Source organism: Schistocerca americana, chromosome 6, assembly GCF_021461395.2.
Source record: "Schistocerca americana isolate TAMUIC-IGC-003095 chromosome 6, iqSchAmer2.1, whole genome shotgun sequence".
Classification (NCBI taxonomy): Eukaryota; Metazoa; Arthropoda; class Insecta; order Orthoptera; family Acrididae; genus Schistocerca; species Schistocerca americana.
The window spans coordinates 234,431,982-234,720,339 of NC_060124.1; positions in this window are offsets into that span (position 1 = coordinate 234,431,982).

Here is a 288,358-nt window from a genome sequence, read left to right on the forward strand (position 1 = left end):
GTATTTGGAGGTACTACCCCAATTGACAACATATTACTCATGATGGCTATAATTATTAGTCTGCAAATGAAGTAAGTAATGATGAAATGTTGTTCGGTACACCGTTCTCAGTCACTAATAGAGATATTTGCACTCATATATGTTACACCCTGCATATACCGGGTGATCAAAAAGTCAGTATAAATTTGAAAACTGAATAAATCACGGAATAATGTATATAGAGAGGTACAAATTGACACACATGCTTGGAATGACATGGGGTTTTATTAGAATAAAAAAAAAAAAATACAAAAGTTCAAAAAATGTCCGACAGATGGCGCTTTATCTGATCAGAATAGCAATAATTAGTATAACAAAGTAAGACAAAGCAAAGATGATGTTCGTTACAGGAAATGCTCAATATGTCCACCATCATTCCTCAACAATAGCTGTAGTCGAGGAATAATGTTGTGAACAGCACTGTAAAGCACGTCCGGAGTTATGGTGAGGCACTGGCGTCGGATTTTGTCTTTCAGCATCTCTAGAGATGTCGGTCGATCACGATACACTTGCGACTTCAGGCAACCCCAAAGCCAATAGTCGCGCGGACTGGGGTCTGGGGACCTGGGAGGCCAAGCATGACGAAAGTGGCGGCTGAGCACGTGATCATCACCAAACGACGCGCGCAAGAGATCTTTCACACGTCTAGCACTATGGTTTTTTTTTGTTCTAATAAAACCCCATGTCATTCCAAGTATGTGTGTCAATTTTTATCCCTCTATCTACATTATTTCGTGGTTTATTAAGTTTTCAAATTTATACTGACTTTTTGATCACTCGGTATATCCTACCAGGCCTGCTAACGACAACTAAACACGAGTAATATTAACGTAGTTTGGTGGCCGCTGCATCAGCCACAGGGAATAGATACTATAGTCGTGTAGTAGTTGTAGTAGTAGAAGCTTTATTCATCTGTAGATCTCTTTTTACAATGATATAGGACATGTCAAAGTATTATTTACACGTTTAAATCAATTTAAAATAAGCTAATTCGCATACATATATATTTACAGACTTCTAGTTAGAGACAATCATTAGATTTACTCATGGTATACAATAATTTTTTAACAAATAACTTGTTACATAATGTAACGCCACACTGTTCAGTCATATCTCACTATCAATCACTGCACAACTATACAAACATTGTTTCATATCACTTCACTCACTACACACACACACACACACACACACACACACACACACACTGGTGATCTCTGTGCCATTTTCTGTACCGCATCTTCCCATTTGCTATCCTGAAAAACTGAGTCGGCATCCCTCCATTATGAGCGAGATGTTGAGCTCAGAAAGAAGAAGAGGTGTTAGTATTGTGTTATGCATAGCTTGGGTGTAAGTATTACTAGAAAGGAAAAAAAGAAGGAAAAAAACATAAAGTGAAGGTGCTATGTGGAATGTTGGATGTTTTATAATCATTATTATTATTATTTATTTGTATAACATTTTTTTATCAAACCCCTGCTCTGTTTTATCGAAGTAATCCTTCAATGTATAAAATGCATTGCATAACAGGTACTTTTTAGCTGCCTTTTTAAATAAGTGTATGTGTACGAAGCTACGTTGATATCCAACCACGTCTTTAAGCCGTCGGCACACGGACCGTGCTGTAGAACGTTAACGTTGAGCGTGCCAAGTTCAACGTGCTGCTGAACGCTCAGGAACGATGCGACTTGGGCATACGGTACGTGGGCCCCAACGTGGTACACGCGATCGCAACGCACTCCAGCGACAGTTGAGGGATGTTTCTAGTTCGTAAATCACACTGTTTACTCAACGGGCGCGCGTAAAATTCCCACGTTAGCTCTGTTAAAACGCACATTTCCTCCATCGTCCACGAAAAGGAAAGTACCATGTCTAATCAATAAAGACACAGGCTTATAAAAGTTCCATTACAAACAGTGCGGTACAAATTTGAAATACTTCTCCGCGTAAGATGAACATTATTTTATCACTCCCACATTTTAGTAAAACCCCAAGCTCAGTCTTACTTGATCACTGTTCCTACCCAGTAGCAGAATCATTGTAACATGTGAATTAGGAAGCGTAAAAGAAAAAGGAGCAAAATATCTTTATACCAGTAGCGCAAGCTGTCCTGTAGATTAAGCCAATCGAACAAAGCAAAAAAAAAAAAAAAGGTGAACTTAAATTCCCATAACATCAAATATTATAGCATATACTTATATCAAACTAATAATAAAGTATCAGAACCTAATAAATACGCAAATGTTAGGAAACAAATAATAGGAACTGTTAAGACGCGAACAACCGCCCAAGTGAAGAAACTTTACCAGACAGGGACGCTACTCATTACGCTTTTTTTTTTCTCGCTAAACCAACATTAGGATCCTCGGACGTAAACATATTGTGTTACCCTTTGCTAAAAACGTTAATCGTAGATAATTATGCTAGTAATTGAAATTTAATTATAAGAAATTGTACCAAAAACAATGCGTTTTGGGTGGATCTTCAGTGTGTCGCTGCCTTCAAATAGCCTACTCTCATAATACGCAATTTAGAATAATTGTTTTGCCAGGAATATGATGTTTCTCATTATTTTATTGGAACGAATCACACAAGTAACAACGAGTTTTCCAGTGATTCTTAATTTGCTGGTGCTCAGAAACGGCATATATACAGGGTGTTACAAAAAGGTACGGCCAAACTTTCAGGAAACATTCCTCACACACAAATAAAGAAAAGATGTTATGCGAACATGTGTCCGGAAACGCTTAATTTCCATGTTAGAGCTCATTTTGGTTGCGTCAGTATGTACTGTACTTCCTCGGTTCACCGCCAGTTGGCCCAATTGAAGGAAGGTAATGTTGACTTCGGTGCATCTGTTGACATGCGACTCATTGCTCTACAGTACTAGCATCAAGCACATCAGTACGTAGCATCAACAGGTTAGTGTTCATCACGAACGTGGTTTTGCAGTCAGAGCAATGTTTACAAATGAGGAGTTGGCAGATGCCCATTTGATGTATGGATTAGCACAGGGCAATAGCCGTGGCGCGGTACGTTTGTATCGAGACAGATTTCCGGAATGAAGGTGTCCCGACAGGAAGACGTTCGAAGCAATTGATCGGCGTCTTAGGGAGCACGGAACATTCCAGCCCATGACTCGCGACTGGGGAAGACCTAGAACGACGAGAACACCTGCAATGGCCGAGGCAATTCTTCGTACAGTGTCAGCGTCAGCGTCAGAGAAGTTGCTGCTGTACAAGGTAACGTTGACCACGTCACTGTATGGAGAGTGCTACGGGAGAACCAGTTGTTTCCGTATCATGTACAGCGCGTGCAGGCACTATCAGCAGCTGATTGGCCTCCACGGGTACACTTCTGCGAATGGTTCATCCAACAATGTGTCAATCCTCATTTCAGTGCAAATGTTCTCTTTACGGATGAGGCTTCATTCCAACGTGATCAAATTGTAAATTTTCACAATTAACATGTGTGGGCTGATGAGAATCCGCACGAAATTATGCAATCACGTCATCAACACAGATTTTCTGTGAACGTTTGGGCAGGCATTGTTGGTGATGTCTTGATTGGGCCCCATGTTCTTCCACCTACGCTCAATGGAGCACGTTATCATGATTTCATACGGGATACTCTACCTGTGCTGCTAGAACATGTGCCTTTACAAGTACGACACAACATGTGGTTCACGCACGATGGAGCTCCTGCACATTTCAGTCGAAGTGTTCGTACGCTTCTCAACAAGAGATTCGGTGACCGATGGATTGGTAGAGGCGGACCAATTGCATGGCCTCCACGCTCTCCTGACCTCAACCCTCTAGACTTTCATTTATGGGGGCATTTGAAAGCTCTTGTGTACGCAACCCCGGTACCAAATGTAGAGATTTTCATGCTCGTATTGTGGACGGCTGTGATACAATACGCCATTCTCCAGGGCTGCATCAGCGCATCAGGGATTCCATACGACGGAGGGTGGATGCATGTATCCTCGCTAACGGAGGACATTTTGAACATTTCCTGTAACAAAGTGTTTGAAGTCACGCTGGTACGTTCTGTTGCTGTGTGTTTCCATTCCATGATTAATGTGATTTGAAGAGAAGTAATAAAATGAGCTCTAACGTGTCCACATAACATATTTTCTTTCTTTGTGTGTGAGGAATGTTTCCTGAAAGTTTGGCCGTACCTTTCTGTAACACCCTGTATACATATAGACTTGAAATGAATGCCAATATGGCGCCTCACAAATCTGTGCGGAAGGGAGATGGCATGCGTGTGACGTAGGTGGCGTTTGGCCATCTCATTGGTCAACGCTCAGACGCACGCTCACAATATCTGACACGCCCGATATTGCTCTGCACGTTCGGAAAGACTCCCGACCGTGCTATTCGACGCTATGGCGTCAGAAACTCGGCACGCTCAATGCTCGGACGCACGGTCCTTGTACTGACGGCTTTAGAGTTCTTCGCTTTTCTCTTTCAGGCAGTGAACACATGCTCGGCTGAGAGTTTGGCCAGTACAGGAAATACTTGTTAAGAACAGAAATCTACAGGTTCCACTTTTGCCCTGTTGTGAGAATGAATGGATCAGCAGGAGTCGCGGGGACAACGAGTGCGGCTGGCTGGCGCCAGAGCCGGGAAAGTGTCTCTGCCGGCGCGCGGCTGTCACCCAGCTGCTGCTGCCGCTGGCCCCAGCTCGTCGCTTCTTGCTCTTCTGCAGCGGCGCCTGCGGCTGCCCGGGGACTTTCACATTCCGCTGCTCGGGCGCTGCTTTCTTCCGCCGGCCGTTTCTTACCTCCGCGCCGGAGCTGTTGTCGAAAAGGCGCGCGGACCGCCCCCGCCTCCGCCTCCTCTCCTAGCGGTAGTGAATATTTAAAAGAGATTCTTCTCCGGAGAGGGAGGCAGCACGTTTTTGTGGCTGCCCGCCGCCGGCGACTGGGACGGTGTCCTCGGCCGCAAGAAGCGGCGCGCAGACTGGGCCGCCCGGCCGGCCACTGCGGCGCGGCTATTATTCACCCACCGACCGCCGGCCAGACAAACGCCGCTGTTACACGAATGTACAACCTGCCTGGCTTCTTAACGCCTGCAGGGCAGTGGGGACAGAGGACGGAGGGCACCGAGGTATAACACCATGTGAGCGTGTGGGTGCTATTCTGTCATTCTGCGCAACAGATTAATCTGAGATGTACCCTTTACCCTGTGGCTCCTGGAAGATGCAATTTCCACACCCACACTACTACAGAAGTCAGACAGACGCTCCTAACATTCTAAAGAGAAATGCCTGAAAAACTTTCAGCAATAAATATCTACTGGAGTCGTCCGCTGTAAGGAAATGACACAAAAATTCACAAATTTTCTTACATAACTAGTGGGATACTTGGATACTGGAGTTGTGCTAGTTAGTGTAAGAAAAACATGAAACTAACGAAAGTTATTATTTATTTTGCAAAATTTCTAAGAAATCACAATGGCACATTTAGTTACGATCTGAACAACTTATTTCCAGGTTCTTTTCGGAATGAGAAGTTACCTCTTAAGGATAGGATTCGTTAATGAAATTTCTATTCAAAGTTTAAGATTGTTAGCCGGCCGATGTGGCCGAGCGGTTCTAGGCGCTTCAGTTTGGAACCGCATGACCGCTACGGTCGCAGGTTCGAATCCTGTCTCGGGCATGGATGTGTGTCATGTCCTTAGGTTAGTTAGGTTTAAGTAGTTCTAAGTTCTAGGGGACTGATGACCTAAGATGTTAAGTCCCATAGTGCTCAGAGCTATTTTTTTAAAGATTGTTATTGACTGAGAGCCGTGCCTACTCAACTTGAATAAGTATCCGTTAGAATGTTCCTAGGTACGGTCGAGGTTGTCGCGTGTGAAATGCAGTGAAGTGTATTGTTGTGGAGGAAATATGGGGCTCGCAAGAGCTGTTGCGCACAATATCATAAGCTGCGATGACTGCCGTCTGTGCCGCTCGCTGCTGACAAATAAGATAACTCTCATTCTATCTGGATTGACCTTCGCCAATCAAACTCTCCTTATGCCCCTAATCTAACTATTGGCGTGGTACACCGGTCAGATAACCAGTCCACCGCGATGCCATTCAAAAATTCGCCCCCCCAGGGGGTCCACAACTGTTTTGTGGACACGTGCGTGGCGAGCACTGGGCCCCGAGCCATTGCAGCCTTCTTTCTCCCTCCTTGCTCCTTTCCTCTCGCTCTCTCCTCTCCCTCTCTTGGTGTCCCCGCTTGTGTTGGCCCCGCTATCCTCCTGGTTCTGTTGGTTTTCCAATTCGGCTTTGTTGCATAATCATCTCCTCCTTTTGGCATTCCTTGGTCCCTCTCTGGGGTTTGACCTCCATTACAAAATTTCTCCTCCGTAGTGTGAGCCATTTGGGGAAGAGCACCTTACCTAGTGTCTCCGACGTGCGCCCTCCTAGTACATTCCACCTTTTCTTTCACGTCGTTGTCTGATACTAGGGTGCATAGCCAGCACGGTACCCAGCCCGTGTGGTGGGTTCGCTATGTACCCTTTTGGTTGAGCCCCCTGAACACACAGGGATCACACTTCTGATACCTGGCCTGTGACCTCCTCATGCATGCCCTGGAGTGGTTGCTCGTCATCCTGGACCATCGGAACTCCCGGCAATGGCCACCGTGCCAGACGGCCCTTGCTGTGGCTGGGTGGCGCCCGTGAGGAGAGCCCCTGATCGGAGTGGGTGGTATCAGGGCGGACGCTATGCAAATGAAACGCATACGGGTCCAGAACTCTGGCCGTTCTTCTGCGGCCGTCTCTCTGCGTGGAACTGATTCCTCAAGTGCTGCTTCTCTTGTCCCTTCGGCCTTCCCTTCCATGGCTACCCCCTGGGAAGAGGGTCAGGCCCGTCGTCTAGGGGCAAAACCTTTCCCCCGTTATCTAGTTTGTACCAGGACTGATGGAGATACTTTCACCAGTGTCAAACCTTTATTCTTTGTGGAACACATTGAAGACAAGTTTGGCGAAGTGGACTCCCTGAGCAAGATGTGGTCGGGTTCGTTGCTGATAAAAACTACTTCAGCTGCCCAATCTGCGGCCCTTCGTGCCTGTACCCATCTTGGCACAATTCCTGTGTCCATTACCCTCCACCAGTCTCTGAATATGGTACAAGGTGTGATTTTTCACAGGGACCTCATCCTTCAAACTGATGAGGAACTTCGGGACAATCTCGGACGGCAGGGTGTTCACTTTGTTCGGTGTGTTCAGAAGGGTCCTAAAGACAATCGTATTGATACTGGTGCCTTTATCCTGGCCTTTGAAGGGGATACCCTCCCTGAGAAAGTTAAGATTATGGTCTATCGCTGTGATGTGAAGCCGTACATCCCACCTCCTCTGAGGTGTTTTAAGTGCTTGCGTTTTGGCCACATGTCTTCCCGCTGTTCCCAGGCCCCTCTCTGTGGTGACTGTGGCCGTTCACTCCATGAGGATAATCCCTGTGTTCCCCCTCCTGTATGTGTAAATTGTCATGGTAGTCATTCTCCACGTTCACCAGATTGCCCAGTGTATAAGAAGGAAAAAAAGATACAGGAGTATAAGTCCCTCGATCGTTTAACCTACACAGAGGCCCGTAAGAAATATGCACGACTTTACCCTGTGTCCATGACATCTAGTTACGCCTTGGTTACATCTTCACCCCTTCCTCCCCCTTCCTTACCCCCATCCCGGACCCCTCTCCTCCCCCCCTCCCCTGCGGCTCCCACACCTTCTTCTATGGGCGCTGCTCCCCCTCCCCAGCCGGAGAAGTGTCCCACTCCTTCGGCGTCCGCCGGTCAAAGGCGCCTCTCCCGGGATGCCCCTTCCCGGCACCTTCCAGGCCAAAGGTCTGCTGCCTCGCGACGACCGCGAGAGCCGCGGTCTGTCGGCCCCCAGGTCGGCATGTCTCTTTCTGTTCCTGATCTTGCTGCCGCTGGCTCCCTTATGCCACACAGCCCTCCTCGATCTCAGCCTGAAAAGAAGAAGAAACATAAGTCCCGGGACAAAGAGCCTCTGGTGTCACCGGAGGTCCCTCCCCCGACTTCACAACCGGATTCTGACCTGTCGTTCATGGATGTCGCCCCCTCCTTGTCGGTGACGGGTGGGGACCCGGCGGTATGACTGGATTTAGCGTGTTCAGCCCCCATTTAAACCATCGTTCTGTGGTGCTCCAATGGAATTGTAATGGATACTATCGTCACCTTCCGGAATTGAAATCCCTTCTTTCGTCCTACTCTGCAGCTTGTGTGGTTCTCCAGGAATCTCATTTTACTGATGCTCACTCACCGACCCTCCGTGGGTTCCGTGTTTTCTGTCGAAATCAGGTCGGACCCCTTCGGGCTTCTGGTGGCGTTTGTACGTTGGTCCGTACAGACATTGCTAGCACGTGGATTCCTCTTCAAACTACATTGGAAGCGGTTGCTGTTAGGGTCCACCTAGACTCTGCAGTCACAGTTTGCAATCTTTATCTCCCTCCTGACAGGACTCTTACACCTGCTGCCTAAACTGCCCTTCTTCAGCAACTTCCTCCTCCCTTCCTCCTCCTTGGGGATTTTAATGCTCATCATCCCTTGTGGGGCAGTGCCCTTCCATCTAGACGAGGTCTTCTTATAGACCAATTTATTGCAGACCACGACCTCTGCCTTCTTAATGATGGCTCCCCTACTCATTTCAGTGCCGGTAATGGTACCTTTTCTGCCATTGATCTTTCTCTTTCTTCTCCCTCTCTCCTCCCTTCATTACACTGGTCGCCACACGACGACCTTTGTGATAGTGACCATTTCCCGTTGATTATCACGCTCCCTTCCCGCTCCCCGATGGACAGGTTGCCTCGTTGGTCTTTCCAACGCGCCGATTGGCCTCTACACTGCACAGGTCGTGTTTTCTCCATCTTTGTCGGGTTGTATTGATGACGTCCTACGTGACGTGTCTGACGCGATTGTTCGCGCTGCTAGCCTTGCTGTCCCGCGCTCATCTGGACCATTTCGTCGTTGGCAAGTCCCGTGGTGGAGTACGGCCATTGCCATTGCCATCCGTGATTGCCGTCGAGCTTTGCAACACTTTAAGAGGCACCCATCCGTAGCCAGCCTTACTACCTTTAAACGCCTTCGCGCTAAAGCCCGTTATTTAATCAAACAGAGCAAGCGGATATGTTGGGAACGATTCGTTTCTTCCCTTGGTTCTACTGTCCCTCTGTCAAGCGTACGGGCTACACTTCGCTCTCTCCAAGGTTGCCATCGGCAGTCCACCCTCCCAGGCCTTCACCTCCCAGATGGCATTTGTACGGACCCATTAGTTCTTGCAGAACATCTTGCGACCCATTTTGCAGTGGCATCAGCATCAGCCTCCTGTCCAGCTGCTTTCCATCATCAAAAACAGCGGGCTGAAGCTCCCACCTTATGTTTCACCACTTGTGAGTCAGAATCTTACAACGAACCTTTTACTGAATCGGAATTTCTTTCTGCTCTATCTTCTTCTCATGTTACGGCCCCTGGCCCAGATTCCATTCATAACCAATTGCTTCAACATCTCAGTGTTCCACAACGGCAACATCTTCTTCGGGTGTTTAACCGTATCTGGCTCCAGGGTGACTTCCCTTCTCAGTGGAGGGATAGCATTGTGGTTCCTGTCCTTAAGCCTGGTAAGAACCCCCTATCTGTTGACAGCTATCGGCCAATTAGTTTGACCAATGTTGTTTGTAAATTACTTGAACGGAGCCCGTCGGCTCAATTGGGTCCTCGAATCTCGGGATCTATTGTCCCCTTACCAGTGTGGCTTTCGAGAGGGACGATCTCCAATCGATCATTTACTTCGCTTGGAATCCGCAGTTCGGCAGGCTTTTTCCCAGCGCCGCCATTTGGTTGCAGTGTTTTTTGACCTTCGGAAGGCCTATGACACGGCCTGGCGCCATCACATCTTACTTACCCTTCATCAGTGGGGTCTTCGGGGCCCACTCCCGATTTTTATTCGCCAGTTCCTGATCCATCGGTCATTCAGAGTTCGAGTTGGTACTGCTTTTAGTTCTCCACGGATCCTGGAGACGGGCATCCCACAGGGTTCTGTCTTGAGTGTCCTCCTTTTCCTCATTGCTATCGATGGACTTGTGGCCTCTGTCGGTCCCTTGGTCGCCCCTGCCCTGTATGTGGATGATATCTGCATTTGGGTTAGTTCCTCCTCGATGGCATCTGCAGAACGGCAGCTCCAGGTGGCTATACGGCGTGCCTCTGCATGGACCCTCTCACACGGGTTTCAATTCTCTCCTTTAAAATCGCGAGTGGTCCACTTCTGTCGCCGTACTACGATCCACCCTGATCCAGAGCTCTATCTCGATGCACAAAGATTGCCTGTGGTCCCACAGTTTCGTTTCCTGGGTCTTCTTTTTGACAACAAGCTCACTTGGCTGCCCCATATCAGACACCTGAAGGTAGAATGTTTCCATAAACTCAATGTCCTTCGCTTCCTTGCCCACTCCTCTTAGGGTGCGGAACGTTCCCTCCTCCTCCGTCTTTATCGTGCTCTAGTTCTGTCTCGCTTGGACTATGGTTGTCAAGTTTATGGTTCAGCTGCTCCTTCCACATTGCACGTGCTGCATCCAGTCCATCATCGTGGTATCCGTTTGGCCACCGGTGCCTTCCCTACTAGCTCTGTTGATAGTCTCCTGGTTGAAGCTGGGATGCCCCCCCGTTTCTGTTCGGTGGTCCCAGCTTCTAGTGTCTTATGCACTCACTATCCGTTCCTCTCCCCCTCATCCTTCCTATTCTATCCTGTTTCCGGACCATGGACGTCGCCCACCCGACTCGCGCCCTCGGGTGGGTTTACCGGTTGGGCTGCGCCTTGCGTCTCTTTGCCGTGATTTTCAGCTTCCTTCTTTGTCCTGTCTTCCTCGCTCCCTCCCCTCCACCCCTCCTTGGTTAGTTCCTCGGCCAAGAATTCGGATGGATCTCCGCCGAGGTCCGAAAGATTCCATCCCCCCGGTGGTGTTCCGTTCCTTTTTCCGCCAAATTTTATGGGAGTTTCGGGATGCTGTTGTATTTTACACTGATGGCTCTAAATCTGCTGATCATGTTGGGTATGCCTTCACGTCCTCTGTTGGAACGGAAAGTCATCTGCTGCCACCTACATGTGGGGTGTTTACTGCGGAATTGATGGCAATTTCCCAGGCCCTTACCTTTATTAAACAATCCTAACACGACCGCGTTTTGTTATGTACGGACTTGATGAGTGGCCTTCTTGCTATTGACCGGTGTTTTTCGCGCCATCCCTTGGTCTCTGCCATCCATGACCATCTCGCTGATATTCACCGTGCTGCTTGTTCCATTGACTTCCTTTGGGTCCCTGGCCATGTGGGTATCCCGTGTAATGAGCTCGCTGATCGTTTGGCTGGGGGAGCAGTTACTTACCCCCCGTTTTCTGTAACCTCTCCTGCAGCGGATTTACGGCTTCACATCAAATCCCACTTCGCACAGTCATGGGCCAATTCTTGGGAGGCTACTCCCCTGTCCAATAAACTTCGTGCAATTAAGGTGACACCAGGCCCGTGGCGTTCTTCCTTTCGCCTCTCCCGAAAGGACTCGACCACACTGTGTCGTCTCCGCATTGGCCATACCAGGCTGACCCATGGTTTTCTTTTACGTGATGAGCCACCCCCACTATGTGGTTGTGGAGCCTTCCAGTCAGTAGCCCACATTTTGGTTGAATGCCCCCTTCTTTTGGCTCTGCGTGCTAAGTACAGACTCCCCCACACTTTACCTTTGATGTTGGCTGACGATTCCCGGATGGTCTCTCTGGTTCTCGGTTTCCTCCGGGAAAGTGGTTTTTATTCTCAGTTTTAATGTTTTTGATCTCTCTTTGGTGTTGGGGCAGGGCGGTGAGTGTTTGGGTGTCTCCCACTGTAGGCAGTGTTCTGAGATTCCCGATTCACCTCCCTGACCGAAATCCTTTCTTCTTCCTCTTTTACTCTGTTTTTACCCTTTTTTTTTAAGGCTTGGTTAGTCTTTCTATTCCCATACGTACTTTCTTCGTTATAGCAGTTGTACCTTTTAAGTCACAGGTGGTCTTGCCTCTGCTGCTTCAGCATAGTGTTGGGTTCGTTCTCTCGCCGACTTCCCTCATTTTGGTTTTTTACCAATGACAACGTGACTGCGCTTTTACGTTTTTCCTTTTTTCCGTTTTATTGTTCTGACTTTATTGAGATGTCCCATTAGCGGCATAGAACATATTTGAAACAAGGGACTGATGACCTTGCTGTTTGGTCCCTTAAACCTCAAACAACCAACAAACCAACCAAAAATTCACTCTGTCCGTTCACACCGCATAATAAGTGTGTCGGCCAACACAGTGAACAACGCTTAATCAGAAGGACTCAATATAGAGAGTCGCACTTCGATTCACTCTCGACAGAGATGCTCTCACAGTGAAGTACTGAGGAGAGACTTGTTCCTCGCTCTTTGAGTACACGTACGAGCGCGAACGCTCTCGTTACGTGTTCTCGCTCCAAGAGGGACAACGGAATGGCCTCTCTCCATGCCAGGCATGAAGGGGTATATCTTTCGGTCTCTTCCATTATTCCTTCAGCTCAAGGCGTCAGGAATATCGTCTGCCAATCAGCATTGCTCTTCTAAAACGAGAGAATGACGTTTCGTTTAAGGCGACCAATCCGGAAATCTGTAGCATCGGCGTTAGGCGTTTGCTGTCTCCCTGTGAAAATCTCTGAAACTGTGTGCTATGTTTGTAAAGAATGCGTTGGCTGGGCGCTCCCACACAATGTAGCGGAATTTGCTTTTAAGCCGAACACGGGGTCTTTCTCCCCTTTCACATGGGCACATGCTAATCGCTCCACGGGCGGTCGCCGTCCAATGTAGATAGGTTGAATCGTCCTGTGAAGGGACCAGCCTCTCGGCGTGCAGTCAGCCTCTCCCGAACTAAAAGCTCTTGTGACCGTCGTGCCTTGATGTGTGTACGTATGCCAGCCTCGAGCATCTCAACCCCGGTGCGCACTTGTTATTTGCATATCATTTACATGAATTCATACAACATTGACTTTATCTTATGGAGTTTGGGTTCGAATGAAGCGTCTTGATGTGCGGAATATGATTGTGAGGGCGGAATATGTAAGCAATGAAGGTCAGGACACCATGACGTCTTACAACCATGAAGAAATTGTTGTTGTTGTGGTCATCAGTCCTGAGACTGATTTGATGCAGCTCTCCATGCTACTCTATCCAATGCAAGCTTCTTCATCTCCCACTACCTACTGCAACCTACATGCTGCTGAATCTGTTAAGTGTATTCATCTTTTGGTCTCCCCCTACGATTTTTACCCTCCACACTGTCCTCCAATACTAAGTTGGTGATCCCTTGATGACTCAGAACATGTCCTACCAACCTGTCCCTTCTTCTAGTCAAGTTGTGACCCAAACCCCTCTTCTCCCCAGTTCTGTTCAATACCTCCTCATTAGTTATGTGATCTACCCATCTAATCTTCAGCATTCTTCTGTAGCACCACATTCCGGAAGCTTCTATTCTCCTCTTGTCCAAACTATTTATCGTCCACGTTTCACTTCCGTACATGGCTCCACTCCATACAAATACTTTCAGAAACGACTTCCTGACACTTAAATCTATACTCGATGTTAACAAATTTATCTTCTTCAGAAACGATTTCCTTGCCACTGCCAGTCTACATTTTATATCCTCTCTACTTCGACGATCATCAGTTATTTTGCTCCCCAAATAGCAAAACTCCTTTACTACTTTAAGTGTCTCATTTCCTAATCTAGTTCTCTCAGCATCACCCGATTTAATTCCACTACATTCCATTACCTTCGCTTTGCTTTTGTTGATGTTCATCTTATATCCTCCTTCCAAGACACTGTCCATTCCGTTCAACTGCTCTTCCAGGTCCTTTGCTGTCTCTGACAGAATTACAATGTCATCAACGAACCTCAAAGTTTTTATGTCTTCTCCATGGATTTTAATTCCTACTCCGAATTTTTTGTTTTGTTTCCTTTACTGCTTGCTCAATACACAGATTGAATAACATCGGGGATAGGCTACTACCCTCTCTCACTCCCTTCCCAACCACTGCATCCCTTTCATGCCCCTCGACTCTTATAACTGCCATCTGGTTTCTGTACAAATTGTAAACAGCCTTTCACTCCCTGTATTTTACCCCTGCCACCTTCAGAATTTGAAAGAGAATATTCCAGTCAATATTGTCAAAAGCTTTCTCTAAGTCTACAAATGCGTGAAACGTAGGTTTGCCTTTCCTTAATCAATCTTCTAAGATAAGTCGTAGGGTCAGTGTTGCCTCACGTGTTCCAGTATTTCTGCGGAATCCAAACTGAATTTCCCCGAGGTCGGCTTCTGCCAGTTTTTCAATTCGTCTGTAAGGAATTCGCGTTAGTATTTTGCAGCTGTGACTTATTAAACTGATAGTTCGGTAATTTTCACATCTGTCAACACCTGCTTTCCTTGGTATTGGAATTATTATATTCTTCTTGAAGTCTGAGGGCATTTCGCCTGTCTCTTACATCTTGCTCACCAGATGGTAGTTTTGTTAGGACTGGCTCTCCCAAGGCTGTCAGTAGTTCTAATGGAATGTTGTCTACTCCCGGGGCCTTGTTTCGACTCAGGTCTTTCAGTGTTCTGTCAAACTCTTCACGCAGTATCGTGTCTCCAATTTCATCTTCATCTATATCCTCTTCCATTTTCATAATATTGTCCTCAAGAACATCGCCCTTGTATAGACCCTCTATATAATCCTTTTACCTTTCTGCTTTCCCTTCTTTACTTAGAACTGGGTTTCCATCTGAGCTCTTGATATTCATACAAGTGGTTCTCTTTCCCCCAAATGTCTCTTTAATTTTCCTGTAGGCAGTATCTATCTTACCCCTAGTGAGATAAGCCTCTACATCCTTATTTTTGTCCTCTAGCCATACCTGCTTAGCCATTTTGCACTTCCTGTGGATCTCATTTTTGAGACGTTTGTATTCCTTTTTGCCTGCATCATTTACTGCATTTTTATATTTTCTCCTTTCATCAATTAAATTCAATATTTCTTCTGTCACCCAAGGATTTCTACTAGCCCTCGTCTTTTTACCTACTTGATCCTCTGCTGCATTCACTACTTCATCCGTCAAAGCTACCCATTCTTCTTCTACTATATTTATTTCTCCCATTCCTGTCAATTGTTCCCTTATGCTCTCCTTGAAACTCTGTACAACCTCTGGTTCTTTCAGTTTATCCAGGTCCCATCTCCTTAAATTCCCAAGTCTTCGCAGTTCCTTCAGTTTTAATCTACAGTTCATAACCATTAGATTGTGGTCAGAGTCCTCATCCGCCCCTGGAAATGTCTTACAATTTAAAACCTGGTTCCTAAATCTCTGTCTTACCATTATATAATCTATCTGATACCTTTTAGTATCTCCAGGCCTCTTCCATGTATACAACCTTTTTTCATGATTCTTGAACCAATTGTTAGTATGATTAATCTATGCTCTGTGCAAAATTCTTCCGGGCGGCTTCCTCTTTCATTTCTTACCCTCAATCCATATTCACCTACTACGTTTCCTTCGCCGGCCGAAGTGGCCGTGCGGTTAAAGGCGCTGCAGTCTGGAACCGCAAGACCGCTACGGTCGCAGGTTCGAATCCTGCCTCGGGCATGGATGTTTGTGATGTCCTTAGGTTAGTTAGGTTTAACTAGTTCTAAGTTCTAGGGGACTAATGACCTCAGCAGTTGAGTCCCATAGTGCTCAGAGCCATTTGAACCATTTTGAACGTTTCCTTCTCTTCCTTTTCCTACTATCGAACGAAGCAATTATCCGGACATAAATCGGTAGATGTCACTAACATCTACGGACAAATAAATGACTACAGTTTCGGAAGAACTGAATTACTTATTCATGAGAAAGTGCTTCACACGTTGAGCAAGTCAATAACGCGTTCCTCCACATCTGGCCCTCATGCAAGCACTTATCCAGCTTGGAATTGATTGATAGACTTTTGGGTGCCCTTCTGAGGGATATCGTGCCACATTGTGTCCAAGTGACGCGTTAGATCTTCAAAACCCAGAGCTGGGTAGAGTGCCCTGCCCATAATGCTACAAACTTTCTCAATTGGTGACAGACACGGCGGCTGTGTTAGCCAAAGTAGGGGGGATTGGCAAGCACGAAGACAAGCAATACGAACTCTCGCCGTGTTGTGACGGGCATTATCTTGCTGAAATGTAAGCCTGGGATGGCTTACCTTGAAGGTAAACAAAACAGGACGAAAAATATCGTCGATGTGCCGCCATACTGTAAGGATTCCAAGGATGACAGCCAAAGGGGTCCTACTCTGAAAAGAAATGCCACCCCAGAATATCACTTCCAGTTGCCGGGCCGTATGGCGGGCGACTTTCAAGTTCAGATCTCACCCCATCCTGAGGCGCCTCCAGGGGTGCCTTCGCTGCTCATCGATGCCTGGAATCTCATTGACTGGAGCCGATCGGTTCTAGGCGCTTCAGTCTGGAACTGCGCGACCGCTGCGGTCGCAGGTTCTAATCCTCCTCGGGGTGGATGGTTGTGATGTCCTTAGGTTAGTTAGGTTTAAGTAGTTCTAAGTTCTAGGGGACTGATGACCTCAGATGTTAAGTCCCATAGTACTCAGAGCCATTTGAAGCATTTTTGACTGGGACAGAATTGTCTCCAACGATGAGTCCCATTTCGAACTGATCCCCAATGTTTGCAGACGCCTCGGACAGCTGAGGGATGCCAATCTGACTCTCATCTGCTATAAGGCCCGACAACCAGGATTGATGGTTGAAGGCGCATCAACAGGCTATTGAATTGTACAATTTTTGAAGCTCATGCTCTTGAATAAATCATCCAATTTTTCTGATATTGTAATAGTTTGCCTGTACATGTATGTCACTTCTACTGATTTCGGTCCCATTCAGATAATTCCTTTGTCGTGTGTCTTATAACATGCTTTAGCTTCATTTTTGTTTCAATAATTATTCCGTAAAACTCGTTCTGTTTTTCAGACCTAAACAGAACTTGACTCATTAGTGCTGACACAGATGTTCTCAACATGTTTGGGCAATACGAAACGTAGCTCCAGAAAAAAAAAATTTCATACTACTCTGGAGTGTGCGCTGATTCGAAAATTTCTGGTAAGTTAAAAACTGTGTGCCGGAACGAGACACGAGCCTGGGACCTCTGCCACTCTGAAAGGTCCGAGGTTCGAGTCCCAGTCCGGCACACAGTCGTTAACTTAGCAGAAAGTTTCAAGACAATCAGTTGTTTGCATAATCAAGAAAAGCTCCACGTTCTGGCTCTGATGGGACAATCGGAGCCGACCGATCACCGTTTCGTCCTATGCCACTAGGGCATTGGATGCAGCGTAGTCGGGTGCGGTGTGAGCAAACTGTTGTCCCCGCCGTTGTCGGCTTTCTTGACTTGAGAGCCGCTGTTTCTCATTCAATAAGCTCCTCAGTTGGTCTCACGAGGCTGAGTGCACCCGATACCAGTCCCCCGTCCAAAGAAAAATCCCTGGCAGTACCGGGAATCGAAATCGCGTCCTCCGCACAGCAGTCAGATACGGTGATGACTGACCTACGGAGGCGGACGTTTGCATAATCAGGTAGAGCTCAGTCCCCATAGTAGCAACCCGAGACGGTTCTCGATAGCAGGACTATATTCTAGGAATGCGATGCGTCGTGACTACCTGATGGAGGTGATAGTGTTCCAGATAATGCAGCTGTAATTAGAATATTCTACTTTTCGTCAGCGTTTTTCCCCTATAATGAGGGCACCCCTCTACTCAGAATTCAGTAAATTTATTTTCTTTAAGTTTGCGGCCGGCTGGAGTTTCTGTCAGCGCAGTCGTCAGTTACGTGAGGGAGGGAAGTCGTATGCACCATCTGTCTGTAAATTTTGTAATCTCGTTTCTGCGTGTGATCGTATTTTAACTGTTAGTGCATCTACGTTCTGAAGCGTAAAGTGGGACCAGTCGAGCATGTGATCAAACGAGCGTGGAAGACTCCCTAAAAACCAGCCACCGTCGTTAATGTGTTGCGCGGATTCGATCCTGGCCTACCACACCCACACGCCACGCAAACTGGTGCGCTGCACGTCACGGTGAACTAGCAGGTGCGGTTTATTTTCTGTTTCATTTATTTGCAGTATTCTCCATTACAATGTTCGTTATACTACACGCATGTGTGGTGTGTAGTGCAATGTTTGTGGTGAATGATGATGATGATGAGAGAAAGAAGATGTTGAAACCAGTGCCGGCACATAGCACTACGGGGGTCGCCAGGTTTAACGTCCCCAGCCGACGGACGGATCAACCAACAATATCAGATGCCCTCACTTCACGAGACACTGAAGAGAGGTTGGGTATTAAAAGCAGGACGTTGGCGCAAAATCTGGAGTTCAGGAGACTTACTCCATCACTTCTCCTCCCCTTGCCGGTCAAAATACCGGCAGTGAAATATCTTTCCACTACCAGGGTTCGTACAAGCTTATCTCCAGGTCGAGTGCCACTGCACAAGCATGCGTTAGTGATCTTTTTTCATTTTATTTTTTTTTCTCGTTTTTTTACAAGCGTCAGACGCTTTCTTTTTTCTTTTCTTTTTTGATAAAGGTAAACTAGTGGACTTCTTTTCTTTTTCTCTTTTATTTTTGCCCAAAATAAATCATTTGGCCGAAAAATTAAAGTAAACTCTATCTAATTCCAAGAGCAATTTGAAGAAAAAGTTTTGTTTGCTTGCTGGCAAAAATGATCACTGTGTGCATTCTGCCTCTTGTATGTGGAAACGGAACAGTAAAGTAAGAACAAACGCATCGGCCGGACATCGATCCTGGGCCACCTACCAAGTTTATTTATTTATATATTTAATTTTTCTTCAATTTTTTCTTTATTTTTTATATTTTTGAATTGAGGAGTACAGTCAGCGGCGGGCTGGAGGAGGCAAGGTGGGTAGGGATCCAATTCCGAAGCCTAGCAGTGGATTGCGCTGTCATAATTTCTTTTAATCAACAAATGCAAGGGAGCCATCGGCCAAAAATTATGACGATAATGTCAACGAAAAAGAGCCATCTTGCCCGCTGGAATCACCTTATCGAAGCGGGCGGCCAGTATCAGGTTGTCATCACTTCTACGGGCATCACCAGTCGTCAAACGTCGGAGTGTCCGGGGCCGCCGAACGCAGTCACAGACTGATTCTGTCACCGCACGGGGATCGTGGAAACATCGCGTCTGCAAGTCAACTTCTTCTCGCACCCGGCACACCCCACCTGGGCGGTGGGTTCATGAATGACGACCCCAAATGTTAGCAAAAAGATTCCCGTATTGCGCACTGCTCCTTAAGACCATGAACTCGTCCATCACGTATTGCCACAAATCGATAACTTCCTTTTCGCCGTCGCGGTACATGTAGTGTATTGCCATTCTTTTAATACGATTGGCCGCTTTCATCCGAGTCATCGGGAAATGAACGGCGTGGGGATGAAAGAGGTCCAGTGGCACAACCGAAGGGGCGGCGTAGGAGGGAAGCCAGCATCTGGCGGATCAGTTTCCAGCGCTGACGTGCGAGCCACAGTTCATTCTGCGTTCGTCTGTATCTACCATCGAACAACTGGGGCACATGGGCAGGTCAGATAGGTGAATGGAATGTAGCCTTCGTCGGATCTACATCTACATCCATATTCCACAAGCCACCTGAAGGTGTGTGGCGGAGGGTACATTGAGTACCTCTGTTGGTTCTCTCTTCCATTCCAGTCTCGTATTGTTCGTGGAAAGAAAGATTGTCGGTATGCCTCTGGGTGGGCTCTAATCTCTCTGATTTTATCCTCATGGTCCCTTCGCGAGATACACGTAGGAGGGAGCAATATACTGCTTGACACCTCGGTGAAGGTATGTTCTCGAAACTTCAACAAAAGGCTATACCGAGCTACTGAGCGCTGTTCTTGCAGTCTTCCACTGGATTTTATCTATCATCTCCGTAACGCTTTCACAATTACTAAATGATACTGTAACGAAACGCGCTGCTCTCCGTTGGATCTTATCTATCTATTCTATCAACGCTATCTGGTACGGATCCCACACTGGTGAGCAATATTCAAGCAGTGGGCGAACAAATGTACTGCAACCTACTTCGTTTGTTTTCGGATTGTATTTCCTTAGGATTCTTGCAATGAACCTCAATCTGGCATCTGCTTAACCGACGATCAACTTTATATGCTCATTCCATTTTAAATCACTCCTAATGCGTACTCACAGATAATTTATGAAATTAACTGCTTCCAGTTGCTGACCTGCTATATTGTAGCTAAATGATAAAGGATCTTTCTTTCTATGTATTCGCAGCACATTACACTTGTCTACATTGAGATTCAATTGCCATTCCCTGCACCATGCTAAACAGAAAAATCTTCCTACCTTTTTTAATTTTCAATTTACGGCTGAAATCATCGATGCAGTAACCGATTTGAGATCACTGATTCCCTGTTCTGCGTTAACTGTTTCAAATAGTTTGGGTCTGTTTGTCACCAGTTTGTCACCATCGCCACGAGTTGGTTCTCTGTTTAACTGCTCAAGGTAGTTGCCAGATAATGCACTTAAGAAAATTTCACTGGATTCTTTGTCCCTGCCACCCGTTATAAGCGTTTTAGTCTCCCAGTCCATATCCTTCAAATTAAAATCGCCACCCAGAACTATAACATTAGTCATCATATACCACGTCGACCGTACTATAGTGGATAGGAAGGGCGGGTGATGGTTCTCCAAACCCACGTCCAGTTGACCGTGGGGTGGCGTCGTACAGAGTCGTTAGCCAGCCCCCGGCGTTGGAGAACACTGTCGTAAGTCTTTGACCTGGGCCACTGAGGCGGGTGAATAGATGCAGTTGTAATTTGAGTATTGTTGCAAAATCTGCTTGCTGCAGAGGAAAGACTGGCAGCAGCTGACATTCAGCATAAGTAAATAGCATATACGGTGTGCAAAAAGATGAAAATCCCGAGAAACTAAACTGCAAGGCCGGCGACCAGCAACTGGAGTCAGCCGCAAACTGGAGTGGAAGAGTAATCGTGGCATGAGAAGGTAAAGCAGCTACTGCTGACTGCGGTGCTTTATTAGGCGTGGTCCTGTTAGAGCTAGTATACGTCCGACTTCCCGCGACCTTTGAGCTGGCTTACCAATCCAGTTAGAGGTGACCTACTGTTCATCAGGTATTCTTCACCTTAAATAACAGCGTCAGCCCGAGGCAGGATTCGAACCTGCGACAGCGCGGTTCCGGGCTGAAGTGCCTAGAACCGCTCGGCCACAGCGGCCGGCGTGACAGATGAAAATCGTGGGACTGACCAGCGATCAACCCCAGAAATGTTTTTTTTTTGTTTTTTTGTTTTTTTTTTTTTACACTCAAACTCGGAACTTTTCCCTTCACGCATAAATGCTATACGAATTTTTCTTTAAAATTTCGATTATTTCGGTAATTGATTTCTGCTTTGCCCTTTTAGTCACGTGATTAGTGTGGTAAACCAATATCAATTCATTAAGAATATCTTTCGCATTACGTGCCCTAGACCGGATGCCTTCCAATGACTGCCTGGCTAACACGGTTTTTTGATTTTCGTACATTTCAAACTTTGTATATTTTCAGCCATATTCATCTGATCTTTACACAGGTCGAGCAGTAGTGAGAAGTAATACTCTTCTGCGCCTCACGCCAGTTCGATCTCTCTTTGGCGAAAGTCTTTATATATTTCTGGAGGCTTCATTTTGTCAGCTGTGTCCAACATACGACGTGTGTTCGAAAAGTGACGGGAATTTAGTAGTTCCGCCAGTTGCATTAGTCCGATTCACACTGTATTTCATTGATCCGTTGATAAACATGATTAAGTGTTTGTGCATTGTTAATAATACCGGATGTTTAGTCTCTTCTCGACTGTCAACAAGGTTAAATGTGTTTTGGTAGTATATTTGTTTCTTTATTTTGTGTAAAACTAGTCAAATATTTTGTATTAAAGTTTGCTGCCGGCTGGAGTGGCAGAGCGGTTCTAGGCGCTTCAGTCTGGAACCGCGCGACCGCTACGGTCGCAGGTTCGAATCCTGCCTCGGGCATGGATGTGTGTGATGTCCTTAGGTTAGTTAGGTTTAACTAGTTCTAAGTTCTAGGGGACTGATGACCTCTGCAGTTAAGTCCCATAGAGCTCAGAGCCAAGCCATAAACTTTCCCAGAAATACTGATTAAAATGTTGAAGAAGTATAAATCTGATCTACGGAGATATCCATAATCAAATATACGGGGTGATCAAAACGTTTCTGTTTTAGGGCACTGCTGCAGCAGGTATGTAACACAAATCTACTTCGATGAGGGTAAGCCTGTATAAACAGCTGTAAAGCGAAAGGTCCGTGAAAACTGCTGCATGATAACGAATTTCCCCATATCGCAATTGTCATAACGCAGAAGTTAAGCCAACTCAACTGAGAGACTAAAGCACCCGCCAAGAGCCCTGCTCTCTCTCTCTCTATGCTATTATAAGACCTCCGATCCCTTAAAAAAGTACCCAGAAGTGTAGACAATTCCTGTCGCACGAGGGTGTGCAGCGGGCAGTTATGGACTTCTTCACACAGCAGGACACACACGGTGTTTTACCAAACGCGTATCATCAACCTGGTGCGGCGGTGGGATGACTGCCTCACTGCTCACCGCTATTTTGCCTGATTGTCATACTGATTCTGGACTGTACGACCTTCGAATGGAAACTTTTTGATTGCCCATCATATAAAACTTAATTGTCGAACTGTATCTTGATGTGGCGATTGCACACTCTAACCTTGTATACCAGTAACACAACCAGTTTGTAGTTACAACACTTCTTTATTGATTATACATACACATGAATTCATCAGCAGTAATAATAAATTAACAACATTTGCGTATCAAGGCCCTATCCACAATTAGTATTTACAATATTAACCGTCACACTTGTGACAACGGCCCCTTTACGTGCCGGTAACAACAACCATACTTTAAAAGATGAAATAGATAACCAAATGTTTGCAATTTCGGCTATCGCCTTTCTCACTCATTCTCAGTTTTACACTCACTGGAAAGGTAAAATTAATTTGATGCTATCTGAGCTGAAGGGTACTAGTAATTGTTCTGTTTATACTTGGCATTCTACTACACTCAACGTTCGGGAGATTCTAGACTTTATGCAAGTTTAAGACAAAACGTCAATTTGATGAACATACGATGTACGCGAGCAAACGTTAATCTATTACGATTTCACAAACACACGATCCAAAGGGTTTGAATGGAATAGAGAAATCGCGCGTTAACGGGGTCCGGACGGCCCTGAAATTCAAATTCTGAGATTTCCGTCACACTGCAACCTCGCGTGGCGAGGTTTGCTCGCGTCGACCACTATACACGTTTCTGAAAACAGGGAAACATGAGCGGCAGACACACTGTAGTTTATACAAGTTACACAAATATATATATATATATATATATATATATATATATATATATATATATATATATATGTGTGTGTGTGTGTGTGTAACTTATATATATATATATATATATATATATATATATATATATATATATAAAAGCAATACCTTAATATAAACATACTACAAGTTAACCAATGAACGGAATTAAGGAGCTTATTTTTCTTTGATCAAAAAAAAATATCTAGATACTATGTGAAAATATGTGTCAGTCCACACCCAACGACTTAAGATCCACCTTACAAGATAATCTGTCTTTGCTGAATGGCTGACACCACATAAATCAAACATGCAGTACCTAACGTGACAATCAACCTTCAGATAGGTATTTGAAATTGCAATAGAAAACTAACGTCACTTCAATAGGTCGCTAATGCAATAAGCACGGCCCCTATGGCCACAGACCAAAATACACACGGCCTCTATCCGACCATAAAACGCAATGTGACCTATATTTATCATGGCCACTTGCCTTCCATACACACAAGAAATTATTAAGAAACAACAACTACCACTAATTCGTCAAACCAGAAAATTCTAAATCTATAAGTAAACTAAGAAATGACGTTCAAGTGAACCAGCTACCTTCAGCGTGGCGCTATTTCTAGCCACTTTAGTAACATAATTTCATGGCTGTTCCAGAACATAACTCGCCTCGCCACCACTGCAGTGAATGTTTTTCTGGCCACTACCACGAACAACTGCAACAGTCAACAGTCCTTAAGTACACAATAATATTCACTATATATAGAAGGAGGAACCCACCACGAAAGCTTGGCGATTAATTTTTTCTTCTTCATGTGAAATTCACACGCCATTCATGCACATACCTCTCGAGCTATTAGCAAATCCTGGTCGCCACTGGCCAGCCGTGTCAATACAACTTTAATACTTTTCGGCAGCGCCCCATGCTTTTTCGTTGCTCCAACTCAACTGGTCCTCACGGCATACGGCCGTGCCACGTGACGTGGTGTCGCCAACTCCCCACAATGACAACATCGAAAGCACGTCAAGTCACAGACTCACTCGGCTCCTGCGCGGACCCATCCTCCTCGACTTGCGCAGGGACGCCATCACAAATAGTCTGCCTCAAAGACGCAAAGAGAACAAGGCACAGGGACAACGATCAAAGATAGAAGTAAGAAACGGTATCGCCTGGCGCCAGAAACCCACCGGCTCAAAGATAAAACTTATTTGCCGATTCTGTAGAGTCACTGTCCACATATCTCATAAGCTTCATGGGTTCTTGTCTCCTTTTAAAACAGTCCTCATATTTCGATGGCATTTCTATATGAGCGTGGATAATAGTTGGCCGTTGTAGATAAAATTTTGGTTTCCATAATGTCGTTTCATGTTTCCTGACTGAGGAGCATTCTCTACTGCAGGTGATCTTTCTGCTTTCCATAGTCCGCAAAGACTTCTGAGTTCAAGGCTTTTGTGTTACTTCAGACATGTATTCACGCATTTCTTTATAGCTCCAGTAAATACCCTACTACACATACGTGGCATCTTGTACACTCCGCACGAAGACGGCGTTTATCCTTTACACCTCTGAGGGCTTGACATATTTTCCTTGTTGGTCTAGAAACCAATTCGACGTTCTGGTTCTGTAAAAGCTTACCTGTCACGTCAATTTAATTTTTAGTAAAAGGAAGATAAACTATGTTCTTCCATCCTTTTTTTTTTATCGTCCTTCGGCCTACTATTATTTAGTCGTAGAACTTTATTAACTTCTTTTCATTATTAGTCATTTTTATCGCTTCAAATTTTGTAACTCGACGTATAGGCTTTCCGGTGTACAAACTCTCTCCACTCTGCCTTTGGCTATGTCACTCACCGTCATCCAGACAGTGGCACCAGGAGCACCTCTGAAGATCTCCAGCGCAACTCTGGACGAAACGTCACAAAAAACAAAGTTTCATGGACTACCTCCAGACAACCCAGGAGATTAACTATCGCCTAAGACAGCTGGTCGTGAAAGTCTTCACTGTATTACGTAACTGCAGCAACATCTCAAAAGGGTTAAATATTGCTTTTCATAAGTCAGTTGTGATTAAAATAATGGTTTACCAGTGGTCCAACCGTCTATAAGATAGTCACGAAGATGAAGATGACGAGCACCGGAACAGTCCAGCATATCGACTGATCAAATCATACAAAAAGTGAAAGAAATCACCGTGAGAGAAGATGGCAGATAACCAGTTATTAGCATCTCACTTAGAGAATGAGTTGACATCATTTGATTTCAGTATGGTGGTCGTAGATGCATTGTGGGCAAAGTTTAAACGGATTGTAAATCGTGCGCTGAAGAAATACGTGCCTGGTAAATTGATTAAGGACGTAAAAGACCCACCGTGGTTTAACAACGAAATTCGGAAAACGGTGAGGAAGCAAAGGCTGTTGCACTTTCGGTTCGGAAGAGAACGCGCAAAAGACAACAGGTAAAAATTAGTAGAAATTCTTGCGTCTCTGTAAAGATATTGCGCGCAACGTACAATAACTACCACCGCCACAACTTAACAAAATACCTGGCCAAGAATCCGAGAAGATTCTGGTCCCATGCAAAATCGCTCTGGTGTGGCAGCAGGAGACAGCAAAACGAAAGCCGAAGTATTAAATTTCGCTTTTAAGAAATTGTTCACGCAGGAGAAGCGTGCGAATATACCGTCGTTTGATCATCAAAGAGACTCCCATACTGATGACATCGTAATAAGCATCCCTGGTGTAGAGAGAACTGAAAGAGTTCCAAACAAGATATTGCGCCAGATCCGGATGGAATCCCAATTCGGTCTTACAAAGAGTGCTCTACGCCATTGGCCTCCTACTTACTTGCATTTATCGCCAATCTCACGCCCAGTGCGAAGCCCTCAAGCGCCGGAAAAAAAGCACAGGTGACTCCTGTATATAATGGTAAAAGAATGGACCCGCAAAATTATACACCAATATCCTTAACATCAGTTTCGAATATAATAAATCTCCTTGAGAACCAAAAGCTACTGTCCGGGGATAAGCACGGTTTTACAAATCGTCGTTCGTGCGAAACTCAGTTTGTCCTCTGCTCACATAATATCCTGAGAACCATGGATGAAGTGCGACAGGCAAATTCCATATTTCTACATTTCCGAAAAGCATTTGCCCCGCTGCAGACTGTTAACGAAGCTACGAGCATGTGGAATAGGTTTCCAGATGTGCGAGAGGCTTGAAGACTATGTAATACAGCCCAGAATGTTGTCCTCGACGGCGAGTGTTCGTCAGAGGCAAGGGCATCGTCGGGAGTGCCCCGGGGATGTGTGAGAGGACAGCTGTATGTAATGATCTGGCAGACAGGAAGAGTAACAACAATCTGCAGTTGTTTTCTGATGATGCTTTGGTGTAGGAGAAGGTGTCGTCGTTGAGTGAGTGCAGGAGGACGCGAGGTGACTTAGACAAAATTTCTAGTTGGTGTAATGAATGGGGCCGGCCGGGGTGGCGGAGCAGTTCTAGGTGCTACAGTCTGGAACCGCGCGACCACTACGGTCGCAGGTTCGAGACACTATTAGACACATAGTGTATTTTAAATACAACAGTATGCCATCTTAGGCACTGTATAACATTAAAACACTTGATAATGGCACTTTAAAGCTGAAATCATGATCGTGTAAATATAACACTGCAAATAAAAAACAGTCTAATGGCAGTACTGACTTTAAAGAAATATGTTATGACTGGGGCCCCACATTATGAAAAAATTATTAAATGTCTGCCGGTTGTATGGGTCTCTAATCAACTTAAATAAATACAACTACAGAGGACTGTTGGAGCTTTCATCCAGTTTTTTACTTTAATTCTTTTAACATTTGTGTTTAAACACCTGTTGTATTGTACGCTTTGGTCAGTTAATCATGTATAACTGTTTTAGATGCGGCTGCCCTAGTTTTATAATTTACCTGTTAATTCCCTTCGTGCGGCCATAATCACTTCGGAACTCTTTGCGCATGGTGTAAGTTCACATGAGTCACCTGAGCACAAATGACGTCTCCGCCAACGCACTGCCCTTTTATACCTTGTGTACACGATACTAGCGCCATTGGCATATGTACATATCGCTATCTCAAATCTTTTGTCACCTCAGACTTTCGAAACACGGTGCCTCTCGGCATTTTCAGCTTAACAGATCTTTGTCAAAGGTAGAAGGAGCGATAAGTGACAAAAAATCTTAAAGCGACTGTATATATAGTCACAGAACATGACAGCAATACCACAACGCTAGAACCCTTCACTCCAGGTTGGTATTCTGGCCCTTACCCACCAAACCCCCGAGATGCACTTAAGACAGTAAATATCAAATCATCTAAATTTACCAGAGGGTTCTGAGAACCATGTTCAGACTGTTCCTTCACCGTTCCAGTCCCAAACAAGGAGTAGGGAGAATGATCCCTCTCAAAATGTTTCCTTGCTAGTTCTGGTTTCTTTGATTTTATTACGATGGTCACTTCTCCCTGTGTAGATGCGAACCAACAAAGTAGTTTGGAAGTTGAAGAGGGAATTAGTAATTGAAATTTCGTGAAAAGATTGCCTCGGTTTTAATGACTGCCAATCCAACTAGCTTATCGTATCAGTGACACACTCTCCACTATCTCGCGATAATACAAAACTAGCAGCGCTTTTTTGAACTTTTTTGTTGTCCTCCATCAATCCGATCTGGCAAGGATCCTGCACTGCGCAGATTCGTTGTAAATTCTAAGTCTCTTGCCAATAAAAGTCTTTCCCACATCTTCTATCTTATGTTTCCGATGTAAGTTACACGTAATTGAAGTCCCTACGAATTTACTTGAATAGACTATCTTTAAATTTATGTGATTTGTAGAGTAGCTAAAATTTAACGAATTCTTTTGTAGCACTTAAGTGGAGGACCTCAGGGTGAACTGCCAATTGTCTGTATCATACCGTTATTAGTTTCGATCTACTGATGACTTAACTAGACGGTAAGCGACAGCATAATCTGCAAGCAATCTAAGAGGGCTTCTCGAATTGTCTCCTAAATTGTTTGTATAGATTACGAGCGGCATGGGGGGGTATAACACTTCCTTCGAGAATCCTAAATATCGCTTCAACGTCACTAGAAAAAAAAAGCAACCTGTCAAACACTGCGTCCTTTTGTGACAGGAAATCACGAATGCAGTCACACAACTGAGACATACTCGATAGGTAAGCAATTTCGTTAGAAGCCACTGTGAGGATCTGTGTCAAAAGCCTCCTGGAAAACTAAAAATATGGTCTCAACTTGAGATTCCTTGTCGAAAGTACTTACTATTTCGTGTGAATAAAGGTCTATTTGTGACTCACAAGAATCGTATTTTCTGGATCCGTTAGAATTTCTTAACAGTTGTGGCGAAAGATAGCCGTCGAAGCGAACATACGCGTTCCTAATGTTTTACTAGAATATTGGTATCCCAAAGAACGTCAGGGAGAAAATAATCTGCAATCATCCCCAACGGTCTCTCCGGAACGAGGTGTCCTCGACAGCGAGACAGGCAGAAGTGTGGAAAGTGTCTTTGTTTGTATTCGCCTTGAAGGGGACGGCACCCCAGACACTGCTGTGCAGGTAGGGCACTCCCGTCTCCAGCTCACTCCCAACCCCCCACCACTCCGACCCCCGACACCTGCTCCAGAGGAGGGAATCTCTCCCGCGACCAGACAGGATTCTGTGCTGATTTATGGCGCCCCTGCTGTCGAGAGCAGACTTTCTCCTGGGCTGACACACGAGGGCGGCACCTCCTGTCGTAAACCCTCTAGGAGGCTGCAACACTGTGTTGTCTGCACAAGAAGGGAGCTCGAGGGAATTTTTACCGCTCTGCAGGGAGTCTGGCTGGTGAACACATCTCTCCCCTCGTTCGTGGGGTGAATTCCCACGACGAGTGGTGCCGCTACGCGACACAGTTGCTCAGTTCGCGAAGATGCGAAGGTAGCCCAGCGCCCGTCACAACTGTGCACTGTGCTGCAGCACAGATTCGGACTGTCCTGTTTATACGTTGGTTCGAGATACAATTACAACCGCTGCAACCATGCGAATGCATTTGGTACACGCATTCTCCCAGTTCCCTTGGTTTTAGACTGGGTGAAAGCTGTTCGAGTTGTGGCCGATAGACCGTTGGAAACAGTTTCGACTAATCAGAGGAAATTTTTCTGAATGGCTCCAAGGCCTTTAACAAGACTGCACCAGAGATCTGAGTGCGTATGTGTAGAGCTTTCTGTGTTTAGTCTCGTAGCACTCTCGTTGAACGTTCTAGATTCCTGCTAACATTTTAAAGGAACTGTATATCACAAACTCGTGATAATTTAATACATCCTAGTGTAATTTTAGCAGTAAAGGAACCAAAAGAAAAATTCGGAGTAGGTATTAAAATCCAGGGAGAAAAAATATAAACTTTGAGGTTTGCGGATGACATTGTAGTTCTGTCAGAGACAGCAAAGGACTTGGAAGACCAGTTGAACGGTATGGACAGAGTATATAAGATGAACATCAACAAAAGCAAAACGAGGATAATGGAATATAGTCGAATTAAGCCGGGTGACGCTGAGGGAATTAGATTACGAAATGAGACACTTAAAGTAGCAAAAGAATTTTGCTATTTGGGGAGCAAAATAACTGATGATGGTCAAAGTAGAGAGGATATAAAATGCAGACTGGTAATGGCATGGAAAGTGTTTCTGAAGGAGAGAAATTTGTTAACATCGAGTATAGATTTAAGTGTCAGGAAGTCGTTTCTGAAAGTATTTGTATGGAGTGTAGCCATGTATGGAAGTGAAACATGGACGATAAATACTTTGGACAAGAAGAGAATAGAAGCTTTCGAAATGAGGTGCTACAGAAAAGTGCTGAAGATAAGATGGGTAGATCACATAACTAATGAGGAGGTATTGAATAGAATTGGGGAGAAGAGGAGCTTGTGGCACAACTTGACTAGAAGAAGGTATCGGTTGGTAGGATAAGTTCTGAGGCATCAAGGGATCACCAATTTAGTATTGGAGGGCAGCTTGGAGGGTAAAAATCGTAGAGGGAGACCAAGAGATGATTACACTAAGCAGATTCAGAAGGATGTAGGTCGCAGTAAGTACTGGGAGATGAAGCAGCTTGTACAGGATAGAGTGGCATGGAGAGCTGCATCAAACCAGTCTCAGGACTGAAGACCACAACAACAACAGTGTAATTTTATTCCCTTGAGAGATGTTTCTGTATAAACGTATTGCATATATACAGCATGAGGTATCAAAACTAAAAGGATCTCACTGTCCTTTAACGTAAATTTCAAAAGGAATAAATTTTTCTTTTCCTTACGAGGATTCAATAACAAGAGCCGATAATTGGGTCACATACTATACTCATTGCTATAAATAGCACACCCACATTACGTTAGCTCACTTTAGAGGGCAGGTAGCATAGGTAGAAATAAACATGCTTTGCTGTTACACACATATTTGTGAAATTAAGTTGCATATCAGATTCATAATCAGTGGACACATTGCGGCCACTCCCTAGCAACTAAACCAACGATAATTTTTCTTCGAATTAAATAATTTCCAGCATTTGTAATGTTTGGGCATTTACTACCTTGTCGTTTATTAACACTGGTATTAATTATCTGCAATGCATTGTCAATCAGGAACAAAGTTCGTGCTAAAAAAATTTGTGCTACAAGTTTGTCAATAAGACAAACTGATTAAATTTTTTCATCATATGCATATGATCAAAATGTGTAAAAGAAAACAGAATGTTGAGGAAAGCGGTGTCAGGGATAGTTACGAATGTCTTCAGTTAAAATTTTGTTTCATGGTTCTCCAAGAAGTGCCGACCACAATTGGGAAGCAGAAGCATTTGACTCAATTTCATTCACCATAATCGATGTTTTTGGAAACCTGCTACTGACATTCATTCTTTAAATACGGTTATCGAACACTGGACCACTTACGTATTTGTTCATGCTTCGCACGGCGCATTTCAAGAATTTCTCACCGTCATTATCAAATATTTACATTCGTATTTGTGTGCTGTGCTATCTGTTTTGCACTGTAACCATCTGTTTGTGGTTATAAGGTACCGTGCCTTCTCCGTTATGCAGAAAGAAGACACTCACAAACCATCATTCATACAGTCTGTGAAATTTCACAGTGTGTGTGTGTGTGTGTTTTTCTGCGTTAATACAGTAGGCATTAACCCTTGTTGTTGTTGTTGTTGTGGCCTTCAGTCCTGAGACTGGTTTGATGCAGCTCTCCATGCTACCCTATCCTGTGCAAGCTTCTTCATCTCTCAGTACTTACTGCAACCTACATCCTTCTGAAACTGATTAGTGTATTCATCCCTTGGTCTCCCTCTACGATTTTTATCCTCCACGCTGCCCTCCAATGCTCCAATGCCTCACAACATGTCCTACTAACCGGTCCCTTCTTTTTGTCAAGTTGTGCCACAAACTCCTCTTCTCCCCAATTCTATTCAATACTTCATCATTAGTTATGTGATCTACCGATCTAATCTTCAGCATTCTTCTGTAGCACCACATTTCGAAAGCTTCTATTCTCCTCTTGTCCAAACTATTCATCGTCCACGTTTCACTTCCATACATGGCTACACTCCATACAAATACTTTCAGAAACGACTTACTGACACTTAAATCTATACTCGATGTTAACAAATTTCTCTTCTTCAGAAACGCTTTCCTTGCCATTGCCAGTCTACATTTTATATCTTCTCTACTTCGACCATCATCAGTTACTTTGCTCCCCAAATAGCAAAACTCTTTTACTACTTTAAGTGTCTCATTTCCTAATCTAATTCCCTCAGCATCACCCGACTTAATTCGACTACATTCCATCATCCTCGTTTTGCTTTTGTTGATGTTCATCTTATATCCTCCTTTCAAGACACTATCCATTCCGTCCAATTGCTCTTCCAAGTCCTTTGGTGTCTCTGATAGAATTACAATGTCATCGGCGAACCTCAAAGTTTTTATTTCTTCTCCATGGATTTTAATACCTACTCCGAGTTTTTCTTTTGTTTCCTTTCCTGCTAGCTCAATATACAGATTGAATAACATCAGGGAGAGGCTACAACCCTGTCTCACTCCCTTCCCAACCACTGCTTCCCTTTCATGCCCCTCGACTCTTATAACTGCCATCTGGTTTCTGTACAAATTGTAAATAGCCTTTCGCTCCATGTGTGTTACCCCTGCCACCTTTAGAATTTGAAAGAGAGTATTCCAGTCAACATTGTCAAAAGCTTTCTCTGAGTCTACAAATGTTAGAAACGTAGGTTTGCCTTTCCTTAATCTTTCTTCTAAGATAAGTCGTAAGGTCAGTATTGCCTACGTGTTCCAGTATTTCTATGGAATCCAAACTGATCTTCCCCAAGGTCGACCTCGACCAGTTTTTCAATTCGTCTGTAAAGAATTCGTGTTAGTATTTTGCAGCTGTGACTTATTAAACTGATAGTTCGGTAATTTTCACATCTGTCAATTCCTGCTTTAACCCTTACAAAAAGAAAAAAAAATTCTGGAGTAGACGCACAAATGTACTGAATGGCTCGTGAGGGCTGCAGCTGGAAGTTTAGCTTTTTAATGGCACAAAAGTCGAATGATCTGACATGCAATCCAACCCTCAGTTGAAGTGGAATAGAATTCCTTGCAATACATACATGCCGCATCTTCGTCGTCTTTGAATGTTTCATTTTCTGTAGAGTCAATTTTTTCTTTCCTCTCCCTCTTATTTGATTGAAGTCTTTTCCTTTACTTTTCACTTTTTTTTCTCTTCTGGAGCCGGCAGCCTGATCTTGGCTCTAGTCTCTTTAGCTCCTTTAGCTTCCAGGGATTTTTTGTCTCTTTCTTATAGCTCATTCTTTTATTTTTTGTCAATCGTTTCTGTCCTTGTGTAACTCTGCGCATTGGTGCAACATTTTTCGGGCAAAAGTACGGAACCCGATTAGTTATTGATGGATGCATTTGGAGTATCAGGCATCAATTAACACTGAAGTCTAGGTTCCAGTTAAGTAGTCTGTAATCTTGCACTGCAGTTAGTTTGTACGAGTGCCGGAGCTGGTTTCGAGGAGTCAATAGGGGCATTAGTGGCTGGATTTGCTGAATGACTGACTGAAGGATTTTCAGTGGTGGTGGCTGCTGCCTTGATCAGGATATCAGTCATCACAGCTGCCAGAAAGTTATCGTCTGAGAAGACGCTGAAAATCGTTGTCCAAATACCAGTTTTCTCGGATCCTTTCATTGCAGTTCTCATGTTTGCAGCATACAGAAATGCTTGACCAAACAAGGATGCCATTTGCCACCAAGTGACTACTTTCCCTGGGGTCGATCTTAACAACCTTCACACTTCGTCTTCATAACACATGCTCAGAAGTTTCATAAATGCTACATCCAGGTACTGAAACTTAAGCGCGCAATGTGGCGGGAAGCATAGTAAGATAACACTGTTGTTCAGAGCTAGTTCGATCACCGCCAAGTTTTTCGTATGAGAGGCATGCTCATAAAGGAGCAGCAGAAAAGGATTTTCTATTTTTGCATTCGAGAAGTCGTTGAATTTGTGGAACCAGTGTAAGAATATTTGGCTTATCGTCCATCTACACTCATGAGCTTCTGCTCAGCCTCCTAGTGGTAAATCAGATTTGAATTCTTGCTGTTTCCTGCTCTTAGGATGGATCAAGATCGGAGACATGAATCTTCCGTCCGCTGAACAACAAATTTCAGATGTCACTGTACTTCCACGTTCTGATGTTGTGAGAGCTCCAACTTGATGCTGTCCTTTATGTGGAACAATTTTTAGTGCTGTTTCGATACCACAATTATACCGTTCTCGTTACAGTTGTCAATTTCTTCTCCAGTTTTTTTGGTTTTTAATTTGATGTTCTCCGTTGATAACTTTAGTCAATAAATCAGAAAACTGCGATACTGCAACTTCATTGAATCTCATAGCCAAGTGCCCCGGATGTGGCTTTTGGTTTCGTGAAACTTAGGTCAGGACGGCGAACCAGAAATCCAAGGGCCCAATCTTCCTCAGCCATTTCCGTTTCGTTGTTGAATGGATGCAGATATCTGTTTCGTTCTGCAAGCTGATCTGCTTCTTCGTCGTCATTGGAGGTTCCATTTTCTGTAGAGTCAACTTCTTTTTCCTTTCTCTTCCCCTTATCTGATTGAAGACTTTTCCTTTCGCTTTTTTCTTCTGTTCTCGAGCTAGCAGCCTGATTTTTGAGCAATTCTTTCACATTCATACCTAAAAGTCGCTTTTGCAGGTCCTTAAGATATTTAACAAGTTTTAATTCTTTCTTCTTACTGAAAACGCATTGGTATTTTCCGCAGGTTTTATTAATTTTTGAAAGGGGATTGTTCTTTTTCTTTTATATGTATCCTTTTAAAGTCATAAAAGGCCGACAAACTGTTTCGAGCGATTCGACAGCTTGTTCCAAGTGTTTCGTGGACCAACTTTGTCTCTCCGTTTTACGTACGTAATGACGTACCATCTGCAACCGAGAAAGACTATATACGCGGTAGAATTCGTCAAATGAATAATAAAAGGTGACAGGGGAGGAACATATATACCGGTAGATCGCTCCGCCCCAAACGCTTATCTACTGACCTCCGTAAACAATTTTTTTCCCGCTGCCCTGTACACAAAGATAGCTAACAACATGCTGAATTTAGGTGCACTACAAGCTGCTTGTACCGAAAAAAGATACGACAGACTTAATTTAGTTGGAAGCGGTCCAGTAAGCTATAATACAACAGCGAATCAATTCACTTTTATAAGCGGACTATGTAATCGGCGCGCAACTACAGTTGTAACGTTACTAAACCTTAACAGACGTTGTTTTGGTAAACCTTGTCCTTCTGGGCGCACTCTTGCATCTCTAGACGAAATTAGACTACCGAGGCCGTTCTGCCACGGTTGTCCGATTCCGTCCCGGTCTCCCATACACATGCTCCGAAATTACGTGCGGTATTGGATACGCATATCTGAATCTATGGTGACTGTTTTGTAAAATACATTGCATGAAGGGTTATTCACCTCAAATGAAGAAACGTATTAAACAAAGATAGCGCTTTTACGTTGAAAGATTTAGCTGCGCCATCTATTTAAGCAACGAAAAATAGCTAAAGTATTCAAAAGACGGACAAATAAGAATTACACTACTAGCCATTAAAATTGCTACACTAATAAGAAATGCAGATAATAAACGGGTATTAATTGGACAGATATATTATACTAGAACTGGCATGTGATTACATTTTCACGCAATTTGGGTGCATAGATCCCGAGAAATCAGTACCCAGAACGACCACCTCTAGCCGTAATAACGGCCTCGATACGCCTGGACATTGATTCAAACAGAGCTTGGATGGCGTGTACAGGTACAGCTGCCCAATGCAGCTTCAACACGATACCACAATTCATAAAGAGCAGTGACTGGCTTATTGTGACGAGCCAGTTGCTCGGCCACCATTGACCAGACCTTTTCAGTTGGTGAGAGATCTGGAGAATGTGCTGGCCAGGGCAGCAGTCGAACATTTTCTGTATCCAGAAAGGCCCGTACAGGACCTGCAACATGCGGTCGTGCATTATCCTGCTGATATGTAGGGTTTCGCAGGGATTGAATGAAGGGTAGAGCCACGGGTCATAAAACATCTGAAATGCAACGTCCACTGTTCAAAGTGTCGGTAACTCGAACAAGAGGTGACCGAGACGTGTAACCAATGGCACCCCATACCATCACGCCGGGTGATACGCCAGTATGGCGATGACGAATACACGCTTCCAATGTGCGTTCACCGCGATGTCGCCAAACAAGGATGCGACCATCATGATGCTGTAAACAGAACCTGCATTCATCCGAAAAAATGTCGTTTTGCCATTCTTGCACCCAGGTACGTCGTAGAGTACACCATCGCAGGCGCTCCTGTCTGTGATGCAGCGTCAAGGGTAACCGCAACCACGGTCTCCGAGCTGATAGCACATGCTGCCGCAAACGTCGTCGAACTGTTCGTGCAGATGGTTGTTGTCTTGCAAACGTCCCCATCTGTTGACTCAGGGATCGAGACGTGGCTGCACGATCCGTTACAGCGATGTGGTTAAGATGCCTGTCATCTGGACTGCTAGTGATACGAGGCCGTTGGGATCCAGCATGGCGTTCCGTATTACCCTCCTGAACCCACCGATTCCATATTCTGCTAACAGTCATTGGATCTCGACCAACGCGAGCAGCAATGTCGCGATACGATAAACCGCAATCGCGATAGGCTACAATCCGACCATTATCAAAGTCGGAAACGTGAAGGTACGCTTTTCTCTTCCTTAGACAAGGCACCACAACAACGTTTCACCAGGCAACGCCGGTCAACTGCTGTTTGTGTATGAGAAATCGGTTGGAAACTTTCCTCATGTCAGCACGTTGTAGGTGTCGCCACCGGCGCCACCCTTGTGTGATTGCTCTGAAAAGCTAATCATTTGCATTTCACAGCATTTTCTTCCTGTCGGTTAAATTTCGCGTCTGTAGCACGTCTTCTTCGTGGTGTATCAAATTTAATGGCGGGTACTGTATTCACGAGTTGCTGGTGAAGCACAATTATTACTTTACAGTATGGACCAAATACTTATTTCCTGAAAAAAAATGAAGGAAAAAGAAATAAACGCTGTGATCCAGGCTGCCTATATAAAGAAATCTACCGTGATTCCAGATAGCAATTATAAGATCTTGCAAAACTGAAAGATTTATACTTCATTATACACTGAGGTGACAAAAGTCATGGAACAGCTCTTAAAATCGTGTCGGACCTCCTGCTCTTCGTCGTAGTGCAGCAACTCGCCGTCTCATGGACTCAACTAGTCGTTGGAAGTCCCCTGCAGAAATACTGAACCGTGCTGCCCCTATGGACTTCACAGTTGCGAAAGTGTTACCTGTGCAGGACTTGGTGCATGAGCTATCCCTCGATGATGTGTCATAAATGTTGGACGGGACTCATTTCGGGCGATCTGGATGCCCAAATCATTCGCACGAATCATCCTGAATGTTGTTCAAACTAATTGCGGACAGTTGTGGCGCGGACACATGTTTGGTGCCTTGAAGTCTATGGAACGCTGTGAAAGGTCTCCAAATAGCCGAACATCGAGAAGAACCAGTCCATTCCATGTAAACACAGCCTACAAGTCTGTGGGAGCTGCCACCAGCTTACACACTGCCTTGTCGACAACTTGGGTCCACAGCTTCGTGGGGTCTGTGTCGCATTCGAACCCTACTAGAGGCTCTTACCAACTGAAATAGGGACTCATCTAACCAGGACGCGGTTTTTCAGTCGTCTTCGGTCCAGCCGATGTGACCACGAGTCCCAGAGACGCATTGCAGCACGCAACGGACACGAAGCTGTTAAACAGGGTGGTCCATTGATCGTGACCGGGCCAAATATCTTACGAAATAAGCGTCAAACGAAAAAACTACAAAGAACGAAACTTGTCTAGCTTGAAGGGGGAAACCAGATGGCGCCATGGTTGGCCCGCTAGATGGCGCTGCCATAGGTCAAACGGATATCAACTGCGTTTTCTTTAAATTGGAACCCCCATTTTTTTATTCCATATTCATGTAGTACGTAAATAAATATGAATGTTTTAGTTGAACCACTTTGTTCGCTTTGTGATAGTCACAAAGATATGACTCACAATTTTCGACGAACAGTTCGTAACAGGTAGGTTTTTTAAATTACAATACAACGTAGGTACGTTTGAACATTTTATTTCGGTTGTTCCAATGTGATAAATTTACCTTTGTGAACTTATCATTTCTGAGAACGCATGCTATTACAGCGTGATTACTTGTAAATACCACATTAATACAATAAATGCTCAAAATGATGTCCATCAACCTCAATGCATTTGGCAACGACATTCCTCTCAACAGCGAGTAGTTCGCCTTCCGTAATGTTTGCACATGCATTGACAGTGCGCTGACGCATGTTGTCAGGCGTTGTCGGTGGATCACGATAGCAAATGTCCTTCGACTTTCCCCACAGAAAGAAATCCGGGGACGTCAGACCCAGTGAACGTGCGAGCCATGGTATGGTGATTCGACGATGGATCCACCTGTCATGAAATTGCTATTTAATACCGCTTCAACCGCACGCGAGCTATGTGCCGGACATCCATCATGTTGGAAGTACATCGCCATTCTGTCATGCAGTGAAACATCTTGTAATAACATCGGTAGAACATTACGTAGGAAATCAGCATACATTGCACCATTTAGATAGCCATCGATAAAATGGGGGCAAATTATCCTTCCTCCCATAATGCCGCACCACGCAGTAACCCGCCATGGTCGCTGATGTTCCACTAGTCGGATCCACCGTGGATTTTCGGTTGCGCAATAGTACATATTATGCCGGTTTACGTTACCGCTGTTGGTGAATGACGCTTCGTCGCTAAGTAAAAGGCGTGCAAAAAATCTGTCATCGTCCCGTAATTTCTCTTTTGCCCAGTGTCCGAACTGTACACGATGTTCAAAGTCGTCGCCATGCCATACGGGTGTAATCGATGTAGCATTCGCAACACCGACATTTTTGAGATTTCCGACTCTCGCGCAGTTTGTCTGGTACTGAAGTGCGGATTAGCCGCGACAGCAACTAAAACACCTGCTTGGGCACAATCAATTGTTGCAGGTCGTGGTTGACGTTTCACATGTGGCTGAACACTTCTTGTTTCCTTAAATAACGTAACTATCCTGCGAACCGTCCGGACACATGGATGGTGTCGTCCAGGATACCGAGCAGCATACATAGCACACACCCGTTTGGCATTTTGATCACAATAGCCATACATCAACACGATATCGACCTTTTCCGCAATTGGTAAACGGTCCATTTTAACACGGGTAATGTATCACGAAGCAAATACCGTCCGCACTGGCGGAATGTTACGTGATACCACATACTTATACGTTTGTGACTATTACAGCGCCATCTATCACAAAGCGAAAAAAGTGGTCCAACTAAAACATTCACATTTCTTTACGTACTACACGAATATGTAAAAAAAGTGGGGGTCCTATTAAAAAAAAACGCAATTGATATCCGTTTGACCTACGGCAGCGCCATCTAGCGGGCCAACCATAGCGCCATCTGGTTTCCCCTTTCAAGCTAGATGAGTTTCGTTCTTTGTGCCCATCAAGGTCAGATTTATCCTCGCTATCCTACCGGATACGTTCGTCCTAGGCCCCTCAATGATTCCTTCCGTTATTTTATGCAGCGTTGCTTGTCTCTTAGCACTGACAACTGTACGCAAACGCCACTGCTCTTGTTCGTAAAGTAAAGGTCGTTGGTCAGTGCGTTGTCCGTGGTGAGAGGTAATGGCTGAAGTTTGCAATGGCAAGCTCTTGACACTGTGGATTCCGGAATATTGGATTCTCTGTCGATTCCCGAGATGGAATGTCGCATGTGTCTGGCTCCAGCTACTATACCGCGTTCAAAGGCTGTTAAGTCCCGTCGTGCGGTCATAATCACGTCGGTCACCTTTTCACACGAATCACCTGAGTACAGATGACAGTTTCGTCAAAGAACCGCCCACCTTGTGTATGCGATACTACTGCCATATCTATAGCTGCATATCGCTATCCCATGACTTTTGTCACCCCAGTATAAACTAGGAAGATTGATGTGGGTTACGCTTTGGTGGAATACATCATTATGAGGACGGTCTAATTCAATGGTCGTCAGAGTGTATTCCATTACAACATGGATCTATGCATGTATGCATGTATTTCATTACAACATGCATCTAACAACTAATAGCCCAATCTATTAGGTCTACAACTTTGCTTCCGCCGTTTACAATAGACGGCAGTAGTCGAAAGTAGTGGCGCAAATCGTTCGTCGGAAGTGTCATACAGTAAGCTTAGGCATTTGAGAACATAACGCCATCAAAATATCAGTCGATTTTTCATTGCATCATAAAGTTATTCTCGACTGAATACGTCAACTTATGAGCCCACTTCTCGTCATCTGAGGAAGGTTTTAATTTTCTGGTTTGATATTAAGAAATCTGCTGCTGAGGCTCATTAAAAGCTGGGTAAGACCTATGATGCGACGCCTGTTAGTGACAGAACTTCGCAGAAAATGGTTTCCATGTTTCAAGAATGGTGATTTTGACGTTGATGACTGGCATGGTTGTGAAAGAGAGAAAGCTTTCGACGCTACTGCAACCGACGGGAACAATCACAGGATTTCGAAAGCAACTGATGTGTGTGAGCCGAGCACTGAAAGACAAACGGCCACCATGGAAAAATGATTTTGCAGCATGACAGGGCACGACCCCATGTCGAAAACCCCTTCAAAACATACTCTGAAACGTTGAAATGGGAAGTTCCACACCATCCGCTGTGTTCTCCAGATATTCCTTCCTATGACTGCCACCTTTCTCGATCCATGACACACGACCTAGACACTTGCGGTCATATGAACAAGCGCTAAATTGGATCGATTCATGGCTCCCCTCTAAAGATGCCCAGTTTATACACTACGGGATTGGTACGCTGCCATAAAGCTAGGAGAAAGCAGTGGCCAAAGATGTTTAATAATCTGAATCGTAAGTTTTATATTAGTTTTTCACAAGAAAGCCTCGAACTTCGAGAAAAAACGGCGGGAGCAAAGTTGTAGACCTAGTAGAAACATCAACTAATGTTAAATCCTTGTTAAGAGTGTACTTCTCCTGTTCAGTAACAAACAAAAATATTTACAAAAGTTGCAATTAGAGAATGTGAGAGGGAAAGGGTTTTGTTGTTTCAAAATATTTGGTAAACATTTATGCTCATGTCGCATACTGCAAAATACATTTTAATGTGAGCACAAGTACTGTTAATAACCAACTAATCATCCGCTCACACACACAATACATCACTTCTTCAGGCAATTAAAAAGATCAGAACTTCGCTGACAGTGGCAGCTATCGGAATCAGAGAATATCCGACACGGAGTGTTCAGAAGGGTGTTGACCTTCAACGATCAGTACTTGTGGACGCCAGCTTTCGGGTTTACACGGAATGGAACTCTTTCCCTGTGTTTCAGTTGTGAACAAGTTAGATAGGGTCCTAACTACAATCTTGGGAGCCCCGGCGCAAATACCTAAAGTGCGGCTCCCTCTTCCTCCAGCATGCTCACCCCATTCTCAACTCAACAAAACTGTGTCCACGAATCGTTTCTCACCACTGTAGCATGCTGAGACCAAAAAAATTATAGGTGTTCTCAATCGAAACAGGAGAACTGTCCTTTGATTTGCCTCTTAGTATCTCCATCGCCCTTAAGGAATACACTACTGGCCATTAAAATTGCTACACCAAGAAGAAATGCAGATGATAAACGGGTATTCATTGGGCAAATATACAGGGTGATTCAAAAAGAATACCACAACTTTAAAAATGTGTATTTAATGAAAGAAACATAATATAACCTTCTGTTATACATCATTACAAAAAGTATTTAAAAAGGTTTTTTTTTCACTCAAAAACAAGTTCAGAGATGTTCAATATGGCCCTCTCCAGACACACGAGCAATATCAACCCGATACTCCAACTCGTTCCACACTCTCTGTAGCATATCAGGCGTAACAGTTTGGATAGCTGCTGTTATTTCTCGTTTCAAATCATCAATGGTGGCTGAGAGAGGTGGCCGAAACACCATATCCTTAACATACTCCATAAGAAAAAATCGCGGGGGGTAAGATCAAGGCTTCTTGGAGGCCAGTGATGAAGTGCTCTGTCACGGGCTGGCGGCCGATCCATCGCCTCGGGTAGTTGACGTTCAGGTAGTTACGGACAGATAAGTGCCAATGTGGTGGGTTTAAGGGTTTAACACCATACTTCGTTCAAAATGCACGCTGAACAACTGTCGACGATTCACTTCTGCCGTACTCAATAACACAAAAAGCTTTCTGTTGAGCGGTCGCCATCTTAGCATCAACTGACGCTGACGCCTAGTCAACAGCGCCTCAAGCGAACAAATGTACAACTAAATGAAACTTTATAGCTCCCTTAATTCACCGACAGATAGTACTTAGCTCTGCCTTTTGTCGTTGCAGAGTTTTAAATTCCTAAAGTTGTGGTATTCTTTTTGAATCACCCTGTATTATGCTAGAACTGACACGTGGTTACATTTTCACGAAATTTGGGTGCATATATCATGAGAAATCGGTACCCAGAACAACCACCTCTGGCCGTAATAACGACCTTGATACACCTGGGCATTGAGTCAAATAGAGCTAGGATGGTGTGTACAGGTACAGCTGCCCATGCAGCTTCAAAACAATACCACAGTCCATCAAGAGTAGTGACTGGCGTATTGTGACGAGCCAGTTGCTCGGCCACCATTGACCAGACGTTTTCAATTGGTGAGAGACCTGGAGAATGTGCTGGCCAGGGCAGCAGTCGAACATTTTCTATATCCAGAAAGGCCCGTACAGGACCTGGAACATGCGGTCGTGCATTATCCTGCTGAAATGTAGGGTTTCGCAGGGATCGAATGAAGGGTAGAAAAAATGGCTCTGAGCACTATGGGACTTAACATCCATGGTCATCAGTCCCCTAGAACTTAGAACTACTTAAACCTAACTAACCTAAGGACATCACACAACACCCAGTCATCACGAGGCAGAGAAAATCCCTGACCCCGCCGGGAATGAAGGGTGGAGCCACGGGTCGGAACACATCTGAAATGTAACGTCCACTGTTCAAAGTGCCATCAATGCGAACAAGAGGTGACCGAGACGTGTAACCAATGGCACCCCATACCACCACGGCGGGTGATACCCCAGAATGGCGATTACGAATACACGCTCCCAGTGTGCGTTCCCACGATGTCGCCAAACACGGATGAGACCATCATGATGCAGTAAACAGAACCTGGATTCATCCGAAAAAATGTTTTGCCATTCGTGAACCCAGGTTCGTCGTCGAGTACACCATCGCAGGCGCTCCTGTCTGTGATGCAGCGTCAAGGGTAACTGCAGCCATGGTCTCCGAGCTGATAGTGCATGCTGCTGCAAACGACGTCGAACTGCTCGTGCAGATGGTTGTTGTCTTGCAAACGTCCCCATCTGTTGACTCAGGGATCGAGACGTGGCTGCACGATCCGTTACAGCCATGCGGATAAGATGCCTGTCATCTCGACTGCTAGTGATACGAGGCCGTTGGGATCCAGCAAGGCGTTCCGTATTACCCTCCTGAACCCACCGATTCCATATTCTGCTAACAGTCATTGGATCTCGACCAACGCGAGCAGCAATGTCGCGATACGGTAAACCGCAATCGCTATCGGCTACAATCCGACCTTTATCAAAGTCGGAAACGTGATGGTACGCATTTCTCCTCCTTACACGAGGCATCACAACAACGTTTCACCAGGCAACGCCGGTCAACTGCTGTGTATGAGAAATCGGTTGGAAACTTTCCTCATGTCAGCACGTTGTAGGTGTCGCCACCGGCGCCAACCTTGTGTGAATGTTCTGAAAAGCTTATCATTTGCATATCACAGCATCTTCTTCCTGTCGGTTAAATTTCGCGTCTTTAGCACGTCATCTTCGTGGTGTAGCAATTTTAATGGCCAGTAGTGTATTTTCTTTGAGCTTGGGGGGCACCTTGTCCTCGACTGCATTACCCCGAACGCAAGAGACCAGTTGTCGCCCTGCTATTATCGCTGGATAATGTTTTTAATTGTGCGGTGATTATTTTCCGAACGTGTTATTAAACATCAGAAATTGCGACGTAGTGCATTTCTCGATAATACAAGGGTTTCTCGAATGGTCCAGGCACCAGCTCGAGATGAATCGAATGTCGAGCATTACGAATGTTTCTGTCCTCAATTAACAAAATCGTACGTTAACATTGAAATGCAGTAAGAACGCAGATAACTCTCAGAAAGTACTTCATCAACCAGAAACTGATTTCTGACAATCCGTGGCACCCAAAACACAGACGTGAAATCGATCCTACCTGTAATAATAATTCTCGCGCAGAACACTAGGTTCTGATATGATTTATTAAGACAGAGGGCTTGATTTAGCACAACCTTTAAAATTATGATGCGCGTGAGTATGTATCCCTGGGTTTTAATGTTCACGAGTGTCTCGCGCATACCACAAGTGCCCTCTCTCGGTGAAACTGTCTGCCCTAGTACTTCCACACCCACTTCACGCTAGTTCACAGGGTAAGTACTGATAATATGCCGCGTTCGCATCGACCATCTCTTCATAATTATGCTGTACAGATGGAGGTGATATTTTAATTTTAACTACTGACGACGGTTTTGGCTCGATTGTTTTGTGCATCTCCACTGCAGAATGTGATTTTAACAAGTGACTAAAAGTTTTGTGCTTGTAATACTTTGATAATTTTCATGGTTACTTAAAGCTGTAAGTGTTTGTTTCTTTCTTCTTAGTTATGTTGCTAAGTATTTTGCTAATGAAAGTGTCTTCCTGTTCCGGTGTATTTTTGATTCTGATGAAGGTATACTTAGATGTACCGAAACCGTGGTCAAGGATTTCGAAAAATGTTTATCCTGCAACCGTTTGGCTGTTATCATATACCATGAAGATTTTTAACAGTTGCTGCTTCAGCCATAATTAAAATTTTGAGTTATTCATTTTGCTTAAAATTTTACAATTCTTTTTGTAATGTGATTTATCCCTGTACTTCTCCAAAACCCTTGATGCTTATTCGTAGTGATTTGATAATTGCATTGTGGCCCAGAAATTAAAAGGATTTAATCTACTTACACGGCTCAACTTTTTAGGATACCTCTTTTCAAAATAGCACGGTTACGCGACGAGTTTAAATTAATGTCAGCAGAACTTTCACACACGCTGGATGCGGAAGTCGATAAAAGATTTGAACAATAGAACAGCCAAATTGACGAACGTTTTAAAGTGACGGAAATGAAAAATGTTTCAGTCGCTAACACGTCACAGCATACACCAGTTTCCGAACAATTGTCAGACTCACACAGCCGGTATAACTTAGATAATTTACAGACTACGTGACTTAGAATCCGAAGAGACACAGACAAACAGATACTCACTCAATCCTGAACCTGTTCACACATTCAGAGACGATAACGTTGATTATAAGCAATTTTTATCCGTAAAAAAATCTAAGGTATTTAAAAATGACAGAACACAAATACATCCTTTGGACTGGATACGACAATTTGCTTTTGTATTTTTATCAGCTTGGCCTGTAATGCAGAAACTAGAATTGAACTGGATACAACAATTTTCTTTCGAATTTTCACCGGCATTGCCTGTAACGCAGAAACTAAACTTTATTTGCAGAGCGTAAAAGACCTCAGGGGATTCATTACACTTCGATGAATATGTGCCGTAGCGTGCACAGGGCCCCGAGCTGTAGTAGTGCTATTTCATCTTCAGTTTTCTGCACTGCTGCCTTCTCTTTTACTATCCTTTATATCTATCAAAACAGCTCTTCGACTATCAATCTATCTAAGATTAAGAATGAGTAAAGAAAACCCGATATGACAAGTTTCACCGAAAGTGGCAGTTATTATACGCTCCAGAAATGACAACCACTAGAACTTCAATAACAGACAAAATTTTAATCATCAGTATAATTACATAAAATTTTCAGCAATCGCACACATATTTTTGGCAACAATAGAGGCTTTTCCCTACAACAGCATCAAAACCAGCCGGTCAACATACCTAATCAACAATGTAGTCAGCAAGGTCAACCAAGCTTTAATGTTTCGCCGCCTAGATGTATAGCGTCAGCTCCATCAAATAGTAATCCACAGCAACAAGGAATTCACTACGTGCAGAAAACACACCATTTCAACTCATATCGCAATGCGCCGTATAGCAATGATTATCATGACAGACGTAAAAGTAATGAGCACAGTTTTCAGCGTAACAGTCGGTCTTACCAGCAGCAGAATCATCCGCAACAACAGGTTATCATGAATGAACCAGACAGTAGATATCATCCCGAACATAATACGTCAGGACGAAATAACAGAACAGTACAAATAGCCGAAATGCCACAGCATCCTCCCGCAAATAACAGCACGTCAGAAAGAATTTGACTAGATACAGTACAAACTGAATCTTCCAGCAACGTAAGCAATACTTTTGACACACAGAATCTTGTTCACGAAAATGTTATTAGTTTTGACGACATCCGATACACACTTTTGCATGAAAGACAGAATCACAACGTATGTAGGCGACATTCTTATTGCAGAAGCTAACTGGTCTGAACACAATCTGATTCTTGAACAACTGTTACAAACTTTTCGTGCACAAGGACTCACATTTAATCTTAGCAATTCGCACTTTGGTAAAACTTCCATAAAATTTCTTGGACATGTAATTTCAGCAGAAGACATTGCGCCTGACGCGGAAAAACTTCAAGCTCTACGTGACATTACTGTTCCAACGACGAAAAAACAGCTACGCAGCTTTTTGGGTTTAATTAACTTTTTCCGTAAATTTATTCATTACGCTGCTTTAGACACCCCTAGATTATTCCAATTGACGGGTAAAAACGCTATTTGGTCCTGGGATAGCCGAGCACATTCTGAATTTGTTAATTTGAAACAAGCTTTGTTGAATGCACCACTCTTATCACACCCAGATCTTACTAGAAATTTTTCCAATGCCACCGACAGTTCTAACACCGCTTTAGGCGTACACAATTTTTCAGGAAATTGAAGAAGACGGTACTACAGTAATTAAAAACATCGCCTTTGCGAGTCGCATTCTGTCACCTGCTGAGCGCAATTATTCTGTTGCAGAACTTGAAACATTATGTGTTGTATGGGCATTCACGAGATTTAGGCATTTTCTTTATGGAAGACATACGACCGTTTACACAGATCATAGAGCTATCCAGTTTTTACTTTCAGCAAAATTTACACATGACAGATTAAGCTGATGGAAACTTTATTTACAGGAATTTAATTTTACGATTGTTCACATTCCCGGTACACAAAATATTATAGCAGACGCACTATCCTGTTCTCTCAGCAACAATCAGCAAGACATCGCAACCAACTTCTGCCAAGCAAATTTTAGCGTCATGTATATTCAACAAGTCGCATTTGAAAACTTCATTTCATCGTCATTACGAAACATAGCACAAGAGCAGAGCAAAGACAACGTGTGGAAAGAAATTAAACACCTTTGGCAAGATAGGAATAATGTTACCATCAGAAACCATTACACTGTACGCAATAACATTCTGTTTCGCCGCTCTCAACCTGACAGCAACAACTGGTTATTATGTATTCCTGACGAGCTTGTTAACAAATTAAATTTGGTATACTCATTTAAGTTACGCACATTACGTAGCCAGAAAATGTTTTCTTATACTGAGACAGAACTGTTATTTTGCCAACATGGAGAAACGTATTCGACGAGTTTTAGCGTCATGTAAAATCTGCCAGAAAGCTAAATCAGACACGACTTCACATATTCCTCCGTTACATCCCATTGTACCCGTTAAATTGAGGCACATGGCCGCTGTAGACATTTTTGGTCCGATTCCCAGAACTAAGAGAGGTTTTTGCTACATCTTTGTCGCTGTTGAACTCACATCGAAATTTGTTACCTTCACTCGGTTACACAAAGCTACTGCTAAATCAGTTTCGAATGCATTTGTAAAACATTTTTTTATTTCATGTAGGGCATGTACTGAAAGTATTTTCCGACAATGGACCACAATTTTGATCTTCTATATGGACACATATGTTACGAGCAAGAAACATTTATCCGATCTATATATCCAGGTATCACGCTTCTTCGAACCCTTGTGAACGACTAATGAAAGAAATTGGTCAACTATGTAGAATATACTGCCATAAAAAACATATTGATTGGGACACACACATACTCTCATTCCAGGATGTAATTAACTCCATACCAAATGAATCTACTATGCTATCTCCGACTGTTATATTGAACAATGTTGAACCACCCAACAAAATTAAAGAACTAGTATCTTTTCCTACATCTCGTCGACTACGCCACCATGAAATAATTGACATTGCGCTCAACAACATCAAACATGCCGCAGAGCGCCAGAGAAGACAGCAAAAACAGGTTTGTACACGCCGTGACTTTCACATAGGACAGAAGATATTAGTACGTACACACTATTTATCCAACAGAGGAAAGAGTAGATGCAGTAAATTTGAGCTTCTATACGCAGGTCCATACAGAATTCGCAGCATTCCTCACCCCAATGTAGTACACGTCGAAACTTTGAGAACCAGAAAAAGTAAGGGCAATCACCATGTCTCCAATATTAAACCCTTTATTGAATGAACATACTTTATGATTTATCACACAGTAATTCCATTTGCTGATATTTATATGGCCACTTATGCAATTATATTTATGTGACTACTTGCTGATAATGATCGTATTTTTTCTTGGCAAGTGCCCGGCAAGTTAAGGTTAGCAGGTCGCTTTTCTTGTCGTTACACATCAGACCGTGCACATTTTCAATTTTTTGTGTTTGTATGATTGTTTTCCTATCGAAAGTAGAATTTTTGTCTGTGTGCACTACGTAATCTTTAAGATATAACAAACACCAGTTGACTTTGACATTTTTCCTTATGATATCTCAACATCGTGACTATTCTACACTTTTTGCCACTACATTATGATACTATGTGTACATTTTTTGCACTTAAAAAGTGTCTATGTTTTTGACCTACTACGTTTTCTGTCATGCTATGCTGTATGCTTAGTTGTATCACTAGAAACAAGTTTTTATCTAATGGGTATATGATTTAAATGCAAGATATTAATCCTTATACATCATTTTCAGAAAGCAATAACGTGTACAAGAAATAAATTAAACAAACCACAGTGGTTTACTCTGAAATGGAAATTTTACCATCGGAATGAACGAAAGAAAATGCAATATCTTGTCATGAAGAGTAACTGGATCAGAATTAACAATATTAGCCAGAATATACTATACACATCGTATGATAGGAGTCTTGACTAATTATTTTTCTTTCAGAATACGAGGTGATTGAGCAAGCTGTCAGAAAGAGCTACACATCTTAGTTTTAGTGATGAAATATGCTAGAAATAAGAAACTATATAGTATGAATAGTTGTATGAAGTAAATGGTAATATGAATAATGAATAATGAAGTGTCCTTTTTTGCAGATGATAATAAATGATGATGAATAATTATATGAAGAATATGCTAATATGAATAATGAGGTTTTTCTTTGCAGGTGATGATAGTGACGAAGTTATGGTAATATGAATAATGAAGTTTTTCCTTGCAGATGAGAATAATGATGAAGTTTATATATTTATTAGTTAAGAGATGCTATGTAATTATTTAAGTATTTGTTGCAGTTCGTTTTTACAGTATGTCTTATGTCGCATGGTAAAAAGACTGAATGTTTAGGAAAGGACAGCTAGAGTACATACATATTGAGTACACGTTTCATTACCTTTTAATTCGAAGTTCACTACTTTTCAGCATAATATGCGTTTCTTCTCTCAGCTCAATAATCCATTTTGTATTTTTTCCAGGAGAAGCTACTCATGAAACTAATGTGCTATAAGCAGTTAGTCATTAAACCTGTTCTTGCATTTTTTTTACCCATTTGTGTGTATCATTTATGAATGTGATCACATATACTCTACTTGTTTCATAACCTTGCTACAGCTGCTTCATGACGAATGACGTTATTAATCCTAATTTCCAGCAATAAGTCAAAAGCAAATATTTTCATGCCCCAGCAATTAATTATCGATCCCAACGCAATGCATTGCTAGGAAAAAAAAAATTATTACCAGTCCCGATTATTACCAGTATACAACCAAATAATGCTACCAGTTTAAGATATATTTCTAGTCCTAAAAATGATGCAGATTTCTCAGATGTATTGAATCCATTATATCTATGTATTATTGGACCACAGACCTTGAGTAATAGTTAGTGTGTTGCATTTTAAATATGTCCTATGTCACTTGAATGATGAGTTCTGAGTAATACTGAATGATGTTTTGTAATAATGCATAAATGCTATGCCATTAATTTCTATAAATAATATTTTTAGTACACTCTATAAATGCTATGCCAATAATTAACTCTTGTTTTGAATGATGACTTCTGAATAATACTGAATAATGTTTTGTAAAACTATATGAATACTTTGTAACTGACCAATGAGTGCCAATAATTACCGCAATCAGATGAGTTATGAATAGTGTTTTTGTAATATTCAATACTTGCTACATGTTTAGTAACTGGACAATAAATACCAATGATTACTATAATTAGTCGAATTATGTATAAATGCTGTGCCAATAATTTCTATAAATAATATTTTTGTTATACTGTATAAATGCTATGCCAATAATTAACTCATTTTGAATGACGACTTCTGAATAATGCATAAAACAATGCTTTGTAACTGGCCAATGAGTGCCAATAATTACTATATTGAGATGACTTATGAATAATGTTCTGTAATACTCCATACATAGTGCAGATATGTTTAGTAACTAGGCAATGAAGGCCAACAATTACTCAAATCGGTTGATAGACTAGTGCAATTCTCTATGATGACTAGCATAAGACTTAATGTCCTTCACCTTCTGACCTAATTACCAGAAATTACTGCAATATCCGTTTGTCCTGTCCATCCTCATGATCATGGAGCACTATATTTGGTTTTTGACTAATTCTACGTTGATGTGAGAGTATGGATTCTACAGGAATGTGGTGTTGACATATCAAGCTGTCCACCACCTTGAACGATGGAGATGTCATTATGGCCCTACTGTTTGGTGTACCTAATGTACTACCAAAATGATAACATTGAATATTAATACAACATATCAGTGTCTTGGCTACACTGAAAAATACTTCAAGGAAGAGAAGTTCAGATTGTCTCACTTGGTGTTGTGCTTCTGTAGAAAGATATGGACTTTCAGTGCAGCTACGTGCAACCTACTGTGCTACAACCATGATGTAATCCTTCCCATTCCTTTCCTAGTTCTTGTAAAATGGTAAAGACTTATACAGTGCGTGTGCACTTTGTCATTTGTTAATATCCTTTGTACTCACTGCATATACATTTTATCATTTCTTGATATGTTCTGTATTCAGTGCATGTGCACTCTATTTCATTTCATGTTCTGCACTTATATATATGTATGTACTCTGTTACTGTAGACTTAATTAATTAATTAGATTATAGAAAAATTTGTCGCTCATGGCAAGTGTAATTGACTCACCATTGCTGCCAAATTTTTGCCCCCCCAGAGGAGGGTTATGTAAGAGGTCCGAGCAGATGTAATTTCGATGTATTGCTCACGCGCTGCCTGCAATATGTAAGGTATAAGAGAATCTCAGACCAGAGAGCAGTGTTGACTGCAGTAGGAACTGTGTAGCTGTAGCAGTAAGTTGCTAGCGAGCAGTCTAGTCTGGTGTATCGTGTTGGCTGGGCCGGTCGTGGTGCAGCGATGCCGGAGCCTGAGCATTATTGTATAAGGTAAAAAGCAGCCTCGCGCATATGTAGTATTGTTATCTCAAGCCCCATGTAAATGTTTTAAAAATCTCCTAATAATAATCTTTCTCATAAAAAGTAACTTTTAACAACCATTCATTTCAATTTAAAGAATTTACTAATTTCTCCAATCCATGATCATCCCGATTATTGCAAAAGAAAAATCAGTTATTCCCTTTCATAAATGACAAATCTATCGGCCAGCATTGCACAGGGCTGTGCCAGAAAAATTTATTGTAAGAGCGGATATATATGCGTTATCCGGCGACTTCATTGAGGTAACAAATTTTCTTTTTTTTATTCAGAATGACCTTTCAGGGCCATGACGCAGCACTGCTGACGTCCAAAATTTACCAGGTTAAATTCACAGTCAATTATTGAAAAGTTACAGGTGAGCGACAATTTAATTGAGAGGTTAGTTACATTCTATTATCACCAGGTTACTGAATTTATTTTTTGTTGAGACGTGACACTGAATGTGAACGACATAATTATAATGTTTTACTGTTAAGAAGTTTAGGAATTTTTCTGTTTTGAGGTTACACTAAACGAGGATAATATTTATATTATTTATTTTATTTGGTGGGGAGGTTACAAGGTTATTTGTTTGTCACACGACCGGTTTCGGGCTCGTGCCCATCCTCAGATGTTTATACATTCATGTACATGTTTATACTGTTGCATATCAATACAGATGAGGCACCATTGTTATAGTTACGGTTTTGCCACTTAGTTACACACTTTTATGATTTTCACATCCATATTTCCGTTTTACCAAGTTGAGCTGCTTATTTCACTATTACGATGTGCACTGGTGAAATAGATTATGTTTACATACAAACATGACACGTTTGTAGTGAAATACTTTATGTTTCCATACAAACATGACACGTTTGTAGTGAAATACTTTATGTTTCCATACAAACATGACATGTATTTCGCGAGTACCCATCGTAATAGTGAAATATGCAGCTAAACTTGGTAAAACTGAAATATGGACGTGAAAATGATAAAAAGTGTGTAACTAAGTGGCAAAACTGTCACCACAGGCGTAACTGTAATAATGGTTCCTCATCTTTATTGATCTCCAACAGTACAAACATGTACATGAATGTATAAACACCAGAGGATGGGCGCAAGCCCGAAACTGGTCGTGTGACCTTTTATTGTGATTGGTAGTGGATATTTTTCTACGCCCTGTAAAGGAACAGTCACGGAGTTCGACAGCATCCACTATGGATAAAATTCATTGTGCTTATCTTAACACAGAGGAATACTTCATTTAACTGATAGATTTTACCAATTTTTCCATTATTTCTCTCCTTTTTAATTATTCCTGTTTTCCATTTCTTACTTTAGGGCGTCAGAGACCCCTTGTTCAAGGGTTCCAAAGGACAATGCTCCGAATTTTCATTTACCGTGTTAGGTGGCGTTATCTCTGAAACTGTCATGCAACACGTTTCAGAATATTCGTACTCTCATTTTCCTTGATCGAGTCGTCGATCATTGGCGCTTCATAATAACTGCAATCAAGTTTCAGCATCCCCGCTGAGTGTCCGTTTTATTGCCTTCCCAGTGAAAGGACTGCACAGTTGGGAGCCTACAAGCTGACTAGCAAGAGCTGACTACCATAAAAATGTTCAAGGCGAAGTCCCAACCTCAGGTAGACAGACTGGCATTCCCGTCCATTCGCGTCCCCAATCTCACACTCTTAGACCAGGACACAGGACGCCTTTTTCTGTCGAAAGAACATAGCATTGTCCGCAGAAGCCTTTTAGCAAGATAAGAAATCTCTTGATGGGTGTCGCCTCCCAGAGGCTAGCGTGTGAATCTTCAGAAATAGCGAAGATGCTGTACGTCCAGAAAGAGAACGCTTCAGTCATGGAGCTTGATGAGTGATGAAATGACAGTAGGCGACGGAAGAGCATACTTCTCGTTAGGAGATCATGGAGGAAAGACTTTTTGCCGGGCGAATGATGTGGCTAGCCTTGCAGCTGCACAAAAGGATGATCCACCTGAGTGCTGAGTACAGAGTCTCCAGCTGCTACCGCTGCTGCCTCTCGCACTGCACTATGAGTTTGTAAGATGGGCCATCGCCGCGATTTCCGATTCTGTAGGGACGCGATTTTAGTTCGGTCCCTCCAGAAACCAGTTATTCCGGAGCACCCGCTGCGTGAGACCGACCACCTAGTGAAATTCGCCGACACGGAAGGTCTTGCTGTAGAGAAGAGAGATCAGACCCGCTTGTTCGGAGAAGCCATAGAAACACACAAACGTAACAGCAGCTTCAACGAGAAAAAAGAAAGCATCAAGGTGGACGGATCCTGGTTTGGAGCAAACAACTGTTGCAGATTGAAAGGGAGACCCTCAGCGGAAATGGTCAGTGAACGGCCGTTGCACGCCGACACGCCAGGCACATGTAATCGGCGGCCACGAGCTCGACTCCAGTCCACCACCAGCAGAGGGGGTGAAGCTTTGACAGTGCTCGCGAAACGTAAAAAAAATCATCAAACAAACGTCAACCGAAGAACCCGAGACAGAATCCAACAGGCAGTTTGTCCACTTTAATACATATCAGCTAGTTTGCTTTCACTACGGTCTTAGATCTCACAGGTGTTCGATCCTTTTTTTTTTTCATCTTCTTCCTGTAATTATTGTCCATATAGTGACTGGTCGTATTCATGTATTATTTGTATGACTTTGCATTTATCGTGTTCAGCCACCTGTTCCAAGGTTATAATTCACCATTAAAGACCCTTGTCCAAGTATTTAACGTTCAGTTGATTGTCTCAGTGGGTAACTCACGTGTTTTACTTTTCCATAATAAATCTGATTATTGCAGTGAACACTAGCTTCTGTTATACACTGAGGAAAAAAAAATGCAGCACCAAGAATGAGTTGTGCGACATAAACGAAAGTTGACAGGCGTGTTCCTACATCTGAAAGATGATGAATGTTCAAATTTCGTACCAGTCGCACAAGAGTGGCGCTAGTAGCGCCGCTGCGAGGATGAAATCGGGTTATTATCTTTGAATTGGACGTGACGAGTTGATGTGAATCAAGATTGCCTTTAAAGCGACAATGATGCTATTGAAATGAAATGAAATGATCGTATGGCATTGTTGGCCGGCAGGCCCCATTCGGGGAAGTTCGGCCGCCGTATTGCAAGTTCTTTCTAGTTGACGCCACATCGGCGACTTGCGAGTTAATGATGATGAAAATGATGATGAAGGACACACAACACCCAGTCCCCTGCCGGGAATCGAACCCGGGCCCCCTGCGTGGTAGGCGGTAACGCAACCGCTACGCTACGGAGGCGGAGAATGATGCAATCATCAACACCTCACTGACTTTGAACGACGTTGTGTAATAGGGCTATCAGAAACTGGATGTTCCTTCAGCGATACTGCAGAAAGACGTGGCAGGAAAGTAGCAGCTGTACATGGTTGTTGGCAGCGGTGGTCACGAGAATGTAAACTTGGAATACGACGCGGCTCCGGACGGCCACGTGGAGTTACCGAATGGGAACTCCATCGCGGTCGGCGCATGGCTATGGTGCGTTGTACCGCATCTGCAGCAGCAGTCTGAACAAGGGTTGACATTACAGTGCCACAACGAACTGTTAAAAATCAGTTATTTCAAGGACAGCTCGGAAATGGATGTCCTGTAGCGTGCATTCCACTGGCTCCAAATCACTGCCATTTGCAACTTCAGTGGTTTCAAGCGAGGGAGGTCTGTTGTGTTTCCTGATGAAAGCTAGTTCTCCCTAGGTGCCAGTGATGGCCATGTGTTGATTAGAAGGCCAGTTGAGGGCCTGCAACCAACTTTTCTGCATGCTAGACACACTGGAGATATGTTGTGGGGTGCTACTTCGTATGACAGCAGAAGCACTCTCGTGGATATCCCATGCATCCTGCCTGCAAATTTGTAGGTCAGACTGGTGATTCGACCAGTTGTTCTTCCATTCATGAACGGCATTGCAGGGGAGGGGGGTTCTAACAGGATAACGCTCGCCCACATTCCGCTGTTGTATTCCAACATGCTCTACAGAGTAGCGACAGGCTGCTTTGGCCTGCTCGATCACTAGATCTGTTTCCAACCTAGTACACGTGAAACATCATCGAACGACATCTGCAGCGTCATCCACAAACAGCGTTAACCCATCCCTGTATTGATCGGCAAAGAGCAACAGGCTTGGAACTCCATCCCACAAACTGCCATCCGCCACCTGTACAACACAATACTTGCAAATTTGCATGCCTGCATTCAACATTCTGGCGGTTTCGCCAGTTATTAACATACTAGCAGTCCACATTTGCAGTGGCTTATCTCGTGCTTGTATTGACCTGTGGTATTGCAATGATAATCACTTGAATAGGTTGCCTAGAATTTCCGAAATTTCATTACTGCGCATTAATTATTTTTCGGTGTTGCGATTTTGCGGTTTCGCCGTCAGTGTAGAGTAGGGAATCCCTCCTCTCATTAATATGTCGATGTGCATGCTTTCGTACCCATATCGTCATGCTTTGACTGGACCACCCCTACTAATTATCATACAGTAACACGTTTCTGTTGTGTGACATTATTATTTGTTTTGATTAATATGCAAGATCATACGGGGTACTTCGCTTCTCTGTAGGTGACCAGAGATAGAGCCTCATAGGTGTGCTCAAAACAGCGCAACCGACATCTCACGACCGTTGAACGTATTCTTGCACGATTCACCCACGGTTCGGCCTGTTTTTCAGCAGTTTTCAATGAAGTTAATGGACCTTTTTTTGGGGTTGCTAATCATGGAGCAAAAAAGAAATAGGAATGAGGTCTAGAGTTTAACATCCCATCGACATCGAGGTTATTAGAGACGGAGCACAAGCTCAGATTGCATCAAGCATGGGGAAGGATATCGACCGTGCCATTTCAAAGGAACCATTCCTGCACTTACTTGGAGCGACTTAGGGAAACCACGTAAAACTTAAATTTGAATGGCTGGACACGAATCTGAACCGTCGTCCACCCGAATACGACTCCAGTGTGCCAACCACTGCGCCACCTCTCCCGGTCGACGGCGGTGTACTGGTAATTGCAGGCGGAACATAAGATCAGATTGGGGACGGATGCAGGAGCGAAATCGGCTGTGTTCTTTTCAAAGTAAGCATCCTGGAAATCACCCTTAGCGATTTACGAAAACAACGGAAAACATAGATCTGGAAAGCCTAACAGTTCAACCAAATGCGAGTCTGTTGTCATAATTACTGCGCCACATGGCTCGGGTGTGAGAAGTGCTGGCAAAATATGACACACAACAGTGGGCTGCAGCGAGTGAAAGATGGAGCGGAACCGACGGGTACACCCGCATCTGAGGCGAAAGCTAATGAAACCAGTGACACAGAGTAGATTGACTGGGAGCCGAAATGTTTACATTTTTCGAGAAATAGGTGTTGTATAGTATTTTCGGTAGTCAAGCGTGACTTTGTTCCAAGTGCTCGTAAATATTACTATCGTTTTGCTTCGCGAGGAAAGCGTTTCGGTTGCTATGCTGTTTCCGGAGGTGACTGACTTTGGAAAGATCAGCGGCCTTATGAGCCAACTTTGCGGAGACGGAATACAGTCGCGGTTTCCATTCTATTTGTGCGCAGCCAACGCAGAAGGACCATCACAAAAGCCTGGGTTGTGTTTAGCTTAATGTTTGACGCTTTTCGTCGTTAGACTGAGTACGAGAGCTGTGTTAATAATTATTTATTAATTTATTTATTGATCCCGGCTTGATTATTGCTATAAGGTCATCTCTTACAGCTCACCAGCTATTCTACACTGAAGCGCCAAACGAACTGGTATAGGCATACGTTTTCAAATACAGAGATATGTAAAGAGGCAGAATACGGTGCAGCGGTCGGCAACACCTATGTAAGACAAGTGTCCGGGGCAGTTGTTACATCAGTTATTGCTGCTACAGTGGCAGGTTATCAAAATTTAAATGAGTTTGAACGTGGTGTTATAGACGGCGCACAAGCGATAGGACACAGCATCTCCGAGGTAGCGGTGAAGTGGGGACTTCCCCGTACCATTACTTCATGAGTCTACCACGAATATCAGGAATTAGGTAAAACATGCAATCTCCGATACCGCTGCGGCCGGAAAAAGACCCTGCAAGAGCGAGACCAACGAAAATGGAAGAGAATCGTTCAACATAACAGAAGTTCAACCGTTCCGCAACTTGCTGCAGATGTCAATGCTGAACCATCAACAAGTGTCTGCGTGCGAACCATTCAATGAAACATCATCGATGTGGGCTTTCGGAGCCGAAGACTCGCTCGTGTACCCTTGATGACTGCACGACACAAATCTTTCCGTCTCGCCTTGGCCCATCAGCACCGACATTGGACAGTTGATGACTGGAAACGCTGCCTGGTCGGACGAGTCTCGTTTCAAAGTGTATCGAGCGGGTGGATGTGTGCGGGTATGGAGACAACCTCATGAATCCAGGGACCCTGCATGTGAACAGAGGACTGTTGAAGCTGGTGGCGACTCTGTACAGTTGGAGTGATATGGGACCCCTGATATGTCTAGATATGACTCTGACAGGTGTCACGTTTGTAAGCATCTTGTCTGTTCACCTGCATCCATTTACGTCCATTGTGCGTTCCGACGGACTAGGACAAATCCAGCAGGCCAATGCGACACCCCACACGACCAGAATTGCTACAGAGTGGCTCCAGGAACACTCTTGTGAGTTTAAACACTTCCGCTGGCCACCAAACTCCCCAGAGATTAACATTATTTAGCATATTCGGGATGCCTTGCAACATGCTGTTCAGAAGAGACATCCATCCGCTCGTACTCTTATGAATTTTTGGACCGCTCTGCAAGATTCATGATGTCAGTTCCTTCCAGCACTACATCAGACATTAGTCGAGTCCCTGCCACGTCGTGTTGCGGCACATGTGCGTGATCGCGGGGACCTACACGGTATCAGGGAGGTGTACTAGTTGCTTTGGCTCTTCTGTGTATACAGGGAGGTCCATTGATAGTGACCGGGCCAAATATCCCATAAAATAAGCATCAAACGAAAAAACTGCAAAGAACGAATCCTGTCTAGCTTGAAGGGGGAAACCAGATGGCGCTATGGTTGGCCCGCTAGATGGCACTGCCATAGGTCAAACGGATATCAACTGCGTTTTTTAAATAGGAACCCCCATTTATTATAACATATTCGTGTAGTACGTAAAGAAATATGAATGTTTTAGTTGGACCACTTTTTTCGCTTTGTGATAGATGGCGCTTAATAGCCACAAACGTATAAGTACGTGGTATCACTCAACATTACGCCAGTGCAGACGGTATTTGCTTCGTGATACATTACCTGTGTTAAAATGGACCGTTTACCAATTGCGGAAAAGGTCGATATCGTGTTGATGTATGGCTATTGTGATCAAAATGCCCAACGGGCGTGTGCTATGCATGCTACTCGCTATCCTGGACGACATCATCCAAGTGAGGTGACCGTTCGACGTATAGTTACGTTATTTAAGGAAACAGGAAGTGTTCAGCCCCATGTGAAACGTCAACCACTACCTGCAACAAATGACGATGCCCAAGTAGGTTTTTTAGCTACTGTCGCGGCTAATCCACACATCAGTAGTAGACAAATACTGCGAGAATCGGGAATCTCAAAAACGTCGGTGTTGAGAAGACTACATCAACATCGATTGCTCCCGTACCATATTTCTATGCACCAGGAATTGCATGGCGACGACTTTGAACGTCGTGTACAGTTCTGCCACTGGGCGCAAGAGAAATTACGGGACGATGACACATTTTTTGCACGCGTTCTATTTAGCGACGAAGCGTCTTCACCAACAGCGGGAACGTAAACCGGCATAATATGCACTATTGGGCGACGGATAATCCAAGATCGATGCGACAAGTGGAACATCAGCGACCTTGGCGCGTTAATGGTGCGGCGTTATGGGAGGAAGGATAATTGGCCCCCAGTTTATCGATGGCAATCTAAATGGTACAATGTATGCTGATTTCCTACGTAATGTTCTACCGATCTTACTACAAGACGTTTCACTGCATGACAGAATGGCGATGTACTTCCAACATGATGGATGTACGGCACATAGCTCGCGTGCGGTTGAAGCGGCATTGAATAGCATATTTCATGACAGGTGGATTAGTTGTCGAAGCTTCATACCATGCCCCGAATGTTCACCGGCTCTGACGTCCCCGGATTTCTTTCTGTGGGGAAAGTTGAAGGATATTTGCTATCGTGATCCACCGACAACGCCTGACAACATGCGTTAGCGCATTGTCAATGCGTGTGCGAACATTACGGAAGGCGAACTACTCGCTGTTGAGAGGAATGTCGTTACACGAACTGCCAAATGCATTGAGGTTGACGGACATCATTTTGAGCATTTATTGCATTAATGTGGTATTTACAAGTAATGACGTTGTAACAGCATGTGTTCTCAGAATTGATAAGTTTACAAAGGTACATGTATCACATTGGAACAACCGAAATAAAATGTTAAAACGTACCTACGTTCTGTATTTTAATTTAAAAAACTTACCTATTACCAGGTGTTCGTCTAAAATTGTGAGCCATATGTTTGTAACTATTACAGTGCTATCTATCACAAAGCGAAGAAAGTGGTCTAACTAAAACATTCATATTTCTTTACATACTAAACGAATATGTAATAAAAAATGGGATTTCCTACTTTAAAAAAAACGCAGTTGATATCCGTTTGACCTATGGCAGCGCCATCTAGCGGGCCAACCATAGCGCCATCTCGTATCCCCCTTCAAGCTAGACAAGTTTCGTTATTTGTAGTTTTCTCGTTTGATGCTTATTTCGTGAGATATTTGGCCCGGTCACCATCAGTTTGTAACAACAACTACTGAACATATAATAAGTTTTTTCTTTGGAATTTCGATGAATTAATGTACGTAATGTTTTAATTTCATTTCTTTTTCTTTTCGTGTAATGATGTTAAAGAAAATGTAAGCAACTTTAGATGTGAATATTAATATTTATGTCAGATTTCAAGCAATGCTATAACAAAATTGAGGTGTAATCCCTGTTGAATCTATTGTGACATGTCTGAAATTGTAATTGTGCGCCTGGTCCATGCGTAGGCAATGTATTAGGATATGTGGAATGTAAAACCTTTGGTGAATATCCTATCTGTAGGGGAGCAGTAAAAAATGGATGGCAGGCGAGCGCGGGAAAATGCACACGGGCGCGGTACGGCATAACGGGCTCAGCAGCTGTACAGTCGGAGTTGGGCATCGGTCTGAGGAACACGTACCGGATCGAGGAGGCTATCCTGGAAAAAGTGGTTCCATTGAGCCTCGGATGTGCCGTGTCCGACGACTATACAGCATGGCTATATTCTAAAGGCACTGGATTGAAAAGGGTTACGACGCCAAGAAGAAGCAAAGTGCCGCTACAGCAAAAGCCATGGCTGTGATTGTATGTGTGCTGTGCGTCTCGCCATCTCGCCGCTCGCTAACCGCCGCATCGACTCGCACAGGTTGAATCTTTAGAATTGTATTCGTGTGGACCAGTGTTAATTTTGTTCCTGACAGTTCAATAATAACTTAACTTTTACCAGATTTGTTCTATCAATGAATTATCCTAATCACTAACCTAGACAGGGTCCTTTCCACATGTTGTGCAATCCGAGTGTCCCGAAATGAAGATTTAAAGTTTATGTTAGTAAGAATTAACTGCAGACCTATTTATGCTAGAATGAATCTTAATGAGCTTTATTGTTAATGAAAATATGAGTAAAGAGCAAAGGTCTGACAGAGTACTAAGATAATTTTGGAATTGTCTCAGTAAGGAAGCTTAATTAATTTCAGACAAAAATAATGGTAGTTAACTGAGGATGTAATTGGACAATAAGAATAATAATCCATAAATTTTTTTAATCGTGAGTATTTAATGTTTCCAATAGTTAATGGTTTCAACATTGTGATCATAACAGTTTCAGGGCCGCCCCCCCCCCCCCCCCCGTCTTTCACTCGTTTCTTTTCTATTCGTTTAAATTCTGAAGTGATTGCACTGATTTGACCAGCAAAGTTAAAGTCAAGATAAAACCTAAATTTATCAGTGTTTTACCATTATTAAAAATGACATTGTATGTGTGTATGTCAAAAGTGCTATTTCTACGGTGACCTATGTCCGATTTCTGTCGGATCAATAGACAAAACGCATTTCGTAGTAATCATTGTAGCGTAATGTTGTGTATTTATAGCTTGTTCAAATTAGTACAGAAAGGGAAAATCTTAGTTCAGTAGATTTTTCTGGCACTAAAATTCACCATATAATATAGTATTACTACGTGTGGTTATGCTTGTATGTACATCTACTTGTACAAGGGAAAAACTCACTCAATGCCTAATTAGGCTGGCGACCGTATTATTAACCATTGGTAGCATCTGCGATGTGTGTTTCTTACCTGTCCTAACGTGTAGTTGCACTTATACTTTCTTGACGTATCATTGTTGTTACTGACTGGGTATAAGTCCGGTTTTGCTTCCATTTAGGTACACGCGGTCAACATATGTACTAAAATCCTTTCCTATAAGGTGAAGCCCGTCAACTTATCATAGTACAGGCTTTAAAGAGTTAACGTACGCCCGAGTGTGGACGTTACAACTTGACCACCCTGTATACACTGCGTGAGGAAAAAAGTGAAGCACCTAGAATACGTGATCGGATGTCGATGTAACTTTGTACATGTACACACCATCGGTGGGTGTTTAAACGATAAGAACTGTAATTGTCTGTGACAAACAGAACAGCCATGAGGTGGATTAGTGTTGTTCGTGTTTAGTGTTGGTAACAGATCTGGCGCCGGCCGCGGTGGTCTAGCGGTTCTAGGCGCGCAGTCCGGAACCGCGCGATTGCTACGGTCGCAGGTTCGAATCCTGCCTCGGGCATGGATGTGTGTGATGTCCTTAGGTTAGAAAGGTTTAAGTACTTCTAAGTTCTAGGGGACTGATGACCACAGATGTTAAGTCCCATAGTGCTCAGAGCCAGTTTTGAACAGACCTGGCGGCGTCAGGTATTGAGTGATTACTGTGAAGGAGACTGAGATGCTACATACTCGTCTGAGACAGCGTTATCAGCACCTGACAGAGTTGAAAGTGTCCTCGTCGCGGATTTCCATTTATTCGACTGGTCGAATCGTGCAGTATCCAGATATGTGAGGCATTCGGATATGTGAGTGGCCTGATGTTGGAGTGCATTGGGAGACGAGGGCGGGTATATTCATCGTCAGGTTTCTGGTCGACCAGGTCTGACCATCACAAAGGAGAGTCGCCGTATTGTGCACTGAGAACACTGTAACCGCTTTACTCCTGCAGCTGCATTCCGAGAAAAAGTGACGGACTCCCTGCAGAACTGTGTACCACTCCGCACCATTGCTCTGAGGCCAGCACCAGCCTGTCTAAGGAATTACCACCCAACGTGTAGGTTGCTGTTAACACCACAACAGAAACGGCTGCATATGGATTGTGTTCAGCACTTAAAACGGTCAACAGATCTACTAAAGAAACGGCTTACACCACGCTTGTCCGCCCTATTCTGGAGAATTGCTGTGCGGCGTGGGATCCGCATCGGGTGGGACTGACGGATAACATCGAAAAAGTTCAAAGAAGGGCAGCTTGTTTTGTGTTATCACGAAATAGGAGAGATAGTGCAACAGGCATGATACGTTAATTGGAGAGGCAATCATTAAAACAAAGGCATTTTTCGTTGCGATGGCATTTTCTGTTGAAATTTCAATCACCAATTTTCTCCTCCGATTGCGAAAACATTCTGTTGGCACCCACCTACATAGGGAGAAATAATCATCACGATAAAATAAGAGAAATCAGGGATCGCACAGAAAAATTTAAGTGCTCGTTTTTAACGCGCGCCCTTCGAGAGTGGAACGGTACAGAGACAGCTTGAAGTTGGTTCGTTGAACCCTCTGTCAGGCACTTTATTGCGAATATCAGAGTAATCGCGTAGATGTAGATGTAGGAGGCAACTGTTCAGTTTTGTAATCGGGAGGTAGGTAGGAAAATTTAAAAAGGGTAATTTGTACGTTGAAGTTTTATATAGCGGCAATGAGCAAAGTTCGGTGACAGAAGGAACAGGATTTCGGGCCAGGTGAGTACAGGCTAATAAATATAAAATGATGGTAGGGTTAATGATGATATCTTAATCCTAGACGAACTGGATGTCTGTTTCCCAAATCATAGAAATACGCCCCTCAGAAGTCAGGCATGCTACAGACAAGATGAAAAAAGGATTCGTTACCTCTCAGTCGATATATTAAAGCTGATGGATGAAGAAGCTATAAAGCAGTCAGCTAAAATATTTCCAAGTTGTCTGCACGGTGAAAATTGCCAAGAGATTGGAATAAAACCAAAGTAATCCTAATGCGTGTAAGTAGGCTGTTCATGTTTTCTCTATGTAAGTAGGCTGTTTATGTTTTCTCTATGTAAGTAGGCTGTTTAGGTTTTTTTTATGGTAACGCCACCTCTGTATGAAAATCACTGGCTGTGCTGTGTGCAGTCTGTGGCTGCTTTGCATTGTTGTAATACTCGCCATTGTAGTGTTAGGCAGCTGGCTGTGAACAGCGCGTAGCGTTGCGCAGTTGGAGGTGAGCCGCCAGCAGTGGTGGATGTGGGGAGAGAGATGGCGAAGATTTGTAATTTGTCATGAACTGCTATATTTATATATGATGATATCAAGGTAAATACATTGTTTGTTCTCTATTAATATCTTTCATTTGCTAACTATCCCTATCAGTAGTTAGTGCCTTCCATAGTTTGAATCTTTTATTTAGCTGGCAGTAGTGGCGCTTGCTGTATTGCAGTAGTGGGAGAAACGAAGATTATTGTGAGGTAAGTGATTTAGTGATTTGTGAAAGGTATAGTTTAATGTTAGTCAGGGCCATTCTTTTGTAGGGATTTTTGAAAGACAGATTGCGTTGCGCTAAAAATATTGTGTGTCAGTTTAAGCACAGTCCTGTATAAATTGTTCAAAGGGGACGTTTCATACGTAAGGAAGATGGTACTAAAGATGTAAAGAACTATCACCGTATCAGCCTCCTGTACATATCGTAAAGATCTTTTAGTAGCATTTTGACTACCAGATTAAGGACTATACTTGATGTGGCCCAATGCATTGAGCAAGCTGGATTCCACGCAGGATTTAGTACAATCAGCCATATACTCACTCTACGAAAAACTATTAGCAGAACAAACAAATGCCTTCTGCCTGTTTCCATTGCTTTCATAGATTCAGAAAAGACATTCGGTTCGATCAGTCAGGCAGCTGTGTTTGAGGCTGTAACCGACCAATGAATAGAACAGGCCTGTATTAAAGTTTTGTACAACATATATAAAACCTCAGCGGCGTTTGTGAATGTAGTTGAGGAGACCAATGAATTTTCCATTGAAAACAAGGTGACTCTAAATCTCTAAAACTATTTTCAGCAATCCTCGAAAAATCAATATTTAAATTGCAGTGGAAAACAAACGGAATGCATGTTCTAGGGAAAGAGATTAATACCTGAGGTTCCCTGATAATGTTATTGTGGTGTCACCGCCAGACACCACACTTGCTAGGTGGTAGCTTTAAATCGGCCGCGGTCCATTAGTACATGTCGGACCCACGTGTCGCCACTGTGTGATCGCAGACCGAGCGGCACCACAAGGCAGGTCTCGAGAGACTGACTAGCACTCGCCCCAGTTGTACGGACGACTTAGCTAGCGATGCACACTGACGAAGCCTCGCTCATTTGCAGAGCAGATAGTTAGAATAGCCTTCAGCTAAGTCAATGGCTACGACCTAGCAAGGCGCCATTAGTAACATTGCATGTATCTAAAGAGTCTCACTTGTATCGCCACAATCTCCAGATGTACCAAAAGGATGGATTAAAGTTAAGTATTCCAGAAGCTACGTACTTTTGTTTATAGCATTCACTACGTATCCTGTTTCAGACCTCACGCCATCCTGCTTTAGCTTAGCGTGTGCCTTTCGGCTTCCTCTCATTGTGTCTAGGCTGTCTTGTCTAGACACAACATTTTTTGGCGACGAGTCAACGGAAAGGGTCTTGTTCTTTCTAATTGCTTACATTTACTTGTGTCATGGCTTCGCCAGATGTTCTGTCCGAATTTTATCACTTGCAGAATCAGCAGACGCAGGCGTTATTGGATGCCCTTGGACAGCTCGTCCAGGGTCAACGTGCAATGCAACCCGATGCGGCGGCCGCCGCTTCATCGCTACCGCAGCCACAACATGCTGTTGCACCCCCATTCCGTAGTTTTCAAGCAGACGTGGAAACATGGACGGAGTGGTCACGCCAGTTTGGATTTCATCTCGCCGCCTACAGAATTCAAGGTAACGAGCGGCAGCCTCATTTATTGGCGTGTGTAGGGGTGCAAACGTACTGTGTGATAGTGAAATTATTTCCCCGATGCGACGTAGCAACTCTGTCCTACGACGAAATTTTGTCTGCTTTAGATGCCTATTTCAAGGAAACAGTTAATGTAGTTGCAAAGAGGTATACTTTCTTTCGTACGAAACGTACGGCCGGTCAAACTAATAGGGAGTGGGTTGCAACATTGCAAGGCCTTACAAGGGATTGTGCTTTTGAGTGTGAATGTGGACTCCCTTATTCAGATACTATGGTACGTGATGCAATAGCACAGAACGTTTCTGATGTTCGCATATGGGAACAGATTTTGAAACTCGTTAATCCCTCCCTTCAACAAGTGATAGACATATTAGATAGACAAGACACGCTTGACTTTGCTCATGAATCATTTGCAACTTCGCCAGCCGTGTGTAACATTAACCGGCCCGCCGGGCGCGCTGCACGGCCCAGTAAACTGCCCTCGCGCACGTCCACGCAGCTGCCGCCACGCTCTAAACCAGGTGTGCTGTGCCAGCATACAAATGCAGTGAAATCATGCCCGCGGTGTGCTACTAGACATTCGCGTGAAAATTGCCCGTCATGCAAAGCTATTTGCTTTTTCTGTAATAAGAAAGGACATGTTCAAAGTGTTTGCCGGAAAAAGCTCAGATCAGGCACTCACAACCATTCCAGGCCCTTTGCTTCGCGCCGGAATCGAACCAAGAATACTCAGGCTCGTGAGCCTTCACCCATGGACATTCATGTGGTTAATTCCACTACGTCCAGTGCCACTGTCTCTAACAGTGACTGTGTTCGTCCCACACAAAGTGTGCGTCGACGTCGCCGGAAATCACGTCAATTAACAAGTGATGCTGTACCTGTATCAGTTCAAATTGCACGAGACAGTCGCTCTTGTCGTTAGCAGGACAATAAACTTTTTGTAGATTTGGACTTTAATGGCAAGGTCATACCATTCCAGCTCGATACCGGAGCTGCTGTTTCATTGATCAATCACGACACGTACAAACAACTGGGAAACCTCCGTTGCGTGCCGCAAATGTTCAGTTAAATAGTTATTCAGGTCAGAATATCCCTGTGTTAGGACAGTGCAGCCTTCTTGCAACATACAAGGGACAAACAAAACTTGTGTCATTTTACGTTCTTCGTTCTTCTACTGCAGTGAACTTGTTTGGTTTAGATTTATTTCAGTTGTTTAACATGTCTATAGTAAATCAGGTCCTATCAGTGAATCAGACTGTGCCTTCCGCCAGTGTTTCTCGGCTATGTGAAGAATATGCAGACATTTTTGCACCGGGCCTTGGTTGCGCTAAGAACTATGAAGCACACTTGGAACTGAAAGTCAACGCGCGACCGAAATTTTTCAGAGTGTGCAATGTTCCTCACGCATTGCGTGATGAGGTCGCAAGAACATTACACGATTTAGAATCACAAGGTGTGAGTGAATGTGCGCAATGACTCTTCCATTTCAGCTCCGCTTCATCGCTTACGCCGTACAGGTGTTCCGTTCGTCTGGACGACGGACTGCGAACGCGCCTTTCGCCAGTTGAAATCGGCGTTGCTTTCTAACACTTGCCTTACGCCGTTCGATCCCCAGAAACCCCTTTTGTTGATGGTCGATGCATCAGATTTCGGGATCGGTGCTGTGCCTGCGCACAAAGATGGATCGCATGATCGCCCTATTGCCTTTGCATCCAAATTGCTCTCATCTGCGCAAAGAAATTATTCACAGATAGAGAAAGAAGCTTTGGCTCTCATATTTGGTGTCACTAAGTTTCATGATTTCTTGTATGGTCGTCACTTTACCATCATCACAGACCACAAACCTTTGACATCGCTTTTTCATCCGAACAAGCCTGTACCTCCACGTACAGCGCAGAAATTCATTCGCTGGTCTATTTTCCTCTTGCAATACTGCTACGATATCTTGTATCGGTCCACTGCTAAGCACGGAAACGCCGATGCATTGTCCCGTTTGCCTGTTGCTGAGGATAGAGCATTCGATTCTTCCGAACTTGCTTGCATGTTCATTGATGCGGAAACCGATGACGTGATCGAATCGTTTCCGATTGATTTTCGTCGTGTAGCTACAGCCACAGCTGCTGACCCTGTCCTTGCTACCGTGTTGCGTTTTGTTGCTACGCAATGGCCTTTGTCAAAGTCTCGGATCGAGGATCCGTTGGTTCGCCGATTTTTTGCTCACAAGGAGAGACTTATTGTTCGACGTGGTGTTTTGTTGTTGCGTTCTGATAATGATCAGTCCAGAGTCGTGGTCCCACGTTCGTTACAGTCCTCTGTCTTACGGCTTCTTCACCAAGGACATTGGGGTATAGTGCGAACGAAAGAACTTCCTCGTCAGCACTGTACTTGGTTCGGAATCGATGCTGCGATTACGAATATGTGCTCTTCTTGCATGGCGTGTGCCGAACAACAATCCGCACCGCCGTGGAAATTCTTTGCATGGCCGCAAGCCACTTCCCCTTGGCAACGCTTGCACATAGATTTTGCTGGTCCGTTCTGGAATGCTCGATGGTTGGTTGTGGTAGATGCCTTCAGTAATTTTCCTTTTGTTGTCCGGCTGTCTTCCACGACGTCATCTGCCACCATCCAAGCATTGTCTGCTATCTTTTGCATTGAAGGTCTTCCGCAGACTATTGTTTCCGACAATGGCCCACAATTCACGTCCGCAGAATTTCAGTCATTCTGCAAGGCCAACGGTATTCAACATCTGACGTCCGCGCCGTTTTCGCCTCAGCCAAACGGTGCCGCTGAACGATTGGTCCGGACTTTCAAGTCACAGATGTTGAAGTTGAAAGAGTCGCATTCTCGGGAGGACGCGTTGTTGCTCTTTTTGTCATCGTATCGCTCTCAGCCCCGAGATGGTCGCTCGCCGGCTGAGTTGCTCCACGGTCGTCCTCATCCAACCTTGATGTCTTTGCTGCACCCGCCGCATCAGGTTCCTGTGCAGCGGCAGACTCCTGCTTTTGCTCCAGGCGACGTTGTATTCTATCGCAACTATCGAGGTTCACGCCGTTGGCTCGCAGGGCGCATTCTTCGCTGTCTCGGCCGCACGATGTATTTGGTTTTGGGGGCCTCTGGTGAGGTGCGTCGGCATCTCAATCAGCTGCGCCTCTGTCGTCGCACGGGTTCTGCCGCTCCCCGTCTGCTTTCAGCGACGGTGCCGTCCGGTCAGCGCCCTGGGGACCCATCTACTGGCTCGCCTCATCCCCAGGTGTTACCGAAGATGCCTTCCATTTTGCCCCATGGCGACGCGCCGCCGCCGCCGCCGCCGCCTGTTCTCCCGCCGGCGCCGCCCGCAGTGGACGCTTCGCTGCAGCCGCCAAGCGCCTCCCTGGGTCACGCGCCGCCGATCGCTTCCCGTGACCAGCCTTCCTCCGCCATGGAACTCTTGCCCGCTCCGGACCACATGGCGTCTTCGCGCTTCGGGTACCCCGACGCAATGGAGGTCGACCCTTCGGCCCCTCCTGTCTCTTTACGGGCGCATACACCGCATGTTGGCGTGCACCCTGGACTAGGTTTTCAGGCGTTTCCTAGCTCCCCTCGGACCGAATGGCCGGGTGCGGGTGGCACAGCCTCGCCTGTTGTTAGGCTCCCCACCTCATCGCATACGTCAACATGGGGTCCTCCCCACGGCGGGCGGAAGCCTTATAACACGACCGTTCGCCGATTTGCGGGGGAGGAATGTGGTGTCACCGCCAGACACCACACTTGCTAGGTGGTAGCCTTTAAATCGGCCGCGGTCCATTAGTACATGTCGGACCCGCGTGTCGCCACTGTGTGATCGCAGACCGAGCGCCACCACAAGGCAAGTCTCGAGAGACTGAATAGCACTCGCCCCAGTTGTACGGACGACTTAGCTAGCGATGCACACTGACGAAGCCTCGCTCATTTGCAGAGCAGATAGTTAGAATAGCCTTCAGCTAAGTCAATGGCTACGACCTAGCAAGGCGCCATTAGTAACATTGCATGTATCTAAAGAGTCTCACTTGTATCGCCACAATCTCCAGATGTACCAAAAGGATGGATTAAAGTTAAGTATTCCAGAAGCTACGTACTTTTCTTTATAGCATTCATCACGTATCCTGCTTCAGACCTCACGCCATCCTGCTTTAGCTTAGAGCATGCCTTTCGGCTTCCTCTCATTGTGTCTAGGCTGTCTTGTCTAGACACAACAGTTATACTATTTGCAAATAGTATGGAAGAACTTTAAATACTGGTTAGTGAACTTAGGTCAGTCTGTTCTGAACTTGGCCTAAAAATGAACTATGATGAAACCAAGATCATGATCAATGATTGGACACCGTAGAGAAAAATATTTGTTGGAAGTACACAATTTCAAAAGGTCTGGGTTAGCAGATAAATATGAAACGAGACCTAAAACCACAAATATTTCGACGCATTAAATTAGCTTGGCAAGCCTGCAGAAGACACTCCTCAGATTTCAAGTGCAAGATGTCCGACGAGCTGAAGAAAATAGTTTTTGACCAATGTATACTTATGGGTGTGAGACAAGGACGTTGAATGTATTCACTGTCTGAAAACTACTAGTGGCACAAAGAGGAATGCAAAGAGCAATGCTGTGCTACACAGAGGAAGACTGAATGAAAGCAGCTGATGTTAGCCAGACAACAATTTCAGTGCCATAATGGAAGCAGTGAATACCTTGAAAAGGCAATAGACTGGTCACATCACTGGAAGAAACAGTGTCTGGTGGTCAAAACATGTACTGGACTAGAGCCAGTTTACCAAAAAAGATCAACGGGAAGGCTACCGGACGGACTCGACAGAGACATAAAGAAAGGGAGCCGGACTGAACAGGCAACGAGAAGCTCAGGCGGAAAGGGAAATACCATTTTCCAACACGACGGAGCACAGCCGCTTTGGATACTAAGAGTAAAAAGCATTTAATAATAATGATTTGTGCCCATGAAAGGTGCACGACCTCACACTGCATCTCTGGCCTCCGAGGTCATTTGATCTCACAATATGAGATTTTCTTTGGTGAAGATCTGTGAAAGACTCCAGTGTGCCTCACCTTCCAGCAACTTTGGGTGAACTAAGACTCCACATAGAAAGAGCAGGGAACTCAGTAACTCCAGACGAGTTCGACTGTCGTCTGAATGTTTGTCGTGTGTCCGACGGAGTCTATGCTGAACACTCTAAAAGAAAACTTTTATTCGAGACGTAATTTTAAGAAGAACCCAATGCTTATGGAAGATGTACGATTATAAAAGCGAATTGTTCTTTTCAAGATAAAGGCTTCTAAAATGTTCAGCTGCTTCTTGTCGTGTTGTACCTCGGCAGCGGTGTGTGCTGTTCGCCTAGCACATATATCAGTTCAACGTTGAGATGTTATACGTGTGGGAGAAAGCTCTTAAAACATCAGATACGCAAATTACTAATAACGCCTGTAAACAAGTCTGTCAGCGAACTCAACACTGATGCGCTGTACGAAGGAATGCAGCGCTCGTTAGACATCAAATAAACAAATTAGTTTAAATCTCTGCCAATATATCAGATGGTTCAAATGGCTTCGAGCACTATGGGACTGGACATCTGAGGACATCAGTCCCCTAGAACTTAGAACTACACTACTGGCCATTAAAATTGCTACACTACGAAGATGACGTGCTACAGACGCTAAATTTAACCGACAGGATGAAGATGCTACGATATGCAAATGATTATCTTTTCAGAGCATTCACACAAGTTTGGCGCCGTTGGCGACACCTACAACGTGCTGATATGAGGAAAGTTTCCAACCGAATTCTCATACATAAACAGCAGTTGACCGGCGTTGCCTGGAGAAACGTTGTTGTGATGCCTCGTGTAAGGAGGAGAAATACGTACCATCAGGTTTCCGACTTTGATAAAGGTCGGATTGTAGCCTATCGCGATTGCGGTTTATCGTATCGCGACATTGCCGCCCGCGTTGGTCGAGATCCAATGACTGTTACCAGAATATGGAATCGGTGGGTTCATGAGGGTAATGCGGAACGCCGTGCTGCATCACCAAGGTCTCGTATCACTAGCAGTCGAGATGACAGGCATCTTATCCGCATCGCTGTAACGGATCGTGCAGCCACGTCTCGATCCCTGAGTCAGGCGATGGGGACGTTTGCAAGACAACAACCATCTGCACGAACAGTTCGACGACGTATGCAGCAGAACGGACTATCAGCTCGGAGACCATGGCTGCGGTTACCTTTGACGCTGCATCACAGACAGGAGCGCCCGCGATGGTGTACTCAACGACGAACCTGGATGCACGAATGGCAAAACGTCATTTTTTCGGACGAATCCAGGTTCTGTTTACAGCATAATGTTGGTCGCATCCGTGTATGGCGACATCGCGGTGAACGCACATTGGAAGCGTGTATTCGTCATCACCATACTGGCGTATCACCCGGCGTCATGGTATGGGGTGCCATTGGTTACACGTCTCGGTCACCTCTTGTTCGCATTGACTGCACTTTGAACAGTGGACGTTACATTTCAGATTTGTGACGACTGGTGGCTCTACCGTTCTTTCGATCCCTGCTAAACCCTACATTTCAGCAGGATGATGCACGACTGCATGTTGCAGTCCTGTAGGGCCTTTCTGGATACAGAAAATGTTCGACTGCTGCCCTGGCCAGCACATCCTCCAGATCTCTCAGCAATTTAAAACGTCTGGTCACTGGTGGCCGAGCAACTGGCTCGTCACAGTGCTCCAGTGACTACTGTTGATGAACTGTGGTATCGTATTGAAGCTGCATGGGCAGCTGTACCTGTACACGCCATCCAAGCTGTGTTTGACTCAATGCCTAGGCGTATCAAGGCTGTTATTACGGCCAGAGGTGGTTGTTATGGGTACTGATTTCTCAGGATCTATGCACCCAAATTGCGTGAAAATGTAAGCACATGTCAGTTATAGTATAATATATTTGTCCAGTGAATACCCGTTTATCATCTGCATTTCTTCTTGGTGTAGCAATTTTAATGGCCAGTAGTGTATTTATTATTTGAGGGTCAGCCTAATCGGTATCAGTTGCAGGGCAATTAGGTTTGGAAATGCGAATCTAGTCTGCGTTTAACAATATTGATTTATTCACTCAAAGCTCTACATCCACCAGAATGAAATGGACTGATAATCGTTTCTTGGTGAAATGAACATTAATTCTCGTAAAATTTACAGCAATGTCTGGCTCACTAGAAGCTCAAAAGCGTAATGAATGTATCCCGAACACTTTTTAGGATACCTCAAAGACATTTGGAAGACTGCTTGGGAAACGTGATGAGATCTCCTTACGTGTACAGCTCGCAATTGCGGAGTAAATGGAGGCAACGCAAGTAATGCAGCAGTGTCCCACTGATTGGCCATGCCCTTTGCTCTACAGCGCAGATGCGAACCAACTTATCCGATTCGACGACAACGTCTGGAGTCTAAAGGTTCGTTTGAGCAGTTACCAGACAGCGCCAGACAGCAGGCTGTACTGCGCATGCGCAGCTACGTTGACGTAGGCAGCCCGCGCTTGGTGCTTGCCCTGCTCATATGCTTTTCGTCGCATTTCTGGTGGAATTTCGTGCGTGGTGGGGTATCACATGACCATGTGCAGTCCTGCGGCATGTTGTTGAGAGGACATACAGAGTTGTACTTAGAGCAACTGTTTTATCATATCCCACTCAGATAAAGGATGCAAATAAAGAACCAGTTCTTGGCAAAATATCATTTCAAAATTAGACTCCATAGCTCGAAGTACCATAACATTTTGCTATGGGGTGAATTTGACAGATTTTTTTTTAAATTCATACTCTGCAATATTGTTATGTAATGTTTCCAACAGGTTTACATCTAACAGCACTGCAAAAAGAATCATGACAATTTCTAAATAGTCAATAAATTAACAAGGTTGTCTGTGAGGCAAAGAAACTGTACAACTGACAGTTTATATTCTACTCTAGGATTAAATATGAAGCCATGTGCGGAGTTAAAGCGATAAAACACGGTGTGCTGCCAGTCTACAATTTACCATAGAATGGCATTCTATAAATTTAAGACGTAAACACAAATTAAGAAATAACTTCAGGCCTAAAGGAAGTACTAGACAAGTGCCTCGTGATCAAAAAACACTTTCAGAGAAGGCAGATTTGTAAAATTCTGCTACAGCTGTCATTATATTTGAACCAAAATATTTAGTCAGCTTCAAGTAAATGTTTACGTATGTTCGTACGTATATAGCATTAAGAGATCTTACAGTGTCATAAAAGGAACACTACATCAGAGACTACTCCAGCCAGCATCGGAATTTCATAAACCATACTAAAATGTTTCATTCCGCTCTAATTGCACATTTATATGTCCAGATGCACTCTGAAGTACCTGATATTCAGCTTTTCATGTGGTTTTCGTGATACCAATTTTCTCTTAGGTCCAGAACTGTATTCTCATGTTTGGTTCTTTATTATGGTATAATGTCATTCGTCCCAGAAAATGAAAATTAGCACTTGAAATTCAACGAAGTTGAAAGTAGCCAATAGTGCGGAATGAAACACTTCGTTTCAAATAAACTAATTGGCTCAGCGGAAAAAAATTAATAGAAACAAATTTCTCAACAAAACAGACAAATAGCTTCATTAAGACATTAATGGTTGATTGTTAATAACGTGGAAATAATATAAAATCAGAAAATTGAAACTAGTATGTTATTTTGGTCTTTCATGGTTATGAGAATTTACATTAATTCACTTGATGGCTCCCGGCCACAGAAATCTGTTTTGATTTCATTTGACGTGGGAGCTGTAAACGAAGGGACCAGCAATATTACGAAGACACGAAACGTATACAAAGATCACGTGGGGAAGAGTCCCCCCCACTATAACTCAGCTTGCTCTGCGCATGCTCGAAACTGGCAGCTTGGGCGCGCCGGAAAATTTTTTCCGGGTAGCATCTGGGTCCTTGCTGCTACTGCTCACACAGCAAACAGCCACGCTCCAAGTAGCCAGAAGCGAGAGGAAGGCACTGCTCATACGCGAATTCACCTCTGCGCATGCGCACGAGCCCGCTGGCAACTGCTCATACGAACCTTAAGACACTCGTCTCCCTCACTGTGCACGGCTTAGCTGCAGCGTCGTGTTCTTACATCTGGCTACAGGAAGGCGCCTTTCGTCACGCTGTGGGGTCCCGCGGCGGCTTAGCGCCAGTCTGTATGGCCGAACGTCTACTCTGCTGACAGAAGCACGCGGCCCGCCTGACCTCGCCGACTTCCGCAAAACCGCAGTCCCCTGGGAAGCCGTTTCCGTTATGCAGAGCAGCCTGCAACTGCCCACCAAGTGCAGAAACGCACGGCGGGATATGCTCCTCTCCGCCGAGACACTTTGAAGTTTCCGAGCTAACAAGCCACGTACACTCCCCTAACAAAAATGAAGAAATGGAAAATTAATCAAACATCACGTAGCAATATGCGACTGTGAAGTCACACTTTCTAGTCTACTTCATCGACTCCTGCACATGTAACCCAGAACCTCACATCAGAGATTGCGCACCTGTCGTCTAGTAATAATCGAAAAAAAAGGTCTCAATCGATAATATCCTAGCTATCCCATCGATAAAACAAAAACGTTCGCAAAGTCCTTCTCTGTTGCTATTTTCCGCCTCCAGTTAAATGTCCTGTTAATTTTACGAAGTCTGTCGGTCTCACAACTTCTTCTTCTGTAGTGGTCAATCCAAGGATCGGTTTGCAACAGCTACAATGGCAGCTTGTCTCCATTCTGCGCGTCTTTCAGCTTTTCTCTTCATTTCTTTATAGGTGTTACATCCCACATCTTTCACGATTTGGTCTCACAACATTTCCCTAAAAATTGACTTACGTAGTCAATCTATTTCTGTCAAACAGAAAAAACGAACTTCCCATCCTCTCCCAGTTACGCTTCCTTCTCTTGTCACTTATCAATCACATTCTTTCTCCAGCTTCATTAATTGTGTTTTATCACGTACCTCCTTCCCCCTCTGTTCCTCTCCCTCATTTCCATTTGTGCTAGTGCAAGTGTACCTTATATTCATTTATCATAATCGACATTTTTTTTTTTTTGAAACTCCGTATCATTTATGGTTATATAATAGAACATAGCACCTATTACATTATTTTCGTGCATAAAACGCCGCGTTTCGAGAATTTTTTCTCATTATAAAGTGAAAATATTTACACTGGTATTTTACGTGACCTTTGCGGTTTTGTTGTCCTACAGCACATCCCTCATTCTCAGTCAAGTGCAACCTGTTATCACGTGGCTTTCTTATTTAAATGTCCATGTAATTTAACACAGGAAACTGTAATCTAAGTAGTTAAGTATTGGCAGTCACTGGTACAGATTCACATTTCATTTTTCCGTGGAGGTTACTTTATTTAGATTTTATTTGACTCTTTCTCTCGGGTTTTACAGGAGCTACAGGAAAAAACGGTCGCGTAACCCAGGCTTACATGATGTGATGATTTTTCGTTAAGAACTTACCAGCTCTCATTGTTCGGCATTTACGCCATACACTAACGTCAGGCGAAAAGCTGTGACTGTTTGCGTATCCCTTCTTTGTGTACAAGTTCTAAATGTCTTGCGCCTTTCCAACGAGATGTGGATCTCACGCACTTGAGCAGTACTTCAATAGACTATTTAATAAGTGGATTATTGTGTAGAAAAACTGCAGTCTCCCTATTTCCAATTAGCGAATTGCACCCAGCATTTTCTGTACCGACAACGGAGTCTATGTACACTACTGGCCATTAAAATTGCTGAATCACGAAGATGACGTGCTGCAGACGCGAAATTTAACCGACAGGATGCTGTGATATGCAAATGATTAGCTTTACACAGCATTCACACAAAGGTGGCGCCGGTGGCGACCCCTACAACGTCCCGACATGAGGAAAGTTTCCAACCGATTTCTCATACACAAACAACAGTTGACCGGTGTTGCCTAGTCAAACGTTGTTGTGATGCCTCGTGTAAGGAGGAGAAATGCGTACCATACGTTTCCGACTTTGATAAAGGTAGGATTGTAGCCTATCACGATTGCGGTTTATCGTATCGCGACATTGCTGCTCGCGTTGGTCGAGATCCAGTGACTGGTAGCACAATATGGAATCGGTGGGTTCAGGAGGGTAATACGGAACGCCGTGCTGGATCCCAGCGGCCTCGTATCACTAGCAGTCGAGATGACAGGCATCTTATCCGCATGCCTGTAACGGATCGTTCAGCCACGTCTCGATCCCTGAGTCAACAGATGGGGACGTTTGCAAGACAACAACCACCTGCACGAACAGTTCGACGACGTTTGCAGCAGCATGGACTATCAGCTCCGAGACCATGGCTACGGTTACCCTTGACGCTGCATCACAGACAGGGGCGCCTGCGATGGTGTAGTCAACGACGAACCTGGGTGCACGAATGGCAAAACGTCATTTTTTCGGATGAATCCAGGTTCTGTCTACAGCATCCGTGTTTGGCGACATCGCGGTGAACGCACATTGGAAGCGTATATTCGTCATCGCCAGACTGGCGTATCACCGGGCGTCATGGTATGGGGTGCCATTGGTTACACGTCTCGCTCACCTCTTGTTCGCATTGACGGCACTTTGAACAGTGGACGTTACATTTCAGATGTGTTACGCCCCGTGGCTCTACCCATCCCTGCGAAACCCTACGTTTCAGCAGGATAATGCACGACCGTATGTTGCAGGTCCTGTACGGGACTTTCTGGATACAGAAAATCTTTGACTCTGCCCTGGCCAGTAAATTCTCCAGGTCTCTAACCAGTTGAAAACGTCTGGTCAATGGTGGCCGAGCAACTGGCTCGTCACAATACGCCAGTCACTACTCTTGATGAACAGTGGTATTGTGTTGAAGCTGCATGGGCAGCTGTACCTGTACACGCCATCCAAGCTCTGTTTGACTCAATGCCCAGGAGTATCCAGGCCGTTATTACGGCCAGAGGTGGTTGTTCTGGGTACTGATTTCTGAGGATCTATACACCCAAATTGCGTGAAAATGTAATAACATGTCAGTTACAGTATAATATATTTGTCCAAATAATACCCGTTTATTATCTGCATTTCTTCTTGATGTAGCAATTTTAATGGCCAGTAGTGTAGATTTTTCACATCTCCTGTTAGTGTTACAATCAAGTGTTTGCACTACATCACTGTCTGCAGTAGTGATACACTGATTGTGTAGTCAAACGCTAGTAGTGTTTTACTTTTATTTATGCTTTGTTTTATGAAGTGCCAATTTTACATTTCTCTACATTAAAAGAGCTAGTTGTCAAACCTGTTAGCAGGATAACACTTTATGAAGAACTCAATGCATACAAGTACATTTTTAATAATACTTCGTTAGTGATACCAGCGTCACTTGCAAAGAGCCTTATACTGCAACTAATATTATCGGTAAGAAACAAGTATCATGCAAGAAATGTTTTGATCTTACCACATTTCTCTGGGTCATAAATGCAATTACGTCTTTGCTTGTTTGTAGCACCGTTATCATTCTATTATGTTTATCACCCCATTCGCACCGTATTTCTTTGTGTGGTATCACCCCATTCGCACCGTATTTCTTTGTGTGGTATCACCCCATTCTCACCGTATTTCTTTGTGTGGTATCTATTTGGAAACAAATCAAGTATGAGTCATGTTTATCTATTTTCATTGACTATTTTGCTGTTTCTGTTTACTAGAAGCATCAACAGACTGAAAGAACCTGTCATTCAATTAGTGTCATATCTCGGAGCCCTGCGCTTTCTTTCCGCAACGTTAAGTTTCCTTGGCGTGCAGTGAAGCGCATTCTGTTCCCGGTACTTCTTTATCCACAGCCGTCTCTAAGGCGAAAAAGTCGCGGGTTGTTATTACGAAATCGCTTTGCCTATAGTTACTCATCCAAGACGCACCAAGCGCTTCTTGTGGAAATATGGAAAGATGTAAAAAGACAGGTGGAAATAATACCGAGTCTTGCGATTACTTCACTGGCAGCTGATACGAAACGCTTTATAGGAAGTCAGACAGACTTTCTCAGTACCCTTGTCCGTGCGTACGTTAAATTTAGACTTACAAGGCGTTTCTCCAACACGTTCTTGCATCAGGTGCTATGTCCGATCCCTCGTGCGCCGACTATAACACCACATTCAAACTCAATTAAATCGTGATAACCTGCCATTCTAGCAGGAGTAACCGATCTAACAACATCACGAGACACTTGTTGTGGTATATAGGCGTTGCCAATCGCGGCGCCGTATTCTGCCTGTTTACATATCACTGTATTTGAATACGCATGCCTACACCAGTTTCTATGGCGCTTCATTGTAGAATAGTCTATTGACACATTCTCAAGACGAATTTAGAAAGCATTGTTCTTGCGAAACACCATTATCTCTTTATTCACACGAAGTTTTGAGTGCTATCGACAAAGGATTTAAAACTGATTCCGTAAAAAAAAAATTGGTTCAAATGGTTCTGAGCACTATGTGACTTAACTTCTGAGGTCATCAGTCCCCTAGAACTTAGAACTACTTACAGCTAACTAACCTAAGGACATCACACACATCTATGCCCGAAGCAGGAGTCGAACCTGCGACCGTAGCAGTCGCGCGGTTCCAGACTCTAGCGCCTAGAACCGCTCGGCCACCCGTGCCGACACTGATTCCGTCTTTCTAGATTTCCAGAAGGCATTTGACACCATGCGTCACAAGCGGCTTGTATTTGAATTGCGTGCCTATGGTATATTGTCTCAGTTATGTGACTGGGTTCCCTAAGGAGCTGTTATAAGCCATCTGTTGCTCCTTATTTATATAAACGATTTAGGAGACAATCTGAATAGCCATCTTAGGTTGTTTGCAGATGAAGCTGTCGTTTATCTTCTAGTAAAGTCATCAGAAGATCAAAACAAATTACAAAAAGATTAAATAAGACATCTGTATGGTGCGAAAAGTGGCAATTGACCCTTGATAATGAAAAGTGTGAGGCGCTAAAATGCATCCGTTGAACTTCGTTTACACGATAAATCAGTCGTATCTAAAGACCGTAAATTCAACAAAATACCTACGAATTACCATTACGAAGTACTTGATTTGGAAAGAACACACACAAATTGTTATGGGGAAGGCGAACCAAAGACTGCGTTTTATTGGCAGAACACTTAGAAGATGCAACACATTTACTAAGGAGACTGCCTACATTACTGTTGACCGTCCCCTTTAGGAGTACTCTTGCACGTTGTGGTATTGTTACCAGATAGGGTTATCGAGAGAGTTCAAAGAAGGGCAGTGCGTATTGTATTATCGAGAAATAAGGGCTAGAGTGGCACGGAAATGACACGGAATTTGTGGTGAGCATATTAAAACAAAGTCGTTTCTCATCGCGGCGGGATCTTCGCACGAAAATTCAATCATCGAATTTGTTCGCGGTAGCGTTCTCGCTTCCCACGCCCGGGTTCCCGGGTTCGATTCCCGGCGGGGTCAGGGATTCTCTCTGCCTCGTGATGGCTGGGTGTTGTGTGCTGTCCTTAGGTTAGTTAGGTTTAATTAGTTCTAAGTTCTAGGCGACTGATGACCTCAGCAGTTGAGTCGCATAGTGCTCAGAGCCATTTGAACCATTTGAATTTGTTCACCGAATGCGAAAATATTTTGTTGATGCCGATCTTCATAGGGACAAACGATCATCTAATAAAATAAGGGAAATCAGAGCTCGCACGGAAAGATACAGATTTTTTTTTCGGTACGTTGTTCGAGAGTGGAATAGCAGAGAATTAATGTGAAGGGGGTTGGATGAACCCTCTGCGAGGCAATTACGTATGATTTGCAAAGTAGCCATGTAGATGTGGATGTAGATCCAGTAAAGCTAAAAGTCAACGTTTTTACGGGGACATTCTCCACTATATCTTATTACCTTTAGGACATACGCCATTTTGCGCATAATCTGCTGCATGGGACTGACTATGAACTCTGGGTTTTTCCGTCAAATGTTATGTACATCACGACTTCATTCGAATTTGCACGTGACGGTGCAGCTGCAAGTACATGTGGAACTGGTAGTGCCTAAGAGTAAAAGGATTTTACAGCTGAAACTGTTTTTCTCCTCAGCATGACTTTTCAGTTTCTCGTGTGACGGCTATCCCACGTGGACGGGCTTTCTGTGAGACAGCCTGCAGAGATAATTGCAGGCAGGACTTCTACCGTCTCTCAGCAAAAAATTCTACACGTTTCAAAAGTCAACACGTGGAACCGGAGAACCACAGGAACTTGCGTGAGGCAAGAAGAAAAGTGAAGACTTTGGGGAAAAAATGCCAAAATCAACTTCCCGAACGCAGAAACGACTGAAAGAAACAGCATTCTCTTATTATACATTCTCGTAGAGCCATGGTGTTCAGACATGTGTTTAAAATTGTTGTGCCAACTGATTATCCACCCAGAGGAAGTCACGCGCCTACTTTGCGCCGCAGCACTCATCCCATAAGTAAAAAGGGAAAAGGAAGGAAGATTGGGTTGAAGGTCCCTTCGACACTCAGGTCATCAGAAATCAAGCACAGGCTCGTGTTGTATCAAGGAGGGGGAAGGAAATCGGCCATTCCCTTTCAAAGGAACCATAGCGGTATTTTTCTGGAGCGATTTAGGGAAATCAAGGAATACCAAAATCTGGATAGCCAGATGCAGGTTTGAACTGTCGTCCTTCCAAATGCGAATCCAGTGTGCTAACCACTGCCCCTCCTCGAACGGCGATGTTGTTGAGCGTTGACTTTGCACGTGTCTTGTATCGATAACCATCCCTCCTCCCCCAGCAATTGCAACGCAGACAGTTTTGGACTGTGGATCACGTCAGATGAGTGGTGAGCGTCATACATGTGTGGAGGAACCACATCTACATCTACATCTACGTGATTATTCTGCTATTCACAAAAAAGTGCCTGGCAGACGGTTCAATGAACCACCTTCAAGCTGTCTCTCTACTGTTCCACTCTCGAACGGCACGCGGGAAAAACGAGCACTTAAATTTTTCTGTGCGAGCCCTGATTTCTCTTATTTTATCATGATGATCATTTCTCCCTATGTAGGTGGGTGCCAACAGAATGTTTTCGCAATCGGAGGAGAAAACTGGTGATCGAAATTTCATGAGAAGATCCCGTCGCAACGAAAAACGCCTTTGTTTTAATGATTGCCACTCACATTCAGGTATCACGTCTGTGACACTGTCTCCCCTATTTGGCGATAATACAAAACGAGCTGCCCTTCTTTGTACTTTTTCGATGTCATCCGTCAGTCCCAGCTGATGCGGATCCCACACCGCACAGCAATACTCGAGAATAGGGCGGACAAGTGTGGTGGAAGCAGTTTCTTTAGTAGATCTGTTGCACCTTCTAAGTGTTCTGCCAATGAATCGCAGTCTTTGGTTTCCTCTACCGACAATATTACCAATTTAGGTTACTTGTAACTGTAATCCCTAAGTATTTAGTTGAATTTACAGCCTTCAGATTTGTGGACTTATCGCGTAATCGATATTTAGCTGATATCTTTTAGTACTCATCTGAATAACATCACACTTTTCCTTATTCAGGGTCAATTGCCACTTTTCGCACCATACAGATATCTTATCTAAATCATTTTGCAAGTCGTTTTAATCATCTGATGACTTTACAAGACGGTAAATGACAGCATCAACTGCAAACAATCTAACACGGCTACGTGATACGTAGTGACAATGATTAAAGGGTCATTTGCGTTTGTTCATGCGGGGCGCCGTGTAACGAAAGTTTAACGGGTGAAGTTTAGTGCAGAAGTCCGCCCCGATAGCTGACTGGTCAGCGTCACGGACTGCCGTCCTAAGGAGCCCGGGTTCGATTCCCTGCTGGCTGGTGGATTTTCTCCGCTCAGGGACTGGGTGTTGTGTTGTCTCCATCACCATTTCATCCCCATCCGGCGCACAGGTCGACCATTGTGGCGTTGAATGTAATAACCTGCACCAAGGTGGCCGGACCTGCCCCGTAAGGGGCCTCCCGGCCAATGGCGCCAAACGCTCATTTCCATATTTTAGTGCAGAAGGATGCAGCACATATCAGATGTGATGTCGTCAGTCATGCGACCACACCGCCGCCTGAGAGATCGATCCGCCGGATGCGATTGTCTCTATAAACGGAACAGAAGAACGGCTGTGTTAGCGAAAGAGTACACAGCCAGTCGCAGTACTTACACTCGTCGCGAGGCGTTGCTAGGCGCTAGTGCAGTTGTGCCAGTCTACAGTTCGTAGGGCACTGCAAGATTTGTGACTTGTAAATTACGTCATTCTACTGACGCTTAGTCTACTCGCGTCTACTATAATTGTCAAGCAATTAATCATGGACTACAGCAAAGTTAAGTAATAAATACTTTATTTTGTACGCCTGCTAATTAATTGTGTTTTCCTGTTGTAGCTATAGAGCAGTCTTGGCACAGTAGAACCCACGTTTCCATCTCCTTGGCTACCTCATATTTGCCACCTCGTGTCGATGGACTCGATTATGGTGGAAGATCGAGAGCCATCATCCGACGACCGGTAGCAGTCCAAGCTGACGTAAATATGGACTGAAACAAATGCAAAGTGCAGTGAAAGGAGCAGAGTGCAGCGCATAGTCCAGTTACTGTTAACTTTTAACAACAGTAACCGCCTATTACAGCTACACTCCGTTTAAAATTACTTGACAGCTGACGTCTGTCACTTGGCGCTGCATTGTTGCCACTGCGGCTACCTGTCGGTTGAAGGCCACACGTCAACGTGGCGGATCACTTCGCAAGTGCAGAAACGCTGTTCACCTAGCGCTGATCGATGTTGGAAGACGCTGCCGTCAGATGTGGCAGGAACATGAGGTGCCCTGCCCACAGCTGATTTTAACTGACCAATGAGTGAAGTGCGGCAGGCAACGCGTTTTGCAGCACTGAATCTACGCTAGTGTTGTGGCCTACCCGCAAACGCTTTAGAAAACGGCGGTCAGCAATCTGCGGCAGAATTATGAATCCACTCGCTTAGCTGACGGCGATTAAAGCTGACCCGTATGAGCAAACTCATGACAGAAATAAATCAGTTTCGGCGATAAAAGCGAACTGTAACATCTTGCTTTTGCTACGCCAGTTGACGCGATACCGACCGATGAGCAGTCGTGGCTGGAAGTCATTTACAGGTCACAGGCGACACTGGCAGATTCCAAGCGAATGAAAATGATAGGCAGAACAATAAGAGGAAATAAAATAGTCAGTACTATGAAGAAAATGACGCGACAAAAGATGAAAAATAAAAATTTACAGTGAAACCAGTTAACTGAAAATAATTACACTACTGGCCATTAAAATTGCTACACACCACGAAGATGACGTACTACAGACGCGAAATTTAACCGACAGGAAGAAGATGCTGTGATATGCAAATGATTAGCTTTTCAGAGCATTCACACAAGGTTGGCGCCGGTGGCGACACCTACAACTTGTTGACATGAGGAAAGTTTCCAACCGATTTCTCATACACAAACAGCAGCTCACCGGCGTTGCCTGGTCAAACGTTGTTTGATGCCTCGTGTAAGGAGGAGAAATGCGTACCATCACGTTTCCGACTTTGATAAAGGTCGGATTGTAGCCTACAACGAATGCGGTTTATCGTATCGCGACATTGCTGCTCGCGTTGGTCGAGATCCAATGACTGTCAGCAGAATATGGAACCGGTGGGTTCAGGAGGGTAATACGGAACGCCGTGCTGGATTCCAACGGCCTCGTATCACTAGCAGTCGAGATGACAGGCATCTTATCCGCATAGCTGTAACGGATCGTTCAGCCACGTCTCGATCTCTGAGTCAACAGATGGGGACGTTTGCAAGACAACAACCATCTGCACGAACAGTTCGACGACGTTTGCAGCAGCATGGGCTATCAGCTCGGAGACCATGGCTGCGGTTACCTTTGACGCTGCATCACAGACAGGAGCGTCTGCGATGATGTACTCAACGACGAACCTGAGTGCACGAATGGCAAAACGTCATTTTTTCGGATGAATCCAGTTTCTGTTTACAGCATCATGATGGTCGCATCTGTGTTTGGCGACATGGCGGTGAACGCACATTGGAAGCGTATATTCGTCATCGCCAGACTGGCGTATCACCCGGCGTGATGGTACGTGGTGCCATTGGTTACACGTCTCGGTCACCTCTTGTTCACGTGGACGACACTTTGAACAGTGGACGTTACATTTCAGATGTGTTATGACCCGTGGCTCTACCCTACATTCGATCCCTGCGAAACCCTACATTTCAGCAGAATAATGCACGACCGCATGTTGCAGGCCCTATACGGGCCTTTCTGGATACAGAAATTGTTCGACTGCTGCTCTGGCCAGCACATTCTCCAGATCTCTTACCAATTGAAAACGTCTGGTCAATGGTGGCCGAGCAACTGGCTCGTTACAATACGTCAGTCACTACTCTTGATGAACTGTGGTATCGTGTTGAAGCTGCATGGGCAGCTGTACCTGTACACGCCATCCAAGCTCTGTTTGAGTCAATGCCCAGGCGTACCCAGGCCGTTATTACGGCCAGAGGTGGTTGTTCTGGGTACTGATTTCTCAGAATGTATGCACCCGAATTGCGTGAAAATGTAATGACATGTCAGTTCTAGTATAATATATTTGTTCAACGAATACCCGTTTATCATGTGCATTTCTTCTTGGTGTAGCAATTTTAATGGCCAGTAGTGTAATTATAATCAGACTCATTTTGATAAACATTTAAAAATTAATAAGAATTGTCTCCAGATGGTATCTGAACCCACAACTTTCAGCATCGAGAACTATAACTTTCACACTGCGCTATTGATGATGTTCAAATTATCTTCTTATATTTATTTATGTCTAGAATCAGGTGCACGAGCATTTGTTGCCTTTAAGAAGTTCTGTTTGATGGCTTGTCACATGAAGTTTATCTACTGAAAACCGATTTCTGTGATGGAAGTAACTGAATATGTGAAACTGAATCTCGTATTTTGTGAAAAAATGCAGTAGTATTTGGCTGGTGGTGTATACAAAATGTGTATTATTTCGTTGCCATCATTTTGTGTGTGTTTACCATGTGTGATGAAATGTGAAATATAATGACCAGACCCCAGACCCGGGATCCAAACACAACAAGAACAAAAGGCAGACAATGAACTGGAAGAAAACTGACCGTTTGCTGTGGCAGTTCGGCAATGGCTAACAGTTCGGGCGTCAAGCTGAGGGCTCTGATTGGATGAAGACACCTCCAGTATGTGGGGTGTCAACTGCCAAGGGATTTTAATCAGACTATAGCGACCACATCGGCCATAAATGGGGAGATCCACTGACATAAGCGACTTTGACAAAGAGCAGATTTTTATGGTCCGGCGCATGGGAACGATCATCTCGAAAACGGTGAATCTGGTCGGCTTTTCGCGTACTAGAAACGTGTATGTAATATCGATATATCAGAATGTCGATATATATTCAGAATAGAATCGGTAACTAACGTGGACATTTGAATTTCAGACATATCGATTAATAGATATGTGATACTGAATATCGAAGGCAACATTTTTATTGCCCATCTTTTCTAGATTCATAGGCACTGTAGTTCTCACCAGCAGATGTCTTGCCCATTCCAACTACACAGTAAAAGTCCTACAAAGGAGCACCAGATTGAATACGAATGTGCACTGATAAGCCAAAACATTATGGCCACTGGCCCCCGCCTGGTAGCTCTGCGTGAACGTGACGCCTTAACAAATGTATTTAAGCGGAGGAGACACGGGACGTCGGATCACCCTAGAGAAAATATTCGCTGCAAATGGGGAAATCCATTGAGATAAGCGACTCTGACAAAGGGCAGGTTGTTATCATGCAGAACCTGCGAAAGACTATCTCGAAAACGGCGAAGCTGGTCGAAAGTTCACGTGATACCGTTGTCAGCGTCTACGTAAAGAGGCAGAAGGACAGTGAAACTACAACTAAGCGGTAAATGGTCGGACTTCCACGAGTCTTCACAGAACGTGAGGTTTGGACGCTTGTGTGCTATGTGAAGCAGGCAGTTCTGCCGAGAGAGCACCATTCTGGTGCACGCACAAGTGTTTCGGAGCACACCGTTCCGTACCCCGTTGAACGTTGAATTCCGCAGCAGACCACACCTACGTGTTCACGTGTCGACACAATGACATCGGTAATTACTATTGCAATCGGCACGGGACTGTAGGAATTCGACTGTCGATCAACGATAACGCGTCGTCTCTTCGGGTGAATCACATTTTTGCTACACTACTGTAGGTCGATGGTCGTCACCACAAACGGCGCGTCATCGAGGTGAACGGCGACTCGAAGCGTGCAGCGGACGACGGACAGAGGCAGGTGGCAGCAGTATTACGCTATGGGAGACTGCGGTAGTAATCGAAGACACGCTGACAGCATCCCCGACGGAGACGTCATCTTTCAGCAGTATAACTGTTCATGTCTCGGAGCGGGAACCGTGCTACAGTGGTTTGATGATCATTATCGTGAACTTATGTTGATGTCTCTGCGATCAAATTCTCCTGATTTAAATCTTATGGAGCCCAACTGGACGCCATCACCGTTTACGCAAATCATCGGCCCGTTATTTACGCGAATTATGTGAGCTGTGCGTAGACATATAATACCACATACCTCCACAAACGTACCAACGAACTGTCGGATCCGTGGTGCGCAGAGTCAGTGATGTATTTCGTTCCGTCTTCCAAAGTCGGACAAACAAGCTATTAAGCTGGTGGTCATAATGTTTCGGATCATCAGTGTATCTGTACTGTATATTCATGAAAGCTTGTTCATTGCATGTGCCATTTCTACCATTACAAATGACAGGTACAAGGTGCAAAACTCACACATTTAGTGACAGCACTGTATGAGAACGCTGGAAATTATTACTTCCTGTTCCCAATCATGAGGCAGAATGTGAGCTTTTACCCCCTGATTTCGCAGATCGAGGAAAGATAGACGCACAGTAAAGGTAAAGTACGCTCGGCGCAAAAATCACACACATTACTGCACTGGTATTTAATGGCAAATGGACTCTGTTGCCTGAAATGTTTAGTCATCATTTCACATATGTTTTGTCAGAAGTTGCTCAAAAATACTTAATATTTCAAGGCTCTTCTGTTTCGTCCAAAATAGTGGCTTCCTTAATAATCTTCGTTCTGAAACAAAGAGTTCTGTTAATGTCTGTCGGTGATTATTGTTGGTTACATTAATTAGTTTTTGTACAGAAGTGATTTTATAGTACACTGTGCGTCTTTTATTAGTTAATGTTGGATATAATAAAGTAGCTGTAGCTTTTTAAATGTTTGGTAACCTTTTCTGTGACTTAGATCAGTTTTTTTATCTTCTTCTTCTTCTTCTTCGTTTCACCCAACTTTGGGGTACGTTGAATCAATCACTTCTGTGTGTTCTGTGCCTTTCTTTTCGCCCAGTACTGCTTCATTCTTTCTGATCTTGCTTTTCTTTCCTCATCAGAGATGACAATAGTTCTTTTCTTTCTATTTTGGAGCTGGAATCCCTCTTTTCTGTCTTTGCTTATCATTTTTGCGGTCCTGTCTGTGAGCATTTTTTCTGTGATGTGTAGTTCTCTTAAGTCTTTCTCTGTTTGGATAAACCAATTTGGTTTGGATTTTTTATTCCTGAAGTAGTCAAACATTCTTTTTGTAAGTCTATTTGGGTTCATTCTGAGAATGTGCCCATAAAACTCAATTCTTCTTTTCCTCATTGTATCCGAAAGTTTTTCTGTGGTTTTGTAGAGTGTTTCATTTTTGGTATGAATTAGTTTGTCGTTATGAAATTTGGGGCCTAAAATTTTTCTCAATATTTTTCTTTCTTTGATCTCTAGCCTTTCAATTGGGCCATGGTTAGTGATAGATAATGTCTCAGCTGCATATAGTGCTTCTGGTTTAATGACAGTGTTGTAATGTTTTATTTTTGAATTCCATGAGAGGGACTTTTTATTATAAGTATTTTTAGTAAGCTGAAAGGCTAGTTCAACTTTGTTTCTTCTTAATTCTATTGCTTTTTTCTCAAGGGCGTTCCAGCTAATCCATTCACCAAGATATTTGAATTCTTTAACAATTTCGATCTTTTGGTCTCTTACTTTAAGATATTTCATTGGCTTTTTTATATTTGTGATTATTTTGGTTTTTTCAAAAGAAATTTTAAGGCCTATTTTCTCTGCTTGTTTCTGTAATTCGAGGATCTGTTCTTTGGCTTCTTCCCATGTTTCAGCTAGTAGGGCCATATCATCTGCAAATGCTAGGCAATTAACCTTGATGCCTTTGTTTTTTGTTCCTAGTCGGATTCCACTATTGATTTTCTTGTTCCATTCTCTTACTATTTTTTCTAGGGCACAGTTAAATAACAATGGAGAGAGTCCATCACCTTGTCGTACTCCAGTTTTTATCTCAAATAGGTCTGAGAGTTCACCCATAAATTTAATTTTGGAGTATGTGTTGGTGATGGTTTCTCTAATTAGGTTTGTAGTTTTATTGTCTAGGTTCAGTTCTTTTAATATGGAGATTAGAGATTCCCTGTCTATGGAGTCGTACGCCTTTTGAAAGTCAATGAATGTGATGACATACGCTTTTGCTCTCGATTTTTGGTAGGCCATAAGATTTTTGAGGTTTAGAATTTGTTCTGGGCAGGATCTTCCCTTCCTGAAGCCTGCCTGGTATTCTCCAAGTTGACAATCTAGCTGGGGTTCTGCTCTGTTCAAAAGGACTGTAGACAGTATTTTGTATGTTACGTCAAGGAGCGAAATCCCTCTGTAATTGTTGGGGTCTGTTCTGGATCCCCTCTTATGAATTGGGTGAATGAGGGCCATCTTCCATTCATCCGGAATTCTTTCTGTTTTCCATATTTCTTCAAATATGTTTTGGAGAGATTCTATGGCATTTCTATTGACATTTTTCCACAGTTCAGCTGTAATTTGGTTCTCTCCCGAAGCCTTATAGTTTTTGAGATTCAAAATGATTGATTGTAGTTCCTCGACGGTGGGTGGTTCTGAGTTAGGACTTGTTGAAGTTGAGTTGCTGAAATCCATTTTTTCAATTGGTTCTTTACCGTTGAGAAGGTTTCTGAAATATTCCCTCAAAATTTTGCAATTATCCCTGTTGTTGTGTGCAATATTACCATTTTTATCTTGTAATTGGAGTGTCGGTGGGCTGTACTTGGTTATTTTTTGTTTAAAAGTTCTGTAAAAGCTCCTAGTCTTGTTTTTGTTGAAGTCTTCGTTGATCTGCAAAAGTAGTTGATCTTCTTGTGCTTTTTTAATTCTTTTGAGGTTTTTACTCACTAGTTTTCTTACACTCAGGAAATTTTGCCTATTATATTCATTTTTCTGAGATTGCATCTGTTGCCATGCCAGTTTTTTTATATTCTAGTAAATATTAAAAATATCGACCGATATATTGAAGTATTGATATTTTTGTCTCGATAATACCGATGTCCTCTATAAATATTGATACTAAGGCTATCCGAAAAGTAGCTTTGGATCTGTCGCGATCTGGGAACCACTGCGAAAATCAGAAATGTTTTATTTGCAACAGTTAGCTCACCTTCAAGCCACTTCTCTACAGTAACCGCTCTGACTTAGATATTTGTTGTAGCATTGCACCAACATTCCAATACCCTCGTTATAGAAGGCAGCTGCCGTGCTTTTCGCCAATTCTCCACACTGGTCCACAGCTCTTTATCTGTGCCAAAACTTTGTCTTTATAAGATGTAGTTCGTGCTAGCAGAGATGAAACTCAGTGGGAGCCAATTACGGATTCTGTTGTGGGTGATCAAACAGTTCCCATCGAAGACACTGCAGGAACAATGAAAATGCTGCTGCAGAGTGCGGCCTAGAATTGTCACGAAGAAGAAACCATATGACAGTCATGTTATGTGGGCTGCATGACATCAGGCGAAATCCCTCACCAGACCCTCATTCTGGTCGGGAGATACTATATACACTACTGGCCATTAAAATTGCTACACCACGAAGAAATGCAGATGATAAACGGGTATTCATTGGACAAATATATTATACTAGAACTGACATGTTATTACATTTTCACGCAGTTTGGGTGCATACAACCTGAGAAATCAGTACCCAGAACAACCACCTCTGGTCGCAATAACGGCCTTGATACGGCTGGGCATTGAGTCAAACAGAGCTTGGATGGCGTGTACAGGTACAGCTGCCCATGCAGCTTCAACACGATACCACAGTTCATCAACAGTAGTGACTGGCGTATTGTGACGAGCCAGTTGCTCGGCCACCATTGACCAGACGTTATCAGTTGGTGAGAGATCTGGACAATGTGTTGGCCAGGGCAGCAGTCGAACATTTTCTGCATCCAGAAAGGCCCCACAGGACTGCAACATGCGGTCGTCCATTATCCTGCTGAAATGTAGGGTTTAGCAGGGATCGAAAGAAAGGTAGAGCCACGAGTCGTCACAAATCTGAATTTTAACGTCCACTGTTCAAAGTGCAGTCAATGCGAACAATAGGTGACCGAGACGTGTAACCAATGGCACCCCATACCATAACGCCGGGTGATACGCCAGTATGGCGTTGACAAATACACGCTTCCAATGTGCGTTCACCGCGACGTCGCCAAACACGGATGCGACCATCATGGTGCTGTAAACAGAACCTGGATTCATCAGAAAAAATGACGTTTTGCCATTCGAGCACCCAGGTTCGTCGCTGAGTACACCATCGAAGGCCCTCCTGTCTGTGATGCAGCGTCAAGAGTAACCGCAGCCATGGTGTCCGAGCTGATAGTCCATGTTGCTGCAAACGTCGTGGAACTGTTCGTGGAGATGGTTGTTGTCTTGCAAACGTCCCCATCTGTTGACTCAGGGATCGAGACGTGGCTGCACGATCCGTTACAGCCAAGCGGATAAGATGCCCGTCATCTCGACTGTTAGTGATACGAGGCCGTTGGGACCCAGCACGGCGTTCCGTATTACCCTCCTCAATCCACCGATTCCATATTCTACTAACAGTCATTGTATGTCGACCAACGCGAGCAGCAATGTCGCGATACGATAAACCTCCATCGCGATAGGCTACAATCCGACCTTTATCAAAGTCGGAAACGTGATGGTACGCATTTGTCCTCCTTACACGAGGCATCACAACAACGTTTCACCAGACAACGCCGGCAAACTGCTGTTTGTGTATGAGAAATCGGTTGGAAACTTTATTCATGTTAGCACGTTGTAGGTGTCGCCACCAGCGCCAACCTTGTGTGACTGCTCTGAAAAGCTAATCATTTGCATATCACAGCATCTTCTTCCTGTCTGTTAAATTTTGCGTCTGCAGCACGTCATCTTCGTGGTGTAGCAATTTTAATGGCCAGTAGTGTATTTTCTAGGCATCTTTACGTGCTCGCCGTACGCTCATAACTGAAGAGAGGGACGTGACGTGATCGACGAGTATACTATACACTGCCCAACGCATCTGTGGAAAGCTTCATTGGATTTTCACAGTTGTTTCCCCTTCGCGACCGATCGGAACTTACTTTACGAACAGCTCTCGTATATTTGCCCATCCCTATCGCGAACTACTATTGTGAACGTGTAAGGAAAGCGGTTCGAGGACGGTGAAATCACGGGCGGTCGGCAAGCTGTTGGATATCCACTCCTCAGCATAAACCGTGAAAGACGCAGGCTTGCCTGCTCTGCTAAACAGGATAGGCAGCGATCTATAGAAGACCTGAGACAGAGCACGGTGCTGGTGCAGGGAGAACTTCATCGGATCGCCGTGACCCAGGCAAACGGCTGATCGGTACATGCACTGCGCCCTGGTTGCACGCCGAGTTGGGACAGTGTGTTGCCATATGAAATATTCACCTGGGCTTCCATGGGGCCTGTGGTGGTAATCCAAGGTACCATAGCAGCTGCGGACTACGTGATCGTTATGGCGTTACTTTCATGTTTCATGTTTTCCGCAATGGCGCTGGTGTCCGCGTGCAGGATAAGTATTCATGCCACAAAGCCAGAATAGTGCTACAGTTGTTTGGAAACCATGACAGTGAACTCACGTTGACGTCGTACTCACAAAAATCGCGCGCCAGCTCACGGTCCACAAACCACTTCCCGTGGACGACGGATGCCTGCTTTGCAGTAACAGCACAGCAATCGAGAATAACATCAGAAAAGAATATTCCTCGATATAAAGCCATCGGCAGCATCTAGTCAACCATATAGCGAAGTCGAACCAAGAGACATCATTGCACTGAAAATCTGTACGTAAAGTAAACATCAGAAGTCATTAATATTTAAATGATCATAACGGCAAAACGCCCAAGCGTTGAATGTGAACAGAGTCGGTACTGCACTAATACTGATGTAGGAATAAATTCTTCGACCTCATATAATCAAAGTGAACATAATAACTATTATAAATACACTCCAGGAAATGGAAAAAAGAACACATTGACACCGGTGTGTCAGACCCACCATACTTGCTCCGGACACTGCGAGAGGGCTGTACAAGCAATGATCACACGCACGGCACAGCGGACACACCAGGAACCGCGGTGTTGGCCGTCGAATGGCGCTAGCTGCGCAGCATTTGTGCACCGCCGCCGTCAGTGTCAGCCAGTTTGCCGTGGCATACGGAGCTCCATCGCAGTCTTTAACACTGGTAGCATGCCGCGACAGCGTGGACGTGAACCGTATGTGCAGTTGACGGGCTTTGAGCGAGGGCGTATAGTGGGCATGCGGGAGGCCGGGTGGACGTCCCGCCGAATTGCTCAACACGTGGGGCGTGAGGTCTCCACAGTACATCGATGTTGTCGCCAGTGGTCGGCGGAAGGTGCACGTGCCCGTCGACCTGGGACCGGACCGCAGCGACGCACGGATGCACGCCAAGACCGTAGGATCCCACGCAGTGCCGTAGGGGACCGCACCGCCACTTCCCAGCAAATTAGGGACACTGTTGCTCCTGGGGTATCGGCGAGGATCATTGGGAACCGTCTCCATGAAGCTGGGCAACGGTCCCGCACACCGTTAGGCCGTCTTCCGCTCACGCCCCAACATCGTGCAGCCCGCCTCCAGTGGTGTCGCGACAGGCGTGAATGGAGGGACGAATGGAGACGTGTCGTCTTCAGCGATGAGAGTCGCTTCTGCCTTGGTGCCAATGATGGTCGTATGCATGTTTGGCGCCGTGCAGGTGAGCGCCACAATCAGGACTGCATACGACCGAGGCACACAGGGCCAACACCCGGCATCATGGTGTGGGGAGCGATCTCCTACACTGGCCGTACACCACTGGTGATCGTCGAGGGGACACTGAATAGTGCACGGTACATCCAAACCGTCATCGAACCCATCGTTCTACCATTCCTAGACCGGCAAGGGAACTTGCTGTTCCAACAGGACAATGCACGTCCGCATGTATCCCGTGCCACCCAACGTGCTCTAGAAGGTGTAAGTCAACTACCCTGGCCAGCAAGATCTCCGGATCTGTCCCCCATTGAGCATGTTTGGGACTGGATGAAGCGTCGTCTCACGCGGTCTGCACGTCCAGCACGAACGCTGGTCCAACTGAGGCGCCAGGTGGAAATGGCATGGCAAGCCGTTCCACAGGACTACATCCAGCATCTCTACGATCGTCTCCATGGGAGAATAGCAGCCTGCATTGCTGCGAAAGGTGGATATACACTGTACTAGTGCCGACATTGTGCATGCTCTGTTGCCTGTGTCTATGTGCCTGTGGTTCTGTCAGTGTGATCATGTGATGTATCTGACCCCAGGAATGTGTCAATAAAATTTCCCCTTCCTGGGACAATGAATTCACGGTGTTCTTATTTCAATTTCCAGGAGTGTATCTCGTGATATGACTGGTATATGTGACTAAAAGCGAGACACAGGGCAGAGAGCTGCTACCTTTCGCACAGCCTTTCACAATTGTCATTATTTTTGACAATTTCCTATTTTGAAACAACTGTGCGTTGACATTTGGTGCCACATTCCTCCGAAACTACTGAGGACTTGTCGACTCCATGGCACGCACAAAAGCTCCTGATTACGCACGAAAGATGGACCAACGAGCTATTAACTCGTTTACGGCTGAGTGAGCTAGAACAGCGCGCAAATTTGCGTGCGATCAGGCCGCTCCACACAGCAGAGTATGATATGACGTTGAGAATTAGAGCGCCAGCTATGCTTCAGCATTTCTCGCCAAAAATTTCTGTTAATAAAGCGTATATGGAATATGTGGTGTCACCGCAAGACACCACACTTGCTAGGTGGTGGCTTAAATCGGCCGCGGTCCATTTAGTACATGTCGGACCCGCGTGTCGCCACTGTGTGATCGCAGACCTAGCGCCACCACAAGGCAGGTCTCGAGATACGGACGAGCACTCGCCCCAGTTGTACGGACGACATTGCTAGCGACAATACGGACGAAGCCTTCCTCTCATTTGCCGAGAGACAGTTAGAATAGCCTTCTGCTAAGTCCATGGCTACGACCTAGCAAGGCGCCATTAGCCTTACCTAGTTTGAGAGTTATCGTATAAATGTCTCAAGAAGAACGTGTAAACCAACAAAGAATAAAGTTAAGTATATTCCAAAGCTACGTATTTTCTTTATAGCAGTCATAACGTATCCTGTTCCAGACTTGACGCCAGTCGGCGTGTGTGTACGCGTGCCTTTCGGCTCCCTTCTCAGTGTGGCGTAGCTAGCTTGTTACGCCACAACAGAATATTCTTTATTGAAGTTCCTCTAACTGTAAATATTACACAGAAATATATTTCATAAATGTTGTTATTGTGGTCTTCAGTCCAGAGACTGGTTTGATGCAGCTCTCCATGCTACTGTATCCTGTACAAGCTTCTTCATCTCCCAGTACCTACTGCAGCCTACATCCTTCTGAATCTGCTTACTGTATTTATCTCTTGATCTTCTTCTAAGATTTTTACCCCCCCACGCTTCCGTCTAGTACTAAATTGGTGATCCCTTGATGTATCAGAATGTGTCCTCCCTACCGATCCCTTCTTCTAGTCTGGTTGTACCACAAATTTCTCTTCTCCCCTATTATATTCAGTACTTTCTCATTAGTTACGTAATCTACCCGTCTAATCTTCACTATTCTTCTGTAGCACCACATTTCAAAAGCTTCTATTCTCTTCTTGTCTAGACTGTTTTTCGTCCATGTTCCACTTCCATATGTAGATACACACCATACAAATACCTTCAGAAAGGACTTCCTGACACTGAAATCTATACTCTATGTTCACAAACTTCTTTTCTTCAGAAACGCTTTTCTTACCATTGCCAGTCTACATTTTATACCCTCTTTACCTCGACCATCATCATTATTTTGCTTCCCAGATATCAGAACTCATATACTCCTTTAACTGTCTCATTTCCTAATCTAATTCCCTCAGTATCATCTGATTTAATTCGACTACGCTCCATTATTCTCGTTTTGCTTCTGTTGATGTTCGCTTTATATCCTCCTTTCAAGACACTGTCCATTCCGTTCAACTGCTCTTCCAAGTCCTTTGCTGTCTCTGACAGAATTACAATGTCATCGGCAAACCTCAAAGTTTTTATTTCTCCTCCCTAGACTTTAACACCTATTCCAAATTTCTCTTTTGTTTCCTTTACTCCTTGCTCAATATACAGATTGAATAACATCGTGGATAGGCTACAACCCTGTCTCACTCCCTCTCAACCACGCCTTCCCCTTCGTACGCATGAATTCTTACAATTGCCATCTGGTTTCTGTACAAATTGTAAATAGCCTTTCGCTCCGTTTATTTTACCCCAGCCACCTTTAGAATTTGAAAGAGAGTATTCCAGTAAACATCGTCAAAAACTTTCTCTAAGTCGACAAATGCTGTAAACGTACGTTTTCGTTTCCTTTACCCATTTTCTATGAGAAATCGTACTGTCAGTATTGCCTCGCGTGTTCCTCCATTTCTCCGGAAACCAAAGTGATCTTCTCCGAGATCAGCTTCTAACAGTTTTTCCATTCTTCTGTAAACGATTCGTGTTAGTATTTTGCAACCGTGACTTATTAAACTGACAGTTCGGTAATTTTCATCTCCATCAACATCTGCTTTCTTTGGGGTTGGAATTATTATATTCTCCTTGAAGTCTGAAGGTATTTCGCCTGTCTCGTACATCTTGCTCACCAAATGGAAGCGTTTTTTCATTGCCGGCTATCCCAAAGCTATCAGTAATTCTATTGGATTGGTGTCTATTCCCGGGGCCTTGTTTCGACTCATGTCTTTCAGTGCTCTGTCAAATTCTTCACGCAGTATCATATCTCCTATTTCATCTTCATCTACGTGCTCTTCAATTTCCATAATATTGCACTCAAGTACATCGCCCTCTATATACTCCTTCCACCTTTCTGCGGAAGGCGGTCGTTCCAAACAGCTACAGGAGTGCGGAAGTCAACACGAACGACACAAAATAGACTTCATGAGCAGGGATTACGTTCCAGAAGACGTCTCAAGGCTCCTCCTATAAATAGGTTCTGAGAGAGGCTCGTGTCGCTTGGGCACGAAACCAATCTTTGTGGATTAGGCAGTAGTGGGATAAAACGCTCTTTTCTTGTGAGACCCGTATCAGTTTCCAGCCTAACAATACGGATATTCGCGTGTGGAGGCAACGAGGGAAACGTTTATATCCTGACTGTATCGTAGACCGCAAACCATATCAACGGGCATCGGTCATGTTTTGGCATGGAATCTTGTATGGCCGCAGGACACACCTTGTCTCAATACATGTGAGAATGACTGGTGTGAAGTATCGTCACGACATTCTTGCACGCATTGTGGCTCCGTCTGATGAACGTGTAGGAGCAAGACACAAGCTGATGTTCGGCAATGCTCACCCACATCGTCATAATCTTGTGAACATCTTCCAAGTGGAGCATAGATTCAGTTGGATCAAATGATTTCGATATTCTCCTCAGCTTCATCGAGAATGCATGGAACATGCTAAAACGAGCTGTTTGCAATAGCCCTGTCCCACAAGAGACGTTATGTGGAATCATAGAGGCAGCTGTGGAGGAATGGGACAATATCCCATAGGCTTTTCTCGACAGTTTGGTGAGTATATCTAACCGCATTAAAAAGTGTCTCCAATTGTAAGAAGGACCAGTTGGTTCATAAATTTTGTATTATACAGGATGACAGATTTTGTTTCTGCTTTTTTTTCGTGTTTATCAAGTGGAAATGTGTATCTTTTTTATTTTTGTTTTCTTGTGACTGCACCCGACAGGACAACATCAGTTTTGGTTCCTGCTGTGTCTAGTATTGCCAATAAAGCAGTATGCAACATTTATTTTGGCCACTGTATTTTTTTTACGAAGGTATGCAACGATAGAAAGCGCATTCGGCCCCTGAGATGTCAAAGGAAGACAACCAGAAGGCACGGTGCCCTCAGTTTCAGAAGAGGAAAGAAAATGGTTCAAATGGCTATGAGCACTATGGGATTTAACATATGAGGTCATCAGTTCCCTATAACTTAGAACTACATAAACCTAACTAACCTAAGCACATCACTCACATCCGTGCCCGAGGAGATGAGGAAAGAGAAAATTCACTCTCGCTACCACTGTTCATAAGAGTACGTTCTGTTTCGTCGTTAGAAACAACGCACCTACGAGTCTTTAAACACAATGCACCTATACAAACGAAGCCACGAGGTCGACAAACTGCAGCTTTTGCCACTGAGTCGGATTGAGGAACCGTCAGCAACGCTACAAACCGCTCGGAGCTCTACCAGTGTCGTCGCGTTACCTCGAAACGTGTGCGGGGTGATTCAGTGATGATGTTACACACTTTCAGGAATGATGGAGAATCAATTTGACTTATACGACCCTCGTGCGGAAACTATCGAGTCGAAAGTTACAAGAGAAAAACGTTGTGATACCTCTGACAGTGAAATGCATGTGCCGTTACTGCTCTTGCTACCATTATAAGATAGGCAAGTTTCAGAGGTGGTGGAATCGACCGAAACAAGAAAAAAACTGGCCAATAAAAATGAGTTCTAAAATGCATACCTTAACAGTATATGAGCACTTGTTCATTTTCACTACTGCAAAACATATCTCTTCTAGAGAACAAGTGCCCATAACTCTTACGCGTTTTGGAGCCCATGTTTAATGGAAATTTTTTCTTGTTTTGGTCCATACCACCTCCTCCAAAAATATGGAAACAAAAGAGCTTGCAGTAGAAGCGGTGTTCTTCGCAGTATCGAAGGTGAATAAGTGCTCATGCCTCCTAAGGTATGGATCTTAGAGCCTATATTCAACAGACATTTTTTTCTTGTTTTGGCCCCTCCTACCACCCCGGAAGTTGCCTACCCTACAATGTTAGCAACAATAATACTGGTACACGTAATGCGCTTGAAAGAATGATTATCGTTAATGTAGTAAAAGATCCACGCAGCGGACACCAAGTGAAAAGCTACTCCCTATGTCTAGATCTGCAAAAATAAAAAGGGAAGGAACTGTTAATTACAACTCAGGGAGAAGTTATAGTCTAATTGACATTCTATTTGTTCGTCTTAAACATGACAAGACAGCAAAATTATTAAAGAAAATCACACAAACATTTTATTTAACAAACGCCTTACTAACATGGTATCTATGGTGGACAAAGTGATCTGCTGGGGATCGACACACGACACTAACCAGAACACTAATCGCTCTATCTGACTTCATACACATCAATCCAGGTTACAGCACCAACCTATGTCACCACCAAGCATCTATATCCTATCATATAAAAAAGAAAAATATGGTTCGAAAGAACAGGGCGCTGAGAAATATATATAATAGCCCTACGTCAAAGCAGTGAATACTTTACCCTCCTACTGCATTCAGTGACTGAAGTCATGGACGGCCGCAATCTGTTATTAAATGCACTTTCCCGAAAACTGCAAGTACGCGGTCTAGCGTTCAGTTCATTCACAACGCAGGTACTTCCCTATGAGCCTCTGAAACCCCGATGGATTCCAGTGTGCAGGTGGAACCGTTTGCTGGTCTGGCAAACCAATTTGACTCCGTGCCACGACTGTGCATCAGAATATGTCCAATTTTTAGACGGCCGAATCTAGACAAATAAGTACACGCACGCGTCACACGTTGTGACTGTGATGATATAAGCAGTAACTCTGAGGGTTCAGAAGGTGACTTGCACAGGCTCTAAGTCGCACACTAGCAAAGGACTCAAGTCTCACCGTTTGGGTAGAGACCCCCAGTTCTTTACTAGCGAAGTGCCAGTAGAAAATACTCGTACAAGAGTGATCCTTCTTCCCTTCTCTGCACTACCTCCTCAGCTCCATTCCAAAAGCACATTTCTCTTTTTTGACTTCCCCCACTTTCGCACAAGCCAATCACGAACTGGAGCCCTGTATTCTAAGCTCGGAGAATGACCTTTGCACTGCAAACAGATTTGACCAATCAGAGACTTTAAAGTTAATTGGCAGAAAACGGAAAAAAGTTTCAGCTTCGTGGCCTCTTTCTGATTTGACCAATCAGAGACTTTAAAGTTAATTGGAAGAAAATGGATAAAAGATTCAGCTTCGCGGCCTCTTTCCCACGCGTTTTCCTTGTCTTTTGCTAACAAAATATAGGGTGGAAGCACAGCCCTCCATAAAGAGCTTGTTATCTCCCCTGTTGCGTCCATTTCAAAGTTTCCAAAGAACGGCCATAAACTTGCAAAAAGCTTCGTCCTTTCACAGACGTGTTTTGAAACGAGTCTGGACGTCTGGTCGCCAGTTTCCCTGTTCCACAGAAATTCGTAGAAAGTTTACATTACTTTTGGCGGCTTGCTCCCTAACAAGAGTCCATCCTCTGCTTTATTCCCAGCCTACAATGCGTTGTCGACGACTTCTCAGTGCTGGCCCCATATACCTGGACGTCTGCCTCCCGTCTGGCGCCAATTTAATGTGTTTTGCACAGTGCGACTGCGGCACGTGGCCGTCTGGAAATGTCTCCTCACTGTTCCCCAGAAAACCGCGCTTTGTCGGCCCACCAACACCGTGCTTTTACTGCAGTCATTTAAGTCGGCACCCTATTCCTTTGAACACAGGTAAAGCTTACCGTATTTCCTTCCCTAGTGCATGCAAACAAGACCATTAACTCCTGCCCACCATTTCATCATAATGTATGAAGACAAATCGCAGTAAAGATCGTATTCTCTACAAGTACGAAGTGGCATAACACCGAATCAGAAGTGAGAGTGCCCTGCAATTTCTCACACTATCAGAGGTATCAGAACGATTTTTGCTTATAACTTTCGATTTGGTCGTTTCCGGACCAGGGACGCTTAGCTAAAAATGATACATTTACCCTTCTCCATTATCGCTGACACTTTGTAACATCATCACGGTATCACACTGTATAATTGATGTAAGCACTCCTGGCATGCTCATCTCAATTATTTGGTCCTCTGTGTGTTATTCTTCAGTGTGGTGCAGCAGTTGTCATACCAGCCTAGCCGTCGCGCAGCTCAGCAAGACGATGCGGATGATTACTGGTACAATCAGACCAACTTCTGTCTACTGGCTCCCCTGCTAAGCAATTTCTATCCATCGCAGCTTCACAGAACTGGGACCTTCCTTAGAGATCACAACAATATACAAGAGAATGAGCAACTATCCATTCATCACGACATACTTATTTTATGAAGAAGTAGTCTTTCTTCGAGACAGCCACTATTACAGTATCTGAACAGCTAGCTACAACTAATACAAAAAAGAGAGATGTCTGGAAAAATAACTTCCAACACATCGCAAATTACGAAGAAAAGGAATGGTTAGAGAAATATAACGGATACTGTCAGTAACAAACTTGACAGAAAAATCAAAACAGAATCCGCACTGGATGTGGTGGGTGCTCCGACTCTCTCTATAAATGGGGTATTGTGAAGCCTCCGAGTTCTGTCTGTGGTTCACTGAAACAGTCAATCAGAGACGCTATAAAGGCACGGGGAATGATTTTATGAATGCCAATGCCACAAACGTGGGATGGATGAGGAAACTGAATGTTAATATTTACTCGATTTATTTTTCTTTATGCAATGACATTCATTATATACTGCTAATATACTGCATGTGTGTGCCATACGAGACATGATGATGATGATGATGATGTGCACGAATATACAGGGTGAATCACCTAAAACTTGCACCGAAAATATTGCTGAAGTGGAAAGTACTACTGATATGCCGTTTTCACAGAATAGATTGGTAGTCAGTGGTTCGTATTGTTAGTACACTACTGGCCATTAAAATTGCTACACCAAGAAGAAATGCAGATGATAAACGGGTATTCATTGGACAAATATATTTTACTAGAACTGACATGTGATTACATTTTCACGCAGTTTGGGTGCATAGATCCTGAGAAATCAGTGCCCAGAACAACCACCTCTGGCCGTAATAACGGCCTTGATACGCCTGAGAATTGAGCTTGGATGGCGTGTACAGGCACAGCTGTCCATGCACCTTCAACACGATACCACAGTTCATCAAGAGTAGTGACTGGCGTATTGTGACGAGCCAGTTGCTCACCCACCATTGACCAGACGTTTTCAACTGGTGAGAGATCTGGAGAATGTGCTGGCCAGGGCAGCAGTCGAACATTTTCTGTATCCAGAAAGGCCCGTACAGGACCTGCAACATGCGGTCGGGCATTATACTCCTGAAATGCAGGGTTTCGCAGGGATCGAATGAAGGGTAAAGTCACGGGTCGTAACACATCTGAACTGTAACGTCCACTGTTCAAAGTGCCGTCAATGCGAACAATAGGTGACCGAGACGTGTAATCAATGGCACCCATTACCATCACGTCGGGTGAAACGCCAGTATGGCGATGACGAATTCACGCTTCCAATGTGCGTTCACCGCGATGTCGCCAAACACGGATGCGACCATCATGATGCTGTAAACAGAACCTGGATTCATCCGAAAAAATGACATTTTGCCATTCGTGCACCCAGGCCCGTCGTCGAGTACACCACCGCAGGCACTCCTGTCTGTGATGCAGCGTCAAAGGTAACCGCAGCCATGGTCTCCGGGCTGATAGTCCATGCTGCTGCAAACGTTGTCGAACTGTTTGTGAAGATGGTTGTTGTCTTGGAAACGTCCCCATCTGTTGACTCAGGGATCGAGACGTGGCGGCACGATCCGTTACAGCCATGCGGATAAGATGCCTGTCATCTCGACTGCTAGTGATACGAGGCCGTTGGGATCCAGTACGGCGTTCCGTATTACCCTCCTGAACCCACCGATTCCGTATTCTGCTAACAATCATTGGAACTCGACCAACGCGAGCAGCAATGTCGCGATACGATAAACCGCAATCGCGATAGGCTACAATTCGACCTTTATCAAAGACGGAAACGTGATGGTACGCATTTCTCCTCCTTACACGAGGCATCACAACAACGTTTCACCAAGCAACGCCGCTCAACTGCTGTTTGTGTATGAGAAATCGGTTGGACACTTTCCTCATGTCAGCACGTTCTAGGTGTCGCCTCCGGCGCCGACCTTGTGTGAATGCTCTGAGAAGCTAAACATTTGCATATCACAGCATCTTCTTCCTGTCGGTCAAATTTCGCGTCTGTAGTACGTCATCTTCGTAGTGTAGTTATTTTAATGGCCAGTAGTGTAGATAACCAGACTGTAAGAATACTTAGAAAGTGTATTTTTTGTGCAAACTTGCATTTCTTTGGATGGAACAATCCCTACTAATATCAACAAACTAAAAGGGTGGTAAATTAGAGTGTCAGTGGTGCTTGTTGTAAGATTTTACTGCGAGTCGTTTACGAGATATCGTTTTTTGTAAGGTTCCCACACTGACACTAGTTATATGAATTCTGACCAGCAGCGAGACAGTTCATTTGGAACGATTGCTGCATCCATGCTAGCATTTCAGCTGAGATGTCCGAACAGGCTGCAATAATACGTCGTTGCATATCATTGGATGTAGTTGGTATGTCCTTGTAGACAACGTCTTTCAACTTTCCCCAGAGAAAAAATTCCTCAGGCGTTAAATCCGGATAACGGGCCGGCCAAGGTACAGCTTTGGGCAAAAAAATGCACTTTATAAGTGTTATTACAATCTGTTTCTTGGTTAACGGTACGAGCCCCTGACTACCAATCCATTCTTTAAAAACCGCACATCATTGGTACTTTCCATTTCTTCAATATCTGCGTTGCAAGTTTTAGGTAGCCCACCCTGAAGCAGGTAGTAGGAGTAAAACACTAAATTACAGGGCCATATGATTAACGTCGGTATGCATTAGGATTTTGGAATATACAGGGCTATTACAAATGATTGAATCGATTTCATAAATTCACTGTAGCTCCATTCATTGACATATGGTCACGACACACTACAGATACGTACAAAAACTCATAAAGTTTTGTTCGGCTGAAGCCGCACTTCAGGTTTCTGCCGCCAGAGCGCTCGAGAGCGCAGTGAGACAAAATGGCGACAGGAGCCGAGAAAGCGTATGTCGTGCTTGAAATGCACTCACATCAGTCAGTCATAACAGTGCAACGACACTTCAGGACGAACTTCAACAAAGATCCACCAACTGCTAACTCCATTCGGCGATGGTATGCGCAGTTTAAAGCTTCTGGATGCCTCTGTAAGGGTAAATCAACGGGTCGGCCTGCAGTGAGCGAAGAAACGGTTGAACGCGTGAGGGCAAGTTTCACGCGTAGCCCGCGAAGTCGACGAATAAAGCAAGCAGGGAGCTAAACGTACCACAGCCGACTGTTTGGAAAATCTTACGGAAAAGGCTAAAGCAGAAGCCTTACCGTTTACAATTGCTACAAGCCCTGACACCCGATGACAAAGTCAAACGCTTTGAATTTTCAGCGCGGTTGCAACAGCTTTTGGAAGAGGATGTGTTCAGTGCGAAACTTGTTTTCAGTGATGAAGCAACATTTTTTCTTAATGGTGAAGTGAACAGACGCAATGTGCGAATCTGGGCGGTAGAGAATCCTCACGCATTCGTGCAGAAAATTCGCAATTCACCAAAAGTTAACGTGTTTTGTGCAGTCTCACGGTTTAAAGTTTACGGCCCCTTTTTCTTCTGCGAAAAAAACGTTACAGGACATGTGTATCTGGACATGCTGGAAAATTGGCTCATGCCACAACTGGAGACCGACAGCGCCGACTTCATCTTTCAACAGGATGGTGCTCCACCGCACTTCCATCATGATGTTGGGGATTTCTTAAACAGGACATTGGAAAACCGATGGATCGGTCGTGGTGGAGATCATGATCAGCAATTCATGTCATGGCCTCCACGATCTCCCGACTTAACCCCATGCGATTTCTTTCTGTGGGGTTATGTGAAAGATTCAGTGTTTAAACCACCTCTACCAAGAAACGTGCCAGAACTGCGAGCTCGCATCAACGATGCTTTCGAACTCATTGATGGGGACATGCTGCGCCGAGTGTGGGAGGAACTTGATTATCGGCTTGATGTCTGCCGAATCACTAAAGGGGCACATATCGAACATTTGTGAATGCGTAAAAAAACTTTTTGAGTTCTTGTATGTGTGTGCAAAGCATTGTGAAAATATCTCAAATAATAAAGTTATTGTAGAGCTGTGAAATCGCTTCAATCATTTGTAATAACCCCGTATATTGTGGCTGAACACTATGAATGACCTCTAGGGGAATGGTCTATTGACTGACAGTCAACACGGATTTAGAAAACATCGTTCTTGTGAAACAAAACTAGCCCTTTACTCACACGAAGCGCAATTGACAAGGAATTTCAAATTGATTCCGTATTTCTAGATTTCCAAAAAGGCCTTTGACACTATACCACGCAAGCAGACGATAGTACTTATGGAATATAGTCTAAGTTACGTGACTGGGTTAGTGATTTCCTTTCAGAGAGGTCACAGTTCGTAGTAATTGACGGAAAGTCGTCGAGTAAAACAGAAATGATTTCTGGCGTTCTCCAAGGTAGTGTTATGGCCCTCTGTTGTTCCTTGTCTATGTAAACGACTTACGACACAATCTGAACAGCGGTATTAGGTTGTTTGCAGATGATACTGTTGTCTGTAGTCTAGTAAAGTCATCAGAAGGTTAAAACAACTGCATAAAGATTAAATAAGATATCTCTATGATGCGAAAATTGTCACTCAACCCGTGAGGCCGTCCACGTAAGTGCTAAAATGCATCCGTTGAATTTTGGTTACACGATAAATCAGTCGTATCTACAGACCGTAGATTCAACTAAATACCTACGAATTACAATTAAGAAAAACTTAAATTCTAAAGAACACATAGAAAATGTTGTGGGGAAGGTGAACCAAAGACTGCGTTTTATTGGCAGAACACCTAGAAGGCGCAACACATTTACTAAAGAGACAGCCTTTGGAGTACAGCTGCGAGATCTGGGATGCTTACTAAAGAGGACTAACGGATTACATCGAGGAAGCTCAAAGAAGAGCAGCACGTTTTGTATTATCCCGAAATAGGGAGAGAGTGTCACGGACATGGTGGCCGAGCGGTTCTAGGCGCTTCAGTCCGGAACCGCGCGACTACTACGGTCACAGGTTCGAATCCTGCCTCGGGTATGGATGTCTCTGAAGTCCTTAGGTTAGTTACGTTTAAGTAGTTCTAAGTTCTAGGGGACTGATGACCTCAGATGTTAAGTCCCCTATTGCTCAGAGCCATTTGAACCATTTTCACGGACATAATACAGGATTTGGGATGGACACCATTAAAACAAAGGCAGAATATTCTCACGAAATTCCAATCAGCAACTTTCTGCTCAGAATGCGAAAATATTTTATTGCCGCCGACCTCCGTAGGGAGAAAAAATCATCATAATACAATAGGGGAAATCAGAGCTCGTACGGAAAAATATAGGTGTTCGTTCTTTCCTGCGCGCTGTTCAAGAGTGGAATAATAGGGGATTATTGTAAAGATAGTTCGATGAACCGTCTGCCAGGGGCCTAAGTATGATTTCCAGGGTATCTATGTAGATGTAGATGAATGTTTTATCTGATTGAAGTGCAGGCCTCCATAATGACGCTCGACTGTGGGACGGCACGTTACTACACTCACGCTCATAAATTAAGGATAATTGCAGAATGTGGTGCCACACAACGTGGCATTACACAAAAGTGGCGCTAATAGAATAGGCACATAGGGAACACACGACACCGATCTGTAAGTCCACGGTATTGGTGATAATTTGAGAAAACCGTCCCGAAACACATGCGCTACAAAACGCCACTGTTTCCTGCGCATGTACCCCGACATCAATATGGGATATGATCACCATGCACACGTACACAGGCCGCACAACGGGTTGGCATACTGTAGATCAGGTGGTCGAGCAGCTGCTGGGGTACAGCCTCCCGTTCTTGCACCAGTGCCTGTCGGAGCTCCTGAAGTGTCGTAGGGACTTGAAGACGTGCAGCGACACGTCGACCGAGAGCATCCCAGACGTGCTCCATGGGGTTTAGATCTGGAGAACAGGCAGGCCACTCCATTCACCTTATATCTTCTGTTTCAAGGTACTCCTCCACGATGGCAGCTCCGTGGGGCCGTGCATTATCATCCATCAGAAGGAAGGTGGGACTCAGTGCACCCCTGGAAAGGCGGACATACTGTGCAAAATGACGTCCCGATACACCTGACCTGTTACAGTTCAAATGGTTCAAATGGCTCTGAGTACTATGGGACTTAACATATGAGGTCATCAGTTCCCTATAACTTAGAACTACTTAAACCTAACTAACCTAAGCACATCACACATCCATGCCCGAGGCAGGATTCGAACCTGCGACCGTAGCAGTCACGCGGTTCCGGACTGAAGCGCCTAGAACCGCACGTCCACCGCGGCCGGCTGTTACAGTTCCGCTGTCAAAGACATGCAGGGGTGTACGTACACCAATCATAATCCCACCCCACAACATCAAAGCACGACCACCATACAGGTCCCTTTCAAGGACATTCAGGGGTTGATATCTGGTTCCTGGTTCGCGCCCGATGAAAGCCCGGCGAGAATCACTGTTCAGACTATACCTAGACTCGTCCGTGAACACAACCAAGGGCCAGTGTTCCAGTGACCATGTACTATGTTCTTGACACCAGGCTTTACGGGCTCTCCTGTGACCAGGGGTCAGTAGAATGCACCTAACAGCTCTCCAAGAGAATAAACCGTGTGTGTTCAGTCGTCTGTAGACTGTGTGTCTGGAGACATCTGTTCCAGTGGCTGCAGTAAGGTCCCGAGCAAGGCTATCTGCAGTACTCCGTGGCCGTCTGCGGGCACTGATGGTGACATATCGGTCTTCTTGTGGTGTACACTGTGGACGTCCTGTACAGTAGCGCCTGGACGCGTTTTCTGTCTGCTGGAATCGTTGCCATAATCTTGAGATCAGGCACACGGAGGGCATGTGCTACGACCTGCTGTGTTTGACCAGCCTCCGGTCACCGTAGTATTCTACCCCTCATAACGTCATCAATATGTGTTCTTTGGGCCATTTTCAACACACAGTCACCATTCTTTTTCTTGATCGTTGTGTGTGGTCGTTGCGGACGTCACATGACATCCGTTCAAGTTCGTTTTGTTGATCCTTCCACTCAGGCTTTTTATTACCGAGGCCAACCAGCTCTCTGACCATTAGCACGTCTGAAAACGTCTGCAGACTTACTCGCTGCACTGTACTCTGACATGCACCAGCACACCTCTGTGGACTGCTGCCAGCGCCACCTTGCGCCGACCGCAGGTCAAATGCACCGCATGGTCATATCCCGAGGTGATTTAAACCCGCAAACTGCCCACCAGAGTGTTGTTTCACCATGTATCGGCATTATCCTTAATTTATGAGCACGAGTGTATTTGGTGAACTGACATGTGCCAAACCATTAATAAACAAGTGGATACCCGTGAGTGGGAGGCAGGTGGCCCCAATGGGGTGCGTGCAGCGGCTACTCCGGCAGCGGGCGTGTCGGCGCCCGTGCTGCGCGGAGCGTGCAAGAAGCGGCTGGCCATTGTCCCCAGCTCGGCCCGGCACGGCGCATCTTCACGGCCCAGCGGCCGCCAACCGTCTGAAAAACCCCCCGCCGCCTCGGCCTCCGCCGACGCGGCCGGCGCTGGCGTTCCGAGTAAACAGCTCGCCCGCTTCATTACCGATCACTTGCCACCGCTCCGCACTCGTCTCGCAGATTAGCTGCTGCTCGGCAACACCGTGGATTCTCCCCTGTCACTAGCCGCTTAAGCCGTCGGCACACGGACCGCAATGCTCCACGATACACACGCACCGCGGACCTTCACCGGGAATACCGACTTGAGACTCTCACGGAGGTAATCCGCAAACTCACCACAAGACTTTACAGAAACCCCAGACATTCGCAGAACCCGTTTATTCTGAATCTGGGGAACTACGACCACAACCATAGATGGAAACATAAAAGACCAAAAGACGTACTTGTAAGGACGTAACATCTATGGCGAAGCACACGCAAACACAATGGTACAGGTGAGCTCCTGTTAATCAGACGCCATTACTGGATATCCAGCTGGAACACACTGCCGAATAACTGGCACCACGCAGGGAAGCCGTACCGTACACTGCATGCAGACAAGCTCCACACACCCCCCACACAGTGAGATGATCTATGGCCGATCTCCCACTGCTATATAACGTTCTTGTCTGTTCCAGGAATGTAGCGGCTGCAGCAACTGGGATACATCGCCATCGCTTGCCACGGTAATGATGCGTGATACTCATACTAACAAATCCAACCTTGCATGAACCATCGCAGCTAGTAAGCCACTATTGCTCTTACTACCCATTCCACTGTCGCAGAGGTTTTTTTCCACGGCACGAGCCTTGCCACTTTTTTCCCTCTGCTCTTCAAATCGTTACCCTCACTCGCGTTTCGTCCACTATCTGTCACCTGATGGACCGTGTTTATGCGTAGTCTTACCCAGACGCACGGACAACATCACAGCCCAGCATCCTGTGATCCACTTACTAGATATCTAACATGTTGACGGAGGTGACAGTAGAACTTTTGGTTTGGTCACCACGTGGGTGCGGGCGTGGAGGGGCCCCATCTCTATTTATTTGGACCGTGCAGTCGAACGTTAACGTTGAACGTGTCAAGTTCAATGTGCTGCTGAACGCTCAGGAACGATGCGACTTGTGCATACGGTACGTGGGCCCCAACGTGGTATACGCAATCGCAACGCACCCCAGCGACAGTTGAGGGATGTTGCTAGTTCGTAAATCACACTGTTTACTCAACGGGCGCGCGTAAAATTCCCACGTTACCTCTATTAAAACGCACATTTCACCCATCGTCCACGAAAAGGAAAGTACCATGTCCAATCAATAAGGACACAGGCTTACAAAAGTTCCATTACAAACAGTGCGGTACAAATTTGAAATACTTCTCTGCACAAGATAAACATTATTTCATCATTCCCACATTTTAGTAAAACCCCAAGGTGAGTCTTAGTCGATCACTGTTCCTACCGAGTAGCAGAATCTTTGCAACATGTGAATTACGAAGCGTAAAAGGAAAAGGAGCAAAATATCTTTACACACGTAGCGCAAGCTGCCCTGTAGATTGGGCCGGCCGTGGTGGCCGAGCGCTTCTAGGCGCTACAGTCTGGAACCGCGCGACCGCTACGGTCGCAGGTTCGAATCCTGCCTCGGGCATGGATGTGTGTGATGTCCTTACGTTAGTTAGGTTTAATTAGTTCTAAGTTCTAGGGGACTGATGACCTCAGACGTTATGTCCCATAGTGCTCAGAGCCATTTGAACCATTTTTGTCCTGTAGATTAAGCCAATCGAACAAAGTCACCCCTGAAAAAATGGTGAACTTATATTTACATAACATCAAATATTATAGTACATACTTATATTAAGCTAATAATAAGTATCAGAACCTAATAAAAACGCAAATGTTAGGAAAAAAATTTGGAAGTGTCAAGATGCGAACCACCGGCCCAACAAACAACTCAGTACTGGTAAGTGACACTACTCATTACACTACACCAACAAAACACGTCTTGCATTTAATCATATTATATTATCCCTAGCTGAAAACCTTAATCGTAGACATGTTACTAATTGAAATTTAATTATAACAAATTGTACCAAGAACAATGCGTTTTGGGTGGATCTCCAGTGTGTCGCTGCCTTCAAATAGCCTACTCTCATAATACGCGACTTACAATAATTCTTTTGCCACGAATATGATGTTTCACATTATTTTATTGGAACGAATCACACAGTTAACAACGGGTTTTCCAGTGATTCTCAATTTGCTGGTGCTCAGAAAAGGCATATGTAAATATAGGCTTGAAATGAATGCCAATATGGCGCCTCACAACTCTGTACTGAAGGGAGACGGCGTACGTGTGACGTAGGTGGCGTTGTGCCATCTCATTGGTCAACGCTCTGACAAGCCAGATAGAACTCTGCACATTCTGATAGACTCCCGAACGTGCTATTCCACGCTATGACGTCAGAAACTCGGCACGCTTGTAAGGTGTCAGGCAAATCCAACACCTTCCATGAAAACCCTGACATGATAGCAAATCCGGCAGTATGTCACATAGCTCCGAATAAATCCTGACATTAAATTAACCAAAGTAATACGATCAACGAGTGAGCAAATGGAATACCACAGACTAACACAAGAACACCTAAATGCATGTCATACCTTTCCACCATGAAACAGACGCTGTTCCGAGGGGAGAAACGAGAACAGAAACCGAGAGCAGAGCCGTGTAGGCTAGAAGGCCCTACGATAAGGGACACCCACATCGCCGACCAACCGCCAAGAGCAGCCCCCAGCCCATGTTAAAAGATAGAGCCCTCCAGAAGAACAGTGTAGATCTTACGATAACACTAAAAGGGCCACACCAGCTGCAAGTTTTAGCGTGAGACTATACGCGTCTCTCTTACGTAGCAAACATTAAAAACATTGCCCCACCACGAAAAGTATAACGTTTCTCGTTGGATAGACACAATTTTTGTAGGAGGAGCTTAAGGTTAACATTGAGACCCTGATTAGTCAGTTGAAAACACAGCCAGATACCTTTTTCTTAAACCAACTTCGGTAAATTGTAGTAAAGAGAAGTTAGAGAGCTGCTACCGAGATGGCGAGGTGTGTGGAACCTCGTCGCCCGCCGCCCCCTGACGCTGCCTAACCACCGACAAAGTAATGAACACATGCGATGCCGCATGAGAGCGCATAAGCCTTCACTCAGAAGTGCAGAAGTCTCATCTGTTACATCCCCTTTTTACGTAATACTCGTGTCGATCGTCAATTAAACTTCGTGGTATTCACATTTGCTACTAGAAGTTAAAATCTGAAACGCGATGATTTTTCTGTTGTATAATTATTGAGAAGCCATATCAACCACTGTAATTTATGACAAGTTAAATAAGTAATTAAAGATAATTGAGGGTCACTGTAGACCATTTTTGATAGTTTTCTCTTTTATGAAACTTAATTTGAACCAAGATTATAGATGTGATATGGCATAGGTCATCCTTCGATCCATTATAGAACTTGGAAACCCATTCAGGGAATATTCGTTCACATTTTTGTTGAACGCAGTTGGTTTTTATCATCCTGTATTAAAATATTTCCTTTTATCAATAGTGCAATTTATAAACAATGTTTTGTGAGCAGAATAAAAATTCCAATGGTAAACTTAACTGCTTTTTTCGACGTTATTTTACCAGCTAACTAAAAATAGGAAAGCCTTGAACCTCCTTCACTAAATTTAGTTAGTATTAAGATTCTTTTGCCCGCATCTCGTGGTCGTGCGGTAGCGTTCTCGCTTCCCACGCCCGGGTTCCCGGGTTCGATTCCCGGCGGGGTCAGGGATTTTCTCTGCCTCGTGATGGCTGGGTGTTGTGTGATGTCCTTAGGTTAGTTAGGTTTAAGTAGTTGTAAGTTCTAGGGGACTGATGACCATAGATGTTAAGTCCCATAGTGCTCAGAGCCATTTGAACCATAACATTCTTTTACAAGGAGTGCAGTGGAGCGCACTGAACTCTTCTGAACTGTACATGTCATGTGTGGTCTGGCGTCTCCTTACTAGCAACAGGTCCCAGTCAATTCCCTAAAAAACACGCTCAGAGCGTCGTTGCGCGAAAGTGTAGGGAGACACGACTTAGAACAAACAGATACCACGCAGAATGTTAGACGCTCAACGTTCGGATGCACGGTCCGTGTGCCGACGGCTTTGGGCCGGCCGCCAAGGCCACGCCAAGACTTGTGGCTGGTCGGATGCGGCTTGCCGACCCGTTCGGACATCGTGTTGTCACGCTACCACCTAGCGTGGACGCTAGACTGACGGTCTCTGGCCAGGCGTCGACGTAGTTCCAGCTGCGTGGACTTTTTTTACGAGTGTATTCGATTGTTTGCAAAACGACATTTCTGACACCATGGACGTCGATATAGAGAAATTCATACTAGAAGGGGGGAACCAAAATGTTTCAGTTCGAAGGTCGAACAGCCCAGAATCGGTATGCCAGTCACACAAAATAGCCGTAAGCACTGAGGCATTCAGCACACCGACGCACCGGGTTCAAGTTACTCGTTTGATAAAACACCGTGACCTGCTTCGTGAAGGAGTACGTAACTGCCTGCTGCAAACCTTGTCCGACAGGAGTCGTTGACCCTTCAAAGCCTCTTTTTAAGGGACGGAAGGCGTGATAATCGCGTGGGGAGAGATGGGTGCTCGGGTGTCTCCGGCTCGGGTTGGCGACATTTGCGATATGGGGACGTGCGTTGTCATGACCTTGGAGTACAATTCGATAACGGAGATTTTCGACAAACATGCAGCCCCAAACACATTCATCATTATCCGATGGATGTCTGCCGGTGTTTGTCCTTCGGCAGCCAATAACAGAATAACAGTACATTGGACCAGTTATGGACGCATTTGGTAATAACGTCGCTATAGTTCACGTTATTACCAAATGCGTCCAAACAGGTCCAATGTGCTGTTATTCTGTTATTTGGTAATAACGTCGCTATAGTTCACAATCCCCACCCAGACTCCATGAGCCTTGGACCTTGCCGTTGGTGGGGAGGCTTGCGAGCCTCAGCGGTACTGATAGCCGTACCGTAGGTGCAACCACAACGGAGGGTTATCTGTTGAGAGGCCAGACAAACGTATGGTTCCTGAAGAGGGGCAGCAGCCTTTTCAGTAGTTGTAGGGGCAACAGTCTGGTTGATTGACTGATCTGGCCTTGTAACACTAACCAAAACGGCCTTGCTGTGCTGGTACTAAAAACGGCTGAAAGCAGGGGGAAACTACAGCCGTAATTTTTCCCGAGGGCATGCAGCTTTACTGTATGGTTAAATGATGATGGCGTCCTCTTGGGTAAAATATTCAACAAAATGAAAAGGAGAATAACGGAATGTATTCGAATTAAATCAGGTGATGCCGAGTGAATTAGATTAGGAAATGAGACGCTTAAAGTAGTAAATGAGTTTTGCTATTTGGGGAGCAAAATAACTGATGATGGTCGTAGTAGAGAGGATATAAAATGTAGACTGGCAATGGCAAGGAAAGCGTTTCTGAAGAAGAGAAATTTCTTAACATCGAGTATAGATTTGTCAGAAAGTATTTGTATGGAGTATAGCCATGTATGGATGTGAAGCGTGGGCGATAAATAGTTTAGACAAGAAGAGAATAGAAGCTTTCGAAATGTGGTGCTACAGAAGAATGCTGAAGATTAAATGGGTAGATCACTTAACTAATGAGGAGGTATTGAATAGAATTGGGGAGAAGAGAAATTTGTGGCACTACTTGACTAGAAGAAGGGATGGGTTGGTAGGACATATTCTGAGGCATCGAGGGATCACCAAATTAGTATTGGAGGGCAGCGTGGAGGGTAAAAATCGTAGAGGGAGACCAAGAGATGAATACACTAAACCGATTCAGAAGGATGTAAGTTGCAGTAGGTACTGGGAGATGAAGAAGTTTGCACAGGATAGAGTAGCATGGAGAGCTGCATCAAACCAGTCTCTGGACTAAAGACCACAACAACAAAAACAGTTCACGTTGTCATATTTACCGTACGCATCTTGGAAAGACACGGATGCCACACTAAGAGCTTGCTTATATGTCGATGCTTACACACCTGCATCGTAGTCACGCTACGTTGCATATACGCTGCAACAAACGGAAAGTTTGTGATTGCTACTTGTAATACTATAAACGCGAAAGTAACTTTGGCTGTTAACTTCTCACGACTAAACCACAGAACCGAATTAGATGGAATTTGTTCCAGAATGCTGAAGAAGATCATAGGCTAACACAGAAAAAAATATCGGTGAGTGTGATGCAGGCGACACTTGCGCAGAGATCTGCGACTCTCACTGTTTATAGACTATTCCTTGACATTGCGAATATAATCTACTCTGGTACGCACGGTTTCTCACTTTTAAAAAGAACTACTACACCAACGAGATAAACTTGTCGAAATACAATAATAAAATAGGACTGTAAGCCCGAGAACTGTTTTCAAAACTATTACATCGGGGGAGCCTTAAGAAACGTATTATTAATACTATTCATTTTACCAAATGACTCGCAAACGCAAGTCTGATTTCGGGTATGGTTCTAAGAGATCTCCAGCTATGAAAGCTTCCAACAAACCTCGGAGTAATCTCTGGTCCGCCGTCAGTTAGCTGCAGAACGTCATGCGGTCTTAAGAGCTAGAGAGACATTAGAACAGTCACAAGCTCGTCGCATTTTAAACGCTTAGCGTCACGCGTCTCTCATAGCTTCTGAGACGCTTGAAGACTCTCAATGACGCCGTCATTTAAATGCTGCACGATAAACAGAGAGACGTCGTGCCTTTGCACGAAGAAAGTGGGAGGCTTTCAGTGAGATAGTATTTTATTATGACGCAATAATTGACTATGTTAACGATCGATTAGTCATCTTATGAAGAATTCATTAGGTACCTCTACAGCAGCAGTGTATATACTTGTACATCACTACGTATCCAGATATTTATAAATTATTAGCTTACTTACCCATCTTCACTCATCACAAGAAAATTACTGAAATGTGAGGTAGTTTATTATAAAAACTAGGGATGGCCTGCTTTCTGCGTCATCTCATCTGAACTGTACGTTTGATATATTTGCCAGTGAGTCCCCTTCGCGGGAGTTTGACCGCTTGGTACAAGTCTTTTTATTTGACGCCACTTCGGCGACTTGGGCATTGATGATGATGGAAACACACACACACACACACACACGCGCGCGCGCGATCGTGCGCGCGCACACTCACACACGCACACGCAGTCGTGAGCGGAGAAAATCCTCGACCCCGCCGGGAATCAAACCGGCTGTCCCGTGATCGAGAGTCAGTAACTCTAAGAATTAGGCCATTAGCTCCATGTCGTCGGAAGAACATGCGGACAAAAATCCGAAAAAGAAAGTATGGCAGCAAACGGCTGTGATGTTAGGTGGCAGCAAGTTTACATCATCACCGGAACAAATTCTTTTACCTTTGCTTATATTTTACTAACACAAATTCAGAGAATGTAATCAAACTGTCATGGCACAGCACCTTCATCCAGAATGTACTCATTAAATACGTTTCTGTGTTCTGAGTTGGATCTGTGACTGCGTATTCGTTGCTGAATACACATTACGAAAGATCTGCTACGAGTATCAAGAGAGTTGGATACTTTTTGTTTCTCAAAAGAATAATAAAAATTCGGTCTGCAGAATGGGATTACAAAAAAATTCAAATTGCTCTGAGCACTATGGGACTCAACTGCTGAGGTCATTAGTCCCCTAGAACTTAGAACTAGTTAAACCTAACTAACCTAAGGACATCACAAACATCCATGCCCGAGGCAGGATTCGAACCTGCGACCGTAGCGGTCTTGCGGTTCCAGACTGCAGCGCCTTTAACCGCACGGCCACTTCGGCCGGCGGAATGGGATTACAACATACGAACCGCTCAGTATCTTTTCTTCTTTCGTTTCACTTCACGAAGTAGCGTCCATGATTAAAAAAAAAGTTTGACTTTAATGTTTTATAAGCAAAGATATTGGTTAAAGTTACATTCACAAATATTGTTTGAATTTTAATTAAATTGGTTAAACTTTGCTTTGAACGAGTTCTCTAAAGAAATACACTTAGTGAAATAGAAATACCGAAGAATGCACTTTCCTTAATACCAATGAATGTACACACATCAAAAAATGTTTTGCATCACCTCAGTTCCCAGAACTCTTCAAGATAGACGTTGATTGTGGATCTTGCATTACAGACACAGTCCCTTTGACTGTTCAGAGATGTCACTAAACCAACCCAAAGATGTAAACAACCATGCATGAGCAGCGCTTATTAGACGGACGGGGTCCGACAGCCGATCAGTTCCAGTCATTCCACCACGAAGCAGGAACATTGCTCGTCTATAATAAAACCATGGATTATACAAGGAATAAAGATTTGCTGTAAGACCAAAAGGAAAATGTATATGTCGACCTAGAATAGCTCCAATGCTGACGATTTAGCTAAATACACTCCTGGAAATTGAAATAAGAACACCGTGAATTCATTGTCCCAGGAAGGGGAAACTTTATTGACACATTCCTGGGGTCAGATACATCACATGATCACACTGACTGAACCACAGGCACATAGACACAGGCAACAGAGCATGCACGATGTCGGCACTAGTACAGTGTATATCCACCTTTCGCAGCAATGCAGGCTGCTATTCTCCCATGGAGACGATCGTAGAGATGCTGGATGTAGTCCTGTGGAACGGCTTGCCATGCCATTTCCACCTGGCGCCTCAGTTGGACCAGCGTTCGTGCTGGACGTGCAGACCGCGTGAGACGACGCTTCATCCAGTCCCAAACATGCTCAATGGGGGACAGATCCGGAGATCTTGCTGGCCAGGGTAGTTGACTTACACCTTCTAGAGCACGTTGGGTGGCACGGGATACATGCGGACGTGCATTGTCCTGTTGGAACAGCAAGTTCCCTTGCCGGTCTAGGAATGGTAGAACGATGGGTTCGATGACGGTTTGGATGTACCGTGCACTATTCAGTGTCCCCTCGACGATCACCAGTGGTGTACGGCCACTGTAGGAGATCGCTCCCCACACCATGATGCCGGGTGTTGGCCCTGTGTGCCTCGGTCGTATGCAGTCCTGATTGTGGCGCTCACCTGCACGGCGCCAAACACGCATACGACCATCATTGGCACCAAGGCAGAAGCGACTCTCATCGCTGAAGACGACACGTCTCTATTCGTCCCTCCATTCACGCCTGTCGCGACACCACTGGAGGCGGGCTGCACGATGTTGGGGCGTGAGCGGAAGACGGCCTAACGGTGTGCGGGACCGTAGGCCAGCTTCATGGAGACGGTTGCGAATGGTCCTCGCCGATACCCCAGGAGCAACAGTGTCCCTAATTTGCTGGGAAGTGGCGGTGCGGTCCCCTGCGGCACTGCGTAGGATCCTACGGTCTTGGCGTGCATCCGTGCGTCGCTGCGGTCCGGTCCCAGGTCGACGGGCACGTGCACCTTCCGCCGACCACTGGCGACAACATCGATGTACTGTGGAGACCTCACGCCCCACGTGTTGAGCAATTCGGCGGTACGTCCACCCGGCCTCCCGCATGCCCACTATACGCCCTCGCTCAAAGTCCGTCAACTGCACATACGGTTCACGTCCACGCTGTCGCGGCATGCTACCAGTGTTAAAGACTGCGATGGAGCTCCGTATGCCACGGCAAACTGGCTGACACTGACGGCGGCGGTGCACAAATGCTGCGCAGCTAGCGCCATTCGACGGCCAACACCGCGGCTCCTGGTGTGTCCGCTGTGCCGTGCGTGTGATCATTGCTTGTACAGCCCTCTCGCAGTGTCCGGAGCAAGTATGGTGGGTCTGACACACCGGCGTCAATGTGTTCTTTTTTCCATTTCCAGGAGTGTACAAGGAATACTGTAAAATATTAAATAAAGTAATTCAGACATCTAAACAAATGCACTACGAGAAGAAGATGGCAATGTCAGGGAACGAAATAAAAACAATATGGGATATAGTGAAAGAGGAGACTGGTAGAACCCGAAAGGAACGGGAGCAAATAGCACTAAGGGTAGATGACACAGCCGGCCGGTGTGGCCGTGCGGTTTAGACGCTTCAGTCTGGAACCGCGTGACCGCTACGGTTGCAGGTTCGAATCCTGCCTCGGGCATGGATGTGTGTGATGTCCTTAGGTTAGTTAGGTTTAATTAGTTCTAAGTTCTAGGCGACTGATGACCTCAGAAGTTAAGTCGCATAGTGCTGAGAACCATTTGAACCATTTTTTGGTAGATGACACATTAGTAACTGATGGGCATAGTGTGGCAAATCTATTTAACAAGTACTTTATATCTGTTACTGATAGAACTGGATTGTCAGGATCAGTAAATAATGCCCTTGAATATCTGAAACTGGCCTTTACAAATAGCTTCAGGTACATGAATATGTCACTCACTTCACCAAAAGAAATAACTTCCATAATAAAATCTTTAAAAACAAAGTATTCTAGTGGTTACGATGAAATATCAACAAAGTTAATGTTCTTGTGAGTTTAGTACAATTCTAAGTTACTCGTGTAACCAGTCAATTATAACTGGGACATTTCCTGACTGGCTAAAATATGCAGATGTTAAGCCTCTATTCAAGAAAGGGGATAAAGAGATACCATCAAACTACAGCCCTATTTCACTTTTGCCAGCATTCTCAAAAATTTTAGAAAAAGTAATGTACATGCAGCTTCTCAACCATCTGACCACAAATAACATTTTATCAAGAACACAGTTTGGATTTCTGAAGGGTTCTGATATCGGGAAGGCTATTTACACCTACAGTGAAAATGTACTTAATTCATTAAATAACAAGTTACAAGCATCAGATATTTTCTGTGATTTGTCAAAGGCATTCGATTGTTTAAACCACAACATCCTTTTAAATAAATTAGAATTCTATGGTGTCACGGGCAGTGTTGCAAAATGGTTCAAGTCATACCTCACTGACAGAAACAAAGGGAGTCGCTGCAAGGGATTAGTGAATTAAGTCATCAGTCATCATCAGAATGGGAAAAAAATTACATGTGGTGTCCCACAAGGATCCATCTTAGGGCCACTGCTTTTTCTTGTGTACCTCTCTTGTGACCTCTCATCAGTTACACTGCCAGAAGCAAAGTTCGTTTTGTTCGCAGATGACACAAGTATTGCAATAAATAGTATGTCGAGTGTAGTTCTAGAAAGCTCTGCTAGTGATATTTCCATGGATATTAATAAATGGTTTAAAGCCAACTCACTGACATTAAACTTCGAAAAGACTCACTATATGCAATTCAGAACCTGTAAGAGGTTTCCACCCAGCATTCTCATAAAGTATGAAGAAGAGGAGATAGAAGAGGTTGACAGTCTTAAATTCATGGGATTACAACTTGATAATAAATTCAGTTGGGAGGAGCACGCCACAGAACTGTAGAAACACCTTAACAAATCTGTATTTGCAATTCGTGTGTTAGTAGACATAGGCAACATAAAAATGAAAAAGCTTGCATAATTTGCCTACTTTCATTCCATAATGTCAAATGGTATAATATTTTGGGGTAACTCTTCAAGTCAAACAAAAGTTTTCAGAGTCCAAAAGCGTGTAATACGTATTATGTGTGGAGAAATTTCACGGACGTCCTGTAGAAACCTCTTCAAATAACTGGGTATACTAACTACTGCCTCTCCGTATATTTACTCCTTAATGAAATTTGTCCTAAATAATATATCTCTTTTTCCAACAAACAGCTCAGTTCATACATACAATACCAGGAACAAAAACGATCTGCACAAGGACTTAAAAGCACTTACTTCAATTCAAAAAGGGGTCCACTACTCAGGAACACTCATCTTCAATCATTTGCCAGCAAACATAAAAAATTTAGTTACAAATAAAGATCAGTTTAAAAGGAGCTTGAAATACTTACTAGTGGCCAACTCCTTCTACTCCATTGACGAATTTTTTAATTGGAACAAATGATGTATTGTATATATTCATACTATTAGTATTGTTATTTCAGCTTTAAGAAAAAATGACATGTTCCACATCCACGAGGATCTCCTCAGCACGGATCTACGGAACTAAAAACTAATCTAATCTAATCTAATCGTGTTGTCTGTAGTTCAACAACGCCTAGACGGTCAATACCGCGGTTCGATCGCGTGCGCGTTGTTACTTTGTGCCAAGAAGAGCTCTCAACAAGGGAAGTGTCCAGGCGTCTCGGAGTGAACCAAAGAGATGTTGTTCGGACATGGAGGAGATACAGAAGACAGGAACTGTCGCTGACAAGCCTCGCTCAGTCCGCCCAAGGGCTACTACTGCAGTGTATGACCGCTACTTACGCATTATGGGTCGGAGGAACCCTGACAGCAACGCCACCATGTTTAACAATGCTTTTCGTGCTGCTATTAGATGTCATGTTACTACTCAAAATGTGCGCAATAGGCTGCATGATGTGCAACTTCTCTCCCGACGTCCATGGCGAGGTCCATCTTCGCAACCACGACACCATGCAGCGTGGTGCAGATGCGCCCAGCAAAATTCCGGATGGACCGCTCAGGATTGGCATCACGTTCTCTTCACTTATGACTGTCGCATATGCCTTCAGCCACACAATCGTCGGAGACGTGTTTGGAGTCAACCCGGTCAGGCTGAACGCCGTAGGTAAACTGTCCGCCGCGTACAGCAAGGTGGAGGTTCCCTGCTGTTTTGGGGTGGCATATGTGGGGCCGACGTACGCCGCTGGTGGGCATGGAAGGCGCCGTAACGGCTGTGCGATAAGTGAATGTCATCATCCGACCGATAGTACATCCACATCGGCAGCATATTGGAGAGACATTCGTCTTCATGGACGACAATTCGCGCCCCCATCGTCCACATATTGTGAATGACTTCCTTCAGGATAACGACATCGCTCGACTGGAGTGGCCAGCATATTCTCCAGACATGAACGCTATCGAACATGCCTGGGGTGGATTGAAAAGGGCTCTTTATGGACGACGTGACCCACCAACCACTCTGAGAGATCTACCGCGAATCACCATTGAGGAGCGGGACAGTCTGGACCAACAGTGCCTTGATGAATTTGTGGATAGTATGCCACGACGAATACAGGCATGCATCAATGAAAGAGGACGTGCTACTGGATATTAGAGGTACCGGTGTGCACAGCAATGTGGACCACCACATCTGAAGGTCTCGCGGTATGGTTGTACAACATGCAATGTGTGGCTTTCATGAGCAATAAAAATGGCGGAATGATGTTTATGTTGATCTCTATTCTAGTTTTCTGTACAGGTTCAGGAACTCTCGAAACCGAGATGATGCAAAACTTTTTTGATGTGTGTGTTTTTGAGAAGAAATATTCTTGTTAATGTTACCTTTCTCTCACAGTAACATCATATGCGGACAGCCACAAATATTTTTATGAAGGATAGTTAATCATCAACGTAGATAATGACAGTTAAGGGGAATAAAAAAGGTGATGTGGGTATAAGATGTCGATTTTTATTTTTTATGGAAATTTGTTGTTTGGAGTTTTCTCTTTAATTTTATGTACATATCGTTGGTTTTGAATGACTAAGCATTTTTAATTTATTTTGAAATAATATACTGCACAAGTAATTTCTTTAAGTTTCATGAGCACTTGTTCAGTTATGTCAAGATATCTGGGAAACTGTGGGCTTTAGTAGGTGGTGATTTATCTTGAAAACGTTCTGATGCATGGGTTGGTTACACTGACATCACTTCCTGTCTGTGGTAAAATGCTTGGTAACATTCACGTTTTGTAAGGCGCATTACACCTTTCGTTGTGTATATTTTGACTTGTTGGTTATTGAGTTGTGTTTCTATCTTTAAATGACTCAACCTAAGGGAATATTTAAGAAGAGAAGAAATAAGGGAAAGAGATTCCGTAGAAAATGTCCTGTGGGAAGTTTACATCTAGAGAAAGAGGTTATGGCAAGGAACACCAAATAAAGCTCTTCAACATCAAGTAATGAAGTGTACAATGAAACCTGTGCTAATGATATCAGTTTAATATTAGGTTCAAGTGTGCTAAAATCAATGTTTAATCAAAGTGTATGCTATAATTTCTGTGGTACAGAGATAATAATTTCTGAAAATGTCTTTAAACGAAACGGTTTAGTTCTTAGTTTGTGTGGTATTACATATCGATACCACACAGAGAGCGTTAAGCAGGCAACGGAATTGCCAGATTCGGTCAGATGCTGATGGCAGTGCGCAGGATCTGACGGACCCAATGGTGCGTGTCTACTGAGCCATGCTTCCAGTGGCTCTGTACCGCCAGCACCCTCTGCCTTTGCAATACAGGACGGCCAATAGCAGAGACACAGCCCACTTACACATGGAGCTTCTTCGCTATGACACGGTAGTTCGTGCTTTAATACCGAAAGACTCACCCTTGTTGACATTGATAGCTGGACTCAGTTTCTTGCTGCATTATTTGTAATGAGTCTTTGTACATATAGAGAAATACAAGTTACGTAAATCTTCTGTTCTTTGTGTTAACTTGTTCGCTGGTCATTTCTGCTCCTGGCCAGCTTTACTATGACGATAGTTGCCATACTACTCTGTTGCCCACCTCTCCTTAACGTTGTGTACGAAATCGTACACAGCCCGCATCTCGTGGTCGTGCGGTAGCGTTCTCGCTTCCCACGCCCAGGTTCCCGGGTTCGATTCCCGGCGGGGTCAGGGATTTTCTCTGCCTCGTGATGGCTGGGTGTTGTGTGCTGTCCTTAGGTTAGTTAGGTTTAAGTAGTTCTAAGTTCTAGGGGACTTATGACCACAGCAGTTGAGTCCCATAGTGCTCAGAGCCATTTGAACCATTTCTGAAATCGTACACAACAGTTTGAGAGAATCTTGTTCGAGCTGTGACAGTGGACAATTGAAAAACGTAAAAACGATAGGTTTCTTGAGACGAGCGTCAGATATTTCTCTGGGCTGAGGTGCGTTAGTAAAGGCCCTAGGCCTGAAAAAACTTAATGTGCTCTTATGAATCTGTCTTGCCCCCTTACTAATGTTTCAAGATACACCGATGCTTCAGGGTAAACAGTAAACGTAATTGCAGAAGACGTCTGCAGAAAAGGGCCACAATCTACAGAAGTTAACATCTTATGGAGCTATCATAAGTATTGATACCAGGAAGGTGCTTGATGTTGAAGTATTGCCAAAATAGTGCCATGGCTGCACAGAAGTGGGCACCAATAATGGAAAAAAAACAATTGCATGAGCACGTCAGAACACATATGAGGGATCCAATGGAGGAATGGAAAGAGTTTCAGCTGTAAAGATCTTTCAGCGCTAACAAGAAGAACGTGGGGTTCGCTATATTAAATTCATTGGTGATGGTGATTCCAGTTAATTGAAATCAATAATTAACATCAAGCTCTATGATGACCTAGTACAACGAAATTTAGAATGTTTCTCTCATGCGCAGAAACGAATGGATACTCAATTGCATAAAATTGCACAGAACTTTTCTAGCAAAAAGCTTGAAGATGGCAAGGCTATTAGAGGACTTTTGACTGACAAAACAATCAGTTAGCTAATGAACGTTATGGGCAAGCTATTAGAAAGAATACAAACAACCTGGAAGGAATGGAAAAGCAGTATGGTCAATATTTTTCCACATGACGTCAAGTGATGGGAACCCACTACACAACTTGTTTCCACTCAACTGGTCGAAATACCGCAAAGCTGAGGCAGTAGCAACAGAATACATCCATAGAAACCCCATCCCTGAAGCTGATAGAGCAATAATAAAGCCACTATTAGAGATCTAGCACCTCCCAATCTTCTGAAGAGATGTCTCACAGGAAAAACTCAAAATTTAAATGGGTCCTTCAACAACGTTGTATGGACCAGGGTGGCCAAAGACGTACTTGTGGGCTTGAAGACACAAAACACTCGGGTCAATGATGCTGTGATCACCTTCAATGATGGAAATGCAGGCAGAATAAAAGTTCTGAAGCAATTTGGAATTAAGTCTGGCCATAATAAAGAAGCATTCCTGAGGGGTGCTTGGCTCGTGTTCGTGCCATCTATTACTTAACATCCTGTTTTTAGCCTACTGTCACCTTGTCACGTTAATTTCAATTACTGGTGTCACTGAGATCCTGCTTTGCCTGCCCGTGAGCGGCAGCAGCAGCGCTTATCGATATAAGCCTTGCCGTATTATCTTTGCTGCACTGCTATTACTTCCCGGTCGTGGTATGTCATCGAGTAGGTTGGAACGTGCCAGCAGTTAGTTCGGACCTGGCAGTGTTTGAGTTGGCACACATCACAAGTTCAGGCTGGGCGCGGCAGCCGTGTGGCCCGGACCGCCATGACTCGCCCGACGGTTGCCGACACACATCTTTAGAATGGGGACGACTTTGGTTGGTCGCCGGTCGGTCGTCTTGCCGGACGACGTGTATTTGGCCGGCGATCGCTTATGTGTTGGCTGTGTGTGGTGACGCGTGATTCGTCCCTGTTATTGTACAGTCACTGCCGTTAGCATTGTATTGTTCGTCGTGCAAGTGTTCGTGAAACTGTGTGTAGTTTTTGTGATTTTGACTGACAAGTTATTTTAAATGTTGTCGGCGTCCTGGCTGTGAGAAGTCGGTCGATTGGCGTGGAGCAGCGAGGAATTCTCGGCGGGGCGTATTTTGGCCGGGGCCCGCTGGCGGTCTCTATGCGGTGTCGGAGTGTGTGGTGCTGTTCCCATTGCTACGGCGTCCGTGGCTCACCTACCCTGGACACGAAAGTTGAGTTTTGATTTCATCTACCAGCAAGTCAAGACTGTTCACATTGTGTCGTTTGGAGTTCGTTGTCGGCTGCTGGGATATTCCCGCGAGCAACAACGTGGTTTTCAAGTTACAAAATTCTAGCCATCCTCGGGTGGAGTTTCACTGTATTTGGTTGTTTGAAATGAAGTGCACCAGCGGAATCTGCTGCCTTGTGGCCGTTAATGTTCCGGTTACCTGCCCTGACCGTTGACGTAAACTTCACACAGTGTGGGTTCCTCATCGTGTTGTTGCTGTCCAGTGTGTTGTTTGACAGCTCCGTGTATGATTGGTTGTGGGCGCCAATATCTTCTACGTTGCTCCGTTCAACTCCCTGTTGTGCCTTGGATGGGTGGTTCAAAATGGCTCTGAGCACTATGGGACTTAACATCTGAGGTCATCAGTCCCCTAGAACTTAGAACTACTTAAACCCAACTAACCTAAGGACATCACACACATCCATGCCCGAGGCAGGATTCGTCGGGTGAAGTGGAAGTTATCTTGTCGGTGGGTCCGCTGACTGTCGGTCGTTGGGTTGTCGTCGGATCGTGAATGGTTGGCCCGACTGCCTGTCTCACCTAAGCGATCGTTAGTGTTTGAATTACAGGCCGACCGTCGAACATCTGGGTGCCCTTGTGTGGACTGCCTTATTTTTTTAAAATTTGTTCTTGTTGTTGGTACTTGTATGCCCTCTTGCCGGTTTGGTGTTGTAAATTAGAGTTGTTTAACTCTTAAGGCCTTCACCCTAATTTAAAATACTGTTTCACGTAAGCCCTTTGGAAAGCGGTGGCCGAGCGGTTCTAGGCGCTACAGTCTGGAACCACGCGACCGCTGCGGTCACAGGTTCGAATCCTTCCTCGGGCATGGATGTGTGTGATGTCCTTAGGTTAATTAGGTTTAAGTAGTTCTACGTTCTAGGGGAATGATGACCTCAGAAGTTAAGTCCCATAGTGCTCAGAGCCATTTGAACCATTTCAACCCTTTGAAATTTTAAAACTTTTTTGAATTTTTAAGTCTTCGGCCTTCAGCCGATTTGAATTTAACTTGTTTACTTCAACCTATTAAATTTTTAAGTCTTCGATCTTCAGCCGGTTTGAGTTTCAGTTGTTTGTTCTTAAGGCTTTCAGCCTAAATTAAAGAACTGTTTCACGTAAGGACATTGGTATTTAAAAAAAAAAAATATTTTGGAGTTTTAAGTGTTCGTCCTTCAGCCGATTTGAATTTAACATGTTTACTTCAGCTTAACTAAAGAACTGTTTTAAGATAAGGCTTGCCTTTTAAATTTCTGATTATGCTTGCGTTTTAAGTTATTGGCTTTTAGCCGTTTTTAAATTAAAGTGCCTTTCAGCCGGTAATTAAGCCCCAAATATTAAAGCTGTGTGTTTGAAAAATTTTTTTGGGCTCCTGTAATGTTTGATCAAATAATAAAGTTGTATGTTCGAGTGTAACTGACAGCCCCTTATTTTGGCCACTTCCCACAATTCATTTTATCTGTCCTGTTCTGCAGGTTAAGCAGGGCGTTTCAATTCCTAGATGAACTGGAAGACAGCGAGTCTTCAAGGCAGAAACTATGACAAAAAATACGACAGAAACAGCAAGATACCTCAGACGGAGAAAGAGACTGCATCTGTTTGATTCTCAAGAAGATAAAGGTTACAAAGCTGGATAATTTTGGGTTATCTCTTCATTTAATGCTGAGTTTTCTTTACTTTAACTTTAAAGTGCGATTTCTGAAAACTACCTTTTCTGCAAATGTTTCCCATTATTTCAGAAACTACTTAAGCTAAACCTCCGAAGTTGTTAGCTCTTGTTGACAGCGATGATATGTTTATGTGAATGTACAATGGTAGAAATATCACTGGTAGTTCAATAACAACAGATATTTCCTAAAAAATTACATAATTTTTTGAAAGCTTAATTAAAATATTCATATCTTGATTGCTAATAAAGGTAGACAGTAAATCAGTGAATGTATAAGATATGACTCTACAATGTGACATAGTTCTGTTTTATCTTGCATAGTTCCTGACAAAATGGAACAGAAGTACACTACTGGCCATTATAATTGCTACACCACGAAGATGACGCACTACAGACGGGAAATTTAACCGACAGGAACAGCATGCTGTGATATGCAAATGAATAGCTTTTCAGAGCATTCGCACAAGGCTGGCGCCAGTGGCGACACCTACTACGTGCTGACATGGGGAAAGTTTCCAACCGATTTCTCCAACACAAGCAACAGTTGACAGGCGTTGCCCGGTAAAACGTTGTTGTGATGCCTCGTGTAAGGAGGTGAAATGCGTACCATCACGTTTCCGACTTTGGTAAAGGTCGGATTGTAGCTTATCGCGATTGCAGTTTATCGTATCGCGACATTGCTGCTCGCGTTGGTCGAAATCCAATGACTGTTAGCAGAATATGGAATCGGTGGGTTCAGGAGGGTAATACGGAACGCCGTGCTGGATCCCAACGGCCTCGTATCACTAGCAGTCGAGATGACAGGCATCTTATCCACGTGGCTGTAACGGATCATGCAGCCACGTCTCGATCCGTGAGTCAACAGATGGGGACGTTTGCAAGACAACAACCACCTGCACGAACAGTTCGACGACGTTTGCAGCAGCATGGACTATCGGAGACCATGGCTGCGGTTACCATTGACGCTGCATCACAGACAGGAGCGCCTGCGATGGTGAACTCAGTGGCGAACCTGGGTGCACGAATGGCAAAACGTCTTTTTTTTTATGAATCCAGGTTCTGTTTACAGCATCATGATGGTTGCATTCGTGGTTGGCGACATCGCGGTGAACGCACATTGGAAACGTGTATTTGTCATCGCCATACTGGAGTATCATCCGGCGTGATGGTATGGGGCGCCATTGGTTACACAACGCAAGATGTTGGACTACGGGCGTGCGAATTTGACATTGTTGAAGCAAACGCTCGATAGCCACATCCCACCTATACACGAAATTAATGAAACAGCACAAATTGACGGGGCAGTAGAAACCCTCAGTAACGCCGTCCAGGACGCAATGGCGGGCACCATACCTGATCGCACCTCACAACAACGCAGTGCGGCCCTGTCCCAGGAAATCCTGGGCCTAGTCTCAATGAGGAATCGCCTCAGGAGACAATGGCAGCGCACCAGGCGTCCGTACCTCAAACGGCACGTTAACAGGCTACAGGGCATCATACACGATAAAATGCAAACACATAGAACACAACAGTGGAACCAAAAACTCGAAGGGCTGGACACCGCACGACCTGGCGTGTGACAACTAGCACGACACTTCACCAGGGAGAAAATGTACACCGCAACGCTTCAAGGGCCTGACGGACCTGCATACTCAGCGGAAGAGAAAGCAGAACTAATGGCCCGAACACTCACAGCGTCATTCACACCGAACCTGGTACCATCAGATCCAGTGTTCACACTTGCTACTGACCAGGAGGTTACACGCATTCTAGCCCAACCATCGCGCGACGACATTCGACATGCTAGCACAGCCGAAGTCTCCTGGGCTATAATGCATTCCGCTGCTAGGAAAGCCTCTGGTCATGATGGCATTCAAAACCGTGTCCTCCAGGAGTTCACGGATAAAGCAACTGAGTACCTAACACACATGACGAATGCCATACTAAAACACCAACACTTCCCCGCCTTTTGGAAGACGGCCAAGGTCCTGATGTTCAGGAAGCCGGGGAAAGACCACAGCCACCCACAAAATTACCGACCCATCAGCCTTCTGAGCTCGCTCAGTAAGATTGTTGAGAAGGTGATTCTCAAACGCATCACTAGGCACTGCATAACAAATGACATCCTGAGACCGGAGCAATTCGGCTTCAGGAATCACCACTCCTTAACACAACAACTCCTACGAGTCGTTGAACATATATCATATGGCTTCAACATAAACAAAGCTACACGGGCGGTGTTCCTGGACATCGGAAAGGCTTTCGACAGTCTATGGCACAACGGCCTCATCCGCAAACTCAGCGACGCGGGATTCCCCGACGGGCTGCTGCTTCTAATACACTCATACCTCACAGACAGGAGTTTCAACACTGACGTGCAGGGAAAACAATCAACACGACACGGTATACAAGCGGGAGTACCCCAGGGAAGCATCCTAGGGACCCTACTGTTTAACCTCTACATAAACGATCTCCCAACCACACACAACACAATGATGGCAATATATGGGGATGACACAGCCATCCTTGCGCAAGATTGGAAACCATCAAACATTACGTTACGCCTACAGACTGCACTCAGAGTGGCCGAGCCTTGGTTGGAGAAATGGCATGTTAGAATAAACGTCGACAAATGCGAAGCCGTTCTGTTCACAGGAAGACCGAAGCAACTGCGCAAACACCGCTACTGCAGACCAATAACTCTACATGCACGTCCAATACGTTTCCGCGAGAAAGTCAAATACCTCGGTGTCTGGCTGGACCGGAAATTACTCTGGGGGGACCACATATAACACATGACCAACCGAGCTAGCGCGAGGTTCAAACAGCTCTATCCTATGCTCAACAGGCGTAGCACACTGAACAGAAGGATGTCGAGGTCCATGTACATGACACTTATCCGACCCCTGATGACGTACGCAGCTCCTGTCTGGGGATACGCTGCGCCTACACGCCTGCGACGTCTGCAGCCCATACAAAACAAAGTACTCAAAATCATAAGCAATGTTCCACGATACACACGCATCGTGGACCTTCACCGGGAATACCGACTTGAGACTCTCACGGAGGTAATCCACAAACTCACCACAAGACTTTACAGAAACTCCAGACATTCGCAGAACCCGTTTATTCTGAATCTGGGAAACTACGACCACAACCACAGATGGAAACATAAAAGACCAAAAGACATACTTGTAAGGACATATCATCTATGGCCAAGCATACGCAAACATAACGGCACAGGAGAGCCCCTGTTAATCAGACGCCACTACTGGATATCCAGCTGAAATACACTGCCGAATAACTGGCACCACACAGGGAAGCCGTACCGTACACTGCATGCAAACAAGCTCCACACATCCCCCATACAGCGAGATGATCTATGGCCGATCTCCCACTAATGTATAACGATCTTGATTGTTCCAGGAATGTAGCAGCTGCAGCAACTGAGACACATCGCCATCGCTTGTCACGGTAATGATGCATGATACCTATACTAACAAATCCAACCTTGCATGAGCTATCGCAGCTAGTAAGCCACTACTGCTCTTACCACCCATCCCACTGTCGCAGAGGTTTTTTTTCCCACGGCACGAGCCATGGCACTTTTTGCCCTCTGCTCTTCAAATCGCTAACCTCACTCGCGTTTCGTCCACTATCTATCACCTGATGGACCGTGTTAATGCGTAGCTTTACTCAGACGCACGGACAACATCACAGCTCAGCATCCTGTGATCCACTTACTAGATAACTAACATGTTTATGGAGGTGACAGTAGAACTTTTGGTTTGGTCACCACGTTGGTGCGGGCATGGAGGGGCCCCATCTCTCTTTAAAAAAAAAAAACGTCTCGGTCACCTCTTGTTCGCATTGACGGTGAACAGTGGACGTTACATTTCAGATGTGTTATGACCCCCGTGCCGGCCGAAGTGGCCGTGCGGTTAAAGGCGCTGCAGTCTGGAACCGCAAGACCGCTACGGTCGCAGGTTCGAATCCTGCCTCGAGCATGGATGTTTGTGATGTCCTTATGTTAGTTAGGTTTAACTAGTTCTAAGTTCTAGGGGACTAATGACCTCAGCCGTTGAGTCCCATAGTGCTCAGAGCCATTTGAACCATTTTTGTTATGACCCGTGGCTCTACCCTTCATTTGATCCCTGCGAAACCCTACATTTCAGCAGGATAATGCACGACCGCATGTTGCAGGTCCGATACGGGCCTTTCTGGATAGAGAATATGTTCGACTGCTGCCCTGGCCAGCACATTCTCCAGATCTCTCACCAATTGAAAATGTCTGGTCAATGGTGGCCGAGCAACTGGCTCGTCACAATACGTCAGTCACTACTCTTGATGAACTGTGGTGTCGTGTTGAAGCTGCATGGGCAGCTGTACCTGTACACGCCATCCAAGCTCTGTTTGACTTAATGCCCAGGCGTATCAAAGTCGTTATTACGGCGAGAGGTGGTTGTTCAAGGTACTGATTTCTCAGGATCTATGCACCCAAATTGCGTGAAAATGTAATCACCTGACGGTTGTAGTATAATATATATGTGCAATGAATACCCGTTTAATGGTTAAAATGGCTCTGAGCACTATGGGACGTAACATCTCAGGTCATCAGTCCCCTAGATCTTAGAACTACTTAAACCTAACTAACCTAAAGACATCACACACGTCCATGCCCGGTAGCGCGGTTCCAGACTGAAGCGCCTAGAACTGCTCGGCCACCAGCGGCCGGAACCCGTTTGTCATCTGCATTTCTTCTTGATGTAGCTATTTTAATGGCCAGTAGTGTATGTTAAATTCAACATTAACAGGATAGAGCATTGACACTGCCAGTAATGTTGAGTGTATTTATTATTGAATAAAGCTACAAAACGAGGCAACACGAAATGTTCGTTTAACCTGTTTTCTTAATTACTTTGGTGCTCTATACGATATCTTTTTATATAAGTGCCTTGGTCCCGACCAAGCCGAAAGTTAATAGTTGTGTCACTGTAATACAATTAGACCCATAGAGAGCAATGGCTAATCGCGTGTCGTTCACTCGAATGCCCACGCTGCAAAGAGGGAAGACGGAGGCCAAAATATCTGCTGATCAAGATAAAAGATTAGAAGATCGAAATTGAAGCAGTGATAAGTTAAACTGTCTCTCCCGCCACAGAGGTTCAAAGATTATTTTCTGGGTGAAGACGATAATAATATTTCGTAAATATAATAGTGGCCTGGGTTATGATACCACAAATATTCCAGAGGTAAACAGCCGTATGCTCCATAACGTCCAGCGTGCGACTGAGCTGCGGCCAATCGACTCCCAGCAGCGCCGGCCAGCCGCTGGTCGTGACCAATGCTGCGTCCACGGAAGCAAATAAAATGACGTCACTATAGCAGCATCGTCAGGTATCTTTCACACAACCGTTTGATACATTTTTGCACTGTCACTTCATGAACAAAATATGATCTTGGCGTGTATCGACCTGATATCTGATTGCATTCCGGACTTACTCGGAGATAAGACTCAGTGCGTCTTTCTTAACAGAACAAAATCGACGGGTGTAAAAGTAATTTAGAGAGCACGCCAAGGTAGAGAATAGGACCATTAGCATTTACAATAAATATAAATGATGTACTTATGCAGACGGAAGCGACGAATGAAAATTTGTGCCGAGGCTGGGATTCGGACTCGGGTCTGCTGCTTTCTAGGCAGATGCGCTAAGCAGATGCTGCATATACTGAGTGAACATTAACAAAACCGACAAATGGCAGGGACGGATTCCGGACTTGAAATGGGGGAAAAAAGTCATATGAATATATGTCTTGAAACGCATCGTTGCCACGGTAAACGACGCTGACGGGTGAGAGTTCATCTGATCACATGCCGTGTGTTCCTTGTATATTGGCCGGACGGAGTGGCCGAGCGGTCCTAGGCGCTACAGCCTGGAACCGCGCGCATGCTACGGCCGCAGGTTCGAATCCTGCCGCGGGCATGGATGTGTGTGCTGTCCTTAGGTTAGTTAGGTTTAAGTAGTTCCAAGTTCTAGGGGACTGATGACCTCAGAAATTAAGTCCCATAGTGCTCAGAGCCATTTTGAACCTTTTATGTTGCATCATCGATGTGCACAGTCGTCATCTGTGGGCTACAGACAATCCTCGGGGAATGTTTGAGGCGCTCAGCAGGGTCGGTTCAGCATCAGTGTGTGGGCTGGGATGTTTGGCGATCACATACCTGGAGCCGTTATTATTCCACAACGCCTCGTCGGAGGACCGTACCTGGGCTTCCTGCGGAATATTCTGCCAGGGCTGCTTGAGAATGTGCCTTTAGCAAAACGACAGGTTATGTGGTTTCCTCATGACGGAACCCCACCCCAGCTCCTAATTAGAGTTCGCCGACACCTTATCAACATCTTCAATGTCGGATGGAAGGCGGAGGCCCTGTACCGTGGCGTGCTAGATCACTGAACGTAAATTCCCTGGATTTTTACCTCTGGGGCCATCTCAAAAGCATTGTGTACGCTGAACCTGTTCCTGATGTCCAGATCAACCAGATGTTCACGACGCCTGTGACGCTATTCGGAGAGAAGTCAGAACGTGCTAAAGAGTGCTGCTATCCATCATGCGACGTTTGAACGCGTGTATTGCATCCCATGGAGGTCACATTGAACATATGATCTGACATGGCTGCGATGCAGCTCTGTACTGAGTTCCAGGTTGATTTACTGTCGTTGCACGCACGCCGTATTTTTCCGGACATATTGTATTCTTTGTATTGTATGTTAACCGGGGGCCTAGAAACGACGGAGCGGCTCCGTCCCCACCGCAGTTGCAGTGGTCCACAACCCCACGACGACTACCGCAGTCCACTTCACTCCTCCGCCGCCCCACGCCGAACCCAGGGTTATTGTGCGGTTCGGCACCCGGTGGGACCCCCAAAGGAACGTCTCACACCAGACGAGTGTAACCCCTATGTTTGCGTGGTAGAGGAATGGTGGTGTACGCGTACGTGGAGAACTTGTTTGCGCCGGCCGAAGTGGCCGTGCGGTTAAAGGCGCTGCAGTCTGGAACCGCAGGACCGCTACGGCCGCAGGTTCGAATCCTGCCTCGGGCATGGATGTTTGTGATGTCCTTAGGTCAGTTAGGTTTAACTAGTTCTAAGTTCTAGGGGACTAATGACCTCAGCAGTTGAGTCCCATAGTGCTCAGAGCCATTTTTTGAACTTGTTTGCGCAGCAATCGCCGACATAGTGTAGCTGAGGCGGAATAAGGGGAACAGCCCGCATCGCCGGGGCAGATGGAAAACCGCCTAAAAACCACCCACCCACTGGCCGGCTCACCGGACCTCGACACAAGTCCGCCGGGCGGATTTGTGCCAGGGACTAGGCACTCCTTCCCAATCCGGAAAGCCGTGCGTTATAAAGCATGCCCCGGACATATGTTCATAGGACCATTTATCCTCCACTTCCAGTCGGGAAATCCTCCCTGCAGTTTGTCGGTTTTATTAATATTGACCCTGTACACATAATAGACGTCTAAGACTTCAAAAGTCTCTGGAACCATATAATTTCATTTCATAAATATAAATCGTCTAGTGGAGAAACTCAGAAGACCCGCGAAGCTATTCGCAGATGATGCAGTTGCCTGTAAGCAGGTAGCAACGCCGTAAGACTGCAGTGAACTGGGGCGGGACGTTCAGAGGATCCATGACTCGTCCAGGGACTGCCAGTTTACCCTGAACGTAAATAAACGTAACGTCCTGCTTAGAAATAGCCGAAGAAATCCACTACAGTATGATTTCATTATTTTTTATTGGCAACAAATCACTGGAAACACCTAACCACCGTAAAAATACGAAGAGCTAACAAGTTACAGAGAGCTAAATTGTAGAGAAAGAAGATGTCAAACTGAGATTCATAGGAAATTTCTCAGGAAAATTTAATTCATCCGCAGTAGAAGAGGCTTAGAAAACATTTGTTTCACTCTTCCTCGAGTACTGATCATAAGACAGGAACTCTTAGCACGTTGAACTGATCGAAGAGGTAGCGGAGATCCATCGAGGAGCGGCGTATTACTCCAAGGAATCGTTTAGTAGACGCAACAACGTTGCGGAGATACACCACAAACTCCACTGGCAGACGCTACAAGAGAGGCATTGCACATCACAGAGATGTCTGCTATAGCCACGAGGGATTAGCCGAGCGGTCTAGGGCGCTGCAGTCTTGGACTGTGCGGCTGGTCCCGGCGGAGGTTCGAGTCCTCCTTCAGGCATGGGTGTGTGTGTTTGTCCTTAGGATAATTTAGGTTAAGTAGTGTGTAGGCTTAGGGACTGATGACCTTAGCAGTTAAGTCCCATAAGATTTCACACACATTTGAACATTTTTTCTGCTATTGAAATTCCGAGAGAGTACATTCGGGGGGAGAGTCGGACGGCGTATGAAATAACACTGGTAGACGAAAGTTTTGTCTCCTATGGCAAATCAGCCACTATTTGACTTGTAAAAACCATCTGCAGACGCACCACTTTTCCGAGATTTTGGAATTGTACTCGTTAACGTAAGTATTTCGAAAACTTCTAATTATTGCTGTCGCAATTGTCACATGGCATTTGGGGGTTATTTATCGCATACATTCGACAATTTGTATAGTGCTTTGTCCCTCAGACCACAATCTTTACACATCTTCCATTTATTGGGTCAGTTTTCAATTTATTATTCACAAACGCTTTGGCCAGTGAGAAGAGTAGGAATGTAGTGTCACACAGTCCGGCTTTCGCCGCCGTGCAGTGCGGACGTGTTGCTGTTTCCGCCTGCGAAGCGCGCGCGCTCGCTGTTGTTTACATTTCCGCGGCCGTCACTTACGTGTCGCTTACGTGCACTAGAACCATGGCCAACCGTTTTAGAAAATCCACTTTACGATTCACCTTCTGCAACGACTACGCACGACCAAAGGCCATGGAAGTGGAACGCTTCCTACGCGACGTTGCTAAGATCCCAGCTTCCGATATCTTGGGCATCCATTTGTCCATATTGAGCAGTACGGTGTACGTCAAAGTCGTCAATGACGCGGTATGTGAACGAATACTTCGTGACACCAACCATGGCTTACGCTTTTGCCACGCCGACGGCAATGTCGGAGCGGTCACCGTCGACCATGCCGGCTTAGGAATGCGCACCATACGAGTTTTCGAACTCCCGTTCGAGCTCCCGGCGGAAGACGTTATCGCGGCTTTCCGCCCATATGGCACTGTACATGGCCACACTGCCGAACGCTGGGCGCAATTCCAAACGTACCCCGTTCTTAACGGTGTACGGCAGATCACAATCGATCTCCATCGCCACGTGCCATCTTACCTGCAAATTAGCGGGTGCCGCGCGGTTGTCATATACGACGGCCAACCCAAGACCTGTTCTGGGTGCGGCAAAGAAGGCCACCTCAGATCTGAGTGTCTTCAGCGACGAATCACCCAATTGCCAGCCGCTACCGTGACACCTCCGGCTCCGACGACGGTTCTACCGGTCACCTACGCATCGGCGCTCTCTTCTCCTCCCACCGGCCGCCGCCCGTCGGCCCACGTACCGGTGACCCTTCCAGCTGCTACGGATACCGCCGGGGCCGGCACGTCGCGCTCGAAGCCTGACGCTACTCCGGCGCCACTACCAACAGCGACGACTTCCGACCCCCACCCGCACGACCATATGGACGCCCCGTCAATTGACGTTCCCGCGACGGCCTTCCTCTCTGAGCGACGCGACTCTCTTCCGTCTTCCGACACGGAGGGACGAACCCGCAAACAACGTTCACCTAAGAGGCGCAAGAGGCGGCGCCATACGGTCTCGGAACGAGACGGATCACCTCCCCCTGATGATGCAGAGGCCGTCCGACCCGACGAGGCCTCGGAGAACCGACACGACGACACGAATGACGACAACATGACGCCGACTGTGGCTGTGTCGATGCCTACTCTACTGGCTCGCACAGGTGATCCTGAACCAATGGACTCCACCGCTGCCACTGCCGCCGAGACGTCCTCCGCCCCTACGACCGACGTGGAACATACGACCATCACCACGACAGCGCCTTCAATGGTGTGGAGTGAGGACGTCGATGAGGACCCGGACCATACTTTGGGGACAGAGTTACCCCAGATGGAAGCATCGTTACGCCGCTGATAACGCCGTCAGGTGGCGTACGGCACGACTCGCCGTTGCCTCGCCCCTCATCGTTCTCCGCCGGTGGAGTACCCCTCCGCGGCGGGGTACGGCTCCAAACCTACCGAATAGCAACGATCAACACTAACACCATTAGCTCACCGGTGAAACTTCAACTGCTGCGAGAGATGATATGGGCGTCAGACGTCGATATCGCACTACTACAGGAAGTACACTTGGCCACACTTCCAGACGTCGCGGGATATAACACTTATCCTTATCCTGGTGACCACCTGGGACGCGGCGTAGCTATGTACGCCAGAGAAGGCATTCCAGTGACCGATCTCACGTACCTTCCATCTGCCAGAGGCATGGCCGTCACCGTCATGGGGACGCGTATCGTCAACATTTACGCTCCGTCAGGCTCCACCCGCAGACGCGACAGGGCCCTCTTCTATTCAGAAGAAATCGCTCCTTTGTTTCTTGGACGCTGCGACCATTACTTGCTTGGCGGTGATTTTAATTGTGTCTTGCACCCTAAAGATCAAGTGCCCCACTACAACACCTGTCAACAACTGCGTCTTGTCGTCCGAGATCTGTTGCTCCGCGACACTTGGGAAGTTCAGCACGGCGACGCACCTGGACATACTTACCAGACGAGTCACTCCGCGAGCCGCCTTGATAGAATTTACGTCTCTCGGGAACTCACACCTGCAGTCGAAGGTGCAGAACTTTGGCCCCTGGCCTTTTCGGACCACTGCGCCTACATCTGCAACATTCTCTTCCCCAAGCAAGTGGTCTGGCGTAGTCGTGCACCGTGGAAGCTAAACACCACCCATCTTAATGATCCCGAATGTCTTCAACGTGTTACCGAGACATGGGCCACCTGTGAACGTCGCTTACCTACATACTGCACGACCTTGACCTGGTGGCTGGAATGTGCCAAACCTGCCATTCGACGTACTTTGATTCAGTATGGAAAGGAAGTAGCTGCGTGGCGCCGGCACACTACCGACTATTTCTACGCCGTTCTCCGCGACCTGGACGCCCAACCGCCCACCCCCGACACCCAGAGGGAACGCAGCAGGATTAAGGCGCAAATTGTAACGTTGACACGCCGTAGACTGCAGGCGGCTATGGTGCGAACCCGATATCAAGATTCGGCGGAACAAGAACATCCCACCATGTATCATATCGCCTCCGATAGGAAACATCGACGACAACAACTCATCACCGAGATCAACACCTGTCACGACCAGCACGTCACTTGCCAGGCCGAAATCGTCAGTGCCTTTGTCGACCACTACCGCACAATGTACCAGGAGGAGACCACCGACAACCACGCTGAGGAGTCTGTGTTACCACACGTAACTCGCACCCTCACCAACGACGAAGCGGACGAAATGATGGAGCCAATTACGCGTGACGAAGTCCACGATGCCATCAAAAAAGGCGCTCTGAATAAGTCACCTGGTGTCGACGGATTGCCGATAGAATTTTATCGCGCTTTCCTCACACTAATGGCGTCACGGTGGACAATGATGTTCCACGAACTGCTGACGATGGGGAACGCCGTACCGCCGTCCTTCGTCACGGGACTTATTATACCCATCCACAAACCGACACCAGGCGTGACGACAGCACATTACCGTCCCCTGACCTTGCTAAACGCAGACTATAAAATTTTTACACGCCTACTGGCAACGCGATGCCGCAAGGTCCTGCCTAGCATTCTATCCCCGGAACAGACAACTCCGGGCGGCTCAGTTAATATACAAACGGCCACAGGAGAATGTCGCGATTTAATTGCACTGGCAGCGGCGTGCAAACTCCGCGCCGCAGTGGTGGCCATTGATTTTGACAGCGCATTCGACAAAGTGCGGCATCTCTTTCTCTTCTCAGTGATGAACCGCATGGGTTTTCCACCAGCCTTTATCGACGTTATTCGGCGTCTGTACGGCACAGCTGAATCGCTGATTCAGGTTAATGGCCGTGTGGCGGGACCAGTGGCGGGACCAGTGGCGATCCGGCGTTCCGTACGGCAAGGCTGCCCACTTTCGACCCTACTCTATGCCATGAGCCTGGAGCCACTCATCGGGAGTCTGACTAGCCACCTTTCTGGTCTCACCTTGCGACAGCACAGTTTTAAATGTCGTGCGTATGCGGACGACCTCCTCCTCTTGATCCGCTCACGGAGTGAAACACACACGGTACTTGATTTGATATCAACGTACGGCACTGGAGCGGGCAGTACCATGAATGTGGCTAAATCTGCGGCGATGTCCATTGGACGCGGCCTCTCACACGCCGACTTAGCACCTCTCCCGTGTGTACCAAAACTACGATACCTTGGTATTATTTTCACCTCCACCGTACGCCGCTCCGCTGCCATCAATTTTCGGCGTGCACTGCAAACTATCCGCACGACGGTGAGACAAAATCTTCTCCGACGACTCGATTCTTTACAACGTGTCCAATACCTCAATCAACATGTGGCGTCCAGGATGGTCCACATCGCACAGGTCCTTCCGCTGCCATCAACAATTGGACGCAGCCTCCAGGCTGCCTTCGGATACTTCCTTACGGCCGGTACGCTCTTTAAGGTCCGCTACGACACGCTCACCCTTCCCACGCGAGCGGGAGGCCTCGGCCTTGTCAACGTGCGACTCCGAGCGGCGTCCTTGTACATGTCCACCATGCACAAGCAGTGGCACGGGGGCACCTCCCTTACGCGCAGCTTGCTGGAAATTCTTGTACCCGCAACCATAACACCACCAGTACCAGTAGGACACATCAAACACCATCTGGCGCACATTTCTGATTTCATCGTCGACTTCAGTTACGCTCACACACACTTACCGACTACGCGTTCTCCTCAACCTAAAGATTTTTACACCCCACTGCTTCGTTCCATATCCAGCAACAATATTGAAGTGAGACATCCGTCCAAGCGGTGGCCCACGGTTTGGCGTCATATCCACCAGCCTTTTCTTCCCTCCCACGTCCGGGCAACATGGTACCAAGTCGCAAATGAAAAATTCGCCACAAATCATCGCCTTCACGCCATCGGACTACTGGACTCTCCACTTTGTTCCATTTGTCACCTCGTGGATGACGATGTCCATCAACTGACTTGTGCTGCCACCAGTGACGTCTGGAAACTGGCCTGACAGTTCGTTGCCTGTTACCTCCGTGTTCCGTCGGACTCGATTGACCCATGGACTTTTATCCATCCCGAGAATACTTATTTCCCCGCCGCCAAAAATCATGCGATTGTATGGGTCAAGGGATGGACAATCACCTACATGTATAATGATGGCGACAAATCACGCCTTGATTTCTGGCAGTACTTACAAACCGCCCACAGTCAAGTCGAACACCGACCGCGCTACCGCGCCTTCTTCGCCAATTACCTACATACGATCTTTACGTCACCCCCGCTCAGTTGGATGGTGCCACACGCCGACAACACTCCCGCCCCCCCTGCTGACATCTGAGACTCCCCGCGCTACTTTATATATTGTAACCCACAGTGGAGTAGGCGCATGGACACGCGCCTCCTTTCGTTTATGCACTATACCAGAACACAGTGGTTTTTCCCTCACTCCACTGTATATTGCTTCACACCTCTTGCTTACATCAGGATCATTATTCTTTTTTTCCTACACCTTGTTGATAAAAACAAAAAAAATTGCTCGCCTGGCACGAGTATAATGTCTTGTGTTATTTTGGCCGGAAGGATGGCATTTCTGTTGTATTTAAGTTTGTACCAATAAAGATCTTTTGTTAATTTACCCTGTTCCTGTTAAAAAAAAATAAATCTTAATAATAAAATTAAAATAAATATAAAAGCCACTTTGAGGGAGTGATTCAGGGACGGGAGGGGGGAGACATCGCGGCCGGGCCTCGGGTTCCGACCCCTGCCCGCCTTGTCTCCACCTACTCATAACTGAACACTCTTTAACGAAAAAAAAAGGTAGCAAAAAAAAAAAAATAAATAAAAAAAAAGCGGTCTAGGGCGCTGCAGTCTTGGACTGTGCGGCTGGTCCCGGCGGAGGTTCGAGTCCTCCTTCAGGCATGGGTGTGTGTGTTTGTCCTTAGGATAATTTAGGTTAAGTAGTGTGTAGGCTTAGGGACTGATGACCTTAGCAGTTAAGTCCCATAAGATTTCACACACATTTGAGCATTTTTTCTGCTATTGAAATTCCGAGAGAGTACATTCGGGGAGAGAGTCGGACGGCGTATGAAATAACACTGGTAGACGAAAGTTTTGTCTCCTATGGCAAATCAGCCACTATTTGACTTGTAAAAACCATCTGCAGACGCACCACTTTTCCGAGATTTTGGAATTGTACTCGTTAACGTAAGTATTTCGAAAACTTCTAATTATTGCTGTCGCAATTGTCACATGGCATTTGGGGGTTATTTATCGCATACATTCGACAATTTGTATAGTGCTTTGTCCCTCAGACCACAATCTTTACACATCTTCCATTTATTGGGTCAGTTTTCAATTTATTATTCACACACGCACACACACACACACACACACACACACACACACACACACACACACACACACACAGTTTGCTGCACCAGAAAATTTAATAGTAATATTAGGGCCTTCTTTGAACAGTTACCGAGCGAGGTGGCGCAGTGGTTAGCACACTGGACTCGCATTCGGGAGGGCGACGGTTCAATCCCACGTCCGCCCATCCTGATTTAGGTTTCCCGTGATTTCCCTAAATCGCTCCAGGAAAATGATAGGAAAGGGCACGGCCGACTTCCTTCCCCGTCCTTCCCTCAACCGATGAGACCGATGACCTCGCTGTCTGGTCTGGTCCCCCAAAAACAACCCAACCTCGTACAGTTCCAGAAAGTGCGAAATTGCACCTAATGACAATTTTTGTGACGTTTTTTTCAGTTTGAAAATGAAAGTACGCTGAAACCGAACGGACTACAGCAGCAATTGTTACGCTGAAATTGGGACAGAATGCTGGTTTCGGGTTATAACCACCAAGGAGCAGCGGGATGTTGTTTCTCAGCGGAGAGACAAGGCGTGACAGAAACCAACAGCGATGTAGTGACGCTGTTAAGAACTGGCTGTTTACACAGGCAACTGCGGCGTCGGTGCAATGTGCCATGAGCAATGGCGTCACTTTGTTTGAGTGGGTGAAAGGGCTTTGGTTCTAATCGCACTGTAACGGAAAGGAAAGAGACGCCACCGTCAAAAGATGGCGTGTTCGCCGGCCGCTGTGGCCAAGCGGTTCTAGGCGCTTCAGTCTGGAACCGGGCGACCGCTACGGTCGCAGGTTCGAATCCTGCCTCGGGCGTGGATGTGTGCGATGTCCTTAGGTTAGTTAGGTTTAAGTTCTAGAGTACTGATGACCTCAGATGTTAAATCCCATAGTGCTCAGAGCCATTTGAACTATTTTTTTGATGGCGTGTTCACACTAGACGGAACATCAACACAACTTCACGTCGGTTGGTCAGTACTCAGTGGTGAAAGTGAGATTATGACATACCGTCAGTGGTACAAAAAGTCGCAATTAGTATCAGGATTAAGAAACTACCAGTGATAAAGTTTACACGCGGCCAAAGCAAAATTTATAAGTAATGTTCTCGACCAAGTTTGTGCGGTTAATTGTTGGGAAATAAGACATGTAGGACCAATGCGGTCGAATCATTTCAGAATATCGACATTTATTTGCTAGAGGAAATATATACACACAAGCATATCAAACAGTATCTAGAAGACGATAAACAGAGCCTTTTTATCTTATCTACTGGGGTATTTTCTCTGTCTAAGTACCAAATAATGTCAAAATTGACTGTATTTTTCACCTTCAATGAGTTGAGTTTTTAACTGTTAAAAAAGTTTATTTAACGAAAATATTTCATCAGTTTATGTTCTTATTTCTGCAGAGGGTAGACGTAAATCTTTTTCGGTTTTAAAACCTCAGTGTACAGACTGAATAACATCGGTGACACGCTACAGTCCTGTCTCATTCCGTCCTCAAATAATTATCCCCTTTCATCTTCTTCGGCTCTTACAACTGCCGTGTAAATGTTGTAAATAAGTTGTCGCGCCCTACTACCTTTAGAATTCCAAAGAGTATACAGGGTGATCGAATATTCCCGTTACAAACTTCTAGGACTCGTAGGGAGGAGTGAGTACATAATATTTTGAATAGCAACGCATGTTCGGAGACGTACTGTTTCCCTTCTACGGCGATTTCATTTCAGATGTGTAACGCGTCCACGCCTGCCGAGGGAAGGAGAAAAGTCTGGGAATTGGTACGCAATAGGGCAGGCAGGTTGCCGTGTACTGTGTCAGACCGTCACCTATTCTCACTTAACTCTGTCTTCCTGCGAAGCTCCTGTAGAGACAGAGGAACATCTGCTGGCACGAGTTCTATCCGCTGAAACTGAAGAGACGCCAGGTATGATGGGGAGTGTGTACTAGAGCATACTTCGTAGGTCCAGTGTCTCCAACAAAGTTGGTGGGTGCTACATCGTGCACTGTTGTAGTCGATGAGTACTGTTCTGCACGTTCAGTATGCTGGTTTCTTTTCCTTTTTCTTTCTTTTTTTCTTTTATTGAATAACTCAATTACTCTTTCTCCTCTCACGTTCCTACTACCAAGCACATATTTCCACGCGACCCTTTCTTCACTCCTTCGCCTCCAACCGCATTCCAATCCCCGATAACTATTAGATTTTCATGTTTGTCTACGTACTGAATTACTCGTGCAATATCCTCATATATTTCCTCTGTCTCTTCATTTTCAGCTTGCGACGTCGGCATGTACACCTGAACTACTGTTGTCGCAGTTTGCTGTCAATTCTTGTGAAACAACCCTATCACTGAACTGTTCACAGGAACTCCCTCCCTCCTATGCTCCCATTCTTCCATTTTCTGCTCCTGTTGATATTGCCATATAATCGTCTGACCATAAATCCTTGTCTTCTTTACATTTCACTTCACTGACGCCCACTATATGAGCCTTAGAATTTCCCTTTTCAGATTTTCTAGTTTCCCTACCAAGTTCCAACTTCTGACATTCAAGGCCCCGACTCGTAGAACGTTATCCTTTCGTTGGTTATTCAGCCTTTTTCTCATGGTCACGTACCCTATGGCAGTCTGCTACTGGAAACCTGAGTGGGGAATCAGTCCGGAATCTTTCACCAATAGAGAAACCATTGAAACGTCCCCTTAGAACAATTATATATGACTGTCCTTAAACTGACACACAATATTTTTTTAGCGCAACGCAATCTGACTTTCAATAATCCCTACAAAAGAATGGCCTTGACTAACATTAACCTATACCTTTCACAAATCACTTACCTCACAAAAATCTTCGTTACTCGAACTGCTGCAATACAGCGAGCGCCACTACTGCCAGCTAAATAAAAGATTCAAACTACGGAAGGCACTAACTACTGATAGGCATAGTTAGCAAATGAAAGATTTTAATAGAGAACAAACAATGTATTTACCTCAATAGTGTTCAAAAGTCATAATGTATATAGCAGTTCATGACATCCAGTCTTACAAATTTCAAAACTCCGCCATCTCTCTCCCCACATCCACCAGTGCTGGCGGCTCACCTCTAACTGCGCTACGCTACGCGCTGTTCACATCCAGCTGTCGCTGCCCAACACTACATGGCAGACAACAATGCAAACTAGCCACAGACTGCACACAGCACAGCCAGTGATTTTCATACAGAGCGCTACGTCGCGTTACCAACAAGAAAACCTAAACAGCCTACTTACACCATCATGTCGTTTTTTCAATTACAAGCGACGTTTCCTGTGGATACACGTTATGTGTCTTTAATGCAGTGGTTTCCATTGCCTTCTGCATCCTCATGCTGTTGATCGTTGCTGTTTCTTCCTCATTGTAGGGGCAGTTTCCCACACCAATCGCAAGAGAGTGTCCTGAACCTCTGGACGCTCCTCTTTGTCAAGGGCGTTGACAGAACGAGGGAGACTTCTTAGGGCGTAGGTCTAACGACGATTTTTATTCAAAATTTAGGCACTAGTGCCGTTAGAACCCTGGACCGAGGACGTTTTGAAGACTAATCAAAGACGCTACCTCTAGCCTAGCAGATATTCTTTAGAATCTCTCGGTTTTCAGGAGTTGACTGGGCGAAAACTACAAGACATACGGAAGACAGACACGTATCAGGGGAAAATAACATCTCTTTAAGGTTTATTTCACATGACAGGCGCCGAAAACGGGCACAGTTTGCGGCGTGCCAAACATCAAAGTGGATGCAACACACTGAAGAAGCTAACGCGAAATCCCTGGGTAGGTGCTAATACAAACAAATATGGTTAAGTGATAAATGGATGTTTCGTTATGTTTCCTTCCGTACTGTTACCTAATAGTTGTATGATTCAATTCCTCAAGCAGAAGTGGATGAGTTAAACATTTTGCATTGAAATAGACGTAGAACGGAAATGTTGCGTTTCCGAACATTGGTTCCTATTGCCTATTGCAAATATTATGTACTTACTCCCTTCTACAAGTCCTAGAAGTTTGCAACGCGAATTTCCGGACACTGTGTATTTCGCGGAAAGAACGCGAGAACAAAGTTGTAGAGATTCGAGCTCATACGAACCAATCGCTACTGGTAACATGAAAGGGCCATCCACAGCGGCACATGAAGTAGCCTCAGCCACAAACCGTAATGCGGTGTAAACGTAATAGATCCAGGCAAATAAACCAGTAAATAAAAAATAAAGAAAGAAAGAAAGAAGTCAGCTAGTCGGAAGTCAGTATTATGCTCACCCCTGCTTTCAGACAACCCGCTGGTGATTCACCATTTGAATGGGAGCGGGTCGTTGGCCTCAGATGATGTTACTGGCGGCGAGAGTCCTTTGCAAGGAGACGCTCCAGGCCGCCTTTGTTTCCCTTTTTGTGCTGCGAGGTCACGCCAGAGGGAGAGTCTGAAGGGCGAAGCTGAGGGTGAGGGTGAACGTTAATAAATCGGAGCGGCAGGAGGTGGCGTGCCGGCCGGCGGCTGCAGGGTGTGGCCATTAGCCGCTGCGTGGGAGGCTGTGGTCAACACAAAGCGCCGGCCGACACCTCCGCTGCGGGGCCGAGGTAGTGACCCCTCTCCACGGCGCGGCGGCAAAAGCGGGCGCGGGAAGACGCTTGTCCACTGAAAGTGACTTTACTCCCTCCAACAACAAACACAGGGATGGAGCAGCCTACACGTATCCGAGCCCCCAGCCTAACAGAAGAACCCGAACGGGGTGGCGTTGTGGTCAAGACGCTCAGGAGTCGCATTAAATCGCTCCACTGATTACTCAATTCTTTTTTCGGTTTCCATAAATCGTTAAAGGCAGAAAAAGACATTGCTGATGTAATTCACTTTTACTTGTCCTCTCCTAAAGCGCCTCCGGCCGCTGTGACCGAGCGGTTCTATGCGCTTCAGTCCGGAACCGCGCTGCTGCTACGGTCACAGGTTCGAATCGTGCCTCGGGCATGGACGTGTGTGATGTCCTTAGGTTAGTTAGGTTTAAGTAGTTCTAAGTTTAGGGGACTGATGACCTCAGATGTTAAGTCCCACAATGCATAGAGCCCTTTGAACCATTTGAACCTAAAGCGCTCCACACACCAACGATACATCGCCCGATACCTCCCTCGGCAACAATATCTCCTGAAATCGGCCGCTCTCTTTGATTCAGTCACGCACGAGCAATTTGCTACACATTTTCAATCATTATTTCGAACGCAATTGCGCTGTAAAATTTTGTTACGGAAGAAGAAGTGCTGTGTTTGGCAGCAGTGATAGTTTTTATGTGTAAGTCGACAGTTAATAGCAAAGAAAATGAGCTAAAATCCATCAAAGTTGATCTGGGACTCCTTTCTAAGTAATTACTATTCAAACCTAAATTGCCTGTTATTCAACGAAAAATCCAACGGGGTGGCGTTGTGGTCAAGACGCTCAGGAGTCACATTAAATCCCCCCACTGATTACTCAATTTTTTTTCGGTTTCCCTAAATCGACAAAGGCAGAAAAGGACATGGCTGATTTACTTCACATTTACTTGATCTCTCCTAAAGCGGCCCACACACCAACGATACATCACCCGATACCTCCGTCGGCAACAATATCTCCTGAAATCGGCCGCTCTCTTCGATTAAATCATGCACGAGCAATTTACTATACATTTTCAATCATTATTTCGAATGCAATTGTGCTGTAAAATTTTGTTACAGAAGAAGAACTGCTGTGTTTGGCATCAGTGATAGTTTTTATTTGTAAGTCGACAGTTAATAGCAAAGAAAATGAGCTAAAATCTATCAAAGTTGATCTGGGACTCTTTTCTAAGTAATTACTATTCAAACCTAAATTGCCTGTTATTCAACGAAAAATCTATGAGTATCTACACCAACCAGCTTCTTTCTTTCTTTCGGTTACACCATAGTCCCGCAGCAATCGCAGGGTAGGCGTGGTTACAATGGATTTGGCAGTGTTAGTGTGAGGGATGGCCGGATGCCCTTCCTGCCGCCACCCCGTACCCCCCAGCATGGAATCAGTGTACCCCAACTGTCTGTGTCTAGTGTAAATCGTGAAATAGTGCGGACGTGTTTCAAATGTCTGCGACGCGTGTAACTGAGGCGGAACGTGGGGACCAGCTCGGTATTCACGTAGCGGGATGTGGAAAACCGCCTAAAAACCACATCCAGGCTGGCGGGCGCACCGGCCCCCGTCGTTAATCCGCCGGGCGGATTCGATCCGGGGCCGGCGCGCCAACCCGAGTCCAGGTAGCAGCGCGTTAGCGCTCTCGGCTAACCTGGCGGGCTATCTACAACAACAAAAGCTTGCAAATACTAACCACTAAAAATTCTAAGAGCATCAATGTTTGAATATTTGGATCACTTTTTAATGTTGCTGATAACTCCTTTGATATCAGTATCAAGAATAGTTCCTACCACTTGGGTGAGTCTGGAAATTCTACAACCCAGTTGTTAACGTGGCCATACTGGAACGAAACAAAACTACGCAACCAGCCAGAATTCGGGGGATTGTTTAATCACCAGCGATTCATCGGACTGTTTGGGAATTACTAGCGATCAGCGATCCATTGCTGAGAGTCGATATCTGCAAAAACATGTGCGACCTACGGAAAAATCGCCCAATCTGGCGACATATTGCTGCGATCCGTGGCTGCTCTAGGGAGCCCTTAACGAAGTATCGTAACCAGAGCGATAGAGATTTTAATACAATCGTGTGGCCAGACTACAGGCACACTTAATTTTTGACATTTTGTTAAGAGAGAAGTTAACAGTTTACAAGTGCTCACGGGAACAGAGAGCGTTATGGAAATAAAAAAAATGTTATTCCTTAGGTGCAGAAGTATTGTTGGATAAATGTAGTTGTGGTGTAAAATATTTGAATCACCAGTTATTAGTATTCACCATAACGATGGCGATCGTTAGATAGGTTCCGTAATTTGTAGGAGTACCCCATGAGCGTGCTCCATGAGGTACGTAGTTAAGTATTCGTGCCACCCAATCAGGATAGGACTATGGTTGTATGAAACGATTTCCTGTGGTCAGAGAACTCAAAATAATACTGATAAATTGATTTACTGTCATATACAGAGTAATTCAGCTAAGCTGTTTACCCCAGATATTTCCTGAACCGGCCAAGATATCGTAATTCTCTTTTCACTCAAACGCATTGTAAAAAGTGCGCCTCTCAGAACCCCTAATTCATTCGCTGCATCCATTGCAGTGTTGATCTTACCCTCTATGTATTGTTCCAGCGCCATTGTAATAACGATTTGTTGGACATTCGCTGAATTGACGTTATTATTGGACACCGTTTGTGGTTGTGCGTACAACTCAAATGTTCCCTTCGTATGCCTTCTGCGCTCACAGTGAAGAAGTAGCATGCTCATGGTTTTTGAGAGACATTTATTTTGCCAAAGTAATCAGTACTCGACACAAGTACACGACACAGAAAAAATGAAAGCTATCCGGCCTCTGTGCCCTTTTTATACTGGTATCGTGGCGCTCCTATTCCGAAGTGACATTTTTCCGTATTTGGGTATAAAATTACAGACTTTCTCATAAGACAACAATCCATTTCAAGTCCAAAACAGACAGTGTCCTAAATCCTAATTTGTAAATATTGTAATTACACCGAATCTAGTAATCGCGTTTTGATGACTGGAATGCCGTTGAATTCGTTTGCTTCACGAGACGAGTGCGAAGAAGCTACAATACACACAGCAAAATGACATATTTCAGTGAACAGAGCATTTCTACGAGTTCTGATGTGTGATACACGTACCGTGGTGTGGTTGCACTGTGGGTGAGGCGTGTCAAAACACGTAGACCAACAATCCGATCCGTATCTTACAATAGCAAGGACTTTGTTCATGCCTGCACGTAGGCAACCCAAGCAACATATCTGCAATGCAGGTTGCTGTCGCATCTTCCCAGGGATTTCGTGTTAGCTTCTTCAGTGTGTTGCATCCACTTTGATGTTTGTGCACGTCGCAAACTGTGCCCGTAATCGGCGCCTGTTATGTGAAATAAACCTTAAAGAGATGCTATTTTGAGAACTTTTAGCACTGCAGCGCGTCAGCAATCGTGAATAATTTAATGATTATAAAGAATCCGCCTCGATTGCAAATAGAAACCGGATGTTGACCTAGGTTTCGGCGCTGATAACCATGCCTTCTTCGGAACACACTAAAACTACAAACTGCCTAAAGTTCCGAAGAAGGCGTGGTTATCCGCGCCGAAACCTTGGTCAACATTCGGTTTCTATTTGCAATCAAGGCGGATTCTTTGTAGTCATTAGATGCTATTTTCCCCTGATATGTGTCTGTCTTCCGTATGTCTTGTAGTTTTCGCCCAGTCATCTACTGCAACCCGAGAAATTCTACAGGGTATCTGCTAGTCTAGGGGTAGCGTCTTTGATTAGTATTCAAACCGTCCTCGGTCCAGGGTTCTAACGGCACTAGTGCCTAAATTTTGAATAAAAATCGTCAGTAATGGCTCTAAGAAGTCTCCCTCGTTCTGTCAACGCCCTTGACAAAGAGGAGCGTCCAGAGGTTCAGGACTCTCTCTTGCCCTTGGTGTGGGAAACTGCCCCTACAATGAGGAAGAAACAGCAACGATCAACAGCATGAGGATGCAGAAGGCAATGGAAACCACTGCATTAAAGACACATAACGTGTATACACAGGAAACGTCGCTTGTAATTGAAAAAACGACGTGATGGTTTCTTCATTGGTGAAAGATTCCGGACTGATCCCCCACTAAGGTTTCCAGTAGCAGACTGCCATAGGGTACGTGACCATGAGAAAAAGGCTGAATAACCAACGAAAGGATAACGTTCTACGAGTCGGGGCCTTGAATGTCAGAAGTTGGAACTTGGCAGGGAAACTAGAAAATCTGAAAAGGGAAATTCTAAGACTCATATAGTGGGCGTTAGCGAAGTGAAATGCAAAGAAGATAAGGATTTATGGTCAGACGATTATATGGCAATATCAACAGGAGCAGAAAATGGAAGAACGGGAGCATAGGAGGGAGTGAGTTCCTGTGAACAGTTCAGTGATAGGGTTGTTTCACAAGAATTGACAGCAAACTGCGACAACAGTAGTTCAGGTGTACATGCCGACGTCGCAAGCTGAAAATGAAGAGACAGAGGAAATATATGAGGATATTGAACGAGTAATTCAGTACGTAGACAAATATGAAAATCTAATAGTTAGCGGGGATTGGAATGCGGTTGGAGGCGAAGGAGTGAAGAAAGGGTCGCGTGGAAATATGGGCTTGGTAGTAGGAACGTGAGAGGAGAAAGACTAATTGAGTTCTGCAATAAATTTCAGATGGTAATAGCGATATTCTGTTCAAGAATCACAAAGAGGTGGAGATATACCTAAAAAAAGCCGGGAGATACAGGAATATTTCAGTTATATTACGTCCTTGTCAGACAGGGATTCCGAAATTAGATATTGGATTGTAAGGCGTACCCAAGAACAGATTGCAGACTCAGATCATAATCTGGCAATGGTCAGAAGTAGGCTGAAGTTTAAGGGACTAGTTAAGAAGAATCAATGCGCAAACAGTGGGATACTGAAGAACTAAGAAATGAAGAGATACGCTTGAAGTTCTCTGAGGCGATAGGTACTGAAATTATGAATAGCTCAAAGGTAATTCAGCTGAACACGAATGGACAACTCTAAAAAGGACAATTACAGAAGTTGGAAAGGAAAACGTTGGAACAAAGAAGGTAACTGCAAATAAACCATGGTAACAGGGAAATCCTTCAGTTGATCGCAAAAAAAAAAGAAGTACGAAAACCATGGAGAGTCATAAATACCAGTCACATAGGAATTAAATAAATAGGAAGTGCAGGGAAGCTAAGGCGAAATGGCTACATGAGAAATGTGAGGAAATCTAAGGAGAAATGTTGTCGGAAGGGCTGACTCGGCATATAGAAAAGTCAAAATAACTATCGGTGAAATTCACTGCGCGATAACAACGGTGAAGTCACTGATGACAATGCCACTAAAGCAGAGTTATTAAACACTGTGTCGTTTGAGAGTGGAGCGGTAGAGAGACAGCTTGAAGGTGGTTCATTGAACCCTCCGCCAGGCACTTTATTGTGAATAGCAGAGCAATCAAGTAGATGTAGATGTAAAAGCAAGGGGGGGGGGGGGAGGGGAGGCGGGAACATTGTGCAATGGGAATTCCACTGTTAAATGCATAGAAGAGAGTGAACAGGTGGAAAGAATACACTGAGGGCCTGAATGAGGGGGCAAAACATATCTGATGACGTTATAGAAGAAGGAAAAGGAGTCGACAGGGAAGAGATAAGGGATCCAGTATTAGAATCAGAATTTAAAAGAGCTTTAGAGAACTTAAGATCAATTAAGGCAGTAGGGAAGAGTAACATTCCCTCTGAATATCTAAAATCGTTGGCGGGAGTGGAAATACAGCTATTATTCACATTGGTTTGTAGAATGTATGAGACTGGCGATGTACCACCAGACGTTCGGAAAAACATCATCCATACAATTCCAAAGACTCCAAGAGCGAATAAGTGCGAGAATTATCACACAGTCAGCTTAACAGCTCATGTAGCCAAGTTACTGAAAAGAATAATATACAGACGAATGGAAAAGAAAACTGAGAATCAGTTAGATTTCAGTCAAATTGGTTTTACGATAGGCGAGGCCACCGGGGAGGAGGCAGTTCTGACGTTGCAGTTGATAATGGAAGCAAGGCTCAAGATAAATCAAGACGCGTTCATGTGATCTGTTGACGTCTAAAAAGCGATCGACAATGTCAAATGGATGAAGATGTTAGAAATCGTGAGAAAAATATGGGTCACCTATAGGGAAAGACGGGTAATATACACTCATCAAAAAAAGGTTTGCATCATCCCGGTTCCGAGAGTTCCGGAACCTGTACGGAAAATTGGGATAGAGATCAACACAGATATCATTTCCAACCTTTTTATTGCTCATGGAAACCACACATTGCATGTTGTACCACCATAAAGTGAGACCTTCAGATGTGGTGGTCGACATTGCTGTACACACCGGTACCTCTAATACCCAGTAGCACGTCCTCTTACATTCATGCATGCCTGTATTCGTCGTGGCATACTATCCACAAATTCATCAAGGCACTGTTGATCCATATTGTCCCACTCCTCAACGGCGATTCGGCGTAGATCCCTCAGAGTGGTTGGTGGGTCACGTCGTCCGTAAACAGCCCTTTTCAATCTACCCCAGGCATATTCGATAGGGTTCAAGTCTGGAGAACATGCTGGCTACTGTAGTCGAGCGATGTCGTTATCGTGAAGGAAGTCATTCACAAGATTCGTGAATTGTCGTCCATGAAGACGAATGCCTCTCCAATACGCTGTCGATGTGGCTGTACCCTCGGTCGGATGATGACATTCACGTATCGTACAGCCGTTACGGCGCCTTTCATTACCACCCGTGGCGTACGTCGGCCCCACATATGCCACCCCAAAACAGCAGGGAACCTCCAGCTGCTGTACTCGCTGGACAGTTTGCCTACGGCGTTCAGCCTGACCGGATTGCCTCCAAACACGTCTCCGACGATTGTCTGATTGAAGGCATTTGCGACAGTCACCACTGAAGAGAATGTGATGCCGATCCTGAGTGGTCCATTTGGCATTTTGTTGGGCCCATTTGTACGTCTCTACATGGTGACGTGGTTGCGAAGATGGACCTTGCCATGGCCGTCGGTAGAGAAGTTTTTACATCATGCAGCCGATTGCGCACAGTTTGAGTGGTAACATGACGTGCTGTGGTTGCACGAAAAGCATTATTCATCATGGTGGCGTTGCTGTCAGGGTTCCTCCGAGCCATAATCCGTATGTAGCGGTCATGTACTGCAGTAGTAGCCCTTGGGCGGTCTGAGCGAAGCATGTCATCGACAGTTCCTGTCTCTCATACATCTCCTCCATGCCCGAACAACATCTCTTTGGTTCACTCCGAGACGCCTGCACACTTCCCTTGTTCAGAGCCCTTCTTGGCACAAAGTAACAACGCGGACGCTATCGAACCGCGGTATTGACTGTCTAGGGTTGGTTGAACTACAGACAACACGAGCCGTATACCTTTCTTCCTGGTGGAATGACTGGAACTGATCTGCTGTCTGACCCTCTCCATCTAATAGGCGTTGCTTATGCATGGTTGTTTACATCTTTGGGAGGGTTTAGTGACATCTCTGAACAGTCAAAGGGACTTCGTCTGTGATACAATATCCACAGTCAACGTCTATCTTCAGGAGTTGATGGAACTGGGGTGATGCAGAACTTTTTTGGGTGTGTGTATAACATCTGCAAGAACTGAGACGGAACCATAAGAATGGAACACGAAGAACGGAGTGCGTGGATTAAAAAAGGGTGTAAAATATGGATATACTGTTTCGCCCCTACGGGTCAATCTATATGTTGAAGAAGCAATGACGGAAATAAAAGTAAAATTCAGAAGTGGGGTAAAAATTCAAGGTGAAAGGATATCAGTGTTAATATTCGCTGATGACGCTGCTATTTTCAGTGAAAGTGAAGAAGAACTGTTGAATGGACTGAACAGTCAAATGTATACAGAATATTTGTAGAGAGTAAATCGAAGAAAGAGGAAAGTAATGAGCAGTATCGGAAATGAGACATCGATGAACTTAACATCATAACTGGTGATCACAAAGTAGATGAATACGGCTACTTAGGCAGCAAAATAACCCATAACGGACGGAGCAACGAGGTCAAAAGGAACAGACTAACGTTGGCAATAAGGGCCTTCCTGGCCAAGAGAGATGTAGTAGTGTCAAACAGAGGCCTCAATTAGAGGAAGAAATATCTCAGACTATGCGTTTGGAGGATAGCACTGTACTGCAGGGAGCCATGGATTGTGCCAAAATCGGAACGCAAGAGGACAGAAGTGTTTGCAAAGTCGTGCTACAGAAGAATGTTTAAAATTAGGTGGAATGATGAGGTAAGGAATGAATATATTTAAGACACTGAGAAGGAGAAAGGACATGATGACAGAACAGCTGATAGGACATCAGGGAATTAATTTAAAGGTACTAAAGGGAGCTGTAAAATGTAAAAAGAGATTGGGGCTCATGTAGCAAATAAATGAGGACATAGGTTTCAAGTACCATTCTGAGATGAAGAGGATGGCACAGGAGAGGAATTCATAGTGGGCTGCATCAAAACAGTCTATTAGTGTTGAGGACGGTGTACTATAAAACATTATATTAGTAGTTACTTCTTTCTCAGACTAATAATTAAAGCTGTCGTCCAAGTACACGTGCGAGAGTATGCCATTAATTGTTATATTCTCCTAGACAGCTCTTATTACGAATAGAAAGTTGGAGCCATCCTCTATCCACTGATATGACTTTTTTTTATGCCTCGTATTTCCCGCGGAGCCAACTTTTGAAACCCTGGAGGCATTCATGAATAACGCTGAGCGGGAGTTGGACAAAAATATGGAAACTATGTGAGAAATGCTTGTCTGAACATAAATGCAGACGCTAGCCAAGCGTGTTTGACCACGAACGGCATCTGTGTGGTGTTCTCAAGTCGTTTCAAGTGTCAGTCGTGGCCAGAACTCTGCTCTGTGTAGTCGTGAGTGCTTCAAGGGGGAACTAAGTGTGTTAGAACGCAGGCAAAGTGTTCGTATTAGTTGGTGGTTCCATGACGAAGGGAGTCGAAGTGTTTGGTGCTTCAAGAGACATCACATCGAAGACTTATAGAGTATACAGGGAAAGCATAGAAGAATCATCCGCTAAGACACAAAGCGGACGAAAGTGTGTTTTGAGTGGTCGTAACAGACGGTCACTGAAGAGGACCGTGACGAATATCAGAGGACGACAGCAGAACTGAATGCACCCTTGTAAGGCATGTCAGCACCAGAACAGCATGAAGCCGGGAATTGCAGGGCGAAGGGAAATATTCCAAAACCACTCACCAGTGATGTAAAATCCCTTAAATGGAAAACTTGTAGCTGAAACTATAAAACCTGGACTGTGGAGAAATGAAACAAGGTAATTTGGTCGGATGAGCGTCGTTTCACGCTATTTCCAACTTCTGGCCGAGTTACGTCACAAGAATGAAACTTGGCGGGGGTTGAGTGATGATGTGGGCAGCCATATCGCGGTATTCCATGGGCCGCAGGGTCGTATTGCTGGCAAGAGTTATGTGACCTTACCGGCTGAACAGACCCACCCAATGGTACAATGTTTGTTCCCCATTGGTGATGTTGTGGTGCAAGAAGACAGGGGCGCTGTTCACACAGCTCTCCAGGACTGATTTTGTGAGCACGAGTATTAACTGTCGCGTCTCTCTTGGCCACCACAGTCAGGAGATATAAACATTATTGGGCCCTGAAGACTACATTGGAGAGAAGGGTCTGTCATCACCATGCAGCTTCATCATCGTTACCTCAACTTGCCTCAGTTTTGCGGGAAGAATGGAATGAGATTCCGTTGAAAGCTATACAGGACATGTCTTTATCCATTCTGAGACGAGTGGAAATTGTTTTGAATGCGAACATGATTCCTTCGATAAATTAGGCATGGTAATGTCATGTTTCTTTGGTCTTTCCATATTTCTGTACGCCCCTGTATATATAATGGAATTGGGCAGTTTCCGGATCTTATATACAATGTGTCCCTTCTAACTCTGTCATCTCGTATATTTCTAAAAGAAACAAATTGTGAAAAATACAATTGGCCGTCGATGCACCTATGTCATGGGCTAACCCTATGAGCATGTTCTATAAAGGTCAACGAACACCACTTTCAACATAAAATTAGTTTTTTTTAAAAATGGTGCATGTATGTTTTTTCTACAGAAATGAAAACTAGAGGTACAATTAGTGATGGCAGACATGGTTTATCTGTTTTAAACTTCACACATTCTCAAACACTGGACTCTAAACAATGGGAGCGGAGCCGCGGTTTCCGCCGTAATAAGCAGAGCAAGGGTTGCCTGCACTGATCTGCAACCTGGTGCAAGTAGACCATTGTCAGTAAGCAGGCTCTGCCTACACTGTTCAGTCTATTAGTGTCTCCTTCTCTCAAACAGGAAAGTACACTGTGACTCATTTCACGTTCATTTCGGACAGTGCTTTCTCTGTTTTGGTGGGGATTGTGACATTTGCAGTCGACTCGTCGCTTTCCCGGTCTTCAGTAACGAGGAAAAACTAGATGTGATCTTCATTTACGGTGAATGCAACAGAACTGCAACCAGAACTGTAGCAGTGTACTCTTAACGCTACCCAGATCTACAACGTCCTTCACGTCGTACCATTTCCAACATCTACGCAAATCTTGTGGAAAAAGGCAGCTGGGCAACGAGCGGTAGTTTGAGCTGGACACCTGGGACATATTTGGGAAATCATTGGGGAATCCAATATTCCGAGGTCCACAGCGCCAAGAGTGTGCCGACAATACCAAACTTCAGGCATGACCTGTCACTACGGACAACGCAATGGCCGACGGCCTTCACTTAACGACCGAGAGCAGCGGCGTTTGCGTAAAGTTATAAGTGGTAACACTAACAGACAAGCAACACGGCGTGAAATAGCCGCACACATCAATTTTGGTGGTACGACGAACCTATCCGTTACGACAGTGCGGCGAAATCTGGCTGTGATGACTATTGCAGCAGACGACTGACGCGAGCGCCTCTGCTATCAGCACGACATCGCCTGCAGCGGATCTCCTGTGCTCGTGACCATTTGGGTTGGACCCTAGACGATTGGGAAACCGTGACCTGGTCAGATGAATCCCGATTTCAGTTGGTAAGAACTGATGGCAGTGTTCGAGTGTGGTGCAGATCCCACGAAGCCATGGACTCAACTTGTCAAAACGGCACTGTGCTGGCTGGTGTCGGCTCCACACTGGTGTGGCCTGTGTTTACATGGAAAGGCTGGGTCCTCTGGTCCGCCTGAGACTATCAGTGACTTGGAGACCACTTGCAGCCGTTCAGAAACTTCACCTTTCCAAACAACAATGGAGTTTTTATGGATCACCACGATTCGTGTTACCGGGCCGCAATTGTTTGCGATTTGTTTGAAGAACATTTTCGACAATTCTAGCGAATGATTTTGCCACCCAAATCGCCCGACATGAATCCTATCGAAAATTTATGGGACATAATCGAGAGGTCAGTTCGTGCACAAAATCCTGCACCAGCAACACTTTCCCAATTATGGACGGCTATAGAGGCAGCATGGCTCAATATTCCATCAACTCGTTGAGTCTGAAACCTTCCCGTTTCCTCTATATCTCTTTTGTTACGCAACCTTCCCTTCTACAATAAGCTATGAAACCTTCCCTTAGGATTTCTATCTCTTGCTTAATAATAACAAATGAAATCTTCCCTTTGAAATCAATAATAATAAGTGCAATCTTCGCATACAAATTTAAATGCTGCTTATTAAAAGTGATTTGCTGATTATTTCGACGACACATTCTATGTTCGTCCTGGCCATCAGTCGTTACCTGCAATAACCCAAAACTGTTCCTTACCTTTTTTTACTGTTACTGGATCGCCATCTGACTGCTACATCGAACTGCGACATGAATATACTTACTCTGTTTTACTGTACTCTATTAGCTGCTGGTGGGGTGTCATAGTAAGTGGCTGTATTTATTACCAAAGCTGACGTTATTCTTTAATAGCAAAGCTGACTTTATTCTTTAATTAATTTGACTGACGTTATGTAATTCATAGTTAAACTTTTTCTTGACAACAATAAAATTTTGCAAAGTTTTACGTTGATGGTTTTTTGGATGGATTGTAAGCAGTAATGCAATATTACTGGCAAAAATTAATAATATTCTGAATGAAATGTTTTTACAAACGTTCAAATGGGACTTAGTTTTTACAATAATCTTACAACTAGCATTGTGCAAGCATACCTTCAGCAGTCTTGAGTTTCTCAAAAATTAAAAAAAAATAATTCAATAATGTTAGTTCCTCTTATGATAATAGTTAGCTGATGTCTCTGTACGTCCGTTTATAATCTCTTGTAAATCATAGCTCCAGAATGAGATTTTCACTCTGCAGCGGAGTGTGGGCTGATATGAAACTTCCTGGCAGATTAAAACTGTGTGTCGGACCGAGACTCGAACTGGGGACCTTTGCCTTTCGCGGGCAACTGAGCTACCCAAGCACGACTCACGCCCCGTCTTCACTGCTTTACTTCTGCCAGTACCTCATCTCCTACCTTCCAAACTTTACAGAAGCTTTCCTGGGAACCCTGCAGAACTAGCACTCCTGAAAGAAAGGATATTGCGGAGACATGGCTTAGCCACAGCCTGGGGGATGTTTCCAGAATGAGATTTTCACTGTGCAGCGGAGTGTGCGCTGATATGAAACTTCCTGGCAGATTAAAACTGTGTGCCGGACCGAGACTCGAACTTGCCCTCGAAAGGCAAAGGTCGCGACTTCGAGTCTCGGTGCGGCACACAGTTTTAATCTGCCAGGAAGTTTCAAATCATAGCTGGTGGCTGGCAGGCACACCGCTCCTCTCAACTTCTCGCTTCAGACCTGCTACCGACTCGCTTCACTTCTCGCTTACTACTGACTTCCTAAGACCGTTGAAGTGCGATCTCTCCTGCCAACAATGCTTTCTGATGCAGACAATCCCTGCTACCATTACAAAATGTGTCATTGCGAGGTCTTTCCCACTCTTTTCCTAAAATGCATCCATACGCGGTCTCTCCCGCCCTTTTTAAAATTATATGAATGTGCGGTCTCTCCCGCCAACAATACTTCGGTGCAGACATTCCCTGCTACCACAATTATTTCCAAAATTACAAATATTAATTATTCCTACTTAATCCTATTAATAAAATGTAAACATCTTTCATGAATTGTGGTTTGACAATAGACGATGGAAGCTTACACGTCTTACAAGTCCATGCCACGACGAGTTGCTGCTCTACGCCTTGGAAAAGAAGGTGCGACGCAATGTTAGGAGGTGTCCCACGACTTTTGTCAGTTTAGTGTATATGAGTTGGTGAGACAGCCTATATACCAACCGCAAACTGCGCGTGTCGTGAGTGCGGTGCAGTTTGTTTCTACTATAACTTTTGTTCAGTACGACCTGCTGTTGGAGATGAGGTGACGGACGCCTGAGCAGTGTCCTGCAGAAGCGTTATTTGCAGAAGCAGCGACTGCAGCTGGGATGCTGGGTTTTCTCGGCGGTGGTTTCCACAGAGTCGGCAGGCGACAGCGGCTGCTGCAGCCTCCGCCTAGCTCGGCAGCGGCGGGCGCCGCGGTCTGCCGCAGGCGTCCGTGCGTGCGCAAAACCAACAGCGGCTGGCGGGCAGCGAGCAGCGCGTGGTCGGTGCCCGCGCCACGCCGCCTCGTTTTTCACGGGGTACGGCGCGACTCGGAATGTCGCCGACTTCTGTCTGCAGCCGCCGGGGTGCTGGCCACAGCACTGTAGCTGCCGTGGGTCACGGCAATCGTCTTCTCCACTTTTCCTACAAATGATGCTAGACGTAGAAGACATCATTTACTGGGACTGAATGTGGGAATTCCGTATATTCAAACACCTTTACAAATCCGAATCTTCCTGGCAGATTATAACTCTGCCGGACCAGTACTCGAAGTGGGAACCTGAAACGTCCCCTTTGAACAATTATACGTGACTGTGCTTAAACTGAAACACAATATTTTTAACGCAACGCAATCTGACTTTCAAAAATCCCTACAAAAGAATGGCCCTGACTAACATTAACCTATACGTTTCACAAATCACTTACCTCAGAAAAATCTTGGTTACTCGAACTACTGCAATACAGCGAGCGCCACAACTGCCAGCTAAATAAAAGATTCAAACTACGGAAGGCACTAACTACTGTTAGACATAGTTAGCAAATGAAAGATTTTAATAGAGAACAAACAATGTATTTACCTTAATAGTCATAATATATATAGCAGTTCATGACATCCAGTCTTACAAATTTCAAAACTCCGCCATCTCTCTGCCCACATCCACCACTGCTGGCGGCTCACCTCCAACTGCCCAACGCTACGCACTGTTGACATCCAGCTGCCCAACACTACAATGGCAGACAACAATGCAAACTAGTCACAGACTGCACACAGCACAGCCAGTGATTTTCATACAGAGCGCTACGTGGCGTTACCAATACAAAAACCTAAACAGCCTACTTACAAACCTTAGCTGTGATGGGCGGTGCCTTTACTGACACAGTGAAAGTTTTCCGTCTGGGTATGTATCGTTACCTTTGTATCTCTCTTCCTCTCTTTCCTTCTATCTATGCTAGAGTGTGCCGGACGTGTGTGTGGCCAAGGCGCCCCATTTACACGTGCTTACCCGCTTGGTTCAATACTCGGAAAGATAGAATTTTAGGGGGCCGGCCCGACGTCTAGTTATTATGTTAAAAGTGGGCAACGGATAACGTGGGGGAGGGCTCAAGCAACCAAGTGGGCAAGTAAGTAAATGTCACGCTCTAACATGATCTACAGGGTGTGTCAAAAAATGTATACACACTTTGAATCGTCATAGAAAATTTATTTCCCGTTCAACAATGTTAAATTTCTGGAAATGGAAAACTTAAAGTCCAATTGGAAAAATAAATGCACTTTGTAAATGTGATTAATGTTCAAACTGGTGGCCTTCAGCATCAATACATTTCTGAGTTCGAGTCACCACTGATTCCGTACATCATACCAAAGTGTCCAATGAGATTTCTGCGCACACCGCCTGAATCGCATTCCAAAGTGTGTCCAGGTTACGTGGTTTTCTTTTGTACACCTCATCTTTTACTGTGCCCCATAAGAAGAAATCCAGCGGCGTGAGGTCTGGAGAGCGTGCAGGAAACTCGATTGGTCCCCTGCGTCCTATCCACTGGCCTGGCACATTGTGATCCAGGTATGCTCGTACGTCCCTATGATAGTGCGGAGGGGCGCCATCTTGTTGGAAATAAAACTCATCATTACCGTATAATGCACGAATGGCAGGGAATGTGGAGTCAGCAAGCATTGTTAGGTACGTTTCTCCAGTAACTGTACCTTCAAAGCGGAAAGGCCCAATGAGTCCCCTTGCAGACAAACCACACCACACATTTACACCAGGCAAATTCACAGCCTTTTCAACTGTAATGTGAGCATTATCTTCAGCCCAGTACACACACTATAGTGCCTATTGACAGTTCCATTGAGTTTGAATTGGGCTTAATCCGACCAAATTATGCTACCCATAAATCCCGGTTCACGTCTCACCATCTCCTGAACCCATTCACAAAATTCTAACCTTCGATCTGGATTGTCGTCACTTAGCTGTTGCACCAGCCTTGGAATGTACACGCGAAACGTGCCTTTCTTCAGAATGCGTAGCAGACTACTAGCACTTACAATACTCTCACGTCCCGCTTGCCTTGAAGATTTTTGAGACGAACGCTGAAACAATTACAAGACTGCGGTTGTGGAATCGTCACTTGTAGCTGTACGAGGTCGCCCTGATCGACCTTTATTCACATCACACACTGTTCCATGAATTTCGAATTTGTCTCGTAGACGTGTGATTGTTAACCTTGTAGGTGGTTCTGTACCATACTCACTTCTCCACTGTCTTCGAACCGCAGCTACATTCTCAAACTTCCACTACCACTTAATTATCTGCTTCCGCGCTTCAAAGCTCAAACGCACGTCCGCCATGTTGCAATTACTTCCTTACTACTGCTGCCACTTGTTGAAGAAACATAACATTACTTTCTCACATATATTTAACCTTGTAGAACTGGAAATAAATTGTCTATGACAGTTCAAAGTGTGTATACATTTTTTGACGCACCCTGTATAAGGACTCCACTTTGTTGATAACATTGCTCTCTGCACAGGACTGGGGTTTGTAATGACCACTAAATCCACGACATCGAGTTTATAAAACATTTATTATCTATATTCCCAGAAACTTTACAAACTTAATAATTGCAGCAAACAAAGCCAAGTCAAAGAACTTCTAGTTTTGTCTCGCACTGAAGGTGCTTAAACTAACAGGCATCTCGTTGCTACTTAAGCGCTGGGAAAGAGGATGGAACTAGGTTGTTGCCCTTGTGGTCCGTCTGCTGGGACAGTGATCGAAATTCACACCCAAGATTACTACTTGGACCGAATAATAAAAATCCTTTTGGTCGGAAAACGGCGGACAAAGCAGACACAAACGTCTCCCATATGCACAAAAGAAAGTAAATTATTAAAAAAATAAAACATCCTGTGAAATATGGCACACGCAAATAAACAATTAACAGCACACTCAAGCATCCTCAGCTTAACTAATTTCCAAGAACGAACTGGTAGCTCGCTGGCAGTGCAACTCGACACCACGTGGGTGACGGATACCAACAGCTAATTTCTTTGTACTCACTCCACTGTTTGTTCTTGCTTTCCATTCTATACAATTATTCACACGCTCCACCTATTCTTTATCAAAGTAGTTAGGACGGGCTGCTTGCAAACGGGGGTTAAAAGGATCCGTGAACAAAAATTATGAGGTGGCCTAAAAAAATTACGTCACACGCTTAGGACCTTAAGTAACTCACACGAACACATTCATCTCCTACCAGGTTTCACACGGAATCGTCATCTAAATTATTCGTCAGCCCTTAAGACCACGTGTAAACTAGGCGGGTTGAGGCCCCAGGTTACTTTAACATTGAAAAACGCTGCTTCTAAAAGTGAAACTATACGATTTTTTTAGAGCTATTGCTGCTCTCGTGTGCTGAAGGCACCAAGTGATTGCAGCACTATAAATGGACAACGCGAGTCCCCATGCTGACCTCTGGGAAAGAAACCCTAACTGAAAACTTTAATTGTTCAGGCAAAATTTCTCAAAAAGTGAATGAATGGCCGTAAAGACACGCAAACTAATTCAGTCCTGAAAAAGAGCGGATTAGTAACAGTGTAACACATAATACCTCATCCCACAGTGAAATTGGCGCCAAAGACGAAGTTCAGCCGCTACCCCAAGAGTGACTATCATGGCGGCTTTCAACGGCCGTTCCCTTATATGGAGGGGAGGGGGACCTGTTAGCAACCCCCTGGCAAACTGGTGCATCATCGCTGTTTTTACTCCTGGCGTAGGTTGGCACTAACACGACCTACAGGGTGACCACATCTCTCCCTTGGCACTACCAGCAGACGAACTCTTCATACTAACCCCAAAGTTAATTAACCCAAGGCAACGTAGAGCGATTAAGGGAAGGAAGTGCATTTATGTAATTATGAATTAAATAAACAGGTAGTCCACTTCTTCACTCGAGTTAAACTAAAAAAAATGTTGAAAATATATTCAATATAATGCAACAAAAAACTAATTCTAAAGAGACAGAACAAACTGTTCCCTCTCAACAGCTACCCATGTATCCGAGAACCTTGTACCTTGGGGTACAAGGTTCTCTGAAAGTATATCGCTAGTAAGGCAATTTTGAAGTCAGAACTGCGAAAACTGGTACTACATTTTACAGACTATAAGAAACTCTTTTTTCTTCGAAAAATTGTCTCCAGAATTCAGGAGAATCTTACACTCCAAATTACTATCAAAATGTACAGTGTTTGATTTAAAAATTCCCGCCAGTCATAAAAATGGCCGTATATTCGGTGCCGCCGGAAACCTATCTACACTCCTGGAAATGGAAAAAAGAACACATTGACACCGGTGTGTCAGACCCACCATACTTGCTCCGGACACTGCGAGAGGGCTGTACAAGCAATGATCACACGCACGGCACAGCGGACACACCAGGAACCGCGGTGTTGGCCGTCGAATGGCGCTAGCTGCGCAGCATTTGTGCACCGCCGCCGTCAGTGTCAGCCAGTTTGCCGTGGCATACGGAGCTCCATCGCAGTCTTTAACACTGGTAGCATGCCGCGACAGCGTGGACGTGAACCGTATGTGCAGTTGACGGACTTTGAGCGAGGGCGTATAGTGGGCATGCGGGAGGCCGGGTGGACGTACCGCCGAATTGCTCAACACGTGGGGCGTGAGGTCTCCACAGTACATCGATGTTGTCGCCAGTGGTCGGCGGAAGGTGCACGTGCCCGTCGACCTGGGACCGGACCGCAGCGGCGCACGGATGCACGCCAAGACCGTAGGATCCTACGCAGTGCCGTAGGGGACCGCACCGCCACTTCCCAGCAAATTAGGGACACTGTTGCTCCTGGGGTATCGGCGAGGACCATTCGCAACCGTCTCCATGAAGCTGGGCTACGGTCCCGCACACCGTTAGGCCGTCTTCCGCTCACGCCCCAACATCGTGCAGCCCGCCTCCGGTGGTGTCGCGACAGGCGTGAATGGAGGGACGAATGGAGACGTGTCGTCTTCAGCGATGAGAGTCGCTTCTGCCTTGGTGCCAATGATGGTCGTATGTGTGTTTGGCGCCGTGCAGGTGAGCGCCACAATCAGGACTGCATACGACCGAGGCACACAGGGCCAACACCCGGCATCATGGTGAGGGGAGCGATCTCCTACACTGGCCGTACACCACTGGTGATCGTCGAGGGGACACTGAATAGTGCACGGTACATCCAAACCGTCATCGAACCCATCGTTCTACCATTCCTAGACCGGCAAGGGAACTTGCTGTTCCAACAGGACAATGCACGTCCGCATGTATCCCGTGCCACCCAACGTGCTCTAGAAGGTGTAAGTCAACTACCCTGGCCAGCAAGACCTCCGGATCTGTCCCCCATTGAGCATGTTTGGGACTGGATGAAGCGTCGTCTCACGCGGTCTGCACGTCCAGCACGAACGCTGGTCCAACTGAGGCACCAGGTGGAAATGGCATGGCAAGCCGTTCCACAGGACTACATCCAGCATCTCTACGATCGTCTCCATGGGAGAATAGCAGCCTGCATTGCTGCGAAAGGTGGATATACACTGTACTAGTGCCGACATTGTGCATACTCTGTTGCCTGTGTCTGTGTGCCTGTGGTTCTGTCAGTGTGATCATGTGATGTATCTGACCCCAGGAATGTGTCAATAAAGTTTCCCCTTCCTGGGACAATGAATTCACGGTGTTCTTATTTCAATTTCCAGGAGTGTATATTTGGCAACATTGGATTCAACAGGTGGTAGCTGCAGTGCATCAAGCATGAAATGCAGGGATTCACGAGCTTGCTAATGTTGTCTCCCTCCCGCCCCGCCGTCACAGACCCAGAACACTGTCTGTCTTATGACCGCTCATTGCAGTCAACGGTGCAAGTGAACTTGAACTGAAACTGATTTGTTATAGGTAACAGTAGAATATTTTTGTTAGTAGCTAGTTTTGTAACGGGAAAAAATAAATGTAATTCTTTTTTCACTACTGGCAATTAAGATTGCTAGACCAAGAAGAAATGCAGATGATAAACGGATGTTCATTGGACAAATATTTTATACTAGAACTGACATGTGATTACATTTTCACTCAATTTGGGTGCATAGGTCCTGAGAAATCAGTACCCAGAACAACCACCTCTAGCCGTAATAACGGCCTTGATACGCCTGGGCATTGAGTCAGAGCTTGGATGGCGTGTACAGCTACAGCTGCCTATGCAGCTTCAACACGATACCACAGTTCATAAAGAGTAATGACTGACGTATTGTGACGAGCTAGTTGCTCGGCCACCATTGACCAGACGTTTTCAATTGGTGAGAGATCTGGAGAATGTGCTGGCCCGGGCAGCAGTCGAACATTTTCTGTATCCATAAAGGCCCGTACAGGGCCTGCAATATGCGGTCGTGCATTATCCTGCTCAAATGTAGGGTTTCGCAGAGATCGAATGAAGGGTAGAGGCACGGGTCGTAGCACATCTGAAATGTAACGTCCACTGTTCAAAGTGCCGTCAATGCGAACAAGAGGTGACCGAGACGTGTAACCAATGGCACCCCATACCATCACGCCGGGTGATACGACAGTATGGCGATGACGAATACACGCTTCCAATGTGCGTTCACCGCGATGTCGTCAAACACATATGCGAGCACCGTGATGCTGTAAACAGAACCTGGATTCATCCGAAGAATTGACGTTTTGCCATTCGTGCACCCAGTTTCGTCGTTGAGTACACCATCGCAGGCGCTCCTGTCTGTGATGCAGCGTCAAGGGTAACCGCAGCCATGGTCTCCGAGCTGATAGTCCATGCTGCTGCAAACGTCATCGAACTGTTTGTGCACATGGTTGTTGTCTTACAAACGTCCCCATCTGTTGATTCAGGGATCGAGACTTGGGTGCACGATCCGTTACAGCCATGCGGATAAGATGCTTGTCATCTTGACTGCTAGTGATACGAGGGCGTTGGGATCTAGCACAGCGTTCCGTATTACCCTCCTGAATCCACCGATTCCATATTCTGCTAACAGTCATTGTATCTCGACCAACGCGAGCAGCAATGTCGCGATACAATAAACTGCAATCGCGATAGGCTACAATCCGACCTTCATCAAAGTCGGAAACGTGATGGTACACGTTTCTCCTCCTTACACGATGCATCAGAACAACGCTTCACCAGGCAACGCCGGTCAACTGCTGATTGTGTATGAGAAATCGGTTGGAAGCTTTCCTCATGTCAGCACGTTGTAGGTGTCGCAAGCGCCGCCAACCTTGTGTGAATACTCTGAAAAGCTAATCATTTGCATATCACAGCATCTTCTTCCTGTCGGCTAAATTTCGCATCTGTAGCACATCATCATCGTGGTGTAGTAATTTTAATGGCCAGTAGTGTAATTAGATTGCAGCAGGCACAAGACAGATAACCTATAAGAACAGATGTTAGCAGTTGCTGCGGAAGATGGCCACACAAACAAACGTAAAAATAAAAGATGTTCATGTAAAGCAGGCTATAAACTGAATGTAATAACATATGCAGAAGAACATGGAAACAGAGCAACTGAGCGACATTTCGGCCTTCAACCAACAGAAAAAAACCTTTCGGGATTGGCAGCCCAGTGAAGAAGAACTGAAAAAAAAATGAAGAAGAGTAAATGTGCAAATAGAGTACTGAGCGCAAAATGGCCAAAACTAGAACATGACGTGTTGAAGTGGATTCAAGGACACCATCAATATGGCACTGGAATTTATACAAAAATAATTCAAATAAACGCTCGTAAGCTAGCGGTACAGTGGAACTTAACACACTTTAAAGATGCAATTAGTTGGTGCTACAGGCTTACGAAGCGCCATGGACTTTGCATGCGAACCAAAATCAAAATAGCTTAGAAGATGCCGCAAGAGTATGAAGAGAAAATATTATCTTTCCGTCGCTTTATTATTCAACGTAGAAAGAAAACTAGTGTGGAAATTTGGGCGAAACTCCTCTGACATTTGATGTCCCGAGTAACAGAACTGTTGTCATGAAAAGTGCTAAAAAACTAGTGGACATTAAAAAATGCACTACACTGTTTTCCTTTCATGTTGTGCTGCGGTACTAAACTTAATCTAATGATCATTTTCAAGAGTAAAACAATACCGAAACCTTCTGAAATGCAGCCTGGTGTTGTTCACGTACAAGAGAAGGGTTGGATGGAGGAGGCTTGTATGAAATTATGGGTTGACGGAGTGTGGCAGAGACGGAAAGGCGCATTATTGAAGAAGATCAGTTTAGTAGTCATTTGAAGAATTCTGTGAAGCAGAAGTTGACACACGGAACTACAGAGTTTGCTGTTATTCCGGCAGTACTTACTTCACGACTGCAACCTCATGATGTCTCGACAAATAAACCATTTAAAAGTGTATATAAGAGAGGAATCGAACAAATGGATGATGGATGAAACCCAACATGAATTAATACCTAAGCGAGCTTTAAAACGACCCACAATCAAACAAGTGTGTCAGTGGGTAAAACAGTTGTGGTCTAGAGTGAGAGAAGACATTATTGTTAAATCTTACAAGAAGTGCTTCAAAAGTAACGCTATCAATGGCACCGGAAACCATCTTATCTATGAAGACGAATATGAAACTTCCTGGCAGATTAAAACTGTGTGCCCGACCGAGACTCGAACTCGGGACCTTTGCCTTTCGCGGGCAAGTGCTCTACCAACTGAGCTACCGAAGCACGACTCACAGCCGGTACTCACAGCTTTACTTCTGCCAGTACTTCGTCTCCTACCTTCCAAAGTGAGCTACCGAAGCACGACTCACGGCCGGTACTCACAGCTTTACTTCTGCCAGTACCTCGTCACCTACCTTCCAGAGTTTGGAAGGTAAGTTCGGCGCTAGCGGCCGTGCGAAGCGGAGGTCCGATACTTCCGCCTGTGCGGCGTGTGCGAGTGTTTGTTTACTTGTGGACTTAGTCTGCACGCGGGCTAGTAACACCGATCATGGCGAACAAGTACAGGAAAACTACATTACGATTCAATTTCTGCAAAGACTACGAACGACCAAAGGCTTTAGCAGTGGAACGATTCATTAGAGAGGACGTCAAGATACCGCCAAACGATATTATCGGAATTCACCTATCCATCGTTAGTCCCACGGTGTATGTTAAGATGGCAAATGACGCGGCGTGTGAGAGAATTCTACAGGCGACAAAAGCAGGTCTCCGATTTTCCCATAGTGACGGGAATGTCGGCACGGTACCTGTAGAACATGCTGGTCTGGGTATACGGACAATACGTGTTTTTGAGCTGCCATTTGAGCTCCCGGCTGACGAAGTTATCAAGGCTTTTAAGCCATACGGCACAGTACATGGTCACACAGCAGAACCCTGGACACAATTCGCCACATACCCCGTTCTTAACGGAGTGCGGCAGATCACTATTGATCTTCAGAAGCATGTACCGTCCTATCTGACAATTGGTGGTTGTCCTGCGGTGGTGATTTACGATGGTCAACCACGTACATGTTCTGGATGTGGCCGGGAGGGACACCTCGGGTCAAACTGTATGCAACGGCGGATTACGCAACTGCCTTCAGATGTGCGGGAGCCGTCGCCGGCAATGACAGTACTACCGATCACCTATGCCAAAGCCCTCACTGCGTCCGCTGATGACCGAAAGGACACAGCCTCGGTGGAAGATCAAGATGGCGCTCTCCGAAACCTTGTCGCAGACGTCGGGATGACAGAGCATGCTGCTCCGTCGAGCATACAATCTACGGCGACAACATCAGATGAGACCGAACTCCCACCCAGCACACCGATAGTACAAGAAGCAGTTCCAGCCACTACGGATGCTGTTCCGTCTGAAACGCACTCTGAGACGACATCATTAGTTTCGACCGAACTCCCGCCAAGTTCAACGATGGGACTCGAAACACTTCCAGTTCCTACGGATGCTTTTCTGTCGGGCAGCCGTGATTCCCTGCAATCTGAGGACACGGACGGAAGATCACGAAAACAGCGTTCCCCGAAAAGGAGGAAACGGCGGCGTCGCACGACATCTCCTCGGGATGCTCCCCTTGCCCCGACGACGATGTGCCTGTGGACCAAGACGACACAACAGCCTCTACGAAACAGGATGAGGCACTGGGAACTGTTCGATCCGACCCACAGCGGTCTGTCACATTGACGGTACCGGGACGTGGTGATGCTGAAGAGAAATCACAGCCAGTTGGCTCTCCAGACGCAGATGCTGTGGCTATGGACACGAATATATCACAGCCTGAAAAGATGTGGTATGAGGATATTGAGGAGGCGCCGGACGTCATACAGAGGCAGCCGGCACTCACGAAGACGGACTAATAATTGCTGAAGGTGAAGGGAGAGGGGCGAGAGAACGTCTTCTAACTCAGCCCCCGGCGCCGGTGCAGGGAGATGTTGTTGCGCCTCGACAGAGTGGGATTCAACGCCATGCGAACCGTATTGCGACATTAAATATCAATGACGTGCGTTCACCGGCCAAAATACACCTATTGAAGGAAACGGTTTGGGCATCTGATGTGGATATTGCTTTGCTGCAGGAAGTCCACATAGCTGCACTCCCATACATCGCAGGCTACCAATCCTATTCGTCACATGGAGATCACAATGGGAGTGGGGTGGCAGTTTACGTGCGCGATGGCTTCCCAGTGGAAAACGTGTGTTATCTTCCGTCGGCCAGGGGAATGGCTTTCACGACGTTTGGGACACGCATCATCAATCTTTATGCACCGTCGGGAAACAATCGGCGGCGGGAAAGGGCGCGATTTTATGCAGAAGACATTGCTCCACTATTCCATGGACGTTCTGAATGTGTAATAATTGGTGGAGATTTCAACTGTGTTCTCCGCCAGAAAGACCAATGCCCGCAAGCAAACATCAGCCAGGAGTTGCGAATCGTTGTCAACGACCTTGTACTTAGTGACACGTGGGAATTACGACATGGAGCTGCACCGGGATACACCTATGTGACAAGTCATTCGGCGAGCAGATTAGATCGCATTTATATCTCACGGGCTCATGCAAATGATGTCCAGGACGCGGAACGCTGGCCATTGGCATTTTCCGATCACAGCGCTTACATCTGTACGGTGCTTCTTCCCCGTAGAGAGGTGTGGAACAGTAAGGCCCCGTGGAAACTAAACATTCAACATCTACATGATCCTTAATGCCGTCAACGGATCCTTGAGACATGGACGATGTGCGAGCGAAGGGTTGGAAGGTATCCGACGAAGCTTGATTGGTGGCTGACTTGTGCTAAACCGGCGCTTCGCCGTACGTTCATCTCATATAGCAGGGAAATGGCAGAATGGCGCCGCCGAACCACCGACTTTTATTTTGCAGCACTGCGCGACCTGGATGATGGCCCGCCGGGACAGGACATCTGGATCGAACGCAAAAGGATAAAAGCTAAACTAGTGGCTTTAGCTCGGAAACATCTTCAGGGAACCATGGTGCGCGCCAGATGTCACGATACGATAAGGCACGAGATTCCTTCCATGCACCACGTCGTGAATGAACGAAAGCACCGACGACGCGTTTTGGTACGGGAGTTAATCACCCGCGAAGACCGAAGAGTGACGCGTCAAGCGGACATTGTCTCTGCATTCGTCGACCATTACCAACACATCTATCGGGAAGAAGCAGCCTCTTTCGATGACCTCGACCGTATAGCCACGTCCGTCTCCCGCACACTGACGGTGGAAGCCGTGGGAACCTTACTGGAAGCCATTAGCTGTGAGGAAGTACATGATGCGATCGCACAAGGTGCGTTGAATCGGTCCCCAGGCATTGATGGGCTTCCTGCTGAATTCTATCGCGAATTTCGCAACGAAATGGCACCGCGATGGACGGAAATGTACAACGAGATGTTAAATTCCGATGTGCCTATTCCACCGGCTTTTATGGAAGGCCTCCTGGAGCCAGTACATAAACCGAAGCCAGGAATTACGGTCACACATTATCGCCCCATCACCCTGCTTAATGCCGACTATAAGATCTTTGCACGGTTGCTAGCGTCCCGATGTCGTATGTTAATTCGTAGCGTTCTCTCTCCGGAACAGACGACACCGGGTGGATCGGTGAATGTCCAAACAGCTACTGGCGAATGCCGTGATGTGATATCGCTGGCGGAGGAGTGCCGGCTTAAAGCGGCGATGGTGGCGGTTGATTTTGACAGTGCTTTTGATAAGGTGCGCCACAACTATCTGTATGCTGTACTGGAACAAATGGGTTTTCCAGACCGTTTTACTGGTCTCATTAGAAGGATTTACGGGGGCGCACAATCCTTGGTACAAGTTAATGGGCGTATAGCAGGGCCCATTCAAATTCGACGATCCATTCGCCAGGGCTGCCCTCTTTCGATGCTGCTGTTCGCGATAGCGTTGGAACCATTAATTGGGAGGCTCACCAATTCTCTTTCTGGGATGGAACTACGGGGCTACACCTTCAAATGTCGTGCCTATGCGGACGACCTCCTGCTGCTCGTTCGTTCTGAGGAAGAGGTGAAGACGGTCCTTGAACTGTTGTTGGACCACAGTGTGAACGCGGGTAGTGCAGTGAACATGAACAAATCGGCGGCAATGCCGGTGGGAAGGGGCCTTACGCCGGAAGAAATCAGTCCGTTTCCTTATGTGCAACGATTCCGCTATCTCGGCATAGACTTTACCTCATCTGTAAAACATACTGCAGCAGTTAACTACCGACGTATTTTACAGACAACACGTACCATGGTCCGACAACATCTCCTACGGCACCTTGATCCTTTGCAGCGAGTCGAGTACCTGAACACTTATGTGGTTTCTCGAATGGTGCATATTTCGCAGATCCTGCCCCTACCACTCACGCTCGGACGTCGACTTCAATCAGCACTAGGCTATATCGTGATGATTGGATCGCCCCTCAAGATGCGATACGAAACGCTCACTCTCCCTACGGACAAGGGGGGACTCGGACTTACGAATGTTCACTGCCGTGCGACGGCGCTCCTTCTAGCCACAATGTATAAGCAATGGCGTAGCGGGCGTGATTCCCTTACATCCCGCCTACTGGATCTCCTGGTTCCAGCGTCCCTCACACCTCCGGTGGCGGTGGGCAACATTACGCCACATTTTGCGCATGTCTCAACATTTATCGTGGAACTTAGTTATATCAGAGACGAGCTTCCGCGCACGAGACCGCCATGCGCGAAGGATTTTTATGTTTGGCTGCTACGACGGATAAGTTGTAATGTAATTGAACTGAAACACCCCAGGTTGCATTGGCCGAAGATTTGGAGACATGTGCACCAAAAATTCTTTCCTACCTTCGTTCGGGCACTGTGGTTCTCTTCGCCTGTGGCAAGTTCAACACCCACCAACGGATCCATGCAATTGGACTAGTGGACACTCCACTATGCCCGAAATGTCACCAAGTGGATGACGACCATCACCGCTTAAGTTGTATCGCGGTGGAGGACGTCTGGCTCCTAGGAAGACAGATGGTAGCTTGCTACCTCCGTGTGACCCCGCAACATATTACACCTGCTTCCTTCTTACATCCGGAGAGTGACTACTTTCCGGCGACTAAATCACAGTCGATCATCTGGATCAAAGGTTGGACGATCGCGTACCTCTATGGGGATACTGCCACGTCACGACTTGACTTTTGGTATTTCTTGCAGCAAGCCCACAGTGAGGTTCATAGATGGTCACACTATCGGAAAACCTTTGCCAATTACCTTCAGGCAGTCTTCCTTGACCCCCCACGCAGTTGGAATGTGCCGGGTGCAGTCGGTGTGCACATTTGACAGCTGATGATGAACCTCACACTTCTCTCACCACTCACTATGTAATGCACATACTATACGATGAAATGGTCTATATGTTCCTTTTAACAGAGTGATTCTTATTGAAAATAAATAAATAAATAAATAAAAACAACATCCCTGTTCCTTTCAATTTGTGATTTGTTTTAAAATCTTTTGTTTTCTTTCTTTTTGGCAGAGGATGCATTTCATTTAGTGTTTGAAAAAAAAAAAAAAAAAGAGTGGTTAGCGTTCAAGTCCCGTAATCACCGGGTCGCTGGATCGACTCCCACTAGTCAGTTTTTTTTAAATTTCTAACACAGTCATTTTCTTCTATTTATATTACAATTGATGTAATGGGTAAATTACGTGTAATAAAAAAAAGTGGTCAGCGTGACGGATTGCCGTCCTACGGGCCCGAATTCGATTCCCGGCGAGGTCGGGGATTTTCAATTAAAAAAAAAAAGAAAACATAAAAAAATAAAAAAGAAAAAAAAGTTGGTAGAGCACTTGCCCGCGAAAGGCAAAGGTCCCGAGTTCGAGTCTCGGTCGGGCACACAGTTTTAATCTGCCAGGAAGTTTCATATCAGCGCACACTCCGCTGCAGAGTGAAATTCTCATTATGAAGACGAATAGCAAGACGAAGAAAGTTCAGATGACTATTTTAGGGGTTCTAAGGTCACTTCGGTTTTATAAACTAAGATTTTTTTTAGTCCGGATTTGCAGTCTTATAATAAAAGCGGTAAAAATGTTATCGCTTAAAAATTAATGCGCGTCTTACAGTCTGTAGCGTATTATAGTCCGTAAAATATGGTGTTTGGTTGTTTGTCAGAAATTATGAAATATGTGTTTCAGCATTTCTGAAAATTTAACCCCTATGGCGATGAAACTGTGGGCGAAAGTTTTTTTTTTTTAAAATAAATCATTATCAAAGGACTAATAATGCATTTTCAAAGCTGGTGTTTAATTCCTCCGATGGAAATAAAAATATACGTGTTTCAGTGTTTTTGTAATTTCAACCCCTACAGGGGTGAAATAAAAGATGGAAATTTTTATGAAAATATTTCATTATTAAAGTATTTTATGAGCTATATCTAACAAAATTAGTATTTGGCTTCTTGGCTACGAAAAACATAAGTGTTTCGGTGTTTTTGGAAATTCAATCCATAAAGGGGTGAAACAGGAGATAAATTTTTATGAAAATATTTCGTTGTATTAAAACATTTTTAAAGTAAGTTCTACGCAAATTTGTATTTGACTTCTAAATAAATATATTAGTTGATGAAAGATTCCACGGAAATACCATCATAAGACCTCAAACGACAGGATTAACAAGGGTATTCGACTCTAGCTGCTAGAATCGCTTTTCGGTCAGAATTACATTCGGAGAAAACCACGCTTCTAAGGCCTAATTAGCGTGCAAAGTTTAGGAGATGTTAAAATCTGTGGACAACATAAAAATTCAATTAAGCGAAAATAAAAAATCTACGGACCATACAGTCAACGCTAAGCTAGTATTTTATATCACGTTAAATCACAGTTGTATACTTCTCTTTTCTTTTGTTTGATACAGGACCTGAAAAAGAACGAAAATCGAAACCGATAATCCGAAAAAAAACCATAAAACTCTATCCAGACGGTGTCTGGTTAGCGTGCTCTCGGACATCACGTATGCAGTTATTGAATTCTTCTACAATGGACCTTGCGCAAGAGGCGTTGCCCTGAGACCTCAGACACTCAAAGAACTGATTAGCCTCTACTGTAGATCACAAGTCATGAGTCGAAACATGAGTCGCCGGGCCTCAGTCAGCTCGCACAGGTCGGGATGCTACCGTCAACATGATCAGGAGCACGCCGCCACGCTCTAGTTACGCTTCTTATTAGTCGCTTTTTTTCTTTCTTGCTCGCCTCAGCCAGACTCATGTTCCAACTCAGTTGCTCATGAATGTACTATAGCCGCCATGGGGAGTGGGATAGTTGGGAGGTCATCTGACTGCAGTACCCTCACATCTTGTAACCGTCAACATGACCGTCAGGATGGGAAAGATCGATGACAATACCGCATTTGATGACGGCCAATGGCGGGCGCTCTACGCATGCTACAAGTCATATCAGAGGTCGCCCAGTCACTCGGCTTTCAAATGTCACCGTGTTACAAGGGGTAGTTATAGAGTTTAAATTATCGCCGAGAAAAACTGTACCTACACCACTGATTTTTTGGTTTGCGCCTACATGTCTGCAGTCCTGGTACACATTGAAATCTCCGCTCTATTATGTCGTACACAGCTAGAGGAGCCAAAACAAAATGACGAAGCCCACTGAAAAAGAGGAGTGTCGGGCAATAATTCGCTTCCTACATTCTGAAAGGAAAAACCCTACAACATTCCACGATTAGTTGGTGCAATTGTTCGGCAAAAAAGCACGACCATATGACAAAGTGTTCAGGTGCCGCTGACGCCCAGTGGTCAAACAAGCCTGAAAGACAAAGAAATAAGGAGCAGACCATCTCCGGGAATCGCGAGAGAAAGGGGTCACTGGTGCTCTCCGACCGGAGTATCACTACCGACGTGACACTCGAAAAACTGAAAAGTAGTCGCGGATCAGTTTCTATTACCTTTCAGGTAATTCTGAACATGACAAAAGTCTGCGCCAACTGGATTCTGTGACTGCTCACACCCAGTCAAAACGGTCAGCGCACCTAGACAGGCACAGGCCAATGAAGATGACTTCTTTAGCCGTCTTATCATCACGGAAAACTGGTGAGTTCATCACTATGATTCCGAGACAAATAGGCGAACATGTGGCTTCACCACCGTCGAAAAATACGAAGGGATAAGCCTCATCAGGCACTATGATGCTGAGTGTTTTTTGGAACACATTCTGTGTTTGTGGGACACACATGGTGTATTCTAAACAGATTATGCTTTTAAGGGGAAAACCGACATAGAAGCATATTAACGAAATTTCCTGAAGATTAGCGGGCCAGTGTGGATGAGCGGTTCTAGGCGCTTCAGTTTGGAACAGCGCGACCGCTACGGTCACAGGTTCGAATCCTACCTTTGGCATGGATGTGTGCGATGTCCTTAGGTTAGTTAGCTGTAAGTAGTTCTAAGTTCTAGGGGACTGATGACCTCACATCTTGAATCCCATAGTGCTCAGAGCCATTTCAACCATTTTTTTCCCTGAAGATTCTATGAGAGGCTCTATAGACCAAGTGTTACGGGAAGCTATATCCAAGAGGATATTTTCGCTTCGTGACAGTGTCCCCGTTTATCCCGCGTACGACACAGTCAAACGTCCTGCTCGTTTGGGATACCAAATTTTGCCTCTCCCCCTCCTCCGCTCTCCCCCCCACCCCCTATTCTCTTCACAAGGTCCCAGACAGTTGCTTCTCTTTCGCCGGATGCAGAAGCCATTGCATGGCAGACATTTTTAGAATGACCATGAGGTAATTTTCAAGATAGAACGTTTCCTGAACATGCGAGTGTAAACTTCTGCATCCAAGGCCTCTGCCAAGTATTACATCTTGGGAAAAATCTGTCACGTTGAAGGGTGAATACGTGGAGAAATCATTAGTTTTCATGGTCACAACTTTATTTTTTCGAGGTGAGAGCCAAAACCTCATGACTGCTTGCCGTAAATGTGTGACGAGATTACCTCCAGGTCTGATGTACCTTGAATCATACATCGTGAGAAAAATCTGTTACGTTGAAGGGTGAATACGAGGAGAAATCAATAGTTTTCGTGGTCACAACTTTATTTTTCCGAGGTGAAAGCGAAAACCTTATGGCTGTTCGCCGTAAATGCGTGACGTGATTACCTCCAGGTCCGATGTACCTTGTGTTGGTATTAACAAACGAGCAGAAGATTTCTAGCCTCGTTGCTGGTGAGACGTGTGCCCTGGACCACGACCCACAAACACCGTCAACGGCCCGGTCGGTGCGCGGGAGGCAAGAAAGTGGCGGCAACGGCTGCTCAGTCCGCACTTGCAGGCGGCGTCTCCAGAGCGTGGCGGTGACAAGTGCTGCTGGAGAGCGCTTCCTGGACACTTTCCTCGACCCACTAGAGCGACATCTCCACCACGGAGCCCCCGCTCCAGAATTAAAAGCGTTCCGCCACTTCAGGTCGTCTTCTGCCAGGGGTGGCCAAAAACTGGGCTCGTGAGGCGGGCCTTGGCCCCTGGGTACAGCGCTCTGTCAGACTGCACATTTCCCCCACCGCCACACCACGCTTTCTGAGTGGGGAGAGGTGCGAGAGGAGTAAACGACGAACGCACCGCGTTAAAATGGCAATGCAGTCGTCCCGCATACGACTTGATTCCTCATTTCTCAGCAACACAGATCACAAACGAAACAAATATTTAGTATTACTTAACTATTTTTGGCATACTCGAGACATAATACACTACTGCCCATTAAAATTGCTACACCACGAAGATGAGGTGCTACAGACGTGAAGTTTAACCGACAGGAAGAAGCTGCTGTGATATGCAAATGATTAGCTTTTCAGAGCATTCACACAAGGTTGGCGCCGGTGGCGACACCTACAACGTGCTGACACCAGGAAAGTTTCCAACCGATTTCTCATACACAATCAGCAGTTGACCGGCGTTGCCTGGTGAAACGTTGTTGTGATGCCTCGTGTAAGGAGGAGAAATGCGTACAATCACGTTTCCGACTTTGATATAGGTCGGATTGTAGCCTATCGCGATTGTGGTTTATCGTATCGCTACATTGATGCTCGTGTTTGTCGAGATACAATGAGTGTTAGCAGAATATGGAATCGGTGGGTTCAGGAGGGTGCTGGATCCCAACGACCTCGAATCACTAGCAGTCGAGATGACAGGCATCTTATCCGCATGGCTGTAACGGATCGTGCAACCACGTCTCGATCCCTGAGTCAACAGATGGGGACGTTTGCAAGACAACAACCATCTGCACGAACAGTTCGACGACGTTTGCAGCAACTTGGACTATCAGCTCGGAGACCACGGCTGCGGTTACCCTTGACGCAGCATCACAGACAGGAGCGCCTGCGATGGTGTACTAAACGACTAACCTGGGTGCACGAATGGCAAAACCTCATATTTGCGGATGAATCCAGGTTCTCTTTAGAGCATCATGACGGTCGCATCCGTGTTTGGCGACATCGCGTTGAACGCAAATTGGAAGCGTGTATTCGTCCTCGCCATACTGGCGTATCACCCGGCGTGATAGTATGGTGTGCCATTGGTTACACGTCTCGGTCACCTCTTGTTTGCATTGACTGCACTCTGAACGGTGGACGTTACTTTTCAGATGTGTTACGACCCGTGGCTCTACCCTCCATTCGATCCCAGCGAAACCCTACATTTCGGCATGATAATGTACGACCGCATGTTGCAGGTCCTGTACCGGCTTTTCTGCATACAGAAAATGTTCGACTGCTGCCCTGGCCAGGACATTCTCCAGATCTCTCACCAACTGAAAACGTCTGGTCAATGGTGGCGGAGCAACTGGCTCGTCACAATAAGCCAGTTACTACTCCTGGTGAACTGTGTTGAAGCTGCATGGGCAGCTGTACCTGTACACGCCATCCAAGCTCTGTTTGACTCAATGCGCAGGCGTATCAAGGCCGTTATTACGGCCGGAGGTGGTTGTTCTGGGTACTGATTTCTCAGGATCTATGCACCAAATTGCATGGAAATGTAATCACATGTCAGTTCTAGTGTAATATATTTGTCCAATGAATACCCGTTTATCATCTGCATTTCTTCTTGGTGTAGCAGTTTTAATGAACGTTAGTGTATAATTTTTATCTGTATGAACTGTCGGCATCGGAGGCAATTTCACAGATTTTCATACTGAGATTCCCACGTAATCGTGACATATTTAGTATCATAATTGAGAAGAAAGCTTTTCACACACATATTCTAATGGAAATACTGTATCACGTTTGCAAATTCATTATGGAGACATGGAACCTCTCCCTCGGGAAAACAATGTAGACGTTTTAATGTAGTAAAATAAAATTTTTTATTATTATGTGACTATTAGTGTAATGTAATAAAATAAAATATGAGCCGTGAGTTATACAAAAAAGAAACACACATTAATGCAATGGCTCAGCATAAAAGAGAAATAACTAATGTAGAAATATTATTAACAGTGCAATGTGTTGTTTAATTTAGCCCGACGCGTATATGCACTCAGTAAACTAGCTCAGATCTCAGGGTAGTTACGTAATCGTCATAGCTAATTGTCCTTTTCTTATTTATCCAACACTACAGATATTATTCCAGGCTTGTGAGGAGTCGTGTGCGTATTGCACTAGAGAATATTTGCCAAGTCTGTTCGATGTACACTACTGTAATACGTAACTTATATTTCCCTATGTAAGATAACAAGAGAAGCATCTACAAATGAAATCCTATAATGGAACTGGAATCCTGTGACCAGACCTTTTCTGCCTGAGATGTTATCTCGTTATATAAAGTAAATCTGTAAATAAAATTCATAAATTATTATTAGCGGCGTCCGGTCTCGTGGGATCTGAAACAAAGTTAATTGTCCTAAGCGACGGCACGTCTCGTAGATGAGCTAAAAGAAAAATGTTAAAGATTTTTCTAAGATGGCGCCGAGCAATGAAAATTCTTTGTTAAGGCCCATATCTACTTAAAGCAATCTAGGTATCAGACTACCAATTGATTGACCACGTACACAAATTATTTTGACAAAATAACCATTATATTTTACGGGTTTTAAGTACAACTTACATTATCAGCTGGTACAGCAAGATGAGCTTTAAACAAGAACGTCCTCTTAGGTCCGAATCCAAGCAGATAAGATAGGCGAATGACAAAGGAAAGATAGTTCATGCATAGAAGCGCAAGAGTCCATGGAATAAATTGTCCATTGTAGTTCTATCTCTTCTTCTTCGCCGTACTTGTCGATTATTTATAAAATTTATCATAATATTTAGTTTACATTTTTTTAAACCCCAGTCCACCCACGAGAAACAGTGCAACGTCCTGGACGGTTTTAACGTAAAAGTACGGTATATGTCTTTGAGACGGGAATTACACTGCAGATCAGTCAGTTTCATCTGCACACGCCCTTGGTCGCTTTGAACTGAAACGAGAAACAGCCCCAAAAATAGTTGGAAAACATATGTAACATTGGCAATATCCTCAATAACATGTCACAACGAAATCGCACAGCGGACTTTAGCGTTTATTCTGTGAAGAATGTTATTTACGATGTGTTTACTCTTGGGTTTTGTTCTAGCGCTGTGCCATCTCTTTTTATATATCTTGGCTTTCCTATTGTTCCTGTGTTCAACGACGTGCAAAAATAAAGTTATATTCTTGAACTCATTACTCTCTCGCAAAAATAATTATTAATTAGCCTCAGTGACTTTAGTCATGACCCCAAACACTGAACATAAAGAAAATTACGATGTACAAACAAGAGAACTGAGCGACTTCTGAAAGTTCACGGAGGAATGAAGAGGTGCAGCTCGTGAATCTTCAAGAACAGATACAGGAACAACTTGAAGCACTGAAGTTAGCACTGGAGACCCCTATTACTCCAACCTCCCTCCCACCCCCCACCCCCCCCCCCCCACACCACACCACAGCGTGAACCGTGGACCTTGCCGTTGGTGGGGAGGCTTGCGTGCCTCAGCGATACAGATGGCCGTACCGTAGGTGCAACCACATTGGCGGGGTATCTGTTGAGAGGCCAGACAGACGTGTGGTACCTGAAGAGTAGTTGCTTGGATTCGGACCTAAGAGGACGTTCTTGCTTAAAACTCATCTTGCTGTACCAGCTGATACTGTAAGTTGTACTTAAAACCCGAAAAATATAATGGTTATTTCAGTAGTTACAGGGGCAACAGTTTGGATGATTGACCGATCTGACCTTGTAACACTAACCAAAACGGCTTTGCTCTGCTGGTACTGCGAACGGCTGAAAGCAAGGGGAAACTACAGCCCTAATTCTTTCCGAGGGCATGCAGCTTTACTGTAGGGTTAAATGATGATGGCGTCCTCTTGGGTGAAATATTCCGGAGGTAAAATAGTCCGCCATTCGGATCTCCGGGCGGGGACTACTCAGGAGGACGTCGTTATCAGGAGAAAGGAAACTGGCGTTCTACGGATCGGAGCGTGGAATGTCAGATCCCTTAATCGAGCAGGTAGGTTAGAAAATTTAAAAAGGGAAATGGATAGGTTAAAGTTAGATATAGTGGGAATTAGTGAAGTTCGGTGGCAGGAGGAAAAGATTGTTGGTCAGGTGAATACAGGGTTATAAATACAAAATCAAATAGGGATAATGCAGGAGTCGGTTTAATAATGAATAAAAAACAGGAGTGCGGGTAAGCTACTACAAACAGCATAGTGAACGCATTGTTGCGGCAAAGATAGACACGAAGCCCACGCCTACTACCGTAGTACAAGTTTATATGCCAACTAGCTCTGCAGATGACGAAGAAATTGATGAAATGTATGATGTGGTAAAAGAAATTATTGAGGTAGTGAACGAAGACGAAAATTTAATAGTTATAGGTGACTGGAATTCGAGAGTAGGAAAAGGGAGAGAAGGAAACATAGCAGGTGAATATGGATTGGGGGGTAAGGAAGGAAAGAGGAAGCCGTCTGGTAGAATTTTGCACAGACCATAAATTAATCATAACTGACCCTTGGTTCAAGAATCATAAAAGGAGGTTGTATACATGGAAGAATCCTGGAGATACTAGAAGGTTTCAGATAGATTATATAATGGTAAGACAGAGATTCAGGACCCAGCTTATAATTGTAAGACATTTCCAGGGGCAGATGTGGACTCTGACCTCAATCTATTGGTTATGAACTGTAGATTAAAACCGAAGAAACTGCAAAAAGGTGGGAATTTAAGGAGATGGCACCTGGATAAACTGACTAAACCAGAGGTTGTACAGAGATTCAGGGAGAGAATTAGGGAACAACTGACCGGAATGGGGGAAAGAAATACAGTAGAAGAAGAATGGGTAGCTCTGAGGGATGAAGTACTGAAGGCAGGAGAGGTTCAAGTAGGTAAAAAGACAAGGGCCAGTAGAAATCCTTGGGTAACAGAAGAAATACTGAATTTAATTGATGAAAGGAGAAAATGCAAAAATGCAGTAAGTGAAGCAGGCAAAAAGGAATACAAACGTCTCAAAAATGAGATCGACAGGAAGCGCAAAATAGCTAGAGGACAAATGTAAGGATGTACAGGCTTATCTCACTAGGGGTAAGATTAAAAAGATCTATGGAGAAAAGAGAACCACTTGTATGAATATCAAGAGCTCAGATGGGACCCAGTTCTAAGCAAAGAACGGAAAGCAGAAAGGTAGAAGGAGTATATAGAGGGTCTGTACAAGGGCGATGTACTTGAGGACAATATTATGGAAATGGAAGAGGATGTAGATGAAGATGAAATGGGAGATACGATACTGCGTGAAGAGTTTGACAGAGCACTGAAAGACCTGAGTCGAAACAAGGACCCAGGAGTAGACAACATTCCATTAGAACTACTGACGGCCTTGGGAGAGCCAGTCCTGACAAAACTCTACCATCTGGTGAGCAAGATGTATGAGACAGGCGAAATACCATCAGACTTCAAGAAGAATATAATAATTCCAATCCCAAAGAAAGCGTGTGTTGACAGATGCGAAAATTACCGAACTATCAGTTTAATAAGTGACGGCTGCAAAATACTAACGCGAATTCTTTACAGACGAATGGAAAAACTGGTAGAAGCCGACCTCGGGGAGGATCAGTTTGGATTCCGTAGAAATATTGGAACACATGAGGCAATAATGATCTTACGACTTATCTTAGAAGAAAGATTGAGGAAAGGCAAACCTACGTTTGTAGCATTTGTAGACTTAGAGAAAGCTTATGACAATGCTGACTGGAATACTCTCTTTCAAATTTTAAAGGTGGCAGGGGTAAAATACAGGGATCGAAAGGCTATTTAAAATTTGTACAAATAACCAGATGGCAGTTATCAGAGTCGAGGGGCATAAAAAGGGAAGCAGTGGTTGGGAAGGGAGTGAGACAGGGTTGTAGCCTCTCTCCGATGTTATTCAGTCTGTATATTGAACAAGCAGTAAAGGAAACAAAAGAGGAATTCGGAGTAGGTATTAAAATCCATGGAGAAGAAATAAAAACTTACATGACATTGTAATTCTGCAAAGACAGCAATGGACTTGGAAGAGCAGTTCAACGGAATGGACAGTGTCTTGAAAAGAAGATATAAGATGAACATCAACAAAAGCAAAACAAGGATAATGGAATGAAGTCGAATTAAGTTGGGTGATGGTGAGGGAATTAGATTAGGAAATGAGACGCTTAAAGTAGTTAATGAGTTTTGCTATTTGGGGAGCAAAATAACAGATGATGGTCGAAGTAGAGAGGATATAAAATGTAGACTGGCAATGGCAAGGAAATCTTTTCCGAAGAAGAGAAATTTGTTAACATCGAGTATAGATTTAAGTGACAGGAATTCGTTTCAGGAAGTATTGGTATGGTGTGTAGCCATGTATGGAAGTGAAACGTGGACGTCCACGTTTCACTTCCATACATGGCTACACACATTAGCCTTTCGATTGTTCAAATGGCTCTGAGCACTATGGGACTTAACATCTTAGGTCATCAGTCCCCTAGAACTTAGAACTACTTAAACCTAACTAACCTGAGGACATCACACACATCCATGCACGTGGCAGGATTCGAACCTGTGACCGTAGCGGTCACGCGGTTCCAGACTGAAGCGAGTAGGACCGCACGGCCACCACGGCCAGCAAATTACCTTTCGATTCCTGTATTTTACCGCTGTCACCTTCAGAATTTGAAAGAAGGTATTCCAGTCAACATCGTCAAAAGCTTTCTCTAAGTCTACAAATGCTAGAAACGTAGGTCTGCCTTTCCTTAATGTAGCTTCTAAGATAAGTTTTAGGGTCAGTATTGCCTCACGTGCTCCAATATTTCTACGGAATTCAAACTGACCTTCTCCGAGGTTGGCTTCTACCAGTTTTTCCATTCGTCTGTAAAGAATTCGTGTTAGTATTTTGCAGCCGCGACTTAATAAACTGATAGTTCGGTAATTTTCGCATCTGTCAACACCTGCTTTCTTTGGGATTGGAATTATTATATTCTTCTTGAAGTCTGAGGGTATTTCGCCTGTCTCATACATCTTGCTCACCAGATGGTAGAGTTTTGTCAGGACTGGCTCTCCCAAGGCTGTCAGTAGTTCTAATGGAATGTTGTCTACTTCCGGGGCCTTGTTTCACCTTAGGTCTTTCAGTGCTCTGTCAAACTCTTCACGCAGTGTCATATCTCCCATTTCATCTTCATCTACATCCTCTTCCATTTCCATAATATTGTCCTAAAATACATCGCCCTTGTATAGACCCTCTATATACTCCTTCCACCTCTCTGCTTTCCGTTCTTTGCTTAGAACTGGATTTCCATCTGAGCTATTGATATTCATACAAGTGGTTCTCTTTTCTCCAAAAGTCTCTTTAATATTCCTGTAGGCAGTATCTATCTTACCCCTAGTGAGATAAGCCTCTACATCCTTACATTTGTCCTCTACCCATCCCTGCTTAGCCATTTTGCACTTCCTGTCGATCTCATTTTTGAGACGTTTGTATTCCTTTTTGCCTGCTTCGTTTACTGCATTTTTATATTTTCTCCTTTCATCAATTAAATTCAATATTTCTTCTGTTTCCCAAGGATTTCTATTAGCCCTCGTCTTTTTACCTACTCGATTCTCTACTGCCTTCACTATTTCATCCCTCAAATCTACCCATTCTTCTTCTACTGTATTTCTTTCACCCTTCCTGTCAATCGTTCCCTAATGCTCTCTCTGAAACTCTCTACAACCTCTGGCTTAGTCAGTTTTTCCAGGTCCCATCTCCTTAAATTCATAACCTATAGATTGTGGTCAGAGTACACATCTGCCCCTGGAAATGTCTTACAATTTAAAACCTGGTTCCTAAGTCTCTGTCTTACCATTATATAATCTAGCTGATACCTTCTATTATCTCCAGGCTTCTTCCATGTATACAACCATCTTTCAAGATTCTTGAGCCAAGTGTTACAGAATGAAAACAGCAAGGCCAACGGCGAAATTCAACAAGGACGGGTATGTTGGTACCATCAACGCTTCGTGGATAGAGCAACAAAGTGTTCGCAGCCATGTGCGTACCCAAACGCGAGCGGCGGCCAGCAGTAAGCGCAGTGGGTCCCGGTAGCACAGAAGAGCGCCTGCAACAACGAGGTAATTTAGACGCAAACTACGGACGGGTGAGTAACGTCAATAATTTTCTGACCACCTCCAAACGGCTTTATGTCAGAGATGTCAAGTCGAACCGTTGCTGCCTAACAGACTCTGGATCCAATGTGAGTGTGCTCACCTTTACTGTCAAGGAACGGATATCACTCCATTGATGCAATTAACCGCAACAAATAAGTCGCTCATTGTTGCTCATGGCAACCCTAAAATCGAAGTCGCTTTAGGTTTCTCACAAAGCAGTCAATGGACCTTCGCTCTGGCAGGGATGTCAGAGACGATACTGGGTGCAGACTTTCTTTGTGACATGCACATTACCATAGATCTTTCTAATGCACATATTAAACGAAATCAAGAGACAGTAGATGGATCACGGAACATGACACTTACCGCGCTGGCGAGCATAACTGTGACGCGGTGCCACATGTTGTAAATGATAACACGGTCGCAGACAAATCAGCAGTAACTCACAAAACTACACCGCATTTACACCACGCCCGGTCAGCCAATACATCAACGACCGCGCAGGTTAGCACCCGATCGGTTTGTGGCAGGAAAAGCAGAATTTGAAGCATTACTGGCATCAGGTGTCATACGTAGATCAGACAGCCCGTGGGCGTCACCCATACGTTTGGTAAAGAAAAAAGATGGGTCGTGGAGACCGTGTGGCGATTACAGAAAGTTAAACGCACGTACTATACTGTAAGATGGCAAGAACTATGCCCCTTACATGAAATCATTAAAGATCACCTAAATCACGTTGAGCGAACAGTAGGGCTCAACAAAAATGACTGACAAGGCACAATGCATCTTGTAGAGGGTATAGTATGGACGTATTCGAGTAATTAATGTCGGGTGATGTAAAGTAATTCACACGACATGAAAACTTTGTGGAAACGCGTCGATTTACTAGAGGCTAGTTTATTCCAGGGAAGTATTCAGAGTTGAACGTGGCCGGCTGGGGAGCGGCGAAGGGAGGTGACTATAGGCAGCTTAGGGTGGATCAAGCTCTGAGAAAGCAGTAACGGGGTGCGACCTCCAGTTGCCTTAAGATGAGTGACAGTGAGTGGGTGGTTGACCCCATGCTGGTGTACAGGGAAGCAGACGGCGAACTTGTACGCCTGTTGATAAATGTCCGTCGTCCCGTTTTCAGTGAAACACGCAAGAAAGCAGCGCAAAGCTACGGTGGAGCGGTCAACAGAGGCCAAAATAGGCATGTTCGTAACTATAGCAACTGTAAGGTGTCAGGCAAATCCAACACCTTCCATGAAAACCCTGACATGATAAGCAAATCCAGTAGTATGTCACATAGCTCCGGATAAATCGTGACATTAAATTAACCAAAGTAATATGAGTAACGAGTGAGCAAATGGAATACCACAGACTAACACAAGAATGCCTAAACGCATGTCATACCTTCCCACCGTGAGACAGACGCAGTTCCGAGGGGAGAAACGAGAACAGAAGCCGAGAGCAGAACCGTGTTAAGCTAGAAGGCCCTACGGTAAGGGACGGACACCCACGTCTCCAGCTAACCGCCAGGGCCACCCCCCAGCCCATGTTAAATGCTAGAGCCCTCCAGAAGAACAGTATAGATCTTACGATATCACTAAAAGGGCCACACCAGCCGCAAGTTTTAGCGTGAGACTTTTTCGCATCTCTGTTACGTTGCAAACTTTAAAAACATTGCCGCACCATGAAAAGTATAACGTTTCTCATTGGATAGACAGAATTTTTGTAGGCGGGGCTTAAGGTAAATATTGAGACCCTGATTGGTCAGATGAAAACACAGCCAGATAGTTTTTTTTTTAAACCAACTTCGGTAAATTGTAGTAAGGAGAATTTAGAAAAGAGTTGCTTCCGAGACGGCGAGATGCGTGGAGCTGTGCCGACCGCCGCTCCCTGACGCTGGCTTACCACCGACAAGGTAATGCACACACGCGATGCCGCATAAGCGCGCAAAAAGCTTCACTCAGAAGTGCAGAAGTCTCATGTGTTACATCCCCTTTTTACGTAATACTAGTGTCGATCGTCAATTAAATCTCATGGTGTTCACATTTGCCACTTGAAGTAAAAATCTGAAACGCGATGATTTTTCTGTTATATAATTATTAAGAAGCCACATCAGCCACTGTAATTTATGACAAGACAGATAAGTAATTATAGATAATTCAGGGTCACTTTAGACCATTTTGATAGTTTTCTCTTTTGTGAAGTTTAATTTAAACCTAGATTATAGATGTGATATGGCATAGGTCATCCTTCGATCCATTGTAGAACTTGGAAACCCACTCAGGGAATATTCGTTCACATTTTTGTCGAACGCAGTTGGTTTTTATCATCCTGTATTAAAATATTTCCTTTTATCAATAGTGCAATTTATAAACAATGTTTTGTGAGTAGAATAAAACTTCCAATGGTAAACTTAACTGCTTTTTCGACATTATTTTACCAGCTAACTAAAAATAGGAAAGCCTTGAACCTCTTCCACTAAATTTAGTTAGTATTAAGATTCTTTTACAGGGAGTGCAGTGGAGCTGACGCTGAAATCATTAAGTATTTGGTTATATAATCGCTGGTCTCACTGAACTCTTCTGAACTCTACATGTCTTGTGTGGTCTGGCGTCTCCTTACCAGCAACAGGTCCCAGGTTCAAACTAGCCAATTCCCTAAAAAACACACTCAGAGCATCGTTGTGCGAAAGTGGTAGGGAGACACGACTTAGAACAAACAGATACCACGCAGAATGTTGGACAACTTCACACTGAATTCACGGTCCACAGAGTCCGAAGTAAATCAGGTGAAGAGCGACAGAATGAAATACGCTGACCTCCGATGGGAACGTAGGACCAAGGAATTTGAAGTACTCTCCTGGGAGTCAGAATTCTGGAAAAATTGGTGTTTTGTGCAGATGCTAACCTTGATGGGTGGAGGAGCTAAATAGCAGAAGTTGAGAGGAAGGGAAATTTTGTGGGAATTTGTTCACTTCCCAGAGGAGGCATGGTCGGCGCTGGGAAGCGATGCATAATTAACGCGACTTGTGCTGGAATTGGCGTAAGTGATTTTGCTGGAGAGGAAATCGAGGCGAAGAGCAGACTGGGAGAAGTCTCCGTAGGCGTCTTCCGTTCCCAGCCTGCCTAGAGTGTGGACGTGGAGTTCTTGACTCAGCTTGCCTGAGAAAGAGTGAGCATCTCTGCAGTTTGCCCGCATCTCATGGTCGTGCGGTAGCGTTCTCGCTTCCCACGCCCGAGTTCCCGGGTTCGATTCCCGGTGGGGTCAGGGATTTTCTCTGCCTCGTGATGGCTGGGTGTTGTGTGCTGTCCTTAGGTTAGTTAGGTTTAAGTAGTTCTAAGTTCTAGGGGACTGATGACCATAGATGTTAAGTCCCATAGCGCTCAGAGCCATTTGAACCAAATCTCTGCAGTTTAGGACTTAGCAAATGGAACGATTGAGCTTGGAGATAGAAAGTTTTGGTTCAGCTATGTACTGAGCAAGATAACTAGGAGTGAACAAATGAGTGCAGCCTTGCAGCACCACGACGCCGGCCGATGTCCTCACAACGACGACGTCCCGACACGCTGAATTCGGTGATATTGCACCCACTCCGGCTTGAATTAGGCCACATTAATTTGCTGGGTCACGTCGGCAAAGTTTCCACGAGGATTTCATGGGCCGTGTATCAGGGAATTCTTCTCGCACTTCGCATTACGCCTGGGTCAGTCGATAGGAATTAATTTTGATTTATCGCACTTTACTCCACGTAAACGCAATTTATTACCACTGCCTGATAGGAGAGTCCTGTAATGTGATGACGGAAGGTCGGGAGTTAAAATAAATTTGTGCTAATCGACTGCATCTGTTTTCAATCAAGTAGTTGAAATCCCAAGTCATTTTCTTAATTAATTTTATGTTCAACATTTGCATCTGGTGTTTAATAGCTGAATATAACATCAATGTGCGCCCCTTTTTAATTAAAAGTGATCAATTCTGAATCAGTTAATGTCAACACTGCCACCGCAGTTCAATCTGGAGTCACAGGGCCTTATTACTTTCTTTGCGTTATCCGATATTGCGGCAGTTTTGCCCTCTCTGTTTATCTGTTAGGCAATTAGCTGGGGTGAACACACGCCAATTAACCAGATAAGTGACGGGTGGGGTGTTACAATACCAGATCGTTACCCAGTGCCTAATATTCGCGATTTCACAAATCAGTTAGCTGGGGCAACGATCTTTAGCATTATTGATCGTAAAAAAAAGTATCGCCAGATACCGTTCGCAGAAGAAGACATACCGGAAACAGCAGTTACAACACCTTTCGGTTTATTCGAGTATGTCCAAATGCCTTTCCGGTTACAGAACGCTGCTCAAACATGGAAACGATGTATTGGTAAAGCGTTGCGCGGGTTGAAATGATGCTTCACGTATCTTGATGACATATTAATCTCATCAACGACGGCAGAAGCACACGAGAAGCAATTTTCCGCAGTGTTCTCCCGCATAAACCAGTACGAAATATTAGTCAACAAAGCAAAATGCGAACTGCGAAAACGGCAAGTGACGTTTCTAGGATATGAAGTTTCGGTGGAGGACAGGGTAGCAGTAATCGACAACGTGAACCGCCACGAGACTTACTATCAACTCAGAAACTTAGTAGGCGCGGTAAATTTCTATAGACGACATTTGCTGCGAGCTGCACTAGTACAAGCGCACGACCGTTGCAATGGAACGTGGACATGGGGAGAGTATTTCAACACATAAAGGCCAACTTAGGAAAAACAGTACTCATTACTCATCCGGTACCAAAAGCACCTCTGTCAATAGTAGTCGTGTTGGGAGCTGCACTGCACCAGAAAGTAAACAACAAATGACAGCCTCTGGGTTCTTTTCTCACGAAAACTTACTGACCCACAAAGGAAATGGAGCGCATACGACAGAGAACTACTAGCAATATATGAAGCTATCCGGTACTTTCTCCCGTATGTAGAGGCAAGAGCATGTATTGTATAAACCGATCATAAACCAATAACCTTTGCATTCAGTAAGTCTCAGGATAACTGTTCTCCACGTCAAATTCGCCACTTAGAAGACATCAGTCAATTTACTACAGATATCAAGCATATCAAGGGAGTCGAAAACATATTCGTCGATTTCCTATCGCGGGTCTCGGTTATTTCACAAACCACTGACTACGATAAGCTAGTCGCAGCACAAGCTAATGACGCACAACTCCAACAGTACTTACGAGGATGTAACAACCAGACTTCAGTTAAAATTAATCCAGCCGGCGGGAGCGAATGTGAAGATATGGTGCGACATAGCTACGAACAAACCCAGGCCTTTCACCCGAAGGCAATTACGGAAAGAAGTTTTCGACAGCTTACACGGACTTAAGTCATCCGGGTAGCAGAGCAACTATCAAACTACTCAGGAACGTTTTGTCTGGCCGAGTATAAGGAAGCATTGCCGCGGTTGGGTAACATCATGCATGCTGTTCCAAAGGAACAAGATTGGACGGCATGTACGAGGGTATTTCGGAAAGTAAAGGTACACTGTACGCCAGAGGAACAGAAGAGTTTTGGCGGGCAAGTTGGCAACACTGGTGTTAACCTTGAACCGTTAGCTTTCTCCTCGCGGTCGTTCGGCAGTTGAACGTTGCTTCTGGTTGGTGTAGGTCGTGTTTAAAATGTCTGCGCCGATTCAGAATCCCGCCAAATGCGAAGTGCGCTCCGTCATATGTTTTCTTCATGCAAAAGGTCAGCGACCAGCGGATATTCACAAAGAAATTGTTTCTGTTTATGGGAACATTATGAATCGACAGAATGTAACGAAATGGTGTCCTCATTTCTCTGAAGGTAGGACCGATGTTCATGACGAACAAAGAACAGGTATCTGTGATCTCTCCATTAGGAGAATGGAGGAAGCAATTCGCGTGAATAGACGTCTCACATTGAAAGAATTGCTTGAGATCATACCCAACGTGTCAATAACAACTCTTTATGACGTAGTGACCGTCAAGTTAGGGTACAGGAAATTGTGTGCGCGATCGGTTCCAAAACTGTTAACGGAAGAACACAAAAAGAAAAGGATGGACTTTGCACTCGACTTCCTCACACGCTATGCTGAAGCAGGTGATGAGTTCCTTGATCACATTGTGACAGGTGACGAGACGTGGGTTTATCACCATACACCTGAATCTAAGCAACCATCAATGCAAATTCACCAGAAGCCAAGAAATGCAAAACTTCGAGTTCAGCGAATAAAATCATGGCTTCTGTTTTTTGGGACAGACAAGGCATTCTTCTGTTGGAATTTATGCCTCCTGGAACGGCAATTAATGCTGCTGCATATTGCCAGACTTTGAAACGTCTACGAAGGGCAATTCAAAACAAACGTAGAGGAATACTGACAAGTGGAGTCCGCTTGCTTCATGACAATGCTCGGCTTCACACAGCGCTCGTAACCAAAGCACTACTCAAACAGTTCAAATGGGACGTATTGGACCATCCACCATGCAGCCCGGACCTTGCGCCCACTGACTTCCATACCTTCCGTTACCTGAAGTCACATCTTGGTGGAAAATCATTACACGAAGATGAAGAGATCAAAGATGAAGTTTAAATGTGATTCCGACAACAGGCGGCAACCTTCTATGACCTTGGGATACAAAAGCTTGTGCATCGACTTAACAAATGTTTGGATAATAGGGGTCATTATGTCGAAAAATAACAAATAATCCACTGCGAGCCTTTGTATCTTTGCTTTTCGAAATGTCCTTGTACATAAAGCAGTTGGAGATTTTCACCCGGTAGCAAAGAGTTTCTCCCACGTTCATTTGGACATTGTGAGCCATCTACCTCCTTCGGAAAGCTACAAGTATTTGTTGACATCGGTGGACCGGTATACAAGATGGGCAGAAGCTTCTCGACTATCAGACATTTCAGTAGAGACGGTAGCTCGAGTATTTTTGGCTTCCTGGGTCGCCCATTTTGGATGTCCACCACACGTGACAACCGATCAAGGATGACAGTTTCAATCCACTTTATTCCAACAATTAGCCAAGCTCTGTGGATTCCGCCATCACTGCACCACCCCTTATCACCCAGCGGTCAATGCCATGATCGAGCGGTGGCACAGGACATTAAAGGCAGCATTGATGTGCCATAAGGACAGCTGGACTTCAGCGTTGCCAGTGGTGATGCTAGGTCTCCGAACTGCCTGCAGATCAGACCTAGGTGCATCCATGGCTGAACTGGTTTACGGAGAGAACCTCAGGCTGCCGGCAGAATTTTTCGTTGAACCGACGGAAGCGACAGCGGGCGACATGCTTTACGTCTTACAAGTCCGTAACCACAAGGCACAGCTACGACCGACACCTGGTTCTCGACATGGCACCAACACGCCATTCGTTCACAAGCAGCTTAGCGATTGTCCTTATGTGTGGCTGAGGACAGACGCTCTACGACCACCTCTTCAGCCGTATAAAGTACTCGCGAGAGATGAAGAAACGCTGCAGATAAACCATGACGGGAAGCGACAAACAGTTTCCATTGAGAGAGTTAAACCGGCGCACATGTGGCCACCAGCTGACGAAGAAAATCGAGACACTAAGTGAAGAACCGCCGCCTACACAATATGACGAAGAGGTGTTGCCCGCAGAGAGCAACACGCCAAGCCAGAAGCAGGAAACCACACCGGATGACCCACCGTTCTCAGAGAAGCGCTCTAGGGCGGGCAGAATTATAAAATCGCACAGTGGTGGACTTTTATTCTGTGAAGAATGTTATTTACCATGTATTTATTCTCTGGTTTTGTCCTAGAGCTATGCCATCTCTTTTGATATATCTTGGCTTTGATATTGTTCCTGTGTTCAGCGGCATGGAAAAATCAAGTTATATTCTTGAACGCATTACTCTCTATCAAAAATAATTGTTAATTAGCCTCAGTGGCTTTAAACGTCTAGAAAACTGCCATGTTAATTGTTTCAAGGGCACAATGATTTCTTTCCAACGCCAGTGAGCTTAGGGAGCTGGACTGTGTTCGTCAGAATTTTTCCCATCTACAATGCGATTTTCTTTTCAAATGCATCCTCATCGGATCAGAAATAAGTTGATTCTCACCTTGCTATGTCTTACTGTGGGCAGTGTGCAGTCAAGTCCACTTAAAAGGCAAGGTCTGCCATAATCTGTAGGTAGCAGTCTTCCTCTGCAGTAGTAGCCCTTGGGGAGCCTGAGCAAGGCTTGTCATCGACAGTTCCTGTCTTCTGTATCTCCTCCATGTCCGAACAACATCGCTTTGGTTCGCTCCCAGACGCCTGGACACTTCCCCTGTCGAGAGCCCTTTCTGGCACAAAGTAACAATGCGGACGCGACCGAACCGCGGTATTGACCGTCTACGCATGGTCGAACTACAGACAACACGAGCCGTGTACCTCCTTTCTGGTGGAATGACTGAAACTGATCGGCTGTCGGACCCCGTCCGTCTAATAGGCGGTGCTAATGCATTGTTGTTTACGTCTTTGGTCTGGTTGAGTGACATCTCTGAACTGTCAAAGGGACTGTGTCTGTGATACAAGATCCACAGGCAACGTCTATCTTCAAGATTTCTGGGAATTCGGGCGATGGAAAACTTTTTTTGATGTCTGTACATTCAGTGGTATTAAGGAAAGTGCATTCTTCGGTGTTTCTACACTCCTGGAAATTGAAATAAGAACACCGAGAATTCATTGTCCCAGGAAGGGGAAACTTTATTGACACATTCCTGGGGTCAGATACATCAAATGATCACACTGACAGAACCACAGGCACATAGACACAGGCAACAGAGCATGCACAATGTCGGCACTAGTACAGTGTATATCCACCTTCCGCAGCAATGCAGGCTGCTATTCTCCCATGGAGACGATCGTAGAGATGCTGGATGTAGTCCTGTGGAACGGCTTGCCATGCCATTTCCACCTGGCGCCTCAGTTGGACCAGCGTTCGTGCTGGACGTGCAGACCGCGTGAGACGACGCTTCATCCAGTCCCAAACATGCTCAATGGGGGACAGATCCGGAGATCTTGCTGGCCAGGGTAGTTGACTTACACCTTCTAGAGCACGTTGGGTGGCACGGGATACATGCGGACGTGCATTGTCCTGTTGGAACAGCAAGTTCCCTTGCCGGTCTAGGAATGGTAGAACGATGGGTTCGATGACGGTTTGGATGTACCGTGCACTATTCAGTGTCCCCTCGACGATCACCAGTGGTGTACGGCCAGTGTAGGAGATCGCTCCCCACACCATGATGCCGGGTGTTGGCCCGGTGTGCCTCGGTCGTATGCAGTCCTGATTGTGGCGCTCACCTGCACGGCGCCAAACACGCATACGACCATCATTGGCATCAAGGCAGAAGCGACTCTCATCGCTGAAGACGACACGTCTCCATTCGTCCCTCCATTCACGCCAGTCGCGACACCACTGGAGGCGGGCTGCACGATGTTGGGGCGTGAGCGGAAGACGGCCTAACGGTGTGCGGGACCGTAGCCCAGCTTCATGGAGACGGTTGCGAATGGTCCTCGCCGATACCCCAGGAGCAACAGTGTCCCTAATTTGCTGGGAAGTGGCGGTGCGGTCCCCTACGGCACCGCGTAGGATCCTACGGTCTTGGCGTGCATCCGTGCGTCGCTGCGGTCCGGTCCCAGGTCGACGGGCACGTGCACCTTCCGCCGACCACTGGCGACAACATCGATGTACTGTGGAGACTTCACGCTCCACGTGTTGAGCAATTCGGCGGTACGTCCACCCGGCCTCCCGCATGCCCACTATACGCCCTCGCTCAAAGTCCGTCAACTGCACATACGGTTCACGTTCACGCTGTCGCGGCATGCTACCAGTGTTAAAGACTGCGATGAAGCTCCGTATGCCACGGCAAACTGGCTGACACTGACGGCGGCGGTGCACAAATGCTGCGCAGCTAGCGCCATTCGACGGCCAACACCGCTGTTCCTGGTGTGTCCGCTGTGCCGTGCGTGTGATCATTGCTTGTACAGCCCTCTCGCAGTGTCCGGAGCAAGTATGGTGGGTCTGACACACCGGTGTCAATGTGTTCTTTTTTCCATTTCCAGGAGTGTATTTCATTATGTGTATTTCTATAGAGAATTCGTTGAAAGCAAAATTTAACCAATTTAATTAAAATTTTAACAGTATTTTTGAGTGCATCTTTTACCAATATATTTGCTTATAAAACAATGAAGTCAAACTTTTTTTAATCGTGGACGCTACTTCGTGAAGTGAAACGAAAGAAGACAAGATACTGAGCAGTTGGTATGTTATAATCGTATTCTACAGACGGAATGTTTATTATTCTTTTGAGAAATAAAAAGTATTCAACTCTGTTGATACTCGTACTACACCTTTCGTAATGTGTAACTTCAAAATAAAGGCAAACGAATAGATCTTTTATAGGGCCTTGAATGTAGATGTTCATTTGACTGTAGATATTGTTGGGGCATGCTAAGTTGTATACAACTATGGACGAAACACAGATGCTGTACATTGCACAAGACCCTCCAGTTGATGACGATATTCAGCAACGAATACGCAGTTTACATCTTTGGGCGGGTTTAGTGATATCGCTGAACAGTCAAAAGGACTGTGTCTGTGATACAATATCCACAATCAACGTCTATCTTCAGGAGTTCTGGGAACCGGGGTGATGCAAAACTTTTTTTGATGTGTGTACATTATCAGTTGTAAAGGAAAAAAACTGAACCTTAGTAAAAACTACTGAAAGATGGCGACATAAAATTTATGTACAAACCGTAAACCCCAATGAATTTTTTTTCCTTTCCACGTGTGGCATACAAGTTTTTAATTTGGTGGGGATGTATTGGGGAAGCGGAACAACACACCACAGTCATGAGTTAAAAGAACATATACATTTGCCACTCCTATTAAAAAGCATCTCGCTACTGAACAAAATGGAAGGTAGCAAAACCTAACAGTCCACACTGTCAAAACCTACGGTGCTAATTAATAGCTAGTAGCAACAGAACTAAAGGGACACATTAAAAGTGGGATCAAATTAAAACTTGCTAACTAAAAGCCGACGACTAAACGAGCTTACATAAGATGAGACCTGTCACAAATTTTACATCATGAAAGACGGGTAAAAAACAACCTTACAACGGAAGAGATATTTTCAGCCTCTGCCAAAAGCGAGTCAAATCTGAAAATAACTCGACAATATTAGCCAACTTATCAGCAGGACGTTGCATGCCCTCTGATCTAGATGCATGCACTGATTCACTTGTGGAGGTGTCATGATGCCGTTGTAACCTGTAATGAGGCGAGCTGCCTCGCTACTGTTGTAAGGGGAGTCGACGTCCAAGCTGGTCCCACAAGTGTTCTACTGTGCCGGATCTGTTATCTTGCTGGTCATGGGAGTACGTCAGCAGATACTCCCATGTAGGACGAGAATTGCCCTGCTGAAAAATGCCACGAAGATGTTACCGCATGAGACGTAACACAAGAGGACGCAGACGCAGGATATACGTGACGTGACGTGTCCCATCAGAGATTCCTCAATCGGTACCAACTGCATCCAGAAGTCATACCCGATGACTTCACACACCGTGGCGTCAGGAGCAGCACCAATGTTCAGTTGCTGCTAGTCTTCGACCAGTGACACAGAATCCCGCAGGGAGTCCTTTACTTGTTCTCGGATGGGAGGCTTTGCTATGGGCTTTGGTGGACAGTACGGTGATCACCACATGTGGTGACCAGGTATGGTCGACCAAAGCCATGAGAACGAATATGCCTACTATCACGTTCCCTTGCAGTCCAATACCTGGCCACTGTCACATCCGAATTCCGCATAAATATGGGTAGTAGATGGTTCGACCATCTGCTCAGTCGGGGATCCACAATGAGACCCCACTCAAACACTGTCAGGCGCTGAAACGCTGTGTCATAGGAGTACGTGGTATCTGTATGTCCTTCATAGTGATCATTCATCATCTCACGCTCTTCGTGCTCCTTATGTACCCTACCAGGTCTGGAAACAACGCTAAACACGAACAACACCAATGCATTCTGGTGGTGACTCTACACGCCACAGAGAACTGCGGCTCTGATCATTTACTCACCTGCCGACGGCGTGCACTTTCACGAAATTGTATTTGACATCCGATCATGTCTTCAGGATGCTTCATTCTTTTTTTTTAAATTTTAATGTTTATGGCGCAGGGTAATTAGTGTACCATTATCACCTCCCGCTTCCCTTTTCCTATCGCGACTGGTTCGTGGGTGAACATCTACTGGGAAGCCTCCATGTGAGATCGAATCAAATTTTTCCTTCAGGTCTTTTCGTGTGATACATATAGACCCACATGAACCATGGATCTTCGAAAGGCGAGGCAGCTTGCCTGCCTCAAGGATAGCCGATAGCAGACTCGTACGTACAGTCACAACATATCTGTGGAAAGGTCAGACAATTCTATGCTTCCCGAAGAGGGGCAGCAGCGTTTTCATTACTTGCGGGGGCAGCAATATGGATGATTGATTGCTCTGGCTTTGTAACATTTTGTCATCATGGTCGTGTTATGTTGATACTGCGAAATGCTGAAAGGAAGGCAAACTACAGCCGTTATTTTCCCCAACGGCATGCACTTCTTAATGATGATGGAATCTCACACAAAATATTGCGGAGGCAAAATGGTACCCCTTAAAATATCTGGAGGTGGATTGCTCAGCACGATATAATCATCAACAAAAACAAAACTGCGTTTGTACAGGTCGCATGGAAGTCAATACAAGTAGATCAAGAGTAATGTAATTTACTGGAATTAAATCAGCCAATGCTGAGTGAATGAGGTGAGCAAATGAGAGCAGTTGAACGGGGTGAATAGTATCTTAAAAAGAGATTATGAGCTGAGCACCAACAAAAGTAAAACGTGCGTAATTGACTGTTGTCGAATTAAACCAAGCTATGTCAGGGAGTTTAGATTTGGAAATGACACAAAAAGTAGATGAGTTTTGCTATTTGAGCACGCTGGCCGAAGTAGAAAGTGTACAAAACGTTGCAAGATCGTAGATCAATGTAGGTGCAAGATAAGCCATTGCAAATGTGAAATGCTGGTACGTGAATAACCAGTGTGACAGCCAGAGTGTAGAATGCATGCATGCAAACGTGCATGCATTGGTCGTACAGGTGTTGAAGCATCTAGTGGAGTAGTTTCTTAGCCGCTTGTCTCACTGGATTCTGTGCATCCTATTCTGTCCACCACCTGATTGCGGTTTAATTTATTAACTCTCCCAGAAAGACTGAGCAATCAAACTAAGGCTTATTAAATGATATTATGTTTGATTTTTTTGTGTTCCATAGGAAATCATGACCTGTATTTATTACGTTTTCCTTCACCCTACCCTATGTGTGCGTGAATGTGACTGAATGAGTGTTTTTACGAGTGGTTTCGAGTTTCTTTTGTGGGGGACGCTGAGTTAGTTGTCGTCTGCTAGGAGCAGGTGATGTTTGCTTCTCGTTTGGAGGGTAGCACAGGATGACCAACTTAGGATCCCAGTACCTGGACAGAGAGGTTTACCCCTTTTAGTCTGAGGTTGGTTTGTCTGTCAGGTTGGTGGCGGAAGCCTACCCCTCTGGTAGCTTCCGTTGCACCGGTAGTTAGGCGAATCTCGGTGGACAAAGGACATTCTGCAGCTAGCGGTTGGTGAGAACAATTCGTAGCTCCTAGAGAGGGTTTCTGCTGATAGGAAGTAGGTCGAATTAGAACTTCCCTATCTTAAATTCATGGCATATTTAAGTTCTTCAGCTTAACTGAAGCGTGTGTAGTTATGTATTTTTGGAATGTGACATAATTATTTTGTCAAAAATCGGCGATGATGGTGGTTGAAATTAAAAGTGTGGACGTTGCTTTGTTCCTTTCGGACAGTCGTAGGTACGTAGGTGGAATCATTGAATTATTGTGTTCCACTTCCCTTTTGTGTGTTTTTCCTTTTTAATTGCGCGATTCTACAAAATTTTTGCGAATTATTTAGCTAAACTTTTTTATTCAGGCACCATTCATGTGTATTAATAGGATGCACATCAAATTCAGTAATGAAACAAATGTGCTACGTAATAGATAAACTCTGCGTCTTTTATCTTTCTCATTGATGCCAGTTTTCAAATTAATTTTCTATTCCCTGATTTTTTTTATATACGACATACAATGCTGTTCACCTTGTTAGTTTCTTTAAAAAAATTTCATTCTTACAATTAAATTCTTAATTTAATTAAAATGATAATTTCCAGTTCGGTCTTTTCTTAGTTGTTAGGAAGGGCTTGGGCTGGTGGCGACCCTGTAATTTTTAAATTTATAATTGTCCTTGTGAGGTGGCTTAACCAGAAATTGCGCACAAGGGTTACATCTCCATTATTCTTGGTACGTAACGTATGTCGAGCCCGGCTAGGATGCTTTACAGTGTCTGACGTCAGTTTGTGGGACAGAGTTACATGCATGTTGCACTTTGTCGATCAGTACAGGAACAGATAACGGTGGCTGTAGATGACGCTGGAGTTGCTGTCCCATGATGTCCCATATCTACTCGATTGGAGATAAATCTGGTGACCGAGCAGGCCATGACAACAACTGGACTTTCTCTAGAGCATGTTGGTTTACAGCAGCGATAGGTGTGATCCTATTGGAAAACACCTCTTGGAATGCTGTTAATGAATGGCAGCAAAATGGTTCAAATGCACTATGTGACTTAACATCTGAGTCCCCTAGAACATAGAACTACTTAAACCTAACTAACCTAAGGGCATCACACACATCCATTCCCGAGGCAGGATTCGAACCTGCGACCGTAGCGGTCGCGCGGTTCCAGACTGAAGCCACAGCGGCCGGCTGAATGGCAGCACAAGAGGTCGAATCACTCGACTGACGTACAGATTTGCAGCCAGTGTGTGCCGAATAACCACGGTAGTGCTCCTGTTGTCATGTGAAATCGCACCCCAGATTTAAGCCCCAGGTGTAGGTCAGGTGTGTCCAGCCATAGACAGGATGGTTGCTGAAGCTCACCCCACTATTCTTAACGAACACCTGGTCATAGCTGGCACCGGCTTTCATCAGAAAACAGAATAAGAGTGCACTCCACTCTGCAATGAGCTGTCTCTCGACACCACTGAAGTCGCAAATGGCGGTGGTTTGCGGTCAGTGGAATGCACGCTGCGGGGCCTCTTACTCGGAAGTGTTCTTGAAGTAACCGATTTGTAACAGTTCGATGTGTCACTGTGGTCGCAACTGCTGATCAAATTTCTGGTACAGATGTAGTGCCATGGGCCAGAGCCATACGCCTAACGCGACTGCAATATCACAGAAGGAAGCTCAAGCTTCTCGTAGCCCTATTACACGACTTCGTTCAAACTCAGTAGGCTGCTGATATTGGCGTCTTCGTCGTGCTAAAGGCATTCTTGACTAACGTCAACTCACCACGTCCAATCTCAAAGGGTAACTAACGCTCACGACCGCTACAGCGCGTATTTAAAGCAAACCTCATAGTGGGGGCGTTAACGCGATTCTTATGCGCCTAGAACGAAATTTGAATAGCCATCATATTTCAAACGCAAAAACAGCCAACCAACTTTCCTTTATGTCACACAACACCTTCTTCATGTCGTCATTTTTTGTCGTCAGTGTAAGTACCTGACGTTAGTGCTGAATTACAAAAGATACTAAGGGCACATGGAGAGTGGAAGAATGTAAACGTGTGTAATATTATTGAAACCCAATGACATTTCCTATGTTCCTTTTTTCTCATTCTTCAAATGGTTCAAATGGGTCTGAGCACTATGGGACTTAACATCTGAGGTCATCTGTCCCCTAGAACTTAGAACTACATAAACCTAACTAACCTAAGGACATCACACACATCCATGCCCGAGGCAGGATTCGAACCTGCGACCGGAGCAGTTGTGCGACTCCGGGCTGAAGCGCCTGGAACCGCTCGGCTACCGCGGACGGTCCTCATTCTTCACAACATTTTCTGTGCTAAGATAGATTTCAGGATTTTGATAATTTTTTCCATTTGTCTCTCAACCTTTACTCGAAGCTTTTCGATTTGTTGTTTTTGTAGTCTTCGGTCCAAAGATTGTTTTCAAGTATCTCTCCACGCTCGTTTATGTTGAGCAAGTCTTTATATCTGTGTACCTGACACAGCATACTAGAGGTCAAAATACGGAAACAACAAAAGCGCAATGCTTTACAGTACTTAGTACGGTGTAGTTAACACTTAAGCATTCAAATCAGCTCCTAGTTCTCTAGGAATTAAACAAATTTCTATATGGTTTTCAAGTGAATCGTATACAATTCTACCTGCAAAACAATGGCAATTTCAGGGAACGATTATGGATGTGAATAGCGGTCAAGCACTATTCTGTCCTATATAGGCCATAGATACTTAATAATACTGAGATATGGTGACTGTATTGGAGATGCAACAATTCATCCTCGTGCTCACAAAACGAGTCCTGGACGATGTAGCTGTGTGAACAGGAATCCTGTAGTCTTGGAATGCAGCATCAGCATTGGGGAACAAACACTGTACAATGGGGTGGAACTGATCAGCCATAAATTTCATTTAATCATTGATAGTGGTGCGACCGTGCAGAATACCCATGGGGCTCGTGGAATACCACGATATGATTGCCCAAATCATTGCCGAACCCCTAGGTTTCACTCTTGTGACGTAAACTGGGTCAGAAATTGGGAACAGTGTGTAACAAGACTCATACGTCCAAATGACATTCATCCACTGCTCGATGCTCCAGGTGTTTCTGCGCAAAGTCAAGCGCCGGCACCCCATTCGGGAACGAGAGAGCAGAGGGGTCTATGAAGAAGCGTCAGCCAATTGCACGCCGACCAACCCTTCTCCAGGACGACAACGGGACGGCAGCGGCCGCTACGCGGAAAGGACATAAGTGCTGCTCCCGACTGGTCGAGGCGATTTCTACAACAGCGCCAAGACCCGCAACTAGGACAGAGGCGTGAACACTCGTTACTTTGCTTGTACATTTTATGTAGCTCAAACTCGGAACTGTTCTACTGAAGAGATTTCTTATTTTGTCTGTAGCCCTTTGCTTGCGGCATCTGTTGAACACAAAGTTCAGTGCTGGCATTTACTTTTCATAATAAAACTCATTAACACGATTTGTTTGAATTGTTGTCTAGCGACCCGAGAAAGCAGGTTTCCTAGACACCCAATATCCGACGACGAGGCAGAATTCAACACCAGGTATCATGTCTTCGGCACCACGTTTTTCTGTTAAGGTTATTTGAATCACTGGCGCATGGTTTTAGGATTCCAGCTCACTCTGCATTTCCCTGCTTATGGAGGTGTCTTCGAGTTGCTTTGGTGGCGACAGCCTTCGTGAGTGTGAGTTTCAGTTCTGCAGTGACCTTTATAATTGTCGTTCTCTTGTTTCTTGTGGCAGCCCTCTTCAACTACCGTCTGCTGCGACATTCATCACATACTTTGTCCGCTTTGTGACTTACCGGATGATGTTTTTCTGCTTTCCCTGTATGTTGTATAAATTTTCGATATTGTGCTTCTTGAAACCCCAAACACTACGACTACCTTGGTCACGGAAGCACCAACGATTTGCCCTCGTTCGAATTTACTTATCTCCAACATAAGGCACTCACAACTGCACAGAACACGGTTCTGATCACGAATCACATTTGGAACGTACTGAGGACAATGCAAAGCTGCAGTTCGTGGTCAACCTGAAATCTTGGCTAACATCTGCATTTCTTCAGGCATGCATTCATCGTGGTGTTTCCATATTATTGTCCAATCTCTGTGTATGAGTGACTTTGAAATGCATTCCAGAACTCAATAAAAGTTACTCTGCCTATGTGGGAAAGCTTACATTGGCCGTTCGATTCGCACAGTGCATGACAGATGTGTGGAACATCGCCGTCATACAAGGCTACAAGAGCCGAAAAAATCGGCAGTAGCAGAATACTGCCTAAATGAGGGAGACAGTATGAAATTTGATGAAAACTGTGTTAGTTGCCAACATTTCCAGCCCGCATCTCGTGGTCGTGCGGTAGCGTTCTCGCTTCCCACGCCCGGGTTCCCGGGTTCGATTCCCGGCGGGGTCAGGGATTTTCTCTGCCGCGTGATGGCTGGGTGTTGTGTGCTGTCCTTAGGTTAGTTAGGTTTAAGTAGTTCTAAGTTCTAGGGGACTTATGACCACAGCAATTGAGTCCCATAGTGCTCAGAGCCATTTGAACCATTTTTGAACCAACATTTCCGGTTTCTGGAACAGTGTCTATAAAGAGGCGAATGAAATTACGTTGGCGGATAATTTAAACAACAGAGCCAAAGGGTTTCCTCTTAGCAAGACGTGGAATCCTGTATTATCTCGCATCAAAGTTGAACGTTCTTCGGTGCGGCCTTAAGTGTGATATATCGTTGCCAGCAGTGTTCCACTAAGGGCCGCGCCACCTCCCTGTCTTGGAGGGCAGCAGCCGTGATGGGCTGCGCATGCACCCTGTACTGAACGGTGGCCTATATAGGACGTCGATTTGCAGCCTGACATCGGTTCTCAGCGGGACTCATCAGCAGAAACAGCATTTTCCTGAAGATGGCGAACAGTTGGATCGCCGAAATATCGAGTCAAGTTGATTTTAGGATCCGGCAGCAAACCCGAAGAGACTTTCAAGACTTATTACGACGGCAAAGCCTACGTAATCACAATTGAATAAACGACTTGACCGTGTTCGAGGCCTCAAAAATGACAACGAACTTCTCCTCCATGACAACGCATCCGAGAGGAGCTTACGAAAATTCATTGGACTGCTCTTCCTCATCCATCCTTCAACCCGGATCTCGCACCTTTCGACTTCCATCTGTTTGGCCCAATGAAGGATGTACTCCACGGGAAGGACTACGGGAATGATTGGGAGGTTACTGATGTACCACGTCGACCAGTAGAGTGGTACCGTGCCGACGTACAGACGCTATCAATAAGGTTGCGTAAGGCGTCGTATTGAATGGAGTTTACATTGAAAATAGGCTTTTGTAGCCAAAAGAGTGGGGTGCAATATGGTATATCGGTATCCTGAATAAAACAATCACGCTTTCAGAAAAAATGTGTTCGATTACTTATTGAAAACTCCTCGCAATTATGGCTGCCAAACACTGTACGCCCGCTAGACGTCGCTCGCTGATCGGCTGCTAGCTCCAGGACGGAGAGATGGAGCAGGCTGCGCCCGTAGAGATCTCGACGACCGCACTAGACAAGGTCAGGCGCCGCGAGCAGCGGATCTTGCGCTACACGGGATTCTGCGGTCGCCGGGAAACGAGACCGCTGATAGGTGACTTCCGGCGATCAGATTGTCTCCGGTTGTCGTTCAGCCGCCTCCCAGGAATACTCCTCTCAGAGTCCACACAACGGGAGGACGAATGACCACGAATGATCACCGCTGTACCAAAAACTAAATCGTTCTACTGGCTCTGAGATTCCGTCGACGACGAGTTAGTTTGCGAAGCATTAAAACCTCGGAGTTGAGGATGAAAATCAGGTTTGCTTTAAAAACACTCTTTAACGGTCGAGAGTGTTAGATACCTTTGAGACTGGACATGGTGAGCTGATGTTAGTTAAGAATGGCTTTCAGGCGACAAAGACGCCATTATCAGCACCTCACTGAGTCTGAACGAGGTCTTGTAGCAGGAGTACTAGAAGCTGGATGATCCTTCTGTCATACTGCAGAAAGGCTTTGGCACGATTGTAGGCACTGTACATACACTACTGGCCATTAAAATTGCTGCACCAAGAAGAAATGCAGATGATAAACGGGTATTCATTGGACAGATATATTATACTAGAACTAACATGTGATTACATTTTCACGCAATTTGGGTGCATAGATCCTGAGAAATCAGTACCCAGAACAACCACCTCTGGCCGTAATAACGCCCTTGATACGCCTGGGCATTGAGTCAAACAGAGCTTGGATAGCGTGTACAGGTACAGCTACCCATGCAGCTTCAACACGATACCACAGTTCATCAACAGTATTGTGACGAGCTAGTTGCTCCGCCACCAGTGACCAGACCTTTTCAATTGGTGAGAGATCTGGAGAATGTGCTGGCCGGGGCAGCAGTCGAACATTTTCTGTATCCAGAAAGGCTTGTACGGGACCTGCAACATGCGGTCGTGCATTATCCTGCTGAAATGTAGAGTTTCGCAGGGGTCGAATGAAGGGTAGAGCCACGGGTCGTAACACATCTGAAAAGTAACGTCCACCGTTCAGAGTGCAGTCAATGCGAACAAGAGGTGACCGAGACGTGTAACCAATGGCACCCCATACCATCACGCCGGGTGATACGCCAGTATGGCGATGACGAATACACTCTTCCAATGTGCGTTCACCGCGATGTCGCCAAACACGGATGCGACCATCATGATGCTGTAAACAGAACCTGGATTCATCCGAAAAAATGACGTTTTGCCATTCGTGCACCCAGGTTCGTCGTCGAGTACACCATCCCAGGCGCTCCTGCCTGTGATGCAGCGTCAAGGATAACCGCAGCCATGGTCTCCGAGCTGATAGTCCATGCTGCTGCAAACGTCGTCGAACTATTCGTGCAGATGGTTGTTATTTGCAAACGTCCCCATCTGGTGACTCAGGGATCGAGACGTGGATGCACGAACCGTTACAGCCATGCGGATAAGATGCCTGTCATCTCGACTGCTAGTGATACGAGGCCATTGGGATCCAACACGGCGTTCCGTATTGCCCTCCTGAACCCACCGATTCAATATTCTGCTAACAGTCATTGGATCTCGACCAACGCGAGCAGCAATGTCGCGATACGATAAACCGCAATCGCGATAGGCTACAATCCGACCTTTCTCAAAGTCGGAAACGTGATGGTACGCATTTCTCCTCCTTACACGGGGCATCACAACAACGTTTCACCAGGCAAAGCCGGTCAACTTGTGTTTGTGTATGAGAAATCGGTTGGAAACTTTCCTCATGTCAGCACTTTAATCATTTACGTATCCCAGCATCTTCTTCCTGTCGGGTAAATTTCGCGTCTGTTGCACGTTATCTTCGTGATGTAGCACTTTTAATGGCCAGTAGTGTAGTTACTGGCAGCGGTATTCACGAGAATGTACGGTCGCAAAAGACTGGGCTCCGGACGGCCTCGTGGCACTCCTGAGAGTGTCCGGCGTATGGCTACGGCGCATCGTACTACATCTGCAGCAGCAATTTGAACAGCTGTTGGCACCACAGTGACACAACGAACTGTTACAAATCGGTTACTTTGAGGACAGTTCCAGGTCAGACCACTGTAGCGTAGCGTGCATTCCTCTGATCCCAAACCACCGCCTTTTGGGACTTCAGTACGGTCAAGCGAGACCTCATTGGAGAGCAGGGTGGATGTCTGTTGTGTTTTCTGATGAAAGTTGGTTCTGCCTCGGTGCCAGTGACGGCCGTGTGTTGGTAAGGATGGAGCCAGGTGAGTGCTTGTTACAAACCTGTCTGCGGCCTGGACACACTGGATCTACGCACTGGGGTTGTGATATGGGGGCGATTTCAGGAGCGTCCTCGTGGTTATCCTACGCAACCTGACTGCAGATTTGAACGTTTGTGCTGCCATTCATGAATAGCATTCCATGCAGTGCTTTTCAACAGGATAACGCTTACAGGCTTACAGGCTGTCTATATGTTGTCTTGGCCTGCTCGATCACCAGATCTGTCTCCAATCGAGCACATATCGGACATCATCAGACTACAACTCTAGCGTCATTCACAGACAGCATTAATCGTCCCTATAGTGACAGATCATGCGCCACAGGCTCCGTTGATGTTTGGAGTTAAGTGGGTGGCTTATGAGAGGCTGCTCCACCGTTGTACCTCATTCTTTTTAAGTTCGTACGCATCGTGCTTGGGTATCTCAGTTCAGTCGGCAGAGCACTTGCCCGCGAGAGGCAAAGGTCCCGAGTTCGAGTCTCGGTCCGGCACACAGTTTTAATCTGCCAGGAAGTTTCTTATTCGCCTACTGTACACAGAACAGAACGCTGTAAAGTGTGTTGATATGATTCCGCTTTTAACGTTTGCTTAAGCATCATACAGAACCACACCCTAACCACAAAAAGGACTGCCATGCCGTAACACCACCTCCTCGGCAGTTCAATATTATCACTGCATATGAGGTCAGGAAACGTTCTCCAGGCTCATTTTCCAAACTCAAACCCTTCCATCCGATTAACACGTGGTACAGTGTGATTCATCACTCCAGATCACTCGCTTCAGGTCACGCAGTGTCCATCGGTGTCCTTCGTCACATCAGTTCAAGCGCCATTTACCACTGACCGAAGTGGGTGGCTTATGAGAAGCTGCTTCACCATTGTACCTCATACTTTTTAAGTTCATACGCACACTACTACTGCTGGTTGGATTGCTGGCGGCACTTTGGAACTTACGAGTGATTCCTTCCGACTATTGCAAGCGATTTTTTACAACGAGCCTCAGCGATGCACTGTGGTCGCTGTCCATCGGTGCTTGACGTCTGAGTGGCTGCGGTGTACTTGTGCTTGTCCATTCACGTTTCCAGTTTACATCACCAACAGTCGAGTTGCGGAGCTTTAGAAAGGTTGAAGTATATGTTACGCAGGTGTCATATAGTGACTAGTCACTGAGGTCAGGTGACCGACACGTGGTGCTCTTTCTGCTTCTCTACTGTCTACTACCAGCCTCCTTTTATGCTCGATATAGCAGTGACTGTGTAAGACTTAGATGATGCCATGTTCCTGAGGACATACATGCATGTCCAAATATCGTATTCATGCACCGATACGAGGCTACCGACATTCGCTTAAAAATGTCTCCGACGGCGTATGGAAGCTTTGGATCTGGGTGTGAAACGTGCACCGATAGCCGAAACGGTTAAGGGGACAGCTGACGACAGGCGGGAAATCCGGGCGCCAGTCCCGGTTCTGCACAAATTTTTAATGTACCGGTAGTCATCCCATTCTACAGCTGAAGGTTGCCCGATTTGGGGGTGCTTTTGATTAGATACAATACTGGCCATTAAAATTGCTACACCACGAAGATGCTACAGACACGAATTTTAACCAACAGGAAGAAGACGCTGTGATATGTAAATGATTAGCTTTTCAGAGCATTCACACAGGGTCGGCACCGGTGGCGACACCTACAACCTGCTGACATGAGGAAAGTTTCCAACCGATTTCTCATACACAAACAGCAGTTGACCGGCGTTGCCTGGTGAAACGTTGTTGTGATGCCTCGTGTAAGGACGAGAAATGCGTACCATCACGTTTCAGCTTTGATAAAGGTCGGATTGTAGCCTATCGCGATTGCGATTTATCGTATCGCGAAATTGCTGCTCGCGTTGGTCGAGATCCAATGACTGTTAGCAGAATATGGAATCAGTGGGTTCAGGAGGGTAATACGGAACGCCGTGCTGGATCCCAATGGCCTCGTATTACTAGCAGTCGAGACGACAGGCATCTTATCCGCATGGCTGTAACGGATCGTGCAGCCACGTCTCGATCCCTGAGTCAACAGATGGGGACGTTTGCAAGACAACAACCATTTGCACGAACAGTTCGGCGACGCTGGCAGCAGCATGGACTATCAGCTCGGAGACCATGGCTGCTTTTACCCTTGACGCTGTATCACAGACAGGAGCGCCTGCGATGGTGTACTCGACGACGAACCTGGGTGCACGAATGGCAAAACGTCATTTTTTCGGATGAATCCAGGTTCTGTTTACAGCATCATGATGGTCGCATCCGTGTTTGGCGACATCGCGGTGAACGCACATTGGAAGAGTGTATTCGTCATCGCCATACTGGCGTATCAGCCGGCGTGATGGTATGGGGTGCCATTGGTTACACGTCTCGGTCACCTCTTGTTCGCATTGACTGCACTTTGAACGGTGGACGTTACTTTTCAGATGTATTACGACCCGTGGCTCTACCCTTCATTCGACCCATGCGAAACTCTACATTTCAGCAGGATAATGCACGACCGCATGTTGCAGGTCCCGTACGAGCCTTTCTGGATACAGAAAATGTTCGACTGCTGCCCCGGCCAGCACATTCTCTAGATCTCTCACTACTTGAAAACGGCTGGTCATTGGTGGCCGAGCAACTGGCTCGTCACAATACGCCAGTCACTACTGTTGATGAACTGTGGTATCGTGTTGAAGCTGCATGGGCAGCTGTACCTGCACACGCCATCCAAGCTCTGTTTGACTCAATGCCCAGGCGTATCAAGGCCGTTGTTACGGTCAGAGGTGGTTTTTCTGGGTACTGATTTCTCAGGATCTATGCACCCAAAATGCGTGAAAATGTAATCACATGTCAGGCGCAGTTTAATAGATTTGTCCTATGAATACCTGTTTATCATCTGCATTTCTTCTTGGTGTAGCAATTTTAATGGCCAGTAGTGTAGATTATCTCGTCATGGAAGTGACATGCAGAAGAGCCCGTGTATTCTGTGTACTAGCAGTGCCCCGACTGTCCCGGGACAGCGCCGTGCAGGCGACCGCAGAGGCGCGAAAGCCCGGCCGGTGTGCCGGGGCTCGTTAGCAGAGGGCAAGCGCAGACCGGCTGGCTGGCGGTTTGCGGTCTGGCGCGCCTTCCGGGCGCACGCAGCTAATGACTACACGCGGTCGCCGGCGGGTGTTTTGCCACCGCTGCCAACCGCAGCACTGTAGGCGAAAGGCTTTCTCCTCTCCGGCTGCTTTGAACGTTTGCAGGAGCCTTGTGGGTCCAGAATGAGATTTTTCACTCTGCAGCGGGGTGTGCGCTGATATGAAACTTCCTGGCAGATTAAAACTGTGTGCCGGACCGAGACTCGAACTCGAGACCTTTGCCTTTCGCGACCAAGTGCTCTACCATCTGAGCTACCCAAGCACGACTCACGCCCCGTCCTCACAGCTTTACTTCTGCCATTACCTCGTCTCCTACCTTCCAAACTTTACAGAAGCTCTCCTGCAAAACTTGCAGAACTAGCACTCCTGAAAGAAAGCTGTGAGGACGGGGCGTGAGTCGTGCTTGGGTAGCTCAAATGGTAGAGCACTTGCCCGCGAAAGGCAAAGGTCCCGAGTTCGAATCACACAGTTTTAATCTGCTAGGAAATTTCATATCAGCGCACACTCCGCTGCAGAGTGAAAATCTCATTCTGGAAACATCCCCCAGGCTGTGGCTAAGCCATGTCTCCGCCATATCCTTTCTTTCAGGAGTACTAGTTCTGCAAGTTTCGCAGGAAAGGTTCTGCAAAGTTTGGAAGGTAGGAGGCGAGGTACTGGCAGAAGTAAAGCTGTGAGGACGGGGCGTGACTCGTGCTTGGGTAGCTCAGACGGTAGAGCACTTGCCCGCGAAAGGGAAAGGTCCCGACTTCGAGTCACACAGTTTTAATCTGCCAGGAAATTTCATATCAGCGCACTCCGCTGCAGAGTGAAAATCTCATTCTGGAAACATCCCCCAGTCTGTGGCTAAGCCATGTCTCCGCCATATCCTTTCTTTCAGGAGTACTAGTTCTGCAAGTTTCGCAGGAAAGGTTCTGCAAAGTTTGGAAGGTAGGAGGCGAGGTACTGGCAGAAGTAAAGCTGTGAGGACGGGGCGTGAGTCGTGCTTGGGTAGCTCAGATGGTAGAGCGCTTGCCCGCAAAAGGCAAAGGTCCCGAGTTCGAATCTCTGTCCGGCACACAGTTTTAATCTGCCAGGAAGTTTCAGCCTTGTGGGTGTTTAGTTTGATGTAAATTGTCACCACACTGTTCGTCCCTGAAATGCGGAGAAAATGAAACAGTCTGTTTATGGGCGTAAAGGCTCCCACACACGCTACTGCATGCTTGACAATCTCGCTTGCGCAAGCGTGGTTGCTCAAGCGTGCACAAATTCCTCACACCTTCACACGACCCAAGCACGCACGTACAAGCATTAGTTTCTTTACATTGGAAAATGTCGAGCACAGACGACGATGTGCTTGCTGTTGCAGCCTTTTTGCTTGTTTTACGGGAAAAACAAAAGAGGAAACGCGATATATGGGGGGAAGAGTGGCTCGGAAAACGAAAATCGGATTCTCATACATTGCCCACATCTCGTGGTCGTGCGGTAGCGTTCTCGCTTCCCACGCCCGGGTTCCCGGGTTCGATTGCCGGCGGGGTCAGGGATTTTCTCTGCCCCGTGATGGCTGGGTGTTGTGTGCTGTCCTTAGGTTAGTTAGGTTTAAGTAGTTCTAAGTTCTAGGGGACTGATGACCATAGATGTTAAGTCCCATAGTGCTCAGAGCCATTTGAACCATTTGATTCTCATACAAATTTACTGAGTGAATTGTAGATATATCCTCTTGATTGACATAATTACCTCAGAATGAATGAGGAAACTTCTTTGAATCTTATGTCCCTCGTGACGCCTTATGGCTTAACAACAGAGGATTATAATATGCTAACATTGCAAATGAATTTATGAACTACTTTGTGACTGAAGGACAAGTTCCTTGGCAACATAATTTTGTGCATTTGCATTAAAGAAAAATGTAAAAGAAAACAATGTGTATTGCAGTATAGTATAAACAAATAAAAGCATAGACATATATCTTAATTGTAACAGTGCTACAGTAACTAAATACCACTACCAACCTATCTCACTTACCGCTATTCCTTGTCAATTACTCGAAGAGCATCTTGGTCTCTCCTGTCCATCTAAAAAGCTGAAAAGATCAAAATACCACAGAACAGGTCTGTAAACTCCGTCTGCTGCAGCCCCTGATTTGTAAGTGCTGTCACATTTCCTTTATTCCCGTCTGTAATTCGTGGGTAATGTATTTGTAACGCCGGAAATGCATATCCTGCTGTTTCCATCTATTGTACTATAAATTTTTTCCTTATTTTGTTACCTGAAAATATGACATTTCTGTGTCTTTGTATATTGTAATTGTTTTACAGTTTGTATGTGTATATTTATGCATTTATGTCGATGTATAATTGGTTTGTTTTGTAAATATTATTTGTAATTTTACGCTGAGTCTGGCCTAGGGAACGAATACATGGATAGGTCGTGTGGAGAACCAAAGTGTTTAGGATCTCTGGTAGTGTTAACTCTGCCGCGTGGAGCGCGGGCAGAGGGGAGTCTGGCTGGAGTAGGGCGGTGGAGCAGGTGTGATGAGTGACGCTCCCGCGAGTTGCCGCGCTTTCGGGGTTTGGCAGCACGCAGTTGCGCTCGACTTGCTATGATAGTTTCTGGGACGGTGTCGCGGACGGGAAACATTAGCTGGCACACATCAAGAGCCCATTTCTCCTGGTGACCGTGTCGAGAAGAAGGCGCGCCAACATCCAGCTTCTGCAACAGCGACGGCAGACAATAAGTGACTGTCGCCACCTCCTCGATCGACGACTTCAAACCTTCAATCAACCAACAAGGAAGGCTGGTAGCACGTAAAGTTTTAGAACTGTATGGCAGACCTCAGCTTTTCAAACTGTTCCATTTGCATCACTAAAATACAGCAACTTCACATGAAACTTTGTTGCTCATTGTCCCAATTGCGTTACCAAGCAGGGTATCTACCTTTTCCGAAATGAACCCGAGTGTCATTGAAATTCAAACGCCAGTATTAAAGTAATAGCATTCCATTTCACTGCTTTAATTTCAAAGTTCAGGTGACAGAACTATATTTAGATTACACAAGTACAAATTAAGAGTGCGAGTTTTGTTACCATATTTTAGCTTACCTGTGACAACAGCTCAGCTTGGTACGTACTAAATTTTACTATTGTTAATTGTTCAAAATCGTTTAATTCAGGTTCAAAGTTAAATCTCTTATTTATAAATTGCATAGATTCAAGTTGCTTTTGAAATGATTTTTGAGGTAGCCCAAGACTAATCCTATTTAATTTAATTTCGTAGTGCTTCAGAAACAAAGTTCACTATTAATTTCAGTCACTAAATTAACTTTCAATTTTCCAGTGTTATTAATTCTTTTGCTAAATTAAGTCAGAGTGTAGTGAAATTTATTACTTCTGGCAAATATTCAGTTTTCACACAACACGTGTCAACCTTCAGTTGCCACGCTTTTAGTGATAGTTATATGTGCATTCACCTTTCTTTTTCGGTTATTATAGTAGTTATACATAGGACTGGCGACCGTAATTTTCCCCAAATCTCAAATATCTAATTAACGCCAGTTAATTGTTAACGTAACGACCGCACATTTACTTTCTTTATTAACTTTACCCTTTTTCAAAATTAATTTCCACCAATTTCATTTGCATTTTTCCTTTCATTTAGATGTAACCCTTCCTCCCTCTTTACCGGCAGATTAACTTCGGTGACGATTTGCTTTTCCCAAATTTCCATTACGTACACTGCGGTTTAATTTTTCACTGTCATTAAGGTCGATAAGTGAGGGGGAGGTTACATATTAATTTTCTTAGTAACAGTATCTTTAGTTGCTGATGGGTGTATTTCTTTGTATTTTGTGAGAAGCACCTCATATGCCGTGTCTCTCTTCATTTTATGTTGATATTCTTTACTTTTAATATTCCATAATCATGGGTGTCTTTCGTAGCTCCTAATAAATTCCTCCAACACTTCGCGGTCCAACTTCAGAACGAAGAAAGAAACGACACAAAATCTAAATAAACGAGCGCTCTCCACAGTCCGTGTCCGAATGACAAGCTTGAAGCTGCTTGTGCAAATGATTCAAATGGCTCTGAGAACTATGGGACTTAACTTCTGAGGTCATCAGTCCCCTAGAACTTAGAACTACCTAAACCTAACTAATCTAAGAACATCACACACATCCATACACGAGGCAGGATTCGAACCTGGAACCGTAGCGGTCACGCAGTTCCAGACTGCAGCGCTTAGAACCGCTCGGTCACATCGGCCGGCTAGGAATTCCATGTCGCCCTGTAAGTCCCTGCTTACGGGGCTGCCTTCGTGGTGTTTGCTGCTGACACGGCTCACGTGCGCGACATTCAGTTCTGCCGTCACTTTTGCAGCTGTCGTCCTCATCAATGACCGTCTGTCACGAGCAGTCAACAGTCAATTTCATCCGCGTTGTGGCTTAGCGGATGATGTTCTCCCGCTTTCCCTATATGCGGTATAAATCTTCTATATGTCGCCTCTTTGAAACACCAAACACTTCGCCTCCCTTGATTACAAAACTCCCTACCACGCGAGCATCAGCAATTTTCCCACATTCGAAGTCACTTCACTCCAACTTAATGCACTTACATGTTCACAGAACACTATTCTGCCTAAGAGTGACAGTTACAACTTATTGAGGACTTACCACGGGTGCAGTTCGTGGTCAGATACAACAACGCAATCTGCAGGCTGGGCTACCATCTGCATTTATGTTCAAACATGAATTTCTCGCGGTGTTCCCACATTTTTGCCCAACCTCTGTGTAGTGACAATGAAGTGATAAAGCTGCAGCCAGTTTGAAGCTTCGCTGAAATCCATATTCAACCAACGTGAACGTTAGCAGTTTTTCACAGTAACTTCGATATTTCTAAAAACAACCTACTCTACTCGCATTATTTTATCGATAATTTCTTGGATGCGGTTGATAATTAACCTTTACAGCCACTTATATGTCACGATGAGTAAACAAATAGGCCGTTAGTTAGGCAGGTTAGTTCCTTCCTTACCTGGTTTAAGAACTGCCATTACTTTACATTCCTTAAACAGCTTCGGTAGTTTTCCAGTTCGCAATTTTTCTGTGAAGAATTCTAGGAATCATTGTTACATCCAAAGGCCTATAGTTTTAAGGAACTTCAAATACACCCATCGAATTTAGTAGCTATACGAGTATATCCTTTCACAGAGCCCAGGGCTAAGGTGAGTTCGTGTGTGTCGATGTTACGTGCGTACTGTGAATGATATATCTGTATTTACTTATTTTTTCCCAGTTTAGGTGTGTATCTTATGCAGTTTAGTTTTTTAAGCTTTTATTGGTCTGGCAGGAACTACATTAGGATTTACGTATGCATTTATTCTTTGCATGTGTGGATTTGTACCCTCTTTCCTCATAAGGTTCCAGGCTGTATGATAGGAGTGCCTAAATTCAGTCCAACTGTGGCCATTGATCTCTTCTGTTTTGATTGAGAGCCTTCCATAGATCTTCAATTGCTATGTTACTGTGTGACTGCTGATGTTCTGTGTAGAATTCGTCACATTCTCGCGTCCATCCACGCGTCTACATACGTGGAAATCCACACGGTATGAAAGTCTGACATTGAATTTGAGAGTAGCCACAAATCTCTCTTGATGGGCTTAGATGAAGATGTCCTTTGGACGGTCTCATCAGCTCCCTTCTAAAGGTAGTCCCAGTCTATAGCTTGAAAATTCCATCGAGGTTGTGGAACTGATGAGAATGACTGAACAACTTTTCTTTGTGTTACGTTTTCATTGATAGACTTTGGTGAAGACACTATGCAGACATCAGGAGAACTTATCTTCTTGAAATATGACATATCTAACGGTGCGTATGCACGACTAGACCGCTTACGCGTGCATCAGAACAACGAATAGCAGAGTACGGAAACAGCTCACAGCGCTCCCACCCAAAACGGCACTTGTGAAGTGATCGGGTAATAGTTATTATTTAAAACATGTTTTTTTTGGGGGGGGGGCATATAATATGCTGTGCCCTTGTATATACGTTGCTTAGGGACGGAGACGAAAAGAAAAGAAAGGTTGGGCCGTTGGGGTATGTGACGCGACCGCGGCGTTCCTAGCGCATAAAGTCATAACTACAGCGTCCATGACGTTAACGCTTTTGAGATAGCGAACTGACACGAGTACATCTGCAAATTGTGCCTCAAGATTCGCGACTTTTAGAGTACATTCATTGCGTGTTCACCTCAGCTTCACATGTTCATACTTTTTTACACATAGCGAACATCGTTTCTTTACTTACGACGTTTACAATAGCTGTTTCAAAAACCTCTGTTCCAAAATCTGCAACGCTGTTCGTAAGTAAATAAATACACACACACACACACACACACACACACACATATATATATATATATATATATATATATATATATATATATATATATATATATGGGTTGCCACGCATCCTGAAACATCATGGAAAAATAAACGACTACATAAGCGACACGTTGCAGCTGAATCATTACTAATTACCTTCAGTTTCAACAGTTGTAGTGTTCTAATATGTTCATAAAGGACAAGAATTATTTGCTAATGTTAATCCGAGAAAGAATAAAAAACCAAAATATGGTAATGAGACAGGCAGCTTCAAACGACAATCAATCAGAAGTAACTTCGCGAATTTATTGCGTGTGCCGCACTTGAAACCAATCCGGTCGTATACGGCCCACGACCACCAGTGGTCTAATCTGCCTACTTTCCGGCTATCACACTAGTTTGGCTGCATTTTACTGCCGGGTATACAGAGACTGTATTTTTTGTATCTTTTGCGACTACCTTGTTTATCAATTTTTCGCATGTGACAGTCAAAATCGTATTAAAGTTTATGATATACTTCCTTGTCGTCTTCGAGTTAAAATTATTTGTTTGTAAAGTCCATGGTAGCAGTTTCGAGTTTTAGCTATTTTCCAGTGAACATTGGGAAAATTTCGTGCTTTAGCCCAAGTCCCAAATTTATAAACTTAAGAAATGTTTACTCGTACATGTCAACGTGCGGTCTATCCTCAATGGATGTGTGTATAACGTTCTTGGTATCCTTTACGCAAGTAACAACAAACTACTGCACATACTCGCTGTTTGATAGCAACCGACCTGACTTTGAATAAGTTATTCTCACCAGCAGCGTCAGTTGCTGTCAAACAGCGAATATTTGAAGTAGCTTGTTATTATTTTTTCAAAGGATACCAAGAACATTAAATGCACGGCTAGCGGAGGTGGACCTTGTGATGACAAGTATACAATGCACGATATTTTTTAAATTTAGACATGCGCTGAAGCATGAAATTTTCGTAGTGTACCACTTGGAAATAGTTAAAGGATGAAATTTAAATCGTGGACATTACAAATAAATAATTTTAAGAATAGATGGAGAGTATCCGTTGAAATTCGAATAAATGCACTATACGGTGAAGACTCTATATCAGTATAGTCTTTCATTTGTTTATTTAAATTTCGTAACAGCAAAATGGTTCAAATGGCTCTGAGCACTATGGGACTTAACATCTGAGGTCATTAGTCCCCTAGAACTTAGAACTACTTAAACCTAACCAACCGAAGGACATCACGCACATCCATGCCCGAGGCAGGATTCGAACCTGCGACCGTAGCGGTCGCGCGGTTCCAGACTGAAGCGCCTAGAACCGCCCGGACACACCGGCCGGCCTCTTAACAACAGAAGAGGCCTTAGATTTGGTTTGATGACAAAATACGCTCACTAAAATTTGACACCCCGGTATCCCTACGAACACAGATCTACACATTTAATAGCGCCAACGGCTCTTCGAAGCAAATATCGAGAGTAGTCAAAGTTATGGTCTGCACCTATCACACAAAAAGTGAAATGATGTGTTCGCTGTGAACGGTAAATTAAGAAAAAGTCTTTTTTGTTTAATCTCCTACCTGATCTATCATTTCGTGACAAAGCAGTGTGGGTGTGGGTGATAGTAAACAGAGACTTTTATGTATTGATTTATGACTCTCAGGTGAACTGTACGCAGAAGGGGTTCTGATTAACAGGTGGCCATGGAGAGAGTTATTTATTGCACCAATTGAAATCGAGAACTCACCTCTCACATTCTTGTCCGGTCCCATGTAAAAAAAAATGGAGCCATGATTATCCCTCTCTGCACGTAGCCTCTCCAAACCAAGGGATTAAATTGATAGTGCGCGTCAAACGACAAAAAGGATTAACTTCCTTGAGTGTTGTATCTCCATTAGCAACAATAAGCACCTTCCAAATAAAAAGAAAATCTACCACTTCCGATGTCACCATTAATGAGACATCATGCCACTCAAAACAACATTCTTCAGATTATTATCCACATTGCATCAGTCAGATTCATGAAAAAATGGATATTGTTAAATCTGAAGCACAAAATAGTGGATACAATCTTTCCATAATAAATACACTAGTCGAGTAAATTCAAAGAAAAATATGCCAAGCAACGTCCATACTGATTATTCCAAAAGAATTAGGCAAATTTGTTGACCTTCATTTCTTCGGTCAGATATCATACGCACTTACAAATTTATTCAGACAATATAGACCTCCTGAAAACTCCTTCTATCGGAGCACAAAAAATGCGCATATGTTTTTGAGTATTTTAAAAGATTCTAGACTGAAATGTGGGGTATCGGCTGCCTCATTCTACCTTCTTGAGCGCCTTCAAAAATTGTTCCAAAAATTTTGACATGATGAAACATTCGTACTGTTTTTAACAAGCAACTCACCTCAAACTCCCACAAGCTCCCCTGACTGCAACTCACTCACATTTACTACTAAATCGCTGGAAGAAACGCAAATACATTCACATGTCAAAATTTTTGGGAAAATTTTTAAGGTGCTGAGGAAGCTGGTGCCCCATTTTGCAGAAAGAATCTCTTACATGAACAGGAACATATTCACATTTTTTGTGCTATGATAGGAACATTTTTCTTCTCGTTCCCATCTACTCCCTTCTGCGGCATGGCATGTAACTCATATGATAAGAAATGTATTGGTCAATACAATTTAGGAAGTTTGCTTATGAAACTGAAATAACATGAAACTAATTTTCCACATCAGATCGGATTTTTATGTGCAAAAAATTTTGCATGTGCTTCAGTATTACAAAATGGCGTTTCCAGATGATAAAGGAGACACTTCGCAGCATATTTCTCCGTGTTGTGATTCTTTATAAACTACGTTTTCGTGTCACACAGGATTTTGCGTGCGTATTTTACATGTACAAGTAGGGTAACATTGAACCTGAGTATCTCGAAAACGGATAAAGACATGAAGAAAGTGTTCAAGGTTGTTAGAGACCAGAAAGTTAGGAATAGTTGGTAAAAACTGCAGGCATTTACGATGCATAGCGGTCTCAGAATCCGCGACTGGCTTTTGGTACCCGAAAAAGAAGTTTTGGGAGTATATCTCGATAATGGATAAAGATTTGTGAAAAAAGGGATATGGTTTCTTTTGGCAAATTTGAGCAATTTGCTGCGGTTGTTTATTATTTACCGGACTTTACATGTAGAGGTAACGTAACTATTAACCTCTGCATTTTTGGAATGGATAAAAATATCAAGAAAAATATTCAAGGTCATTTCAGATCCCGAGCTTAGGAATATATTGAAAAAATTTCAGCCATTTGTTGTGGAAAGCAGTTTTGGAACCCTCGGCTGGGTTTTGGTCCGCTGGTGACTGCGAAAATTTAGCCAAAAATTCGTTTGTGGGTTTTCCGAGGAGCCTTCGTGAACTATTGGCGTCTCCATAAGTCCCATGAAGCCCACTGTAGACAACATCAAATGTAAAAAGAACCAGCCAGTTTACTCTATTTGCGTAAGCCGGAGGAAGTGTGTAACATTCGTACTTTGGCCCTGTACTGCAGGATAGTGACACAAAGACGATCTTTATGTTGGGTATACATATTTCCACTATACCAAGGGCTATCCAAAACACTCCAAGCTACCTTTTTATGAGCTATAAAAGTCGAGGTATGAGCACCGGAAAATCCCGTTTTTATGCGCGGCGTTTTGGAAAGGTGCATGCATGCTGACACCCTGTCACGCCAATCACAAACTGCAAAGTTGTCACACATAATAAGAATACCATTGGGCAATGATAACAAAATTCTTGTCCGTCTCAACCAGTTTCCCAGTGAACAATGCGAAGGGGTCAAAGGACTATTGGAGCCAAACTGAAGAGAACGAGGCGTCATAGAGCTGCAGGGGGTAGAGTGCATTGGCGGTCAGTGAAGCGTTGAATCCACTGTGTGTATTACCGAGCGAGGTGGCGCAGTGGTTAGACACTGGACTCGCATTCGGAAGGACGGCGGTTCAATCCCACGTCCGGCCATCCTGATTTAGGTTTTCCGTGATTTCCCTAAATCACTCCAGGCAAATGCCGGGATGGTTCCTCTGAAAGGGCTCGGCCGACTTCCTTCCCCATCCTTCCCTAATCCGATGAGACCGATGACCACGCTGTCTGGTCCCCTTCCCCAAACCAACCAACCAACCACTGTGTGTAGAGCGTGTGTGTTGGGAATGATTTTCTTATCATGACTTGAGTCAGCATATTCATATTACTGGGGAAGTCCACCATTACGTTTATTTCAGTGTTATCGGTGACCGAGTGTTGCCTTTCTTCCGAGTCTTCACTATGAGTATCCCGTGGATGCTCTCGTATTCCAAAATGCATCAGCCGTTTCCACACTGGTGCGCGCACCCGCTTCCCGATTTGACTATCATTTAGGCTTCCATCCCACCTTGAGACGCTCGTTAAATCGCCGGCCTTAATCCCTTGGAAAGTGTCTGGGGCTATTTGGAACAGCGAGTGAAATAACGCAATCCATATCTTTAGAGTTGCGTTGCTCTGTGGGTTCTAACCCTTAATCAGTCGCTTCAGTTGGATATGGTATACCTGAAGAAACTTGCGGCCCCTCTTCGTTTGCTCCATTTAAGCCATTTGTTAAATGACACCTTCAATACACTATGAGCTGCACTTAAAATGTTTATTAGGCAAGCTGCCGTTCGGGTGTATAATCCATCATAAGAGACATCTGCTACAGAGGACAACAATCACAACTCTATGCACATTAGTATCAACAAAATGACAACTTTATTCAAGCCGGCCGCTGTGGCCGAGCGGTTGTAGGCTCCTCAGTCTGGAACTGCGTGACCGCTACGCTCGCAGGTTCGAATCCTGCCTGGGGCATGGATGTGTGTGATGTCCTTGGGTTAGTTAGGTTTAAGTAGTTCTAAGTTCTAGGGGACTGATGACCTCAGATCTTAGGTCCCATAGTGCTCAGAGCCATTTGAAACATTTTATAGCATGTTTATCAAAACCAGATCCTAAATACCCACACAGAAGTGTCGCGCCTAGTGCTGTCGCATGATGTCTGTGTAAGGAAACCTACAATGAGACACTCACAGAAAGTAATAATCTGTGAGTTAGTCTCTCAGCATAAGTGTCTTTAGATTTAGAACATTGCAAGTAGAAGGGCGCTTTGTACCAGTACCCTCACAGTTGGAAAACTGCCATTTGGTCGAAAATTGCTTTCTTTGTTCCAAAAGCTTTTCTGTTCAAAGAACTGGAAATGAACAGGAGGAAGTTTGAAGACAAATGCGGCCAGTACTTCTTCCACGATTCTGCCGACCTATTCTGTAGAAATTCGGAAGGAAAATACTAGAGATAGGAAATAGTCTCATGTTGCTAAAAACCTGATAAAAATATAAGCTAGTGCACTTTTATTTATAAGTCTATTTTCCATGGTAGTTAAGTGATATTTTCCAGTACATACGGAGAAATATTAGGGACTATTTTCGTAGAAATAGTAGTGAAAGAATGCTTGGAACAGGATCAAATGTCTCAGTGAAACGAAAGAGATCGGTTCTGTATGATCACTAGGTTTTCCTGGGTATAGTTCAGCACAGAAGTCAGTATGTAAATTTCTTGATTTTAAGCATACTACTTTCTTCTGCCAGTACTTTCCGCTTATTTGCCTTCGGGAAAAATAAATTTAGACTGTTAAAGCGCTTGTAGGAAATTTAAGGACTGGCCTAAATTTCGTTGAATCCGCACGTGCCACTAAAGTAATAGAATTTGTCAAAGTTTTACGTGATGTTATTAGACATCTTGTAACCTCCCCCTCACTAATCGACCTTAATGACAGTGAAAAATTAAACCGCGTGTACCTAATGGAAATTTGGGAAAAGCAATCGTCACCGAAGTTAATCTGTCTGTAAAGAGGGAGGAAAGGGTTACATCTAAATGAAAGGAAAAATGCAAATGAAAGTGGTGGAAATTAATTTTGAAAAGGGGTAAAGTTAATAAAGAAAGTAAATGTGCTGCCGTTACGTTAACAATTAACTAGCGGTAATTAGATATTTGAGATTTGGGGAAAATTACAGTCGCCAGACCTATGGACAATTACTATAGTAACTGAAAAAGAAAGGTTATTGCACATATAATTAGCACTAGAAGCGTGGCTACTGAAAGTTGACACGTGTAGTGTGAAAACTGAAAGTTTGTCAGAAGTAATAAATTTCGCAACACTATGACTTAATTTAGCAAAAGAATTAATAAAACCGGAAAATTGAAAGTTAATTTAGTGACTGAAATTAATAGTGAGCTTTGTTTCTGAAGCACTACGAAATTCAGTAAAATAGGGATAGTCCTGGGCTACCTCAACAATCATTCCAAAAGCTACTTGAATCTACGCAATTTAGAAATAAGAGATTTAACTTTGAACTTGAATTAAATGATTTTGGACAATTATCAATAGTAAAATTTAGTACGTACCAAGCTGAGCTGCAGTCACAGGTAAGCTAAAATACGGTAACAAACCTCGCACTCTTAATTTGAGCTTGTGTAATCTAAATATTGTAGCCAGCTATGAATACTTTAACTGAACTTTGAAATTAAAGCAGTGAAATGGAATGATATTACTTTAATGCTGGCGTTTGAATTTCAACGACACTCGGGTTCATTCCGGAAAAGGAAGGGACTCTGCTTGGTAATGCAATTGGGACAATGAGCAACAAAGGTTCATGCTACGTTGCTGTAATTTTGTGATGCAACAATTTTAAAAGCTGAGATCTGCCATACACATCTAAAACTTTACGTGCTTCCAGCCTTCCTTGTTGGTTGATTGAAGGTTTGAAGTCGTCATTCGAGGAGGTGGCGACAGTCACTCATTGTCGGCCGTCGCTGTTGCAGAAGCTGGATGTCGGCGCGCCTTCTTCTCGACACGGTCACCAGGCGAAACGGGCTCTTGATGTGCGCCAGCTAACGCTTCCCGTCCGCGACACCGTGTCAGAAACTATCATAGCAAGTCGAGCGCAATTACATGTTGCCAAACCCCGAAAGCGCGGTAACTCGCGGGAGCGTCACACAACACACCTGCTCAACCGCACTACTCCACCCAGACTCTCCTCTGCCCGTGCTCCACGCGACAGAGTTAACACTACCAAAGATCCTAAACACTTTGGTTCTCCACACGACCTATCGATGTATTCGTTCGATAGTATAGTTTTCCCTAGGCCAGACCCAGCTTATAAATACAAATAATATTCATAAAACAAATAGTAAAACAATTACAATATACAAAGACACAGAAATGTTATGTCTTCAGGTAACAAAATAAGGAAAAAAATTTGCACTATCACAGTGGATAACTCAACACTGTGCATCATCATACGCATGTACTAGCATGAAACTTAAAACAGCGTCTAAGTACATCGGCAATGACCAGTAAATCACATATTTATGAAATCTTACAGCTAGTCACAAAATCATATTTACATTCCTTAATCTACTGTGACTCAGCTGAAAACCTAAACTAGTAGCTTGGATTTTTCAATTGCTTAATAATCAATTCCTCTTAAATCATTTAGTCAAAATTAATTACTTATTAGTTACAACTTCTTTAATGTCCTCTTGGTCAGGCAAAAGCATGGCAATCTAGCAAACCTTAAATCTTACACTCTATATTTACATAATGTACAAATTACCCATTGTGTGGTATTAATCGATCCTAGGTTGGTACAATTTCAAGTCTACAATGTTCTGTATACCTAATAGTTTTCCAGAGCTTGGATACTCTGAGCAATAAGCATTTGTGTTAGGTATACCAATGACTTTATATGGTTCATTATAAAGAAACTTAAATTTAGAGATTTCATTGTCTATCTCACTCGATTTCTCATGAGCTTTTACAAGTACTAAGTCTCCGATTGCAAACTTAGCAAAACGCGCTTTAGCGTCATGACGACATATGCGAGCATCGGCTTTAAGCTTCATTACTTCTCGTAAACGATCTTTTTTCACACCAATACTCGGTTTGTCTGGAAACACACTCTTATTCCTCATTATTACTTCATACAGGCCTCGTCTTTGTTCGTGTGTTACGTTTGACACACTGTCTACAATACTTTCCAATTCACTTTCTACACTATTGTCAATGCCAAGATTGCTCACGTTACAGTAGTTCAAATTCATACCTACGTCAATGGCGTCCGGCCAGTTAACAATGTGTATAGGCTGGTATTGCCTATGCACACCATCAAAAAAATGGCTCTGAGCACTACGGGACTTAACAGCTATGGTCATCAGTCCCCTAGAACTTAGAACTACTTAAACCTAACTAACCTAAGGACATCACACAACACCCAGTCATCACGAGGCAGAGAAAATCCCTGACCCCGCCGTGAAACGAACCCGGGAACCCGGGCGCGGGAAGCGAGAACGCTACCGCACGACCACGAGCTGCGGACTGCACACCATCTCCTGCCTCGTCAAAACTAACTACTATTGTTTTATCTCGTGACGTTCATGTCAAAGTTTTACTTTCGCAATTAATCACTGCACGGTACTTTAATAGCCAATCTAAGCCGATAATTACTTCCGTAGTTAATTCTGGCACGACGACAAACTCTTGTTCAAATCGTGCCCCACATATCTCGAAGTTGACAAAAATCTGTTTTGTGACCGGTTTACTAGCCTTCCCAGTAGCACCGATAATTTTCACTCCTGTTACTGTCATAACTACGACGCCAGGTCAGTCTTTCAGTAACTCAAATATTTTCCGAAATACAGCACTCAATTCTGCACCTGTGTCAATCAACACGTTTAGTTGTAGGTCGTACATATTAACAGACACTACTACCTGTCTACACTTGCCCCCGACTGTTTCTTTATTTTCCCACAGTAAATCCTCGTCTATATCCAGGTCATTCCAGGAAAAACCATCCGGCTTTGATCCTAAAATCTGGCGGCCTTTTCAGCCTCTGTTCACATACAGTTTTAATTTGAACACGTTTGTCCTGAGGCTTAGTCTGTAGCTTCGCCTCCAATACCGAAACCTTTTCCTGTAACTCGTCAACTAGTGAGTGTTCCTTTGCTATCAATTCACTAAATGTTCCCTCCGTTGATTCCTCTTTGGTCAGATTGATCTCATCAGCTAGTCTACCTGGAGGAATGTGCCCAGTAGCATCTGAAGTTACTTCCTCTGGACCTGCGCAACCCACACTGCTACCGTCCGAGCGTATAACGTCAGCTCTAACCTCATACACGCTGTAATCTACGTGCTTTTCTACCAATCGTGTCCGGCTATCACTAAAATTTTCGTAATCTTTCTCCTTAATACTTTCGCAATGTTTAAACTGGAGTTTTGCGTCAGATGGGTCGGCCACTTCTACCACTATAACTTTCGGTAAAGTCTGCCGGTCAGGGCCAGAACTTTCCGTTACTACTTCAACATCCGACTCCTGCAGGACGAAACACGACGGATCTTGCTCGTGCTCCCCATTAACATCAACTATTTCTGGTAAAGTCTGCCGGTTAGAGCCAGAACTTTCCATCACTTCACAAACACTATCTCCCTGCGGGACGAGACGCGGCTAATCCTGCCCGCCCTCCCCATAAACACTTCACCCGTATAGGCCCCTATAATCTCTTAGTTCGTCGTATAAGCGACCGAACTGCCTTAACCAGACCTCATCCCTCTCTGCATCCCCTCGCTCGATGACGGACGTGTTATCCGACATCTGATCTTCTCTCAATAAATGCGAATCATTCTTAAACTCAATCTCCAGTTCCGCTGTGGGTGTTACAGCTGCCACTTTATAATCGATTTCCGGAACACTACTTAAATTGTTCTCACTGACAGTGAATGTATTTTCTGCTGCCGTGTCTACAGCTGATCTACTACTTGTGGGCGCACTCCTTTCTCCTAACACTGGCACACTCTCCCGCCGTTGATTATTCCATACGGAATTTTCATAACGACGACACCTCGGTTTTCTACTGTTATTAAGCCGCCAAAATTTCTCCACGCCCGGTCGGCCCCTCACCGGCGCGGCTAATGGTTTCCCTGTCTCGTCCCAGCAGATACGCTCCCCAGATGCTGCTGAGGCTGCTGATCACACCCTCTGGCGTTATTACTATTCTGCGAAGCCCGTATCACGCTAGTATGATACTGGTTTCCGTTATTCCTGTTATTATTTGCATTGTACCGATTGTCATTACGGCCCGAACCACTATTGTTATTGCTGCCAAGATTGTGATATGCATTATTCCCATGGTTATCGTTGTTGTGGTTGCTGTGGTACCCGTTGTTGTTACCACGGCCTCTACCACTGTCGCGATTATTGCGCCAACTGTCCTTGTCCTCAACTCTTTCCAGGAAATCATTGATTCTCCTGTAGTTGGTTCCTACGAAGCGTTATGTAGGATCTGGAAGCCTATTGTAGAGTTCCCAGACTATTTCGGATTCCGTGCGGAGATCACGCAAATATTCCAACTTGCGGATCCAGTCCTCACAAAACTCCTTCATCGAGCCGCGCGAATTCGCATCGAAAGGTCTCGATACGACAAATTTGCGCCAGACACTTTGTTGTTTTTGCTCTGACCAGTATTCAGCCAGAAACAAATTTTTAAACTCGTCAAAAGTCAGGTTCGTGATGTTGAGGTTTAAGCCCCAACGCTTGACATCACCAGCCAACACGTCAAAAACCGCATTAATTTTTCTCTCATTGGTCCATGATGTGGGTAAAACTCTTTCACAATTTTTAATGAAATCCGTTGCGTGTATACCGCCTTTTTTCCAGGGGTCGAACCGCTCCTCTTTCGTCAACAATTCCGAACTATGTGCACAGATTGGCACGTAGCTGTGTATTTCGTCAAGTTTCTTTTCTAATTTCGAAACTCTCGTAAATACTTGACAAGTGGTTGTCGCAAACGTTTCCACTTCCCTCTTTTTCTCTTCGCAGGTATTAGCCTGCTTCCTCACTGTGGTATCTACTTCGGATACAAAAGCCTTTAAAGTTTCCACCTTCTTTTGATCCTCTTTTTTCTCTAATTGAATTTGTTCCGTCACCTTATTCACGATGATCGGAGCAACTGCTTCTCCTACACTTTTCTCGATTCTGCTAATTTCGGAATAAAAACGAGTATTTATGCTCGCAACTTCCGCCTGAACGCCTATCATTTCCAGTTTAAGATTACCGATTTCGGTATTAATCACAACAATATCTTATTTGATTTTATCAACTTTTGTGTTAACAACTCCAACATTGTTGTTAACAACATTAATAGCTTTGTTCTGATTGTCTAGCTTCCGTTCAATTTTTTCAGACTGAGCTTCTTGCTTGACAGACTGAGCTTCTTGCTTGGCAGCCTGAGCTTTAATTTCTGCCGATTGACTCTTGATTTCGTTAATCAAAACATTCAATAACTCAGTTAAATTCCCGGAAACTACCGGTTTTACTTCCGTAGCGGCTCCCTCTTTAATCGTCCCCCCCCCCCCCCCCCCCCCGTATTCGTCATCAAGGGGTTCAGATTTGATTTTCACTTCCGATTACGAAAAATTTTCTAAAGTTTGGAACTCCATTTCTGCTCTTTGTTGCGTTTCGTCGGTCGCGTCTTTCATGCTAGCCGCCTGCCCCTGAACAATGGGTTCTGCGGTGCGCGTTTCCCACTGTTCGACCAATTGTTCCGTTCCCAAGTCTACCAAATTCTGGTAATTGTTGCCTTCACTCATTTTACAAGTTTGCAATATAAATGACAAATCTCAAATCTAATTAGGATTCCTCCCACTACTTATTCTCGCTGATGTAACGGCCTGTTCGTAACCAGTACTTTGTTACGAGATTTGCACAATACAAAATTCGTATCCAGAACAACCTCAGATCTGAAGATTGTCCTGTCACCAGGTCACCGCGTGTAACGTCCCCCTCACTTATCGACCTTAATGACAGTGAAAAATTAAACCGTGTGTACCTAACGGAAATTTGGGAAAAGCAATCGTCACCGAAGTTAATCTGTCGGTAAAGAGGGAGGAAAGGGTTACATCTAAATGAAAGGAAAAATGCAAATGAAAGTGGTGGAAATTAATTTTGAAAAGGGGTAAAGTTAATAAAGAAAGTAAATGTGCTGCCGTTACATTAACAATTAACTAGCGGTAATTGGATATTTGAGATTTGGGGAAAATTACAGTCGCCAGACCTATGGACAATTACTATAGTAACTGAAAAAGAAAGGTTATTGCACATATAATTAGCACTAGAAGCATGGCTACTGAAAGTTGACACGTGTAGTGTGAAAACTGAAAGTTTGTCAGAAGTAATAGATTTCGCAACACTCTGACTTAATTTAGCAAAAGAATTAATAAAACCGGAAAATTGAAAGTTAATTTAGTGACTGAAATTAATAGTGAGCTTTGTTTCTGAAGCACTACGAAATTCAGTAAAATAAGGATAGTCTTGGGCTACCTCAACAATCATTCCAAAAGCTACTTGAATCTACGCAATTTAGAAATAAGAGATTTAACTTTGAACTTGAATTAAATGATTTTGGACAATTATCAATAGTAAAATTTAGTACGTACCAAGCTGAGCTGCAGTCACAGGTAAGCTAAAATACGGTAACAAACCTCGCACTCTTAATTTGAGCTTGTGTAATCTTAATATTGTAGCCAGCTATGAATACTTTAACTGAACTTTGAAATTAAAGCAGTGAAATGGAATGATATTACTTTAATGCTGGCGTTTGAATTTCAACGACACTCGGGTTCATTCCGGAAAAGGAAGGGACCCTGCTTGGTAATGCAATTGGGACAATGAGCAACAAATGTTCATGCTAAGTTGCTGTAATTATAGTTACGAAAATGGAACAGTTTGAAAAGCTGAGGTCTGCCATACAGTTCTAAAACTTTACGTGCTTCCAGTCTTCCTTGTTGGTTGATTGAAGGTTTGAAGTCGTCGATCGAGGAGGTGGCGACAGTCACTCATTGTCGGCCGTCGCTGTTGCAGAAGCTGGATGTTGGCGCGCCTTCTTCTCGACACGGTCACCAGGCGAAACGGGCTCTTGATGTGCGCCAGCTAACGCTTCCCGTCCGCGACACCGTGTCAGAAACTATCATAGCAAGTCGAGCGCAACTACATGCTGCCAAACACCGAAAGCGCGGCAACTCGCGGGAGCGTCACACAACACACCTGCTCAACCGCACTACTCCAGCTAGACTCCTCTCTGCCCGCGCTCCACGCGACACAGTTAACACTACCAAAGATCCTAAACACTTTGGTTCTCCACACGACCTATCGATGTATTCGTTCGATAGCATAGTTTTCCCTAGGCTAGACCCAGCTTATAAATACAAATAATATTCACAAAACAAACCAATTATACATTGACATAAATGCATATACATACAAATAGTAGAACCAATAAAATGGAATGGCCTGTGGTATCCACTGACGTGGATGCACAGGTGTAGCATAACGGTATACGATGTTACCCGGCAGCTTCCTGTCTATTAACAGCTGTGCAAAGATGTTCACGTTCGAACAGACTACCTTAACGTTGGTTATTGTTTTGTTTTCAGTTCATAGTACACCTACTATTTTTTAGTTTCATGCACCTTATTCTTTTTATTCGTTGCTCCACGTGAATGTAAGTCCGCACCCATTGGTAGATAAATAGTTGGTGCAAAATGTCTTCAGCAGTTTATGTTTTTATTCGAAAATCCAAATAGTCCTAGGGCAGCTTATATTTTTGCTTGACGTTCCTAGTTTAAAAGTCCCATATTCTTATCATGCTCATGTTTCGTATTATGCTGCCACCATGCGACAGAAATCAAGAAAGTCTGTAGCCTTCTGTGAGACTGTGAGCCCATACCTGAGCCTTCGAGGCTCCTAGCGAGAAAGCATTCACCACCCCTCGCTAGACACTTTATCGACATCGCTCGCTAGCGTAGCATCCCGCAGTAGGGCTAAAAATGAATTACAGAAAACTGATAGCGGCGTGCAAAGAAATAAAAGATTGCAGTCGAGACGAGTCTCATCTTGCCGACGACTTCTTATTTCACTACATTTAATGTCGTTATTGCTGTCCTCTTCACTCTGAACACAAAATCGTTCAATACTCAATCAGTATTAAGCTTTGTCACCTAGAACGCCGAATTTAATCCTTTCTTCTGTTGATCTCTGCCGCCTCCACTCTTCCACCTGAACTGTGAATTCGTTTCGCAGTATTAACCAGATTTTACTGTACGAGTCAGGTTCTTATCATCTGATTGTGCACGAGTGCAGGCTATTAAGAGATAAAACTGTGTCAAATTCAGGAAGTTATTCACAACCGTTCACCACAGCACTCCGTCATTTGTTAAACAGCACCACGGCCACCAAATCTACCGTTTTAATGACAATATTATTCTTATACTGATGAGTTTTTTAGCAACATTAATATTGTGTATTTCTGATACTAGTTTCGACCTGAGGAAGCGTAATCTGACAGAAGATATTATAAAAGAAACACCATTTGCCTATACAGCACTGACTACATGTACATCGACATCTACGTGGTTACTCTGCAACTCACACTGAAGTGCCTGGCAGAGGGTTCATCGAACCATTTTCATACTACTTCTCTACCATTCCACACCAGAATGGCGCGTGGGAAAAAGGAAGCCTAAATCTTTCCTTTCGAGCTCTGATTTCTCTTATTTTATTATGATAATCATTTCTCCCTACGTAGGCGGGTGTCAACAAAATGCCGGCCAGTGTGGCCGTGCGGTTAAAGGCGCTTCAGTCTGGAACCGCGTGACCGCTACGGTCGCAGGTTCGAATCCTGCCTCGGGCATGGATGTGTGTGATGTCCTTAGGTTAGTTAGGTTTAATTAGTTATAAGCTCTAGGCGACTGATGACCTCAGAAGTTAAGTCGCATAGTGCTCAGAGCCATTTGAGCCATTTTTGTCAACAAAATATTTACGCATTCGGAAGAGAAAGTTGGTGATTGAAATTTCGTAAATATATCTCGCCGCAAAGAAAACCGCCTTTGTTTCAGTGACTGCCGCTCCAACTCGCATATCATATCAGTGACGTTCTCACACCTATTGCGCGATAACAAGAAACGAGCTGCCCTTCTTTGCACTTTTTCGATGTCTTCCGTCAATCCTATCTGGTAAGGATCCCATACCGCGCAGCAATATTCCAGCAGAGTGCGGACAAGTGTAATGTAGGCTGTCTCTTTAGTGGGTTTGTCGAATCTTCTAAGTGTTCTGCCAACAAAGCGCAGTCTTTGTGTCGCCTTTCGCATAATATTATCTATGTGGTAATCCAGTTTAAGTTGCTCGTAATTGTAATTCCTAGGTATTTAGTCTAATTGACAGACCTTAGATTTGTGCGATTTGTCGTATACCCAAAATTTATCGGATTTCTTTTAGTACCCATGTGGATGAACTCGCACTTTTCCTTGTTTAGTGCCAATTGCCACTTTTCGCACCATACAGAAATTCTCTCTAAATAATTTTGTAATTGGAACTGATCGTCTGATGATTTTACTAGACGGTAAATTACTATTCGTGGAAATAGATAATATTACAATTAAAGCAGCTGCTTTGGTGATAACGATGTTGTTTTTCAGGCAAGGTAGACCAATCTAAAAAATTACTGCGGAACTTTCCGTCAATTACAAAATACATTCACTATTCCGTCTGGAACAAGACACAGTCTAGTTCTTTATTGACAAGTCGCTCAAAATGTTCTACAATATAACAACGTGGCCTATTTTCCGAAGATTTCATTTGTTTATTTGCTACTTCCTATAAGTTCGTCTGAAAAGTATATAGACGTTCACAAATGAGAAGCACAAAATTTTGAATGTTCTACGATATTAGTTTACTTAATTAAATGGGCATTGTCAGGCTGCACGTGACAATCATCATGAAAGAGAATACAGAACTGGTGAACGACACTGATGATCATATTACACATGGAAGGTAACAAAGAGGTATATAATCATATTACGTCAACCTACTACCTCTGTGTGAAGTGTCCCACCATCTTTTCTTTGTAAAGGTATCTATAAACCTAAACAAACATAAAAATCTGCTGTAAACGTACTTGCAGTACGGGGTGTATCCAGCAGCAATAACATAAAAGGAATAAAAACGCTATTACGGTCATTCAAAATTTAAGGAAAACTGACACATGCAGAACGGCCTTCCAAAATCTAAAAATGTTCGCCTTCCCAGCCACGTATGTACAGTGTGAACCAGAGCTGCACCACCAAACTTTCAGAGCTTGTTCAGGGATAGCTTCTGAGTATTTTGGTGTGAGTGACCCACGGTCTTAGACGGCTCGTTACAGAGTAAAAATGCAATTACGATTTATTCGCTGTACTACCGCCGTCACCTTTTGTCTCTGTAAAAATACCGCCACAACAGTGAAAAAGCCTGGAGTATGCAGTAACCAAACGTACAACGTACAACTCAAAATAGTTATGTAATAACTATCATTGTCAGACGTAAAGCCGGCCAGAGTGCCCGAGCGGTTCAAGGGCGCTACAGTCCGGAACCGCGCGACCGCTACGGTCGAAGGTTCGAATCCTGCCTCGGGCATGGATGTGTGTGATGTCCTTAGGTTAGTTAGGTTTAAGTAGTTCTAAGTTGTAGGTGACTGATGACGTCATAAGTTAAGTCCCATAGTGCTCAGAGCCATTTGAACCATTTTTCAGATGTAAAAGTACTGTGATGTGGGTGCCGTCGCTGCGGTAACACCTCTGAACAGCAACGTTGCCATTAATTGTAGTGAACCATCACACGAGGTGAACATCGACCAATTCTTCTTCAGTAAACCTATCCATACTGTTAACATTTGTGAGAAAACAAAAGCGAGCATGATTGGGAAGAGTGAAGTGCGCATTATTATCGTCAACAGCAAGTTCCTTGACTGAGTGGAACAAGTATGTTCTCAGACAACACACAGGGCGTATACTGTAGGCATCTGCAGTGTTGTACACTATTTTCGATGCAACACCGACGCAAAGGTAACTGGGGCAAGAAACAATACGAAATGCAATAAATCTGTAACGATCCGGCGGAGACCGTGGATCCCTTATATCAAAATATGCAGAAGATGTCACTGAACAACCCCTGCAAATTTGTCACTGGAATTCTGTTTGAGACTGTGTACAGAACAAATCTTTCATTAATAAAAGATAATATATCATCATAAAAATGGCAGATGTCCGTTCACACGGCACAAGAAGACCAGCTGCGAACTGTACCACACACACCGAGAGTTCTCGAAAGAGGCCGTCGATACACAGATGTTCACTAATAGTGTCTGATAAGGGGTGTATGGTATGAGTGAGACCCCATTCCTTAAACGTTTTGAGGACTCTTTAATGCAAAGAGAATTTTACAGTATATATGTTCACTATTGGCCTTCAAAATTGCTACAACAAGAAGAAATGCAGATGATAAACGGGTATTCATTGGACAAATATATTATACTAGAACTTGTAACGTTGTTACTTTAATTTGCTATGAAAGCGGTACTGCTAGACAATAAAAGCGGTTTAAAAGCTGTGAGCTGTCTGGGGAAGTTAACCTTGCATTACTGCGCAACTGTTTCATCAGGTATCCAGTCTAGCTTACCAAATTCCCAACCAGACTAACATTAATTATAATCTTTTAATAGTCATACGACAACCGGTGATATATATATAAAAAAGAGAATTTAAATAAAAAGAAATAAATCAGTTTATATTTGGAAATTTATTTTAACATTGATCATTGAAATTTCAGCATATTAAACTCGAGTCGTAATTAAGCTGGTGCCTTATTTAGGATTGTGAAAATGTGAGATTGTAATCTTACGGAACACATCAAATATGGAGCCAAGATTGGGAGACTGCATACAACACTGCATTCATAAAATAACACACGAAGAACGTTGAAACATATGCAAGAGGAAATTAACCACAACCAACCGATTCAATTTTCACCCAAAGAAATTACGTTCGTAGCACAATCCTGTCCGTCATGTAATTACCACACACTGGTATACTAAATTCATACTAACTCTCTGTGAAATCTTCCCAAAAAGAATAGCTGAGGGCTACTTTGATGATTACACCACATGCTTCACGTGGTCAACTTGGTTTACACAAAGCGTATAACTCCACAATAATTTTGATAATTAAAATAAATTAGGTCGAAAAGCAATTTACAAAAGAAAAATCTCGAACTGGTTACTGACGTCTTACTATTAACCTGATGGGCCAAACAATTATATAAGCACGTGGTAGTGGTCTCACGAAGTACACCTCACGTGGGTTGAACATAAAGAAAAGTTGCTATATTGAAAAATATTGTCAAGACGAGACGTTATAATCTCACGCACATTTGCATTTAAGACTGATGAACTTAGTTAGAGTTACTGATCAACACGTGGTTCCACTTTACTCGCAAAGTAGTGACAAAGCAACTACCGGAATATATTCTGAACTTCACAGGAGAATTACACTGCGCTGTAATTTAAGATAACATTATATATTTTGGAGCTAAACCTGAAATAAAGGTGATTAAATTTTCAGTTAGGCTGAACTTAAGAAATCCATTGTCCTACGAGCTTAGCCGGAGATCTTACCACTTCAGACGCTCGCCACGGACAGACTGATCTGGTCCCTTTCTGAGGGTGGCTCACAAATACAAACGGAAGTGGCCAGAGGGGCAGCTTCCTATACCAACATGACAAGAGACGGACAGAACCATACTAAGGATAGAAACTTCTTTGCTTCTAGAAAGCATAGCTACCTGTTCCGACGTTGGTCCTACTGTTCTCTAGCAGACAGGCTTGTCTGCTACCCTCAAGCATGCAACTAGAAATACATTTGCTCATTCATCCTCTCACACAGAAGGGAAGGGGGATGACAGTATCTTATCACATACAGTATATAAAAGAAAGCTGATGTAGGTTCCGTATGAGACTGTGTGACATGAATTACATATAAACTGTGTTTTAAAGTGTAGTAGTGTAACAGATCGTTCTTGTTTATGTGTAAAAGTAACACGTTTCACTGCTCAGTCTCCTCCCAGATAGTCAGAAATACCACAGCAAATTTAGAAGAGGAATTTATGCCGTAAATGACAACAGATTCAAGAAATTAACATGAAAGGAATCCCACAGTGACCTTTCAAACTGACACGTGATTACATTTTCACGCAATTTGGGTGCATACATCCTGAGAAATCAGTACCCAGAACAACGACCTCTGGCCGTAATAACGGCCTTGATACGCCTGGGCATTGAGTCAAACAGAGCTTGGATGGCGTGTACAGGTACAGCTCCCCATGCAGCTTCAACACGATACCACACTTCATCAACAGTAGTGACTGGCGTATTGTGACGAGCCTGTTGCTCGGCCACCATTGACCAGACGTTTTCAGTTGGTGAGAGATCTGGAGAATGTGCTGGCCAGCGCAGCAGTCCAACATTTTCTGTATCCAGAAAGGCCCGTACAGGACCTGCAACATGCGGTCGTGCTTTTTCCTGCTGAAATGTAGGGTTTCGCAGGGATCGAATGAAGGGTAGAGCCATGGGTCGTAACACATCTGAAATGTGACGTCCACTGTTCAAAGTGCCGTCAATGCGAACAAGAGGTGACCCAGACGTGTAACCAATGGCACCCCATACCATCACGCCGGGTGATACGCCAGTATGGCGATGACGAATACACGCGTCCAATGTGCGTTCACCGCGATGTCGCCAAACACGGATGCGACCATCATGATGCTGTAAACATAACCTGGATTCATCCGAAAAAATGACGTTTTGCCATTCGTGCATCCAGGTTCGTCGTTGAGTACACCATCGCAGGCCCTCCTGTCTGTGATGCAGCGTCAAGGGTAACCGCAGCCATGGTCTCCGAGCTGACAGTTCATGTTGCTGCAAACGTCGTCCAACTGTTCGTGCAGATGTTTGTTGTCTTGCAAACGTCCACATCTGTTGACTCAGGGATCGAGACGTGGCTGCACGATCCGTTACAGCCAAGCGAATAAGATGCCTGTCATCTCCACTGCTAGTGATACGAGGCCGTTGGGATCCAGCACGGCGTTCCGTATTACCCTCCTGAACCCACAGATTCCATATTCTGCTAACAGTCATTGGATCTCGACCAAACCGCAATCGCAATAGGCTACAATCCGACTTTTATCAAAGTACGGATTTCCCCTCCTTACACGAGACATCACAACAACGTTTCACCAGGCAACGCCGGTCAACCGCTGTTTGTGTATGAGAAATCGGTTGGAAACTATCCTCATGTCAGCACGTTGTATGTGTCACCACCGGCGCCAACCTTGTGTGAATGCTCTGAAAAGCTAATCATTTGCATATCACAGCATCTTCTTCCTCTCGGTTAAATTTCGCGTCTGTAGCACGTCATCTTCGTGGTGCAGTAATTTTAATGGCCAGCAGTGTAAATGAAACTGTATGTATCGTAGTCACCTAAGGGTCTGCCAGATGATGTAAGTTGTCGACTCCACTTTCAGCACGAAGAAGTTTTTGGCGGTATATGAACAACGAGGGTGCACGAAAATATGGAAACACCACAAATACAACACATTAGCATGTCTAACACGCTGCAGGAAAACAGTTTGTAACCTCCCCCTCACTTATCGACCTTAATGACAGTAAAAAATTAAACCGCGTGTACTTAATGGAAATTTGGGAAAAGCAATCGTCACCGAAGTTAATCTGTCGGTAAAGAGGGAGGAAAGGGTTACATCTAAATGAAAGGAAAAATGCAAATGAAATTGGTGGAAATTAATTTTGAGAAAAAGGTAAAATTAATAAAGAAAGTAAATGTGCAGTCGTTACGTTAGCAATTAATTTGCGTTAATTAGATATTTTAGATTTGGGGAAAATTATGGTCGCCAGTCCTATGGAGAACTATTATAATAACTGAAAAAGAAAGGTTATTGCACATATAATTAGCACTAAAAGCGTGGTAACTGAAGGTTGACACATGCTGTGTGAAAACTGAAAGTTTGTCAGAAGTAATAAATTTCGCTACACTCTGACTTAATTTAGCGAAAGAATTAATAAAACTTGAAAATTGAAAGTTAATTTAGTGACTGAAATTAATAGTGAGGTTTGTTTCTGAAGCACTACGAAATTCAGTAAAATAAGGTTAGTCTTGGGCTACCTCATCAATGATTTCGAAAGCTACTTGAATCTACGCAATTTAGAAATAAGAGATTTAACTTTGAACTTGAATTAAATGATTCTGGACAATTAATAATAGTAACACTTAGTACGTACCAAGCTGAGCTGCAGTCACAGGTAAGCTAAAATATGCTAACAAAACTCTCACTCTTAATTTGTGCTTGTGTAATCTAAATATTGTAGCCAGCTATGAATACCTTAACTGAACTTTGAAATTAAAGCAGTGAAATGGAATGATATTACTTTAATGCTGGCGTTTGAATTTCAACGACACTCGGGTTCATTCCGGAAAAGGAAGGGACCCTGCTTGGTAATGCAATTGGGACAATGAGCAACAAATGTTCATGCTAAGTTGCTGTAATTATAGTTACGAAAATGGAACAGTTTGAAAAGCTGAGGTCTGCCATACAGTTCTAAAACTTTACGTGCTTCCAGTCTTCCTTGTTGGTTGATTGAAGGTTTGAAGTCGACGGTCAAGGAGGTGGTGACAGTCACTCATTGTCGGCCGTCGCTGTTGCAGAAGCTGGATGTTGGCGCGCCTTCTTCTCGACACGGTCACCAGGCGAAACGGGCTCTTGATGTGCGCCAGCTAATGCTTCCCGTCCGCGACACCGTGTCAGAAACTATCATAGCAAGTCGAGCGCAATTACATGCTGCCAAACCCCGAAACCGCGGCAACTCGTATGAGCGTCACACAACACACCTGCTCAACCGCACTACTCCACCCAGACTCTCCTCTGCCCGCGCTCCACGCGGCCGAGTTCACACTACCAAAGATCCTAAACACTTTGGTTCTCCACACGACCTATCGATGTATTCCTTCGATAGCATAGTTTTCCCTAGGCCAGACCCAGCTTATAAATACAAACAATATTCATAAAACAAATAGTAAAACAATTACAAGACACAAAGGCACAGAAATGTTATATCTTCAGGTAACAAAATAAGGAAAAAAATTTGCAGTGCAATAGATGGAAATAGGAGGATATGCATTTCCGGCGTTACACTCTTAATTAAGGGTTTTCACCTAAATTTCACTGTTGTAGCTGTAATATTGGAATGTTGTACAATTTTGTAAAGAGAACTAAAAAAATTCTGTTTTCCTGACTAAAATGTTTCCTTTCACGAAAACTGCTACTCCTACAGCGATGAAAATTTTACTGCCGTTGTATTACAGCATAGAAATCATACATACCCTAACTACTCGTTTCGTCGCCTCTCAAACAAAGTTTTTTCCCCGTTAGATTCGGTGGCAGAATCAGTCGGTTTCCTTCCGTGATTACTCCCGATTGCCAACAGTTAGAGACTTTTTGACCCCTGACCCATTATAAACAAGACACGGAGAAAACAAATGCGTGGGAAGTATTTGCCAATCGGTAGTTACCGCGGAACAAAACATACCAGTTTTGCCACCGGGAAAAATAATCTTATTGCTTTATCCACTTTGGTTGGAGAGCACCGCAGCTGTTTTCGTAAATTACACTGTAGGAAATACAGCAACCAGCCACAAGTGCTACTGAAATAATTTTATTATACCATTAGCAGTATCGGGTGTGAGCCCATCATCAGAGGGCAGCGCTGACTTCTTTGACAAATGTGTAATCCTGAGAAGGCTTCCTTTTCATATTATTGAAGGGCTTTTCAGGAAGACATAAATGTAAAAGAAGTCAACGCTACCATCTGACGATAGGTTCAGGCCAGAAACTTGTCATGGTATAAGAAAATTATTTCGTGAAATTTGTGGCTGGTTGCCACAATTCCTACAGTGTGATTTAAAAATAATCTTGTCTGAGAGGTAACAAAATCAGCAGGAATTTTTTTTCGTGTTGTATTATTATTCTTGTGATTGCTATTTTGCAATGAAGTGGCATTTAAAATTTAATAGAGTAGAACTAACAGAAGGAAACGTTTTTGCCTGAAAACAGGATTTTTTAGCTCTGTTTACAAAACGGGAAAACATTTAATCTCCAAAAGTCTTAGAACTAAAGCAGTGAAATTTTAACTGTAAACAGGTAATTAAGATCTCTAATAACATCGTGTAGAACATTCACTGATATTTTGTTACTAAGGTGACAAATGTGGATTCAATGAAATTTAGATGTATCCCTAAACATTCTGCAAGCACTGTATTGATACTTTGATGAACTAAAATAGGAAAAAATTTGTTGCATCTCTGTCTCCAATATTTGACTCTTTCAGTTGGAAGAAAAGATCGACAGTATTTTTCCACCAGTGTGACTGATTCTAGAGACAATATAAAAGCAGTATCAATATCACTTAATCTGGGAGAGCCTGATGAGAGAGAGACACAAGCTCCATTAACTTTTCCAGATGGACATACAACTTGCGTGCAGTGGTAGAACTTTACCTAAGAGGAAAAAAATGAGTGTTGAAGACATGATGTATCTCCTGCTGGAAGAAACAGTTGGACTGAAAGGGAGAAAGTATCTGCAGAACTGAAAATAAAATACCTAGAGGTGTCTACGAGGGAATATATAACATTATTTCTACTGAGCATGGGTATAGTAATGAGAACACCCCACCCGTTTATTTCAGTTGTGTCAAAAAAGCATATGGAATTTGGGAATTAAGTGATGGATATAAAACTAAGAAATGAGAAGTTTAATGGTATCAGAGCAGACTGATATTATTTGATAATGGTGATCTTAGGTGCATGATGTATTAAAGTATTGTTTTAATTTTTACTGCATTTTGTAAATTTTTGAAAAACAGCTTGCCACTTTATACACTACAGTCCATATTAAGGGGAGTTGGAACGCCCTATCCCGACAATGTTAAATTTAGTGACTTGGCTTCCCTGTATTTCAGCAACCACTGTATCCATTGACATGAAACTTTTGTAGGACATTAAACTGTATGTCCTAAGCCTACTGAACTATAATAATTGCATTTCAGCCACTGCTTTTGGAAATACAATTTTTTAATTACACAGTTAAAATTTTGTGTACTTTTTTTGTATGTTATCCTCAATAATTTTAATTATACATAACGCTATGTTCTTCTTTTAGTTCAGTAGACTCAGGATATATAAGTTATTACTCCCTGAAAATCTGAATAATCTACGCAAAGTGATTTCTGAGACTTAGGGAGAAGCAACAGAAAATGTAAATTTTCGGGAACGGCTTCTAAAGACTCAAAAGACTGTAACTCAATATATGCTTAATTTTTTTTTATTTTTAGTCACTCACAAGCACCCTGCACCATCCTACATATCATCCTCTTGATCTTTTTCCGAGTTTTTTTTCCTTTTTCTTCTTTCTGGACTCTTTATATCCAATTGTGCTGCATACTCTTCTTTATCAATGCCAACCTTATCCATCTGTTCAAGTTCTCTGATGCAGTTTGCTCCAGGACTAATTCTCATATGCTGTAGCACTCTCACCCTACCAATGTTGCCATCATTAAAAGCAATAACAGCATCACTGACCCCCCACATTAGTGTCATCATTCCAAAACAAACATTTTTTGGTAAGCGAGTCCATATAAGATTACTGAAGGACTCATTGGGATTTTGATTCTGACCATGCAGACACTTCTTCAGTATTTCAGGATTTGCCAGGTGTCTGTAAACAGGTTTTATGATATCCATGACTGCTGCTGGGATGGAATGTTTATGGCTGTATGAACTGTTTGAGTACTGGGCTTTGCGGTAATTGCACCCTGAATCCGGTTCAGGAGGGCAAAGGTGGCGTACTGGTTTTTCGTGTTGACAGTGTGTGGAAGAAGGTAGCCCATACTGCCTGCTTCATTTTCAACAAATCCTCAGTGTAATTTCTAATGGCTATCTTATAATCCTGCTATAGTTCATTAATTATTTTGTCTGTCAGCCTGCCTCTTATGGTTTTACCATCAGAAAATTTCTCGTCTCTCAAATTTTGGTTCAATTTCCTCAACCTGGTGCCCATTCTCTTCTGGACATGACCTTTACAACACAACAATCCACAGCTTTCTATATAAAAAAAATTGCTTATTTTATTAGATCTTTAAGTAATGCACTAAAAGTTTGAACATTTTCAACCGGTGTAGCTTATATTTTAAAAAAAATACTTCTCTTGTGAGTTTGTAAGCGATATATATACCATTTTAATCGGAAAATTGCAACTTTTATAATGAGACAAAAATCCGAAAATCTAAAAAAAAAATCCGTTCTAACTCCCCTTACGTTCTCTCTGTCTCTGCGTTGCTGTAAAACTGTCGATGGTGGCAGAATAACTATGGGCTATTGTCCTAGTGGTGATGTGCAAGAGAATAAATAGCCCTTTTACAGAAGTTTCACTGACTGCGAGTTATTCAGCTGAACCGATGGGTTTCTTGAACAGGTTACACTTTTTTTTTTACGTAAGGTGCAGAATATGCTCAAACAAACCTCAAACAAAGTCTGAATTTGATGTTTTCATTTACAAGGTGCCTGTTAATTAAAATGATGTAACAACCATCACTGTCTTCTTTTTCTTCTTGTTCATTGAGGTTGTAGAGAGTTTCAGGAAGAGCGTTAGGGAATGCCTGGCAAGAATGTGGGAAAGAAATGCAGTAGTGAGGAATGGGTAGCTTTGCGAGATGAAATAGTGAAGGCAGCAGAGGATCAAGTAGGTAAAAAGACGAGGGCTAGTAGAAATCCTTAGGTAACAGAAAACGAATTTAATTGCTGAAAGGAGAAAATATAAAAATGCAGTATATGAAGCAGGCAAAGAGGAATACAAACGTCTCAAAAATGAGAAGGACAGGTAGTACAAAATGGCTAAGCAGGGAAGGCTAGAGGACAAATGTAACGATGTAGAGGCATATATCACTAGGGGTAAGATAGATACTGCCTACAGGAAAATTAAAGAGACCTTTGGAGAAAAGAGAACCACTTGTATGAATATGAAGATCTCAGATGGAAACCCAGTTCTAAACAATGAGGGGAAAGCAGGAAGGTGGAAGGAGTATATAGAGGGTCTATACGAGGGCGACGTTCTTGAGGACAATATTATGGAAATGGAAGAGGATGTAGATGAAGATGAAACGGGAGATATGATACTGCGTAAAAAGTTTGACAGAGCACTGTAAGATCTAAGTCGAAACAAGGCCCTGGTAGCAGAGAACATTTCATTAGAACTACTGATAGCCTTGGGAGAGCCAGCCATGACAAAACTCTATCATCTGGTGAGCAAGATGTATGAGACAGGTGAAATTTCCTCAGACTTCAAGAAGAATATAATAATTCCAATCTCAAAGAAAGCAGGTGTTGACAGATGTGAAAATTACTGAACTGTCAGTTTAGTAAGTCACGGCTGCAAAATACTAACGCGAATTCTCTACAGACGAATAGAAAAACTGGTAGAAGCGGACCTTGGGGAAGATCAGTTTGCATTCCATAGAAATGTTGGGACACATGAGGCAATACCGACCCTACAACTTATCTTAGATTAAGAAAAGGCAAGTCTACATTACTAGCATTTGTAGACTTAGAGAAAGCTTTTGACAATGTTGACTGGAATACTCTCTTCACAAATACTGAAGGTGACAGGGGTAAAATACAGGGGTCTGTAGAGTAACGGCGTAAGTTTTGTATAAATGATTTTCTTTTGACATATGACCATGTGCAGACTTCGTCACCTACGTCAGTTACAAAACACTTCAAAGTTATTTAAATTCTTTTTAAAGTTGTCTCTGAATGGTTCTTGAACGAAACTGTAATTAAAACATCATCATTTGAGTCGTATGCGCAGAATTACGTCACTCAGTCCAGTTGGTTTGCGCAAACTTTTTTCAATTTAGATGTCGTTTGTTTCTTCTCAGAATTATATTAATGCAAGTTATTCTTCTGTTGCTCTTTGGCTGTCGACCCGCGACGTATAGTGGCCAGCAATTTTCTCTCTGGTCTCGGCAGTGAAAAGGCTGTCTCCGTTCGTTGCGCCGCCCTCTCCGTGCATGAAATATACAAATAAATACAAAACTTTAGATAATTCACAACCATTACAAATATTAAGAAATACATAAACAAAACACTAAATTAAACTTATATTCACCTCCTAACTGGGCTGACACTGGTGGATGGGTGACTCTTCAATTTCGCGTCCCACTACATACGCCACCCACAAGCTTAGTTTGTCAGGTTTTAACCGAAAATAAAACTACTTCTATATACAATATTTAACTGTTAATGTTATACATTTTTCTCACATTTTCCGTAATCTAAAGTCCTTGCTCTTAGATAGATTCAATCCTTTTATGACGATATTGTTGTGACTATTTGTCATTTACTTTTAATTGTGCTGTTATGGTAATTCATAACCGAATATATGGAGATTACTCCTTTTCATTTATTAGCTGCTAGTAAATAATAATTTAGTACGTTCTTTAGCGTTGTTACATTAGGACAGAGCGTTCAAATTGTGATAGGTTAGTTTCAGTTTTATTCATTTACTAGAGTTTTTCTTTCCAAAATCTATATTACTAATAGGTTTCTCACAATAACTAATAGTACTGTTTACTTTACGTCGTTCTTTTCCATAATGCTTTATTTATGCCTGAGGTCAAGGAAAAATCAAGCAAAACTTTCTTTAGAATCTCGGCACGGCTTTCTTTACCTGCGAACACTTTGTTGGGTAATGGCAATTTATTTAGGAGAAACAAGCGAGAGAGCCCCGTTTGGTGTGTTCTATGTTAACACTACTACAAATCTCTATTAAAGGCACTCTGCTATGTTCGAGAGCCATATAGTTCTGGATGCCCATGGTCCCTAAAATTACTAACCATCCCCTTTGGTTCCTACTATCCAAGTAAATATAAAATATACAAAATTCCTTCTGACCTAATAACAAAAATTTCTTCCATATAAATCCCCTTTTAGTTATCTTTCCCTTTTTGAATTACCGGTAGATTATTGTAGAACACTTGTTTAAACTTCCTGTCATTTCTTTAAAATAACACGTAACTATCACGAAAAACTTCACATGAATGAACTATGAACGTCCGTATGTAACATATACTAAATATTAACTTATTTAGGAATGAAGAGTTTAATTTGATCGACACTATATAATCCTTTAATTAGACCTGATGACGGTTCCATAAGAAGTAACGCTTTGGGATGTACAATCTTATGAACAACATATGGACCTTCAAAGATAAAGAAGAATTTTCTACATTCCTTATTGATCTTCGAACTTTTAGGATGAGATCGTACTAATACAAAGTCTCCTACCTGAAATGAGGGTTCTACAGCATTTTGATTATAACTTTTAATTCTCCATTCAGCATTTTTAACAATCTGTTCGCGAATTTTGTCGCTTGGAATGCATTGTGGGATCTCATTTACTGGTGGCCAAGGTAGAGCAGCTAGTAAAGGCACACCTATAATTCGTTTGCCTAAAATTTCTATAGGTGATAATCCCGTCATTAGATGAGGCAATTCATTTAATATCTTTTCGAATTCAGGCATTAGTTCGGCCCACCCAGTATGTTTATACGCACAATAAGTTCTACATAATCGTCCTAATTCTTTCATGACTCTTTCTACTAAATTACTTTGAGGGTGATATTTCGAAATTGAGATATGTTTGATTCCATATTGTTTTAATATATCTTGAAACTTTTGACTAATAAAAGCACTACCGTTGTTAGACATAAGTCGTTTAGGAACGCCCCAGTTAACAAAGTAATTTCGACTAAGACAGCGTATAACGCTTGCTGTGTTCGCTCGTTTCAAAGTATATAGTTTCACATGTTTGGACCAACATTCCATTACAACAAACACATAAGTAAATCCTCCTGCACTACGTGCCAGAGGGCTGAAAAAATCTAATGATAGTAGATCCCACAGACCTAGAGGAATTACAGCATATAATTTGTAACGCTTAGATTTGTTATTAACTTTAACATTTTGACAGGTTTCACAGGTCCTAATAATACTTCTCACAATACCGGACATATTTTTGAAATAATGATACTTCATTCGATGTTTAATAGATTTATCAATTCCAAAATGTCCGTAACCTTCATGAATATATGTAATTAATTCGTACACAACAGTTTTCGGAATGCAGATTTTCCATCTCTGGTGTTCCCTCTGTACTTTCCAATACAACAAGTCGTTGAAATATAACCACACACCCCGGGTGTTAACTGTTTCGTCCCCATTATTAAAGTTTTGTATAAGTTCCCTATATTGACCGTCATTTCTTTGATTGCATCTAATAGCAGTTACTATCCGTTTAACCTTACGTTCGTTCTCCTGAGTTAAAAGGAAATAAACATGGTAATTTGTTCCTGGTTCTTCCGCAATGTTAATATTCTCCATTCCTAGTGGAAGTCTCGACAAAGCATCCGAAACTACATTTTGAGATCCTTTTATATACCTAATTTCGTACTGAAATTCTTGCAAGCATAATACCCAACATAATAATCTACGGTGAAGTAACTGACAAGTGTTCAAAAAGGATAATGCCTGATGATCAGTATATACAGTTGTTTTTCTTCCAATTAATAATCCTCTAAATCTTTGAAAACCCCATACCACTGCGAGCGCTTCCTGCTCGGTTACAAAATAATTTCTTTCATGTTTATTTAAAGTTCTATTAGCGAATCCAATAGGCTGATATAATCCCTTTTCATTGGTCAGATCACCTTGGAAAATTACGCAAGACACACCATAATCAGAGGCATCTGTACACATACAAAAGTCCTGATTGAAATCTGGATGGTATAACATTTTAGCTTTTGTTAAGGCTCCTCTTATCTTATTAAAAACTTCCTCTTCCTCTTTTCCCCAGAGCCATACTGATTTCTCTTTTAATAAATCCAGTAATTTAGGATTAACAATATCCTGCCCTGGAAGAAATCTTCTCAGAAATCCTACCATTCCTAAGAATGTTTTCAGTTGTTTCTGATTTCTAGGACTCGGGCATCGAGCGATAGCTTCAATACGTGCTGGGTCTGGCCTAATACCTTTACTGTCCACTATATGCCCCCAAAATCTCACTTCCTCCTTTATGAAGTAAGACTTAGATAATTTTAATGTAATTCCTCTGTCAATTAAACGGTCAAACAATTCCCGTAATATCGTTACGTGTTCTTCCCAAGTTTTAGTGGCTACCAAAATATCATCTACATATAAAATAATCTTTTGTAATAATTGCTGACCCAAAGCAGAATATAACACCCTAATGAAAGTTGACACTGTTATATTAAGTCCAAAAGGTAAAACTTGGACTGATATGATCCGCCTTCAAAAAGAAAAGCCGTATATTGCCGTGAATCCAGGTGTAATATGGCTTGATGGTAGGCAGCAGTTAAATCCATTGTACTCATATAACGAGAACCAGCAATCTTAAGAAGTACCTCCTCCATAGGAATAGGTCTGTCTCTTTCCATCTCTATAATTTTGTTTAATCCACTAGCATCCAGAACCAGTCGTACCCCACCAGTAGCTTTCTTAACTAGCCACAAAGAACTGTTAAAAGCACTACATGATCGTTCAATAATATTTTGTTCTAGCGTCTTACTTATTTCTCTACTACCCGGTTCTTTGAATTGTACTGGAATAGGATAAGGTTTCTTAAAGAATGGTTTTTGATCTTTAATCTTAAGTTTACAAACGTAATCTTTGATTCTCCCCAGTTCATCTGAGAAGACGACTCCAAATTCTAACAATAAAGATTCCAACTCTTCCTTTTCTTGTTCGGATAGACAATTCGTAGAATAACATTTCTCTTTCATTTCGGTTTCGATACTATTACTAGCCTCACACTGGTATACTCCATATTCAAGATCACTAGAATCTATTAATAGGTTCATGGTCTGTGTGTACTTAATCTGTAAGGATTCATAGCAATTTTCAGGTACTTGATTATTAGAAAACCTCACTTTAAAAGCACATGCCTCCTTATGGATGGTTAAGGAAGAGTATTTAAAATCTAATATAGCTTTATATTTATGCAACCAATCTATACCTAAAATTATGACCACATTTAAGTTGGCTACGACAAGTACAGAGTGAGAAATTAATTGTTTAGAAATTTCAAAAGTTAAATAAACCTCTTCGGTAATATTTTGACTTCTTTTATCAGTAACACCTATAATTTTCACCCCAGTTACAGGTAAGGTTGGGAAATTCCAATATTTCCTTTTAAGTTGAAATAATTCTTTAGATAAAATACTTACTTCGCTACCCAAATCGATTATAATATTTACTTCAGTATCTTTAATATAACCTTTAATAATGGGTTTATAAGTTATATTCTGCCTTATCTGATTGTCTTCATGAAGTAAATCTTGTTGCCAATCACCTTCCTTTTGGCAGCTTAATGATAAATTGCAATTGGGTCTTGTATAATTTTGACTAACAGTTCCCTTTAGTCGACTGTACTAAAGGACTTTACAAATTTTCCGAACTTTCTATGATAACGTCACCTACAACTTGACCTTCATTAATTACTTGAGGATGATTTATCTCATTATCGTTATTGTGTAATTTCCGCATTTTAGAGTTATTACCCCGATTTTGTTGGCTCTCTTTGTCTTTAGGTCGACGTTTTATATAACAAAACCGGCTATGATTGTTGTTGTTAAATTTTCGTGGTTCTGAATTATTATTATTTCGAGAATTGTCATTTCTACCAAATCTAAATTTCTCGTCTTCCCATTCTCTATTAAGTATATCTAACTGTTCTAAATATCCTAATAATTCGCAAGGTTGTGACTATTCCCTTTCTATCATTCTTTCCTTTACATAATACGGTAACCTACTATTTAGGACTCGTATTAGATGGCTTTCAATAATTGGTTCTTCAATTAATTTAGCACGGTTTAAATGCCATTCGAAATAATTCCTATAACCTCCCCACGTTTTAGAATAAGGAGGAGGGTCTAACAACTCTAAAGTTAAGTGTTGTTGTTTTCCTCTTGACCAATAATTTTGTTTAAACTGCTTAACAAAATCATCCCAGTCCCTAAACTCAGTTCTACGCAGTACTGCCCATTCCGCAGCTTCTGCTTCTAAATGTCCTATTACAAATTGAATCTGTTTTTCATTAATGAAGTTCCAAAAGCTTTTATAAAGATTACAGGGTGAAGTTCGCCTCCTGGTGTGAATACAGGAAATCGACTTGCTACATTTGAATTTGTCGTTATATCATCCCAACATTCTGCGAGAGACATAGTTGGATTTTGTTTAGATTCCAGAGACGGAGTTGCGTCGGATTTGCTTTCCGTGATTTCTTTATTTGTATTGTTGTCGTCCGAGCTAGCAAACACGATGTGACTGTTGTCTCTGATTACGTTATTACTTCTACTACTTGAAATGTTTTCGTTATTATCTAATTCCGATAACCGTTTAGTAATTTCCTGTATTCGCATTTCTGTATTGCATACACGGTTAGCTAATATCGATTCTTCACTGTGTTCACGATGTGAACGCTCTGTACCTTCGTCAATGTTATTATCTTTGGAAGTCTCAAGGTTGCTGCATATTTCGGTAATTAAAAATTTCGTGTTTTCTATTTCAGTATGATCTTTTTCCCCTCGATGAGTTAATGTCTCTAATTCTACATTATCTATTGAAGAAATCTCTAGAGGTTTGGTAGAAACCTCTTTAATAGATTCTAATAATTCTCTACGAACAGTTTCTGTTTGTATAGAAAATTCATCTCGTAACTTATCGTTATTTTTCATTTACAACCAAGTCATTGACATTATCTGGTCTCTTAGTTAAGTCAGTAATATCATTTCGCATGCGAGCTTTTTCCTGATGCGATTCCTGGATATGTTCTTCTAACCTTTTACAATTATCAGCAATCTTGTTACTAAGTCCTACTAGTTTTTCCTGCATTTCAACTTTGTTGTTGTTGTGGTCTTCAGTCCTGAGACTGGTTTGATGCAGCTCTCCATGCTACTCTATCCTGTGCAAGCTTCTTCATCTCCCACTACTTACTGCAACCTACATCCTTCTGAATCTGTTCGATGTATTCATCTCTCGGCCTCCTTCTACGATTTTTACCCTCCACGCTGCCCTCCAATACTAAACTGGTGATTCCTTGATGCCTCAGAACATGTCCTACCAACCGATCCCTTCTTCTTGTCAAGTTGTGCCACAAACTTCTCTTCTCCCCAGTCCTATTCAATACTTCCTCATTAGTTATGTGATCTACCCATCTAATCTTCAGCATTCTTTTGTAGCACCACATTTCGAAAGCTTCTATTCTCTTCTTGTCCAAACTATTTATCGTCCATGTTTTACTTCCATACATGGCTACACTCCATACAAATACTTTCAGAAACGACTTCCTGACACTTAAACCTATACTCGATGTTAACAAATTTCTGTTCTGCAGAAACGCTTTCCTTGCCATTGCCAGTCTACATTATATATCCTCTCTACTTCGACCATCATCAGTTATTTTGCTCCCCATACAGTAAAACTCATTTACTACTTTGTCTCATTTCCTAATCTAATTCCCTCAGCATCACCCGACATAATTCGACTACATTCAATTATCCTTGTTTTGCTTTTGTTGATGTTCATCTTATATCCTCCTTTCAAGACACTATCCATTCTGTCCAACTGCTCTTCCAAGTCCTTTGCTGTCTCCGACAGAATTACAATGTCATCGGCGAACCTCAAAGTTTTTATTTTTTCTCCATGGATTTTAATTCTTACTCTGAATGATTCTTTTGTTTCCTTTGCTGCTTGCTCAAGATAAGATAAGATAAGTCGTAGGGTCAGTATTGCCTCACGTGTTCCAATATTTCTACAGAATCCAAACTGATCTTCCCCGAGGTCGGCTTCTACTAGTTTTTCCATTCGTCTGTAAAGAATTCGTGTTAGTATTTTGCAGCCGTGACTTATTAAACTGATAGTTCGGTAATTTTCACATCTGTCAACACCTGCTTTCTTTGGGATTGGAATTATTGTACTCTTCTTGAAGTCTGAGGGTATTTCGCCTGTCTCATATATTTTGGTCACTAGATGGTAGAGTTTTGCAGGACTGGCTCTCCCAAGGCTGTCAGCAGTTCTAATGGAATGTTGTCTACTCCCGGAGCTTTGTTGCGGCTCAGGTCTTTCAGTGCTCTGTCAAACTCTTCACGCAGTATCATATCTCCCATTTCATCTTCATCTACATCCTCTTCCATTTCCACAATATTGTTCTCAAGTACATTGCCCTTGTATAGACCCTCTATATACTCCTTCCGCCTTTCTGCTTTCCCTTCTTTGTTTAGAACTGGGTTTCCGTCTGAGCTCTTGATATTCATACAAGCTGTTCTCTTTTCTCCAAAGGTCTCTAATTTTCCTGTAGGCAGTATCTATCTTATCCCTAGTGAGATAAGCCTCTACATCGTTACATTTGTCCTCTGGCCATCCCTGCTTAGCCATTTTGCACTTCCTGTCGATCTCATTTTTGAGACGTTTGTATTCCTTTTTGCCTGCTTCATTTACTGCATTTTTATATTTTCTCCTTTCATCAATTAAATTCAATATATCTTCTGTTACCCAAGGATTTCTACTAGCCTTCGTCTTTTTGCTTACTTGATCCTTTGCTGCCTTTACCACTTCATCCCTCAAAGCTACCCATTCTTCTTCTACTGTATTTCTTTCCCCCATTCTTGTCAATTGTTCCCTTATGCTCTCCCTGAAACACTGTACAACCTCTGGTTTAGTCAGTTTATCCAAGTCCCATCACCTTAAATTCCCACCTTTTTGCAGTTTCTTCAGTTTTAATCTAAAGTTCATAACCAATAGATTGTGGTCAGAGTCCACATCTGCCCCTGGAAATGTCTTACAATTTAAAACCTGGTTCCTGAATCTCTGTCTTACCATTATATAACCTATCTGAGACCTTCCAGTATCTCCAGGCTTCTTCCATGTATACAATCTTCTTTTATGATTCTTGAACCAAGTGTTAGCTATGATTAGGTTGTGCTCTGTGCAAAATTCTACCAGGCGGCTTCCTCTTTCATTCCTTACCCCCAATCCATATTCACCTACTACGTTTCCTTCTCTCCATTTTCCTACTGACGAATTACAGTCACCCATGACTATTAAATTTTCATCTCCCTTCACTATCTGAATAATGTCTTTTATTTCATCATACATTTCTTCAATTTCTTCGTCATCTGCAGAGCTAGTTGGCATACAAACTTGTACTACTGTGGTAGGCGTGGGCTTCGTATCTATCTTGGCCACAATAATGCGTTCACTATGCTGTTTGTAGTAGGTTACCCGCACTCCTATTTGTTTATTCATTATTAAACCTACTCCTGCATTACCCTACTTGATTTTGTGTTTATAACCCTGTAGTCACCTGACCAGAAGTCGTGTTCCTCCTGCCACCGAACTTCACTAATTCCCACTATATCTAACTTTAACCTATCCGTTTCCCTTTTTAAATTTTCTAACCTACCTGCCCGATTAAGGGATCTGACATTCCACGCTCCGATCCGTAGAACGCCAGCTTTCTTTCTCCTGATAACGACATCCTCTCGAGTAGTCCCCGCCCGGAGATCCGAATGGGCGACTATTTTACCTCCGGAGTATTTTACCCAAGAGAACGCCATCATCATTTAACCATACAGTAAAGCTGCATGTCCTCGGGAAAAATTACGGCCGTAGTTTCCCCTTGCTTTCAGCCGTTCGCAGTACCAGCACAGCAAGGCCGCTTTGGTTAGTGTTACAAGGCCAGATCAGTCAATCACCCAGACTGTTGCCCCTGCAACTACTGAAATGCCTGCTGCCCCTCTTCAGGAACCACACGTTTGTCTGGCGTCTCAACAGATACCCCTCCGTTGTGGTTGCACCTACGGTACGGCTATCTGTATCGCTGAGGCACGCAAGCCTCCCCACCAACGGCAAGGTCCATGGTTCATGGGGGTAGGCTTTAGAAGCCTCTATTTTATCACTTAATTCTCGACCGGTTTCATTAAGATGTTCCTGTAACCTGTCTGTAGATTTTGTTAGCTCACTTAATTCTCGACTGGTTTCATTAAGATGTTCCTGTAACCGGTCTGTAAATTTTTTTAGCTCCCCTTTAAGTTCCTCTTTTAATCTAGCTTTAGATTCTTCATTCGATTGTTTTAATTCCTGTTTTAGTTCCTCTTTTAATCTAGCAGTAGATTCTTCGTTAGATTGTTTTAATTCCTATTTTAGTTCCTCTTTTAACCTAGCAGTAGATTCTTTGTTAGACTGTTTTAATTCAGCTAAAAAATCCCCATTAGATTGTTTTAATTTAGCGATCGCCCTAAAAAGGGATCTCATGCTTCTATCGGACACAGATTGCTCTTCGTCTGACATTTCACTTCCCGACATTATTTTGAGATATTAACTAGTTACACACGCAGACTTGTAATCTACGATCCTATTAAAAGCACACTCCCTATGTACAACACTCCACTTCCAACTTAAAACAGACTCACCGGACGCTAATATTGTAGTTTGTAGTTCTCGGTGATCAGTGTGCTGCTATGGGCTGCAGAAGTAACAGCCGTCGATGCAGCCGCTGAGATGCTGCGACCCCGCTTCAGCAACCGGCAGGACGCTGAGTCGAACACCGGAGACGTCACTGGCTGCAACCACGCCCGGCCGCACCGTAGACAGGCGAAGCCCTCAGCAACACCTCTAATACCAGCCGGAGGAACGCCCCCCCCAGCTGTCGTACTGGGCCTGTTAGTTTAGGGAGAAAAAGGTTGTCGGGGTTTGCAGCGTTCAGCTGCTGTCCAACAGATGCGCCTTCTCGTGGAATAACTGCGTGACTGTACTACTTGGCTGCGCTCCGTCAGATGCTCACACCCGCGAAGTCGCCGCTGGCTGGTGAAGGCTCCACGAAGACTCGCGTTGACTTCCGAAGGACTCTTGATGTTTTGTTTCGTACCTGTGTGCCTTAGTTGCACACAAGTCCTGTTTATAAGGTCGCCACGGTGTCTGGCGTTACTATACAATCTGTCTTGTCACGGTCGCCACGGTGTTGAGTAACGACGTAAGTTGTGTATAAATGATTTTCTTTTGACATATGACCATGTGCAGACTTCGTCACCTTTGTCAGTTACAAAACACTTCAAAATTATTTAAATTCTTTTTAAAGTTGTCTCTGAATGGTTCTTGAACTAAACTTCAATTAAAACATCATCATTTGAGTCGTATGCGCAGAATTACGTCACTCAGTCCAGTTGGTTTGCGCAAACTTTTTTCAATTTGGATGTCGTTTTTCTTCTCAGACATTATATTAATGCAAGTTATCCGCTTTAATAAGTATTAGAACCACATTGAGTAAACTTTCAAGACTCAAACACGCGATGAATGTTGTCAAAATTAATAATCTTGTCAAATAAATCAGTAATGCTTCTTCCTTAATATAATTCTTCATAAATAAATTCTCGGAACACGTATTTAAACTTTTGTAGTATACACTAGTTTATTTTCTTCCTATATACTACATATAGACGTGAACCTGAGCCTTGACAAGATAGGACTAAACATTTACAACATGATTAAACTTTCACGTCAATGTTGTAGAAACATTAAAAATCTTTTTTTTTTCAGTTTTTAGAAGCACGACGCAACATCTCGGTTTCAGGATCTTCTGTTGCTCTTTGGCTGTCGGCCCGCGTCGTATAGTGGCCAGCAATTTTCTCTCTGGTCCCGGCAGTGAAGATGCTGTCTCCGTTCGTTGCGCCGCCCTCTCCGTGCATGAAATATAAAAATAAATACAAAACTTTAGATAATCCACAACCATTACAAATATTGCAAAATACATAAACAAAACACTACATTAAACTTACATTCACCTGCATACTGGGCTGACACTGGTGGATGGGTGACGCTTCAATTTCGCGTCCCACTCCAGGTCAAAAGGCTATTTACAATTTGTACAGAAACTAGATGGCAATTATAAGAGTCGAGGGGGGGGGGGGGGGGGGCACGAAACGGAAAGAAGTGATTGAGAAGGGAGTGAGATAGGGTTGTAGCCTATCCCCGATGTTTTTCAATCTGTATATTGAGCAAGCAGCAAAGGAAACAAAAGAAACATTCAGAGTAGGAATTAAAATCCATGGAGAAGAAATAAAAACTTTGAGGTTCGCCGATGACATTGTAATTCTGTCAGAGACAGCAAAGGACTTGGAAGAGCAGTTGAGCGGAATGGACAGTGTCTTGAAAGGAGGATATACGATGAACATCAACAAAAGCAAAACGAAGATACTGGAATGTATCGAATTAAATCCTGTTATGCTGAGGGTATTAGATTAGGAAATGAGATGCTTAAAGTAGTAAAAGCGTTTTGCTATTTGGGGAGCAAAATAACTGATGATGGTCGAAGTAGAGAGGATATAAAATGGAGACTGGCAATGGCAAGGAAATCGTTTCTGAAGAACAGAAATTTGTTAACATCGAGTATAGATTTAATGTCGGGAAGTCGTTTCTTAAAATATTCGTGTGGAGTGTAGCCATATGAAAGTGAAACATTGACGATAAATAGTTTAGACAAGAAGAGAATAGAAACTTTCGAAATGTTGTGCTACAGAACAATGTTGAAGATTAAATGGGTAGGCCACACAACTAATGAGGAGGTATTGAATAGAACTGTGGAGAACAGAAATTTGTGGCACAACTTGACTATAAGAAGGTATCAGTTGGTAGGACATGTTCTGAGGCATCAAGGGATCACCAATTTAGTACCGGAGGGCAGCGTGGAGGGTAAAAATCGTAGAGGGAGACCGAGAGATGAATACATCAAACAGATTCAGAAGGATGTAGGTTGCAGTAAGTAGTGGGAGATGAAGAAGCTTGGACAGGATAGAGTAGCATGGAGAGCTGCATCAAACCAGTCTCTGGACTGAAGCCCACAACAACAACAACAACAACAATAACCTTCACTGTTTTCTTCTTCTTGTTCATCGAGTTGAGGAGACATAATAACATTACCGTTTAATTTTCTTCTTGTAGCAAAATATCTAAGTAGTTCAAAGTCAGATTCAGTTCGACAGCACTTCTCTCCATCCCGTTATCTCTGGTGTCGCAACTGCGCCTACGCCACGACTTTGGGAAACTGCGGCGATAGCGGACGAAACTCTGTCGCGTCGCCGTATATCTGAGTGAGCTGGCAGCCCGTTTCGTAACGGCGCGTCTGTCGCTGCTGCAACCGCCGTCGCACCTTGGACGACGTACCTTTACTAACAAAACTTTTTTGAAGGCCAGAAGACGTTAAATCTGTCGAAACCCGTTGTCAATAAAGACGAATTTATGCGAACTTGGCTATTAAAAGTTTCTTGCCAACAGAGTTCTCAACGTGAGAAAATTACATGTCTTTTTTATTATGTTAAACTGTGGAATCTCTCCTACCTTACAGTACACGGGTTGTTATGTTTGTTATTCCTGTCTGTTCTTAAGCAGTGACTTTTCTTTGATATTTGAGATAACTGTGATATAACGTATACATAGAACTGACAGATACGCCAAAGTATCTACATTACATTTGTTTTGTTATTTCTTAGATCATATTTACATGCATCTTTGATATGCATTTATAAATGTAGAATATCATGTTTGAACAATTAGTATGCAAGAACATAATATACAAAAGTATATAATTGTAAAATATATGCATAAGAGACACAAATTGCTGTTATCACAAACAATACATTGAGCTAGTTGGCCTAAGAATTGACAGCAATAACGTACAGACAACCTGTGTACTGTGAGGTAGGATAGATATCGTAATCTAACATATTAATGTAGAGATGGATGTAATTGGATACTAAGTATCACCATGCTTGTTTGTCTCCTAGATGAACTTTAAGTTTCGACACCAGAAATAATTTGTATTTGACGTGCATGTGATAGGGATACCTAAAGTAAGTAGACAACATTTCTGCTATTACGTATACAGTTGTCATGTCGTAGGTATCGATGTAAATACAATTTTTGAAAACTGTCGTGTTACCGCCTTAGGCTGCTGATATACATAATATTTTTCGGTCGACTGACTATCACTGGGTTCACAAAGTTATTCAAAGCACCATACTAGGAGAAATATAAAATAATTAATGTCAGATGATAAAACCATCAATTACGTGCTGTTATCGTATGTTAAATAAACTATATTGTTAACGTCAGCTGCAGTTATAACATGAACGTATGCACTACCTAGTACAGTTTTTATAAACTGGCAACGTAAATTATATTGCAGTACAATGACAGTGTAGGTTAATTCTTATAAAGAAGAATACAGCAACCAGCCACTATTAATACTGCTATTTATTTAGGTAAATAGCGCCGTTACCGGTGCAATGACACATTCCGATCCAGAGACATACAATACCTTAAAGGCTGCGCCAAAGATTAAATTGAGAGGGATGTAGAATATAATCTCTGTAATGTGCATATTGGATTCTCTCTTGTTTCATACTCCAAGAAGGAGTTAAGAGACACTTTCGGTTGTTACCTTGTAGAGGATGGAAGTAATTTTTGGTGTGTGCGGAAAGGCAGCCATCTTGTTAGTAATTATGGTTTGTGCGACGAGCAGAGAAAGTTTTCATGTCTTGTGAATAAAAAATAGTGAGAAGTATCGAAGTGTTATGAAAATTATTTAAAGCGACGTAGCATTGTATTCCTTGGTTTCCACCATCTTCGGGAAGTGAACCGATGCCGACTCAGGAAGATACACACGGTCAACAAAGAGAAGAACATCGATGGCGACTAATGAATTAATGTTGGGGCAGAAGGACGAATTCTACAGCTAAGGTGAGAACTCTGAATAAATCAACAATGACGTAGAATTCAAAAATGTAATTAATCGGAATGGTAAGTTATATTACAGGCAAATTTCACGCAGCACTCAATTCGTCCGCATTCAAGCCGGTCAATACAGTCCGTAAAAAAGGCCTTCAAAAATTCTAAAGTTACAGTTCCATGTCCATAATTTTTTCACTGTTCAAAAAACAATAACCTTAATTTTTTTATTTATTTCACCACACCGGTTTCGAACTGGCAATTTCATCATCAGACGGCTGTTCACATGATTTTCAAGATACACTTTACATTATCATCCGTCTTCGAATTTTATTCTTCCACAGTGGCGAAGTATTTTTGTGTGTTGTTGCCCTACGTTAGAAAACAATGTCAGAAACGCCCTATGAGAAAATAACTAACCTCCAAACGATGAAATACAGCATAAATAAATACGTGAAGTTAAGTGGTTATGGTACTTACGTCGAAAATTCCGCGCGATTTTGTTGCGAAGTTGCAGGATTGTGTTTTATCGATTATTCCAAAATATATCCAGCACTTATGTAATTTGTCCATCACCATATTGTGCAAAGCACCACGCACACACACACGAAAAAGAATTTGCCACATATGAAGTTATCACAAAGATTGCAGATTTACAAATACAACAGTGTCAGAGACGTTCTCCCTAAAAATGGTTCAAACGGCTCTGAGCACTGTGGGACTTAACATCTGAGGTCATCAGTCCCCTAGAACGTAGAACTACTTAAACCTAACTAACCTAAGGACATCACACACATCCATGCCAGAGGCAGGATTCGAACCTGTGACTGTAGCGGTCTCGCGGTTCCAGACTGGAGCGCCTAGAACCGCTCGTCTACAACAGCCGGTCGTTCTCTCTCAGAGACATCATCGTTTGGAGGTTAGTTATTTTCACATAGGGCGCTTCTAACAATGTTTTCTGCCGTAGGACAACAACACACCAAAAATACTTCGTCATAGTGGAAGAATAAAAATCGAAAACGGATGATAATGTAAAGTGTATCCTGAAAATCATGTGAATAGCCGTCTGACGATGAACTTGCCAGTTCGAAACCGGTAACGGCGCTATTTACCTAAATCAGGGGTCTCCAAACGTTTTAGTCTGCAGGTCACACTGATTCCTCCACGAAGTCATAAGGGCCAAGATTTACCTAGTGGGATTAAAGAACCCTAGCACTCCATGATCACCGTAATGTAAGGCTAGAGGAAAGATGAAATCGCAAAAATCTAAGGTTGTGGGAGTAGCTAGCACTGAAACGATCTACGATTTTTATTTAATTACATAATTTTGATTGGTGGACGTACCTGACCGAATTCCTGGCATATTTTATTCTGGCGAATTTCACCGACAAAAAAGTATGTCACTGCACATTCTTCACGAAAGCGTCCTGCAAAGTTAACGAAATCTCAAAATCATTGTTAGCAACACTATTACTACAAGACGTAACAGAGGTAGAGTATGTCAGCGCATTGTTATTTCAAGCAGCGCAACAATAAGTTTAGTTATGTAGTCTTGTAGCGAGTAGCAGAGCCAGAGTATATATTTGATGGTTCTGTTGCGTGATTGTGTCTATGTTGCGAGTGTCTCACGAGCTTTTTAGTGTTTTATGCGCTGTACTAGTAGGTGTGGGACAATTCAAAGTTTGAATTCGAAGAGATAAGGAAAATCTGAAAATCGAAATATGTAAAGAAAGTGAAACCTTGCTTAAGAAGCATCTTCCACAATGATTGACTACTAAGGCTAGTCGCAGAAGTGGCGTCCATTTGAAAGACTTGCACCAGACTCGTGAGTAGAATAAAATGCAAAGAATTTTTTTACTTAAAATATTTTCGCCAAACTAGTCTGTTAACCGTTTTTTTCACTATCGCACGGAGAATGGTCTGTCTGTTTATTGTGGATAGCCACAAGTTTAACCATGAACTTCCGCTTTGTAAAGATAGAGCTCCGACAATGTTGCGGTGTATTGGTCACGATAGGCCTCGAAACTCAATTGTTGGCAGTATAGGCACCACCTCAAATATTTGGTGGGCCGGATACCAGGGATATCTATCCAGCCAGCTAACGCTGGCCGGTTTGCCGGCCCTCGCGGGCCGGTTTCAGCCCGCGGGCCTTAGTTTGGAGACCCCTGACCTAAATAAATAGCAGTATTAATAGTGGCTGGTTGCTGTTTTCTTCTTTGTAAGAATTAACCTACATTAATTGTACACAACCACTGTCTCACCATGTCAGTTTTAGAGAAAATATCATAATGACAGTGTCTAATTCATGATTCTATCATCTGAAATTAATGATTTTTTATTTCCCCTAACACGATGCTGTGAATATTTTTATGAACCCGGCGATAGCCAGTGGACCAGAGCTAATCGCGTAAGTGACGAATTTTATTAGCATCTCAGGGCAGTAACATGGCATTTTTCAGATATTTACGAGCTTTGGGACACCACCTCCAGAAAATAAACGTTTTAAGTGCAGCTCAAGGTGTTCAGAACATATTTGTAACGAATATTTACGAGCTGTGGATCACCAGTCACTCAAGATGTTAATATTTAGGCCGTTACCGAGGCCTGAGGCGGTGTTACATGGAATTAGCGCGGTGTCTCCTGGTGGGGATGGTTCCGTCCGGAGTCGGGGAACGTACCTCAACGAATCAAAACTAGACATGACTGTCTTAATGGGAATTCCGCGATCGTTCATTAAATAAAGATATGGCGTTTCAGTCTTTGATCGGTATTCTTTATTTTCAATTACCGGTTACGGGCTAGCTGCCCATCTTCAGATCTGTTAGACAGAGTTAAAAATATAAATAGCAAGAGAGATACAGTTAGTGATAGAAATATCTTAGTTCACAAAAAGAAATTTTGGAACGTATTAAATGCCAACATACCATATATTGCAGTTTTATTATTCAAAGGGAAAAAAGAAGAAGTAGAGGAAATGACTAAAGTTTTAAACGAGCAGCATCCAAAAATTAAATTCACGCTAGAAATGGAAAACAATGGGGCGATTAACTATTTAGATTTGACCGTCAGAAAGGAGGGAGGTAGGCACGTTTTCGGCGTCTATAGGAAAGACACTTGCTCCGACAACATCATAGTAGCGACGTCGCACCACCCGGCACATCATAAAAGAGCGTACTTTCATGCAATGTGCAACAGAGCCCTGAGATTGCCACTAAAGGAAGATGAGTTGCAGAAAGAACTAGGTATTATTAATCAAGTAGCAGCAGCTAATGGATACAGGACACAAGATGTTACACGTATGTTTAACAAGATCAAAAACAAATCCACGGGTATCAGTAACGATTCTAGGAAAATTAAAGTTAAGAATAAGTTTGTCACCCTGACATACAAAGAACGTGTGTCGGAAAGAATTGCTAAATGCTTTCCAAAAAACATCGCAGTGGCATTCCAGAATGAAGGGCAAATGTCACATAGCCTAAGGCATAAACCAGCAACGAGAAAACAAATGAAATACAACAATTCCGGAGTATATAAGATCAAATGTGCTGAATGTGACAGTTATTATATAGGACAAACAGGACGGAATTTTGAAATTCGATACAGGGAACATTGCAGCATTTGGAGCACATGTAAAAGATAGTAAACATGAAGTGAGTAATATAAATGAACAAATGGAGGTGCTACATAAAGCTCCAAAAAGTCTCTATCTCAACATGCTCGAAGCGATTGAAATATACGCTCATCAAAGAAAAACCCCAGGCCTACTACTTAATGAGCAAAGCGATTTTATGCACATGAGTTATTAGGAGATTTTTAAAGACCTGTTTTAGGCTTACTCTTGAATGCAACAGCACACCCCAGTAAGAACCAGCTGCAGCGGAACGGCCCTCAGCGTACTGGCGGCGAGGTGAATTGGGCGCGGCGGAAGAGGACTCGGCGTGGCGCTGTATAAGTTCTGACGAAGGGAAATCTTCACCACCAATCAAAACAAAGAAGAGCATGCATGGGGGCTTAATTAAATAAAATGAAAATATTTTGGTAGCTGTATGTACGATTACGCTGTGTCTCGTAAACGGTTGGCCCTGACTAGTATTATTACGCTATCTGACTGCATAGAACAACAACAAAGAATGAAATGAAAATTTCCTGTTAACACAATTAATTAATTAAGTCCCCAGCAACTATAAAACCTACGAACCCAAAGCACAAGTGTAATTGTTCTGTGTGTGGGAGTGTGACTCAACATACACATCTGGCACGGTTCTTCTTCAACAAGACAAGAAATTTTAAATATCATTTATACTGAAGTAATTAAAAAATAGAAATACTATAATTGCGTAAGAAAACCAGAATTAAACTCTAATACAAGAACACAAGCCAGATGCTTTGTTGACTGAACCTGTAATGACTCATTATACAGGACATTGAAATAATGAGAAAAAAAGAAACAGAGTTTGTTACCTCATTTATATTGATGAAAATCACTCTAATCCTTACAATATATCTCCACACCGACTCTCTACTACCACATCTCAACAAGACTCTCTAGTATCACATCTCAGCAAGCACTACCTGCTAGCACATCTCAACAAACACTCGTCACTACGACATCTCAGCACCGACTACCCCGAGTCCTCGACAGGCACTGCCTACCACGAGCTCTCGACAAGCACTGACTTCTACGAGTTCTCTCCAAGCACTGTGGAGGCGGCAGAATAATACTCTTTGGCGCAATCTCTGGCGCAGTGGCTCAGTGTATCCACCTTTCAAGGAAACGCACATTTTAGAAGGAATATCTACATTTTAAGTATATTTTATGTTTCTTTATAAATAGATTTTAAATTAGTGTAAATTTTTCGTTTCATGGTCCACTCAAAAAAAAAAAAACGATTATTCATATGTTATTACTTCAAATGTATAAATAAACAGTATAAAATAAATGGACATTGGAGAATAGCATCAAATGAAACAGTATATAAGAAAATAGAACCAGTCATGAGCACGATCAGTAAGAAACGCATCTCATTCTTTGGAAATCTGATGAGAACTCCAGAAAACAGAATTAGTAAAAAAAATAATACAAAAATTGTGGAACAGCAAGAGCGACATTAAATGGATCACAGAAATTAGGGAAGATATAAAAGAACTACAAATTACAGTAGATGACCTAAAAAACAAGACAGAGAAAACCAGAATACTGCAAGACCCACAAACCAGACTACAAATGAAAATCAATAAAAGGAGTACAGGAAGAGTTGTCTCAGATGAAGAAAGAAAGAAAACATCTGAAAGAATGAAGAAATATTGGGCAGACAGAAGAGCAAAACACCTTTCATATAAGAATAGCCTCTAATAATTATATTACCTAAACATATTAAGTTATTGTCGAACCAAATTGTATCCATGTGTAACAACTTGTTTAGAACTTTGTATTTTTGACTACAGTGGTCCAATGAAGGCCATAAAATAAATAATAATAATAACTTTAAAAAAGTATTTTATTAAAAAGAATATTCGCCATTAATATGTACGGTGAAATAATAACAGATGCACAATTGTTATAGGTAGAGGGCACTTTTTACTGTTGCCAATCAGATTTCTCTAAAACTGCGAAATAAGGTTTTAACAGATTAAAATTTACTTTAGTTATGACAGCGAACCGATTGTTCTGTACTGACAAGTTACTCTGTAACTGCAATATATGGTATGTTGGCATTTTTACGTTCCAAAATTTCTTTTTGTAAACTAACATATTTCTATCACTAACTGTATCTCTCTTGTTAATTATATTTTTAACTTTGTCTAACAGATCTGAAGATGGGCAGCTAGCCCGAAACCGTATAACTGAAAATAAAGAATAGCGATCAAAGACTTAAGCGCCGTATCTTTATGTACCTCAACGACACTTGCGTTAGGTTCGGGTGCAATCCGTCAGGCAGTGCAGTCCAGCAGAGAGGTGAGTCAGGGCGGCTATCAGCGAGAACAACGGCGGAGGCTTCACGGACGACGGCGCCCGACCGGGAAGGGGAGAGCCCACTCACCTGAGATGCGTCTCGCCGTGCGTGGCTTGCGTAACGCTGCGCCCACACGCATTAGCAGTCGGCCGCGACACACTTTTGCTTTTAGGGGCTACACAGAGTCCGGGAGCGCTCGGCGGCTGCCCGGATCGCTGATCGTCAGCTCACTTCTGCTAGCTACTCTAAGGACACCGACATCACGCCACAGCCGTCGGCACACGGACCGTGCTGTCGAACGTTAACGATGAGCGTGCCAAGTTCAACGTGATGCTGAATGCTCACAAGGGAACCTCCCCATCGCACCCCCCTCAGATTTAGTTACAAGTTGGCACAGTGGATAGGCCTTGAAAAACTGAACACAGATCAATCGAGAAAACAGGAAGAAGTTGTGTGGAACTATGAAAAAAATAAGCAAAATATACAAACTGAGTAGTCCATGTGCACGAGAGGCAACATCAAGGACAGTGTGAGCTCAGGAGCGCCGTGGTCCCGTCGTTAGCGTGAGCAACTGGGAACGAGAGGTCCTTGGTTCAAGTCTTCCTCGAGTGAAAAGTTAAATTTTCTTTATTTTCGCAAAGTTATGATCTGTCCGTTCGTTCATTGACGTCTCTGTTCACTGTAATAAGCTTAGTGTCTGTGTTTTGCGACCGCACCGATTCCTCCACAGGAAAACACGCCTGATATATTCTATACGACACTGGTGACGGCATGTGCGTCACATGACAGGAATATGTTGTCGACCCACCTAACTTGTGCACTTGGCGAATGGGTAAAAAGATTCTTCTATCTTGCCCGATTTAGGTTTTCTTGTGGATGTGATAATCACTCCCAAAAAAGTGATGAAAACATAAGAGTTTGTCACATAAACTGCAACAAATAAATGCAACAGTTTCACAGTCGCAGTTTTCCCCGTGCTCTGTCAAAACATATGTTTTTAACGTTTTCATACAACGTCCCCATACTAAGGCGCAGTTACCTCGCATCGGATGGACGGACAGATAGTAATTGTCTGAAAATAAGAAATTAAACTTTTCACACTAGGGAAGACTTAAACCAAGGACCTCTCGTTCCGCAGCTGCTCATGCTAACCACGGGACCACGGCGCTCCTGAGTTTACACTGTCCTTGATGTTGCCTATGTTGTGCATGGACTACTCAGTTTATATATTTTGCTTATTTTTTTCATAGTTCCACACAACTCCTTCCTGTTTTCTCGATTGATCTGTGTTCAGGTTTTCAAGGCCTATCCACTGTGCCAACTTATAACTAAATCTGAGGCGGGTGCGATGGGGAGGTTCCCTTGTTAGGAGAGATGCGACTTGTGCATACGGTACGTTGGCCCTAACGTGGCATATGCGATCGCAACGCACTCCAGCGGCAGTTGAGGGATGCTTCTAGTTCGTAAATCACACTGATTACTCAACGGGCGCGCGTAAAATTCCCACTCTAGCTCTATTAGAACGTACATCTCCTCCATCGTCCACGAAAAGGAAACTACCATAAGGGCACAGGCTTATAAAAGTTCCATTACAAACAGTGCATTACAAATTTGGAATACTTCGCAACAGGTAAACATTATTTCATCATTTCTACATTTTAGTAAAACCCAAAGGTCAGTCTTACTTGATCACTGTTCTTACCCAGTAGCAGAATCTTTGCAACATGTAAATTACGAAGCGTAAAAGAAAAAGGAGCAAAATATCTTTATACAAGTAGCGCGAGCTGTCCTGTATATTAAGCCGATCGAAGAAACTCACCCCTCAAAAAAAGGTGAACTTATATTTACATAACATCAAATATTATAGTATATATTTATATTAAACTGATAGTTAGTCCTCCGGTGAGTCTTGCCGACAAAACTCACCGGAGGAGAAACACTGCTTTGAAGATGTCCAGCGCAGCTCTGGACGAAACGTTAGGAGCTGAAGAGTTTCATGGACCACGACCTTACATCCCGGAAGGTTTACCAGAAGATATGTCATCCGGTCGTGAAAGCTTTCATACTATAGTTACGCTACTCATTACGTGCAACATTCGAAACAGTTACGCTACTCATTACGCTAAACCAATATCACACCGTTTACAGTAAATCAAATTATGTTACCCCTTGCTGAAACCCTAATCGTAGATATGTTACTAATTGAAATTTAATTATAACAAATTGTACCAAGAACAATGCGTTTTGGGTGGATCTTCAGTGTGTCGCTGCCTTCAAATAACCTACTCCCATAATACGCAAGTTACAATAATTCTTTTGCCACGAATATGATGTTTCTGATTATTTTAGTGGAACGAATCACACAGTTAACAACGGGGTTTCCAGTGATTCTCAATTTGCTGGTGCTCAGAAACGGCATATATACCTATAGGCTTGAAATGGATGCCAATATGGCGCCTCACAATTCTGTACTGAAGGGAGATGGCGTGCTTGTGACGTAGGTGGCGTTGTGCCATCTGATTGGTCAACGCTCAGACGCACGCCCAGAATATCTGACATGCCAGATATTGCTCTGCGCGTTGGGAAAGACTCCCGAGCGTGCAATTCCACGTTATGACGTCAGAAAATTCGGCACGCCCAACGCTCAACGTTTGGATGCACGAAGGACACCGACATCACGCCATTACTCTTCCCTCTCCAGGGAGATTACGCATCACCCTCTGTAACCTGAAGGCCCTTACAACATTACAAACTTACTGTAGCTCTCACCTTCTGGGTGCCTGTATCTCGTATTAGACCAGGTTGCTGAATCAGTAAAACTGCTTCGCAGGAATGGATATGCGGACACACAATACACACTAAAGAGCCAAGACATTATGAGCACCCGCTTAACCCTACATGTGCACGCTAGGGTCACTCTGACCCTACATCTGCATCTACATCTACATGGTTACTCTGCAATTCACACTTAAGTGCCTGGCAGAGGGTTCATCGAACCATTTTCATACCACTTCTCTACCATTCCACTCTCGAATGGCACGTGGGAAAAAGAAACAGCTAAATCTTTCCGTTCGAGCTCTGATTTCTCTTATTTTATTGTGATGATCATTTCTCCCTACGTAGGGAGGTGGATGTCAACAAAATATTTACGCCTTCGGAAGAGAAAGTTGGCCATTGAAATTTCGGAAATAGATCTCGCCGCAAAGAAAACCGCCTTTGTTTCATTGACTGCCACCCCAACTCGCGTATCATTTCAGTGACACTCTCACCCCTATCGCTCGATAACACGAAACGAGCTGCACTTCTTTGCACTTCTTCGATGTCCTCCATCAATCCTACCTAGTAAGGGTCCCATACCGCGCAGCAATATTCCATCAGAGGGCGGACAAGTGTAATGTAGGTTGTCTCTTTAGTGGGTTTGTCGCATCTTCTAAGTGTTCCGCCAACAAAGCGCAGTCTTTGTTTCGCCTTCCCCACAGTATTATCTACGTGATCTTTCCAATTTAAGTTGCTCGTAATTGTAATTCCTAGGTATTTTGTCCAATTGACAGCCCTTAGATTTGTGCGATTTATCGTAGACCCAAAATTTATAGGATTTTTGTTTAGTACTCATGTGGCTGACCTCACACTTTTCTTTGTTTCGTGCTAATTGCCACTTTTCGCACCATACAGAAATTCTCTCTAGATAATTTTGTAACTGGAATTGATCGTCTGATGATTTTACTAGACGGTACATTACAGCGTCATCTGCAAACAATCTAAGGGAGCTGCTCAGATTATCAACTACATCATTTACATAAATCAGGAACAGCAGAGGGTCTATGACACTACCTTGCGGAACGCCAGATATCACATCTGTTCTACTCGATGATTTACCGTGCATCACTACGAACTGTGACCTCCCTGAGAGGAAATCACGAATCCAGTCACACAACTGAGACGATACTCCGTATACATGCAATTTGATTAATAGTCGCTTGTGGGGAACGGTATCAAAAGCCTTCTGGAAATCTAGGAATATGGAATCGATCTATCCCTTGTCGACAGCACTCATTACTTCATGGGAATAAACAGCTAGCTGTGTTGCACAAGAACGATATTTTCTGAATCCGTGTTGGTTATGTATCAATAAGTCATTTCCTTCAAGGTGATTCATAATGTTCGAGTACAGTATATGCACCAAAATCCTACTGCAAATTGAGGTCGGTGATATGGGTCTGTAATTCAGTGGGTTACTATCTTGAAAATTGGAGTGACCTGTGCTACTTTCCAGTCTTTAGGAACAGACCTTCCATCAAGTGAGCGGTTGTATATGATTGCTAAGAAAGGCGCTATTGTGTCTGCATACTCTGAGAGGAACCTGACTGGTATACCATCTGGACCGGAAGACTTGCCTTTGTTAAGTTTTTTGTTTGCTACTGCGCATTCGCCACCGCATACACACAGCCCGTTGCCAGCAATGTAAATTCAGCAAAGCCTGTTAGAGGGAGGATGTTCGAAGTTGTGAAACATTATATATATATATATATATATATATATATATATATATATATATAGTGTCACTGTGACTTTGTAGTATAAATGGGTAACCGTTCTGTCACTGGGTGTGAAGTACATTTACTTGAAAATCGCAGGTAGAGATGGCATTTCCCATATGAAAGATGCTATATGAGAAGCATTGTTAAAAGAAATCAACTGTGGAAGTAATGTAAGTGACTTTCCTGATGGAAGTTATCCTTAAGCTGATGCTCTTGCAGCATGTATAAGTAATGCCGAAACTGATCTATCTGCCGAATCTTCAGACAACGATAAAGGACTCTGGTTGAGGACACTCTCAGATCCTTATATGTTGTGACTCGAAAGCGCAAGAGGTATTTCATATGGCCGTACTCAAAGGACAGAGAAACATCATTGGTATGCAGTGAATGCAGCAAGTCGTACTGCCCTCAACACAATGCTAAGTTGTGCCAAGGGTGTGGAAATAATGAATAAATGGATTTGTGGGTAACTGAGAACACCTCAAAATGTTTGTGTAATATGTCTGTTTCATTAAATGAATAGCATCTTCATCTAATTAAAGAGTAAATAAAATCTTCAGATCTGGATCACTTTTCAACGGTCATAATTGAAAAGCATATATCACAGTTTTTTCTTTGTCTGGAATTTGGGATGCATTACTGCTAATACTGACTGAAAGGGTACATGACAGAGGTGAAATAAAATACATTCAATATGTGAGAATTCAAATTTTTTGTCAGATATTCTACATTGAGGTATTTTCTATAGCAGATGATTGAGGGTCACTGTCAATCTGGGGTACAAAGTAAACGCATTCTCTGAAAATCATTTCGAGCAGTTAGATCATGCCCAGACAATAAACAGTTTTGAAAAGGCACTTGCTTCTTAGCAACAAATAATCCTAAGCTGATAACGAGCATCAAAACGGATACAGGGACTTGCGAACACAGGCTTGTTGTAGCGAGGCTGAATACCATAACTCCCAAATCCACCAAAAATAAAGGAAAAATACATCTATTCAAAAATGCAGATAAAAATTCCCTTGACGCCTTGCTGAGAGACAATCTCCACTCATTCCAAATTAACAGTGTAAGAACAGACCAGATGTGGTTTAAATTCAAAAAAGTAGTATCAACAGGAATCTAGAGATTTATACCAAATAAATCAACAAACGATGGAGCTGATCCGCCATGGTACACAGAACAGGTCAGAACACTGTTGCAGAAACAAAAAACTTCTGACACCCCCATATCGATAAAGCAGCGATGAACTGCGTTTAAGAATCTTTAACAACTCTCTGCGAAGCCTTTAAATTAATGAATGCTTGTTTCACGTCTCCCTCGCTGCCGCGAAGGAGAAACGCTTCAGTTTTACCTCTAGTTACGACTAGACGCCTTTTCCGTTACAGGTGCGGTAATCGTTTTGTAATGTGATATTTGCGTAAATATCGTGAAATATATTTAAGCTATTTTAATTCGTTGTTCCAGTAATTTAATTAGACTTAATCACCACTATTAAATAATTATCCATATTTCTCATCACAGCTTTAGGTTGTATGCGGGAGTGTCGCCATATGCCGGTAACAAAGAGATGAATTTGGCCAGCAGAAGTTGTCAATGCTGTTGGTGCAAATTGCACGGTTAAAATATCTAAGAACCTCGTCTTCTCCAACGTTTAGTTCAGTGATTCCAAAGTCCGATGTCTTCCAATTATTCTATCATTATTTCAGTTTTAAATAACACGGTCACAGCATCCCTTTGTTAGACAGGTAATGGCACAAATGATAATATTTTCTCAATAATATTACAGGTCTTCCAGCCAGTCCTACGCACTTTCGCTGTTGTATAAGTAGGATCCTTCTCTATATCTCATCGTCCTATTTGAGCTAAATTTTATGACAGGCACTAATTCCGAAATCCAGCATGCAACCACTAAACCTTTCACGGCATCGTCTGGTAAAAATCATTGCCCTCTTTTCATGTCAGGGATAAATTGACGAAATACGCGAGGCAGAAAGATACAGATACAACCAGAATGAGATTTACACTGCAACGGAGTGTGCCCTGATATGAAATTTCCTGGCAGATTAGAACCGTGTGCCGGGCCGAGACTCGAACTCGGGACCTTTGCCTTTCGCGGGCAAGTGCTCTACCAAGTACGACTCACGCCCCGTCCTCACAGCTTTTCCTCTACCAGTACCTCGTCTCCTACCTTCCAGACATTACAGAAGCTCTCCTGCGAACCTTGCAGAACTAGCACTCCTGAAAGAAAAGATATTGCGGAGACGTGGCTTAGTCACAGCCTGGGGGATGTTTCCAGAATGAGATTTTCACTCTGCAGCTGAGTGTGCGCTGATATGGAACTTCCTGGCAGTTTGGAAGGTCTGCCCCTGGAAATGTCTTACAATTTAAAACCTGGTTCCTAAATCTCTGTCTTACCATTATATAATCTATCTGAAACCTGTCATACAATTTTCTATCCTTCGTTTATTATTATTGTTCTGAAATCTGTTTAGTGGTACGAATTTGGGAATGACATAATCTGTATGTTAGATAAACCAACAGAGAAAATAAAACAACTTCGTGCACACATAAATAGTAAATGTAAAAGGATCCAGTTCACTGTAGTAGAAGAAACACAAAAACAAATAGACTTCTTGAATATAACAATAAAAAGAGATGACAATAAGCAAAAATTTGACATTTAAAAAGCGCCAACAGCAACAGATATGTTGACATATGCCACATCAAACCACCTGTAAAACTAAAAATTAGCAGCTTTTACCACATAATACGCAGATTGAATAAAATATCTCTCAGTAGAGAAAACAATGAAAAAGGTTAGAAAAAATACAAGTTATAGCTAAAAACAATGGATATAACACTCACGTAATACAAAAAGTAAACTGCAAAATTAAAAGAATACGAAACGAAAATGAAAATAAACATAGGACAGAAGCACCACATAACTCCAAGAATAACTCTGACGGTACATACAAACACTGAGAGCAAGACCACCCATGACACAACTAACAAAACAAAAGGATTCACTTCAACATAAAAACACAAATAAACACACACAGTAGCAAATATACCAAATAAACAGGGATTGCACCTAGCATATACAACAAGAAACACACTCCTGTCACATTTACGAATACCAACAGAAAACAAGACAAATATCAAGGAGCTGGAGAATACCACGTAAAATGTAGACTACAGATCGGTATGTATGGGAATGAGGTGCAGAAATTTCAAAACTAGATACAAAGAAGACATAAGAGGCTGGAAATATGAAAATAGCCATTCTATCTTTGCTGAGCACATTATAAAGCCTCTGTGGAGTAGCACTTGAAAATAGTTAGTATGAACAATCACAACAAAATCTCATAACGTTGGAGGAGAAATTCCACTTGCAATAAGCCCTCGCAAAGAGTAATAAAGCAATAAACAACCAAATCAATATAAGCAACAACTCACTGGTCATGTAGGCTTCTAAACAATAACAAACTGAGATGCATAATATATGATACCCAGACAAAAAAACTAATCCATCCACACACACACAAACAAAAGAGTATTAAGCCACGCACAGGCACCATAACACAAACAACAGACGGACGAAAAACAACTCACAGTGACAACTGGCAACATTACATTCAGTAAAGGAACCAAACCAAAACACAGTGATTAATATAGGTGAGGTGTTAAGACGAAATGTGTACGTAAAAACCCGCAAATCTGACATCCTGGACACACAAACTATGTAAGCACAGCTCTAGGACAGCACATATGCACTAACCAATAACATCACGAATCGTAAGTAGAAACAAATATTAATTTTACTTTATGAAACTTGTGTTACAAAAAGGTGTTCCTCACTGAATATCAGAAGAATGACCAAAACCTGTAATGTAGTAATAAATATTTAATTATTATAAAACATAAATATTTTATACCAAAACAGACTATATCACAGGCCACTGAAGATGGTTCACAAATAAAAAGTAGTGAAATTTGTGTGGGACAAGGAAAACAGCTTTTAATTTAGGTCGATTAGACGAACCTCATGCCAAGAATATAGAAGCAATTGAGGAACGACGGAAAACATGAGAAATGCCGATTGTGCTTGAGTTTACATAACTGAATTTTTCGACCAAGATTGTGATATGTTGGCCAGTTCTGTTGTATCATTTAATCATGCCGTATGTATTTGCAAATACTGAGTATGTCGACATGGTGTCTGTGTACAGGCTTTGAAATAAACGTGCTGCTGCTGCTTGTAGAGAATATGGTGGACGATTTACTAAACGTGAACCAAGTTTTTCGTGGTTGGGAGTGGAGAGCTGGGTTTTATTATCTGACGAGGTTGAGCTGAATATCATTTATTGAAACTTTGATTTGCCGTAGGCTCAGTAATCTTGAAGACTAAAGTGGAGATTCTGTCATGGCTGCTACGAGACCACCAGTTTGGAAGACGATGTGTGGGACCAACGAACCACAGTAATAGCCACAGACACCTACCTGTGAATGGGGTCGGTATAAGAACCATGGTCCAATCACATCGTCACCACCCCTTAAATATGGCCGGCAACCCATTATTTGAGGTGATTATCGAAAGATAAGAGAACTTCATATCAAGGATTTCTGGAGGGATTTTACGTTTAAAATTTAATAAACGCAATATTAAAAAATTTATTGCCTTAAAATACTCTTAAATCCAGTTCCTCATTTAATACAAAATTTCAAAACTGCTGAAAATACTACCATTACTCGAAATATTAAATTTTAATCATGCGATAATACACACTCAAATTTCGATGATTGATGTCATTGCTTAACTTTCCTTTTAATAGGCTTCCACTATAAAAAAATCAAAGGCTAGTGAATTCATCATTTGTTTAATTTCTATTGAAATCTAGATCTGCCAATAAAATTTAAAAAGGACGACTGATAGCTTAAATCTATTATTTACAAGTTAACATATTTCTTGAATGATGATCATTGCTCCTCCACAGCTTGAGAACTTCCAACATACAGTTAATGGAGCACACCTGGATGTCAGAGTTTTTACAATGAATACTGACATAAATCCCATTGAATCAGTGGTACTTACGCAATATATGTGCTGAAAGCTGCACACATGGCCTGCTTATGTCGTGTGGCATGGTTCATCATGGAAGTAGTACTTGTTAAGTTAATATTACAGAAGATTGTTGATAGATATGTATTAAGCTGGTGGGAATTGATGCAGCGTACATTCTAAGATCACACAACGCAATATTGGCCAAATGATGGCAGTTGTTATCCGATATGGCCATAAAACTTTCTTTAGCTATTTTCTCTTCTTTCTCCGTTTTGCATTTTGTTTGTTATTATTTTACAATGTTGTTCAATTTGTGATATAATTAGAAGAATACACAATTGTTATCTAATTACCCTGAGTACAACATATTAATTGCCTACTTTATCTGCCCAAAGGACTGATCAAATAGGAATAAAATGTGAGAGAATATACACTCCTGGAAATTGAAATAAGAACACCGTGAATTCATTGTCCCAGGAAGGGGAAAATTTATTGACACATTCCTGGGGTCAGATACATCACATGATCACACTGACAGAACCACAGGCACATAGACACAGGCAACAGAGCATGCACAATGTCGGCACTAGTACAGTGTATATCCACCTTTCGCAGCAATGCAGGCTGCTATTCTTCCATGGAGACGATCGTAGAGATGCTGGATGTAGTCCTGTGGAACGGCTTGCCATGCCATTCCCACCTGGCGCCTCAGTTGGACCAGCGTTCGTGCTGGACGTGCAGACCGCGTGAGACGACGCTTCATCCAGTCCCAAACATGCTCAATGGGGGACAGATCCGGAGATCTGGCTGGCCAGGGTAGTTGACTTACACCTTCTAGAGCACGTTGGGTGGTACGGGATACATGCGGACGTGCATTGTCCTGTTGGAACAGCAAGTTCTCTTGCCGGTCTAGGAATGGTAGAACGATGGGTTCCATGACGGTTTGGATGTACCGTGCACTATTCAGTGTCCCCTCGACGATCACCAGTGGTGTACGGCCAGTGTAGGAGATCGCTCCCCACACCATGATGCCGGGTGTTGGCCCTGTGTGCCTCGGTCGTATGCAGTCCTGATTGTGGCGCTCACCTGCACGGCGCCAAACACGCATACGACCATCATTGGTACCAAGGCAGAAGCGACTCTCATCGCTGAAGACGACACGTCTCCATTCGTCCCTCCATTCACGCCTGTCGCGACACCACTGGAGGCGGGCTGCACGATGTTGGGGCGTGAGCGGAAGACGGCCTAACGGTGTGCGGGACCGTAGCCCAGCTTCATGGAGACGGTTGCGAATGGTCCTCGCCGATACCCCAGGAGCAACAGTGTCCCTAATTTGCTGGGAAGTGGCGGTGCGGTCCCCTACGGCACTGCGTACGATCCTACGGTCTTGGCGTGCATCCGTGCGTCGCTGCGCTCCGGTCCCAGGTCGACGGGCACGTGCACCTTCCGCCGACCACTGGCGACAACATCGATGTACTGTGGAGACCTCACGCCCCACGTGTTGAGCAATTCGGCGGTACGTCCACCCGGCCTCCCGCATGCCCACTATACGCCCTCGCTCAAAGTCCGTCAACTGCACATACGGTTCACGTCCACGCTGTCGCGGCATGCTACCAGTGTTAAAGACTGCGATGGAGCTCCGTATGCCACGGCAAACTGTCTGACACTGACGGCGGCGGTGCACAAATGCTGCGCAGCTAGCGCCATTCGACGGCCAACACCGCGGTTCCTGGTGTGTCCGCTGTGCCGTGCGTGTGATCATTTCTTGTACAGCCCTCTCGCAGTGTCCGGAGCAAGTATGGTGGGTCTGACACACCGGTGTCAATGTGTTCTTTTTTCCATTTCCAGAAGTGTATTAATAGCTTTATTAAAGTCGAAAATTCTTCAGGCAAGAAATATGCGTGTTATCCTGAGTGGTGAGTTGTCTAGAGACAATGAAGTAATGTCTGGCGAGCCCCAGAGGGAGTGTAGTACGACCACTGCTGTTCACTGTATATAGTAATGATTTAGCTGGTAGTATTAGTTACAATTCCAGTTTCTCGCAGATGACGTTGCTGTCTATGAGAATCTTTTATGTTATGTTGTAGTCCTCAGTCGCAAGACCAGTTCGATGCCGGTCTTCACATCAGTCTACCCTGTGCTAGTCTTCATCTACGCATAACTACTACAACCTACAACCATTCGAATCCGATTACTGTAGTCAACTCTAGCTATTCCCCTAAAATTTAATGCCCCACACTTCCCCCCCGTTACCTGTCTGACGATACCTGAGGAGAGAAAGTTCTATGTTAAAAATGAAAAAAATTAAATGTCGTGTGGCTAGAGCCTCCCGTCCGGTAGACCGGTCGCCTGGTGCAAGTCTTTTTAGGTGACTCCACTTCGGCGACTTCCTTGTCGATGGGGATAAAATTATGATGATAAGGACAACACAACACCCAGTCCCCCAGCGGAGAAAATCCCCGACCCAGCCGGGAATCGAACACGGGTCCCTCCTTTGCATCGCATTCTTTTTTTTTTTTTGTTGATCCCATTTTGTTCGTTAATGTTCGTTGTATTTGTTCGGGGCGGTCGTCCCATGACGCTTGTTCAAGTGCATTGTTGGTCCAAACTCAGTTAGAACTCCATAAAATGTCACCGAGCGAGGTGGTGCAGTGGTTAGCACACTGGACTTGCATTCGGGAGGACGACAGTTCAATCTCGCGTCCGGCCATCCTGATTTAGGTTTTCCGTGATTTCCCTAAATGCTCCAGGCAAATGCCGGGATCGTTCCTTTGAAAGGGCATGGCCAACTTCCTTTCCCGTCCTTCCCTAATCCGATGAGACCGATGACCTCGCTGTTTGGTCTCTTCTACCAGACAACCCAAACCCATAAAATGTCACTTTCGTGCCAAGACTGTCAAATAGCCTTTACTGTAGAGAACCGTGTACATTTTAAGACAATTAAAAGCGTAGCATCCTTTGACTATGCGATTCATGAGTCGGCCACGTCACATAAATATGTGGGAGTAACAACGTGAAGAGTCGGAACGAGCACATGGACTATTCAGCAGTAGAATACCGGGAAGCTGCAGTTAGTCTAGCGGAGACTCTGTATACAGGACATTTGTACGGAGCATTCTTGTATAGTGCAGAGGTGTACGGTACACATAACAAGGCCAAATTAAGAGGGAACTTCGAGCGCACACGGAGAAGAATGGTCGCATGGCCGTCTGACTCGCCACACAGGATAGTCTAATATCCATTTCGGAAAATCTCAACAGTAGAAGGAAGACGCTGCCCATGTAGGGACAACGTTTTTAGAATGTTTCAGGGAGCGTCTTTGAGAGAAGCTACATTTTCAACATCGTACTACGTATCAGTAAATAAAATTAGGCAATTTAGATTTTTTTCCATTATAAAAGGAGGTGTACACATTACTGTAGCCAATCACAAAACGGAGAATCGCATCTCCATTAAATCAAGTGGCTACCCATTTTCTTTTGAATCCTCTAGCAGAATGCTACGATACTGTGGCGCCGTAATAATTGAAACTTTGCATCTACTCGTCGTAAACTTTGCCACAATCACGTACAGATAATGGTGTGTGGTGTCACCGCCAGACACCACACTTGCTAGGTGGTAGCCTTTAAATCGGCCGCGGTCCGTTAGTATACGTCGGACCCGCGTATCGCCACTGTCAGTGATTGCAGACCGAGCGCCACCACACGGCAGGTCTAGAGAGACTTACTAGCACTCGCCCCAGTTGTACAGCTGACGTTAATAGCAATGGTTCACTGACAAATACGCTCTCAATTGCCGAGACGATAGTTAGCATAGCCTTCAGCTACGTCATTTGCTACGACCTAGCAAGGCGCCATTACCAGTTAATATTGAAATTATAAAACATGTACCGTCAAGAGCGATGTTCTCCAATTATGGATTAAAGTTAAGTATTATATAAACTATGTACTTTATTTGCTACTATTAATTCCCTTAACTGTTCCAGACCTCGCGCCAGCCTGAGTGAGCTTAAGCGCGTGCCTTTCGGCTTCCTCTCATAGTGACTTGGCTGTCTTGCCAAGTCACAACAGTGTGCTTCCGGATATTCTGTCGAGTTGTTGTTTCCATGTTATGCACAATATTTCCCCGACCGACCCAGACGTCTTCTTCTGGTGCTGCGAGGTTTGCTGTTGTGTAATTGCAAATGGATTCACGTGTTTCGAGAAGTAAGTTGTCACCTTACGGCTGCTTCATTGCTAACTGTATGTGGTTGATTCAGGGTTTAGTATCACACTAGAATTAGGCAGATAGCAGCTCGCGTAGTGGTTTATAATGATCAGTCATACTTGCCCCGCTTCTTCCGTGAATAGTTCTGGTTGTAACTGTTGTTGTGGTCTTCATTCCAAAGACTTTTTTGATGCAACCTCTTCATCTATAGCTACTGCCACCTACATCCATCTCAACCTGCTGACTATATTCAAGCCTTGGTCTCCCTCTAAAACTTTTATTCGTCCCCACAGACAATTCCCTCCACTACCAAATTGATGATTTCTCGATGTTTCGAGATGTGTTCTATCAATCGATTCCTTCTTTTAGTCGGGTAGTACCATAAGTTTCTTTTATCCCCAGTTAGGCTGAGTACATCCTTATTCTTTGTTAGGTCTGCCCACATTATCTTCAATATTCTCCCGTAGCTCCACATTTCAACAGCTTTTAGTACCTTCTCGTCTGAATCGTTTTCTGTCAACGTTTCACCCCCGTACCATGCTACATTGCAAATAAATACCTTCAGAAAAGACTTTCTAACACTTAAATTTATATTCGGTGTTAGCGAATTCCTTAGAATGGTGCGGTATGAAGTACCCTCTACAACGCCCTCACAGCGTTTCGCAGACTAATGGAATGGTACAATACGAAGTGCCCTCTGCCAAGCACTTTCTCATGTAAATAAATAGTATTATTATTATTATTATTATTATTATTATTATTAAGCATCAGATTGAGAGGGCTCCCTTTCCCGTTTAGGAAGTGCCGCGTACCATTGTGGAACAGCGAGGCTATGTGCGAGCGATGCACGATTTGAGAAGTGAAGTTTGTTAAGTAATTCCCAGACGTCACTCGCACTGAAAATGTACCTAAGGGCCAGTTTACAACAGAGTTTGAAGATTATTACAAGGGGGGAAATAAAAGTAGTATGTTAACGTCGGCCTCGACTGTTCTGTCCACACAATGACACATCGGACACGATTGGCTCTGTAAAGAAACCTTGGCACATAGAAAGTAAATGATTAAGGTTCTCCAACAACTAAAGCAAACACAAATTTATAGTAATTGACACTATAATTACGAGCATGGATTTGAAACACATATAACATGTTAACACTTACGCCAATAACAACGACAGAGCCTGAGTGGTTTGTTATGTCCATGAATGTTAATAAATCACGTAGAAATGTCCATTCATTACCCACTCTGTGTTTTTCACACATACTAGTCTCACATTCAACAAAATGACAGTATTTATCTGTAGAGTTTAACAAATTACAAGCCTATGTTATGGTGCGTCCGTATTATACAGCAGATAAAAAGAGAGTGATATCGTCCGGCAGTGGGCGATGGGTTGCGCGCTTGTTTTTTGTAATATTTAAGTGTCTTCAGAGTCTTTCTTTAATATTGATGTTTTTACGTGCGCGTTGAATTAGTACATAGTTTCTTAGGAGCGTCAGTGGCGCTGGATTCATTTCTCCTTGTAAATCGTCAAAATACATAATTACAATGTGTAGTTAAATATTATACATTAGCAAATAAATGGTTCTTGGCCTCTTTTCTTACTCAAATCAGTCTTTTATGTGATGAGATGTGGCGGAGTGAAAATACATCATCTCAAGTTCTGAATGATTCGCATAGTTCTGATAGACAGGGTGTCGCAGGAGGAATGGTCAATAGTCAGGGATATGACAGAAACGATCATTTGAAGCAAAAACGTCTAGTAAAGAAAGGGTTCTAAACTCCATAGCTTATGAGCTGTTAGCAATTCTTCATCTTCGACACTGTGAAACAAATCTCTTCTACTGCAAGCTCGTTGCTTTCCATGTTTTGGAAAATGGTAGTACGGACCAAAACAAGAAATATATCCAGTAAATATGGGCTCTAAAGTACGTACCTTACGACGGTGGTCCTCAATTTTTTTTGCTGAAGCGCAAATAGTGACATCGGGCCTCATGCGTACCGACCTTATTGATTGGTAGCCCACATATATTAGTATGTGAGCCCCCGGTAATCCATCTACAGTAAGGGCGCGATAAATTGCCCACCGGTCCCCCCAGTTCAGACTTAAAAATCGGCACAATTCGGAACACTTCGAGTCGACTGCCTGATAAAGTATTGTTGTGTTGTCTTTGTGAGCGGATGATTAACCGATTAATAACAATAATAGTACTTAAATGCATTATGCAATACGAGACACAATCATAAATGTATACTAGATGTTTTGTACGTCATTAGCCGGCCGATGTGGCCGAGCGAATCTAGGCGCTTCAGTCTGGAACCGCGCGACCGCTACGGTCGCAGGTTCGAATCCTGCCTCAGGCATGGATGTGTGTGATGTCCTTAGGTTTGTAAGGTTTAAGTAGTTCTAAGTTCTAAGGGACTGATGACCTCAGATGTTAATTCCCATAGTGCTCAGAGCCATTTGAACCATTTTGTACGTCATGTTTCTTCTAATCATCGCGTTATATTAGAACAGCCTTAATTTCACTTAGGTGTTTCCATTCTTGCTATGTTAGATGGTGGGAGAGCAATCGACATGTACGTAATAAATATTAAAAAAAAGCCATCAGCTGTAAGTTCATCTCAAATTTGTTTTATAGCCTACCGGTTTCGGCGATATAATACGCCACTGTCAGGCCCTCTATTCTAGATAGTGGCTGGATTTTTCCATGAAAAAAATGTATGTACGTCATATATGAAAACCGGTCTTCGAGGCCGGCCGTTGTGGCCGAGAGGTTCTAGGCGCTTCAGTCTGGCACCGCACGACCGCTACGGTCGCAGGTTCGAATCCTGCCTCGGGCATGGATGTGTGTGATGTCCTTAGGCTAGTTAGGTTTAAGTAGTTCTAAGTTCTAGGGGACTGATGACCTCAGATGTTAAGTCCCATAGTGCTCAGAGCCATTTGAACCACTTGAACCGGTCTTCGAGCCAGCCTATGTACGCACGATTTAAGCACAAAATGGTTCAAATGGCTCTGAGCACTATGGGACTTAACTGGTGAGGTCATCAGTCCCCTAGAACTTAGAACTACTTAAACCTAACTAACCCAAGGACATCACACACATCCATGCCCGTGGCAGGATTCGAAACTGCGACCGTAGCGGTCGCAGGTTCCAGACTGTAGGGCCTAGAACCGTTCGGCCACTCCGGCCGGCATTTAAGCACACTTCAACAGCTTGAGCACAACTCATTGTTCTAGCTATTGACGTGTGATTAAGTTGTGCGTACAGAAGCTGGTCCTGAGACTGGTTATTTTTCATATACATATATTTTGTCTTTGGAAAATTCAGCCTGATGATGGCGAGTTATATCGCCGAAACCGGTAGCCTGTAATCTAAACTGGAAAAGGACTTATAACGACGACGTTTTTGATATTCCTTAGTGTCTTCAATTCATTTTCCTAGCTACAAATATGTACAGCATTTTATGATGAGCAACTGTGTAATGCGCGTTCATGAATCCATGTTACTTCCATGTCGAAACTTAAACCGTAGCAGCTGGTCGGTAAGAACCAAGCAGTGTCTCTGTAAGTATTTCTGTTTGCTGCTAAGGAAAAAAAAAACTATACCTTTCAGAAGCTCGTGACGATAGTTGACGTTTTTGGATTCGGCTGATTATTATAATAAAACACAACTGAGGACCGGAGGCTGCAGGAATACTTAATTAGGGGCGCGTGGAAACAGCGGGCAGCAGCTTGGCGACTACTGCGTTAAGAGCTGTGAGCACTCGTTCATGTTCGGTACTGTGAAACACACCTATTCGACTGAACAAGAGCTTATCGGTGTTACGGTACGCATTTTAGAGCCCACGTTTATTAGAATTTTTCGCTTAGAATCATTGAACCTTTCATATCCTGAGACGCCCTCTAGATGTACAGGGCGAGTCTAAAGTCCTTGGACACCTTCAGAAGTTGGAAGATTAAATGTGATGATGGGAACATAGGTCTGACGTGAGGCCGCAACTTTTGGAGTGAATATCATTCATGGCCGCCATCTTGAAATCCGCCATTTTGGTTACACATCGCTTTTTTTTAAATGGGAAGGGTGGTGTATGACACATCAAATAACATTCGCTTGAGCTCTGGAAATGAGTGGTGTGAATTGTTTTTGTCTATCTTGAACAGTTTAGAAATTATTAATGTTCAAAGTTACCTTGATACCAACTCATGTCTCTCTTTGTTCCAGGGTCTGACACTTGAACAGAAGATCGAAATCATCCTTATATCAGGGGAACGCAACTACCGAACAATAGCAGCTGACTACAGCGGGCGGCACCCAGACAGAGAACCGGTATCGCACAGCACTGTGGCTCACGTGATCACCAAATTCCGGGAGACGGCCTCTGATCACGACAGGGCATGTAGTGGGCAACCAGGGACTGCCACCAATGAGGAAACTGCAACTGCAGTTGTTGCGTCTCTTTGTGAAAAGTCCTAAACGAAGTACCCGTCGTGTGGCCCTAGCATGTGGAATAAGCAAAACCTCCGTTGTCCGGATATTGCACGCCAGTAAGTGGCATCTGTCACAGAGTGATGTACTTCGGGCAAGTGAGAGACCGTTTGTTTACTCTTAGGACAGTGTATCTTTGACTTGTTGTATTGTATGTTCTGTGACTATGTAATAAAGTGTTGGTCGACTGCTAATCGCTGCTCTACTGTGGTTCACGACGTAAGAATTTGTTGCCGAAACCCGGGAGACAATTTCCAAGATTGCCGTTGTGAACCACGAACTCTGGACGCACGTCACGCGGCAATACTACGAGGGGGCTTACTGCAGCGATTTGTCACACCACGCAACAAGCTCTTCGACGACAACCGCCTGCAGATACAGTTAAGTTCAATTGAATTATCACGCAACATGTTTTGTAGTGCCATTTGTAAGGGCTACTGATAGCAATATTGCTGCTCTGTACTGCTATTGTAGCTGTTCGATTAGCGCTTTAACGAATTATCAGATCCTACGCTACGCCTGTAGATTGTTTATGACTAGTGCTGCCATCTAGCGACCATCAATTGAACTACTTCGACTAGCGATCCAAAGATAACGCCCTACTAGGACCAGCTGATCGCTAGCCGACACTGCTTTAAACTCTGGAGTAGTCGGACGAAGTGGACATGCCAGACCACAAACAAGAAGCACAGTTACACTCTCTAAGGAGAAAACGTATGAGAGAAAGAGCAAACATTACGCGACTCGTAGCGGAAGTTGCAAGGTTGTCCGACACATCGGAAATCGCGGATTATAAATATTACAATGACAGATTGGGAAGCGTTCTGGACCGCCTCGTTAAATTAGATGATCATATTCACGAGTTGTTAGACGATGACGAATACGAAGAAGATGTTCTTAAATGCGAAGATTATATAGACACCGCGAAACTCACAATTTTTCGATTGTCTCACGAAATAGAGAAACAGCTTGCAAAATCGGTAGCAGACATAAAGATTCCCGACAATCCGCCGGTACAATCTGTAACAATGAGTGTTCCCACAGCTTCAGTAAAACTTCCGCCGTTCAAGCTTGAGCCTTTTTCAGGCGATATCGAGACACGGGAACGATTCTGGGAGCAGTTTGAGCAGTCGGTTGACAACGATCCGATGGTAACTACAATTAATAAACACATTTTTCTTCGCGGCTATCTCTCGGGAGAACCAAAGCATTTAGTGGACGGTATTGCGGTGACGGCTGAGACGTACGCAGAAACGAAGAGGATTCTCCGAGCGCGTTTTGGCAACAAGGATCGAATAATTCTAGCCCACTTAGATTATCTCGAAGCCATAAAACCAATTCAGCTGTCCACCCCGGGGGAACTTAATTCAACATTCATTGAATGCCAGCGACATATTCAAGCTCTCCGGGCACTTGGGGAAGACGTGAACGGATACGGCCGAGTCCTCGCGCCGAAAATTTTACGCGCTTTTCCGGATGACATATGCCGCCGCTGGATAATTCACGCCAAGCGTACAGGAATATCCGAAGGGGACATTTTTGCAACTGATGGAGCTTCTGAACGAGGAAGTCGACGGGGCGCTTACCATGCAGAAGATACGCGGTGAATTTTCCAGCACCTCTAGTAACCTTCCCACAGCGTCCACACTACACGTACACGCGAAATCTAAAAGATAGACTCCGAAGGATACCAGCGTAAAGGAACCATTCTGCGTCTTTTGCGAATCTTGCGGTCATTGGGCGCAAGACTGTAAGAAGATCGTACGCGTTAATGATCGAATAGATAAATTGAAACTAGCGAACAGATGCTTTCTTTGTCTTCAACGTGGGCATAAAGTGTCAAATTGCAAAAAGAAAGAAAAGGCTCGGTGTGTTAACTGTAAAAGACTGCATCATAAGTTCATTTGTGAGGAACGAAAGGATATTAGGGGTCTTGCGGGTCAGACAAACGTTACTTCCGTGGGAAAGGTATCTGTCGCTCCCCACGGATACACGTACCTTCAGACAGCTCAAGTATGCGTCTCAGGACCTACAGGATTGAGCAGGACAACGCGATGTCTACTGGACGTAGGTAGTCAGTCCAGCTTCATAGCAAAATCGCTGATTGATGATCTGAAACTGCAAGCGGTAGACCGACAAGAACCAACCGTTTGTTCCTTTGAATCAAATCCTACACGCCCACGACACCGCAGGCTTGTTCAGTTTAATAAGAAGGGGCTTTGGCAGAATTCTTCAGTGTCACTTACTGCCTTCGAAAGTACTCACGTTATTTCTCACCAGCCTTCGGTTCCACAACATATAAAGAGTTTACCAGATGCCCGTAAGATTACGCTAGCAGATCCGAAAACCGATTCAACAGAAGATCTTCCCGTGGAGATTCTTGAAGGAGGCGCTTTTTATTGGAAGATAGTGAAGCACAATTCGCCCATACGCATTTCTGAAACCTTAGTGTTAGTTCCTTCTCTGTTTGGCTGGATACGTAGTGGTAACAAGTCACGAGCCCGTGTGCATACAACCGTGGTAAATTTTGCTCAGACTGACCGATCTCATCTACACTCGGACAATGATTTCAGACGCTTTTGGGACTTGGAAACTATAGGGATTACTGCCGATCAGGATCTACCTGTGAACAACAAGGATACGAGACTTCTTGAAGAGTTTAGAGCATCTTTCTCTATAAAGGATCATCGAGCAGTGGTTACACTTCCCAAAAGACAACATACAGTGCTTTCGAGCAACAGACCGATTGCGGAAATACGATTCAAGCACCTTAGGGAAAGATTTCAACGTCAAGAGACCTTTAAGCAAATGTATTTCGATCTTATGCTAGACTACATTACGAAGGGCAAAGTAGAGATCGCTCCCACCCCACTCTCAGGAAAGGAGCTATTTTATCTCCCTCATCATGCAGTGAGGTAGGAGAAATACGGAACCTCTAAGTGGAGAATAGTCTTTGACACCTCATCACAAGAAAACAATGCACCTTCTCTGAATGAGGTATTAGAAGTAGGACCGAACCTATTACCAGAGATTCTGGAAATTTTACTGCGTTTCAGACTATATTCTACGGCTATCGTCGCGGACGTCACACAAGCTTTCCTTCAATTAACCTTGAACGAAAAGGACAAAGACTTGACCAGATTTTTCTGGTTCAAAATTAGCCAGGATCAAACAGGAAATCTTCAAACGACGGACGAACTAACAGAATACCGTTTTAACAGACTCCCATTCGGCCTGATCTGCAGCCCATTTTTACTTTCTGCAACACTAAGAGAACTTGCCGACAAGTGTATGACAGCATTTGCCACCGTAGCGCCACTTATAAACAAGACTGCATATATGGACGACTTTGTGATCTCAGTAGAAGGTGATAATTTGGTGATAACTGTATACTATGAACTTGTAACCCTTATGAAATTGATCAGTCTCCCCTTATCAAAATGGGCTACCAACTGTGAACAACTCCACACTATCTGGAGGGCAGAAGAGCGAGAACTCCACACCCAGACTCAAGTTTTAGGCGTAGACTGGAACACCGCAGGTGACTACTTCTGTATCGACTCTAGCGAAATCATCAGAAGGTCGTAAGAAGAACCAGCCACCAAACGACTCCCTTTACAATGTACGGCTAAATTCTATGACCCACTTGGACTGTTTTCCCCTGTTTCTCTTGTTGGAAAATTGCTATTCCAGGACACATGGTGCCGAGGAATTGGTTTGGATGAACTTATGCCCTGGGACTTAGGGGCAAGATGCCGCACTTGGATGTCTAGCTTACCTTCATTGTCACATATACGTGTCCCTAGATGGATAGCTACAGCTCATGGAAGAGACTCTCAGCTGCACGTATTCTGTGACGCCTCGGAAAAGGCATACGGCGCAGCTTTGTACATTCTCACTGTCTTAGATGATAACGTCGTAACCCATTTAGTCTGTAGCAAGAACAGACTTGCTCCTATTAAGAAGGTGACATTGCCTCGACTCGAACTTTTAGCGGCAGTAGTTGGGACCAGACTATTGTGTTATTTTTGCCGCGCAACAGACTTCAAAATTGCCCATGCGATATTGTGGACAGATTCTACAATAACACTAAGTTGGATTCGCTGTGATCCTAACAGATGGAACACCTTCGTTTGTAATCGAGTAACTGAGATACAAACACACACGACTCCCACGCAATGGAAACACAGCCCAGGACCAGACAATCCTGCTGACCACCTCTCACGTGGACTCCTCGGCTACCAAATGAATTCTCTGGATATTTGGTGGCATGGGCCGCCTTGGCTTACACGCCCTCCTGAATGCTGGCCAAACGATACCCAACGATGGTACGACTTCCTCCCGAAGAAAAGAGGAAGAAAGCCCAGAGCCAAGTTTTGTCGATATCTACGCCAACCAGCCTTTTGAATTTACTTAAATTCAGCTCATACTGGAAGCTCATTCGTATCACAGCATGGTCGCATCCTACACAACATTCGTCAGAAGAATAAATCTTCAGGAGAACTTACAGCCACCGAATTATCAGGTGCCAAAATGTATTGGATTCGAGTGGGCCAGAGAGATTCCTTCCCCAGCGAATTACATGCACTTCAGAATAACTTACCACTGCCAAAAGAGTCAAAAATCGCACGATACAATCCTTTCCTAGAAGATGGACTGATACGTGTAGGAGGTCGACTGCAGTGCACTAGCCTAAATAGGGGACAAAAACATCCTGTACTCCTTGACGGTTCCCACCACTTCACACAATTGATTATTCGAGAGACACACATCCGCCTTCATCACTTTGGTGTTCGTTCTGTACTATCCGAACTGCGAACCGAATTTTGGATCCTTAGAGCTCGTCAGGCCATCAAAA